Source organism: Polypterus senegalus, chromosome 1 (assembly GCF_016835505.1).
Source record: "Polypterus senegalus isolate Bchr_013 chromosome 1, ASM1683550v1, whole genome shotgun sequence".
NCBI lineage: Eukaryota > Metazoa > Chordata > Cladistia > Polypteriformes > Polypteridae > Polypterus > Polypterus senegalus.
The window spans coordinates 181322093-181584329 of NC_053154.1; the positions used below are offsets into that span (position 1 = coordinate 181322093).

Here is a 262237-nt window from a genome sequence, read left to right on the forward strand (position 1 = left end):
ACAAAATAAACAATTAGAATAAAGTGTAAATGTCGACTTTAATCTCGACATAAATAGCGAGAATAAAGTGGAAATGTCGAGAATAAAGTCAACTTGTCGACTTTAATCTCGACATTTAGATTTTTTTTCTTCACTGTGTCCGTATTTTTTTTTCACCGTGGCCCTACTACGCTTCCGTACTAACACAGAAAATCATACGTTAAGTTACTTTGGCTCTGACACATTTGCGATGTACTGTCTCTTTAAAATTTTGCAGCCCGCGTCCTGAACAAAGTTTCGCGGCGAACACTAAGCTCAAGGCCCCCAGCCAGTAGTACAGTATATGGGACAACAGCAGGGCTGAAATCTTCGTATAATGTTATTTTTGGAGTAAAACGTATTGCTTGTGGCAAAGTGTGAGTGTACGAAACGGTTATAGGAGTTTTTTTAAAAATGGACTGATGGGGTAAGTAATACATCACCATAAAAAGAAAGTACAGAACTTGTCGTCTTGCAAAGTAGATACGTGTGCGTTAACAATAACTTCATATTTCTCAATTAATGAATACAAGAGACGAGTTGGGAGTAACTCAAATAAGAAAAACGTAAATGCACTTTATGAACACTTAACATCCGCAGTTGTGTCTGTGTGATTGTTTTTTGGTAAATGTTCATAGTCACTTAGGTAGTCTTTTCACCAACACAAGATTTATGTTTTTAATAAAGGCAGCGCGGCGAAGTAATTTTTGTCCAGATTCTAGTTACGCTTCTAGTTACTACATGTTATAACTCTCCGAATATGCGTCGGTCAAAAGTACACTATATGACCATATGTGAAAGGAGGTACATACACTTTCCTGACGAAACACAACCCCTTTCTCAATAGTATTTAAAACCGTGTAGAAACTCCACACGACATATAAGTGTATAATCGTGATACGCGAAAAATGTGCCATCTTAATTTAAAGAACGTCCGTGGACTTGCAGTTGATACGCGCTTTTAGTGCTTTAAAAACGACTTAAGAGAAAAGCAATCACTGCTGTTCTTAAAGTAGAAAGTCAAACTCAGCCCCAGGGTGACAGTTTTGGATTTTATCTTCTACCTATGCCAACCAAACTGGATATTTTGATCATGTGGCATTTCTTAAGATCAGGTGGTTAAAATTTTTTATTTGGTAGTTGACAGATTATTTTTACTTAAAGTAAGTTACTGCCATCTGCTGTGTGGAGGGTGAAATGCTTTACTATCATCCCAGAATTTGATCTCGGACCGCTTTACTAAATACTGTACTGCACTTCCTAGTCTACGTGGGTCTGAGATTTCCCTACGTAATCCAATTAATGGTATAAGTGAGGGAGACCTCGGAGTCTGTCCAGACAACATCTGACCAAGGCAAGAACCAACTCTGTCTTAGGGGCGCCAGTCCATCGCAGGGCATACTGCGTCAGTTTGGAATCTGTAATTAAACGTACACGCCTTTGAAATGGGAAAGAAGTAAAGTTGTATAATAAATATTTACCATGTTATCCATAATCGTCTTATTGAAGAAAATTGTTAAAAGTTGAGGTTTTATTTGAGCCCCAGTTATAGTGTTTTTAATTCCATCCTGTACATTTATAACTTGAAAGTAAACCTTCCTTAAGGAAAATCATTTTGAAATTGATTTTAAATTTTCATATACCTAATTAAACAACATAACCTGGTGTTAGTCATTGTGACTACTAATTTATAAAGTTTAAAAGAAAAATATTGGATCAATTAATCATGGCCTGTTTTCCTAAGTGGTACTGTACTGTTCAACAGGAAGCATACCATTTTCCTAAGTTTCATTAAATAGTTAAGAATTTTTTTTAGACTTCATACATATGCAGTGCTTGAAATGGAACCACATTACTGGTGGTACTTCATTTTTGAAGATACAGCAATGTTGAATCACAGGGTGGATACCTATAAAGATTTCTAAAGAGATGCCAGTGCTTACTGGCACACTAATAAAACATGCTGGGATAGTGATACTTACATTGTTGCAATACAATGACAGGTGATCAAAGTTTCCCCACAAAGATTTTTGAAAAGTTGCTGGTACTCAATAGTACACTTCGAAAACGTGCCAACGTGGTACTCTACAACAATATCCATTGCGCATTCTGGGCTTTGGGTCTCCTGTGAAGTTTTCACATCAAGATTTCTGAAAAGGTGCCAGTACTCTATGTTGAAAGTAGAAGAGGTACCAGTACTGTGAATTGGTGAAAACTGGCCCACTTCAAGTACTATGTACAGTATATGTTTAAACATTTCACATATTGAATCTTCTTCAGGAGAACAACAACATTTCTTTAAATAGAACATTTTCATATACAAAATATAGCTTTACAAAAGGTTAAAGAAATAGTTACAAGAAAAGAAAAATAAATTAAAATTAGATAAAAAAATAATAGTGAATAAATTAAAAAAATCATTATGCACTTAGCATACAATATATAATAACTAGAAAAGTACAGTGCTTATATATAGTGTCTTGTTTTTTTAAGCCTTCTAAAGATAAATCTGATGATGAGGTCAGATGGCAAGAAAAACAAAACCAAAATCCGCAGGGGTTTGAAGGCCAAAAGACCATCCAGCGCCCTCTGGGAATTCTACATAGCGTACGTGTATTTAAGTCCTTCATTGTTGTTTTTTTAGGCTTCACCTTAGAAGATTCAATGCATTGGGTTTCATGGATAGTTAGGGTATCTGTTTTCATTTTAGCATAACAGGCTGCTGCACAGTTTTTGGTCAGGTGGTGGTGCAGCAAACTGCCACCACAAAGAAACCAGAAAAGAAAGGAGGTAAATGTGGACATTAATAATGATTGCAAATACAGTAGATAAAGAATATAATTATATGCATGTAGGGTCTTTTTGGAGTAGAATTAAAATGTAGCTATGTAAATTGCAAATTAAAAAAGGTGTTTTTTTTTAAATGACCCATGGTGTTAGCCTGGTGTATTACTATGTGTTATTTGTATTTTATTTGTTTGTTTAATGATAATTTATAATTAATGTTAATCTTCCTAAAACAAATTACCAAAATAATCAAATATTCATATTACATTTTATAATACCGTCCACTAATTATATTCTTCAAATACTTTTTCACTTTTAGATACTGATGTCTTTGACATTTTTCTTTACTACACATAGTAACTGAAAAACTGCTGTGGCTATTATTCTGTCTATCATCTTTTGTTGCAGGTTTTTGTATTAATAAATATTCCAAAACAATCACTTTTTAATTAAAGTTCTTGATGAATTTCATGTTTTATATATTCAGTTTTGTAATGTTAGAAATACACTGTGTTGTTTATTTTAGAATTTTATCATAGTCTTTAGCTCATATGTCTGTTTAATTTTATTAAGGCTTTCTTGTAATGGGGGCAGAACGGTGGCGCAGTGGCAGCGCTGCTGCCTCGCCATAAAGAGACCTGGGCTCGCTTCCCAGGTCCTCCCTGCGTGGAGTTTGCATGTTTTCCCCGTGTCTGCATGGGTTTCCTCCGGGTGCTTCGGTTTCCTTCCACAGTCCAAAGACACGCAGGTTAGGTGAATTGGCGATCCTAATTTGTCCCTAGTGTGTGCTTGGTGTGTGTGCCCTGCAGTGGGCTGGCGCCCTGACTGGGATTTGTTCCTGCCTTATGCCCTGTGTTGGCTGGGATTGGCTCCAGCAGACCCCCGTGACCCTGTGTTAGGATATAGTGGGTTGGAGAATGACTGACTGACTGACTTTCTCAGATTGTCCATTCCCTTCTGAATCAAGAACTCATCCTTTGACTGCTCCTGTTTTAACAGTTAACATCATAGTTCCTCCTTTATGTGTTGAAGAAAATGGATATAGCTTTAAAATATATTTTGAAAATAAGTAAATAAAAAAGTGATCAAATCAATAGAAATATTCTTTTCTTTAATGTAAAACACATCTTTATTTTTCTTAGAAAGTAGATAATACAAATTTTGGCAGACTGACCTACCAGAATTTGAACAGCTCATGTAAATAATTAAAACCAATTACATTCCAGATTCTCCATCTGATTACATAATTAACACAAAAGCTTGCAGCTATAATGATTCCCCTGGGATTAGGCTTGAAAAACAGTTGTTGTGAGGATATAACTTCAGGCACTGTTGTTAACTTTTTTTTTTGTGAATATATGCTCATTAATATACAGCTCCCTTGATATGGCCCTCTCTTTCTGTGCATGATGTGACTTGCTACGTATGCAGTATATGTACAGCACAATGATGTATTTCCTTGGGTTACATTTAGGGTTAGATGAGATACCACATAGCCTGGCTCATTTTGGGTTTGATTGACTCAAAGTAATGATAGCTAGTGTTGTGTTTAGAACTTTCTCCTGCCTTTTTAACTGACAACAGTAGCTCAAGTCATAACCTTTCTGAGTCTGGGAAAAAGTATATGTATCTGTGTACTTAATATTTCCAAATCCCTGTACAGTATTCCCTGTAGGTGAAAACCAGTAGGATATTTAAGATTGAAAATCATGACATTTTTCCATTTTGTGATGGTTTACGAGATATGCAGCTCATTACAGTACATGGTGTCTCATGTTAGAGGTGCATGTGCCCATTCCGTTCAGAATTATCTCAATTTATTAACTTTCACTAATGATATTTGTTAAGACAAATATACAATAAATTTTGCAACCTTTTACTGTAACCCTTGTTTCAAAGCAGTCCCCAGACTGATGTTACATTTTGTTACTTTGATAGTTTGACCTCTTTTGTAATTCTTTTTGGATAAAAGCGTCTAAGTGTATACATGTAATTTAAATTTTTATGCATATTCATTTAAAACGTTTGGTGAAGGTCTCTGAAAAAAGTACTAACAACTGGTTTAACTAAGCTACTCATTAAAATTGTGGACTGTAGCTGTCATGATTCTGAAGTTGTAATTTTTGTAAAAAAAAAATTTACCTTAATTTTTTTCTGTATTGTGTGTGGATTCAGACCTTGCTTTCAAAATGACATTATTATTTTTAATTTTTTTTAATTATTTGATTTTTGTTTTGTGGTGTTGTTCTTTTTTCAGGATGCCATTCCAGGTTGGTCACGTGTTGTTGCGATTGTCATGGCTTTAGACGTCTGCTGTCTTTTGGACTAACTATGGTAGTGGTTGATGTGTTCAGTTTCCCTTGGCGGATAAATCTTTTTTAAAAAATAAATATTGAGTCTTTAGTGGTATTTGGCACTGCAAGAAAAAGTTCTTATTTTCAGATTTTTTTTTGCATGTACTCTATGTTTGTCCTTGACTTTTTACTATTGTTTTGCCTTTTTTATTTGTAATGTTCAGTATTTTTTCTCATCCTGGCTCCTGGTCTTTTATTTTCGTTTCTAACACTTGCATTAATCCTTGGGTTGTACATGTCTTTAGCATATGCTGTATGAAACTACAGTAAACTACAAAGGCTTTCATATAAGCATGTTATGTGGTGTAAGTAAATTTTCCACAAGAAACCATTCTAGCTTGTTGTACATGAACGCAGTTAGGTCTTAAAGTAATAACCAAGCTGTTGTTAGATTTATTCAATTTTTATTTTAAAATTCTGTACAATTTAACTTAATAATGTAACTGTTCTTTCAGAATAAAGAAGTAAAATTTATAACATTGTGTGATGTAAGCTCAGAAATAAAAATACAAAGTTTGTAGTTGCTTTGAGAATATGGAGATATATTCAATTAATTTTTCTATAATACTCCTCATTGTGGTCCAGAGTACTATAACAGATTTGCCGCTATAATGTACTGTAAATTGTACTAGTTACTTACATACAAATGCAGATTAGACAAATTTTACAGTAAAACAGTGCAGCGTGGTAATACTTGTTTGCATTTATATAGCGCTTTTCTCATTACTCAAAGCGCTCAGCAATTGCAGGTTAGGGGCCTTGCTCAAGGGCCCAAAAGAGCAAAGTGCCCTTTTGGCATTTACGGGATTCGAACCAGCAACCTTCCGATTGCCAGTGCAGATCCCTAGCCTCAGAGCCACCACTCCGGTTTCCTCCCACAGTCCAAAAACATGCAGGTTAGGTGCATTGGCGATCCCTAGTGTGTGCTTGGTGTGTGTGTGTGTGCACCCTGCAGTGGGCTGGCGCCCTGCCCGGGGTTTGTTTCCTGCCTTGCACCCTGTGTTGGCTGGGATTGGCACCAGCAGACCCCCATGACACTGTAGTTAGGATATAGTGGGTTGGATAATGGATGGATGGATGAGTTCAGAGCAGAGTAGAGGAGAGGAAACCATAAATTCCTCCTGATGGCATTCCATGAGAAAATAAATCTTTTTGTGGGGCCAGGATTGGTTATAATAGACTTAGTATATAGTGACCTTGGCCAACTAGCCATCCACCCCTTCCTAGGAAGTAGGGCTGTCATTTTAGCTAGAAATTAAGGTTCACATTTTCAGATTAAAAAGGAAAGTGAACTTTCAAATATATTCAAAAATTGCTTAAATATCATAGATGCCACATGTATGTTTGTCATGTGTAACCTTTAAATATTTAAATATTTTTTTATTATTACTTTTTTTGCTTGTGGTGTGTCCTTAAATCAGGACATGTTCATGACTCAAGCAGAGTTCTGAAACTTGAAAACAAATGTGACATGATGAAAAAAAAAAGTAGATTGCAAAAAAAATGCAAACAATATCACTTGTGATTTAATTGTGATTGTAAACACAATTTAATAATTAAAAAAAAAGCTTTTGGATAATGGGTTAGGTATGCTGCACCAGATTTATTTTAATAATTCTCGGCACGGCATGCCATCTAAGTGTTGTGGGATAGCATAGGACATTAGTAAACAGACTGGCCTAAACCCAGTTTGGATCCCCTTGTTTTTCCTTTTGTAGTACATGCAAATATTATATTCTGGGTGCTTCATTTTATTTATTTTTTTGTATATACACTGTTATCACGGTATTATTGATATTATTACTTGTTCTCATGGTGCGTTAGTGTAAAGAATTGAGTGCATATAAATTGTGCACTATTGCTTTAAAGACATGTGAAGACTTAAATGAATGTGATACTTGTAAACACAGCTCTTCACAAACATGGGTTTCTTAGTGCGCAGATAGTGACAAGATGAAAAAGAAAGCAGAGCTGGGGACACCTTGAATTGCCTATAGTACACATAATAAACCAAGACAAAATTTCTTGTACTTCTTTTAGCTCTAGGATGTCAGAGGAAGTGTTACTACCCATTTCTCTTTTAATAACTGAAGCACTCTGAGGTTATATGTTTCACAAGTGGAAAAAGTTAATTATTTTAAATATGGCTTTTTTCATGGTAATTTAGAAAAATTCTGCAAAAATAAGTTTGAGGGTTTATCAGGAAACTACTTTGTTACCAAACAAAACAAAGCAAAGTTTTACAGTAAAGCACAAGAAACTTGGACATTAGTTAAGTTGTGCAGGGCATGGCTTTATAATTTGCACCTTGGAAAACCAGCTCACTGGTACTGTATGGGTGGGACAAGTCAAAGAGTAATATGTGAGACTAAACCAAAATGATTTTCTCTTCCCACCCACCACCCCCCAGGTTGCAGCAAAAATGTAATGTACGTGATCTGAACATAAATATTTTAAATTATGATTAAGTCGATAATCTCAGATACAGGAGTGAATTGGAAAAGAATAAGAAGCAGAATGAATTTCAAAAATATGTTCTTAGTTCTAATGTAGATCTGCAAGCAGAGCTGTTAGGTAGAAAAAAAATATGTCCTAAAATGCATTGAGAAGGTGTTTATTTAAGAATCTGAAGTTTGATTGTGAAAGTGATGTGTAAAAACAGATCAGTAAAATACGGCAATATTGCAGAGCATGTCAATGCAGAAATTAGTGGGAGGTAAAGAAAACAATTGTTTTACATTCGCATATGAATTATTGGCTTTGAATTAGTTATTTTTGTATTACATTCAAATTATCTTCTGATAGTGACTTTCAAAATGACAGCCCTGTTTGACATTCTACAATATTATATACAGTTAAGATTATGCTGGGCTGTCTAAAAAGAAAAATAGTAAATCCTTTCTTCCTTGGATACCAAGGCTCCTATATCCCTAGTGATTTGTTTCTTCATAATCAGGAATAGAAGTTGGCAGTATAACTGTGGCACCAATTGCCAGGTTAGTAACAGTTTCTAATTTTTGTCATGCTTATATTTATGTTCAAATGACTAACAAATAAAGATGCCGTGTGAAGCAACTGTAACCATATAATACCAAGTAATGGGTCTTCAGTCTGGATTTAAATACCAAGACTGATGGAGCATCTTTTACGAACAGATGGAACATTCTATAGCTATGGGGCCATACACATCAAAGTAATTTTTTAGTGTCTTACCTGGACAGTGATTCTAAGGAATATTTTAGGTTTATATAGTCAATTTCTAATAGGCCTGCTGGTACCATTATTCACACATGAGTGCAGTCTGTTGCACCTGTGACATTTAGAATGCCTAAAGAACATTATCAGTGACACTAATTGAACTTTGGGTATGAGTAAATGCATTTTACATGGTTTAAATTACCAGCAGCTTCAAAAAAATTCCCTGTGATTGCATGAATGTTATAAAGGCCAGAAAACACTATAAAATATCACAGAACTATTTTTGTGCAAGGAATACTTTGTAAATCTCATTAGGTACCAATACCTTTCTAGATTCTCTACTTCATCAACAATGTACAGAACTATGCCAGTTGCACAGCAGAGTAATCTGATGCAACCTGTCACATATTTGGGTGGTGAACTGCATTGGCTTCCACTACATACATATAATGTTATTTTGTGAGTGTCAATATTTCTCATAGGGACAGTTGTTGGGGAAATGCCAATAAGTCTGTCCTGTCCTTTAACAGTCTTTGTACTGTTGGCATAAAAGCAAAATCTCCAATCCATCTTTCCTTATTATTCAGATTTTAAAGGGTTGGGCACACCATGGATGATCTTTTAGGGTTATTGAGAAGAAACCGACTTTTTATATACTTAATTTAGCCACAAAGATTCGTCAGTATGAATATCAGACTGTAATTTAAGTTTCTGAGTGTTTTTTACTGGCATATTTTCAATTACAATACATTTTTGATATCTCACCAGTGTAAAAAAGTAATATGAAGCATAATAAAAGTCATAAGAAAGGGGTCCTGAAGGGTACATGGGAGTTTGCCCAACCAGTCTACATGGGTTTTGTGGGCTTGGAAAAGGTGTTCGACTGTGTCCCTCGGGGAATCCTGTGGGGGTTGCTCCGGGAGAATGGGGTGCCAGACCTCCTGATAAGGGCTGTTCGGTCCCTGTGCAACTGATATCGGAGCTTGGTCTGCATTGCTGGAAGTAAAATGCATTTCCGGTGAGAGTTGGACTCCGCCAGGGCTGCCCTTTGTCTCTGATTCTGTTCATAACTTTTATGGACAGAATTTCTAGGCACAGCCAGGGCGTTGAGGGGGTCTGGTTTGGTGGGCTCAGGATTGGGTCACTGCTTTTTGCAGATGATGTTGTCCTGTTTGCTTCATCAGGGCATGATCTTCAGCTCTTACTGGATCGGTTCTCAACCGAGTGTAAAGTGGCTGGTATGGGAATCGGCACCTCGAAATCCAAGACCATAATCCTCAGCCGGAAAAGGGTGGATTGCCCTCTTAGGGTTGGGAGCGAGATCCTTCCCCAAGTGGAGGAGTTCAAGTATCTTGGGGTCTTGTTCACGAGTGAGGGAAGAATGAAGTGGGAGATTGACAGGTGGATCGTTGCGTCGTCCTCGGTGATGCAGGCTCTGCATCATTCTGTTGTGGTGAAAAAGGAGCTGAGCTGAAAGGCAAAGCTCTCAATTTACCAGTCGATCTACGTTCCTACCCTCACCTATGGTCATGAGCTGTGGGTAGTGATCGAAAGAACGTGACCGCTAATACAAGCGGCTGAAATGAGTTTTCTCCGCAGGGTGTCTGGGCTATCCCTTAAAGATAGGGTGAGAAGCTCAGTCATCTGGTAGGAGCTCAGAGTACAGCCACTGCTCCTCTGCATCAAGAGGAGTCAGATGAGGTGGCTTCGGCATCTGATCATGATGCCTCCTGGACGCTTCACTGGTGAGGTGTTCCAGGCATGTCTAACTGGGAGGAGGCCTTGGGGAAGACCCAGGACACGCTGGAGGGACTATGCCTCTCGGTTGGCTTGGGAATGCCTCTGGATTCCCCTAGAAGAGCTAGTAGAATTGGCCAGGGAGAAGGAAGTCAGGGCATCTCTGCTCAAGCTGCTGCCCCCACGACCTGATCTTGGATAAGTGGAAGAGGATGGATGAATGGAGGTCATAAGAAAGTAATTATTGAGTTTTAAAGTAGAATATATTAAATACACAAACAGATGTTCCAGAAAAGTTTTACTCTTCATTATTAGACAATAAAGCTACAAATATTGACATGACATGTATCAAAAATGAAAAGGCTACATTCTGAATTATTTGTGCTGGTCATCTAAAAGCCCTATAATAGCATGAGCTCTCACCTCAATAGGATTTTCAAGGAACGTTACACACCATAGTTGATCCAAAAAGATCTTGAAGTGTGGCATTTTTTTTTTACATTGCAGTAGATATCCATCCATCCATCCATCCTCTTCCACTTATCCGAGGTCGGGTCGCTGGGGCAGCAGCTTAAGCAGAGAGGCCCAGACTTCCCTCCCCGCCACTTCTTCCAGCTCTTCCGGAGAATCCCAAAGCTCCCAGGCCAGCCGGGAGACATAGTCCCTCCAGCGTGTCCTGGGTCTTCCCCGGGCCTCCTCCCGTTGGACGTGCCGGAACACCTCACCAGGGAGGCGCCCAGGAGGCATCCTGATCAGATGCCCGAGCCACCTCATCTGACTCCTCTCGATGCGGAGGAGCAGTGGCTCTACTCTGAGCCCCTCCCGGATGACTGAGCTTCTCACCCTATCTTTAAGGGAAAGCCCAGACACCCTGCGGAGGAAACTCATTTCAGCCGCTTGTATTCGGATCTCGCTCTTTCGTCACTACCCATAGCTCATGACCATAGGTGAGGGTAGGAGCGTAGATCGACTGGTAAATTGAGAGCCTTGCCTTACGGCTCAGCTCCTTTTTCACCACGACAGACCGATGCAGAGCCCGCATCCCTGCGGATGCGGCACCGATCCGCCTGTCGATCTCACGCTCCATTCTTCCCTCACTCGTGAACAAGACCCCGAGATACTTGAACTCCTCCACTTGGGGCAGGATCTCTCCCCCAACCCTGAGAGGGCACTCCACCCTTTTCCGCTGAGGACCATGCTCGGATTTGAGGTGCTGATTCTCATCCCAGCCGCTTCACACTCAGCTGCGAACCGATCCAGAGAGAGCTGAAGATCACGGCCTGATGAAGCAAACAGGACAACATCATCTGCAAAAGCAGTGACCCAATCCTGAGTCCACCAAACCGACCCCTTCAACACCCTGGTTGCGCTTAGAAATTCTGTCCATAAAAGTTATGAACAGAATCGGTGACAAAGGGCAGCCCTGGCGGAGTCCAACTCTCACTGGAAACGGGCTCGACTTACTGCCGCAATGCGGACCAAGCTCTGACACCGTTGTACAGAGACCAACAGCTCTTATCAGGGGTCCGTACCCCATACTCCCGAGCACCCCCACAGGATTCCCCGAGGGACACGGTCAATGCCTTTCCAAGTCCACAAAACACATGTAGACCGGTCGGGCAAACTCCCATGCACCCTCCAGGACTCTGCTAAGGGTGAAGAGCTGGTCCACTGTTCCGCACCAGGACTAAAACCACACTGTTCCTCCTGAATCCGAGGTTCACTATCCGACGGACCCTCCTCTCCAGAACCCCGAATAGACTTTTCCAGGGAGGCTGAGGAGTGTGATCCCTCTATAGTTGGAACACACCCTCCGTCCCCTTTTAAAGAGGGGACCACCACCCCGGTCTGCCAATCCAGAGGCACTGTCCCGATGTCCATGCGATGTTGCAGAGACGTGTCAACCAAGACAGTCCTACAACATCCAGAGCCTTAAGGAACTCCGGGCGATCTCATCCACCCCGGGCCCTGCCACCAAGGAGTTTTTGACCACCTCGGTGACTTCAGTCCCAGAGATGGGAGAGCCCACCTCAGAGTCCCCAGGCTCTGCTTCCTCATTGGAAGGCATGTTAGTGGGATTGAGGAGGTCTTCAAGTACTCCTCCCACCACCCACAACGCCCGAAGTCGAGGTCAGCAGCGCACCATCCCCACCATATACGGTGTTGACACTGCACTGCTTCCCTCCTGAGACGCCGGACGGTGGACCAGAATCTCCTCGGCCGTCCAAAGTCGCTCTCCATGGCCTCCAAACTCCTCCCATGCCCGAAGTTTTGCCTCAGCAACAACCGGCCGCTTCGCTTGGCCTGCCGGTACCTATCAGCTGCCTCCAGAGACCCACAGGACAAAAAGTCCTATAGGACTCCTTCTTCAGCTTGACGGCATCCCTCACGCCGTGTCCACCAACGGGTTCGGGATTGCCGCCACGACAGGCACCACCACCTTGCGGCCACAGCTCCGTCAGCCGCCTCAACAATAGAGGCACGGAACATGGCCCATTCGACTCAATGTCCCCACCTCCCTCGGGACGGGTTGAAGTTCTGCCGGAGGTGGGAGTTGAAGCTACTTCTGACAGGGGACTCTGCCAGCCGCTCCCAGCAGACCCTCACAACACGCTTGGGCCTACCAGGTCTGACCGCATCTTCCCCACCATCGAAGCCAACTCACCACCAGGTGGTGATCAGTTGACAGCTCCGCCCCTCTCTTCACCCGAAAGTGTCCAAGACATATGGCCGCAAGTCCACGACACCACCACAAAGTCGATCATCGACCTGAGGCCTAGGGTGTCCTGGTGCCAAGTGCACATATGAACACCCTTATGCTTGAACATGGTGTTCGTTATGGACAATCCATGACGAGCACAGAAGTCCAATAACAAAACACCGCCGGGTTCAGATCGGGGCCATTCCTCCCAATCACGCCTTCCAGGTCTCACTGTCATTGCCCACGTGAGCATTGAAGTCTCCCAGCAAAACGAGGGAATCCCCAGAAGGTATGCCCTCTAGCAACCCTCCAGAGACTCCAAAAGGGTGGATACTCCAAACTGCTGTTCGCATATGCACAAACAACAGTCAGGACCCTTCCCCACCCGGCGGAGGGAGGCCACCCTCTCGTCCACCGGGGTAAACCCCAATGCACAGGTTTCAAGTCGGGGGGCAATAAGTATGCCTACACCTGCTCGGCGCTCTCACCGGGGCAACTCCAGAGTGGTAGAGAGTCCAGCCCCTCTCAAGGAGATTGGTTCCAGAGTCCAAGCTGTGCGTCGAGGTGAGTCCGACTATATCTAGCCGAACCTCTCACCTCGCACTAGCTCAGGCTCCTTCCCTTCAGAGAGGTGACATTCCACGCCCCAAGAGCCAGTTTCTGTAGCCGAGGATCAGACCGCCAAGGTCCCTGCCTTCGGCCACCACCCAACTCACACTGCACCCAACCTCCTTGGCCCCTCCCATAGGTGGTGAGCCCATGGGGAGGAGGACCCACGTTACCTCTTCGGGCTGTGCCCGGCCACCAGGCGCTCGCCATCGAGCTCCACCTCCAGGCCTGGCTCCAGAGGGGGCCCGTGACCAGCGTCCGGCAAGGGAAAACGTTGTCCAAAGTTTTGCTCTTCATTGGAGGTTTGTTGAACCGCTCTTTGTCTCATCCCTCACCTAGGACCAGTTTGCCTTGGGTGGCCCTACCAGGTGCATAAAGCCCCGGACAACATAGCTCCTAGGATCATTGGGACACGCAAACCCCTCCACCACGATAAGGTGACGGTTCAAGGAGGAGCATTGCAGTAGATATTAACATGTAATTGTTACTTATTTTTGGTAGTTTGCTGACTTAGATTTGGTACTTTTAAAATCTTTTATTACTACTGTATTTTTTTTTATATTTTTCTTTTAATGTAAATTAATTCTTGGTGGTTTCAATGAACAACATATTTTGTAATGAACATGTCAGGTTAATATAAACAATAATGTATCTAAGAATGCAGCAATATTAGATGTGGTTTAAAAAAATCGTAGACAGTAATGCCGCTAACACCAGCTTCACCTTTAGGCTAACTAGGCAACATTCACACTGCTGCTTACTTCTAGATTTTTCACTCTTGTGTGACATCTTTGAATTATTTGAGCAGCAAAAATAACATTAAATCAGGACTGTTCAGAGCAGATTTGGACCACTTTCACATGGAAATCTACACTATTTTACTTCACTGTTTATGTGACCTCGATGGACATGGCACACCTTGATTGCATATTTTACCAAGTGAGCCATTGTCATAGGTAATTGAATATCTCCATCAACACTCTGTAATCATCAAGCTATTATTTTGCATCCAAATCATTCACGTTTTCCACCCACCAGTTTGTGCTCCTTTATGTCAGTAGATTTCCGTTTAGTGTGTACTGACATGACAGTGATAATTACATTGAAAGTAACAGCTACAGTTTTTCATTTTCTGTTTCTCTTGTTTGCAACCATCAGCAACAAATTTACAGACATATCAATCAGTCAATGAATATCAGTAGCATTTAGCAAGCAACTATAGGCAAGATACAATGCATTCCAATTTAAGATTACCATATTGAACTTTATTGAAACTAATGTTCTAATCAGTTTGGTAGGCAATTTTGCCACCATTATTTTGGTTAAAAAATAAGATACAATTCTGTAAAGATGGGCATTTTATATACATCAATCTAGCATATTCTAATATTCTAATATTATTTTAACATAATGTACAGGCGCCATTATTTTGTTCCTGCAAGCCTTGTAGTAAGGTTATCTAGGTTGGAGGTCCATCCTCATTAGAAGCTAGTTCCTGAGTGAATGCTGATTTTATTTTTTTGGACATGTGGTAGTCATATAGAAGGAGAGGTGGAAGAGTCAGAAATGATGCCAGGTATCTTCCATTTGCTTCTCCTTTATTCTAAAGAAATCAATGGAAATTGTATTAGTGGTTGTGTCATCCCCATACACTTCCCCCTTTGTTTCCCATCACCAAGATCTGTAAAGCACTCCACAACTTTGTGATATGACTGCATATACATATACGTGTGTGTGTGCACGCGGGTCTGTGTGTGTACTGTGTATATGCATTTATATAGCGATCCTTATTCAATTTGATGAATGTTTCAAATAATAATTATAATGAAAGTTATAATATTTTTACTTTAATGAGTTATTATTTATTGAATGTTGAAAATTCAGATTAGGTTTTTCATAATTGTGTGACAAATGCAAACTGCTTAAGTCATCTTATTAAAGTTATAACTGAGTAACAGATTTTGCACAAAATTTATAAGGTTTTAATTATTACATAGAGATGTGATATTTCACTGCTATATCAATATTATTTTTTCTGACTAAGTAATGAATTACGTATATGAAGTGTTCTTAAAGTAGTTTATTAAAAATTATGACAAAGCAAGTCTAAAAAATGTATATTCGGTAAACATTGGCCTTATAGAAGGGATCGTTCTAGCTTCTTTTTAAAGGCTACATAGGCTAAATAGCACTATTTAATTGCTAATAGCATCAGGACTTACTGGGTCACCCATGGACCCTGTAGTTTTCTTTTGAAGGCTTTCAGTCCAGTTTGTAGAGGATGATAGAATCTGAGGAATTTATTCATAATACCATTATATCAGTAACTCAATTCTTTGGCTAAAACATAATTATTTTTATCCTAGAAACACTGCCCTTCTTTGTCCTATTCCATGCATTAATATCTTTATGACTAGATTATTGCAGCCTAGTTTTGTATGAGCTACCAAAATACACATTCTTAAAAATGACATTTTGAATATATTGAAGTTTGGCACATACAAAATATTGAAAATATAATAGTGATACGATAAGAGTGTTATCTTGCCTCCAATATCTCACGTATTCCTAGGAAAATCACTATGTCTAACATAACAAGATATTTCTTAAGTGACCCTATCATATCTCATTGACCTATTCAGGTATATATGCCATTTTGTAGACATTGCTCTACTAATGCAATTCATTTTGAATTACCAAAATTGGATCCTGAGTGATGTAGCTTTCTTAGTGACTGCTTTAGTGCTGTTAAATAAAGAAATGGAAACTACTTCAGCTTTTTTAAATTCAATTTAAAAAAACAATTCAATCAAAATTATTACTTGTAGATGATATTTTCTGTTTATTTTTCTGCTCTTGTGTTTCCCCTTGGTCTTTAATTACATATTTCTCAATGTCAGGAATTCTTGAGATTGTGAAAGGGTGTTTTATAAATATATTAATACTGATGTTTTTCTCTGTAGGCAAAAAATATAAAAATGTAATAAAATGCATTCTTGTATATAAAGTAATTTACTTAAGCTATTTTACTGAAGTTTTTTTTTTTCATGTAATCAAATGATAGTGGGATATTAACCTACACTCTTTATTATTCATAATGAAAACACAATTAATAACTGAATAGGCACGAGCTGCAACAAACATGTCTGTAGAGTATTGCTGACACATTTAGCCTGACAGTAAGTGTTGTTTTGTGTCTGACGCAGGTGTGGATGAAGCCTGTACAAGTAAGAGAAGAGCCCTGCAAGACAGAACATGCCCAGCAGCCTTGCAGTGGTATAAAATGACAGAGCTTGGGGATAACAAGCAACCATTGAATGATCATTAATTTAATATGGAAGAATCTCACACTCAAATTAATGGCTTGCAGAAATCTACTGTGTTGCCAGAAGAAACAAGTGACACCAGCCTTCCAAATATGGATTGTGATTCCCAACCCAAAGATGACGACACAGAAGATTACTGCCTGCTGAAGAGCAAGAATAGGTCCATTACAAAGAATGAGAATATCAGAGAAGGATCAACACCCTTACCAGAAAATCAGTTAAATGGGAATATGGATGAGAGCTGGCTTAACCTGACCTCTGATTTAAGCCTCCTGGCTTGTGACAGAGTTTCTCTAGATATGCATCCTATGGGTGTTGAACTGCTGCAGGAGTTCTGGAAGAAACGAAGAGATGAATTGCTGAATGCAACATTTCTTAGTATCAGTACAAACCAGAATGATATAAAAAATGCAGTTGCACTTCTTCCCCAAATGACTAAACTCCGATCCATTGTGCTTAAAGGTATGGTACTCATGCTGTTACATTTTCTCCCCCAAATAATCTAATTATATACTTCAGAGTGTTCTGAAATAAACAAAACCTGTGCCATTTTAAATGTTTACCAGTAAGACTAGATTAGTGTGTGCTCAATTTCTGTCTTTTATTACTGTGTAAATTTTACTGCTTAATCACATTTTGATTGTGATTTCCGATGTTATTGCAGAAAATGGAAAGAATATTTTAAAACCTTAATTTTAGTTTCCTAATAAAATGTTTATATATACGTTTTCATTTGGCTTTCTGCAAGATAGTGGCCAGTATATTCATGTAATATAATGCTAAGTAGCATCATGCAGTAATGCTTTTTTTCTTTTGCTGAACATATTTTTGAAAACTACCATGGTCTTAGTCTTTATGTTAAGGCTGAATATTTGATACTTAAATGGTTAATACTTTTTTTTAATTGTCTTGTCAATTTAGGAGGACGCCAGAAGGATGAGTTTGGTGTTTGCCAACCAGGACTTTTAACATCTTTGCCATATGATTTTGGGCATTTGCAACAGCTGACCTTTCTGGATTTAAGCTTTAATGCTATGAAGACTGTACCAGAATGTTTGACAGCATTGCCCGGGCTTTCCACTCTTTTGTTGGGGCACAACGAGATACAGGAACTGCCTACAAAACTTGATGGTCTATTTAATCTTAAATTCCTTTCCCTAATCAAGAACAGACTCCACTTTCTGCCTATTAATATGAGCCAGCTCTTAGCATTACACACTCTTGATGTCTCCTTCAATGTGCTAAAGGAAATTCCTGATGACATTGGGAATATGAAGGAACTTGTCGAACTTGACCTTTCTGGAAACCAGCTGAAAACTGTTCCTGAATCATTGGGTGAGAAGCTCATATATAGTATTTTAAATTAATCTTATTTGCCTTTTCCTTACATTATTGTAAATATGTAATGAAATTGCATTTTAGTGTAGGTGGGATTTCACTAGGTTATCTTCTCTTGTATATCCCGGCAGAACCAGCATTACGTAATGCATAAACTAAGATGCATTGAAGCACAGAAGATTCTTCATTCCCAAGCCTAATATTTTGTATAAGTGCCAGGCACTTACAACAGTCACATCCAAAAAGTGAAAGAGCACTTGAATGTACCACCATTTGTTTTTACAGATTGATCCATAAAATCTACTCCTCCCATGTGTTAATTGAACAGCCTTACTGAAAAAGGCCTTGGTATATTCTGATCATTATTTCTTCTTTACTGTTCCATCTCCAGGCTAAATCCTGGGGGACTGACCAGTACAAAATGAAGAAATGTGGATTACTGAGCTGTCTAACTTTTATTGTGTGATGATGATGTTTGCAACATTGCTGAAAATGGAGAAAGCACCTCTTCTTTTGTCCTTGAGCTGGTTTTTACCTTTCATTTTTAGCTTTGCTTCCTTGATCCTGTTAATTCTGCATGTAGCTGTGCCATAGATGACTTGTTGTTGCAATGTCTAAAGGAGTGGAATGGTACAAAAGAAACTGTAAAAGAACACCTTGTTTTTTTGTTTTGTATGTCATCACAGTGGCACACAACTGCATCTGCACACATTCCCACAGCACTGACCTGACTACGCCCAGCTACACCCTGGTATACTTTGAATCTATACATGCATCTAGACGTCCCTGCTCTTACCCACACTTTCAGGCCCCTGAGTTTTGCTTTATTTATTTATTTGTTTTTTTGCATTTTATTGATTTTAATAAAATCAAATAATATTCCATACAAACAAGATAAGTTTTACAAAACTAGGTTTGAAACAAATCAACCCATGAGAAAGAGAGCTAGGCCAGTAAAGTAAAACTTTAAACTAGTAAAAGTAAGTAAATGGATAAATTAATAAATGAATAAAAATACATACAATAAAAAAGAGGGGAGAGAATCTGCTTCCTCAATTAAAATGCGTATTCTAAAATGTTAGATCCTGTCAGGTTTTGAAAAAGTAGTGTACAGATCCTTTAAGTAAGAATTTGATTTTTTCCAATTTCAAATAGTATATAACATCAGTTACCCACTGATTTAAAATAGGAGAGGTAGGAGTAAAGGCAATTACAGTTTGTTTGTCCTTCTCTACTTTAAGCCCATCTGGAAGTACACCAAACACAGCTGTTAGTCGATTAGGAGAGATAGTGACACCAAGGCTGTCTGAAAGGCATTTGAAGATTTTTGGTGCAGGCCCAAAACATGTGACCCAATGAGGCTGGAACTTGATTGCAGTGTTCACAGGTTGGATCTTGCCCTGGAAACATTTTGGATAATTTTAAATGAGACCGATGTGCTCGATATATAATTTTAATTTGAATAATTATATGCTTTGTGCATATGGAACTTGAATGAATTCTGTGCATTGCTACCTTCCATTCATTTTCTGAGATGTTGAGTGGGATATCTTTTTCCCACTGTACTTTTGGATCTTTGAAAGGGAGGGACTGTAAAATGCTTTTATATATTATGGAGATGCTGTCTGAGTCCTCAAGACTGATCAATATTTTTTCTGGCATAGAGGTAGGTGGGAGGTGAGGAAAATTTAGGTTTTTTTTTAGAAGGTATTACTTGACGGGTATTCAACCCTTGAAAGGAATAATCTGCCCTTCAATTGACTGAAGTTCTTCTGGATCTACCACTGTACAGAATGTTTATTGAAGTATGTCTAACATAGGTCTGATTTTGAAAATTTTATCAGCATTTCATATGCTTCTCAGAGTAATCTCAACAAAGTGAAGGTACCTAAAAATTTGTTCGAATCTGTTTACAGACATGGCTTTTACTATCAAATCAACATGGAGCCCTGTCTCTGATGACCAGTGAATTCTTGATCTTGGTTATCTAAGAAATGTCATGACCATATTTATTCCCAGAAAAGTTTTAAATTATTAATTTTTTCAGAGACAGCTTTTCTTTTCCTTTTTGGAGTGCCTATACATTTGTGTTGTGCAGTATTTCATTCATTAAGTCGTAACTAAACAGATGCATAAGGAAATCAACAGGTTGTTTTCTCTCAACATTTACTTTCCACTCTCCTGTAAAAGGAGACAAGCATCCCTTATATACATGGTAGCACCTCCACTGTTCTGTAGGACCCCCTTTCAAATGCTTTTCTTGAAATCTAGAAAAAAGTGGTTGTAATACTGTAGTCACAAGCAGCAAGCCTAATAAGTCTAAAAATAATACATTTGTATTTTCTTACTTTTAAAGCATAATACATTTCAGGAATATATCAATATACATAGAAAATGTCACTATAAAACAATTATTTTTACCAAAATATACAGTTTTAGCATAACACATCTTGTAATTAGAATATTGATGGGATGTATGATGTTCAATTTAGTGACCACTTGGTTAATCATAATCTACTGCTTACATAAAAACAATATTTGAAAAATATAACAATTATATTGTCCCTTATATGTTGCTTTTTGTAATTAGATATTTTATACCTGCAGAAATCATTTTCTGTAGCTGGATAGAACAGAATTGCCTGAGGAAGGTGGAGAATCTTACCATAGATAAGCCATTTTTGCTAACTGTGCTTAAATATACAATCATTAAAGACTGAATCTTTTTTCCTTAAATCTGTTGGAACAATGCCTTGTCTCGCGGGACATGAGTTCTTGATAATTTTTTAGTTTATAATTTAAAAACGGAATAAGAATCTGAAAATCTAACAACATCACATTAAAGTTCAATACATTCTGGAAAGAATGATACCAAACATATAGATGTAGGTTTAAAAATAAACACGAATTAAAGTGTGACAGAAAACATGACATGAAAATGTCACATTAGGATTTTATATATATAGAGCAGATATATATATATAGTATTCACTTACAGATTCACTTCTCATTAACATTATTCACTTTAGGATATTTTCATTCCACATTAAAAATTAAGCATGATTATTGGTCACAAGTGGAAAAGGTACACAGTTTTTCTTTTCAAAATAGATTTTTTAATGGTAAACATTGCAGGCAGTAACATGAATGACGACAGTCTTATAGTATTGCCAAAAACTTCCAGAAATTGAAAACAATGTATTATAGTATTTAAATACATTTTCTTTAATAATTGAGGTGTACAATACATTTAAGCACTGCTGTGTTTTACTGTTTCTTTGTTGGTTTAGTTGGTTAGGTTCTTCAGATCATTTTATTTGCTTTAATTAGAAATAGAGGAATGATGCTTTATGATTTCATTATTATGAAGACTAAAAATTGTTTGTCGAATCAACCATCATGTAGTCCAGCCATGTGAAGAATTAAACCTGAACTTGTCAATTTGAAAGTGGCAAGTTTAACAGGAGAGACACTGATAAATCTTCAATACGAGTATGGTATTGTTGTCAAATTGTTCTCTTTAGCAAAGCCAGTAGTAATTTTATATTACTAAAAAGGAAATTCATTGATTTTTCTTGTTCTCTTGGCTGCTCCCATTAGGGGTTGCCACAGCGGATCATCTTGTTCCATGTCTTCCTGTCCTCTGCATCTTGTTTTGTTACAACCATCACCTGCATGTCCTCTCTCACCATATCCATAAACCTTCTCTTAGGCCATCCTCTTTTCCTCTTGTCTGGCAAGTCTATCTTTAACATCCTTTTCCAGCATCTCTCCTCTGCACATGTCCAAACCAACGTAATCTCGCCTCTCTGACTTTGTCTCCCAACCATCCACCCTGAGCAGACCCTCTAATGTACTCATTTCTAATCCTGTCCGTCCTCGTCACACCCAGTGCAAATCTTAGCATCTTTAATTCTGCTACCTTCAGCTCTGTCTCCTGCTTTCTGGTCAGTGCCACTGCCTCCAATCCATATAACAAAGCTGGTCTCACTAGCATCCTGTAGATCTTCCCTATCACTCTTGATGATAACCATCTGTCACAAATTACTCCTAACACTCTTCTCCGCCCATTCCACCCTGTCTGCACTCTCTTTTTCACCTCTCTTCCACAATCCCCATTACTCTGTACTGTTGATCCCAAGTATTTAAACTCACCCACCTTCACCAGCTCTACTCCCTGCATCCTCACCATTCCTCTGACCTCCCTTTCATTCACACACACATATTCTGTTTTGTTCCTACTGACCTTTATTTCTATCCTCTCTAGAGCATATCTCCATCTCTCCAGGGTCTCCTCAACCTGTTCCCTACTCTCACTACAGATCACAATGTCATCAGCAAACATCACAGTCCAAGGGGACTCCTGTCTCATCTGTCAACCTGTCCATCACAATTGCAAATAAGAAAAGGCTCAGAGCCAAACCCTGATGTAATCGCACCTCCACATTGAATGCATCCATCAATCCTACCGCAGACCTCACCACTGTCACACTTCCCTCATACATATCTTGTACATACTTCTCTGCCAATCCCAACTTCCTCATACAATACCACAACTCCTTTCAAGGCATCCAGTCATATGCTTTCTACAGGTCCACAAAGACACAATGCAGCTCCTTCTGTTCTTCTCTATACTTCTCCATCAACACCCTCAGAGCAAACATTGCATCTGTTGTGCTCTTTCTTGACATGAAACCATACTGCCGCTCACTAATCATCACCTCCCTTTTTAACCTAGCTTCCACTACTCTGTCCCATAACTTCATGCTGTGGCTCATCAATTTAACCCCCCTGTAGTTACTATAGCTCTGCACATCCCCCTTATTCTTAAAAATCTGTACCAGTACACTTCTTCTCCACTCCTCAGGCATCCTCTCACTTTACAAGATTCCATTAAACAATCTGGTTAAAAATTCCACTGCCATTTCTCTTAAACACCTGCATGCGTCCACAGGTATGTTATCTGGACCAACGGCCTTTCCATTCTTCATCCTTTTCATAGATGTCCTTACTTCCTCCTTTCTAATCCATTGCACTTCTGGATTCACTATCTCCACATCATCCATCCTTCTTTCTCTCTCTCTCCATTCTTTTCATTCATCAGTCTCTCAAAGTACAGTGATCCCTCGCTATATCGCACTTCGACTTTCACGGCTTCACTCCATCGCGAATTTTAAATGTAAGCATATCTAAATATATATCACGGATTTTTCGTTGGTTCACGGATTTCTGCGGACAATGGGTCTTTTAATTTATGGTACATACTTCCTCAGTTTGTTTGCCCAGTTGATTTCATACAAGGGACGCTATTGGCGGATGGCTTAGAAGCTACCCAATCAGAGCACGTATTAAATAAAACTCCTCAATGATATACGATATGCTTCCCACAGGGTGCTTTGCACACTTCAAAGCTCTAACAGCCCGTATTGATTTTTGATTGTTTGCTTTTCTCTGTCTCTCTCACTCTCTCTGACATTCTCTGCTCCTGACGGAGGGGGTGTGAGCAGAGGGGCTGTTTGCTTAGAAGATACGGATGCGCATGTAAAAAGTGCTGAAAGACTACCTTCACATTGATCCCTTCATTGCGGCCGCTTTATCGCGGTGCTTCCCATACTTAAAAGCCCAACATCCCTATTGATTTTTGCTTGTTTACTTTTCTCTCTCTCTCTCTGACATTCTCTGCTCCTGACGTGCACTTTGAAAAGGAAGACATGTTTGCATTCTTTTAATTGTGAGTAAGAACTGTCATCTCTGTCTTGTCATGGAGCACAGTTTAAACTTTTGACTAAAGGGTGTTATTTCATGTCTAGAGGGCTCTAATAATGTTAAAAAAATGTATTCAGAAGGTCATAAACAAGTTTTCTATGCTCTAACTGCGAAAATATTAGATTTATAAATAAAGAATCCTACTTTGTGGAAATTCATTTATCTGTCTGGAGTGGATTAACCATGATAAACGAGGGTTTACTGTATAACTGTGCGGAGAATATTTAAAAACAGTGTGGTAGAGTTTCTAAAGGCTTAAAATATATAAAAATAACCATACAAACATATTGTTTCTACTCTGCGGATTTTCACCTATCGCGGGGGGTTCTGGAACGCAACCCCTGCGATCGAGTAGGGATTACTGTACTCTTTCCATCTTCTCAACACACCCTCCTCACTTGTGAGTATGTTTCCATCTTTATCCTTTATGACCCTAACCTGGTGCACATCTTTCCCAGCTTGGTCCCTCTGTTTAGCCTATCAGTACAGGTCCTTTTCTTCCTCATTAGTGTCCAACCTCTCATACAACTCGTCATATGCCTTTTCTTTACCCTTTGCCACCCCTCTCCTTATCTCCTTGTACTCTTGTCTACTTTCTGCATCTCTCTGACTATCTTACTTCTTCTTCCTCTATATACTCTCCTGTACTTCTACATTCCACCACCAGGTTTCCTTTTCCTCCTTCCTCTGTCCAGATGTCACGCCAAGCACCCTTCTTGCTGTCACCCTTATTAATTCTGCTGTAGCTGCCCAGCTGTCTGGTAACTCTTCATTGTCATCCAGTGCCTGACTTATCTCCTCCCTAAACTCAACCTTACAGTCTTCCTTTTTCAAATTCCACCATTTGATCCTTGGCTCTGCCCTCACTCTCCCAACTTGCGGGGCATATGCACTAACAACATTCATCATCACATCTTCAATTTCCAGCTTCATAGTTGTTACTCTGTCTGACACTGTTTTCACTTCCAAAACACTCTTGACATACTGTTAGTTCAGAATAACCCCTACCCCATTTCTCCTCCCATCCACACTATGACAAAATATTTTGAATCCACCTCCGATACACCTGGTCTTACTCTCTTTCCATGCAATCTCTTGCATACACAATATATCAGCCTTCCTTCTCTCCATCATATCGGCTAACTCTCTTCCCTTACCAGTCATACTGCCAACATTCAAAGTTCCTACCCTCAGTTCCACTCTCTTCACCTTTCTCCTCTCCTCTTTCCTCTGGACATGTCCCCCCCTCTGCTTCTCCTTCTTCTGCCAGCACCCTGTTGGCTAACAGTACTGGTGGCGGTCATTGTTAACCCAGGACTCGACTGATCTGGTATGGAAATCTGTATTGTTGTCTGCATGTTGATCTGGCAAAATTTTACACCGGAAGCCCTTCCTGTTATAACCCTCCTCATTTATCCAGGCTTGGGATCGACACGAAGAAACACTGTTTGTGCATCCCCTGTAGCTGGGTTAAAGAAAATTAATTGATTAATCAATTTAAATAGTTTTTTTAATATGTGATTGCTTTTACCATTTAAATGTTAAGCTGAGAATGGAACATTTTCATTAAAAAACATTACAGATATCACAAGATTGATAGTGAAAAAACATATTCTGGTGTACTTGAACACATCATCACCATCGTCTTCTGAGATCACTTGGTGCTTTGGATCTTCTAGCACCAGACACCTTTCCCTAATTAGCCAAGCCAAGATAAATTAAATGTTAACTTGTGTCCAAGTAGTATGCATAGTCTATGGATCTTTTCTTTCACAACCATGTTGAGGCTCTCTTCTCTCTCTTTCAGTGGACTTAGAAACTTCTGATACCAAGAATTGGTAGACCTTGCAGAGAGCCTGGCCTGTACAACCTTTTGTATGTGATGGGCACACACTGTTTATGCCACCCATGGCTGTGACAGTCGTTCACCAAGACCTCATATTTGGCCCATTTCTTCTTATTGGGCCCCTTTATTTGTCAAAGGGGGCACTCAGTTACACTGTGTTCAGCTACTTTGGTAGCTTAGAAACCAACATTGTGTCTATACTGAGGGAACTCACTATAATGTTAAATGGAAAATTGAGCTGCCTCCCTAGATAGTCCTTCAACTGCCTGCCCCATGGTTTCTACCTTTTTGATGAAAATATTTTTTAAGGTTTATTAATTATTTTTAACCTGTTTTAAAGTAGTGTAGGATATGAACTGTCCTGGTCTGGCTGCTTTACCAAAAACATAAGCTCTTACATGAAAAGTCTTTCATTCACAGAGCATAAATATTTGCCATAGTTAGCAAATCAGAATCTAACCATCTGACAAAAAGAAAATCTTCCCACCAACTTTAGTTTCCCTGGGTGTAACTAGTGCTGGGCGGTATGACCAAAATTCCATATCACAGTATTTTTCAGAATTATACCGGTTTCACAGTTTTCAACGGTATTTTTTCCCCATACATGAGTGGATGTTAACCATATTTTCCACTGCAATTACTGCAGTAGACTGGCTAAGAATAACCTGTTCCACTGTCATGAGAATTGTAAATTGTACAAAAAATATTTTAATGTGCACACTAGTATTAATACAGGGTTGCATGGCCCCATAAAGTGATAGTTTTCAAGGGGGTGGCACTAATAAAGAAAAGGAATCACATTGCATGATAGTTACAGTCAAAATATAGAACCTTTTTATTGAACAAATTTTGCAAACAAGTTAAACAAAAATTTTGACAACATATTGTCAACCATCCAAAAGAGGCATTTAGATTTAGTAAAATATCCAGAGGTGCTTGTCAAAAGTTGTATTGCACTGAACATGTCTTAGAAAAGGAATAAATAGTAAATATTTTTTGTAAACCAACTACACTTTCTGTTAATGTTAACAATCTCTGTCCACTGACAGTTAAAATGACTTTTTAAACAACTTTACCATCATTAAACTGCATAATATTTAAACTAATAATTAATAACAATAAAATAAATAATAATGCATCTTCCAGTAATAATACTATTACTTCAAGACTTCAAGCCCAGATGCATTACACAGTATTCTCCAAATAAAACAATTGCAATTTGGTGATGACATCTTTACCAACTGAACCATCATTTAGGCAGATTGCATTATTTTGGAACTTGCTTCAAGCTAAGCTATATACATAAATAATAAAACTGCAAATTGCATTTCTAATGCTATTTGTGGTATACTGTATCCCTATGGAATCGTATTTGGGCCACGGTGAAGAAAAAAAAATATGGACACAGGGAATATAAAAAAAAACTATATTTTGAGATTAAAGTCGACATTTCCATTTTATTCTCATAGGTTATTTTATAATTAAAGTAAAATGTTGTAAACTAAACTTCATCCTCAAATCAATGTTTAATTTACTAGATTTTCACACTAGATTAGCACATTAAATGCTTTGTGTTAGGTGTTCCCTGACCCAGTTGTTAATCACTACGCGCTTCTTAAACTGACTTCCTCTACACTAAGAGGAGACGCAGGCAGCAATCACCGCACAGAATACATTCACTTCATGATATTCCTGCTCTCTGAAAATTTAGAATGCTAAGATAAGTACTTGATATCATTTTAAGGATGAAATGCATTAATGCAGGTATTAAACATTAACAGTAGTGTGGCGGTAGTGCTGCTCCCTCGCAGTAAGGGGTCTCCAGGTGTACGTTCAGTTTAGAGAACTTTATGGCAGGCTTGACAAGGCTCCAAAAAACTGGATGTATGAATGGGTATCGCACAGGTTTAACTTAAATATTGTGTAAATGTTTGGTTCATGATCTGGTGGTCAGAGACACGAACACAGAATTCAATGGATGTTCTTCTGAGCGGGCTTTCTTTATTGCATGCGTGCTGCCTCTGTCTGATGTACCAAACCCCCAGTTCCTATCCTTCCTTTTTCTTTCTCCACATAACCAGTCACCATATGATAACCAGTCTTTGTGAAATTAAAACTAGTTATAAACTTAGACCACGGAGTGTTCGGAACTTTAAAAAGAAATCTTCATTATACATGTTTAATTATGCCATCCATTCAGGGTTGCACCCATCCCAGCAAGCATTGTGTGCGAGGCAGGAACAAATCATGAACACTAGCACAACGCAGGGAGAATATGAGCAATACATACATTAGCAGGGTCAATATAGCATAACAAAAACCCACATCTTACATGACTTTGAAAGGAAACTGAAGCACGCCGAGTAAACCCACCAGAAAAACATGCAAATTCAAGGCAGGGTACACCCGAGATCCCCTTGTTGCGAGGCAGCAGTGCAACCTGCATGCTACTGTGCCCCCACATAATTAATACATGTTTTAATGCATTTCATCATGAAAATTATATCATGTATTTATCTTAGCATTCTAAATGTTCAGGGAGCAGGAATATCATGAAATTAATGTATTCTGTGTGCTGCCTGCGCCTCCTCTTAGTGCAAGAGGAAACCAGTTTAAGAAGCACATAGTGATTAACATGGCTCAGGGAACCCACCACAGTCTCTGTCCATTTTCACGGCGCAATACCTCCACTAACACATGTACTTCATTGCATACGTGTTTAGCAGTGTAACAGTAAAAAAGGTCCCCCCCTTAAACAGTTTCCCGCTGCCCCACTTTCTGAACATTGTTTAAGCAATTTTAACCAGTGTTGCGGTATAAGAAAAATCCATATCATAACAAAAAAAAAAATTGGTTTTCAGTATGAATCATTATATCGCCCAGCACTAGGTGTAACTTTAGTTTTTTGCCATTTTCAGGTACAATGAAAGGTATCCCTTTAGTTCTGAGGGTTTCAGGCCTTTACTGCAGTGCTTTCTTTCTGTATGTGAAATATATGTTTACAATGAAGTAAGAAATGGTTAACTGTAATTCAGATTATCCAACAATTCTATACACTATTTCTTTGTTTAAGACACAGCCTACCTAGTATTAACGCAGTTTGACTTGTAAAAGCATTCACCAAACAGAAATTGTTTATTTACAGGTAAACTGACTTCTCTCCATCGACTTCACTTGCATAGCAACCATCTAGTCAAAGTGCCTGCTTGCCTTGCTGGATTGCCCAATTTGACTCATCTGGATTTACAGAACAACAATCTACATTCTGTTCCATGTGAAATTGAAACTTTTCCTTATTCATATTTGAAGGGGAACCCAATTGGACAGACAGAGTCCACTTGTCATGAATCACAAGGTTAGAGAAGAGGTTTGTTTGAATTCATAATGTTTTAGAACTTCATTATTTAAGATATCCTACTGTATACAAAAAAAGCACACTTAATTTTATTTTTAATTTATCGGTGATAGCAAGGGACTGTGTTTTTTTAGTTTGGGATCTTCTGTATTTTTAATGTGTCTGTGTGAATCTTAATGTTGTTATAATCAAAATTAGATATTTATGTGTATGTATATATGTGTGTGTGTGTGTGTGTGTGTGTGTGTATATATATATATATATATGTGTGTGTGTGTGTATATGTATATGCTGCTTTTCACTTGTGTCTCGCGTATTATTTTGGATTCACTGGGTTTTTTTTTCCCCCCACTTTAGCAGATCGTTGTTCTCCCAAAGAGCCACCACGAATGCAAATAACTGTTAAGAAAAAGAGGTATACACACATTTTCCTTTTATTCATTAATCCTTTCATTCAGTTTACCCATTCACTCTCTCTGTTTTGAGTTGAGATTAAAGCCGATGTCACATTAAGCAACTTACAGTCAGCAAATCTGACATATCTCATGACTAGATCATTGAACCATGTCCATTTAATGATTGAAAAATTGTTGGGCCTGTCTACTTTACTGACTGACTACCGACCTTTCAACTTGGTTATGCTTGCTCCTTTGTGATAGCCAGTAGTATGCTGCCTGACAGAACAGGCTCTGTACAAAGGGTTAACAGCTATGGTGAGTTTAGCCACAGTCTCTGCCCATTTTTCCTTTCTTCCAATCTGTCATGGTATGTAAAACATGAGACAGCAGATAGACAAGCTTCTTTTCCATTTAAGAAGTTCAAAGAACATGTTTTTTATTCCTCGTTGCTGTATTATATGTCTTACTTCCAGATGAGCATTTGTTTTTCAGCTTTCATAATCATAGAGTTCACTCCTGCAACGAAACACAAAATGGAGCAAGTTGCAGACTAGTTGGAGTGAGTCACTGGGTATGTCACATTACATGACCGGCTTTACAAAAACACGCCAACAACTGCCTATTATGTCAATGAAGGCTACAGTAAAAATCTCTGGAAAAGTCACATAATGTGACATTGCTTTAACTTTGCTGTCTGTTCCTAGTCTTCTTCCATTACACTTTTGGAATATACATTATATACAATATACATGTTTCTGATAAGGATGTGAATTCAGGATCTTAGGCTTTATTAGCCACTGCCATGATTATCTCAATTTATTATTTTTTAAATGTTAGAATGTTCTCTGTTTAGTTTAGTTTATTTTTAAACCCCCCAATTTCAGTTTCTACGTATTTCTGCAGATGTTTATGGTAAGACCTTTTAATATGGTTTTTGCATTTACATTTCCATTAAAATGCAAAGAAGATAAATAACAATGTGAAATATTTAACACATTATCTTCAAGAAGATAGGTTAGGAAAAAGTGCCAGAAGCATCATATACTGTACATTTGCATCATATCATCTCACATATTAAATTTTACATATTAATTGCTAGTCTTGATAACTGAAAACAAGTGATGAAATGTCAAATGTATATTTTACTTTCAGTATGTCTGGTAGAGCACTTGTTTCACTCCTATTTTAGAAAATAATGTTAACATCCTTGATTGGGATGGCTGCAGGTAGTAACACAGTACATAATTACTATTTTCAATTTCTTTGGATCTAGTTTCCTTGTTACGGAGGATGGTGGTAAGGTTCGTCTCCCTGAAGGAATTGAATTAGACTTTCCAATCGGTGTTGCTACGAAGCTGACAGTGCATTGGAGAGTTTTTTATCCCAGTAGAAACTGGGTGAAGCTGGCACACCATGATCTCCTTCTAAGTGAAATTTTAGAGCTGCAGCCTCATGGGACACTATTCAATGATGTAAGTTTCAGGTTTTAGGAATTAACAGTAGCAATTGATAAATCAAGTTTTACTTACAATTATAATTATCTGTTTCTTACAATATTGTAGATAGCTGAACAAAAGAGGGTCTTTAAGCAAATGCAGTTTATTAAGTTCACTTTCATATAAGCAATGTATATTGTGACCACCACAGGCTACACAGCTCCCCAAACACTCAACACAATGGACACTAGGCTAAAGTTAAGCACAGGACACATTTATTCAGCTCTGGAAAATACTTTTCCCTTGCTATGTACCTATGCAGCATAGTACAAACAAGCAGCAATAAATGCCAAATACATAGTCCCTTTCTTCTTCTTGTCTCTTCTCTCTTGTCTCTTCTCTCTCTCTTCTGCCTCCACTCTTCCCTCAAACTTTGTCCACTTCCTCCTGATTCTGGCTTCTTGAATGCAGTGAGGCGGCTGCTTTAATAGGATACCCGGAAGTACTCCAGGTGTCAGATGATTTTCTTCTGGGAGCACTTCCACTTGTTGCAGCAGTCACAGTGGCAATGGACCCTGTTCAGCTTCCATGCTCCAACCCCGAGTCACCACAGCAAGCCTGGATGGGGGGTTGGTTTGTGGGGTTTTGAAGGCTGCCCTCTGTCATCCCAGGGGAGGTATTGCCCAGTGCAAGCTCCTTCCCCTGGTCCTTCTATTACGAAGGCATCCCAGCTGCCCATCACAATATAAAAGTTGAAAATAAACCTTATCCTAGTGTCTTTACTCATTAAATATCAGATTACTTTATGAGAAATGTCAGACTCCTTTATAAATAATGAACATTGTGTCAATAGTCTTTTGTAATATGAAGGGAAATAAACAGGAAGAATGTTTTAAATGTAAATTGAATTTTTGATCTGTAGCTGATCAGAAAATGTCTTATATTTATAAAATATGTTTTATAAATATTTTTGTTATGTTAATCATTTATTCTTTTTTTCAGGTGAATGGCATAACTTTAGTTTCCCAAAGTGTTAGAGCAACAATTAGTTTGAAATATTTCTGCAGTGGAACCCTTGGGTTCTTCCCAGTAGGTGATGGGGAATCTTTCTATAGCCCTGACCACCTGGATGTAACAGAGTGTAAATGGGACTCGGTGAAGGCTAGGAGCTGAGCATAAACAATAATAGGCATTTGTTGATAATGTAAGATAAGCAGTGTTCTTACTGCAATTAAAGAAGTAGAGCATGTAAGGCTAAAGAGAAAACTTCACATTACTAGGCAGTAGAATTGTCACAGTAGCTGTCTTCCATTTGAGTCTAAATAAATGTAGTTGTTTGCTTTTCTCAGAAGGCAGTCACACATGCAACATCTACAGTTTAAAATTTAGTTACCTTTGCAAGGATTGAGAATAATTAAGACTAATATAGTTTGCTTTGTGTACAGAGATACTTTATAAAATGTGCATGTAAAATTAGCAAAGGGGCACAGATGAAAGTAGTATAGATGACCTAAGAAGAGCTGTGAAATTGTAAAAGGTAGAAATACCTTATCTGTGGACAGGGCCGCTGCTGGCCAAATGGGTGCCCTAAGCAGAAATTTACTTTTGTGCCCCCTCCCCCAAATATTACGGAAGTAAAAATAAAATAATAAAAAAAACACCTACTATAGGGGCCAAAATAGAACTTTATTCAAATAAAAGTAAATACATGAGGGCGGGCGCTACTCTGCGTTCACCGTAAAATGCAATATATATGTTTATATTTTTGTTTATTTGTATATGTATATTATTAATATTAATATATTATTATAATATATAAAGGCGATTTTTTTGAGCAGCTGGGATAGTGCCCTCCTGGGAGTTGGTTCCCTACGCAGACTGCGTACTCTGCGTATAGGGAGCGGCGATACTGTCTGTGGAAGTTCATCTTCCATTGATTGATGGAAATTAAACTTTCTTTTCTACTTCTTATTAATCTTGTTGTGTTGATTATGCTTTTCTTATTGTTGTTACAATATATTGCTAAATAAAACTGTAGTTTTCCATTGGTGACTAGTCTATGTCCTGTCTCATACAGATGGTATCCATCAGCATGCCCTTTTTGCACCCTTACAGCAAGTCCCGCAGAGATGTAGTAATTCGCACATTTGATGGGTCATCGTGGTCTGATTTGGAGACGTGCATACTGCCTGAGAAGACCCGGATTTGCACCAGGAAAAGAAATTCTAAAGTAAGGGCTCTTAGTTTTCTGTGTTCACAAGGACTAAAGAAAATGGTTTTAGAATTTATTTTTTTCTTAATATACAGATGGGTGAGCTAAGCATGTAATGGTGCCTGTTTGTAAAGTTTCTAATATGATCACAACTATGCAGCTACTGCATGGCACTGTTCTTTGTTTCATTCAGAAGTCGGAGCTGAGAGGTATAAGTAAAGTGGAAAAGAAACTGGTATGTAAAACATGCTCACACTGTTGCTGTGATTTTTAAACATAAAGGATGATTGAATTTTTATTTTTCTTAAAAGTAAAATATATTTTAAGTTTGCATTTATCAGCCATCCTTCTCTGTGCACCTATAAAACTTGGGTGATAATACTAAATTAAACCATTCCACTGTAAAACTTGTTGCATTATGTTGCCATGTAAACCATTAATCTGGCTGAAAAGAGGCTTTGTGCTGTGCTCTAGAAACGGATCCTTATTTTGTGGGCTGTTCCACTAGCAGAAAATTAGGAAATCATATGCTTTTTCTCAGAGATGTACTGTAGTATTAAAAAGTTTAATGTGTTTACAGCTAGAGGTACATTATACATTGGTTTCTAAAACGAATAGCCAGCATCACCTTACCATTTATTCAACCCACACATAATTGGTGTTTGATGTTGGAGATGATCAAAAAGATCCAGTGGGCAATCGTGCTGAAGTAATGTTTTGCCATTTTTCTGTTTGAAAGTGTAATGGTCACACCCTTGACTTTTTGGAGCAGAAATTAACTTCACTCTTCACTTTTAAGACTATGTAATATATTTAAATTATAATATTTATTCTACCATTATGCACTGTGAGTCTTCATTCCTTCTTATTTGAATGCTGAATTTTGATGTATAATCTGTGGTGGTGTTGTTACCTCTATTTTTGATTATTTACCCAACAAAGAAAAATCCACTCCTGATACAGTTTTTCTGTTGCTTTTCTAACCAATCCAGCTGGTCCTCAACAATGTCTATCTTTCACAATTTTTTTTTTTTTTTTTTGTAGCCTAATTTTTATCTTTGAGTTGACAATCGCTCATATTCACTGGCTTTATAGGTATGGAAAGTAGGAAAAAAATTAGATTTGTAATGCGCAACTGTTTTGGCAGTGGCTAGTATTCTACTAGGTTCTTCAAAGGTCTTGTTCATACTTCCATTGTAGATTGAAGAACTCCCCATGCATTTATTGAATATTTTCATTGTTTTGCTTAAAGAAATCAGGTTTTGCCTTACAATTAAGCGCCCAAAGTGTAGTAGAAGTCCTTTGGGCTCTAAGCAAAGTCCAAGATGCAGCTTAGTGAGAAAATAAAGGTGTTCGATAAACTTTGTGATGGAATTTTGATAGCCGCAAATTTGGTATTAACAAATTGACAGTTTGTTATATCTTAAAAAAGGATATATTAAAGATTGGCAAGAGACATCACAGCTGCCAATCCCATCTTTGATCACAGCCTAACAGTTAAATGTCAGCTTGCCTATGCTATGCTCCAATACTCTGAGATCTTTAACGATCTCAAGCAGCACATGAAGCAGATATCACTGATATATTACTTCAAACTGGTACATCCTTCATGATCTCCAATGCCATCTATCAGCCATGAAGGACAAGGTGTCAGAGGTGATGTTGAGAACTCACCATTTTAGGCATCTTCTGAGTGCAGAGGCTAAAGTTTTGTTTATTGAAATGTTTGCAAAAAAGGTCACAGAAGTCCAGGGAATGACAAGCGAGAAAAACTGTTTTGCATATTACCAATTTTATGTTGTGTACTTCATTTTATGGATATTTTATGGTTACTGTGTTATGAAAAGTACATATTATCAGAAATAATGTTTTTTATAAAGATATCTATGCAGGAAGTGTATTTGAGCAATCTCTACCATAAGATTACAGTGTTTCATGGTAACAGGAACCTAGCCCCCTATTTCCCATAGATTCAGTGTATTAACATTTGTGTATTTAATTTTTATATATATATATATATATATATATATATACACACACACACACGACAAATGCACGATTTTCAAGCAATGTTACCTACTTTCTTATTGAAGTCAGGAATGTCTCTGAAAGCTGACGATTGACTGTACTTTCAAAGTAGAAAAGCACCTCTCGTATTATTTATCTTTGACTTTCTTGTTTTTTAACACTTGTTTGTAACTAATGTTTACAAAACAGACTGAAGCACAGTAGTAATCTGGATCACAACATAAGTGATTTGCAGATCAGATGTCTATTTAGAGATTTAAGATGGTTTCAGGATGAAGTCAAAATATAGAAAAATCACATGATTCTAGTGGTAAATGTCTTCAAAAGTGTGAAGTTGTGATCAATACACTGAGGAGGACATAGCCTCTCAAGATCAAGTGTCACCATTTAGCACTCCAAAGAATCAGCCAGCTGTATGGTATCTGGCAGTGATTACAGGTGACCCAAATGAGTGTCATGGTTTTCTCAACCAGTGCAGAATTATTCCTGACAGTTGTGCTCGTGTTGTGTTTATAATGCCAATTATCTATTGGGTTATCTATGGGTAATAATCTACAATGTATGACACAAATCACCCGTGTTTTTTTTTTTTCTCAATCAATTTATGCAGGGTTTTATTACAATTTTTGATGTTCTGGTTAGAGAAGAACTAGCAGCTGAGACATTATTGCAATTCTGGCTGTCTTAAAAGTTCACATCATTTCAAAACATCAGTGATGTAAGACATCCTTGACTCATATTGGGAAAGTCGGGGTCTGGGTTGCTGGAGAAGCTTGTGTATTATGAATAATTAGCTGCTCTGCCCAAGTACCTGTGGGAGGTTTTGGGATTGATAATTGTGCCCAAGCATTTTGTTGTCTCACAGATTGCTACAAATTCATGCACGTGGCAGTGTTCTGTAATGTTGTTGCAATGATTTGAAGGTGATTCACTCAAATTTCACTTAACATTCCAAGTTTATTTACGAATTTACAATGCCATATTGGCATGAAACTCTAAAATTAGATCTGCATCATTATGGATTGGAATAAATGTCTATCAAAAGGAAACTAGAAGTCAGCAATTACTTTTACTCACTCAAATGCTGTGTCCTTAGTTGTTCTCTTTCTACCTTCTTCTGAACAAAAAAATGTGACTCAACATGCATATGGGGAAAAAATGTGCTTTGTTGTGTTTGATCTTGCATTGGCTATTGTGCATATATTACCTCTTCTTATCATGCATGAAAACGACATGCCGCAAAAAGCTGAGTGTTGATAGATAGATGTGTAATGAACAAAAATGTAAGGCACTGCTTTGATATATAATGTAATCAGTTCAAAGAGCTCGGAACAGACGAGTCAAACATCCGGCGATGGAAAAAACAAAAGCCTGTTATAAAATGCATCCGAAGAAGCGCTGCCGTCGGTCCCGAAAAGAGTTTTGGCCGGAATTGGAGTCACAATTGCCACTGATAGTGAAGAAGAATCTGAAGATCAAATCAATTCTGATATTCCAGAATCTTTTAACGAGATGTTTGATCTCTTTAATACTGAATCTGATGAAGAATTTGATGGCTTCGAGTAATAAAAAATATTTTTTAAAAATGTATAACTTTTTTTAATAAATTGATTTTGTGTATAAGCCGATATTCTATTTTTTAATTTTCACGACTTTTTTCCTTAGGTAAGCCGCGGCTTATAGACAAGAATTTAGGGTATATGTTTAGTCCTTGCGTATTCCTCCTCCCAATTTGTTATTACTTGTACACGATGGGGTGAGGGGCACCCCCTTGAAGCTTTGAGCACTGCTGGTACCAGTTCATTTAAAGCACTGCTTGCAAGACCAAACAAGCACGACCACATCCCCATGTACTTTCCTTGTCCGATGCTCAACTCTCACTGCCTACAAGTACCTGTGCTTTTCCCATTTTGCATGATGCACTGATTAGTCTGCCTTCCGTCAACTAACAGTAGATTCCAGCTAAACTACTAGTATCAAATAACAGGAATTGCACATGCCTCCTGCTGTTAATATGAGTGCCTGATGGCTTTCTTGTTAAGAGTGCAAGAGTTTAAAAAAAAAACTATGGTTCCAGTTTGGGACTTTCAGAAAATTTTTGAAAATGTTTGGAGCCAATCAGCAATGTTTATTTATATTGGTAATGTGTCCTGCCTGTTGGCAAAGGATGATATCATCAACCATTCGTTCAGCCCTAACTGAAACATTGCAAAGGTTGAAGGTCCATTAATAAATATATAATGGTCTTTCATATGCTTTCAGTAGAAGCAGATTGGAAGAATGAGGCTTCATTCTCCATATTTAAAAATGCCTTATCTTTTAAATCTTCTAAGCTTAACACACACACTGGGCCTATTCACCCAATTACATGTAAGTGATGCCTAACTGCCAGTCACTCTGTAATATTCCATATAGAATCCCATCTACATACAGTAAGTACCGTATGAGTGATGCATGCACTGCCAGTCACTCCCTAGTATTTCACATAGAGACTCGCTATCTTCAGCACATATAACACAATGCAGACACCTTTTGGTCAACCAATAATAACTTGTACTGCACTGTACCTCCTATTGGGGTGCCCCTCATCAGCCTGATAACCATGCAGGTCGAAGCAAATGACAATATTCCCTGCCCAGGTGCCATAATATTTACTTTATTATTTAAATCATTCTAAATATAACAACAAAAATATAGAAATTTAAAAGCAAACTGGTATGTATTTAGGTACGGTGTAATAATACCAGTAGAAGAATATAAAATAGTAAACATAGATATATTGTCAAGTGTGTATGTATATAGTCTTAAGAGGCTCCCAGCAGTGTTAAAGGAGAATGTTGTCTTGGGGTGGCTTTTTGATTCAGCAATTGATGTGATTCATGAGTTATGTTCTCTGACATCCAGATGATATAGGGGCCCCCTCTCCCTTTCTGACGTGCCTTGGACTATAACTTTGCTTCTTCCTGTTGCTGCTCTCTTGTCCTTTGGGCAGGCTACTATTTATGTTAAAATTACACGTGGGGTTCTGGACCACGTAAACTTACACAAATATGGTTGGCTAGCTATCCTGGTGATGGAAGTCTCTGTCCAAAAGCTTTGATCCTTGTACTTATCTGTATAGTCTCTTACTCTCTCCTCTTCCTTTACTATGAACTTGTAAACTTTTTTAATCTGAAACTATAAATTACTCAATAATTACATTACAGTTAGAAATGATTTTGTACAAGGCAGAAAAAATTGAAAAAATGTATTTGTGTAGATAACATTAAATAAGTTACTTTCAAGACTCCTGTAAATTCCCTTATAAATTAGTTAGGTCCTTTATTTAAAAAAAAAAAGCTTCTAATAGAAGCAGTTTGCAATTTCAAAAAATACTTCAGGACATTCTGTTTAGTTAAAAATAAAGTACCAAAATGAATTATTGCTATTATTACTTTATTTCACAAAAATATTATTTTATTTTATTTTGCAAATGTTATTTTTACTGTATTGCAAATTTTAATTGTATTGTTTTGCGCACATTATTGCTTGCTTGTTGCATGTAGCATGGTGCTCATGTGATTTGTCTTCTAGGACAGGTAGAAAAAAGATTCAGAACTCCTGTTGTGGGCCTATACAGAGGCCAAAATCAATGTAAATACTGTAAATTGACTGTTAATTATGTTGTATTCTGTATGAACTTTCAGTGTTTCTATAGATAGATCGATATAAATTAGTATGTGTGACTGTACCTTTTGTGTCCAGTGTTGGTCTCCGACATCCACACAATGATACAGTGACATTATATAGGAAAATGAGAAAGCAGAACAGAGAGTCAAGAGTTGAAGAAATTTATTTTTTGGACATAGTCATCCAGTCATTTTCTAAACTTGCAAATAGGAATCACAGGATTATGTAGCCTTTCCTGACATTTGGGTAGGATCCAGACCTGGATGGGTTGCCAAACATATTTAAAACTGGAGGCTCTAAGTGCTGTGATTCTGTATTAAAATAATGATTCATAAATGTGCTCTTGAAATGAGAAGCACACAACAAAGAAAGGAGCTTGCTTTCAGCCACCTCTTTCTTCACTGCTGCCTGCTTATTTAAACTGGCCTAAGCTTCTGATTCAGGTGCTATGAGGGACCTGGTAACACCTATTAGTAGCTAAATGCTTTTATTTTGGAAAAGTAAAGTAAATTAAAATAAAGTTGTGTTTTGGAGGTCAACTACTTGCAGGCTGATAATGCTTATATGATTTGTTTTTAAGGCATATGTTTTCCAGTTATGCACGAGGTGTCGTGCCTGCAAAAAAAAAAAAAAGAAGCCATTTCAGCTAGTCTTTTGATCATTAAAACAAAGAGCAGCCTTGAAGGGGGTGTTGGAGGTTTAAGTGAGCGCAATTAGAATCATGCAGGAGGGTGCTGGGAGACTGTACCGTGAACAAGTCACATGTTTGCATCACAACAACAGCCACCTGCATCCCAAAAGTGGCTGGGAAACACTGGTTTAAGAGTATGTGTGATATGTGAATGACTATTTCTGGGGGTCCCTGTCCAGGGCTGTTTCCTGCCCTGCCTCATAACCCAACACTGGAAGAAGCTAGTACGAAAAGTTTTGTATATGCATAGTTTATTCCACAATTGAAATGGAAGGGAAAAAGCAATAACAATAAATAAATGGGAAATGACATCTAAATTTGGTAATGAAAAAAAAAATTGATTCTAGGGTCGTGCATTATAAAATGTATTGGTTATGTACAGTAAAATTTCATTTTTTGGAGAGAAATCCAAAAAGTGCAATTTTTTGGTGTTTTACTTAGTTCATATTGGAGTAATCCTAGGTTTTAATCATAAACATACTTTCTTTTGAAAATGTGTGGTGTTGTACTCACTACTCTTCAACCTTTTGCAGCATTTTGCATTACATAAGCAAAATAATAGCATTTATCTTTGGGTGTGTAATTTAGGCACAATAATGCCAAAAACCCCTTAGTGCATAAGGGGTTAAATCACAAAACGCAACAACTAACTTTATGAATCCATTATCTCTGTGCTGATATCATCATACAGGTCTTCTAAACTAATTGTGCTGGTCACTTTTTAAGTAAAAATCATAATGAAATACAGCTACTATAAAGAAAAAATAAAATTGTACATTGTCTTTTGTGCTGATAAACTGTTATCATGTATTAATTCTTCTGTACCTTATTTTATGTTTCTTTTAATTCTTATTCCAATGCAAAAAAGTGCTTAATTCATAAAACTTAAATGCTAAGTTCATTTGTGGTCACTATACATTCTTATACCTAAATAAAGATTAAACTTAACTTGGTATTCTTGGTAATGTGTTCTATTAAAGAACTCGGACCAGCCACTTGTTCAGCCTATTTTTAATTAATTTACTTCTACATTTTAGGTTATACATCTTGTATGTGCTTCAGGTAGAACGTAATTAGGAAAGTGTAAATGCTTAGTGTTTAGTAACTATGATGACATTTTCAGATTACAGGTTAACAAAAATGATGTATTTTAAATGTACTGTATATAAACTTAATATTTCCATAATTGTCCCTTTAATTAATGCAGATGTTTCACCAAATTATGGCACTAACCATTTTATGCCACCATAACAGATTAGACAAATATGTCCTTATATTTAGCCACATGTTATGGTGATCACACTAATTCTTGTCAGTGTTTTATCTTCCTTGCAGTTTTACTTGGCTCGCTGCTGTGTGTCACACTTTTCATGGTTCATGGTTGTATCCAGACTTGTGGAGGACCACTGCACCGTACCCCGGGAAGGAACACTTCTGTTCTCATCTGCAGATCCCAGGGTCAAGGTGACCTTTCCATATGGGGCAACCAATGTTATACGCAAAGTGAACATGCAGGTCAGTGACTCTCTTTATTACATTTTACTTCTGAGAACTAAAATGTGACATACATGTAAAATTAATATTTGCATTTTTACCTGGCAAAAAAATGTGTGTGTTTGTGTATGTTACTTAGGTTCTGACTGTATCTCAGCAAGAAATTCAGAATCTTTGTGGCGATGCAGAGGCATTGGTCAGCCCCTTACTCTGCCTAACCCAAAACTCTGCTGACAATTTCCTGCAGCCTGTTAGGATTCAGCTGCCCCTGCCTTCAAGCCTTAAAGGTGCTGTTCCTAATTGCTATATTCCTTGTTTCACAAAACAAAATTTAGTAATTTCTTTGTGTTTGTATTCCTTCCAGGATAGCAGATAATAATATTTATTGTTTGTTTACAGCTCATTTTCATCATATTCTTGGCACCAGTTCCTATAAAGTATAGCAGGTTGGCTGTGTGAGTAGAAAAATGCAAGCACCTGATGCTTATGTGTGCATGGACATGTAAAATGCAAACCTCATTTTTTTAAATCTTTTTTTAAAGATTGCCTTCAAACTTGGAAGCATTTACGTGTGTTTCTGGCTGCATGTTTAGATATGGTGGAATGGTTGGTATTTTTTCTATTAACAGTGAAGAATTTATTTACATAGCACATCTTTATACATAAAAATACTTCAAACTACTTTATAGTAATAACATCTAAGCAAGCTTACAAAATGAAAATAAAAAAGTAAACAAAAATTAAAAAACAAAAAACAAAACTGAAGATAAGTTATTTCTAAAAGTTATATAAAACAGTATAAACGAGAAACAAAATGTCTAGTGTCAGAAAAATGACCAACAGACATCATAAAGGTTTGGGGCAGCCCCCTGTATAATATTCCCTGGTTGGAAAAGGTTGAAAATTGAACAGAGTTGTTCACAATACTGAGTCCAAAATAGCACTGATTATGTGGAGGCAAGATGGCAGCTTTAAAGGCAGGTGGAGGTCATCTGGGCCAAAACTGGAAGTGACGTCTTCATAGACTCCAGAACTGGAAGTGTGTGTGACACTAGCTATGTTATGGACGAAGGACAAAACACTTCCCACCCCCTCTGGGCATCCTTTAGTATATAAATGTGTCACCATTAATAGGATACTCTTGTGGAGCTTTCTTCATTTTCTCAGCAAGTGGCTGCAGCATTCATTGGCCAGGCATAGCACAACCACCACCACCACCACAAAGTACTTTGGTGGGGGTTTGGAGAAAACACACAAAAGCAGTGATCAGTAACCACTCTATAAAACAACACTCTATGATAAGAGCCAGTTTCCACCTCCTTCCACTATGAAGGAATGCTAATTTCTCAAAAGTCAAATGAAAACAAAATGCCACTCTTGGAATACTGAGCAAGGGAGAATGTTTTAAAGTCAATCCTGAAGTACAGAGGCAGGCAATATAGATACTGGAGAAAAGTGTCCACATGGTATTATCTGTACTTGTTCAATCTTCATGAAACACATTTTTAAAGAATGTATACATGGAGATTGAAATTGCAGTATGCTGGCATTACATTTAAAGAAAATTGTCAAACTGAAGTTCCTGCACATATAGGAACAGAAAAAGTGAATAAAGATACAACTGTTTGTGTACCTTCAATGGTTGTGAGTATATGAATACCTGCACATGTTTGTGCATATGTGCATTTATACCTGGGGTTCCCAGGACTTTTTCCTGTGATGAAAATTAATTCAGGATTGCATGTGGCGTGCCTGTTCTATAAAATACAAAAGCTTAAATGAACTTATTGAAAATATTTGTTGCATGCATGTATGCATGATTCAGCATTTACCCATGTTTTTGAAGGATAATCACAAGTTTATTTTGCACGTACTATATGTTGTAAAATAAATTGTATTGTAAAAGATAAGGCACAACACAGATAAAGGTTTGAGACACAATGATGGTGTTCCCTGTATATTGAAAGAAAAAGAAAAAAAGCAAAGAGTTGCAAAGCGCTAAAAGTAAAAATATCTTAGCAGACATAAGCCAATTTAACATGACCTCTGCTCTGTGGTAGTTCTGGCATTTTAATGGTTCTTCTCCAGAATGGGCGGGGCTTCTTGTGGAAGTGGGCATGCCTTCACGGGTCACTGAATCTCTCTTCCTTTAGTCTATATATGTAGTACTAGGGTCTTGTACCGTGTTAGCCATTATGAATATAGTGAGAATTCAAGCAAAATGACACCTTTTATTGGCTAACTAAAAAAATTACAATATACAAGCTTTTGAGGCAACTCAGGCCCCTTCTTTAGGCAAGATTGTCTATATATGAAAAAGGAGATGTGACTGGACAGCACCACCTCCTTCCCCAGGTGGAGTTACAATCAGTGCAGAAGCCCCTACTCATGTGTCTGTGACAGTGTTCATTTGCAGTATGCTTGTTTGTTTCTATACTTTGATGCTGCCTACAGTATTGTAATTGTGTGCCAGCTTTTTTCAGCAAATTAGCTGCAATAGTCACTTACAAATCACTGAATGGATTATATACAAGTAAACAATTTGTAAAATTCTGTGCATTTATTTTTATTTTATAAAATCCAATAAGAAAAAAACGTTACACAATAGCTTTGATACTAGCATTATAAAATTATCACTTTTCTGTATTTATTTGAACACAAAACATGTACTATTTTTACTTAGTAGAATATTTGGCAGCAACCTCATTTTGAAGTATTATTTCTAGCTCATTATTTTTCGTATCAAAGTTATTTCTTCACAATCATTGTATATCCACATCTTGAGACTACATACACATTGACAAACAGCATATTCATGACTTTTTAAGAAGAATAAAAGCTTAAAGCTTTGTTGTGAGATTCATCCATTTTAAAAATTGCTTTTCTTCGCCAACTACCCTAATTTGTCTTCTTCTGTGTCACCCTTTCAGCCTCAGTGCCGTTTATTCAACTCGGAAAGTCATCACCATGTGGGATTATTTGACATTATTGAATTATGATGTATAGATGAGAATTGCTGTCTTTGGTCTGTAGACAACTGGAAAACAATTGAAAAGGCTATACTTACAATTGGTTACATTCTTTCACTGTAAGGGAGCTTATTACTTTCTCTTGCAAAGGTACTTCCTGCTGCTTCAGTACCTGAGAATACTGAGTAGATGTACAGTATACCTTGAATTTAAGTGACAAGACCTGAACAAATGCTATCGGCATCCATCCATCCATCTATATTCCTAACCCACAAATCCAGGGCAGGATTGCAGGACATCGGGAACCGATCACAGCAAGCATTGGACATAAGGCAGGAGCAACACCAGGACAAGGTGCCAGTCCATCTTGGGATGAACACACACAGGCCACACTGCAGTGCTCATTCTCCTAAGTATAAGGAGGTTGAAGTTTAGTAATTTCAGTACAAATGTTTTAATATAGACAGAGTGGTACCACAGAGCTATCATTCCTGCCTCATAGCACCAGGTCCTATTTGGAGTTTGAATGTTCTGCCTATGTATTTAGAGATTGATTGGTGTCACTGTCAGTGAATTTACTCACTCAATAACATTGTGTTTAGTTCTTTTATTAACATATCCTCAGCAAGAGTGGCTCATCATGCATTAAAAAGAACCGATAATTGGTTTGTGGCGCTTCAATCTTCTCTATCTTACACTCTACCTTTTTCATTTTTTTTTATTATCAATCATGTGCATGACACATCACAGAAAAGGTGGCCTGGCTCTTTCAAAATTGTAAGGCTTTTATTACAAATACAAGGCAGTGTAATCAGTTCTGTTCTTACAGTATTTGTAATTAGATGTGCAAAATACAAGGAACTTCTATGCGCTGTTTTTACTATACTGCCACTCGTCATGCCTCTAGGATATGTACAATTAAAAACAGAGAATGCAAATGGCTGTGACGGAGCGAGTTTGGTGTTGGGTTGTTATAAATCCACCCACAGTTGCTGCTGCAGGCAGACAAATGACCAAGAAATGTATTCTTAAAAATAGGACCAAGGATATCTGATAAAATGTTTTCTTTTCCGTTTACTTTTGTTACATAAGCATGCCTCAGAAACGTGGAAGGCATGTTTTCTTATATCTAAATTTTTACTAATTCAAAGTGGATGTATTCGGTATGGCTTTGGCTTTTCTTAAAAAAAAAAAAGCAGGGCATCCTTTGCCTCCATTATACAACGCAAGATTAGGATACTTATTTTTTTAATTTTTAAATTATATTTCACTTTATAACACAGTTGAATGTGGCAAACTAATATATACAACTAGCAAAATACCCGCGCTTCGCAGCGGCGAAGTACTGCCCTAAAAGTTTTATTAAGAAGAAAATTAAACCTTTTTAAACTGAGGGAAAATATACCAATAATTATTTGTTAAGGATCTCTTTGTATACCACATTTTGAGTTCGGCCCTCCAGTTGTAATATGACCAAGCTGTGTGCTGAGCTTACTCTTAAGCATGCAATGTACAGTTGGCCATGTGAAAAGCAATCTTGTCTCAAATCTCACAGCTTGGATTGCTGCTGTAATAATCGGTTTGAGTTTCATGGTTTGTTTCAATTACGGCAGTATTTGTAGGACTTGTGTTGAAGTGACATTCAGCATCTGTCAAGCGTTGTAAGCACACAACCGGTTTCATCGATAACTTCACATCCAGCTGTTGAGAATTTAAACATTTATAAACATCAAAGTGTCCACTACTGAAATCGTCACCTGTCAATCTAAGATGTTGAAGAGGCATTGGCGGTTGTCGAAAGGTGTAAAATATTTGGCCATTTCGGCACACTTGAAAGCGATAACCGAACAATTCAGCGGCAGCCATCAACTCACATGCAGATGCATAGGTGAAGGGCTTAAGCATTTAACTCTTATAGTGCTCCTTTGTAGTATAATTATCTCCTGTACCATCAGTCCACACCTTGAACCTGTCCCAGTCATTCAATACATAAGACACTATGTTCCTCCGGATATCAAGAGTGAGCCTGATATGGCCGTGCAATATGTACCAAAGAGAATGGAAAAGGTAATTGCCATCTCTGGGCATGGAAACCACTTGGTAAGTGACAGTTGTTTGATCGATGGTGATCACCTCGATAGACATGTTAATGCGGGTAAGGTTGGAATGATAAAGGAAATGGGTATCTGAACAATGTAGAGTAAGTCTAAAATACCTACACAAAAACTATAATCGTAATAAATGAACAATAAAACAGCAGAGAAGCCGTGGATTAAATAAAAAGGCTGTAGTTATCAGCAGGTAGACGTGAATCCCGTGGCGAAGCAAGGAAGGGAATGTAGAGACTGGAGCGACGGACGGCCTAATATAGGAAGACAGCCAACAACGTGGGAGGCATTGGGATGGGGGACCCAACACCGCCTCACACGGTGACCGAGCTGCAGGCTATGGACGTATATATGTACGTAAGTAGGATTCAGTTAGTGTTGGGAACTCGCGTACCAAATTTCTTGAAGATGGGCCCATAAGTAACAAAGACTGTTGAAAAGTTCAATATGGCGGCCGACAGTGGCATCATACAACCGAAATAAGTACCAAAATTCAGCCTTCTACCTACATGGGAAGTTGGAGAATTAGTGACGTTGGAAAATTCAATATGGCGGCTGACAGTGGCGTCATACCACTGAAAAAAGTACGTACATTGGTTTCGGTTAGCGCAGGGAAGCCGCCTACCAAATTTCGTGAAGATGGGGCCATGAATAAGAAAGATCAACATGGCGGACGTTGTTGACCGTTATGACCGTTATGCGTTGAATTTCGAAATGAAACCTGCTTAACTTTTGTAAGTAAGCTGTAAGGAATGAGCCTGCCAAATTTCAGCCTTCTACCTACACGGGAAGTTGGAGAATTAGTGACATTAGAAACTTTAATATGGCGGCCGACAGTGGCATCATACCACTGAAATAAGTGCATACATCGGTTTTGGTTAGCGCAGGGAAGCCGCCTACCAAATTTCGTGAAGATGGGGCCATGAATAAAACAGTTCAACATGGCGGACGTTGTTGACCGTTATGACCGTTACACATAGAATTTCGAAATGAAACCTGCTTTACTTTTGTAAGTAAGCTGTAAGGAATGAGCCTGCCAAATTTCAGCCTTCTACCTACACGGTAAGTTGGAGAATTAGTGACATTGGATACTTTAATATGGCGGCCGACAGTGGCATCATACCACTGAAATAAGTACATACATCGGTTTTGGTTAGCGCGGGAAGCCGCCTACCAAATTTCGTGAAGATGGGGCCATGAATAAGACAGTTCAACATGGTGGACGTTGTTGACCGTTATGACCGTTACACATAGAATTTGAAATGAAACCTGCTTAACTTTTGTAAGTAAGCTGTAAGGAATGAGCCTGCCAAATTTCAGCCTTCTACCTACACGGGAAGTTGGAGAATTAGTGACATTAGAAACTTTAATATGGCGGCCGACAGTGGCATCATACCACTGAAATAAGTGCATACATCGGTTTTGGTTAGCGCAGGGAAGCCGCCTACCAAATTTCGTGAAGATGGGGCCATGAATAAAACAGTTCAACATGGCGGACGTTGTTGACCGTTATGACCGTTACACATAGAATTTCGAAATGAAACCTGCTTTACTTTTGTAAGTAAGCTGTAAGGAATGAGCCTGCCAAATTTCAGCCTTCTACCTACACGGTAAGTTGGAGAATTAGTGACGTTTGGAAAATTAAATATTAATCATAGGTAAAGTGAAATTGTATCCTCATAATCTGGATTTACATTTAGAATATTTACTGTAGCAAATTCCTAAGCACGTAACATTACATAACATACATTTTCTGAGTAGAGTTAGCTGATACTAACAGGTGTATATTGTTTGACGTGAATACTTGGCTGATATACCTTGTTTTTCTTCCTGTTTCAGTTACTTGTGGTCTTCACAGATCAAAATTTTCAGACTTGCCTTTTTCTGTTAGGTTTTTCTTTGGATCACTCACGGATTCACCTATTGCATGGAGATCCTACAGCAGAAACTTGGACTGATATAACTCAACAGGTGCAGCTGCAGTTTACACACCTCTTTGTTATCTTTGAGGTCACCCACTTTTCTTGGTAAGGAAACAGGCAGCAACTTTTAATTTCTTCTACATTTAAATTTTCTTCTACTTTGTCTAAAAAGTGTACCTTTGACCCAAGCAGGTGTTCACAAACGTGGCTGTGGATAACCACTATGGGTGCTGATAACAATGGTATAGTAAATGCATATAATTAACCATTTTATTATCTCCCTATTTATGCTACTTTAATGGAAAAATACTACACTAGCTAATATCACATTTATAAAGGATTAAACAAGAGTTTATGTGATCTGTTTAGCTAAATCAATATGTTTTCTTGGGTTTGCTTGTTGGGAATTTACTTTCAGTTTTTTTAAGCATCTTCTTGATTATGAACACATTAGAGAAAATGAAACATCTCCTTTTTGAGATACATAGCAGAGTACTATTTGCCAGTGTCATCTCTGTGTTATTGAAATGTTAATAAATCATTTAAATGCAGGAGAGCTAAAATGATTAAATGAACCATGGGAATATTTTGAGGTAAAAGCTATGATGAAATTAAGCACAAAATGTCTTGCAAATAATAAATAACGCAGGAAAGTCTACGTCTGACTGTACAGTATATAAAAATAAATATGGCATTTAATTAAGCAGATTTATCAACTAATAACTGGAAGTGGCTTCTATTAAGAAATTGGTTCATTCAAAATCCAATAACCAAGTTTTGCACCATCTTCAACAGAGATAATTACTTTACGGTAGTTAAAATCCTATTGCCTGTTTTCATAATATGTTTGTGGTTAGTTTAATAAAAATATATGTATGTTTAAACATTTTTGCTGACTTTTCAAGTGAAGACCTGGCATGATCACACATCCTGTACATAGAATTTAGTCATTTAGGCAAAAAAAGGTTGTTTTACTTTTGTTTCAGAAATGCACCCTAAAACAAATAAAAATTGACCAAATTACACAATTATGTTTCTCTGTCAAGTCTGCATAAATAAAGATTATATTGGTTTGTTACTATCATCTATTTATCTCATAATCAGTGGGGTATTAGTTCAGAAATGTTTAAGAGCAGATACCCTTCCAGAAGCCAGCCACCTTATTCTAAACCCAAGTTATGAAAGCTGCTTGAGGAGGAATAATATGTACTATAGGAGTGAGGTATAGCTGATGCAAAGGCAGATCATAAAACAAAGTAGGAAACAACAGAAATGATAATGATCAGAAAGATGTGTGGAGCATCATGGAGCAAGAAGAATGCCAGATTAAGAGAGAGACTTGATGTAGAGGCAGACTGAGGTAGTTCAAACATGGAGTTAAATGAACAGAAAGATTGAGTGAAGAGGTGGAGAGGATGAGGCCCAGAGGAAAGCTGAAGAAGATATAATTGGAGGTGGAATTGGGTGATTTGATTTGTGAATTAAGTAAGGTTTTGCAGTGCTCAGTCTGATAACATTTGCATTTATTTATTCATCTGTTGCAGGTACTGGCTTTGGTACACAACAAAACAGTATATTGGAGGAGTGGTACGTAATGTGTACAAGCGCCTTCGCCTCTATCAGGTCCGGTTTTTGGCTCTTCAAAGGAAGAAAGATCCAGAGCAAATTCTGTTGCAGTGTTTGCCCAACCAAAAAGTAGGTTTATATTTATAAAGATGTTTCATATTGTAGGAGAGGGTGTATGATCACTCAGTTAATTAATTATCAGTTTTACCATTGGCAATGCTGGTAATTGTAAAGACAATCAACAAAACATTCCCTAAGGGACACCAAATTAAATGTAGTTTGAGTTAATGATCTTTGTTTCAATTCCCAGCCTACATTCCAAAAATATGACAAGATTGGTACAATTTATGAATGAGGATCACAAACTGGCGCAAGTCTACATTAATCACTTTCACTTTCTCTTTCTCTTTTGTGCTTTGTCTTAGACAACAGACTTACTTTAACAAATAACCCAGACCCGCTTGTTGCAATAAACAAGATAATGCAATTTATTTTAACTTAAGTATAAAAAAAGATGTATATATATGTGTATTGAATAAAAAGGATGTATGCATGTGTGTGTAAGTTTATACAGGTATATCTCAAATAATCATGGCACATGGTTGTGACCAGAGTATTGTTAGCTGATTTTCTGATTAAATGATTGGGTGTATATTAAGGGTGGGGGCGTGCCTCTGTGTCTGATGTGATTTTTGTCATCCTGACTTTGGCTATAAGGTGCCTCATCTTTGTATTGCTGCATTCCGTGCACAGCAAAAACCTAGCTGAGTGCCAGTAGTGCACAGGAAGGTGCCTTTGTGTCAATCTTACATTTGAAGTATACACCTAATCTGATATAACCTACTCTAATCTAACCAAACCTCAAGTAACCTAACCTAATATTAGGAAAAAGCATAAAATAATAGTAATAATTGAAATATAGCGGCAATAATAAAATATTAGTAGCAATATTAGCACTGTCATAAAACTGCTTATGATGGCATTTCTATGCTATTAGATTTCATTTAATATGTCTAAATGGAAGCTCCACCATTAAAGCTCAGTGTCATTAGTCAGGACATGACATTGGGGGAGGGGCAGTGTGGCAGACGAAAATAACTGAGCCATTACTGTGTATGTGCATACAGATGTGTTTATTTGTGTGTGTGTGTGTGTGTGTGCGTATTAGGCCTGGGAAACTAATTTAAAAAAATTAACTAACATCTAACATTAAAACATGTAATTATAAAATTAATAAATCTCTCTATTATGAAAAAAAAATTTTGGGACGAGGCTTTTTATCCTGTGACGAGACGTGATCTTTTGAAGAGGGACACTTTCACGTCCCGCGAGACAGTCAAGTCACGTCATACTTACAACCTTTGGAAGCAAGTCCCGCGAGATGGTGACTTTTGCAAGTCACGCCCTACTTACAACCATTTTCAAGCAAGAAAAGTAGTGTTTTTTCCCAATGAAGAGGCATATCCACGAGAATTAAAAGAAGTGAAATCCACATGCTTGGGTCACAGAGTTGCACAGATACACAGGAGATTTTACAGACAGAAACGCCTTTTTAAGGAGTGAATCGCACTCCGTGTATAGTCGGAGGGTACAGTTCTGTCTCTCAATGAAAAGAATAGAAAATCTTCCTCTTCATAGGGGCGTCTGGGGGAGAAGAGAGACAAGGCAGTGAGACAAAATGACAGCTGTTGTACAGGCTTTTAAATGTTCAAACCAAGCTAGCAGCTGATCAAGCAAACAGGAGGTTATAGAAAAAAATATGTATTTGCTTCCCATTGTATCACCATTTAAGAGGGGGTTTCGGAGGAGTGACCACGTCTCCTTGGGGTACGTTCAGCCCACCTCTTCATAACGCTAGTGGCAGTGACATGAAGTGGCTGGCGCATAGCGCAGGCATTGGTTTGGCATGCAAAATGAGCAGGGGGCAAAGCCCCATAGTAAATCATTAAGAAAATGCACACTGACTCACAAGATTAATGTAGAATAAACACAAAGGAATTAAAACAATTAATAGCATACTTTAAACTTAAACAATAACGTCAAACCAGAACTTTTAACAAAATAATACTTGAGCAATTATAACCTGAATCTGAATGCCTTCCTAAAATGGCAAGTCAAAAAGAAGGCAATAAGAAAACAAAGCCAATGTATTAATCTATCTATCTATCTAATTGTCAAATTGGCATAGCATATTAGACCACAGACGTGTCAAAGTAAAAAAAAAATAATCAAAATGACTGTTGAGTTTAAATGCACCCAAAGACTGATTTAATTGAAAGAATAACCATATCTTAAATGCAGTGTTCTCCCCAGAATTTTTTTCCAGCCAGGTGGCAAGAAAAAGTAGCCCGGTGGGGCGGGACGGGGAAATTTGGTGGTGTGGAAAATTAAATGTGCACTATTTTTATTAATTAATTATTATTAATTATTTTCCAAAGCTCAATATGACTTCTTTTTTAAGGTTTGACACTTGTGAAAGAATGTTTTTATTAAATTTAAGAAGTATCCAATTCAGGATCCTGCAACCCTAACACAAATTTTACGTAACAATTGTTACAACATAAACCAACAGGCACAAGTATTGTCGCTGTCGGGAAGAAAAATAAAAACATTGAAAAAAAGTATAGGAAACCTAATGAAGAAAAATTTTAAAATATTCTTCAAAGCCAACTTGCATATGCAGAAGGTGTCTTCAGTTAAATATTTATTCTTCTTTTCTTCCTAGAGGCCCAGTTGTCTGAAGCTTTCCCATAATCAAAGTTCCCAGGATCTGGGCCCTCCTCGGAGATCACTCGTAGACTGTCGTAGTGACTGTACTGCAAAGTCTAGTGTCACTGGCCATTTTCAGCTTAATCTGGGGAATGTTCAGAATATTCTGAATTTCCGTTAAACCAGCCATCCTAACTGAAGAATTTTGGAAGAAATAGAACAGCTGCCTTAAGATGTTCAGTTTTGTTAATAAGGTACAGCAGATGCTGCTTGGGCACTTGCAAGGGCCAATCGGTGTTTTTACACAGTGGCAGTTGACCAAGAGTCCAGATGTTTTACCTCTAAGCAGTTTTGCCACACCTTTCTTTTTCCAAATCATAGCAGCTGCTCCATCTGACCCTAGCCCAACCAGAGTAGCAGTTTTCAAGCCTAGAGTGTCCATAGTCTCACTCAGTGTGTTGGTTATAGTCTCCGCTATGCAGTCAATCATATTGCAGGTTGATACAAAAGTAACTCTGACCTCTTTAGTGACCTGGCAAACATATTTAATGTAAATAATTAATTGTTTTACATCTGAGATATCTGTGGTTTCATCACACAGAATACTGAAAAACTTTTCTGTGTGTATATTTTTCAGTATGTTAAATTTTATTTCTGATGCTAAGACATCCAGCAGCTCTTGCATTATTCTTTCAGAGGTGTAATGTGCATTTTTACCAACATTAAGACTTTTGAGTGGGATATTCAGTTCACACTTGCACTACGGCAGGTACGCATTCTCGACATTTCCACTTTAATCTCGACACTTATGTTGAGAATAAAGTCGACATTTCCACTTTATTCTCGACATTTCTACTTTATTCTCGCCCTTTATCTCGAGATTAACTTCGACATGTTGACATTATTCTCGTAGTTTATTATTAAAGTAGAACATCATAAACTAAACTTAATCTTAAAATGAATGTTTAATTTACTAGATTTTCTCAAACCCCATCATAAGTTATGTAGCAACATGTCGACTTTATTCTCGTCATAAACGTCAAGATTACAGTGGAAATGTGGAGAATAAATTCAACATCTCAACTTTATTCTCTACATATAGTTTTTTTTCTTCACTTTGTCCGTATTTTTTTTTTCTTCACCATGGCCCTAATACGCTTCTGTACAAAACCCCCAGCAATTCAGTGACAAAACTTTTGCTCAGGACACAGTGTGTGCTGCAAGGGTTTCTGCACACTTTTTGCAATATGTACGCAGGTCCAAATATGACCAAATATAAGAACGGCAGATGGGGTCACTTTAAACAGGAACCACAGTGAGTGGTACAAGGATTTTTGCACACAAAACACACCTAATGCTTAAACAACTGTATGTTTATGTGTTGGTTTGCTATGTACTTTACAAGAAGAGAGCTGCTGTACGCTCAGCCGCACTATACAGACTTCGCTGACGCCGAGAACAGAGATATCACTTCCTGACGCCTTTTTTCTGATATCTGACAGGCTGGTTTCACTAAACTTTTTTTATTTTATTTTATCAGACCTCCTCTTGCCCGCCCACCTCCACATCCTCTTTGCTTGTGAACTGCCGCTTCGCTCCCGCTATTAGCATGTACAGCCCCCTCTCGCCCGCCCTCCTCTCCATACTCCTTGCAACTGTATTAAGCTGCTACACCCACACTATTACCATGTACAGCCCGCTCTCGAAGCCTCACCTCCCCATACTCTTTGCTTGTGAACTCTGCCCTGCCTCGACACCCGCTGTTAGCTTTAGCAGTATTTGCCCACCCGCCCGCTCGTCCCTTGCCATCTCTGCAGATCATTAGATCTGCCTGTGCCTGCAGATCTGTGGCTGTCATCTCACAATGGCATGTGAGATGACAGCCGGGTGTTCAACTAAATTAGCCGGATGGAGCGCCCAGCTAAAAGACGCTAGGGAGAACACTGTTAAATGGGCATACATTTAAACTTGTGTTAAAAGTCTGCAAATACCATCCTCAATTGTTCATCACCATCAACGACTTGATAATTATACTCTATACAAGTGTTTTTTAGCTGGTGTGCTGTGGATATAATAGTGTAGTGCCCCTCGGTCCTGACCCAAGAGAGACACTCTACTTAGGTGGTTGAGACCTGGCTGAAGATGGCAGGACTACCTGGAGAAGTTAACATAAAAGCAACTCTGTGATCGCTGTTTTGCAGATGCAGCACATAGACAGAACTTTAGCAGCCATGAGACGTGTCAGGAGTCCATCTGCGTGGGCGAGTGTTTGCCAACTACTCTCGCAGAGTTGAGGGCCATTAGACATATCAGTTGCCCCTGTCCCTGAGTCAGTGAAGTGAGGCAGAGAGCAAAGCAACCGTGAAATGCGTCCAAAGTGCCCACTAAGTGCTTTGTCTGCGAATGGCAATCTCCGAGCTGCTTTTTTTGCTGCCCCCTGTGCTGCCCCTTTGGACAGTTTAGCACTAGTAACATTTGTTCTGTACCATTCTGGGCCTGGGCACGGTTTCATCATGACCATGCGACTTTGTGTAAAGCTGAAACAATATCTGAACATAGAATGACAGTATGCATGTCAAAATGATTTTACTTATTTTGTGTTTTTTTTGTGTAGGGCAGGGTAACGCTCTAACCTGTTACAGATTTATTGGGTGTGCAGTGCAGCGTTTTGCTGTAAATTGTACTGTGCGTACGATTTTTTACGGAGAGAAATTTGCATCTTTTCTTGCCAACTACAATTCACGTTCATCTATAAGGTGAAAACGAAAACTTGTTTATAACTCAAATGATATTGAATGAAATAAGAATTGCATTGACTTATCACATCATTGACGTTATGTCTGTTTTCTATGCACAGGCATGCTTAACGATCACGCTGTTGCTGAATCCTACTGAACCATGCCCAGGCAAACCTGTTCCAAGCGGGCCAGGGCACAGTACGAATGGTCCAGCGCATAGTGATCATACAAGTCAAACAAACTAGACTTTGGGGGGTTACATGCAGACAAATGTTCTTGGGCACGGAACAGATTTCTAGTGCGAGTACATCCTAATAGGTTTAATGATTTTTTGGTTGGTAGAATTGTGGTGTGCCTTGGGATTTTTTGGGTTACAAAAAGTGTGCCACCACAGATAAAAAGTTAGAAAACACTGCTGTACCAACACCTTTGCTCTTACTGCACTAACAAAGATCCCCGTAGCTGTCATCTTGCTTAAATACTGACACCATGCGTTACTTGAATGATTATGTTGCCTTCTTTGCATAAATTAGCAAAGCTACTGTGCTACTGGAATAATGGGTAGGGATAATCGTTACACTTTTATAGAATTTTGTCATTATATTAGGACAGTTAGCACTGTAAGGTAGACTGGCAAGTTAAATACAGAGGTACTAGAGACTTGTTTTGGTTTTAGTGCCACTCAAATATGACATATTTAGCACTTGTGTGATATGACATTGATTTGATCTTCTTACAAAAAAATAAGAATGAAGAAAAAAAGAAGAGCGTAATTTTTACCTTTGCCACTTGTCTCTAGCATTGCACCAGGACTGCCATAATCCCTCCTCCCACTTCCCTGCACCCATGTCAGTATGTATAAATTGAGAAAATGAACACCAGTACTACGAAATGGCATGTGGCATATTGGTATGAACCATATAATAATACAAAATTTTAAACCTTTAAATGAAAATTTGATTTCATAACATTTTTAAAGGTGGTATATAAAATATGGTACTGCATGTGTATGTAATTCTACAGGTACACACTTAACTGTTTTGCATAATTGTTTCATAATAATAATCTGTATAGGTCCTTTTCTCCCTCCTTAGTGTCCAACCTCTCATACAACTCATCATACACCTCCAACCTCTCATACAACTCATCATACACCTTTTCTTTAGCCTTCACCACCTCTCTGTTCACCTTGTGCCTTACCTCCTTGTACTCTTGTCTACTTTCTGCATCTCTCTGACTATCCCACTTCTTCTTTGCCATCCTTTTCCTCTGTATACTCTCCTGTACATTCCCATTTTATCACCAGGTTTCCTTTTCCTCCTTCCCCTGCCCAGATGTCACACCAAGCACTATTCTTGCTTTCACCCTTACTATATCTGCTGTAGTTTCCCAACTGTCTGGTAATTCTTCACTGCCACCCAGTGCCTGTCTTACCTCCTCCTTAAACTCAACCTTGCAGTCTTCCTTTTTCAACTTCCACCATTTGATCCTTGGCTGTGCCCTCACTCTCTTCCTCTTCTTGATCTCTTGTTCTTCAATGTCATCCTACAGACCTACACCCTATGCTGCTTAACTACACTTTCCCCAGCCACCACTTTGCAGTCTTCAATCTCCTTCAGATTGACTTTTCTGTATTAGATGCAATCTACTCCACTCTTGTACGTGTATGTTCCTCCCTCTTCTTAAAATACATATTCACCATCCTTTTGGCAAACTCCACTATCATCTGACCTTCTTCATTCCTCTCCTTGACACTATACCTACCCATCACCTTCTCATCTCCTCTGTTCCCTTCACCAACATGTCCATTGAAATCTGCTGCAATATCCACTTTCTGTTGCTTGGGTACACCGTTCAGCACTTCATCCAACTCCAAAAATCTTCTTTCTCATCCATCGCACACCCAACTTGCGGGGCAAATGCACTAACAAACATTTGTCATCACACCTCCAATTTCCATCCATCCATTATCTAACCCGCTATATACTAACTACAGGGTCACTGGGGTTGCTGGAGCCAATCCCAGCCAACACAGGACGCAAGGCAAGAAACAAACCCCAGGCAGGGCGTCTCCCCATCGCAGGGCACACACACCCACACACCAAGCACACACTAGGGACAATTTGGGATCGCCAATGCACCTAACCTGCATATCTTTGGACTGTTGGAGGAAACCTGAGCACCTGGAGGAAACCCATGCAGAAATGGAGAGAACACACAGAGATGACCCAGGAAGCGAACCCAGGTCTCCTTACTGCGAGGCAGCAGCGCTACCACTGCACCACCGTGCCGCCCCACCTCCAATTTCCAGCTTGATAATCATTACTCTGTCTGACACTGTTTTCACCTCCAAAACACTCTTGACATACTGTTCCTTCAGAATAATCCCTACACCATTTCTCCTCCTATCCACACCATGATAGAACAATTTGAATCCACCTCTGTTCCACCTGGCCTTACTCCCCTTCCATTTAATCTCTTGCATGCACAATATATCAGCCTTCCTTCTCTCCATCACATCTGCTAAATCTCTCTCCTAAGCAGTCATACTGCCAACATTGAAAGGTCCTATCCTCAGTTCCACTGTCTTTACCTTCCTCCTCTCCTACTGCCTCTGGACATGTCTCCCCCTCTTCTTTTCCTCCTTATTCTTCTTCTTAGGCCAACAGTAGCCCAATTTCTACCATCACCCTGTTGGCTAACAGTACTGGTGGCGGTCGTTGTTTACCCGGGGCTGGACCGATCTGGTATGGAAATTTGTATTGTTGGCCTTATATTGATTTGGCAGAATTTTACATCTGATGCCCTTCCTGACATAACCCTCCCCATTTATCCGGGCTTGGGACCAGCACAAAGAAACACTGGTTTGAGCATCCCTTGTGGCTGGGCGGAGGAAAATATCTAATAACAGGTAATAAGACAATTACTGTAATTTCCAACATCAGCTTTAAAAGGGGGGATCTCACTTAGTATTGCTAGGTAGGTTGTCCCTGCATTTGGGTGCATTATAGTTAAGACTACATCTTTTATGGAATTTTTATTTTATCCTGGAAATTTTAAACAAGTTGCATCTTTAAATTACCCTACGCAGTTTATAGTAAAGACATTATTAAGTTCTGGAAAGAAAGGGGGGAAATTTACCATTTTGAACTCTGTGAAAAGTGAGATTTTAAAATGTACTTTAAATTTAACTGATCTAATCTAATCTGTTGTGCTAGAATGTCGCCCCTGTTGCTTATATTTTTTTTTCCATAGATAGACAGTGCTGTCCAAAAACTAAATAGTAGATATGATGGCCCTGAACCCTCTGAAATTATCAGCATGCTGGAAGGCGAACAATTTTTTGCTGGGTTTGAGAAGGGCATTGAGGTGGACTCTGGTAATGAAATTTTATAATTTTTATTTTTTAAATTTGATATTGATTTTTTAAATAAACTTATCTTTGAAACATCTAAAATGATCTAAGAACTATCTATAAACTATCTATAAAATAAACAATATTACATAAGAATGGATTGCCGCTATACTGCTATAAGTGAGACAGAAAGGCATTTCTACAAATAGATATATATATAATGTTTTTGGAGTCTGAACTTACTTGTTTTTATATGTACAATAGTCACATATTGTAAATGAACAAAAAGTAAATTATCATTATTTTATGAACATACTAACAATCTTCTACTATTAATTAGGGTTTCAAGATGCGCAATGTAATTTAATATATATATTTTTTTTTCTTTCATGTGCTGAAATTAATTTCTTGTCCTAGATCGACCAGATTGTGTTGATAGTCGGATTTGCTTTGTGTTTTATTCCCAACTGAAGAATATGAAGGAGGTGTTTGTGAAAGCAACATTGGATCGAATGCAGCAACCTGTTAAAGGACAGGTAAAGTACAAAATAACTGAGAAATACTTGAACTGTGCATATCCAATTCAGAGAGACATTTTTTGAACAAAAAAGAAAAATGTAATTTATTTTTTCAAGGTTTAGTATATAAAGAATAAGAAAATATGAAACCCATTTTGTATTATTGCTACAAATTTTACCTAAAACATCCTACAATGATATTAGATTAAAATCGTTTTACAACCGAGTTTGTCTTTTTTATGTACCAGCTGTGTCCATTGCAAGGCATTTTGCCAAGCAAACATAAATACATGAATACAGTGCAAGGAAAAGCAATGTAGATATGTATTTTAAACACAGAGAGTATGTGTGTTCATGCCTATGTCTAGTGATGTACTGGCACCACTTTCCATGCTAGTTTTTGTCTTGTATTCATGATGCTGGAATAGGCTCCGGATCCACCAGTGATTTTGTATCGATTTAAGTAGGCTAAAAAGCAAAAAATAAAAATTTATACATGAATGAAAGAATGGAATAAATCGCAGAAAAATACTGAAAACATTTGTTTGGCTCTGCAAATATCCAATCTTCAGAAAAGGACAGAAAACAGTGAATTAAATGTAAATAGGAATTTTGACAATAAAAGTCTGCTTTAAACTAAATATGTACAAAAATAGCAGAAATGAAATAACCAGAACAAAATGGAGAAAGCTTCACAAAACATTAATTGAAAAGTTAACTGAGTGTATGTTGCAAATTGCATTGGAAAACCCTGTTCAGATTGGCTTGACACCCAAGATCATCTTGTTTTCCCCAAAATTACAGTAATCACTGCAATTAAGAATTTATTCTTCACAGGTCTCCTTTTATCGGGGAGCACTGCCTGACAGTTTTCCAGAGGAAGCACTGAAGAAGCGCAAGGGTCCAGATAGTCAATGGCTGGCAACCTTACCGATTTGCCTTCCAGTATGTATTTGGTTTTTATTTACCCAGTTCTCCCCAGTTTTTTCCTTCATCAGTGGGTAATATTTGCTATCTAAGCATTCTTGAAACTACATGAGTACAAATAAAGATCTTAAAGCCTTTCACATTTTCAGCATGAATGTATATATACAGTACATGTAATATGTATAAACACACACTTAAAGAGAAATCCTTATTACAAACTCAATTTCAGTATCCCTTTGTGCTGTGGCCTTCAGAAATGTTTTGCCTAAACAAGAAGTTTTATTTTATATAACTTTGCTGTACTACTGCACTTGCCATAAACAAGTCACAGCCATCAATATTTCAGACTTTTTTTGATTTGGAATTATTTTTCTAATAGAAACTGAAGTCAAGTCAGAAGAGTCTTTTGAGCCCCTCTAACAAAGATCCTTTATATCCATCTCTCAACCTTGGCAATGCAGAGAATGGCTATCTTACTGAGGCTAATCTGCTGGGCATTGCACTGCGGATTGGTACTGACTGGAGAAATATTGGTATCAACCTGGGTCTGTCCTACCAACACCTCGATCGTATTCAATATAAAAACAGGTCAGTCAATCTTCTATGCCAGTGCTGACAGCATAGAAATATCCAGAGTATTTGTTATTTCTAAGAATGTTATTACATATTTATAGTAATAGTGTCTCTGGTTGCAATGCATAGTATTCTTCTGTTTTTACTGTCTTTTGTGTACTTATTTCTCTTTTGCCTCTTGTTTTTGACTAACTGCATCCAGCACTTCTGAGTTGTGCTATTATTAAGACTTGGCTAGTAAGAAATCTGAACATTCTGGAACAATTAATGGATTTCTTTAATAATTAAGTAGGTAGCATGAGATTGAACACTCTGTCACTAACTTTTAGATTTTGTACTACTGGGTCAAGTTTGAGTAAGAAAATTTTTCAAATAATGTAATTAGCCACATATTTTCCCTAGTTTATGGATTTCATTTGTAATAGCTAAGATGTCAAGAATTAAGTTTTATGAGTAATACATTGTTGAAACAGACACACCTAATTTGAGATCTGTTGATCTTGAAAAGATTTGATTCAAGCTTGAATTATAGTCACTATACAGTGGTTAAATTGTTTGTATTCCATTTTCAATCAGTAATATTGTGTTTGAGTTATTACTAAGTAGATACAGTATCATTTATTTAAATTGAAGTAAAACTATGGATAAGGCAATCTACAATTTGAGCGTTAGTTGTGGCCTGTATATTGCTCTAAATTGTCTCAAATGTTTTTACTTGAATAATGATGAGATTAAATAAAGGCACATAATCTTTTTCTGAAAGGTCCTGATCATTGATAGAAAATATACCAATTCTTTACAAACACCACACTTTTAAATGCCATACAAGGCATCAGCTGATTAAATACGGCCTAATATAAACTGCATCTCCTATATGTCATTTTGGTATATTGCAGGATGAAATTAATTAGTTGCATTTTCTTTCTAGTCTTTAATAAACTAATATGAAGCAAATTTGTAATATTTCTAAATGTTACCAAAAACAAATGTTAAAACAGTTACAACTGTGTCAGATAGTCTGTCACCTGGAACACATTTTATTTGCACTGCATGATTTTTATAGCTAGATGTTCTAATTTTCTAAAATGTGGAATTGCAAAAAAAAAAATATATATATGGGCTTAGTATTTTCTGTATCAAAAAGACCTGTTGCTTAGTGCTGCATACCTATTCAGTGTCTGAACTGGTGATGTTTGTTGTTTGGGATTTAAATGTTATGATATGTAAGAAACTAAGTGTAACCTTCACACTTTGGGTTTAAACTGGTGCTGTGTCTGATTGTGGCAATGCAATGACTAAAGGCAAACCACAGGACTTGAAAGCAAGTCTTAAATGTATGAATGATCTAAACATTCCAAGTCAGTACAATTGTTAGGTACTGATGATACTGCCAGTGCCCAAATGCAGTTCTTAATATGTGTTTTTTGGTGTGTAAAACTGTCATGTAAATATGAAAAGCTAGGTTGACCATACTGCAATGCATACATGACACAAACAAAACCTTGGAAAGCATGGTAAAAAGTTTTGGGCATTGTATTATATATGTTTACATAATTATGCACTTTTCTGACCAGTGATTTGATATGTCTTATTTGGCTGAAGCATTTATATTAATGTTTTCATTGAAGCTAATACTTTAAATATGTGTAGGAAAATGACTAAAAAAGTAATCTTTCTAAGAGTTACTGTATATTTCTGACATTTTTAGAGATGACTTGAGAAATCAGGCTCTGGAGATGCTTTTTACCTGGGCACAGAATAACGTCAACTCCCCTGACTGTATCAACAAGTTGATTGAGGCAATGAAAGACAGTGGACGAAAGGATATTGCTGATGAAATTGAAGACATTATTACGCTGGGCAAGCAGAAATATTTTCAGTCAATCAATAGGTTAGGCTTGGAGCCTGCAGGCAGTAGCCAAGAAGATGATATCGAAATGTACCTTTCTTAGCATCAAAGTGACTTGCAGTACAATGCATTCTTCAACTATCAGTTTGAAAATTTAAAAAGAGTTTACAAGGCACTTGACCCTTCTTTGCCTAGAAGTACAGCCATAATATTGTAAACAGGGGTGGGAAAAAGTAGGTTTACCGTTGTTTGTATGCAAAAAGAAATGCAGGTTATGATTATTACATAATCTTTATTACCTCAATAGATTTATTAACTTATTAACTCAAAAGAATGTCAGAATGACACAGTGCACTTAGGTACAATCTCACAAGTGCTTAAATTGCTGGCCTTCATTATTTACACACTCTTGTAGTCTACTTGCTACAGTTAAGTACACTATCAGACTATAATACAAATAAATAAAGCAATTATAAATATCAGAATAAACATTGTTTTGCATACTCACAACTGTAATGTACTTTTACCCTGCCCTGTGTATTGTATATGCCAAATGAATTTATATCTGTGTCTGAAATCAATGTAACTGAACTGTCTTTTTAAAAGATAAAAGGTGATTGTAGGAAATAGCTTGAGCAGCACCAAAAGAACTCTATAAAGGACTAGGGATGTTTTGCACACTTCTTATTTGACCACCTTAAACATTAGCTCCTTAGATTTAATGTAATAATCCTAGTCTCTGTAAATCTGCATATATAAAGACAACTTTAAAAAAAAAAAAAAAATTACAGAAAGGATTTGAGTCACTACCCTAGTCAGAAAAAATGTTATGAAAAACATTTAAGTCACCAAGTATCAACAAAGCTTTGGACTACACTGCAGTGCTAAACATGAAGATATTAAAAAAGTGCAATTTTTTTGGCAAGTGGTAAGAATCATATCCAGCAGACACTTACTATAATTCCATTAAGTAGAAGTGAGTGTAAGATTTATATAAATCCTTCAAGATCGAAGGTATGGCAATGGATTAACCAGCCAACAATAATTTACATTAAATTACAATTTTAAAAAGATATATTTTATTTATTATACTTTTCATGGAGTTAAGTTTTTGAATGAACTATTTTAATTGTGAGATTTATTTATTATTTCTAATCATATTTGGATTCTGAAGTGTTTTTTTATTTCTTCATTATGTTACTGGAAACTTTTAAAAGGCAACAGATGTTTTTGTTTTTTAATTTACAAAAAAAAAACAAAAAATAACTATGGGTTGTATTGGAAAATAAAGGATGATCAAATTCAGTTTTCAAGTTTATACGATATTTTATAGCTGAGTTACCTGTTACTTGGAATATGTGATATCTAGGATATCTGTTTGACATATTGTCACATTGCAAGTTTTATTACCAGTTTATGCTCCATGTTGTATTTTTGTAAAAAGGTGATTGTGTAGTTCTGACATGATATCAAATGTATTTAGAGAGGCTATACTTTTAAGGACAGGTATACTACAAAAATTCACTGATGATGTGAGTTCAGAAATCTGGAAGTGGAAAAATAACCACTGGAATGCAAGTAAAGGGATTTCTTTGTTTGGATGGAAGGGTCAGCAGAAGTAGACACAATGAACATAGAATTAAAAGAAGGAGTTGACACTGTGAGGATGTTGTCACTCATTTTCACGCTATGACTATCCTTAAAGGCATAGCTTCCCTAATTGCATTTCAAATAAGAACAAAACTACACAATCACAGATTTACATAAATGCAGTATGTAGCACAAACTGATAATATAAACTACACATATGGCACTGCTACAAAATGGTCAAAATGTTGGTAAGTGATTTTTTAATTTTTTTTTTATATATAACTTTTGGCAACACTGAAGCATGCTGCATAGTGTTGACCATGAGAAAATAAGTAATGTGTGTACTGTGCACGAGAGTGCCAGACACCCCATCCAGGGCTGGACCCTGTGTTGCACCTGGCTCCTTTTGAGAATGCTATATTATGACTATGTCAGAGCTTTATTGGTGTACATCACAAAGGAAAGATTTATTTAATGACAGATGATTACATTAGAAGGACATACTAGTGGGACTCAGGTCAGGTCAGGTTGGGAGGCATGCACTGGTACAGCACGATGCCGCACCCACCACACGACGAAACACCTTGGGGTCCTGGTCTAGCCACTCAGATCCTGTGAGGTGGACCACCCGACACATGGCTGTAGTGCCGCAACTGGCACTCCCTCACAATGCAGGTAATATGCCTCATTTGGGACTCCGTTAGCAACCACTCGTTTGGCACAAAATCAAACCAGCGGTATGCAAGTATTTTCCGAAGTGGCACAGTAGCAAAGGAGTTCAGTCTACGTTTCAGGTCATTGGATAGCGTCCATGATTGACAACTATATAGTAAAACAGGAAGCGCCAACACTCTAAAGACTTGGACCTTCATCCTTTTGCAAAGACCCCTTTCCAGCGACCTCATGCAACCCCACCCCCCCATAAAAGTGCTCTCCTAATCTGTCTACTGACTTCATAGGAAGTGTCTCCAGAGACACGAGTGTCAATGACTAGATAAGTAAACCTCTTGACGAGGTCAACGTTCTTTCCGCAGACAGACACACTGCTGATGGGTGTGGCCAAGAGCTCGTTAAAGGCCTGGGTCTTGGTTTTCATTCAGGACATTCACAAGCCCAGACACTCACACACATCGCTCAGTCTCTCGAGAGCCTCCATTGACTCCATGAAGATCACAACATTGTCAGCAAAGTCAAGATCACTGATTCTTTCTTCACTAACAGATGCCCCACAGCCAGTGGACCTCACGACCCAGCCCAACACCCAGACCATACAAGCATTGAGTAGGAGCATAAACATACCTGAGAAGTGTACCATTAGTAGGACTGTTCATAAAAAAATGTTTCCAAAAGTCTGTGTGTTTTTTTAAACAGAAGACTAAAAAGAGTGGTGAAAATAATCGTATTGTTTGCTAAAATTATTTATGCCGTCAAGGGAATATCTACAGGATTTTGTTTTCTTAATCCATAACAAATGTGAAATGTTTTGGTTATATGTTGTAACACACATTGTTTCAAACTAAGCCATTTTTTTGGAGCCACTTAAATATGATGGTGTCTCAAATGTTTTTGAGAGATTATCTACCATATGTAATCTTGACATTGAAATGGTAATTTGAAATATTTTCTCCTCAAAAAACTGTGAAATCAAAGTATAGAAGGAAAAATACATCATCTGACAGCCTACAAATGTACACTGTGTACTGCACCAGGGATATCTGTTTATACCAATTTATTGGATAGCAGCCAAAGAATCAGAATGGCCCTGATGTTTTTGACATGTAATGCTTCACTCTTACATTATTTGGAGTTTATTGTGAAAAATAACTAGCCTGATGCATTTTCTCTTGCAATGATAAAGTATCTATCTATATGTCTACCTTCCAGCATAAGTGTTAATATTAGCATTCCCATACTGTACAAATGAAAAACTGATGAGAAGACAACTTCCCAAAAGCTAATATGGGCAATGACTGAGCGCTTACAGGTAGTAGCTGCATAAAATGTAGGTCATGAATGTATAGAGAAATTTAAATTGTTGAATTGTCTTATTACAGAAGGTCAAAAGATGATCCCTAAAGATTATATTTTAAAAGAGGGTTATGGTGATGATCTACCAGACAGAGCAGATAAACTGCCTTATTCAGTTTGGATGGAATAAATGTTGTATAATGATATTTATTGCAGCATTTGTAACTTTATCTGTATTAAGTCTCATTTCAAAATGAACAAAATGAACAAAACTAGAAATGGTGTTAGCTGTCAGGTCTTGCATATTACAAGATAGCCTCCCTAACTGCCTTTCAACTGATTATAAAAATAACGGTTGTCAGCATAACTATCATGAAAAAGCGGCTAGTACTTGAAAATGATTACAAAAATAGTAAATGATAATAGTGATAAAATTGAATGCCTTATGTGCATTTTATTTATTTCTGTTAAATAACCATCTTAAATAAAGACAGCTTTACCATTTTTTTCTGAGAGTTTTGACTTTGTTTCCTTTGATTCAATTATGAACATCTACTTGTCGCAATACTCTTTCTGCTTATGGGGTCAATCACCTTGGAATTTGTCAACGAAAACTGAAACCTCTATTAAACAGCACTCCTTGCTTTATTCACCTTGATGTGTTCTAAACAAACAGAGATTTGAGAGATTTAAAGTGCAGGAAAGAAAGAATTTTGTCTAAAAACCTGCCTTAACCCTTTAAACTTAGCCTCATTTATGTCCGTTTTCTGCTACTTTGATTTTACAGGCTATAATATCATCCTTCACTCAATATTCATATTCTACCACTAAAAATAAAGGTCAGGCATTTCTCTTTCAGAATTTCTACACCTCCAGAATTAGTTATGTTGTACACATATGTTGCAGCAGAATAAGCTGCAAAATTCAGTAATCTTTTACCACAAGCGTCCAAATACTATAAAAATGTCAGTGAATGTGTCAAGAACAGCCACAAAAAAATATGAAATATCTACAAGTAATATTTCTAGTTTTACTGAATTGGTAGAAAATAACAGAATTCTTTATCTCTGCTTTTTACTCTTTTTTAATTAAGTATTCACAGCATCTGTATCTGTTGATAATCTATGGCCAATGCATCATTTTAGAGGACATACAGTATCTTAGCCTGTCAAAATAGGTATATATTGTTGATAAAGAAATTATATTGTGTATCAGAATTAAAACACCAATAGTTGTAAGATTGAAGAACATCTTTCAAAAAAAAAAAATTCTGAAATATAGAAAGTGGAATGTGGTGTCATTTGAAAGTTGAAATGCCTCTGTCATTTAATAGATGATAGCCGTCTGTCAAATGGTACACAATTTAATCTGCACGTTCAAGAAAGCTGGTTTGCCTTGGGGGCAGGTGTTGTGGTGATACAGCAATTCGGCCATCTTTGAAGAAAGAAAGTAAAACATTGCAATGTGGTATCATGATATGCATTATGGCATTTTAACAGCAAAATACTATAATTATAGAAATGAGTGAATGCATGATTTTGTCCAGTTTTTAAAATTCTGTTTATTTTAAATTTTTTAAACTTTTTTAAAATTTGGTCCCACCGGCTAGTGTGAAACAAGTGGTCTGAGTTTAAAGGTTTAATTTTAGCAGCAATTAATTGACTTCTAAATAAGCAAAGGTAAAAAAGAGAAGGAAAAGGTGGCAGGCAGCCATAATAAGAATTATAAAAAGATCATAATCATTATGCAATTTGTAATTTAATTGTCTTTTCAGGTACATGACCTAGTTTTTCAGTGTTTTTCAATATTTACACATTAGCATATCAATTTCACTTGCATGTATGCACACATACACTGTAAAAGTGTTTATTTAGCTTGTATCACAAAAAACATTTTTGTATTAATTTCAAGTGGTATAAGGTTAAACGGCCCTTTTCAAGTATAATTATGAAAATAAAGACAGGCAATGAGAAAAAAGATAAACTTGAATGGTGTGTACAAGATCTTTATAACCAACATAGTAGAATATTCTAGTTACAGAGAGAAACAGATTTATTGTGTAAGTACACTGTTTATTATACTAATTTCATAAACCATATTTGAATTTAATAATAAAAGAAATTATCACCTACCAATGTCGGCTGTACTGCTTTAACATACAAATGTTGGCATATTGAAGTAAGTGTTTCTGTCTATCTTTTCAACCTCTTCTCTGAATCAAACCACCATGAAAAACCTGAAAAGCCAACAACTCAACCTTAGTCTGAGTTAGAAGTAGTAGTAGTAGTTGTAGTTATAGTTCTGTTTTCATCACAGAGCTAGAGATTCTTGTTATAATGATTTTGTTCATCTTGTCTTTATAGCAGCTTGTATGCATAAAGTTAAACCACTTTTAAAAGACAGGCTAAGTGATACTTTACCTTAAAGTATCTGTGATTTTCCTTCTATCTGTTTTCAGGTTTGTTTATGGGCAGATATTTTTTTTTGGTGCCATATGCCTTGTAAAATACAGTAACATGGGAAAGAAGTTTGAGAGGGGAGTCAAGGATTTGAGTAAAGGTTGAAGTAGATGAATATTTGTTTTGTTAATCCTACAAGTACTTGAATGAAAATTGAGAAAATAAATCCTCATTTCTCCTTCCAAACAACAATGTTGCACACTTTGGCAAAGATTATGTGGAACCTTTTACTCTACAAGGTTGCTGGAACTGAATAAGTGGTATGAAAACAAGTAAGGGAGTAGGTTACATAAGCTGATTTGTGCTTCCTATTTAACAAAATTAAGCTGTATATTTGAATTCATTTGTGTTTAATTTGGAAACTTCTTGCATGTTGTTTGAACATACCAGTAATAATTTCATTGTACTCTGTACACTTGGCAGTGATATTACTACTTAAATTAACTGTAAAATTACAAAAAAACTTCCTTTTTGGGCATTTCAGGTAAGGTTGAAAGGGGCAACTGTTATTCTACCTCTCATAAATTTTTTGAATAAAACAGATCATTCAAAGTTTTTCATTATTTTATAAGTGTACACTTTAAACACATCTGGAAACTGAAAAATGTACAGACTGTGGTATTTAATGGATCTAAAATCCATAATATGTTGGTTTTTCATCTCTACATGTTTTACTGACTCTCCTGAGGAGCACTGCATTCTTAATCAAAGTCATTTCCCTCTCTTTTTCACACTCATTCTGTGTCTTTGACTGTTGCCCTTCTTCCTGCTCCCATTGTGTTTGTCTCTCTTTCTTACTCTCCCACCTGGAAGATTGAGACCTAGCTCTGCTCTCTGCCGTTATAGTAGTGGTCTTGCCCATGGAAAATTCTAGCTTGCTAAACAATCCCATCTTGTATTAAACTTTTGCTGTATGGATACAGCAGAGCAATATACAAGTATAATATATATATATATATATATATATATATATATATATATATATATATATATATATATATATATAAAAGATAAATCTGCAAACACTGTAACCAGACTGCCCCACATGGAATAATAACCTTATCAATCCAGCTACAAAGCCTACTTAATCTGTTTTAGTCATACAGGGTTCCTGGCAGTATTAGGCTCCTAACCAAAGCTAACCTTAGATATAGTGACTGTCTGTTGTAGAACACACTCTTGTAGAAATTAAAAATTCATTATGCTGGACCAGTTTAGGGTCCCAAATTTACTTAATGCACATGATTTTTGGTCGAGGAAAAAGAAAGTATCCTGAGAAAAGTAAATACAGACATGGGGAGAATGTGTAAACCCCCAAAATGACTGGGTTGGAATTCAAACCCTGTCTGTTGGAACTGTGAGACAAAAGTACAAATAACTTCACTGTTATGTACAGTCATAATATCCTACCCTGTTTGTCCAAAATGTGAGTATTCTACAAAATACTAAACCTGTTATCACAAATTGGTGTACCGTGTTTGCTTTTACACATAAACAGTGCTGCTAAATGAAGCATAGGTTGCTTGTTAACACTGTCAGGAGTTGCTTTGTTTGTGTTACTATTTTCTGCAAAGCTGTTATTTTGGTATTTGATTTCTTTAAATGTTTTTGTCACCATTTTGTAAGTTTTTTTAAAATTGGCATTACCATCTTTTTCTGATGGTTTTCATGGGTGCTGGCATTTTCTGTGTGTGGTCGCTACATGATTTGCATGACATATACAGTATTCTGTGAGATAATGCTGGCCATGAATGTGAAAGAAGATCAAACTTAAGGCAGGTAGCCTGTCCGCAGTCTGTGAAACAAGTCTGGTTGTATTTTTTCTCTTTCTACGCGCCTTAATCTAACCAATTGGGTGAGCCTCGATGTTATCAGGTTTCATTGATCAGGTTGCTTAACTGTCTTTCACACTGTAAGCTTGTATATAAGCTCACCTTTTACTGATATAGGAAATCTTTTGTAATACAATTGATCAAACTGTAATGTTGCCAATTTGTCAGAGGGGCCCATGTACAGGACATGTTGTTGACTAACTTAGGTTGTAGGGTTTTTTTTCTTTTTCTAAAAAAACATCCAATGACATTCAACAAATTGGGGTTCATGCATTCCTCCCGATTCTTTTTATTTTTATTAATAAAAAGGGTTGGCATTCTCTCACCTAAACTAAGAGTGAAGCTCATTTATTCCATACTATGAAAATGGCTACACAAGGCAGACGAAACTCAGTGTGACAAAATAAACAATTGAATCATTAGAGAAAGTATTTTTTCGAGTTTTGAAATTAGCTTTGGTTTCTGATTTTGGATTAACATATTGGGTTTGCTGGTATCAACCTTAGAAACATGTCTCTCATCTCGTTCCATTCAAAGATCTTTCTTTTCCATCTCTATTGCACATATTCCCCTTAGTAAAAATTATACTAAAAGGTAATCTTAAGACCCTCATTGTTGGGGACCCGAGTGGCTGGACTAGGTCAAGGGGTCACCCAAGTAAGACTGCTGGCAGATAGAGGGTCATTTCCGGAGGGTGGGAATGGACTGCATGTCTGCATGGGAGGTTGCCAACCGGGATCCCAAGTTGTTTCGTCGTGTAGTGGGTGCAGTAACGCTCTGTACCAGTGCATGCTCCCCAATTTGACTTGAGATTTTACATTCTTACTGTAGCAATATGTGTGGCATTGTCCATTAAACACATTTTTGCATACGTAATATTGGAAGAAAGATGTTTATGCTCAAACCACAAATGATTGAAGTGTTTATTTTTAATGACTAAAATTTCTTAAAACTATCTCACTGAAATGACAGTTAGTCCCAGGAGTTATTGCTATTACTGTACTTTATTGTAATTAGTCATATCTTGCACAGTTATGTAGTTCGTGTAGAGTGTTCAGGTCCTCTGTAAGCCAGTGTGGGGTGGCAGGATCTGCCAACAGAGTGAAGCTGCAGACCGCAATGCCTATGACGTCAGACACGGAACGCTCTTGACAGCGCACTCCATGTAATGACGCGATTTATCATAACGCCCTTTCCCAACGTCACTCGCATCATGCCCTCAGCGAGACAGTATTGACACGCTTATTGCACAGTATGCTGCAGTTGTACAAATTACAACAGTTTCTATTTGGACAAACATAAATGACTTCCAGTCTCATACTTACGTTATCCAACCATTCTAAGCACTTTGCCGATATAAAGTAGTTTTTTTTTTTTTTTTACTATTTTGAATGGTGCTTCATTACGTTTTCTCCCGAACCGTTACATTATAGTAAAAGTAACAAATCTAATTAGCATTTAGTGTTTCAAACAGAATGTACCGCATGAAACTCATACCTAGAGATTTTCAAACTATTAATGTATTTCATATTCCCACTAGCAAATTATAATCATGTGAAACATCCGTCCATCCATTATCCAACCCGCTATACCCTAACTACAGGGTGACGGGGGTCTGCTGGAGCCAATTCCAGCCAACACAGGGCGCAAGGCAGGAAACAAACCCCGGGCAGGGCGCCAGCTCTTCGGTCACTCTTGGGTCATGCTGGTTCTCAAATCATCCTTAATTAGCCTGAGCTTGGAATAGCTGCGCTCAGCATACGCGACCGTTACAGTGATGGTCAAAGCAATGCGTAGCGCTACCGCGACGTTCGGGAAAGAATCGTGCAAGATATTCACTATTCACAGGAACCGACGACCAAAGACCAAACCAAATTTGATAGGTATTAGCTAATACTGTGCCCTGGAGGAACGAGGACCCTATAGAACAGGGTGCCCACAATTTTTCGGCTTATATACTCTTACAATAACCAGGACGAAAAGATCTACCTATATTAACAATATATATATATATATATATGGCATTCGAAGTCTGAATCACAATCTGATTGTATGGGTGGTTACCTACCAGGTAACGCGTATGGTTCGTCTGCAAGTCGGCAAATATCCCCCACGGGTGCCCTCTCAGTTGCGAGAAGCAGATCATAGAATGTTACTTATTTAACTGTCAGATAATGCAAAGAGTACGCGACACGTGTTTCGCCCTATTTTGGGCTCATCAGGCGTACACACTCCACTGCACTCCTCATCGGGGATCGAACCTCGGACGTCAGACAAACGCACTTCGATTGTGACATTTTGAGAAAAAAAGCCCTCTTCCAATTCCACATTCAGCCCATACCTTCCCCAAACATTTTTTTAATTCCTTCTTTAGTCGATTTTAATTGGAAGGCTAACTGGATCACAGCCGGAGTTTTGCAGTAGCTCGCGCGTTTGATCGTGCGTGCGGGATGACCAGTGTATTAGAAGAAAAGAGATCTCAGACTGGCCTGCATGTCAATCAAGTGCCATAGGGAGCATATATGATAAACTAACGTTTTAAAAAAGTTTTTTTTTTTTTTAATGCAACGCGATCTACCTGCACTACCTTTGTGATTTACTGGTCGATCGTGATCGACGCATTGAGCACCCTTGCTATAGGATATAGCAGGCTGGAGAATGACTGACTAAATCATGAAACACACATATATTCCCTCTTTCTCATATATACGCACACACTCAAACACATGTAGTACATATTAATAATCCTGATTTGTAATATGGCATTGCTTCATACAGTGGTTCTCATATTCAGTCCCAGGAGCTGCAGATTTTTGTCCCAACTAATTTTTACTTTTAATTAGACTTCCATCTTGAATTTGCAAGCCAACAGTCTAGGTTAAAACTTGAAAGTTAAAGTGATGCATCAAAACACAAAGATCATTGTTATAACTACCACATAGGGGAGTGTAACCTGTGAGTGGCATTTTAGCACCCAACCCCTAGGCACAACCACACACATACAAGTTCCAGGTACAAATATGAATATATATATAAGAAATAAAGCACACAATCCCAGTCAGGACATCCATCCTGTCCTCTGTCCACTATTATGGGTCTTTTGAGTAGACAAGGAACTATTGAACCAGGTCAGAAAGCCAGTCCATCTCCACCTTTCTTTACAGAGGAAATGTTGAAGGTTGACAAAATTAAAATAAAACATAACAACCTAATTGGTAGAACAGCAGCAACTGATGGGAACTTTTTTTTTTTTTTTTACCCCGTACCTAATCAAGATATTAGAGCATATCCTTCATGCAGTCAAAAGTATATAACAAGGACAACATGACTTCTTCAATATCTTCATCGTCTCCCCTTTCGTCTAATTGTCCAATTGTGTGTGTTCCTTCATCCTCGTTTATATCCAGAATTCTTGGCCTGAATTATGTTCCAACAAGTCGGTCACAAGCAGTCAGGATGTTTTTGATCAATGAAAACAATCAAAAAGAAAACAATACAGAGTGTGAAGTATTTTATTAGGAATATCAACACATTAACTCCACTTTCACTCAGCTTACAGTCAAATTGGCTTATGAATTAAACCCACCAATATGACCACAGCATGTCATAGGAATGCTTAGCTCGATTGATTTCTCTTGCTTTTTACCTCTACTGTACTCCCTGTATTCATGAGGTAAAGTAAAAAAGAAAAAATAAACTCCAGTGTACGACCATAGCAGTTAATCTCCAAGGGAATTTCGTGTCTAGTTGGAAACCATTCAGAAAGTGCAGAAATAATTCAAAAGGACTAAGTTCTCTCAAGTGAAAAAAGCATATATTTTTATTTACTAATATATTGCTGTAAGACAATCTGTATGTCTACAGGAATTGTACTTAAGTGAGTACCTGAAAGACAAAACAGCCCAATTACCACAATATAGTCAGTTGTGAAGGCCAAATTCATCATTTCAAATTATATGCAATTTAATTGTTCCCAATTTAGTAAGTACAGTATACTTTAAAAACTACTAAAATATTTACCTAAACATATGGCAATAGAAATTCTTTTCTCTAAAAGCTTTCATAAAGATTTATTCAAAGTCCGCCATTCCTTCAAGCGCCGACATAAACAATGATTGGCGTATCGAAACTGACATGAAAGGGCGTTCCGCGAATGGCGTTAGGGGCGTTCCGTGATATGAAGGGCATTCCATGTCTGATGTCATAGGTATTACGGGCTGCAGCTAGACCCTTCCCGTATCTGCTAGGAGGCATTCATCTGTAGATAGAATTTTTTTTTAAAGATTTGTTTTTTTTATGTTTCTTAAGGAAATTCTCTGAGGTCAAAGGATGATTTACAGGAGACTAGAAACTGTTCTCCTGCTTGGCATTCTAAACAGGACTGCAATTGTGTTGCTGCCTCCTAATGATGCGTGGTCAGTCCAGTACTAGGGAATGAGGTCAGTGATGTAGTTCTTTCTGGGGCCTCCAGGTGTTACATTGTGCTAATGATTTACCAGTTTATACTGTATGGCTTTCTGACACCCTTGTTGATCACTTTCCTTTCCTATAAGAAAACACCTTATAATTGGTATTTTTTTTTTTACTTATTTAGTAGTTACGTTGGAGAGACCACTAAGTGGCACACATGCAATAAATAAAAGGCACTATATACAAAAAATTTTTTTTTTGAATTATTGATAGATGCTCTTGGCTGCAAAACTGCAATTTTACCATGTGGCAGAGGACTGGGATGATACGTGTGCAAAGAGTTTGTATTTACTTTTTAACTCTGGAAACCCCATCCTAAAAATCTGTGAAATATGTTTAATCCTCAGATTTAAATTTCTCTCATAGGACTATAGGACATTTTCAGTCTTTTTCCTCATCACTTTCATTAAGTAAAAGCAATGGTAATAGTTGTATCATGTAGACTAAACAAAATTGCATCACAATTTTAACACTGTGAAAACACTTTTGAAACATTCCATAGGATTCAAAATGCATTTAGAATAGAAGTCCTGTGCAGTTTTGTTAACAATAATCACTGAATGACCTCACTGGGATAGGCCAAATCAATGTGCATTTAAAGTTAACCAAACAAAGTAATCCCTCAAAATTGTGAAATATTTGGAAAATGTTCTGAAATGTTAAGTACAAGCATGTCAGGTAACCTCAAGAATAATAATGCAATTAACAGAAACATTTACGGACTATACAGGCCCACATCTATGGGGGGACGACAACCATGACACTTGTCAGGGGCCCGAGCTAGATAGGGGCCCGCCCTTTAAGTGGCGTTTTAAAATATATGCACATATTTGAAACAAGAAAGGGGCCTGAACTCTGTCAGCTGCCTGGGGCCCAGAATTTCCTAGGTGCAGGCCTGGACTATACTGATTTAATTAAATAGGAAGCTGGAAAATATACCATTACGGCGAACATTCTGTTTGGATGAAGCAATTAGATGATACAACAAAAGACCACTGAAAAGTCAATAAGTTGAGCATAGTTTTGAATTATGTGCTACAATAGGAAATGTCTATTGGTAGACTGTTACACGGTTAACAATATGGAACACTTGTTCATTGATTTATGACTTGTTTTTATTCATATTGATCTTGTAGACATGATGTTTCTATCACTCTATTCAAATGTAAGTTCTTTATAATCAATGGGACCTTTAAAACATTTAGTAAAAATGTGTGCAACTGCAATGCTGGCATCGGTATTCCATTTTAACAAATGGTTCTGTCCACCCCTTCACTAAATGTGTGCTTTACTCCACCACGGAGTCAGTTTTGTGAATAGTCCTTGTGGCAGTCCATAATATGGCCTATGCATAGGCTTACTTGTAAGGTTATTAGATGCTTTATAGCAGAACAGTTTTCATGGCCAGAATGTTTGCAATCAGACACAGACCTTAAAAATTGGGTGTTTATTTGAAAGTACACTTCACAAAAGGGAGAGACAGTTATTTAATATTACACCTTTATACAGTGAACACCATGGCAAGGCACTTCAACCAAGCACAGATAAATTGCAATCTTTGGCATTTGGAGCAAAGGCAGGTTAAGTGACTTGCTTAGCTTCAAACAGTAAGGGCAATCTATGAATTGACTTGGCACCCTTGTGGTTTAGAATCTGGTTTCTTAGCTCCCAGCCCACCCCCCAACTGCCTGATTTCTGGAAGTTCCTCTCTGACTTAATGCCACCAATGTGCTTTGAAAAATATTTCAAATGTTATGTCAAAATCCTAGTCATTCCTGAGCAGCTGGGTCTTACATCATGGAGCTTTTATTAAAATGACCTCTAGGTAATCCTTAGCCAAATATCAATAGAAACGTGTTTTCTGTAGGCATTGCTGATTTTCTCTGTCAGAAACCATGAAATAAGGTACATCATAGTAGTAAAATTACATTTCAAACTATATGCTCCACAACTAGCAATAGAATCTTGAGTTTATTTTCAAAATTCCTCTTTGGTGAAGCTTTTAAACTAATCACCTTATCGTTCCGTGGGGTATCTCTAAGATTTTTTGTTGTAACTGAGCCCTCATTTCTCCCAATTTTTAATAAGACTGGCAAAAAACTATACGCATGGGGGTGCTGTTGCAAGGTTGAAAATGTGTTTTTTTTCTTCTTGTAATTAAGGGTATAATTCTGTTTCTATAAGTAATATAGTTGTGCCGTTTAAAGCAGAACGGCCCTCGCTGAAAGAAAGCACGAATTTTCTAGGTCCTAATAAATAAATAAAATATTAGTGCAGTGTACCGATAGGCTATGCCCTCTATAGAATCTTCAATTTAATCTCATAAAACTCATTTTTGCATCTACCCCTCTTTAATTTGAAGTAAATATTGCTTCACTTAATTTAAATCTGAAGTTATTTTGTCGATGACTGTCTCGCACGATATCCCTTCTTCACCTGTTCTATCGTTTTTTGTATTGCTATGGTGTCGTTTTAATCCCTCCTTTGGTGTATTCCTTCAATGGCCGCTAGATGGCGCTAATTGTCCTTTTGGGATGCTAACATTTTAGTCACTCAGATGCACACAAACCCGGTCTGCACATCGGCGTTCACGCACCTCTAATTCGTGTCACCGTGTAAAAGGCCTATTCGTTACCCCTAAGCGGACGGACTTAATGCAAAGGGGAGCAGCGCAACGTTACGCAGGTAAGGAACATGTCAACTGCTGTCCGCGATGGTGTCTGCAGGCGCCTTGCAATACGGGGGCGCGTGGATGCACTGCTGGTAGGTTCGCGGCTCACCTTAAAGGGACCAGCACGCTTATATACGCCAACTGGGTATTAAGCCTGTGGAATTATTTCGTGGTGTTTAATCCTACTGTTAATATTAATAGTAATAACAGGCCGTGGACTGAGTTTGTTAAGGCAAATATCCAACAAGATGGTTTCGACGGTAAACTAACGCCCACACGACAAGATGATTATGTTTAAATTCCACTACCCTTCCAGCTTCTGAAGGAAGGGTTGAATTTGGTTAATTTTTATAGACAGTGGGATGAACCTTCATCCCATTGCAGTTTAAGAATGGGAATATGTGCCACATTTGCGTCTTTTTTATTTAATTGTACCAGATACCTGCTTATAATAATAAACTACTACGCGTCCTGCCATAAAGCATCGTCCACAAACATCTCAGAGATTTGTTACACTATCCTTGATATTCCTGCAGAGCAGACCTGATATTTCAGCTAGAAGCTTCTCACTTTGATAAATTATTAATAGGTACTGATGAATGCCTCCCCTGTGGAAAGCTGGAAGGTGGGGCTTGATTACATTTTTAGCAGACCGCGCTCGGCTTTAGTTTGCCTTTATAAACATTTTGCTGTTAATAAGGGTAGTTATTATTTCAAACGGCAAGACACGTGTGTCTGAACCGGGTAAATATCGATTCCTCCCAACACAGAGGGGTATCGCGGCCAGACGAGCGATGGGCTGGAGGGATGCGGCTTTTATCAGCACCCCGTAAACCCGCGTTTTCCTCGTGGGGTTCAAGTTTGCATTCACAGTGCAACCAGATCATTAGCCAATACAGGCCAGAAACTTTGATGTCAGCGATGTAACGGTGTTTTATTAATTTATTTTACTTTATGGAGACACAACATACCTAATTAACACGAACAGTCATTTTTCAATGATTATTGATGCAGGAAGTTTCATGAAACAGACGTGCTAGTTGTCGTTTTTGACTCAAACCCAGTGTTGCCAAGTACTGCAGTCAAAATCCATCAGTCCCCCAATTTTGAGAGTTGTCCCCAATTCTGAAAAGCCTAAATGTCTTAGATATGTTTTACTAATTTACAAGGTTAATAAAGACTGTTTAAAAAAGGAACACCGTTTTATTATAAAGAAAGGTCTTCTCACGTACTAGTGAATTATGTAGCAGCCACAATCAATATTTAAAAAGATTCTTAATGGGAAAAAAAATCCTATCCAACCGTAAATCTGCAAAAGAAAGGCATATTTTTGCAGAACTTTTAGAGAAAGTTCACAAATGCCGGGCTAAAAATGTTTGCCTTGATAAATAGTCATGCTAATGAAACAGTTTAATAATACAATTAAGTTTAAGGCGCTTACTGCATATACATCATTTACGGGAAACACCACTGTATCATGTTAACATATAAATGCAGTGTTCTGTGCTCTTACATGATTATTTTAAAATGGAATTAAGATAGTGTTTATCCACAATTATATTTAACTACAGTTTCATATACAAGCCAAAAGTTAGAAAAGTAAAGGTAATCACTTAAATAATATCAATAATATAATATACTACCTGTAAACTCTAATTTTGTACTCCATTTACTGCTGAATGTCTGCCTGTAGTTTGATGCTTTGAGAGCTCTCATGACACATTGCAAATTGTTGTATTAAAACATACTCAAAATATTTTATTCAAATCTTGTGAAGCTAAGCCGAGTATTTTACAGAACACAGCAAGCAAATACTACCACTAGATTTGTCTTTATGATTAGCTGGAACTTAGAATCTTGTGAAGTTTAAAAAAATGGACAGAAAGAGCAGAAGGCTGGGGCCATTGTCACAAGGCTCATCAATCCCAAGCCACTCCAGCAATCTAACCAGTTGTACATGAGCTTCGAGATGAGTGGGCAGAGCGGGGACAGATGGCTGTTGCAATGTGCAATTGGTTATTACTGGATGATGCTTTCATCAAGCACTTGAGGCGGGGAAAGATATGGAAGCCTGTGTCCACATGAAGGTGATTCAAAAAGAAAAAATAATTCTTCCTTATTTTTAAGAAATTATCCTGTTTTACATTTTTGTTTCCCTATATTATTCTAACATGAAACTCCCTCCCTATTTTTCACCCATGACCCTGATTTCTCAGCATAAATTCTACCTGACCTGGAAACTCTGCTTACATCTCCAGGAAACTGGTTCACAATCTTGTCCTTGTGTAGAGTGTTTGTGTTCTCTCAGTGATTGCCTGGTCATTTATCTTTATTTTGTTGTGTATTAGGTTGAGTGGAGCCTGAGAATAAAAGTGAGAATGTCCTGCAATATAACTGGCCAGGGTTAGCTCCAACCATACAGTATGTGTGTTGATGCCAGGGTAGACTTAACCTTCACAAGCATGAAATTGAATTAAGTGGGGTTCAATAAATGAATAAATTGGATGGACATTTAAATGAAAGACAACTGACCATGCAAACAATATTTTAGTAAATCAGAGGAGCTCACATGTAGTTATCTCCTCATGGTTCATTTGTTTAATGCAATATATGTGTAGTTTAGAATGTGTTTCTTTTTCACCAAGTCTATCTACCGATTCATTTTTATCCATTTATATTTCTTAATTTTTATGCACCTGTCTTTATTTATTGCATAATAATTGTTTTGAAATGTGAATTTTTTTCTGCCTCCATCTTCATGCACTCTCTGGCCAGCTGTGTTAACATTAAAACAGGCACAGTTTACTACTGCACTATTTGAGAGCTTGAAAGAGAGTCACAAATATCGTATGAGGAGATAATATTGTTGAACCGCCACCTTATCGTGGTGGAGGGGTTTGCGGTCCCAATGATCCTAGGAGCTATGTTGTCCGGGGCTTTATGCCCCTGGTAGGGCCACCCAAGGCAAACTGGTCCTAGGTGAGGGCTGAGACAAAGAGCGTTCAACAAACCTCCAATGAAAAATAAAACTTGGACAACGCTTTCCCTTGCCCGACGCTGGTCACCGGGCCCCTCTGGAGCCAGGCCTGGAGGTGGGGCTCGATGGCGAGCCCTGGTGGCCGGGCCTGCACCCATGGGCCTGCCGGGCACAGCCCAAGAGGTAACGTGGGTCCTCCTCCCCATGGGCTCACCACCTATGGGAGGGGCCAAGGAGGTTGGGTGCAGTGTGAGTTGGGTGGTGGCCGGGCGGGACCTTGGCGGTCTGATCCTCGCTACAGAAACTGGCTCTTGGGACGGAATGTCACCTCTGAAGGGGAAGGAGCCTGAGCTAGTGCGCGAGGTCGAGAGGTTCCGCTAGATATAGTCGGACTCACCTCGACGCACAGCTTGGACTCTGGAACCAATCTCCTTGAGAGGGGCTGGACTCTCTACCACTCTGGAGTTGCCCCGTGAGAGGCCGAGCAGGTGTGGGCATACTTATTGCCCCCACTGAGCCTGTGCATTGGGGTTTACCCCGTGGACGAGAGGGTGGCCTCCTCCGCCTTCGGGTGGGGAAGGGTCCTGACTGTTGTTTGTGCGTATGCCAACAGCAGTTTGGAGTATCCACCCTTTTGGAGTCTCTGAGGGGTTGCTAGAGGGCATACCTTCTGGGATTCCCTCGCTTTGCTGGGAGACTTCAATGCTCACGGGCAATGACAGTGAGACCTGGAAGGGCGTGATTGGGAGGAATGGCCCCCGATCTGAACCCGAGCGTGTTTTGTTATTGACTTCTGTGCTCGCCACGGATTGTCCATAACAACACCATGTTCAAGCATAAGGGTGTTCATATGTGCACTTGGCACCAGGACACCCTAGGCCTCAGGTCGATGATCGACTTTGTGGTCGTGTCGCCGGACTTGCGCCATATGTCTTGGACACTCGGGTGAAGAGAGGGGCGGAGCTGTCAACTGATCACCACCTGGTGGTGAGTTGGCTTCATGGTGGGGAAGATGCCGGTCAGACCTGGTAGGCCCAAACGTGTTGTGAGGGTCTGCTGGGAACGGCTGGCAGAGTCCCCTGTCAGAAGTAGCTTCAACTCCCACCTCCGCAGAACTTCAACCACGCCCCGAGGGAGGTGGGGACATTGAGTCCAATGGGCCATGTTCCGCGCCTCTATTGTTGAGGCGGCTGACCGGAGCTGTGGCCGCAAGGTGGTCGGTGCCTGTCGTGGCGGCAATCCCCAACCCGCTGGTGGACACCGCGTGAGGGATGCCGTCAAGCTGAAGAAGGAGTCCTATAGGACTTTTTGTCCTGTGGGTCTCTGGAGGCAGCTGATAGGTACCGCAGGCCAAGCGAACGCTGCTTCGTTGTTGCTGAGGCAAAACTCGGGCATGGGAGGAGTTTGGAGAGGCCATGGAGAACACTTCGGACGGCTTCGAGGAGATTCTGGTCCACCGTCCGCGCCTCAGGAGGGGAAGCAGTGCAGTGTCAACACCGTATATGGTGGGATGGTGCGCTGCTGACCTCACTGACGCTGGGTCGGTGGGAGGAGTACTTCAAGACCTCCTCAATCCCACTAACATGCCTTCCACGAGGAAGCAGAGCCTGGGGACTCTGAGGTGGGCTCTCCCATCTCTGGGACTGAAGTCACCGAGGTGGTCAAAAACTCCTTGGTGGCAGGGCCCCGGGTGGATGAGATACCGAGTTCCTTAAGGCTCTGGATGTTGTAGGACTGTCTTGGTTGACACGCCTCTGCAACATCGCATGGACATCGGGACAGTGCCTCTGGATTGGCAGACGGGGTGGTGGTCCCTCTTTAAAAGGGGACCGGAGGGTGTGTTCCAACTATAGAGGGATCACACCTCAGCCTCCCTGGAAAAGTCTATTCGGGGTTCTGGAGAGGAGGGTCCGCCGGATAGTCAACCTCGGATTCAGGAGGAACAGTGTGGTTTTCGCCCTGGTCGCGAACAGTGGACCAGCTCTTCACCCTTAGCAGAGTCCTGAGGGTGCATGGGAGTTTGCCCGACCGGTCTACATGTGTTTTGTGGACTTGGAAAAGGCATTCGACCGTGTCCCTCGGGAATCCTGTGGGGTGCTCCGGGAGTATGGGGTACCGGACCCCTGATAAGAGCTGTTCGGTCTCTGTACAACCGTGTCAGAGCTTGGTCCGCATTGCCGCAGTAAGTCGAGCCCGCTTCCAGTGAGAGTTGGACTCGCCAGGGCTGCCCTTTGTCACCATTCTGTTCATAACTTTATGGACAGAATTTCTAGGCGCAGCCAGGGTGTTGAAGGGGTCCGTTTGGTGGACTCAGGATTGGGTCACTGCTTTTGCAGATGATGTTGTCCTGTTTGCTTCATCAGGCCGTGATCTTCAGCTCTCTGGATCGGTTCGCAGCTGAGTGTGAAGCGGCTGGGATGAGAATCAGCACCTCCAAATCCGAGAGCATGGTCCTCAGCCGAAAAGGGTGGAGTGCCCTCTCAGGGTTGGGGAGAGATCCTGCCCCAAGTGGAGGAGTTCAAGTATCTCGGGTCTTGTTCACGAGTGAGGGAAGAATGGAGCGTGAGATCGACAGGCGGATCGGTGCGGCATCCGCAGTGATGCGGCTCTGCATCGGTCTGTCGTGGTGAAAAGGAGCTGAGCCGTAAGGCAAAGCTCTCAATTTACCAGTCGATCTACGCTCCTACCCTCACCTATGGTCATGAGCTATGGGTAGTGACCAAAGAACGAGATCGCAATACAAGCGCTGAAATGAGTTTCCTCCGCAGGGTGTCTGGGCTTTCCCTTAAAGATAGGGTGAGAAGCTCAGTCATCCGGGAGGGGCTCAGAGTAGAGCCGCTGCTCCTCCGCATCGAGAGGAGTCAGATGAGGTGGCTCGGCATCTGATCAGGATGCCTCCTGGACGCCTCCCTGGTGAGGTGTTCCGGCACGCCCAACCGGGAGGAGGCCCCGGGAAGACCCAGGACACGCTGGAGGGACTATGTCTCCGGCTGGCCTGGGAACGCCTTTGGGATTCTCCCGAAGAGCTGGAAGAAGTGGCCGGGAGAGGGAAGTCTGGGCCTCTGCTTGCTGCTGCCCCGCGACCACCTCGGATAAGCGGAAGAGATGGATGGATGGATGGATCTGTGCGGGCAATCGAAAGGTTGCCGGTTTGAATCCTATAAATGCCAGAAGTGACTCTACTCCGTTGGGCCCTTGAGCAAGGTGCTTAACGTGAAACTGCTTCATCCCGGGTATGATGTTAATCTGCATGCAGCTCTACATTAATTTACAGGAAAACTTGGGGGTTGGTGGCAGGATTGGCACTCCCCACCATAAAAAAAACAAAACAAAAAACTCACTCTGTTCCAGTGTGGTGGTGAGGTGTCACTCGCTGCAACTGCGTCCTAATCCTGGTGATTCCTTGTGTGGTGGTGGTGGGTGGGACAACATGCTAACAGCGCATTCTCCCAAACTCTCTCTCTCCTACTATGTTAATTTTAAAAAGCACTATGGATAGAAATTTGTTTTTGTTGAGAGCCCTATTTAGGCATTGAGAAAGTACACTGTCAAGTTGCTCTGTTCGTTCTTTTCTGCTCTGAATAGCTGCTGGGAAAAGCAGACTAACATTCTGGTGTTGATCTTTGCCTAATCACCTTATGTCTTAATCTCATCATCTGTGACTTCCTCATCTTTTTCTTTTTTGCATCTTTTTATTCTGGGATGGATTAATCTTACCTCCTTGGCATTTTTTTATTTATGGCATAAGCAATCCCTAATTTTGCTTCTGTCATTAGGCATTAGTCCTCTATGCTTCTTGCATATGACAACCCTCCTATTTTCCAACTCACTGCCTGGGCTCTGTGAGCCATTGCATCATTAGGATTTGAGGGCAGCAGGATTAAGTGTCCTCACTCCATCTGTCTTGTCATTGCATTTCCCTATCAGTTTGTATACTGTATCACTAGAGGCAGACATCACATATGATAGAAATAGACAAGACAAACCATACCACTATGTGGATTTTTTCTTTTCAAGTTATTCTTGTATTAAACTGGTCAGTCAAAAAGTCTCCTTAAAATAGCCTGGAGATATTAGGGGTGCAACGATACACAAAATTTACGGTTCGGTACTTTGGTGTCACGGTTCGATATTTTTTCGATACAAAAAAATTTTCATGCCTTTTTTAATTTGTAATTTATTAAAATTATATATATTTCTTTTAACTCAAAAATACAGTTTTTAAATTAAATGTTGCTGAAAAAACAAAATAATAAAAAAATAAAAGAGTTTGGAAACGAGTTTATTACAGAGAAAGGTCCCTTTCCAAAATAAAAGCTATGCTATACCCTTCTTCTGGGGTATATTCTCAGTAGCATATTGAACATATCATGTCCCCATAAAATGAACCACTCTCTGATGGACCACCCCTCACACTCATCTTCTGGAGTGCTAGCACTTAGCTGCATATACAACAAAAACAACTTAAATAAAAATATGTATTGCACAGAAATGCCTTCCTAAATATATTTTGAAACATTTGAAATGTTCTAAAATAAGGTATCAACCACATACAGTTCTGCATTATTTGGGGATCCCTGACTGTATTTTCTATACTTGGTAGAATATAAAACAAACACACCCAATCCCTGACATGAAAACAATTTTAGAACCATTGTTCTATGGTGTACAGAAAACACATGAAAACTTAAATCTGGTAAAGCTATACTTCACATATTTTCTGTTGTGCATACTTAGCACCATGTAAAACCAAAAAACCACCATGTAAAGAATAAAAAATAAATAAAAATAAAAGCTATTCTATACCCTTCTTCTGGGGTATAGTCTCAGCAGCATATTAAACAAATCAGGTACCCATAAAATGAACCACTCTTTAATGGACCTCCCCTAACACATCTTCTGGAGTGCTAGCACTTAGCTGCATATACAACATAAACAAGTTAAATAAAAGGTCCACTTAAATACAAACCAAAACATAGTTTACTCAATTTCCATGTTCTTCTTCAGAAAAATTAGGATGTCCACATGTTCTGCTGACAGTACAGATCTGCTTGCTGTGACAATGTCACCTGCTGTGGAAAACACCCTCTCACTTGGGACAGAGGTTCCAGGTACAACCAAGTAACACTGTGCCAACTTGGAAAGATGAGGGTACAAGCTCTGATGTTTCTTCCACCATCTCAGTGGGTTATCATCTGTGGGAATGCAGTCTGCTAACCTGTACAAGTTAATTTCCTCCTCTGCCACTTCGGCTGCAGACCTGGTCCTTGGCTCCTGTGCCATGAACAGTTCTCCAAACAACTCCTTCATGGCCAACTTTTTCTCTGGTGGAGATGCTGATGGTGAATCTGAAGAGTTTGCTGTTTGAGTCTCTGCGGAGGTCGCAGTTTCTGTGGTGCCTGCGGCTTGGTCCTGAGGAAATATAAACAACCAAACCATTAACAGTAAATCAAGCAGTAGCAAAATAAAATTTGAAAAATGAAAAAAAAACCCTACTTGTTCAATGCTCAGGACAAGCTCTGTGGTGAGTGCTCCATAGACTCTCAGCTGAGTGACATCATCCAAGTGTCGCTGGGACTTGAATCGAGGATCTAAAGCTGTGCACTTGTGTAGGTAATTCTGAAGGGCAGGATCAGCGTATCTCTGCTCCAGGTCCTCCCTGATGTTTTTTTTTTGCATCTCTCACTGCTGGGCTGTCATCATCAGACTGTGCCATAGAGTTCAGGATGTTCATTTTAAGTGGCAGGATCATGGATGCCGTTGGAGATGATGCTTCACACATCATGACTGTCACAGTTTTTAGGGTTTTCATGAGTGTAATGAGATTTTCAGCCAGTGCATGTTCTTCCTGAGTTAGATTCTGAATGTTCTTCATACTCTTCTTCACAGTGTTGTCGGCCATAGCAGCATACACCGCAGCTTGCTGTTCAAGGTATCTTTCCATCATATCATGAGAGGAGTTCCACCTAGTTGGAACATCTTGAATGAGTTTTTTTTCACTAAGCTGCAGCAATTGCTGTTTTTTCTTAAACACATTGCATCCTGTTGTGCTTCTGTGAAAGAAGGAGACAATTCTTCTCATCTTTGCCAGGAGATGGGAAACCTTCTGCACTGCCATTCCTTTCTAAGCAGCTATATTAATAGTATGTGCAAAACATCCGATTTGTGGCCCCAGCCCAGCAGCTGTGACAGCATTAACTATGTTCTTAGCATTGTCAGTAGTTACAGGTATTGTCACATTTGGTCGCACTAACTTCCAAAGCTTCTGACAGACCTTTGGCTAAGTCGTCAGTGGTGTGACTTTCGACCAGGCGTGTCTGCAAAACACAGTTTTTCATCTGCCATTCCGGATTAATGTAATGTGTGGTGACAGTCAGGTAGCTCTGTGTAGCTCTTGACGTCCAGCCGTCTGAGGTCAGAGCAACAGCGGGTGCTGCTGACACTGCAGTCTCTAATTTAGCTTTTGTCTCCTTGTACAAAGCAGGAACTGCGGTATCGGTGAAATAAGTTCGTGAAGGAATACTGTAACGGGGCTCAAGTACTCTCAGCATTTCCTGAAACCCGGTGTTTTCTACAACAGAAAAGGGTCCCATGTCGACAGCAATAAAAGTTGCAATTGTCCTGTCAATTTCTTTTGCCCTCTTAGAATCATGTGCTAACGGCTGCCTAAATGACTCGGGTAAAGTTTGTAGCATGCGTGCTTGTTGTTGTTTTTGTCTGCTTCCACTTGTCTTTGCACTAGGGTGATGTCGGCGTAAATGCGCAGTCATATTTGTTGTGTTCCCACCGATGTAATTAAGCATTGCGTGGCACATCCGACATACTGTTGTAGTTTTGTCCACAACACGCTTACCATCAGGGTCATACTTCACATGAAAGCCAAAATAGTTCCAAACGCCAGATTTCAATGACGGTGGAGGAGGTTCAACTTCGGGTGGCGTTGAGGCAGTTGCCATGCTGCATCGAGCTTAGCTTCTGTCTCGCTAGCTTGAGTGAATGCATGTGGGCGGCGCTCAGTGGATCTGCGCTCGACAATGCAGCCTAGGCGGAGTAGTCGAACGCAGATCCACTGAGCTCTCAACACAGACGGCATCGTCAGAAGAAAAGCTGATCAAAATACATATGCGTACCGAACCGAAAGCACTGTATCGAACGGTTCAATATCGATACATGTATCGTTGCACCCTTAATAGATAGATAGATACTTTATTAATCCGAAAGATAAGGTGCAGTTAAACTATAGTCAAATGAAGCCACTTGACTACAGACGGGTGACCTCCACTTAACAAATTATTTAACTTCTAAAACCAAATGGCTGCACCAGTGATCATTTAGGTGTGTCATTTTAAAAGGGGTGAATGTTTATGTGATCAATTATTTTGTGTTTAAATTTACACCATTTTACAGATATCTGTTTTTACTTTGATACTAACAAGTCTTTTTCGGTTGATCAGTGTCAAAATAGCCATATTTAATCCACTTTAGTTCAATATTGTACAACAATAAAATCCAAAAACTTCTAAGAGGGTGAATACTTTATACAGTATAGCACACTATATACATTTACTGGATTTTGTGCTTATGGCACCTCCCTCATTCAGTGGAAATGCATGTTAGTTTAAATAATCTATCAGTCTATTGATATTGTTAAATTTCAATCTATTTTTTTTTTTTTTAAAGTTTTACCTATACAGATTCTTGCATCTTCCCCTCACCAATCAGGCTTGAAGTTTGCAGCTTCACTTGAGCAGAAGCAACATAACTGTATCCAATGACTCAATGTACCCTAAATTGGCATTTCCTACATGTACAATACTCATTATTAGTGAAGAGCAAGGGTTACGTACTGTAGGAGATATCTACCAACTGCATAACACTGCAGTATTTCTGTTGAATTGTAGAGATGGTTGCTACACTGCAAATCAATTAATTTTTGTATTCTTCACTAAGTAAAGGACCACAGCATTTGCACATGTTTCCAACTGTAAAGCAAGCAAAAACATAGATAATTAAACCACACATCATTTATATTCAAGGACATATACATTAGGTTGAACACACAGTAAAACACAGTAAATATAAATATGATTAACATAAACAAACCGTGACAGAGTTAGTCCACAAACATTATAAGTTACAAAGGAACAGAAGAAAACAAACAAACAAAACAAAAACCCACCAGGTAATAGCATTCTAGGAGAAAATAAACTTGTAATTGGTCCATGGTTGGTATGAAGTGACAGTAACACATTTCCAGTGGCATAGGCCAACTGGCCATCAATCTCCCTCTGGGCATTCTGCTATAGTAATACATGTTATACTTGTAAGCTGTCTAATAAATAGATTACATCCTTACATTCTTGGATTTTAAGGCTCACTTCTTTCTTTGTCACATCCCATGGGCAGAGGTACTAACTTGGTAATGTAGAAGTAGCAGCAAGTGCCCCACAGAAGAGAAACAGAAGAGATTGAGCATTATTAAGAGCTCATAATGATTTGTATTTGTATTTTTGTGCACATGACTCTCAAACACAGGTACAGTATGAACAGGTAATAAGCATGTTTAATGAGGGTATGATAAAGGTAATGTGTCTTCAGTCTGCATTTAAATGCTGAGATAGAAAAGGGTTCCTTAGCAAAGGCCGGCAGATAATTTCAAAAAGATTCCAAAAAAACAAAAAAACTCTTACAATTTGAAAATTTCTCCAATTATAACCATTATACTACATACTTAATCAACTTTAATATATATGTAATTTTCTTTCCATAGTTAAGCTGGTTAGAAATTTCACTTTAATGAATATATGCATTTAATTGAATTAGATTATTTTTTCATGGGCGCCCCACAAACAAAATCATAGTAGAAGAAAAATAAAATGTACTTTTTAGTGCATTTTTTAATAAAATCATGTCTCAAAATCTTTTTTTTTATATTGATTTAAATTATATTTATATAGTAATATTTGATATGACAGCCTAAATAAGTAGTTGGTCTGAATTTTGAAATTAAAATCATGATTTTCTGTTCTGTGCATGGTTAAAATTAAAAGAATGTTAATGTGAATTAAAAGTTAAAGAATGCCCCGGTCTTGATTTTGTTTTCACTTCTGTTTCCAGCGATCTGTTTGTAGCATGCATTGTTGCAATGTTATTTTTCTTGGTGGTTTATTAAATTACAGATTTTTTCAAGTGTTCATTTTTCCCCTGTGCTTAAAACTCATGAAAAAAAGTACTTTTAGCCAGCAGTTGGTAGCGCAATAGCGCGAACTATTGCAGTGTTAGTTTTCTCTGTTATTCAAGGTTTTCTCAGTTTTATTCAATGTTTTTACATTTAGTTTACTATTACGCTGTGCATTCTATGGTATAATTATATTTGTGCTTAAAAACTAAAAAAATCTATATTTACATACAGTTCATATGGTCTGGAACAGATTAATTGTATTTACATACAATCCTATGTGGGGAAATTGCTTTGGTTCACGACCAAATCGGTTTACCTCCAAATACGAACCTGATTGAAAGAAATAACGATGATCAAATCCTTGATGACAGCCACACTCATAACAGTCACAAAACAATTACATTGACAATCATGTTACATTATTTTTAAAATGTTTCCTTTTCTTTGTCATAACTTCTTTAACACACTAGTTCTCCGCTGTGAAGCGTGGGTATTTTGCTATGTAGATATATATATATATATATATATATATATATATATATATATATATATATATATATATATACTAATAAAAGGCAAAGCCCTCACTGACTCACTCACTCACTCATCACCAATTCTCCAACTTCCCGTGTGGGTAGAAGGCTGAAATTTGGCAGGCTCATTCCTTACAGCTTACTTACAAAAGTTGGGCAGGTTTCATTTCGAAATTCTATGTGTAATGGTCATAACTGGAAGCTATTTTTCTCCATCTACTGTAATGGACGTTAGCTCAATGGCCGTGGGGGGGCGGAGCTGCATGTGACATCATCACGCCTCCCACGTAATCACGTGAGCTGACTGTGACCACAGTACGTAGAAAAGAAGGAAAAGCTCCCAAACAGCGCTGAAGAAAAATGCCGAATACTTTATTTGCGAGATACAAGTTTAATGAGAAGACATGAGGTATAAACGAGACTTTGGATCACTTTGTAACGGAGTTAAAATTGCTGTAGCGAGAAACTTTTAAGTGCCGGGTCTTAGCTAACATTAAATAAAGCCGTGGACATCGCAAGAGAGCAGCTCACGTGAACTGACTAAACGCATTATGAGTGATCACTTCCATGCATCAAACTGTTCAAAAAACGCATTACACAATTGACAAGGTGATGGCTTTATATGTCGTTCGTTTATAAAACAGCGGAGAAGCTGTGTAAAGGCTGTTTCACAAAAAACCAGCAGAGCTTTTTATATGAGCAGGCAGTCAGCTAAACAAGGGAATCAATAAATATCTATAATCGTAATAAATGAACAAAAAATAACGTACAAGCCGCGGATTAAATAAAGGAAATGGGTACCTGAACAGTAAAGTAAGTCTTGAATAGCTACACAATAACTATAAGAATTGTAATAAACGAACAATAAAACAGTACAGAACCGCGAAGAAAGGAGAAACGATGGTCTTATGTGGCGTTCGTTTATAAAGCAGCAGAGAAGCTGTGTGAAGGCAGCTACAAAAAAAAAAAACAGCAGAGCGCCACACTCTGAATGTATTCCTTGCATCACCGTTATACCGTCTGATCTCCCATTTCAATTCAAATGCCTCAAATTTCCAGTAAGGCTCTGCTTCGCGTTGACAATTAATAAGTCTCAGGGACACACCCTACAAGAGGTTGCCATTGATTTGAGGCAACATTGCTTTCCTCCTGGACAAAACTATACGTTGCATTCTCAAAAGTAATCTCAGTGCACAGCTTGGTCATATTACAACCGGACTGCTGAACTGACAACGTGGTATACAAAGAGATCCTTAACAGATAGTTATTGGTATATTTTCCCTCAGTTTAAAAAGGTTTTCTTTTCTTCTTAATAAAAATTTAAAAGCAGTTCTTCGCGCGCTGGGATTTGGCTGTATTTTGTATGTATACAGTATATATATATATATATATATATGTATATATGTGTCTGTGTATATATATTTATACTAATAAAAGGTAAAGCCCTCACTGACTGACTCACTCACTCACTCATCACTAATTCTCCAAGTTCCCGTGTAGGTAGAAGGCTGAAATTTGGCAGGCTTATTCCTTACAGCTTCCTTACAAAAACTGGGCAGGTTTCATTTCGAAATTCTATGCATAATGGTCATAACTGGAAGCTATTTTTCTCCATCTACTGTAATGGAGTTGAGCTCGAAAGCCGTGGGGGCGGAGTTTCGTGTGACATCATCACGCCTCCCACGTAATCACGTGAACTGACTGTCAACGCAGTGCGTAGAAAACCAGGGAGAGCTCCAAAAAGCGCTGTAGAAAACATGCATTATACAATTGAGAAGGCAGTGAAACAATAAGAAGCGAGCAAATGACATATACAACCATATTCATGAGTGCTGCTACTTCGGAAACAAAGCAAGGTGTAAACCTAAAGTTTAAATTAAGTTCATAGACAGGCTGCCGCTGGCGTTTGTCATGCCCACGGGTAATGCGGGATACAAGTTTAATGAGAGGATGCAGGATATAAACGAGAGTTTTGATCACTTTGTAACTAAGTTAAAATTGCACGTGAAGGGCTGTGCTTATGCAAATTCCAAGAGACTGTGTTTGTGGGGGATTGACAGTTAAGGCGGGTGGGGGAGTCACGTCATCATCTCCCCTCCCATTCACCTCATTTCGCTCTGAGCTGAGCTCCACAGCTAACGCACGCAGTGTTACGGAAGCGACTTTGTGACGCTGCCACCAAATACTCACAGAAAAATCCACAAGTTAATACACATGCTGTCTCTGCAGTTTCTCCACACTAAATACTCTAGGCACTACTTACAAAAGGTTACATTGACAATCGTGTTACGTTATTTTTAAAATGTTTCTTTTTCTTAGCACAAGCACAGCTGAGAAGCTTCGATGCATGTGCTCAATAATGCGTTAAAAAATCACGCATTTAATCACACTTTGCATTCCAAGCAAAGGGGAACTTCTCTCAATGCATGATTTCCTGGTACACCGATTACATTGATCAGCGCTTCCCGATTCATTTTAACCTCGCACCCCCTTGGTTTGAGAAGAACTATGAAAAAATATGAGGTTAACGCAGAAAAACAGATCACCAATTGAAGCTTTATGAATAATCGATTCACCATCAATAATCATTTTATAATTTTTCCGCCACTAGCCATGATTAAATGAACGGTAAAAAAGTAACAGCGAAGTGAGGGTGACTTATTCAGGCAGGCAGGCGACAGCTCAATAGCTCGAATTTGGATATAAGTAGGTTCTATTTAGTCGCCAGAAATATCTTTGTTAGGAATGGAAGTTGAATTTAGTCTTTAAATTTCTATGGTAAAGAAAAAGTTATGCAATGATGACTACATTTAACTATATAAAGTCAAAACTTGATTATATAAAGTCACTGTCGGAATAAATGAAGTCAAAACTTGAATATATAAAGTCAGCGTCGGTATATATAAAGTCAAAACTTGAATATATAAAGTCATTCCCAAATACATAAAGTCAAAACCTAAGTATATAAAGACAGCGTTGGAATATTTCGGAATATATAAAGTCAGCGTCGGAATATATAAAGTAAGCGCTGGAATATCCATCCTTTTCCCAACCCGTTGAATCCGACCACAGGGTCACGGGGGTCTGCTGGAGCCAATCCCAGCCAACACTGGGCGCAAGACAGGAACCAATCCTGGGCAGATGCATCATTTTCAAAACATTAACCGAACAGTGTTTTTTAAATTTATTTTTCTGAATACGTTTTTGTTCACTTAGTTCAGTTCAGAGTCGTTTCAATCAATAGATTTTGACTTTGACTTTATATATTCAGGAATGAGTTTATATACTCCGATGTTGACTTTATATAATCAGGAATGACTTTATAAATTCCGACGCTGACTTTATACTGTATATTCAGGTTTTGACTTTATATATTCAATTTTTGACTTTATATATTTAGAAACAAGTTTGACTTTATATATTCCAGCGATGACTTTATATATTCAAGTTTTCACTTTATAGATTCGGGAATGACTTTATATATTCAAGTTTTGACTTTATATATTCTCAAAATCAATTTATTTGCCTGTTTGGCACCCCATAGTATATGCAATATTGTGACGAGCCCTAATGTTCTTTTTGCTTAACAGTAGTTTGCGTCTTGGAAATCTGCCATGCAGGCCGTTTTTGCCCAGTCTCTTTCTTATGGTGGAGTCGTGAACACTGACCTTAATTGAGGCAAGTGAGGCCTGCAGTTCTTTAGACGTTGTCCTGGGGTCTTTTGTGACCTCTCGGATGAGTCGTCTCTGCGCTCTTGGGGTAATTTTGGTCGGCCGGCCACTCCTGGGAAGGTTCACCACTGTTCCATGTTTTTGCCATTTGTGGGTAATGGCTCTCACTGTGGTTCGCTGGAGTCCCAAAGCTTTAGAAATGGCTTTATAACCTTTACCAGACTGATAGATCTCAATTACTTCTGTTCTCATTTGTTCCTAAATTTATTTGGATCTTGGCAAGATGTCTAGCTTTTGAGGTGCTTTTGGTCTACTTCTCTGTGTCAGGCAGCTCCTATTTAAGTGATTTCTTGATTGAAACAGGTGTGGCAGTAATCAGGCCTGGGGGTGGCTACGGAACTTGAACTCAGGTGTGATACACCACAGTTAGGTTATTTTTTAACAAGGGGCAATTACTTTTTCACACAGGGCCATGTAGGTTTGGATTTTTTTTCTCCCTAAATAATAAAAACCATCATTTAAAACTGCATTTTGTGTTTACTTGTGTTATATTTGACTAATGGTTAAATGTGTTTGATGATCAGAAACATTTTGTGTGACAAACATGCAAAAGAATAAGAAATCAGGAAGGGGGCAAATAGTTTTTCACACCACTGTGTGTGTATGTATATATATATATATATATATATATATATATATATATATATATATATATATATACACACAAGTGGAACCTCGGTTTACGTAACTTGGTTTACGAGTGTTTTGCAAGACGAGCAAAATTTTTAATAAATTTTGACTTGATAAACGGCGATGTCTTGCAATACGAGCAGTATGGATACACTTTGTCTGCTGAGCGTCATGTGATCACAACTGAGCTGATGGTTCTTCTCTCTCTCTCCTTATCTCGCTCGCTTGCCCAGCACCTCTCTCTCTCTCCTTATCTTGCTTGCTTGCTCGCCCAGTGCATCTCTCTGTTTACAGCGCGTCTCTCTCTCTCTCTCACCTTATCTCGCTCGCCCAGCGCGTCTCTGTTTACAGCGCGTCTCTCTCTCTCCTTATCTCGCTCGCCCAGCGCGTCTCTCTGTTTACTACAGCATTGTGACTGTGTGTGTGTGCGCTGTGAAGTGCGAGTCTCAGTACTTTAACACTAGTTTTATTCAGCTTGAAACAGCAACAGCGCTGTTATTTATTGCAGCGGGATCTTTATAATGTTCCTTGTATGACCCATTGACGACAGGCGCTTATAGCATGTCTGCGATCTTTTTGGATGCGCTTATACGGCGAACTGCTACAGCGCTTGGAGACTGCCATTTGCTTTGGGACGCTCTTCCGGGTGTCTTCCTGTTGGGTGGAATCCCACATGAGTTTAGAAACTCACACCAGCCATGATTCTTTTTAAAGGTAAAGTGCAGGTTAATTTGTATTATGTATTTTACTTTATATTTTGTCTTAATCATTTTTATATGAATAGTTTTAGGTTGTGGAACGAATCATCTGAGTTTCCATTATTTCTTATGGGGAAATTTGCTTTGATATACGAGTGTTTTGGATTGCGAGCATGTTTCCGGAACGAATTATGCTCGCAAACCGAGGTTCCACTGTATATATATATATATATATATATATATATATATATATATATATATATATATATATATATATAAATAGAGATATGTTTATATGTAGATGTTTATATGTATATATTTTGAAATTCTACGCGGAACGGTCATAACTGAATTCTGCTTACGTACATATATACATCCATAGCCTGCAGCTCGGTCGCCGTGTGAGACGCCGTTGCCTCCCCCATCCCCACGCCTCCCACGTAATTGGCTGCCTGCCCATATAAGGGCGTCCGTCACTCCGGTCTCTTCATTCCCTTCCTTGCAATGCCACGGTATTCATGTCTCCCTGCTGATAACTGCAGTCTTTTTATTTAATCCAGGGCTTCTCCACTGTTTTATTGTTCGTTTATTACGATTATAGTTATTGTGTAGGTATTTTAGACTTACTTTACTGTTCAGGTACCCATTTCCTTTACCGTTCCAATTGTACCCCCATTAACATGTCTATCGAGGTGATCACCATCGATCAAAGAACTGTCACTTACTGAGTGGTCTCCATGTCCGGAGATGCCACCTGCCTTTTCCATTCTCTGTGTTACATATTGCACGGCCATATCAGGCTCACTCTTGATATCCAGAGGAACATTGTGTCTTATGTATTGAATGACTGGGACAGGTTCAAGGTGAGGACTGATGACGGTACAGAAGATAAATTACACTACACAGGAGCACTATAAGAGTGAAATGCTTAAGCCCTTCACCTATGGTTCTGCATGTGAGTTAATGGCTGCCACTTAATTGTTCGGTTGTCACTTTCACTTGTACCGAAATGGCCAAATATTTTACACCTTTGGAGAACCACCAATGCCTCTTAAACATCTTAGATTCACAGGTGACGATTTGAGTAGTGGACACTTTGATGTTTATGGGTGTTTCAGCTCTCAAAAGCCGGATGCGAAGTTATCGATGAAACCGGTTGTATGCTTACAACGCTTGACAGATGCCGAAAGTCACTTCAACACAACAAGTTCTGCAAATACTAATGTAATTGAAACAAACCATGAAACTCAAAGCAATTATGACAGCAGTAATCCAAGCTGTGAGAAAACAGTAAAAACGAGGCGTGTCAGACGTCGTGGTACATTTTCTGATGCAGCTAGACGAAAACAACTTAGTGACGCTGCCGCCAAATACTTGCAGAAAAATCCACAAGTTAATAGACATGCTGTTGCTAAATACACCCAGGCAGATCCACAAGTTCATAGGGATGCTGTCGCTAAATACACCCAGGCAGATCCACAAGTTAATAGAGACACTGCTGCTAAATACTTGCAAGCAATTCCACAAGTTCATAGACACGCTGCCGCTAAATATTCGCAGGCAAATCCACAAGTTAATATCGGGAATGCCTGTTAAACATCTTAGATTCACGAGTAGCGATTTGGGTAGTGAACACTTCGATGAATGAAACCTGTTATCTTTACAACGGTTGACAAATGCAGAATGTAACTTGAACACAACATGTCCTCCAAATACAAACCTGATTGAAAGAAATAATGATAATCAAATCCTTGATGACAGCAACACTCATAACAGTGACAAAATAATTACACTGACAATCATGTAACGTTATTTTTAAAATGTTTCCTTTTCTTTTTCATAACTTCTTTAACACACTACTTCTCCGCTGCGAAGCGCAGGTATTTTGCTAGTATCCAATATATGGTTAGGATAATAAGCTACATCCTTAAACTCAGTAGGGTTTTGACACTTTATTATCAGATGTGTAAAACATGTCATGAAGGTATCTGTTTTAACATCAGTATTTCCTAGTGCGTGAATTTTAGCAAACAGCATTTTAACATACAAAGATGTTTCTGGACTAAAGTGTTGTTTTAATTTTTTTTTTTAGTTCATTATACAGTATATTCTGTTTCTATTTCTATATTCATCCATGGTAGGGGATCTGATTTTAATACTACATAAATTCTTCTGTCTATGTTTTGATTTTGAATGGATTTATACTGTATTACATGAATTAATACTTTTAGTCAGCCAGGTAATTTTGCTGCCATATCTTAGGTCAAAATGTTACATACCCTCCAGTTAGGATGAAGACCACTTCCCTATTAAAAAAATCCAGGTTTTTCCCAAAAATCATCTTATATAGAAAGACCATGGTTTTGCTTGCACACCAGGGGCCTCATGTATAATGCTGTGCATAGAATTCACACTAAAACAAGGCATACATATAAAAAGAGAAATGTGCATATGCACAAAATAATTTAAATGCATAATTGTTTGTGTAAGCAAAGTTACACGTACTTCCCCTTTGTAAATCCCAATCAATGTGAATTTTAATGCACATGCACGTGTCTACAGTCCCACTTCAACTCCTCCCAGAATTCTGCGTATTTGAATATGCAAAGCAATATAAATAGCCCCTTTCTTTCAGTGTTTTGTTAAAAGATAATGGTGAAAGCACATAAAAAAAGAATTTCACCAACTGTCAAAGTCGATGTGAAAAGGTGAGTGTCTGAGTGTCATACGAAAGCATATTAGAGCCACAAAGAAGAAAAAAAATAAAGACACAGTGAAGAACAAAAGTTCTATGTCAAGATTAAAGTCAAAATGTCAATTTTAATCTTGTTTATTTTGTCATTAAAGTAGAACGTTTTAAACTTAATTTTAAAATCAATTTTTAATTTGCTAGAGTTTCTCAAACCCCATCATAACTAAAGTAGCATGTTAAATGCTTGGTATCCTACAGTATGTGTTCCCCGACCCAACTGTTAATCGCTTTGTGCTTCTTAAACGGGCTTTCTGTTATGCCAATAGGAGTGTGAAGGCAGTAATTGCCACATAGAATACATTACATTCATGATATTATGGTTTTCTGAACATCTTAGAATAATAAGATGTATACTTTACATCATTTTCATGAAGAAAATGCATTAAAGCATGTATTAAACATTTGGGGTCATGGTGGCACAGTGGTAGCAATGAGCTGGCACCCCATCTAGGGATTGTTCCTGCCTCCTACAAGATGCTGGATGGAATAATTTATTGCAGCAGTACTGTCTCTGTCAAACATACCAACCCCCATTTCCTGTCCTTCTGTTTTCTTTCTCCATGTAACCCATCGCCACACAATAAGTGATTCTTCAAAACTTGCAAGGAACATTGAAAAATCTGCATTATACATGTTAAATTATTCCATCTATCCATCCATCCAGGGCCACGCCAGTCCCAGCAAGCAAATAGTGTAAGGCAGGAACAATCCCTGGATGGGGCGCCAACTCATCGCTATTGCTTTGCCACTGTGCCCCTACATTTTTAATTATTAAAGGTATACATTATTTAAATTAAGTTAACAATTTATCTGTAAAATGTAATATACATGCTTTAATGCATTTCATCATAAAATGATATCAAGTATACATCCTACTATTCTAACAGCACACAGCTGCAAGTGGATAGCTGTTGGAAATCTAAATTGACTTAGACCCCAGTCATTATTATTTGTAAATATTCACTCTGCTTCTATTGAATTGAATTCCTTTATTGTCAACTCCTCCATAAACTTATTTTTCTATAAAGTGATAAAAAATTATTATTATTAATAATAATAATAATAATAATAATATGAAAAAATACACAATATGAAAACATTAAGTACAATATACATGTACATATAATGCAAATAGTTCATAATGTGGCTCAGGTTGTGCAATTTCACAGTTGTAGGGCAAGTTTATAGTAAGGTAAGTGTAATTATAAGTACAAACAGTTCTACTCAGGGAACTTGATGGACTGATTGAGTGCATTTATAGCTCTTGGGATGAAACTGTTTCTAAGCCTCGAGGTCTATACAGGAAAGGCTCTGAAGCGTTTGCCAGATGGGAGAAGTTCAAAAATACTGTGGCATGGGTGAGTGGAATCCATACAAATACTGATCGCTTTCTTGACAGAGTGTGTGCTATAAATGTCCTCCAGCGTTGGAAACTGTATCCCCATAATCCTCTACACTCTCAGCACAACCTGCTGTACAGCTTTCCAATAGGCTGCTGCGCAGTTGTGATACCACACACAGAGAGAATGAGTTAAAATACTCTGAGTGGTGCAATGAGAGTAACAACGCTAAAGAAGCTATGCTATTTGGAATAGCTTGCTATTCTGTGCAAAATTATATTGTCACAAAATGATTACAATCAAGTGCCTTAAATTTGTAAACAAAATGCCAGTAATTTGATAAAGCCAATGTCATGGATGTGAATCTAAAAAAGAAAGGGAAACGACACAGAGACAGTACCACTGCTTTGATGCTGGAGTGCTGCCATTTGCAAAACTGAGTTAGAAAAGGCCGCTGTGAAATGTACGTAGCCAAGTTTAGTTTTTATACATCTTGAAGTGAGTGTGGAAATGGGTATATACAACATTTTTGTATGTATGCACCGTTTATACATGAGGCCCCTGCTCACTAACTAGCAATGACATGAACACATTTCTTTAATACATCATATTGCTGATTTAAATATATTTGTTAGTTCCAAAATTCAGCAATAAGGTGGGTGGTTCATTGTTGGCCAGGGAGTCCATTGTAGCCTCAATCTGGAAAACCTTGGAACATGCGAGGCATTTTACTTTAACTGTTAAATTTTATAACTCATACATTCTGCACTATGGAATATCCAGTTATGAGCACCGTCTTATTGTCTGATTTGAGTATTATATTGATAATGTGGGGGTATTATGAACTTTACAGGTAGCTATGCTGTGGTTCTGTGTTCTTAGCTTTTCCTGTTCTCTCTTTTTTATTTTCTTATTCTATATCATTCTCTCTGTCTGCTTATTTATTTAGTTTCTGTCTACACCTGTTCTCCATTGCTTAGCTACATTCAATGTTTGCCTTTTGGTGTCTTCTGATCTTTGGTTTGCTCTTCCATTGTGAATTATTTTTGTGGCATGTTTCCATTTTTATTTTCTTCCCTATATGATATGGTCAACATTTCTTATCTTTTCTTTTCTCTCTAATCACCTTTCTCGGGGTGTTCTTTTGTATCTTTTTTCATATAGAACATAGAAGTGTTTACCAATAAAAGGAGAACATCAATCCTGTGAAGCTTGTTAAGATAGCTATTAGGTAAGCTATTCCAGTATTTCATCCAACATTTTGTTAAACCCACTATGGTATTTACTTCTATAGTTAAATTTGTAGTTTCTTTTCTATAAAAAAAGCACATCTTGGTTCCTACATTGTATGCTGTTCCGAATCTCCCTGTATATTTGTTTCTCCATTCTCTCTCTTCCCTCTGGTCTAAACAATATTCATCACCTATCAACATTTGATTTCATTCTCTTTTCCTTGAAGTGATACTCATTCAGAATGTTTAGCATGCATCTCAACTGTTCTGCTGTTATTCTTCATCTTTCTGCTTCTGATCATCTGAAGCAGCAGTCTTTGTATGGACCTAGTAAATGCATCTGTTTCAATTTGGAAAACATTAATAAAGGCAGAGAAGGCAGCAAAACTATAAAGAGGTACTTTCCCAACCAAAAATGCTGCTGAGAAATTTAGTTACTATTAATACGTGCTTTAAGCTGCCCTGGTGTTTTTTCTGCCGCATTCTCATTAGTAAAAAAATTATGTATTGTAGAAAATTGATTTCCATTCAGCAATCGAAAAGGAAATAAGATGCAAACCAGGAAGAAGTCCCACCAATCAGATATGTCAGAAATGGGTATTTGTTTGGAAACATCAATAGATAATAATAAAAATCTTAAAAATTTATATAGTGCTTTTCTACTGCTCAAAACACTTTGCATAAGAGTGGGGAGCCACTTTGACGAAAACCAATGTGTAGCACTCACCTGGATGATGCAATGGCAGCCATTTTGCACCAATAGACTCACCACACATTAGCTACTAGAAAATGAATGGGTGAGAGAGATAGTTAGCTAATTAGGGACAGGGGATGATTAGGAGGCTAGATTGACTTGGTGGTGGTGGGCAATTTAGCATAGACATTGGGGAACACTCTACTCTTTATGAAGAATGCCCAGGGATATTTTATAACCACAATGAGTCAGGCCCTCTATTTTACATCTCTTGGTGCTATTTTTACAGTGCAGTGTCCCCATCCTTGCACTGTTTACACATCTTATACAGTATACTTTTAAGATGTTTTATACAATACATACTTGTATAAACAGCATTAAGTGACATTTTTACATATTGATAACTAGTTCTCTGAATGGAACTTTTTTATCGACTTTTCACAAATCACCTTTAAAATTTCACACTGTAAACTTTCCCAGGCCTTAAACTATTGAACAACAGAGCACTCTGGTTTAATTTGGTCTTTTAATAAAATAATAAAATGTAAAGTATTCCTTTTACAAAAGCATAAAATAAACTGAAAAGTAAAGAGTGCAAATATGTGTTAGTTAAGGCTGTTTTAGTTTTAAACAACATGATTCATCAACATATATTAAAATTGATCTTTAAAATATGTTTACAAATACCAAATAATGTGTGTTTAACAAATCTTCATTATCTTAATATGTAATTGTAATATTTCACTAAATAACCTTAATATTTTTATCAATTCAAATAATTCTACCAAATAGGTTTTAAAATTATAATTATGTAGCTTATGAGTAGAAATATATTGAATACAGAAAATGTATAATTAGTCATAAATACCATAAAAGTAAAATAAACATCACAGTAATTAAGTAGTATGAGATCAATAAAATGTGGAACTCAACTTAACATATACATTTAAAATTGTAAGAACATTTCTTCCTTTTTTTACTACATTTTAGACCATTTTGCTGACTGCTGCCTTTTCTTGGATTATCACTGTAAAGCAGGTGTTGAATTCAATCAAAAAAGCAAGCCACAGACTGTCAGTCTGCTTTTCCACTTTTTTAACGTAAAGCCACATATTTTCATTGGCAAAAAGGTTAAGAAAAGACTGCCTTTCTGTGGCTTCCAGCTTGGAACGCTCCAAATAAATCCTTGCATTGAGATCAATTAAAATATTAAACAAAATATTTACAGTAGGTCTTTTGCACATTTTCTAAGAGAAAAAAAATGTTTTTTGTTAAAATTTCTATGAGATATTATATTCTGAAGACTTATTATACTGATACTATACTTGAACTTGTAGTGAACAAACAACTACAGTATCAGGTTCTCTGAATTGGTAATTACAAATTAACTCTTTAAAAAATGGTATACCTCCTGTAATGTCAAGTAAAAGAAAAAATAATGTAAAGATCTTATTGTCTGCTTGTTGATTTGCTATTAATTATTACTTTTGATTAAAAGCATGTTTTTAGTTATCATTTTTCTTGTGTAAATGTATTATTTTTCTCTTTTTAACATTTATACACATCCATCCATTATCCAACCCGCTATATCCAAACTTGGGTCATAGGGGTCTGCAGGACCCAATCCCAGCCAACACAGGGCGCAAGGCAGGAAACAAACCCCGGGCAAGGCGCACACACACACCCACACAGCAAGCACACACTAGGGATAATTTAGAATCACCAATGCACCTAACCTGCATGTCTTTGAACCCGGAGGAAACCCACATAGACATGGGGAGAACCTGCAAACGCCACGCAGGGAGGACCCAGGAAGCAAACCCAGGTCTCCTAACTGCGAGGCAGCAGCGCTACCCACTGCACCACTGTGCCGCCCTTTATACACATTACTTTTTTAATTTTGTACACGCTGTACAGTCCTCAGTCAAACTTGTTTACAACTTTCTATTTAATGATAATATTATTCCTTACTTCATTAACTTATTTCATTCAGCCATGACTTTTTACCATAGATTTATGTTTGGCTATAGAATTTCAATAGTATGTATTTATTTTTTTTAACAATGTGTAATTGACATTATGACTGTAGACTCTTTACTTATTGATTATTTAGTATTTAAAATTTACAATATACTATGTATAATTAAAGAACAGAAAAAGCACTGTGCTCTGACACAAGCAGATTTGTTAGTAAAATTAATTATTACTGAAAAAGTTCCAAGTTTATGTCACTAGCAATGACTATATGGGCTTTTTTGGATTTGAATGGGTTTTATTTATCCATTTACCACTGAACTGTTTTATAAAGTAATGCTATTTGTTTTTTTGTTTTCTCTTTGGAATATTTCATTGTCTGCTGACACAGTGGTTAGTGCTGTTGCCTCAAGGATCCAGCATCCTTGGTTTGAAACACGTATAGTAGGTTACTCTTTGTCCATATAGACTTAACACATTGCCTGATATCTAAATGATTTTTCCTCGTGGTACTTTTCTTTACACATCACTAAAGAATGACTAACAGGAGGTGAGTACTCTCCCACAATTATACTTGTGGACATGGAATGGGTAATATGGTTCTTATTTAAGTGCATTTTGTGTTGTTAGAAGAAATTCTAATCTGGTGTCTCTGACCACAAAAATGATTATCTTTTGTTACCCTAACATGGTCTGATAAAGTTGCCTCATGGTAGAGTGCATTTTGATCACAGTCAATTAGTGAGTCAGAGTAAGGGTAATTGAAGGAGGGAACAGGAAGAAACTTTAAGTGGCGTTTCAGGCACAAAATATTATCTTTTCTTGTTATTTTACAAAATACAATATTAGTTGGCAGTATTTTCAACAATCATATATATTAAAGCTTTTTTGGATCCACAGTATTGGGAGAAAATACTGTTTTAAACATAAATATAGTCATTAAAGTAAAACAATGCGTTTTATATGACCTTGTTTGGTCAGATTGTGGGTTTGAATCTTACACTTAATCAAGGTAAAAAATTCGAATGATCTATCCATTTTTTCATCCACCGTTATCCACTTTTAGATCTATGGAAAGCTGAAGCATATCCTGATTACACTGGGCGCGGGGTAGGGACCAGCTCTGGATGGTCACAGCCACATACTTGCAACTGTGGTAATCTGCTGCTCGGCATTACCAATTTTAAAGAAACATGCTTTAAGCACAGTGTACAAAACGATTGACTTTTAGTAAAGTTCAAGCACTTACCTGTTTAAATCGTTGACGTGAGGATTTTAACTTTGGCTTCGGTAGGTTTACGTTGTGCGGTATGCGTACATTTCAGGCCTGAAGAGAGCCACAAGTACCAAGCCAAAAAGTTGCGTCTCCATAGCAACCTGCCGTTAACGAAGTGAGGAGCGCGGTGCGTTTAGTTTAGATCATTTTAGAGACGCATGCATTGTTTTTTTAGAAGTTGGTTCCCGAAACAAACAAAGTTATAAAGAGTTACTTACCTCAAGTCTCTCCGGAGAAGGCATCGGCTTCTCTCTGGCTGGGAACGTCGTGGGTGTGCTCGTATTTACGCGCACTCGAGGCTACTGTGTTATTTATTACAAGTGCTGAGCATAGCATGTGCGCAGAACAGATCTGTGTCAGCCGCTATAGGTAGAAGACAGAAGTTTTACGCATGATTTGTAGGTTTCAGTCCCAGGTATAAAAGACACTATACTGTCAAAGGGTTCTGTTTAGACTCATTTGTGGGGAGAGTGAGTTTCTAACAGTATAGTGGATTGTGTCTTATTTGTATATGTTTTCATTTGTATTTAAGTATATAGATGTTATTGCATTGTTGGTAGAGGTTTTTTTTTTGTATATTCACTGCTTTTTTTCTTGTAAATATTTTTGGGAATAATTGAAAGGAATTTGTTTGGTGGAGTGTCTTCCTAATCATGTTTTTGTTTAGGAAGACTACAGTTTTTGTGTACATACATTTTTGTCTTTGATTTTTTTTAATTTGTGGGACTGGAAAAAAGCACTGTAAATAGTATTCACTATTTTTGATTGGGACATTGCTTTTTGTTTTTAAACGCAACTGTAAATAAAACCCACTATTGTTTTTGTAAATATCTGTTTGTGTCTCTATGTCTGACATCTTTGAAGTCTGATCCTGATTAGTCCTGAACTACAAGATGGCCAGTGTTTAGTCTGGTGACAACCTTGCCACTATACAGGGTGTCACATGCACTCACACTATCACTGGAGCAGGTTAGAGTTGCCAATTAACCTGACTTAAATAGGTCAGAGGAAACCCACATGCATACTGGGAGAGTGATCAAAGTAAACACAGTGACTAAGATGGATTTCAGACTCTGTCTTTTGGAGCTGTGAGGCAACGGTATTAATTAGGTCATTTTATTAGGTCTTCACCAGTCTTCAACACCGAAGGGATATGATTGTATACACAATAACAGAATATTGCCTTATTTTAAGTTTTATATCCTTTTCAGAATTTGCATCCCACATCCACCAGCTTGTAATTAATACTGCAATTAGGAAATAAAAAAAATGATTTGAATGTGGGGGTGGCATGGTGGCGCTGTGGGTAGTGCTGGCGCTTCGCAGTTAGGAGACCTGGGTTTGCTTCCTGTGTCTTTCCTGCGTGGAGTTTGCATGTTCTTCCCATGTCTGTGCGGGTTTCCTACGGGTACTCCGGTTTCCTCCCACAGTCCAAAGACATGCAGGTTAGGTGCATTGGTGATTCTAAATTGTCCCTAGTGTGTGTTTGGTGTGTGTGTGTGCCCTGCGGTGGGATGGCACCCTGTTTTGGCTGGGATTGGCTCCAGCAGACCCTCATGACCCTGTAGTTAGGATATAGCGGGTTGGATAAGGGCTGGATGGGTGGATTTGAATGTGCTTGAAAGTCTGTCATTAATTTGATGTGGTGAATTTAATAAATGATAGTTTTAAAAGTCTGCACATTCTCATAAACACCAAGTATTCTTTAGTGTGCATGCAATTTTTTATTCCAGCTTGTTTGTCCCTTTGGCTTAAATAAACATGTCTGTTTCTGAATAAAGCAGATAATTGATAATCTACCTAAAAGCAGTGGCTCAGTGACCATTGGATGCTTATATTGTTTCCTAGAATATAATTTATCTAAATTGAGGTGATTGCATATGCTTTGTGAAGTTATTCTGCAGTATCATTCAGTATTTGAATTTTCTTTTTGCAAGGAAAGGGCAGCAAAGGTCTATGACGTTCATGCTTGAACCATACTAGAGGGCGTGCTTAATTTGCCAGAGGGTGAAACATTTTTGAATAAGTTGGAGAGTATACTTAAGGTCATATACCATAGTGTGGCTAGTACACCCTATGCCTCTGAAAGAAACAGAAGACTGGTCAATTTATTAATATGCTGAGATTAGTGATGGCTATAGTTGGTTTTTTTTTTTAATTTGGTGTACATTTGTTAAAATGTTGGTTACATGTGCAGCAACAAAGTGACACAGTGGGTTGTACTGCTGTCTTACAATTCCAAGAGACTAGGTTTAAATATTCAGTTAGTCAGTACTTGTATGTAGTTTGCATATTCTTTATTTGAATGTTTTTTTTTCCAGTTACTACTGTTTGTTACCCCGATGAAAAAAAACGCATGTTAGGTTAAATATTTACGTGTTGCCCTGAAATAAGCATGTGCCTCATTATGGGTTGATTCATGCATCGTGTCTAGTGCTGCTGGAATGGAGCCTGGTCACTGTGACTTTAAAATTAGATTAACTGGTGTCAGATAATGGACAAAAGGATGGATATTTGTTAATATGCCAGATAAAATACCAAGTTAATGTTGAACTATTGTGATAGTATTATAAAACAATGATTAATGGGGATAGGGCATCATTAATAAGAACAACTGTGAACATGGATGCATACTCCTTGATGATGCTGTTCATTCATTAGTTTGACCTCCAAGGATAAATCAGGAGAATCCCAAAATCAGTTCATTTAACACACAAGTATTCAGTGGTAACATGATGATAATAAAGTTATTCTGTTGTCTATCATGCATATACATGGCTTTCCACAATTTGTATTATTAAGGGGGAGCATGAGATTCAAATAATTTTACTATGGTACACATGGTTCATGTGTAACTTTACACCATTGGAATAGATACTGTAGCCTATGATAATTTATGTCCTCTTATATGATGAAAGCTGCAGTTTAGTGTAGTATAAATGTGACCCTGATATAACATTTAGTTTCATAGTTTGTTGGATTGGTATAATTGCCTGGCAAAAAGGCAAGTCCAAAAGGGAAAATGGAATAAAATTTACATTCAAATGTTGTGCTTTCAGAGTGGTGCCCCCTCCTGTCTACATCAGATCATAGCAGTTGGAGTTGTAACTTGAAATTTTAAGTTCATGATAAAAAAAATCAGGAAAAATGGTGGCATTGTGTACAAAGGATGAGATGTAATGGTAAATGCATGAAAAAGCTTAGTGGTTGTAATGGAAGTGCACATTTTTCCTTGCAGGGAGTGGTGATGGCAATGCCAAAGTCATTGTTCTTGTTATAGAAAAATGGTTAGAAAAAGTAATTGAGGTGAGATGAGTGAGCCTGTTGTTGTTGTTAAACTGATGCTGATCATGATGCCTGATTATTATAGCCTAGGCAAATGCTTTACAAGTTAAACATTTAATTATGTTAATTTAATTAACATACAGTTTTCAGAGAGGTTGATGGAAGTGATCCCTGGGGAAGAAATTGTATGGGATGTCACCTGAATAGGCATGTTGAACCTAGTGCTGAAGCGTTTAAGATTGCCCATGATGTCTTTAGCTTTGACGTGAGGATTCTTTAGGACAAGAGGATTCTGGAGTTTGGTGATGCAATGGAAATAGTTATGTATAACAACCTTTTTAGGTAGGAGAATCTTAAGCAACCAGATGTATCCCATGACATTAAGATATGTTGTACTCTGACAGACTCAGAGAATTAAACAGAGTCTGTCAGAGTATATTCACTGAGTTGAGCAGAGGTGAAAATGAGAATGTAATGTGCATGAGGACATAACCCAGGTCTTCAAAATCCCCAAAGCCATTGATAAAATAGTTCCAGCAGACCATTTTCAGCTTAAGGATAAATCATGAACACAAGGACACCAGATGTAATAAAGGGTAAGTGCATTTAAGACTGAAGCCAGGAAGCACTTTTTTATGCAAACAGATGTAGGAATCTGGAACAAACTAACTGAGACATGTAGTTGAAGCCGATACCTTGACAACCCTTAAGAAGTATGTGTATGAGATAAAGGGACAGCTTAGCCATTAGCTAAACAAATGAGCCTGATGAACTTAATGATCTCCTCTTGTTTGTCAAATGTCCTATGTTCTTATGACTGAGCTGTATGTTTTCAAAAAAGGAAGTGGCAAATATGATACAGATTATGAGGACAAGTACAGTGCATCCGGAAAGTATTCACAGTGCATCACTTTTTCCACATTTTGTTATGTTACAGTCTTATTCCAAAATTGATTAAATTCATTTTTTTCCTCAGAATTCTACACACAACATCCCATAATGACAACGTGAAAAAGTTTACTTGAGGTTTTTGCAAATTTATTAAAAATAAAAAAATTGAGAAATCACATGTACATAAGTATTCACAGCCTTTGCCATGAAGCTCAAAATTGAGCTCAGGTGCATCCTGTTTCCCCTGATCATCCTTGAGATGTTTCTGCAGCTTAATTAGAGTCCACTTGTGGTAAATTCAGTTGATTGGACATGATTTGGAAAGGCACACTCCTGTCTATATAAGGTCCCACAGTTGACAGTTCATGTCAGAGAACAAACCAAGCATGAAGTCAAAGGAATTGTCTGTAGACCTCCGAGTCAGGATTGTCTTGGTACACAAATCTGGGGAAGGTTACAGAAAAATATCTGGTGCTTTGAAGGTCCCAATGAGCACAGTGGCCTCCATCATCTGTAAGTGGAAGAAGTTCGAAACCATCAGGACTCTTCCTAGAGCTGGCCGGCCATCTAAATTGACCGATCGGGGGAGAAGAGGTCCTCTGTGGAGAGAGGAGAACCTTCCAGAAGGACAACCATCTCTGCATCAATCCACCAATCAGGCCTATATGGTAGAGTGGCCAGACGGAAGCCACTCCTTAGTAAAAGGCACATGGCAGCCCGCCTGGAGTTTGCCAAAAGGCACCTGAAGGACTCTCAGACCATGAGAAACAAAATTCTCTGATCTGATGAGACAAAGATTGAACTCTTTGGTGTGAATGCCAGGCGTCACGTTTGGAGGAAACCAAGCACCACCCCTACAGTGAAGCATGGTGGTGGCAGCATCATGCTGTGGGGATGTTTTTCAGTGGCAGGAACTGGGAGACTAGTCAGGATAAAGGGAAAGATGACTGCAGCAATGTACAGAGATATCCTGGATGAAAACCTGCTCCAGAGCACTCTTGACCTCTTGACGGTTCATCTTTCAGCAGGACAACGACCCTAAGCACACCGCCAAGATATCAAAGGAGTGGCTTCAGGACAACTCTGTGAATGTCCTTGAGTGGCCCAGCCAGAGCCCAGACTTGAATCCGATTGAACATCTCTGGAGAGATCTTAAAATGGCTGTGCACCAACGCTTCTCATCCAGCCTGATGGAGCTTCAGAGGTGTTGCAAAGAGGAATGGGCGAAACTGGCCAAGGATAGGTGTGCCAAGCTTGTGGCATCATATTCAAAAAGACTTGAGGCTGTAATTGCTGTCAAAGGTGCATCGACAAAGTATTGAGCAAAGGCTGTGAATACTTATGTATATGTGTGATTTCTCAGTTTTTTTATTTTTAGTAAATTTGCAAAAACCTCAAGTGAACTTTTTTCAAATTGTCATTATGGGGTGTTGTGTGTAGAATTCTGACGAAAAAAATGAATTTAATCCATTCTGAATTAAGGCTGTAACATAACAAAATGTGGAAAAAGTGATGCACTGTGAATACTTTCCGGATGCACTGTAGATCAGCAGACCCAAGTGGAATGGTGTCAGCAATTTTGAAGGAATAGAAAGGTCCTGGAATTGAATGTTTGAAAGGGTTGTCTATTGCAGTTGTGTGTAAAGGAAGGATTTCTAAAGATGGGAAAAGAACTGTGCTAACTGAAGAGGGTGGTTCATTGAAGTGTGTCATATTGTGCTCCATCTTTTGGAGCACTTAAGTGAGGAGGTAGAGAAATTTACAGAGACAAGAATCAGATATCAGGACAAAGTAATGAAAATTTAGTGGACAGCTGAGGAAAAGGATTTGGCAGAAACAAATCTACCTGGGTACATCTGGAAAATGGCATATAAACTGGTCATAATGATAATGACTTGAGCTGGCAGTTTTGAAATGCTCAGCCTTTTTGAAGCATTTCTAAAGAGAAGGGTAACATGGGATTATACAGTAGGCAATATTGTTTAGAGCAGGATCCTCTTTGTGTGCATGTATAATTCAAAGGGCGGGTTGAAAGGTCTAAAGATTTAAGAGTCTTTAAGAAGCCTGGAAGTTGATACCAGTAATATCTTCCTGATTGGAACAGCAACTGCAAGAATAGACCATTTCTTAAAGAAACTGCGGTATGTGGTTGTGAACAGAGATGCAGTTGCAGTATTCAGAGTAGAAATTTGCATTTGATGATTTCCAGCAGCTATTGAATATATTGGAGTCCCCAGTTCTTGCATTTTAGTAATCCACATTTTGTACCATTCAGAGACCCACACCCAGTCAGACACAAGTTGCTCTGTGGGAAAATGGTGGAGCAATTTGCTATTAGGTATGTTTACGTGAGAAAATGTCTGCTTTTTGTATTTTGTGTCATTTTAAGTATGTCACACATGTGTGTCAGAGGATCTCCTTGTTGGCTTACTTGAAGTAGGTGGTGAGAGGGGTGCTGTCGCTAACTGTGTCTTCTCCTTTTCTCCCCACAGCTCAGAGAAGCTGCCCAGTGGGGGAAGTTAGGTCAGCCCCTTCTGGTCCTTCCATTATAAGAAGCCTGAATGCCTCCACTGAGGTGTCTTTAGTAACTGATACCTGACAGCTTCAGACCTCCATGGGAGTCCTGCTGTTTGTTGAGAAAGGGTAACCAGAGCCGTGTTGTCTTTTGTGTTATTGCCCTGTGGGCTTATGCCATTTTTTGCCAGAAGGCATTTACTCAAAGAAGAAGGAAAAAGAAAATAAAAGGGACGACCAGGCTGGCGTACCATCTGTTCTTCGCTTATCACGCTCTGTTTCCACCTGCACCCGGCCACATCACAGTAGAAATGCAAGTAAAGTAACACATGAGTTGGCCATGAGTACAAAATTATTTATCTGGATTTAGAGTTGAAAGAACTGGATGAGTGAAGGAGAAGGACTAGAATTCAAGTAATCAACATTTTGCACTATTCAGAGCCCATGCCCAGGCAAAGTCAAGTTGTTCCATGGAAAATTGATGGAAACATTTTTTTATTAAGTAGGTGTACCCAAGATAATGGCTGATTGTTGTTTTTTGTAACATTTTAAGTAGAAACTGAAGCAAAATAACACGTAAGCTAGCCACGAGTACAAAATGATGTGCCCCAATTTAGAGGTCAAGAGACCTAGATAATCATGGAGAAAAAGGACTATTTTTCTAAAAGTGCCTTAGCAGACCATCCAATATACAGAGAGTTGAAGAATCCTTCATTTTTATTATTTAGTTTACCTTTTTATCTTTAATATTTTGTTGTTTCTTTCATTTTTACTTGTGTTTGTGTGTTTGTAGCCAATGTTTAAAACTTATAAATGTCTACCATCCTTGCCAAACTGTCCCCTTCAAAAATGCATGATGGCATCTTGTTTCTGTAATCATGTTACCTTGTGCACTGTGAAAATGTCTACAAACAGAAGCACACAGAAGGTGCAAGATAGGATCATCTCTTCCTGTTATCACTAGATGTTTGTCATGTGTTTCTATTTCATAATTTTATAGCTTGAGTGAATATTTTTATTGACTGATGATTTTATATTTACAGTCATATGAAAAATTTGGGAACTCCTTTCAGCCTGCATAATAATTTACTCTACTTTCAACAAAAATATAACAGTGGTATGTCTTTCATTTCCTAGGAACATCTGAGTACTGTGGTGTTTTCCGAACAAAGATTTTTAGTGAAGCAGTATTTAGTTGTATGAAATTAAATCAAATGTGAAAAACTGGCTGTGCAAAAATTTGGGTACTCTTGTAATTTTGCTGATTTGAATGCATGTAACTGCTCAATACTGATTACTTACAACACCAAATTGGTTGGATTAGCTCGTTAAGCCTTGAACTTCATAGACAGGTGTGTCCAATCATGAGAAAAGGTTATTAAGGTGGTCAATTGCAAGTTGTTCTTCCCTGTCACTTTCCTCTGAAGAGTGACAGCATGGGATCCTCAAAGCAACTCTCAAAAGATCTGAAAATAAAGATTGTTCAGTATCATTGTTTAGGGGAAGGCTACAAAAAGCTATCTCAGAGGTTTAAACTGTCAGTTTCAACAGTAAGGAATGTAATCAGGAAATGGAAGGCCACAGGCACAGTTGCTTTTAAACCCAGGTCTGGCAGGCCAAGAAAAATACAGGAGCGGTATATGCGCAGGATTGTGAGAATGGTTACAGACAACCCACAGATCACTTCCAAAGACCTGCAAGAACATCTTGCTGCAGATAGTGTATCTGTACATCGTTCTACAATTCAGCGTAATTTGCACAAAGAACATCTGTATGGCAGGGTGATGAGAAAGAAGCCCTTTCTGCACTCATGCCACAAACAGAGTCCCTTCTTGTATGCAAATGCTCATTTAGACAAGCCAGGTTCCTTTTGGAACAAAGTGCTTTGGACTGATGAGACAAAAATTCAGTCATTTGGTCATAACAAAAAGCGTTTTACAGTACATGGCTGAAAAAGAACACTGCATTGCAAGAAAAACACCTTCTACATACTGTCAAATTTGTTGGAGGTTCCATTATGCTGTGGGACTGTGTGGCTAGTTCTGGGACTGGGGCCCTTGTTAAAGTCAAGGGTCGGATGAATTCAACCCAATATCAACAAATTCTTCAGGATAATATTCAAGCATCAGTCACAAAGTTGAAGTTACGTGGGGGTTAGATATTCCAACAAGACAATGACCCAAAACACAGTTTGAAATCTACAAAGGCATTCATGCAGAGGGAGAAGTACAATGTTCTGGAATGGCCGTCACAGTCCCCTGACTTGAATATCATCGAAAATGTATGGGATGATTTGAAGCAGGTTGTCCATGCTCGGCAGCCATCAAATTTAACCGAACTGGAGAGATTTTATATTTAAGAATAGTGAAAAATACCTCCATCCAGAATCTAGACACTCATCAAAGGCTATAGGAGGCATCTAGAGGCTGTTACAGTGCATCCGGAAAGTATTCACTGCGCATCACTTTTTCCACATTTTGTTATGTTACAGCCTTATTCCAAAATGGATTAAATTAATTTTTTTCCTCAGGATTCTACACACAACACCCCATAATGACAACATGAAAAAAGTTTACTTGAGATTTTTGCAAATTTATTAAAAATAAAAAAATTGAGAAATCACATGTACATAAGTATTCACAGCCTTTGCCATGAAGCTCAAAATTGAGCTCAGGTGCATCCTGTTTCCCCTGATCATCCTTGAGATGTTTCTGCAGCTTAATTGGAGTCCACCTGTGGTAAATTCAGTTGATTGGACATGATTTGGAAAGGCACACACCTGTCTATATAAGGTCCCACAGTTGACAGTTCATGTCAGAGCACAAACCAAGCATGAAGTCAAAGGAATTGTCTGTAGACCTCCGAGACAGGATTGTCTCGAGGCACAAATCTGGGGAAGGTTACAGAAAAATTTCTGCTGCTTTGAAGGTCCTAATGAGCACAGTGGCCTCCATCATCTGTAAGTGGAAGAAGTTCGACACCACCAGGACTTTTCCATCTAAACTGAGCGATCGGGGGAGAAGGGCCTTAGAAAGGGACGTGACCAAGAACCCGATGGTCACTCTGTCAGAGCTCCAGAGGTCCACTGTGGAGAGAGGAGAACCTTCCAGAAGGACAACCATCTCTGCAGCAATCCACCAATCACACCTGTATGGTAGAGTGGCCAGACGGAAGCCACTCCTTAGTAAAAGGCACATGGCAGCCCGCCTGGAGTTTACCAAAAGGTACCTGACAGACTCTCAGACCATGAGAAACAAAATTCTCTGGTCTGATGAGACAAAGATTGAATTCTTTGGTGTGAATGCCAGGTGTCACGTTTGGAGGAAACCAGGCACCGCTCATCACCAGGCCAATATCATCCCTACAGTGAAGCATGGTGGTGACAGCATCATGCTGTGGGGATGTTTTTCAGCGGCTGGAACTGGGAGACTAGTCAGGATAAAGGGAAAGATAACTGCAGTAATGTACAAAGACATCCTGGATGAAAACTTGCTCCAGAGCGCTCTTGACCTCAGACTGCGGCGACGGTTCATTTTTCAGCAGGACAACGACCCTAAGCACACAGCCAAGTGATCAAAGGAGTGGCTTCAGGACAACTCTGTGAATGTCCTTGAGTGGCCCAGCCAGACTCCAGACTTGAATCCGATTGAACATCTCTGGAGAGATCTTACAATGGCTGTGCACCAGCGCTTCCCATCCAACCTGATGGAGCTTGAGAGGTGTTGCAAAGAGGAATGGGCGAAACTGGCCAAGGATAGGTGTGCCAAGCTTGTGGCATCATATTCAAAAAGACTTGAGGCTGTAATTGCTGCCAAAGGTGCATCGACAAGTATTGAGCAAAGGCTGTAAATACTTATGTACATGTGATTTTTCAGTTTTTTTTATTTTTAGTAAATTTGCAAAAACCTCAAGTGAACTTTTTTCAAATTGTCATTATGGGGTGTTGTGTATTGAATTCTGAGGAAAAGTGAATTGAATCCATTTTAGAATAAGGCTGTAACATAACAAAATGTGTAAAAAGTGATGCACTGTGAATACTTTGCGGATGCTCTGTATATTTGCAAAAGGAGGCTCAACTAAGTATTGACATAATATCTCTGTTGGGGTCCCCAAATTTATGCACCTGTCTAATTTTGTTATGATGCATATTGCATATTTTCTGTTAATCCAATAAACTTAATGTCACTGCTGAAATACTACTTTTTCCATAAGGCATGTCAAATAATAAAAAGAAAGTTGCTAATTTTAAAAGCTCAGCCAATGATAAACAAAAATCCAAATAATTAAGAGGAGTTCACAAACTTTTTCATATGACTGTACTTGTTTCTGCTGCTTTCATAGCCAAGCCACTTTGAAGTTAAATATGTGCAGTTATTATTATTGTGTGTGATTCAAACAGGTATTTGACAGTGTATATAATGAGTAGGAAGGAACTTGCCCACACAGTATGTGAACCTGAGAAGGGATAAAGAGAAAATAGACCATGTCTGTTTTAAAACTGCAAGTAAACAATCTAAATATTTTATAACCTTGACTGTCATGCTGGATAATTTCTTTTCTGTCATCTCAAGGCACTGTGTATGCTTCCATTCCTGATGAATTTCATTTGCAATGAGCAAGAATATGATCTTGTTCTTCCCTGAACAGGGACAATGCGTGTTTGTCCTGCCTCTGTCATTTTCATCTCCTCCTCCTCTGGCTAACCAATCAGTGCTCTGTTTGGCTTACCTCCCACACCTCAGGGAGACTTTGTGTTGTTTCATTCAGTAATGCTTGGCAGTTCAGCAGAGAAGACCAGACTCTTAAGCTGTTTCATTCATTGACGCTGGGCCCTTCAGAGGAGAAATGTGGATTCTTAAAGGTGCAGCACTTCTATGAAGACAGGAAGAAAGTCTTTTTCTGGCCAGTCACATGGAACTGGTGGTTTGTCATTCAGAGAAGCTAGTTCTATTCATTTTAATGAATTTTGGAATAGCCTATGAAACATATAAAGGAAGTTGCTCCATAAATAGACTTTCTAAAGATATAAATACAAGGTACAAAATTCTTATAACCTTTGGAATTTAGCTTTATTTAGTATAGTCAGTCGACAGATTTATGGCCTAAAAAGTCTTAGTCCTTGGTTAAGCTTAATAGGAAAAAATGTAACCCTAACTTCAGAGGACTTGTTAGATTTTGGGACTGTTGTGTTTTAGTAGTGTGAGAAACCATGTACTGTATCATACTATAGGCAATATTTGTTGAACAGGTGAAACCATACTGTTTGGCTGTCTCACAGCACCTATCCAGTTACAGTTTTCTTGAGGTGAGAAGGAAGCAAGCGACCTGTTAAGTTCCTCAAGGTACACATGATTGCCTCATGCAAAATACATTTTTTATATAAGTCTGCAGTCAGCATTAAACAGACATTAAACATTTTGCTTCTGCAAAAGCATTAAATACAATGTTTGAACAAAGCCATTAGCTGTCACCCCCCCTTTTTGTTTCTCTAAACCCTCCCATCAGGTGACTGCATAATCCTTAGTGCTGCATAGCCACAGACACAGATAGGAGAGACAGGAAAAAACTACAAGTGAAATGAAAAAAGTGCAAATGGGTGGAACCCAATCATAATAATGTACTGTACAATTCATGCATATTTTAATTCAAAAACCTGGTTTCTCTTTCCTCTTCTTCTGTTATTTGGGTTTTCACAAGGCTATTGTGATACAAGTTGGAAATATGGAGATCAGTTAAGATCATCTCCTCTGGGTATGCAAGGCACTACAAAAAAGCAGTAGCACATGGTATTCCAGCATCCATTTTATATGCTTTATATATATATATATATATATATATATATATATATATATATATATATATATATATATATATATATACTGTACTTAATTTTAGAATCCCATTAAAATTTCTTAACTGATATGCAATCTTTCATTTATCTGTTAGAATTGCTCTTTTTCGATACTGCCACTGTGTTCTATTTTTTACATAAAATTTCAACTGTTAAGCAAAACAGAATAATCACAAGTATATGTTTTTTGCATTTTTTAACGTTTAATAAATTTGGTGCTTTTTTAACTTTTCCATAGATGTAAACATTTTAATATGATTTAAAATAATAATATAATCTAAATGAAAAATTTCTGTGTGAAAGGTAAATTAACACCTGCTTTGTTGTAAATTATTGATCTTTGATTATTAGTTTGGTTTCCTAAAGCATTGATGTTCTGAAAGGAAGAACAATAGGCCTACAAGTGATCCATAGTAAAATATGTCTAGATTACCTTGGGGTGGGGAATGGAAAATCAGCTAGCCTCTACTTTCTTGTGCTGATAAGAAGAGAGTTACAAAGGTTGTAAAGGACAGAGTGCTGAGTGCACTGTTTTCATTCACGTGCCATGTATATACAGACAGAGGAAGAAAGAGGGAGAGTGCTGGTAGACTAAAGTGTGAGACCAGAAAACAGTCAGCATAGTGCATATACTTGTGTAGCAGAATATGAAGTAAACAACCACCTATCTCTGCACAGAGACCTCTACTTTAAAGAAATTGTTAAGCAGGTAAGTATTCATCCATCTTATAATATTATCAGGTCAAATATTATAAAGGTAACAACTGCCAAATTTTATAGTGCTTATTTCAGCAGAATTGCATTTGACATGCCATTTTAGCTGTGATCTGTTAATATCTGCCATATATAGTCTTTCGCATATGTCTTTGTTAACATAGTACTGAGGATAGCAAGAGTGAATATTTAACTACATATGCTGACTTAAGATAATAAGATTAATTAAATCTAATAAGCATTTTGCTCCCAGAACTTTAGATATTTTTTAGAGATTTTTTTTAAATCAGTGTGTAAAATTTTGTTGTAAGTTAAAGCATGTGTTTTTATGTGTCATTTATTTAAGTAATTGGCCAAGTATTAGTTACTGAATCAAATTTTGTCAGTTAGCCAGTAAATTATCTGTAAATTCTGATTAATTCTTTGCATCTCATCTTACAGGATAATTAATCAAAATGGTCAGTGCTTCACGTTCACCTTTGTTAGAAAATTACCAACTTTTTCCCATGTTTCATGGTTAGATGTGTTATATGTCTTTAATGAGATTTAAATAAGCAGTGTTTTTTCTAGATAGTGCTTATTTCATAATGAATAGTAAATCAACAGGATGCAACTTAGTCAGGCTTTACATCTTGCATGTGTCAGCTCTGATTGTTCTTTGAACAAAAATTTGAAAGGTAAATTTGACTGGAATTTCAGGCAGATGATTGTCAGAGTAAGGCTTTAGATAATGCAGCTTAATATGCAAATAAGAATGTCATTGTTTATTTTCAAAGGTGAAAAAAGCACAGAGGGTGTATTGCTTGTAGAAATATTGAAAAGGACTAATTAATTAAGTTGGTTGCTTAATTAAGTTATGAGGTAAAGGATGATTATGGTCAATGAGAAATGTGCCTGCTTTTTTGAATATTCTGTACAAAGGAAAGTGGGGAAACCTTTGGTTGAAGGCCTTATTGTCAATGAAGTTGCTTGAGGGACTTCTTCAGCACAAAGTAACAACATCACAGATATCAAAAATAAAACGCACTACAGAACTATAATTAAATGAAGAATTTAAAGTACAACATAATGGAAAACAAGAAAGATGACTGTGCTCCTGAGCCACAACAAACAGGCTTGGACTTATGTCTTTCTAATGAAGTGTCTTGCCCACTTATCTGTCTTTCAGGTATCTCACAAGTGCACTTCCTTCTTATAATTTCTTTCTTGCTATATTTCTGATAACATTGATCTCTTTTTGAGACTATGGATCTGCGCCGGCAATCAGAAGGTTGCTGGTTTGAATCCCATAAACACTAGAAGTGACTCTACTCCATTGGGCCCTTGAGCCAAGGCCCTTAACCTACAATTACTTCATCTTGGGTCCTCCAACTAATAGGGAAAACTTGGGGGTTGGTGGCAGGATTGGCACTCCAGCCCCCTTAAAAAAACCTCATGCTGTTCCAGTGTGGTGCTGAGGTGTCACCTGCTGCACTTGGGTCCTAATCCAGGTAGTTCATCATGTGGTGGATGCGGCAATGCACTATTGGCACATACTCCCAACCACCACTCTTTTTCTTCCAACAGTGAGTCTTTGTCTCAGACTCTTCTTCTTATATAAGGTTTAGTTATGCCTAAGATTTAAACTGACCTTAAATCTTCTCCTGGGATTCATGTTCAGCGAAGCCCTAAAATCACTTTTTGGTTATGGGAGTAGCCATTTTCTGACTAGAGAGATGCCAGGCTAAACCTTCCTTATTCCTTCCTTATTTCTGCATCCCTTTGTAGTGTCGTCATATATATGTTTTTAAGGGTAGAGCCAACAAGAAATTCAATTTGCTGGAATAACACATGGTGCATGCTCACTAAAGACAGTCTTAGAATGCCTACACAAACTGACAAATTCTAAACAATAACAGAAAGGTACTTAACTATGCAGCATTTAAATGCATGCACATACATCTGTTTAATGGTAACATGAAGGCCCATAAACTTTATTCAAGCAATCATGCTCATATAAAGTCTGGTCAATCAGTGGGAAAAGGAAGAAAACAAGAATAAATAAAAAGTATGATTAATAACAGTGTTCCCTGATGAAAAAAAAGAAAACAAAAACTGTAGTTCTTTTGAAAAGCAAACTAAACTTTTGGTTACCAGTGAAAACAGGCTATTCCCTCTGTCCAAGACATCCTACAATATCATAAGGCATGTCATGGAATTGAACAATTTTATGATTCTGTGCCATGTCCATCGACAATCAAGCCAAAAGTTTGAACAGCAAAAAAAAAAGATGATGGATAACATTAGTAAGAGCTGGTAATGAATATTTACACAGATTTACTTCAGAAAAATAACTGGTAATCAGGAAATGCAGTAAAATGATAGCTTTGTGGAGGAGTGAGTTTTTTATACTTATCAGATGGCAGTTTATTTCAGTTCGTGCATATTACATAAAGTTATGAAGAACCTTGTCTATTAGTGCCAAACATTGCATGACAAATAAATAAGGCTGCTTAGCAGCAAAGAACCATTGTACTCTCTTTTAAATGATCCCTAACTTATTTTATAAGTTACTTTGAAAGAATAATAGATGGGAAATTCTTTTCAAATTAATACATTTTTAAAGATTCTTAATCACTTTATGGCAGGACGCTGCTTGATTCTTCATCTCATGTTTGTGTAAACCTAGTTTTTCATTTAACTTTAAGTTGGCCTCCATTAAAAAGGTAATTAGGTCATTTTAATTCCCCCTCATTAACGAGTCTTCAGTTGCTTTGTAATACACGTACTTGTGCAGGGACTCTCAAGTGTTCTGAGTTGTTTCTTATTGTCTGTACTATTTAACAGGCATTGTCTTAGATTCAGACCTAGTTTATTTTGATATTTGATTTCACAGATTTTGATTGTGCTCTGATTTTGATTTATTTTATGTCACAATTTACTTGTTCCTGACTGTCTGAGAATCTATCATTTATAGTGTCATGTGGCTTATATCTTGTGGCCAATAGAGAGCGCCAAAGAGCACCAAACCCCAGACACAATAATTGAAAAAACGGTTTATCTGTTACCTTCCACAAAACTTCCAGTAGTGCAATAAACATAGTTCTCTTCGCATTCTCTCTTTCTTTTCTCCTCCTCAACACATCCCAGGCGAGCTTTATCCACTTCCTTTTGACTATGTTTTGCCTTGATCAGGACGTGTGGCTTGTTTTATCCTGGACCAGGGAGTACTTCCGATGCTAGAGAATAAACTAAGTACTTCCAGGTCAAACGAAAGTCCCATAAAGTAGGGGTGAGGAATCCCTATATGCCCCCCTAGCGGCCCCCACTGAATCAGACAAGACTGTTGTAGAGGGCTACATTATTCAGTGTGCCTTGCAGATATATGCTCTGGTACAATTGTCCAGGGAAGCCACCTCCTATTGTGTTGGGGGAGCCCGTAGTCCTGCCAGGTTATCTCCCCCTTTTCTTCCACTATACTGTTCTCCGGGCCGGGTATTGTTCCTTGGTCAAACCCAGCCGGGACACCAGTGCACCCACTGTCGCACTGGCATCTTCTGCGCGAGACAGGATAATCTTTGCCCTGTTTCTTGTTGTAGTATATTGTTGGCCCCCGTACAAATAAGGACCAAGCTCCATCCTAGCCACGATGCCTGCCCATGTGCATCATCTATCACATTTTGTATTTTCAGAATATTTTTTTGCATCCACTTAAACTGCAGGGTTATCTGAAAGGGAAATATGGACACCGTAACAAGATGAAGGTTCAGTATAGATTGTCTGGTATACTTGCTGTTATACAGTAAGCTGTATACCATATGACACTCTTAGGTGTTAACTATTTTCTTCAGGTGTAGAATATTTTACAAATTCTGTACATCTTTACATGAGCAGTTACATCTACTGCATAGTTTAAAACCAAGATCTTTCTATTGCCTTCTATGTGAGAAAATCACAACAGTAGTTTTTAATCTGAAGGAGCCAAATACTCCTTTTTATAAAGTGGGATGAGTGTCATCCTGCTCACTTTAATGACTAGTTATTTTTTAATAGAATCTTTTTTTAATCACCTCTGAAATGTTTATACTTATATGCATAACCACCTTCTTAAACGGAAGAGTAATTTTTAAGCACATTTGTTGGACAGAAAACTTTCCTAAGCTTACCCCTTTTTTAGGAACTTGGATCAGAAGGCCTTTTCAAGATTACTTTAGTTACAACAGGAATAATAATAATAATAATAATAATAATAAGTGGTTCTTTTTATTGTTAAGTGTTTTTAACAGTAGTGGTTGTCTTGTGATGGAATTCTAATTTTCTGTGTTTCAGAACTGGTTATCTGCGAATATTTAAAAATATTAAGCACCCCTTATGTGCCATAATATTCTTGTAGGACAGTTTCCTAAAGAGCTTATGCATATTCTTCACATGCATCTCTTTCCAGTGGAGGTGTTTAGAAAAACAGATGTCATCTTTGTACTGCAAAGGTTACAAAATGTGTCTCTTGAACTATACAGTGTAGGTGTCATGGAGGAAGGACAGTTATCCTATCCAGGATAAAGGATGGATTCTTACCTGGCCAGAAGGCTGTAATGGATGGACTAGGCAAATGGGCTTACTTGGAGCAGTTAATTTCCCCAGATAATTGGCGGAAGTGTTTCTCAAGGCTGAACCCGATTAAGACACACGCAGGGTGGCATGGGAGTTGGAGTCCAGAAACGCAGCCTTGTCAGGGTCTTTGGATACCACCCAAGGATGCTGCTGGGGAGGTCTGCTCTGGTTTCCTTATGACCCAGAAATGTTCTAGAAAACCTGGGCATGAGACCAGAGTAGAGTTTAAATGACAGCCCGCCACCTCACTTAAGGTAGTCAGAGTCAGGAGGCAGCAGGTAATACTTTTGGAGGTGGAAGGAGAGAATGTATATTTGTGTATTGTTCCTGATGTTCTTGGAAAGAAGGTATTTATGATGAATAAAAATCCCTTATTTGAACCAGAATTGTGTTTGGGCATTATTGTGTGTGTGTATGTGTGTTTCAATTGTGCCATTGGCGCTCCCTTGTGGTTACAACAGTAAATTTTATACACTTGAATTAAATTTAATAGCATTCAAAAGTTTTTAAAAACAAGACAGATGTTATGGACACATGAGTTATCTCTAATTATTCATTTTTTACTGTTCATGTTATTGAAACAGAAGTTTTTAAATTCAGTAACAGGATTCAATGTTGTCTTTAGACCAGAAGGCTATGAACTGAATTGTACATAGATGTGATAATGAACATGCTAGTGATATTTTGTGATGCTAGTGATAAAAGTTTAAATGTCTCTTAGACATTTGTGGACTTGAACCCGGACACAGACAGGCGGACATCTTAATTTCACCCAACACACGTTTATTTTACAAATATATACAAATTAGTGCACTTCATAGTGCCTTCAGCACCGTTCCCCCAAAGTCCAGGGCACACAGTCCAACTACCTTTCTGGCCACCTCCAGTCCTCTCTCCAGCTCCGTCTCTCTTCCACCCGACTTCCGCTATCGACTGAAGGGAGGCAGCCCCTTAAATAGGAACCCAGATGGGCTCCAGCTGCTTCCCGGCATTCCTCCGTAGCCACGCCCCAGTGTGGTGGAAGTGCCGGCTGCGCACCTGGATGCCGTCCGGGTGTCCCCTGTTGTCTTCCCCCCAGCACTTCCTGGTGTGGCGGAAGTGCTGGGCTCCAGGGATATCCAGGCACCGGGGCGCCGCCTGGCGGTGGCCATGGGTCCCAACAGGGCTGGGCTTCCAAGCCCTTTACCCGAGGCCCCCAACATAACCAGGGCGGACGCCCCCTCGCGGTATGGAGGAGGCACAAGCCCTCCTCCGGTCCTCCTGGGCGTCCCGGTCGGGCTCCAGCCCCGGCCGGATGCCACACATTATATATATAAAGACATAACTCTAATGTCCAAAATGTCTGTATCTGAAAAAACACATTGGTCTTTATACTTATAGTAATGCCTATATGCATTTGTGTAATGAACTGAAACATTGAAAACAATCAGAAAGGATGCATAAAACTATAGAGGTAAAATTGTGCAATGATAAAGGTGTCTGACAATTAAGCTTATAGATCATTAATCTATTTAATCAGTAACATATGTCACGTGTTGCATGGACTGAAAATGAACCTTGTGAAACTTATATATATTAATAGGGATGGCTTTTATTATAAAAAGATGCAATGTAAATAATCATTTTTGCAAGTGCTCATCTGCATTAAAAGCTAACAGGGAGCATGGCTGTCTAGACTCCGGCATTACTAATTACTGCTTTTGAATAAGATGTCAGAAGTGTACAGTAATAATCCATATTAATACATTTGAAAGCTAGAGAGCTTTTGCTGTGTAACAGGTTTTGATATATATTCTAATTATTTAATATATATTTCAGAGTGGCATGTTGGTGCAGACGTAGTGCTGCTGTCTGTCTGGAGTTTGCATGTTCTCCTCATCTGTGTATGGGTTTTCTCTGAGTGCTCAGGTTTCTTCCCACAGTCCAATTACATGCAGGCTTGATCGATTGGCACTGCCAAACTGGCTTCAGTGTGTAGGTGTGTGTGTTCACTCTGTGATGGAATTGTCCCTGAGGCTTGTGATATGGGCTCCAGCTGCCACCTGCCACCTGCCCTGGATTAGTGGGTTAGGAAGATGGCTGAACTCAAAATATCTGTCTTTTCTACCTGAAAACTTTTGTTTTCATTATCTCAAATAACTGTCTTTTGTTGAAGTTAGAATTCTACTATAACATAAAGTTAAGGTGCAAGTATTCACCTCTGTGAGATTTCTCCACATTTTAGCACTTTGAGATTTACTACAAATGTAAAGTGACCTATAAATAAAATGCATTATTATTTGTATTATTATTATTTATGTTATAATATGGAAATGTATTTAACAGTACTATTGGAATTTTTTGTGAATTAAAATTTGGTAATTTTTTGGTGCTAGGGAACATTTTTGAGGATTTGAACAATCTGCATTTAGCTTTAAGCTTGGGGATGTAAACATCTTGCTAACAAGTGTCACTTCATTAGTTGCTTTGTAGTAGATAATGTGAATAACACTGTTCACAAACCTAATGACTTGTTGAAAATTGGAACCCTTTTTTCCTCCCAAGAAATGTACTCACCTGACAGCTATAAAGCCAAATACTGTGTAATCTTTTTATAGTTTAACATGCAAAAAACTTTACTTGTTTTTGTACATTTTTGAACACTGGTATTGCTGGAATAAATTAAGGATTAAGAACTAAAAATTAGTATCTTTTTAAATCTTATTTATTATATTTTCATACCATAAAACAAGTCAGTTAAATGTCTTGAATTCAAAGACATTAGGTCATGAATTAAAAAACTTACTTCCTTCTAATTTTGCTTAATAATTTTATCTGATTTTGTTGTTATGACCCACTTTTTCCCATATAACTGTCTTCGTACCCCCTAGCTAACTGATCACAGCGACTCACTACCAATATAAGCAATAGCAGTTCATAACCATGACCCACTGGTTGAGCTGTTTCTGCTTTAACTACTACACGTTCAAAAAAATTAATCATATAATAAAACTGTTAACATTAGAACAAATTTAATTAAAGTCCAGACTTTAATTGTGGACTTAATAACCACATATTTTTAAAAACAGTATTCAGTACCATTTGGAAAAATGCAAAGTTTGTTATCTGTAAGATTCAGCAAGTCTAAATAAACTCCTCTTCTCTTTGCAGTTTTTGATTCCTAAAGCCTAACAGCAGGCTTGGAAAATGAGCTAGTGCCTAGCTCTAATGTAGTATCTTCCTAAACTCATCCATCTGATAATATGATAAATTTTCCTTTCAAAAATCTTAACAGTGTGCTACTATTTAAAATTGGTAATACTGTATTTATTAGTCATTCAAAGTATAAGCTGAAATTTTAAGATGTATCCCTTCTCAAAATTCTTTGGATTAATTAGACAGTTGCAAATTGGCAATACATCAGTAATCATTATTATTATTTTTACAGAAAATTGCAAGTTGCACAGTAGAATAAGTGATATACTGTAATGTCCTGTTACTACACAGCCACAGAAGATTGGGTTTGAATCCAAATCTTGTTTTAAATTTTCTGCATTTTTTTTCTTTGGATACTTAGTTTTCTTCCAGTATCCCAAAAATGTCTGAATAAAGTTGTCTGTGTGTGAGTGGCAAGTCTGTAAATCTGACCTGCAATGGACAGGCACCCCATTCAGCATTTGTTCTAGCTTTGATGTTCCCAGAATGTTATCTGTCTTTCCATTGTCCTAACATTCAATTCATTAGATGAGTAAAACTGATGAATGAATGGATGGATATTACGAGAACAATAAATGCTGTATTCTATGAAACTTGTCAATGAAGCTCCCAAGATTTGTTTTATCTTTTTTAATGTTTGAATTGCATTATGGGATGTTCGGTGCAACAAATATTTACAATAACTAAACTTGCATTTATGAAAACATAAACTTGACCTGAGTCACATTTGCTCTAAAAACACAATCACATTGAATAACACAAAGCTGAAGGAGGGCTGGAGCAAGGATAAAAGAATCAAGAAAGTGTGCTCAATTTAGTATTGACTTGATTATCTTTTCTCCAGGCATTCTAATTTTTTATTTATTTAAGCTTAGAAATAAACCAGATTGCTGGCGTTAGCTATCCTGACGTTGTAGAATAAGATTTATTAAGAGAAGATTTGAAGTGTAGATTGGTGAAGTAGTTTGGTTAATAACTTGTTAAGTTTAAAATGTGATAGTAGAGGTAGTAGTGCTGAGTATCCAGCATTCAGCATGCCATTCTTGGAAAATAAATCTTTTAAAACTGCAGCATTCCTGAAATGATGAGTTTTACTCACCCTACTACCATCTGAGCACAGTGTCAGTGCTATGGTTCTTGACTCAATCCATTATCCTCCAGAGAAGTAGGAGGCATTATTGCCTAGCATCCCAGGGGGTTGTCATCTGTGGATCATAAGCGAGCTTCTAGTTTACATGCTGTTTTATAATCTCAGACCAAAAGAGGCAAACAAATTCAGACACATTTTATAAGACATTGAATAAAACTCTGACTAAAATTAGTTAATACATTCTTTCTGTCTCTGTCATTCTTGATAATAAGTAGACAGCCAACCATTTCCCTGCTTAATATGTACTTATTTGTTTAGCCTTCCAGAGCATTCTAAAGATTATTCTTTAAGAAAAATAGACTAGCTTGTAAAAATGTATTCACACTATATGCAAGATAAGCATACAACAATATGTGGATTATTGATTATTGATTGTTCTTTATCTTTGCCAACAAGCTGAACCATGACGAAAGAGTATTTTATTTATTGCCTTTTTTATACCTACCATATTGTTATGGTTTTGGTTAGTTCCACAAGTTTAGCAAGCACTAGATATTCTTTAATGTTGTATTGCTGAGGGAGTGAAAGTAGTGCATGAGATTCTTTTATGGCAAAGTATTTATTAATTTAGTACTTAATTGTGTTATTTTCCCATTTCTAAAATTTGCAAAAAATAAAATAAAAAGGATTGCAAAAATGAGCATCAGACGAAGAAAAATAATACAAAAAGCACAGTTAAGCACCTATGGGCACACACACACATGAAATTCAACCCCATATAAAAAACATTCAGCATAAAATCAGCAGCAGTGCTAAACAAGATAGCCAGCTACTGAAGAATGGCAAGAACTTTACTTTTGTCTCCCAGCAAATGGTGCCTTTTTTGTCCAGTGTTTAAAGTGAAAAACACAATTAGTAAAAACTAAAGCTTTTCAGCACCTTTTCTTATTATTTATTTTGTTTAATAATAATCAATTCATAGTACTCACACATACTTCAAGCCACCACTACTGTAAATCCTTTGCAAAAAATTGGTGTGATTTTTGATAATGCCCTCAAATATGGTAAAAAAATAACTCCATTGTTAAGGCATGTTTCTATCAGCTCAGGGTATTGGCTAAAGTCAAGCCCTTTCTTTCGGTACATGATTTTGAAACACTAATTCATGTGTCTTTTTGCCTTGACTATTGCAACTCATTATACATTGGAGTTAACCAGACATCCCTTGCTTGTCTTCAGCTAGTTCAGAATGCTGCTGCCAGGCTTCTGATAAGCACACAAAAGCAGAATCACATTATACCAGTCCTAGCATCTCTTCACTGGCTTCCTGTTCACTACAGAATTGAATTTAAAATTTTACTGTTTGTTTTTATGTCCCTGAATGGTTTAGCTCCTTTTTATCTTACTGACCTCTTACACCTTTACTTTCCTTCACAATCATTGAGGTTCTGTGACCAGAAGTTAATGGTCATGCCAAGTTCTAGACTTAAGCTTAGAAGGGTCAGTGCTTTTACAGTAGCTGCCCCAAAGTGTTGGAATAGTCTGCCTGTTTGATATTAGGTCAGCACTAACTTTGGTCACTTTTAAAACTTGGTGTATTTATTTACTGTGTATACTGTATATATGTACAGTATGAGTGTATTTATGGAAGCTGTACGTACAACACTTTGTTTGACTATTGTTTTAAACGTGCTCTATAAATAAAATTGACTTGACCTGACCTTCACAAATAACCTTAATTTGTGGTATTGTGTCTTGTATTATTTGTAGTTCTGATTTATTACTCTGGTCTTCATGCTTGCAAAAACAACAACAACAACAGCAACTTATTATTTGACTCCCTAAGAAGACAAGAAAAAACTCCCAAAAAAGACCCTTATAGGGAAACAAAGTGGAAGAAATCTTGGGAAAGGCAGAATAGAAAGAGAAAACTTTCCAGACAGGCTGGGCGTGCGATGGGTGTCAAAAGCTGGGGTTAAAAACTATACACAAAACAGAACACAAGTAATCCTCTTCACAGAGCTAGATGGCCAATCTGTCATTGCCACCTTAGAAATACAATGCAATAGTACAAACTACAAAGAAAAATGCAAGAATAGATTATATCACTTACTAAATTTAGAACTATCACATATGAGTATTCAGATTTGCACAGAGTCCTGGAGACCTTGGCCTTCAAGCCACCTCCCCACTACTGGCCATTCCACGGCTCAGTCAATACTGGGCCAGACAATCTGATGAAAGGACCCTTCTAACCAATGATTCCAGTGATTAGAAATGACATTTCCATAGGCAGGCAAACATCTTGGTGGTAGAATCAGGCAGCAACTGATCATTTATGTTGTTTTTCATGTCATCATAAATGAGTGACACACAGTGTAACCTGTTGGTGTACATTTGCACTAACATGTATTATTATCAGAATGGAATCAGCCTCAGATACATTGCACGTGCTTGCTTCCAGACAACAGATAAATGATGTGAAACAGAAATGTCCATTACAATGTGTCATGTTGGTGCTTTCCTTTTTATTTGTTTATTGTTTTCAAGGTGATCTGTACTAGAGATTTCTTGATGTATAGGGAGTCAAAAGTCAAAGGTTTCGTGGGCTGGCATAGAGGACAGAGCTAAAAAAAGCATGGTGGGCACAGCATAAACTCAGCATGCTAATGTTGCTCAAAGTTAGTGGATAAGACCAGGTTCAGCAGATTAGGCATGCCTTAGTAGCTTTATAACACTCTCATATGACAAAGATTGTGGCAGAGGCCATTGTAACTTGGTCTAAGATTAGATGAAAGCAGATGTGGAGGAGGAAGATGAGCTCATCAGTAGGACAGTAAGGGTGTAGCAGTTAGGGTGAATGGGAGAGAATGGAGCAGGCAATGGACTGAAGGTTTAATGGTCTAAGATTTGGAAAGCCAAAGTTCATAAGCTTAACTATATAGGTGTTGTAAATTATTCTCTGTGTAAATGGAATGATTTTTTTGATATTATGGGGGCACACAAGAAGAAGCCTATTAAGAAAAATAGTGAGGCATCAGAGAGGAGCATCTATGGGACCAAAAGGAATGATATGTGAGACATGGATTTGATTTGGATTAAAGCTTTAGTTTGATCAGCACTGGTTAGCACAACTGAGAGAGACTTATAGACACTGAAAAGGTGATTTCAAGTTACATAACTGATGATATGCCTGTGTACCTCAGAAGATGCACTGTATGTTTTAACTAAGAAATAAGCTTTGTGTTCTATGAGGTCTTTAGAAATCAATACTAGAATATGTAAAGATATTAATGTACAATAAATGTTAACAAAATATGTTTTTGATGTTAGACCAAAAACTATTAACATCAATGCAAGGGGTTTGTTCTAAGTAATATTAAATTCAAACCTTCAGCCCATTATGAACAGCAATGTACCATCAATGACTTATTAAAGTTGTTTCTCTACTACTGTAGTCTCTGTAATCAATTTGTAGTCATAATGTTGATTTTTTCCAGCTCTAAAAAGAGTCCTTGTACCCTTACAAAATTGGTTTTCTAGGTTTAAGTCAATTCTAACTCACCTCAGGATCCATGTGCTGTGAAGCTCATGAAAGATTTACATCTTTTAATCCAGAGTAGAGGATTAACTTTAGGAGAAAGGGTGAGAGACAAATACATGTTTGACACATGATTGATTAAAGCTTGCACTCCTGGCCAGATCCAATTAGGATGTTGCTCTTACTGTATAATGAATGCTCACTAATACTTATGAGTCTCCTCCTTCCGACATACTGTTATGCACACCAGAATAAAGGTCATACAGTAATAGTGAGAGCAGTGGCAGTACCTGTGCATGTAGAAATGAACAGAGCTGATACTGCTTTAATTTAAATATAACAAAAATTGACCGATTAAAATTTCAACAGTTACTGTATGTTTAGATTTCTTCTTGAAAACTATGTGTAGCTTAGCTGATACCTCTGCAATGCCTCCCAGTGGGTAGATCATTTTCATTAGAGAGAAATTTAAAGTAGAAAATGAAAGATTTAGTCCTGTTATTAGCCCTACAACTAGACAATAGATATAAATACTATAAATACATAGTGGATAGTTCATATGGTCAGAGAAATAAACCTTTGAGTATTACAAAAATGCAGTGACAAGAGATATGTTTTGAACAGGTATCTAAGAACTAGTTATTTGGAAGCATTTTCCATGGTGATGGGATCACTGCACACCCTAGATGAGAAACTGAAAACATGTATAGTTTTAGGTTTTCTTAAGATAGGATTGACATTTATTTTACCATTCCAGATAAGAAAGAGATGTCATACAGGTTCTTATTAATAGAATAGAAATTAGAGGTAGTGAAGATCAAAGACATTCAGGATATTATTATTTGACATAGTGATTAAACATTAACTGAATGGCATGGATAGTGAAATAAAGTTACTGTATATATAGTAATTGGATGTTGAGAAGAAAGAAACTCAAAAAAAGTGAAAAACAACTGACTTAAAAGTTGTACTTTATTTTATTAAGCTAAATTATATAGTCTCATTTGCAAATTTCAATTTTCTGATACTCTTATTTCAGTCCAGTATTAAAGGGATCTGAAGCCTATCCTGACTGCATTTTTGGGAATACAGAAACCAGAAGAAATTTAGTAGGTCTCCAAAACAAAATACATGATTTAAAAAGTGATTTGTTCAATTAGTTTAATGCACATGAAATCATAAAGTAAAATATGATTATCTCCACTTTGAATTATTCTAAGAATGATTAGATACTGGATGGATGTACAGATGGATGAATTAATGATTGTTGATTAAAGGTTTTTTACATGTCCTGATTGTACTGCACTCGGCTTGCTTGATTTCTAAACAGAAGAGTACTGCTGCTAAACTACAAGGTGAATAAAAGATAACAAGTAATCAGGATTTTTTGAGGTACTGTATGTGTTTTAGACACTTGTTTTTTTGGTTTGTTATGCAGTTGTATAAGTGAATGTTTTATTATTATTTTTTACATTAGAGTGAATAACACACAAAACAATCAAGTATACAATCAATAGTGCATTCAATACCTTTTCAATTACCATCCCCTAACTAGTTTAGAAAGTTATGTGATCAGAGAATCTAATATAAATATTCTGAGAATGTATTTACTTTAGATAATTATTTATAAATTCTTGCCAAATAATAAGAAAGTCTGGAACTGTTCCTCCCAGAGAATTTTTTTTTCTACATTTAAGGAATACTCTGTTACTTGCCCTAAGTACTTAAGTACTTTGAAGTGGTGGCAGAGAAAAAAATAATCCTATGCTTTCATGTAGAATGAAAGAGAGAGAAAGAAGGGTATGACATAACATAGCTCAAAGGTGGCCAGTGCTGTACTAAGGCAAGAAATGTGAAAAATGTCCATGGAAAAAAAACACAAAACCTCACAATTTTTTGAAGATAGGACTTTTTACCAACGAATGGGGGAAGAAGTAAGTCTTAAAAAATGTATTGTTTATGTATGTGCTGATAATTCCGAAAGTAACTATTTAACAACATTTTAGCAAAAGTAGCAATCATTTTGCATATTTTGAGATAATTACCGGGTAACAAACATGTGGGTTATGCAACAAGATTATGTGATTTTTTTCATAGGCTTCTTTCTAAATTGTTTGTCTTGTAAAGCACTGGCCAGCATTGAGTTCTAGTAGGTCATAACCTTGTTTTTTTCCTTTCTGCATGAAAACATGAGTGAACGTTTTTCTCTGCCATGGAACAGGTAACCCAGTACATAAATTTCTTTTAGTTTATTTATATGATCACAATAAAATCATTTCGGCTATTCAGTAGTCTAACACTGGGACTACACTACTTTTTGAGACTTATGTTTGATTTAACTTAACTATCATTTACGCTTCTAGTACAACAGAAAAAAATGAATTGATAATCAGATCATTTCACTTAGATGAACTGAATTAAATGGATTAATCTAGTTAAAAAGAATCAATGTGCCCATTATTTCAGAAAGCATTCTGATGCTATTGCGGGCTCTAGGGTCATTGTCATCTGTAGAGAAGGTGAGATGGAAATAATTCTTTTGTGCCTGTAATAAGAACAGTTACTTTAAAACATATGACTTGATTTAGAATTCAGGTCACAACTAGGTCACAACTAGGCATTCCAGCTCCCTCTCCATTTCACATGCTTACTCTCAAGGAGGAGTACACACATACGCATATATATACTGAGGTTAAAGTGATGCTGTCAGTGCTGACATGGACGGTACAGAATGAGCACATCTTTCCTGATCTTGCACAGCTACCCATATTTTAATAGGTTATGTTCAAAACTATCCATCTGACCTACATAACTATTATTAACTCCACAGTTTATTTGTTTTTATTATTTGTATTTTGTCAAACAAACAGACAAATGAGATTTTGGACACCTGCTTTCTCATGATTTCAAACATCTGTTCAGATGTTTCAAATCTTATTTAAAGGACTCACTTATTTTCTCTTGCATTTACATGTACTTGACTATAACTGTGGTCTTATTACACTCTTCTACAGTATACAAACTGTACCAATTCTAATACTACTGTCTTCTTGTACTCCACTGTAATATTCTTTTGTTCTTTACTTAGGTTTGCTATATAAATCAGATAGTGTATTATATGAAAGATAATATTTAAAATAATGATTTACTGAAAATGCTGTAAGAGGCATTAAAGGGAAATAATATTTACTCAGAGAAGATAGTAGTAACTTTGAAATACTTTGTACAGGATCTGTACTAGAAGAGGAACATGATTTGGAGAACAACCACTATATTTAAAAAATACATAAAAAAATTAAAAATGATCAAAATGATTTTCTTAATAATAACTAGCAGAAATTCCTGACACTGCTGGGCACATTCGGAATTATATATTTCTTTCAGCCATATGGAAAGATAAAAATAGAACTGATATAACAATTTCATTATAAAGAATGAACAAAACTACCAATTCACACATTTTTGTAAACTATGACTTTTATTTGTCTGTTTGGTCCTAAAATGTATAAACTGCTTGCATTTCCTAGTTTCAGACAACTTGCATATGTATTTCTATGGGAAAAGCATGGATCCCTTAACTTTGTTCCCATTATGGTCATTGTCAATATTATTTCATTTGGGAATTTAAAATATCTTTGGAAAGTTTGTTACTGTAAGAAATACTGTATCTAGAGAACAAAAATATTTTGGTTAGCACTGTTTCCATAGGGTTTCAGATTAGTGATGGTGTTACTGCTACTTCATGGATCCAGAGTTGTTGATTTGTATTCAGTGGTTGTTTTTTTTTTTGTAGGAGTTTGCATGTTCTTCCTGTGATATGTGGGTTTTTCTTGGGGTATTCAGGTTTTCCTTCCATATCTTCAATGACAATCTGGATTGATTAATTGATCATTGCAAGTTGACTTTGATTGAGTGTGAGACTGGGCCCTGTAATGGATAGGTTCTCTGTCCAGGGCTTTTTCCTTGGACTTCGATTAGGTGGTCTTAACAACATTATATATTATTTCCAGTAATCACATTGTCCAGGGCTTTTTCCTTGGACTTCGATTAGGTGGTCTTAACAACATTATATATTATTTCCAGTAATCACATTCAACAAACTGAGATTTGTTATTAAGATTTTTACTAGGAAATTTTGTGCCATTACAGCCATCACATTACAGACTTTTCCAAATATATAATAAGCACTGTGATTTTTAATTAAGGAATACACTGCAGCAACAGAACCATTTCAACCACTACATTAATATCTAAGGGAAATTTTCCTGCAAAGAATGTTGCTCAAAGTGCTTTACAATTTATCAATTGTATAGTTACAAGAAAAGAAAAAAAAAAAATTAGATAAACAAAAAATAATAATAATAATGATGATGATGATGAATATGCAACAAAAATAAATCCATAAGAGATTACATGACATAGATAAATAATTAGTAGAAAAGTACTATTTGTATGTATAATATCATGTTGTAAATCTCTACAAATGGGTATGGTAATAAGGTCAGATGTTCGGGAGGACAGAAAAAACAAACAAATAATAAAATAAAAAAAACCTCTAGTTAAGCTGGGGAAAAAAACAAACATGTACAGGGTTTCCAAGGCAAATAAAACGCCCAGCCCCAACTAGCATAAATCTGCCTAAATCATTCCTTGTTGTTTCCAGGCTTTTCCCCAGATGATTCAATGCAGAAGGATTTGTGGGCAGCTGGGGCACTTACCTTTATTCAAGTATGACAGGTGGCTGAAATGTTCTCAGCTCTGGCACTCAGCTACCATCCCTAGAAGATATTTTCACTACCCGCTGCAGCAGAAAAGATTTGCAAAGATCCAACCAATCTGGCCATAGCATTTTTACTCCTCTCTCCTCTGGCAGGCGCTTCAGTGCCGTGAATACCCGACCAGACTGAAGAACAACTTTTATTCCATAGCAATCAGCCTATTAAATGTATAGTGACACTGCCCCTTTCTAAAACAGAAACCACCACTGATGGAACTGAACATCTGCATAAACCACACCTAGTCATGTAGAACTCATGACCATTGGATTGACTGTAATCTTCACTGTAACTTCATATATTTGTGACTTCATTCTATTTATGCTTACATTTTTACCTTTACATTTACTCTGTGTATATTTGGAACAGTTATTAGTAATGGTGCTTCTCATAGTTTAATGTTTTCTTAGTTTATCATCTAATCTTATATACTTTTATCTAAGGCATCTATAGGCTTGCTCCAAACGATATTTCATTGTATCGTACAGTGATAATAAGGGTATCTTGCATCTTGAATGCTTCTAGGATATGGATTTGCTTTCAGTAGGGAGTCCGGGAGTTGCATCCATACAGGAACATTTATATATACACCTTTTGGTAGACCATAACCATGGTTGTCATGCAAAGATTGTAGTTATAGAAGACATACTTGTGTCCACATTCAGAGGCGGTTTTCAATTTCTCAGTCACAGAGGCTTTGCTAGTGATTCCCCTACCCGAGGCAGGGGAAGGATTGCGTGTTCCCAAGTGTTGTTTTGCCAATCTTCTTCATTGTCGGATCTGTGTGCTATGTCAGCATCTTGGAAGTGCTGATTTCCTGGCCCATCAATGAATATGCTAAGGATAAAGACTCAACCAGGTGAAAAGCTATGCTGGCAACATCGTCAACATACTAGAGATCACAGATGATTGATGAGAGTACAATTAAAATGTAGCTATAAAAAAGCTATGTTAAAAAGGTGAGTATTTAGCATTTGTTAACATGTTCACACAATTAGCCTGGTGAATCTCAATTGGTAAAATATTCAAAATTTTTGGTTCATAACAGCAAAAGGTGGCTTCACCACTTTCTTTATTCTTAACTCCTAGAATAATGAGCAGACGACTATTAGAAGATCCAGTAGTGTAGGGAGGTAGGTATTCCAGGATATAGGAGGAGCAAGATTATTTAAAACTTAATGTACCCATTAGCAGTATTTAAAAATCAATTCCAAAGGACACAAGTAACCAATATAATGATGCTTTAACTGGTGGGATATGCTTGACCTTAAATAGATTATGTTTAAATCAATACAGTATGTTACAGCAGTGGAGTTAGGACTGGAAGCACTAGATTCAAGGATATCTCTTACAATCTTACCATTGCATCATGTAGCTACTCATAACCATTTTTACAACTGCATTTAACTGACTTTGATGTTCATTTTCTTAAATATCATCTGAAGTATTTACTGTTTGTTGCTATATTCATGGTGTGCTGTTTGGTTTGTATGTTATCTGTCTTGTCTGTAGTCTAAAGAAGATATGAAGACAAGAGTCTCATTGTTTTGGGTATAAAGCTTAAATTTATACTCTTTGTATTCCTTAGAAAGAAAAATTAACTGAGATTGTTCTGGTGAAGCTCCAGAACAGACAAACATAAATCTAAATTTATGATTGACCAGAGTTTGATTTCTGTAGGAAAGAAACTATTGACATAACCAGTAGTTCCAGTTTTGAGTAATGCCTTCAGATTTACCAAAACTATCATTAGATTATATTTGATTAGATTAGATAAACTTTATTAACCCCATGGAGAAGTTCATACACAATTAAAATAAAGCACAAAGTAATATTAAGTTAAACTGCAAAATACAATACAATGAGTGTAGATGTATAAGTATGCTTTGCAATGAATTGGTGCCCTGTCCAGGGCTGTGTCATATCCTTGCCCGGTGCTACTGGATTAAGCTCCAGTCCTTGAAATTTGTAATAGGTTAAGAGAATCAATGGACAAACAAAAGTAAATCCAGCTGCCAGTGTAGGAATAAAACACAAAAGAGAAAAAAAATAACCTTTAAGAAGCCACAGTCATCAATAAAAAAACAAGTCTATGTGGGTCATGGCATGCTAGGGTAATTGTACATAACAAGAGATGGTTTGAGGCTGATAAAATAAAAGAATTACAGTATTTACTTTCTGAGATGTACTTTCCAACATTTTCATTAGCTATAAGTTGCTCATATTGCAGATATTGAACATATGTTATTACTGTAATTGTAGAACATTTACCTCCATCTCTCCTGTTGAAACTGTAGGCCTTTTTAATAAGAAATTCAAGTGTACCTACTTTGCCAGCTTCCGGCTTCAAACTGAAATATGAACATGAATTGATTTCAAGATATTTCTGGTGCATTTAAGTAACCTGATATGGAAAAAAAATACTGTGAAAAATTAACAGAACTGATGCTGTGCATCTTTCTCTGTCCTCTTAAAATTTGTTTACCAGGCATATTTATAGTACTTATACTTGTTTTTTTTTTCTTAAATTAAGCCACATAGTCCATTGAATAACAATGGGCAGTGTTTGCCTTTTATTAAATTTTTCTTATTGATGTTGTTTCTGTCTTGCATCAAATAGTGTTTCAAGTGATTATTTACAGCTCTATATGCTTTAGCCTATGATAATAATTTTTTACACCTTTCTTTGTGATTTTTCCACTTAACACTGTTGCTGGTTAATGTCCCAGAGAGGTTTTGTTATTGCATAATGTATTCATTACAATTAGGTACACAAATACATAAATTGGGCAACACTAGATACAGGTCTATGTCAGTTGAGCGTGATAGTTTACTGCTGCAATAATTTGTGTGAATACAGGTTATTGTATTATTCTCAGCTTAAGGGCTAATTCATACATACATGCATAAATACATACAGTACATTCACATTACAGAATCCCCAGCTAACTTGTATACACTCACCGAACAAATTATTAGGAACACTGTAATAAACCTGGGTAGGGCCTCCTTTTCCTCTCAAAAACAGCCTTAATTCTTCATGGCATGGATTCTAAAAGATCTTGGGAACACCCCTTTGAGATTCAGGTCCATGTTGACATGATTGCATTATGCAATTTCTGCAGATTTATCAGCTGCACATTCATGTCAATCTCCCTTTCTACCACATTCTGAAGGTGCTGTATTGGATTCAGATTCAGTGGCTGGGAATGCTACTGAAAAAACACTGAAATCGAGTGTTCCCCCTAAGCTGGGCATGTTAGCAATCACTCATACATTTTAGGAGCATTGCTCACAAATTTTATATGGTTGCTCACAAAAGTACTTGACTTTCAAATAAAATTAAAATATAAAAAATAAATAAAAATTAAATATACTAAATCAGCTACCAAGCCCAATCTAAACACATTTCAAACCAAACTTGGCTGTATGAAACAATCTTTGCTGTTGTTTTTTTGTCACTTTAACCATGTCAAATCTAAAGGGAGTTCAAGTAAATGGTGTTTGGTGTTTGAGATGGAATGGTTAAAGGAATGTCTTGTTAAAATGGACTTCCTGCATAGTGCCAGGCAACACGTAATTCTGGGATGAATTTTTAACTACTCGGAGACAGTTCATTTACAAAATATTGTTGAAAGATCTTTTAACAAATGGACCTCAGGAAAAGATGGAGTGACTAGAAAGTGGATCATATCAAACAACATTTAAATAAGACATTTCATATTGATCCAATGAAAAACTTTACAATCAATAGAAAGGTTTGCTGAAAAAATCTTAAGAGAGTCTAATGAAGAACGAAAATACAGAAAAAAACTTACGCAGTAAAAACAAGCAACACCCGACGAGGTAAAGGTTTTGATAGATATCATTTTACTGGCTGTGAAAATAAATTCTTCCATGTTGGCAGTTTGGGATATTCTGTGATCATGCTGCCAAATATGTGAAACATTCCTGATCGCTGATGAAGTAAGAATAACGCCTTAGAGTTAATTGAGGGCAACAATCAAAAGCAAAGTGTTAAATGAAATTAGAAAATCACCCTACATTTGATAATCGATGAATGAACTGAAATAACATAAATTTTATATATTAAATTTAGCAATGAAAGCAAATCCATTCATAAAACAATGTTTACTGGCATAATAAAATTATCAGCATATGATAGTTTATGTAATCTTGGGGCTATTCAACAGTTTTATATGGAAAATAAGTTAAATGTAAGTCAGATAGTAATGTTCACCTTAGATGGCACATCAGTCATGTAAGGCAAATGAAAAGGTTGTTGCTGCTGTTTTGTGGTAATTCATTCCATACTTAACAGACTGACATCATGTGCTACATGGTAGGGACTTAGGTATAGATGATGCCTCGAAAGACATTCCCTTGACAAGTGATGCTTAGACTTTGCCAAGGACTATTTGACACAATTTTCAGGTCATCGGTTAAGAAATCAAAATTTTAAGAAATTGTTAAAGCTGCAGGGGCAGATGTATTTGGGTTTAAACCACTAAATGAGATCAGGTGGCTATCCAGATATTTCACAATAAATACTGTGATTAGGATCTATGATGTATTAGTGAAATACTGCCAAAAATGTTTTAAGATTGCAATGATCTTATTCACAAATACTGCTTGGATTTATTACAAAAGACAGAACACCTTTTTGCTGTCTATACTATACTCTGCAAAGAGGTATACTTACGACTTTGGAACCTTTTCAGTTTGTCAAAGCAGAAATGAAGAAACTTAGGTCACAATATTTGGGAGACAAGGCTCATTTCCAGTAGGAAACATGAAATTTGCTTTCTTCATTTCAGTTTTCAGTTAAAATAAAGTCAATAATCACTTTTATCCAGCAGACATGTGACCATATGGACAATAGGTTCCCAGACAAAGAATTGAAAGATTGGTTTGTGTTTGATAAAGAATGTTTCTCTACACCCGAAAATCTGGAATTTTTTTCATTAAGTTTTGAGAAGATTTATAGGATTGCCATTAAATTCTGCACTATGTTGAGGAAATATTGCAACTCCTGGAACTGTACATTTTCAGATATGGTTACATTTACCAAACAACAGGATTGCTTCCATGAGTTATTTTCACTATTGGACGTTTGTGGCACATTCCAGGCCTCAGGTGCTGACAAGGGAAAGAGGATGCAATCTAATAAACAATAGAAAAATAAAAGTTTAGAAATTGCTTAGATGCCAAGCATTTGGAAATCATAGACTTACACTTTTTAAAATTCTGCAAAGACTGTTAATGTTGGTTGAGTTTATAACTTACAGAAAACAAAACAGGTCAGAAGGGAAGTTGAATATTCAGTGATTTATTTAGTAGAAATAAACTTTTAATAAAAAAAAAAACTATTATATCAGTACAATTAATTTTTTGATATTTAACATTAAATATGCAATAAAGTAAATAATCATGAGCTCAGCAGTTGTTGCTTTTTAGAACTTTTTGCTCAATCTAAAAAAAATAAATGCATGCACCAGACCACTCCTTAGAGGGAATTTTGTTGAACTCATTGCCATGTTCATAAAACCAATTTGAGACAACTTTTGCTTTTTGACATGGTATATTATTATGCTGGAAGTAGACATTAAAAGATGGGGTAATAAAGATAAGGAAAACAGGCACAATGCATGCCAAGAAAGCATTCCCCACATCATAGCACTAGCACCACCAAGCAAGGACATTTGACACATGTTGGGTGCAGGGAATAATGCTGTTGGTGCCAAATTCTGAATTCCTTAAACCAGGCTATGTTTTTTGCAGTCTTAAATTGTTCAGTTTTGGTGAGCCTGCAGTCTCAGCTTTCTGTTCTTGGCTGACAGGAGTGGAACCCAGTGTAGTTTTCTGCTGTTGTAGCTCATCCACCTCTGGGCTTGACATGTTGTCCAATTTTAAACACTTTTCTGCTCACCTCAGTTGTGTAGAGTGGTAATCTGAATTACTGTAGGGTTTCTGTAAGTGCAAACCTGTCTGGCCATTATCCTCTTACTTCTCCCATCAAAAAGGCATTTCCTTCACAAGTGCCACTCATTGGATGTTTTTTTTTTTTTGCTTCATTCTGAGTAAACTCTAGAGACTGTTGTGCTTGAAAATCCCAGGAGATCAGCAATTACAGAGATACTTAAATGACTGAGATCAAGTGTTTGATGTAAACATTAAGTGAAGTCCATAGCCTGTTTCTGTATGATGTAATGCATTACGCTGCTCCCACATGATTGGCTGATTGGATAATTGCATGAATAAACATGTTTACAATTGTTTCTAATAATTGCCTAGTAAGTGTATATCCAGAATGTCAGAGAAAAACTGTAGAAAAAAACAACAGGGAGAACATACGAACAACACATGAACAAGTGTTGGAGGCAAGATTCAAACTAATATGTCTAGAGCTATGAGGCCACAGCACTTTCCATTATACTGACCCTACAGTTGTACAGTTCTTAAATATTTATGATAAAGATTTCCAGAATGCTTGTAATGTGAGAAGGGTGACAAGAGCAATTTCCTCACAGGAGCAGCTTCTTATTTTTGACTCCATTTTTGATCACTACCTACATGGTACTTTCACCATCACCTTCTGTTATGTAAGCTTTGTCTTTATTTGAGAGTGTCCTGCGATGGACTTGCTCCTTGCCTCCTGCAGCCCTGCATAGGATAAAGTGTACTGAGAAGATAAGTGAATGAATAAACTGCTAGAAATATATTAAGAACTTATTTCTGGTTGAAATGTACTCCTTATTTATCCTACTGAGAGGTATATTTTTAACATACTTTTAGAAAGATAATTATGTGCATTACATTATGTCTAAAATATTATTTACTTTCTTTCATCATTTCATTCGACATTCCACCTGAATCACTATTTTGATTGATTGCCAAGGTACAGTATATTGCAGTACCCAGTGGCCTGAAAAATGAATAAGAGGTTGGAGAAAGGGAGAGAAGCTTAGGAAATGATGTTCCTCTTGCATTGGCAATACCCATTAGCATTGTGACAATATCTATAAAGCATGAACTATGTGATGACAAAGTTGAATTGAATATAAGCAGAGGGAATTCATTGCTCTATTAAGAGATCAGTTGTAAAGAATAATGAGAACTTTTTTGCATTTAGACACACACACAAAGGCCTGTAACTAAAAAAGAATCACTGTGCTCATTTTCTGGTGGATGATCACAGGCCATCATTTCAGATATTCAATTGCAATCTGGGACATGAGAATTGGCATGTTTGTTTACTTATACTTTTAGAAAGTGATGGGCTGTGAGGGTAGCTGGCCTGCTTTCAGACTGCTGGATATTTATTTTATGTAAGAAGGATTGTGAGAGTCTCAAGGAAGTTTTATAATTAACGTGAACTATTGGTACTTCACTTTAGGCAAAGCCAAAGATTAATGAGACTTTTGGTAAACTTCCTACAAAAAATTTGTTTGAGTCTCTCAATATATTGTGATTCTATACATTTGACCTAAATCAAGCTAAGTAACTCAACCAAGAAACAAAATACATCAAAGACTACAGAAACAGAATAAGTGCTAATATCTAAACACAAAGGACATCACAGAACGCTGAGAAGACAAAATAAAAACATATACCACCAAATCAGTTGTTCAGAGTTTGATTACTTTTCTGTTTTTCCAGATAAACAGGAAATTTTACTTTGTAGTTGTTTTTACAAGTATTTGGGGTATTTTGCCTAATGCACTTTTGCTTTTTAGGCTAAGCAGGACTTGTGATATGATAATCAGCTAAATTGTGCCACAGTTCAGTTCTTTAGGAATTTTTTGTGGTCATTTTTATCTCACCAATATTTTGCTGCTACTTGGTGTTATCATCACATGCCAACATTTTGGGACAGGTTACTATGTTGGCTCATGTACCTGGGAGATGTGTACACCACTTGTGTTTAGGTAATATGTCATCTTTATAAGAGTGAGTTGGGTACTCAGAAAGTGTGTGCAGTATTCAAGTAAAGGAACAATTCCAATCATAGGAAGTAATTTTTAGAGGTATTTTACTTTGGGCTTTTACTTTTTCCTGGCTCTAAGCATCATCTAACCATTTTGATTTGGTAATAAAGTTCAGTTATCTGGGTAACAACCCCTTCCTGTGACTATTTTCTGTTATTTCTGATTAAAAGTACAGTATATTCTGTCTCACATTCTAAATTCACAACAAATTTCATCCTTCTTTTATGGAAGAATTAAAATGGATGGGACAGTTTGTGATGAAGCTGTCTTTAGCACAGAATAGATAAGATTCTTTTCCTGAAGCAAGATTTAACTGTAGTTTTGTGTTGTATTCTGGGTGCTAATCCAGAGTATGATTGTAGGTGATTAATGCAGAGTTCAACACTGTCTTACTAAGCTGTGTGCTAGTTTTTAAAAGGAGGTGCTTTCATTTGCCAATTAGACCACAGGCTATTTCTAGAGGAGTGGTCAAAGCCAATCTCTTAGAAGCTTATAGTTACCTCAGGGTGTCCATCATTGGTAACAAGATGCTGCTCTTAATCCTTTATATAATCTTTCCTGAGAGTCTCTACTCTGGAATTTAGAATGGAGAAATGAAAGGGGAGCAAAGACATTGGTATGGATAGACCCTGTGTTACTATATGATTTTATTACACTGTACAATCACATTCATATTACTCCATGGAGAATTTGACAATATTCTTAATTTCTTATGTGTTTGTTTCAGCTGTGGTATCTTCTGCAGTTCATTTTGCACTTATTAAAAAAACCTGATGAACATATATGTTACCAAGACATAATGTGCCTTCTTGTTTAGTGAGCATAGTAATGAGCATGAAAGTAATATTGTGGCAGGATAAGCCTCTAGAATGAAGTCGTGCCTGTGCAAAACCTAAAATATAACCCAGGCAGGCAGTGTTTCAAGAAAATAATCAGAAAATAATCAAATATTAGCGTGTCAATAACCACACCATTCCTTCTCCCAGTTAGTTTAAAAGCCATTTTCTGTATTAACCCAGGTTGGGCCCTTCCTGACGCCAGCTTCCTTTAGCTGCCTTTTACGACACTCAATAGGGACAATAACCATATTCTAATCCCAATTCACAGGGATCATAATCACACCATATTCACTAAAATAACAATTTAGAAACATTTTAATATTTTTTTTGTTCTATCCATGTGTTTAACTAATGATCACTGGAACGCACACCTCAAAACAGTTTTTGTGTTACTTTCCTCTGTTGTCATCTCGCCATATCTTAGTTACGATTCAAATGGAACTTTATGTTGCTGTGGTTTCTTAATGTTAATCATTGGTATTCATTTCTGTTTCACATTTTGTGTATTTACCTTAATTTGTAATTTTATACAATAAATATAGTTTGAGTAATTCTCTATTAGCCTTTATAGTTGTTATTATGTGTCACAAGTCTGAGGCTATACTCAGTGACGAGTGTTAAGCAAAAGTAATTTGATTTGAATTAAACAATGCCCTGTTTTCCACTGCAAGCATTGTGTGCCAAATTGTAAACAAGGATCATGATAAGAAGATTTGTGAGTAAAAACAATAACGAAAACAGGCAAAAAAACCTATATGATCAAGGTTTTTCTGTCTTGCAGAATCCAGGTAAGAATCAGACAGAGATCATCAACTCAAGTGATTTTATGGTTTAAGCACAATTGGATCTGTCATTATTTGAATGGTCATGCAGCAACAATGATAGTAATGTTGCTGCAGTGGAGTAGAATTTTGATGGAATGTGTTCTCTGAGATATATAGACTAGTATATAGATGTTGATGTTTCATTAAATCCCAAACGCTTAAAATGCTGTGGTCCTTTTACCTCACAGCTCTCTATTGACTCATCGTTTTTTAGGAAATTTATTTTATCATGTCTTCAGACTGACAGAAAAAGGTGGGTGACAGCTTTCATTATTGGTCAGGTTGATTCAGTTGATGCATAAAAAAACACAAAGCTAAGTTATAATGTATTGCACTTTCCCCTGGGAGGTCAATGGGCTTGCTGTTTAGACTTTTGACTGAAAACTAAATTCCTTTCTGTGTAATTCTTATGAATACAGTCTGCATAAATGATAATTGGCCATTATATTTGTGATAAACATCATTATAAAGGTGGCTTGAATGTGCTGTAGAAATATGTAGAAGGAAGGGCAGAGAACTATTATAGAAACCTACCATATATGAGTCAGTGCGGAAGATAATTGTGGAAAACACTGTCATCAGAGAGCCACACAAAAGTATTATTAAATGTCATAGCTTTATAGATATGGTTTATCAGGTACATAATATTTAAGGCCCTCATTTTGTTAATTATATTGTGATTGTGTTATTTATTGTTTTTTTACAAAATTTCTAAATGTATACAGGGTATACTGTTTTATTAAGCCTACATTTAAGAGTACAATTGACATGTGACAGGTGTTCCTTGCTCTTGCTCATTAGTTTTAGTAGGAGTTCTGCTGCTTGAACTACACATACAATGAAGAATGAACTTTTCCTTATTATTTCTCCTAGAAACAAAGTCCACTAATTAGTGCTGGGAGCAAATGTGCATTTGCATTTTTTCTTTCAGGACACTGAGAGGAATCAAAGAGCTGCTGTCTGTCTTTTCTTTGTGGCCTTTGCCTTCCACCAGCACACTGCTCAGGTGTATTAAATGGCTGATAAACAAATCAGGTACGATAAAAACATTTTAACTATAGTCATAGTGTTCTTTTCTTATGTTATTTTCTGTTAGGACCTGTGGATAACACTGCATCTTTTTGCAGTTTTTAAAGCTAGTTTTTATGGTCATTTTATATAATTATTTTTCATGCATATTTTGTTTTTATACGTGTTTTGGTGTTTATGGGATTATATATTGATAAGATCACTGAATTAGAAAATTACTAAATTATTATTGTTATTATTATACATAATTTGGCAGATGATGTTTGTTAAAAAGGTTTGACTTCAAGAACATCCTCAGTGTAGTAGAGTGGATGCAATTTGGATGTTAGAACTAAGAAATATCACTTTTTTAACATGGAGGAAAGATTAGTAGATTTCACCTAAGTATTCTCAGAGGAATACAGTTAAAAGACAATGGGAGATTTGTGAAGCAAAGCTGTTCAGGAACCTGTAGCTCACTTCCTAGTAACAGCTGAAGCCAGTGAAGAGTGAGTGAAACACGAAAGTGGTGAGGGTGAAGTGAGAAATGAAATATATAAGATGAGAAATAGCAGACTAGATCAGTTGGAAGAAGGTTGCATATCTGTTGATGTGCAGCCCTCCAGGAGACAATTGTAGCGTTGCAAATCACGTGATAGCAACTAACACTGCTACCGTAAATAAAAGGGTTGTGCTGGTGAAAACAACACAAAGTGGTTGAATAAGTAAATAATTAATTTAAATGCAAAAATAACTACTATGAACTCAAGACAGAGGCACAGGCTATTATCGTGACCATCAGGTTTTTGAGTAAACTGATGATTTGCAAATCCCTTAAGCAACATGGTGCACACATTTTAGAGGACAAAACTCAGTGCCACTCCTCTGGAACATAATTGCACTAGTGTACTAAGTAATACAAATAAGAACACTTTTTGTTTTGAATACAAAATTAGCTGCACTTTATATTCTCACTCTGTCCATTTTACTGGGCAGAGGTAGAGTTTATCATTTAGACAAAGTACATTTGTAAACTGGCTTCAAATGTGATACATGGATGATGGGATGACTTCTGTAGTGGGTTAGGAATACCAATTTGTGAATAATTTCTCTCTGTGTCAAGAAGAGAACATTGGCTCCATGAGCTGACCTGGTTCAATAGGTTGGAAAAAACAGGTTTCTACAGTGTGGAAAAGTAGTTCTGCTTACAGGGCCTCCTAAAAGCCACTACAGTGACAAAATAACTGCAATAACAAAAATGATGAAACAATCATGACATCATAATTTTTACATAGCTTGTATTAAATAATCTTTCAGTATAGAGTCCATGTCAGGCTCTTTCGGTAAATCCAAGGGAAAAGTTGACAGAGATGAACGCAGCAATTAGCTGACGTGCTCCCAGTGCACAGGCTGTTGCCTTCACCAGATTTAGTTGGAGCATGCAGATGTTTGCTAGGTGGAAGGTAAAGGAGAGCAGCAATTCAAAAGTTTCTGGGTTATGCAGTTCAGCAGCTGTGGTAGTCCAGCATGTGCATGCCCAGCAGTTCCAAGGTTTCAAAGGCCAGTATGTGGTAACACATTTCATAAGTTTAAGATAATACTGTTTTTTTTTACAATAAACCAATCAATATTTAACTAGGAGCTTTGCCCAGTAATGCTAGAAAATCTCCTGGAACAAAGTACATTATGAACATTTCTCTTAGCAGAGCCATAAGAATTTTTTTCTCACAGCACAATAATGAAAACAAAAGCAAAATTGTATAATAAAAAGAAAGAAAGGCAGAATGATAATAAATAGTACTTGAAAGAATAATATCTCATAAGCAAGTTATATGAGCACAAAACTTACTGAAGATAAAGTAAATGTTAGTTTAACTCCATGCCTATTTATGCTATTATAAAAAACTCTTTGGCTGTGGCCAGTTCCTTTAGTGGCTTAAATGGGAGATTTTTCAAAACTGACCCACTAAAAGTACAACAGAATAGGGGTATTGCCATGTGAAGAGGGAAAAATTATTTATAAAAATCTAATGAAATAGTATATACATATTTGGTAGTTCCAGACAATATAACTACGGAAGCGCATTAGGGCCATGGTGAAAAAAAAAATACGGACACAGTGAAGAAAAAAAAAATCTAAATGTCGAGATTAAAGTCGGCATGTTGACTTTATTCTCGACATTTCCATTTTATTCTCGACATTTACATCGTGATTAAAGTCGACATTTTGACTTAATTCTTGACATTTCCACTTTATTCTAGTAGTTTATTTTGTCAGTAGAATGTCGCAAACTAAACTTCTTCTTAAAATGATCGTTACACATTGACTTCATGATATTCCTGCTCCATGAACATTAAGAATACTAAGATAAATACTTGATATCTTTTCACGATGAAATGCATTAAAGCATTTTTAAACATGGGTGGCGGGGGGCACGGTGGCGTGGCTGTAGTGCTGCTCCCTTGCATTAAGGGGTCCCCAGGTCTTTGTTCAGTGTAGAAAACTTTATGGCAGGTGTGACGAGGCTCCAAAAAACTGGACATAGAAATGGGTATTACACAGGTTTAAATTAAATTTTGTGTAAATGTTTGGTTCGTGATGTGGTGATCAAAGACACAAACGCAGACTTCAATAGATGTTCTTCTGAGCGGCTTTCTTTATTGCATGCGTGCTGTCTCTATCTGACGTACTAAACCTCCAGTTCCTATCCTTCCTTTTTGATTCTCCACATAACCAATCACCACACGATAAACGTCTTTGTGAAATTAAAACTAGTTATAAACTTAGACCTCAGAGTTTTCAGAACCACCACGCCACCGTGCTCCCATATGCTTTAATACATTTAAAGTTCTTCCATATAATACAGTACACTTACCCAGAAATTATAAGGCAGTATGAACCATGTCTTATTTTTGCAATGTTGAAAAGTACAATATGAATCATGTGTCTGTTTGATGTATACTGTAAAATTAAACAAACTGTGTTGTTCTGTTTGAGACTGGGTGGTACTGTTTTTTTGTTTTTTCTTACCTAGTTTACCTGCAAAACTGATCAATGGAGGCATTGCTGGGCTTATAGGGGTCACATGTGTTTTCCCAATTGACCTGGCCAAAACACGCCTGCAGAACCAGCAGAATGGATCCCGTCTTTACTCTAGCATGTGAGTGTTTGCCAGCTGTTAACATACACCCTGTCTTTAGATTTTCATTTTATTAGATTGTATTGTGTGTGTTTTTCCCAGTTGAGTGTGGGGTTTGTCAAAGGTGTGTTCTTGCTTCTACTTTGTTCAATGCTTGCATGGACTGGGTGTTGGGCAGGGTCATAGGGTCCAGTGGCTGTGGGGCATCTGTTGGTAAAGAAAGATGCAAGGTCTTGGGTTTGGCAACTATGCTGTGATCTTCGCTGAGTGAATGGAGGTTCTGATCGGGGCTCTCGATAGACTGAGTGAGGAGTCTGAGTATCTGGGCTTGCAAGTGCCCTCGATAAAAACATAGATCCAGGCCTTGGGCACAGCTATCAGCAGTGTGTCTGTCTACATAGAGTGTCGACTTTGTCAAGAGATTTACTTACCTCAACAGCGACATTCATGTATCTGGTGACTTTTCCTATGAAGTCAGTAGACGGATTGGGAGACCATGAGGTGTCATGAGGTTGCTGGAAAGGGGTGTGTGGCTATCCCGATATCTTTGCAAAAGGATGAAGATCCAAGTCTTTAGAGTCCTGGTGCTTCCTGTTTTGTTATATGGTTTCAAGACATGGACGCTTTCCTGTGGCCTGAGTTGAAGACTGGACTCCTTTGGTACTGTGTCTCTTCGGAGAATCCTTGGGTACTGCTGGTTTGACTTTGTCTTGAATCAGTGGTTGCTTACAGAATCCCAAATGAGGCACATTACCTGCATTGTGAGGGATCGTCAGTTAAGGCACTATGAAGATGTGACATGATTCCCTGAGGGTGATCCAGATCACAAGGTCCTCATTGACCTGAGGACCTGAGTGACTGGACCAGCCCAAGTAGATGCTCGCATAACAACTGGCTGCTGCAGATAGATGGACATTTTGGGGGGACTGGGACATGTATCTCACTGGGGGGTTGCCAACCAGGATCCCAAACTGTTTTGTTGTTTGGTGGGTGTGGCAACACTCTGTACCAGTGCATGGTCCCCAACCTGACCTAACCTGACCTGGTTGTGTGTGTGACTTGTATTTATGTTCAGCCTGTGATGTACTGGCAGATTATTCAAGGCTATTGTCTGGTTTTTATTTGTTGGTGTAGAAGCGTCAGTTTTGTGTAACAATGTAAAGAATAAATTGGGTAAACAATGAATGTGGAAATGGAGATTTCTGTCTGCATTATTCAGCCAGTCCTTTTTGAGATGAAACTAAAACAGTAATATAATTCATTTTTATAGTTAATAAAAAGAAACAGGGTATTGAGTAAAATGCAGATGAATAAGACTCACTGAGTATATCTGTCTGGTTTCAGGTCTGATTGCCTTATCAAGACCATTCGATCAGATGGATATTTCGGAATGTACAGAGGTAGGTGGATGTCCCTGTCACCTTTTCAGACTAATGGGTGTGTCAAATGTAATCTGTGAGTGACTGGGAAATGAATTGCAGTATCTTACTTTATTTATTATTGCTATTTTCCAATAAATTCACCATCATTTCATCACATTTGCAATTCATTTGCTCATATCAAATCAAAGAGCCTTTTATTGTCAATTCACTATATGTGCAGAACATAAAGGAGTATCGAAATACTGTTTCTCTCTCAACTTCGTAGTACAATAAAGTATAAAAGTATGACATATAAGATAAATTACATTAAAACTTGTAATGTAGACCTGTGTACAATGTGCAATAGTCATTAGTGCAAAAGCCAATTACAGTAAAAAAATGAGAAGGTGCATTATAGAGTAGCTTATGAGAAGTACAAAAAGTAAAACAGTTAGCAGCAGATGTAATACTGAGTCCTTATATAATACCAGCTGAGGTAGGGTACTTGGTAGATAGTGACTTTTGTTATGGTCCAGGGCCAGGGGGCAAGTGGGGAAGGTAGTGGACAGAGTTCAGCATCCTGACAGCTTGGTGGATGAAGCTGTTAGACAGTCTTGTGGAATGGGCCCAGAGGCTCCAGAACCTTTTCCCTGAAGGGAGGAGGCTAAAAAGGGAGTGAAAGGGGTGGGAGGAGTCACCAGCAATGCTAATGGCTCTACGGGTGAGACGGGTGTGGAAAATGTCCCTGTGGAAGGACATTGAGGCACCAATGATCTTACTGGTCGCATCCACTATGCGTTGCACGGACTTCCTACGGGAGGCAGTGCAGCTTCTATACCACACAGAGATGTACTTAATGAGGATGCTTTTGATTGTGCCCCGGTAGAAAGACCACATGATGGGGGGTGGAACTTGTGCTCTCCTCAGTTTGCGTAGAACGCAGAGTCGGGAATGAGCTTTCTTGGCAAGTGATGTGGTGTTATCTGACCAGGAGAGGTCTTCTGAGATGTACATCCCCAGGAACTTGGTGTTACTCACCCTTTCCACAGCTACATCATCGATGGTCAGTAGGGGGTGCTGTGAATGACCTCTCCTGAAATCGACCACAATCTCTTTGGTCTTTCTCATGTTCAGGAAGAGATTGTTGTCTTTACACCACTTGACCAGTTGGCTCAGCTCGTTCCTGTAGTTGGCTTTGTCATTGTTGGTGATGAGGCTGACCACGGTTGTATCGCCCTCAAACTTGACAATGTGATTGGAACTGCAGATTGGTACACTGTCGCTGGTCTGCAGGGTAAAGAGCAACGGGCTGAGCGCACTTCCTTGTGGGGCTCCTGTGCTCAATGTAATGGTCTTAGAGGTGTTATTGCCGACCTGCACATTTTGTGGCCTCCCTGTAAGAAAGTCCAACACCCAGTTGCAGAGAGAGGTCTTGAGTCCCAAATGGCTGAGTCTTTGTATTAGCTGCTGGGGAATGATTGTGTTGAATGCTGAACTAAAATGTAAGAACAACATTCGCACATAGGAGTTCTTTGAGTCCAGGTGGGTGAGGGCTGGATGGAGAGCAGCAGAAATGGCATCCTCTATGGACCTGTTTGACCTGTATGCAAAGTGAAATGGGTCACGGGAGGGGGGAAGAATGGACTTAATGCTCTGCATAACCAGCTGCTCAAAGCATTTCATGATGGTGGAAGTCAGGGCTAAGGGCCAATAGTCATTATAGCTAGATGGGAGGGGCTTCTTAGGAACAGGAATTATGGTAGTGACTTTAAAACATGTGGGAACAACAGCTTGGTCCAGGGAGATGTTGAAGATGTCAGCAAGGACATCCTTGAGCTCCTCAGCAGAATCCGTCATAGCACCACCAGGTGTGTTGTCTGGCCTGGCTGACTTCTGTGGTTGATCCTAAAGAGGGGTCTTTTCACGCTGGCTGGGGCCAGACATATGGCCTGCTCGCCTGGGGGCGGTGGGGGATTAGGGTTTGGGGGAATGGTTTTCTGTGCTGGTGAGCTCTTTTGTGTCTCGAACCGGCCAAAGAAGTCATTTAGTTAGTTATGCAATGTGATTTCACCTTCACACGTCTGTGGTGGGGGTTTGTAATTAGTGAGGGTTTGGATACCACGCCAGAGAGACTGTGCATCACTGGTGTTGCTAAAGTGTCCAGATATTTTCTTGCTGTACTGCATTTTTGCTTCCCTGATGCCACATGACAGGTTGACTCTGGCTGTTGCTAGTCATGCAGTGTCACTGGCCCTAAAGGCTACGTCATGAATCCTCAGAAGCTTGTGGACCTATCCTGTCAGCCATGGCTTCCGGTTAGCATGAACAGTGATATTTTTGTAATGGGTGACATCATCAGTACATTTTGCAATGTATATGTTAACCACCTCAGTATACTTCTCAATGTCTGTGTGGTCATTGTGAGTGGCTGCTTTTTTGAAAATGTCCCAGTCTTTAGTGCTAAAACAGTCTCTCAGTCACTGTAATGCTACAAGTACATGGAAACTGAGTGAGAGGTGAAAAATCAAGCGGATAGAATTTAGGAAACGTATTTCCTTTTGAAATTTTTACTGCAATCGTTTTTTATGTATTACTGCACAAATGAAATTCAGTGTACCAGAATAGTTTATTGTTTTCTGTGGATTTCATCATTAATTTAAATTTCAGACATGCATATTTTGAAAATTGTCAATGTAGTGTTTATATTGGAATATTAGCAGTCCATTATGAAATGTGTCTAATACTAAAATAAAATATAATGCATAAAAATGTTTGTGTTTTATTGTAACATACTTAGGCAAGCTCTAAATTCATAAATCTGTTACAATAAAATATTATATCATTAGAAACATTGTGATGAGAACTGGCCATTTAGCTAAACAAACCTGCCCATCCTATTCATGTAGATTGTCCAAAATAATATCAGGTTGAGATTTGAGGGTCCCTAAAAACCTACTCTCCACTACAATACTTCGTAATTTATTACATGTGTCTATGGTTCTTTGCATGAAGAAAAAATTTCTAACATCCTTGCAAAATCTGCCATTAAACAATTTTCTAACCATGTCCCCGTGTTCTTATTGAACATATTTTAATGTAACACTTGTGATCCACTATACTAGCTCATTTCATAATTTTAAACACTCCTTATCTTATCACTTCTCAATGTCTGTATGTGTAAATTGAAAAGGTTCAACTCTTTTAATCTTTCTCTCCTAACTCATACCTCTTAGTCCTGGAATCAGCCTAGTTGCTTTTCTCTGAGCTTTTTCTAGCACTGTAATGTATTTTAATAATATGGAGACTAAAACTGTATACGGTACTCTAGATGAAGTCTCACTAGTTCATTGTATTACTTAAGCATAACCTCCCTTGACTTGTATTCCATACATTGTGATAATTAACCTAAAATCATTTTAGTCTATCTAAAATTTAGACTTTTTGATCAGTTCTGTACATTGTCTGGATGTAGACAGTGTCAAATCCACTGTGACTTCTAGGTCCTCTCATAAAATGTTCTTTCAAAATTCTGAGTTCCTATTATGTATTTAAATCTAACATTTGTATTTCCTATGCAAAATTCCATTACATTTACTTACATTTCTCTGCCACAAATCTGCTCAATCCTGTATGTTGTCAAAGTTCCTCTGTAACAATTTAGCTGATTCTACATTAACTGCCATCCCACCGATTTTGGTGTCATCTGCAAACTTACACAGCTTATTGATTACTAGACATTAAGCCCGTTAAAATAACGGATGCTAGAACAGTAGTGCATAAACATTTGTATGAACCGTCTATATTAAATGGCAATGGACCTTGTATGTGGCTGTAATATGTGTCACTGTATTGTGCCCCTTTAATTTCCTCTCTTAGTAATACTGGTTTGTATTTCCGTGAAATGCCTGTAATTTTGTCTGACAGTAATACAGTGGAACCTCGGTTCAAGACCATAATTCATTCTAAAACTCTGGTTGTAACCCGATTTGGTCGTGAACCGAAGTAATTTCCCCCATAGGATTGTATGTAAATACAATTAATCCGTTCCAGACCGTATGAACTGTATGTTAATATAGATTTTTTTAAGTTTTTAAGCACAAATATAATTAACTATACCATAGAAAGCAGAGCGTAATAGTAAACTAAATGTAAAAACACTGAATAACACTAAGAAAACCTTGAACAACAGAGAAAACTAACACTGCAAGAATTTGCACTATAGCCTTATGACCTGCTCGCTAAAAACTCTTCTTTTAATGAGTTTTAAGCACAGGAGAAAAAATGAACATTTGAAAAATCTGTAATTTAATAAACAACCAAGAAAAGTAACATTGCAACAATGCACACGTGCCCCTGTGTGTGTGTCTCTCCCGCGGGCCTGCGTGTGTGTGTCTTAAGCGCGCCTCTGTGTCTGTGTGTGTGTCTGTCTGTCTCTCGCCTGTGTGTGTGTCTGTCTGTCTGTCTGTCGCGTGCCTGTGTGTGTGTGTCTCGCGTGTGTGTGACTCGTGTGTGTGAGACACGCGCGCCTGTGTGTGTGTGTGTGTGTGTGTGTGTGACACGTGCGTGCGTGTGTGCCTGTCTCTGTGTGTGTGTGCGTGCGTTTGTGTCGCGAGCGCCTCTGTCTGTATGTCTGTCTGTCTCTGTCTCTCTCTCTGCACAGGGAATGCGCAGGAAGAGACTGAACATGTGCTGTGTGGCCCCGCGCATGCGCAATTCTCCAGAAGACACACACACGGACACCGCGCGCGCCTGTGTGTGTGCGTGCGTGACGCGACCGCCTGTGTGTGTGCATGCGTGACGCGCGCGCGTCTTTGTGTATGCATATTTGTCTCTCTCTCTCCACAGGGAATGCACAGGAAGAGACTGAACACGTGCTGTGTGGCCCCGCGCATGCACACTTCACCAGAAGACACACACATGGACACTGGACGCACACAAGGGTTTTATTAAAGAGGATATATTCTTGTTCAGATTTATGTTGTAAAAGATCAGACCCGACAGGTTTGGCTCAGCCACCTATATATTATCCCTGGGTGCAATGGGTTTGGCTTTTCAGAGAAGTGACCGGTTTGGAAAGATGGCGGTTTTAAGTGATTAACCCAGAAGTAACATAGGGGAACCGGAAGTGACCTTCTTCTGACATCATCTTAGGTGCCAGGACCAGGAGTGATGTCTTTCTGGGTGCCGGAACTGGAAGTGACATCTTTTTGAGTACTGGAACTGGAAGAGACGTTTTTCTAGGTTCTGGGACCAGAAGTGATGTCTTTCTGGGCGCCAGAACCAGAAAGTGACATCTTCAGTGTTGAGTCAGGTAGGTTTTCCCGTGGCTGGTCTGGCATGGAATTACCTTTGTTTGGTCAATCAAATGTCCTCCTACTCGCACATGCGTGACAATGTATATTGAAAAGAGCACTGACCCTTGGAGGTAACCACTTTTCTTGTTCTTCTTTCGACTATCCCATTAGGAGTTGCCACAGCAGATCATTTTGTTCCATATCTTCCTGTCCTCTACATCTTGCTCTGTCACACCTATCACCTGCATGTCCTCTCTCACCACATCCATAAACCTTCTCTTTGGCCTTCCTCTTTTCCTCTTGCCTGGCAGCTCTATCTTTAACATCTTTAACATCCCTTTCTCAATATACCCAGCATCTCTCCTCTGCACATGTCCAAACCAACGCAATCTCGCCTCTCTGACTTGAGCTGACCCTCTAATGTACTCATTTCTAATCCTGTCCACCCTCGTCACACCCAATACAAATTTTAGCATCTTTAACTCTGTCAATATTAATATATTAATATTATTAAAAGCAATGCTTTTTGAATTATGAGGTCTGTAACAAAGTCCTAACATGAGGCCTTGATTCCCAGTGCTGTCTGGATGAATCCAAACATCTCATTAAGCTGTGGTTCACCATCTAATTGAAGAAAACTTAATTTTTGTTTTAAATAAATGGCAGCTCCACCACTTTTTTGATTTTATCTGTCTTTCCTAAATAATGTTGTTATAGTCCCGTCCAACTCTATTATTTAGACTGGTTTCTGCTACTGTTATTATTTCAAAGCCTCAACTAATTTATTTTGTTTTTAATAGCATTCAGGCAAACTATCTATTAATGCATTACTTACTAACAATAGGAGACAACTCTTGTAGCAAGTTAACCTACCCAGAAAAACACCAAGGCAGTCAAAACTGGCATATTTTTTAAAGAAAACAAATAAGAAAAGTGTACATAAAATGGAGAGCACTGAGTGCAAATACATAGAAAAACACCTTTACAGCCTCTCTGGCCTGCTGAATACGCTACTTTACCTCAGTCTATCTATTGGTGTGACTTAGCCACTTATACAACCACAATACCACATAAAAGCATTCTACTATTCTAAACCAAACTCAGTCCTGGTTTCACATACAACCATGTACAGCCCTAATTTTTTAGGAGTACCTAACCAGAACTCAGTCTAGCAGCTACTGCTGTCTCTGCACTCCTGACCCTCTAGTTGCCCTTAAAGGGCCAGGTGTATAAAATGAGCTGTCCAGTCACCTGTTGTATCAGACAGACAGCATAGTCCCATACATTATCCATTTTGATTGTGCATCCTGTAAACAAATGGCATGTACAATAGACTGATGTAGTAATCTTTCCAAACATCACCACTATCTCATTATTCCTTCACATGCTTTTTCAAACTTTTTAAAACCATTTCCAGGTAACAGAAATCCAGAGCCTATCCTAGCAGCACCAGACACAAGGCAAGAATAAATGGGATACCATTTCATTAAATAGTCCACTCATTCACACACTGACACAAATTAAAACAGTCAAACAAACTAACATGCAGCTGTTTGGAATGTGGAAAGAAAACTACAGTACCCTAAAGACAAATCCAGGCATACGATGAGGAGATCATGCAGACTCCACAAAGACATTGACCATGCATAGAATTCAAACTTGGAATGTTTGATCAGTGAGGCAATGCACCTGACCACAGTATCATTATGCTTCCCGCTGACCAAATGTTTACATCATTAATTTATAGTTTTAGATTATCAACTATTTTTGTACATTGAAAAAAGATTTTGAGAGAGATTTTATTAAAGATAGCTCTATTTTAAGGCACCAATTGCTAATGAGACAATAGACACATTTTTAGAGAAAATATCACTTTTCCACCTCGAGAAAATAAATTATTCCAGGTCTGGAGCTATCATGGGTGTTAATGAGCATTTGTGACTGATCACATTTCAGCATATACAGTAATTGCTTTTTGAAATGAAGGCTGTTGCCTACAAAAGCAGCTCCTGCGTATAGGGCTAAATTGCAGTGTGAAAATGACATTCATGTAAATTTGTAAATGTGCTTTTCTAGACCCCTGACTCAGCCCATCTGGTGCTACAATGCTAAACATAGTGTGATGCTTTATCAAAACACAGTTGAAGTAACAGATGCTATATTTATCTATATATGCATTAAGAATGGTCCATATTTAATGGAAAAGTTTTGAAATAACTGTGTTTATAAACTTCATGTTCTAGTTTTTAAAAATATATTAAAATGTATAAACATGTTTAAATTATTTACTTCCTCTTTTTATGTTATTATCTATAGAACATCCTATTTAATCCAATTACTCCATACTTTAATTATCAAAAAGCAGCCTACTTCACTTACAGTGACTGGGCAGCCTCCAGTCGTCCTATTTGTATATAAATGTTTTCCATTTCTGCAGTTAGGTCATAAATGTGATTAATTAGATGTACTATTTATGCTCACTTTAATAAAATGAAATCTACATAACAATTTTATTGCATATGTAGTATTTATTATGTCAAAATTACGCAAAATAGATTGCATATCTGAAATGTAGGTCAGTATATTTAAATACTTTTTAAGCCTTGTTGCAGTGATGAGGGGAACAAGAAGACTTCTGAAAATGAGATTTCTACATAAGCAGCTTATGAATTGGTGCTGCAATATGATGGTACTAAAAACACAGTGTATGCTACTAGGAAATGAAAAGTATAGTTTACTGTTATTCCACAGGCATATTTGTGGTATCACATAATCAAAGGGATACACCTAGCAGTGTATATGAGTAACTCATACATCCATCCCGACATTTTCTGAACCCACCATTATGAGGAGTCAGACTTGACCTGACAACATTTAGATTACTTCAGCTAGGACCCCAGTCCACTGAAAGGCACACTCATTTATACACCTATAGCCACTTATTCTGGCTCAATTTGGAAATGTTAGAGACTTTAATATCCCCAAAATAGTTCAAATCAATTTTTTACAACATTACAAAAACATATGAGAAGCTTATGTTGTGTCTGAATTTATTGGCAATTCAGACTTTATTGTAGTGTTTGTGTCAGTATTCAAGTAGTAATGTTGTAAATTATAGTTCAACATTCGTTTGTTGCAATTAGTTTGGTAATGTTTTGCTATAAACTTCATTGTAGCTTCTAAATAATACAGAAAACACAGGGACACAGCAGCATTCAGCACAACTATTTGAACTAAAAGTTTATCTTGAAATTACAAATGTTGAAGACATTACAAGAACAATGGGAAAAACTGTGAAACCAGTGCAAGGCCATAACAGAGCAACAAAACAGAGTGAACAGTGTTATAGCAAAAGTGAAATGAGAGCAGGTGAAACTGGCTATCTGCACATGGTGAGTGAATCAGAAGGTCCAGACAAAAATGTTTTAATTTAGGTGTGGGGCACTCACTTAAAGTAGTATTTTGGAAGATATAAATAGAGTTTTAACATGGAGGAAGAGAGATAAACACACAATAATGAGTAAACAAAGATACTGTGGCCTTGGTTTTACTGAATACTCCTAAGAGCCTCACACTATAATAGGTTCATTTGTTCTTTTACCTTAGGCAGTGCCATTTCATTTCCCTGCCCCCCTTTCTGCTCAACTGGACAGTTGCCCTTTTCTGTATTTCTGCCTCCCAGATGAGAATTGAACTGGACGTTTTGGCAGGCTTGCTAATACTGCAGAGTTACTTGACTGGTTTAATTCTTAAAGGCACAAAGAGAGACTAATTCCAGTGTCATTTTATTTATGGAAAGAAATGATTCCAGCATCATTTCTTCCTTTGGTACCACACAAAATATTTAAATAAGGACAACCTAAACTGGTTAATTTATCAAATGAATTTTGATATGCATTTTGGTAGTGCTATTGCCTCAAAGCCCACACGACTGGATTAAAATTTAGGTCCATTTAATGTCTTTTTGGAGATTGTGTGAGCTTTCCTCTTGTTACCATGTTGTTTCACCACTTTCCAAAGATGGGCAAATTATTAGCTACCTAAAAAAGCCTTGATACTCATGCACATGTGACTGCATTGTGCATTAACCAGGCACAGATGACAGAATGATGAATGGTTGGATAATTTATCAAAGGTTAATATACTGTATCATTAAACACATTACAGTATATACTAATAGTAAATGAAGGAAAGCATACAGTAGTTTAGTGTTATTCGATAGATATCATTGTGGAATTACATATTTCCTTGTCTTTGAAAGTGCTTATCTGGCTTTGGTGTTTCTCTGAACAGTTCTATCTACTCCCTGCTATTGAACATTATGTGCGCAGTTGCCAGAGATGAAGAACATGGGTTTTCACCTTATACATTCAAGGGCATACACAATTAATCAGCCTTTATTTTATGTATCTCTCCTAATTGCAGACTCTGTTGACAGGTTGTTTACTGTGCAAGCAAGCTTACAGATCAGTTAATAACCACCATGAAAAATATAAATGCAATCTAATGTCAGTCATGTTTTAAGAATTTCCTCCTACTTAGGATTTTAAATTGTAAATTATTTGTCGTCAAATCTATGATTTTAAATTACAGGACTTTACCTTTGAAGCATAAATTTAACAGTGTGATTCCAATAAGCACATATATTTCAGATTTAAGCAGATGGCTAAATTGCTGGCACACTACTGAGCAGTATCCCCACGCTTTAAGCTTTGTCCTTTTCTGTAGCAGGCTTCCTTCCATCATCTCCATGGAAACAACAACAAGTCTCTCTTGGGCTTTTCTTGAAGAATATACAGCCAGCCATCCCCCAGAAACCATAGCAATAGAAATGATGCTTCACCTCTTAGAAATAAGAGACAAATGCTTGAGCAGAAAGCTCTGTAGAGCTGCATTCTGCTTCTTCTGAGTTTTACAGTATGCAGAAATGTTAGTAATATAAAACAAAATGTGATATCCTAATAATTAATAATAAAACAAATACCTCAATGGTATCACCATCTACATCTACATATTGCAAAAAGTGAAACAAACATACTTGTATGTTTTGTATCTCATGAGAGCACAGAGATATAAGTCCATTAAAAGTGATTTTCTAGTTGGGCCATTTCTCAAACTGTGTCTAGTTAGAAACTTCCAAGTACTAAAGTTTGTCACCAAGCCAAAAGAAGCATTATTTCTTAAATGTATTACATTAGTTTGCTATAATTATCACATTATTTCACAAAAATACTGTGTTATATCGCAAAGATATTGCCTGCTGTGGTTGTTAACATCATGCATCCATTTGCCCCATGTAGTCTAGTGATAGCTAGAGTAAGTAAGCATTTATGTAGCTTGCAATCAAGTTACAAGAACAGATGTTATAAGTATACATTTAAGGCTGCATATGCTGAGGGGTAAATTTAGTCTGCCTATTTTAGGGTCACTTTGAGCTAGTGATTATCACAGCAGCAATAGGTGTAAGGTAAGTATCTAACATGGTGTATGGTACACCAGTCCTTTACAGGACACAATCGCAAAGCCATAGAGAAAGGAGTGTGCTGCAATCCAGTGACAAAAAACAATAAGAAAATACATGTATCTGTCTAGTTTTGATTGAGTTATTTGGTATAGATTTAGTATTTTGAAACAGTGCGATCTGGTGGCATAGCAGCCAGAGTTCATACCTCGAATCTTTGGCATTCGGTTTGGTGATGAAAAAAGTGAATGGATGTTATTTACTTCATAGCACATAAAAACTAAACATATTTTCTTAATTCAGAAGTATTACTGATATATTTCCAGCATTCAGTGTAAAAACAGGTAATCATATGCAGTTAAGCTCTTGCACTGATACAAATCAATCCACAAATTCACAGAGAAAAAACATGCAGACCTGTGAGGCAAGAACGGTAGCTCTGCACTACCACTTGGTCTAGGTCTGGGGTCCCCAACTTCGATCCAGGAGTGCTTCTGTGGCTGCAGGTTTTCATTTAAACCCTTTCTTAAGTTGTGACCGGTTTTTGCTGCTAATTTGAATTGATTTATTATATATGTTAATTAACAGCCAAAGAAAAATGACATATAAAACAAACCAACACATGACAAGCAATCTGTATGCATCATAGAGTATCTGAAAATGAAGAAAGGTCTTAGTAATATTAATCTGCTGAGCTCAAAACATTTTGATGGTGTTCTTAGAGAAAAAAGAAGATCACTAGCTTTGGAAAGGACTCACTTCACATCTCTTTTTTGTTTGGGTACCATTTAAGGAAAAATCGAACAATTCAGAGGACTAAATCTTACAAAACAAGACAATAAATATGCTAAAACTGTACTTCTCTTTTCAAGAGATCTGTTTAGCATATGCTCAAAAATTTGCAAAAACTCTTTAATGTAACTTTAAAGTGAGCATTATGGGTTTGTGTTGAATCTTTTTATGTTATTTGTTGTTGTATACTGTGTAAAGAATAATTTTAGATGTGGCTCCGTAACTGTCTGATTGTCTTCGCTGGGTGGGGGTTAACAGCTGATTTTCATGGAATGGCTTTGGAACTTCCTTGCACTTGCTATGCTATTTTTGCTTGATTGAGTTGCGCTTTGTTATTAGATTTTGAAGTAAAATGAAAACGTAACATGACAGAAATGTTTTAGATAGATAGATAGATAGATAGATAGATAGATAGATAGATAGATACTTTATTAATCCCAAGGGGAAATTCACATAATTTAAAAGTATAATTTCTAAAAATATAATTATATAATTTATTTATATTATTATTAAGTAAGTTATTCATCAAGAACATGAATACATAGACAAATGTTTGTTAAGAGTAAATTTCACACTAAACTTTCTTAAAATTTCTTAACACAGAGAACAACAGAAAGACGGAATAGGTTACTAGGCAGTGTAGTAGACATAGCATTTTAGGGATCTTCAAATGTCAGTATTTTGCGAAAGTTGGGTGACTGTTAATTGGTTGATTACATTGGGCTGCATGCTCTTTTCTCATCAAAGCTTTGCATAAGATTTTTTAAAGTGGTAGCAGAAATTGACCTGGTAGGAGCAGAAATGTTGTGTACGCATGTTTCCACATTCAAATCGCGATGTATAAAACCTAAACTTGGCATAAAGCCACGCACATTTCCACGGTATCCATTACCCTGTTGTACACAAGTTCTGCGCTTGGTTTTACAGACTGGCAGCCCCCAGCATCAAAGCAGTGTTACTATTCCTGTGTGGTTTATCTTTCTTTTTCAGATCCACATTCCTGACGCGGCTTTATAAATACACTGAAACTAACCGCATATTGTTTATTAGTGTAATGCATCTGATTGTAATTAACCTGTAACAATATAGTGGTCCAGGGAATAGCCATAGTATTCTAAATACCATAGCTGCTATAGCGTTGTTACTGTCACTGCACCTTCTTTTCTTCTTTCAGCTGCTCCCGTTAAAGGTTGCCACATCAGATCATCTTTTTCCATATTACTCTCACTGCACCACTCGGAGTATTTATATCACTGTATCCGAGTGGGGAATCACAGCAGCAGTTGATCAGAAAGAGAATTATCGGGATACAGCATCAAGCACATGCTGCCTCAGCCACGGCAAAATGCTTCAGAGACTTTCCTGTATGGACCTTGCGGTTCAGAAACAGTTTCATCCCGAGAACTTTAATCACAGTCAATCAGTCCATCAAGTGCTCCTTGTAGAACTGTTTGTACTTATAAGTACAATCACCTCACTGTAAACTTGCACTACAGTTATAATATTGCGCAACCTTTGCCACTTTATAAAGCACGTATTTACATATGATGACGATATCATTTTTAAGATAAAATGAAGCAGAATATGTTGGTTATATTATACAGATAAAACTTTAACTTCATTTAAATAATCTGTATTGTTAATAATTAAACATGTGAGGACACCGTGCTGCAGCACTAGCTAGTTCACAGATTGATCCTACCTCGTGCTGTATCTATTTTTGCTGGCCTGGCACGACACTGGAAGGATAGATGTATAGAATAATTAAACACGTACTATGAAGATATTTCAATGTTACTTAAAAGTTTTGAAGAATCATCGTTGTAGGCTTACAGATGGCTTAACGTCTATTACAGAGTTGATTGTGTATCGATTGGTTATTTGGAGAAAGAAAAGTAAGGACAGGAATTGGAGGTTAGTACGTTTGAAAGAGACAGTACTGCTGCAATAATTTCATCGAAGGTCGCACACAATCACTGCACCACCATGTTTCCATGTTTAATAACAAGCTTTCACATTCCTATCATTATGAAAAAGATATCATGTATACATCTCAGTATTTTAATTATTCAGAGAGCTGTAATATTATTAATGTAATGGATTCTGTGTCCTGTTGGAGAACGAGAAAGCCAGTTTAAGAAGCGCGTAGTGATTCACACACATAGAGCACATAGAAGAACAAATACAAAACATAGCATTTAACGTACTACTTTAGTTACAATGGTATTTGTGAAACTAGTAAATTAAACGATTTTAAGATGAAGTTTATGATGTTCTACTTTAATGACAAAATAAACCACGTGATTAAAGTGAAAATTTCAAGATTAAAGTTGACATTTCATGCTTTTTCCCCCACTGTGTGCCTTTTTTTTCTCTGTACCCTTATAATCTTTCATATGACACTCAGACAGTGGGCTACGACTTGCCTTTTCACGGCGACTTTGATATATGACTTCTTTTTTATTTCGGGCACTGTGCGACTTTGTGAGCTTGAGCTTTTGAGTTTCTCCGACACGTTATGTCACTCGATCAGCTTCCTTTTCTTGTTTATACCACTGTTTAAACCAACAAATTGTACGTTTTTCCTTGCCTCCACTTGGTATTTGCTGAAATTGTTCTATTTTTCCTTGTGGTTTTTCCATTGTCTTTTCACAGAATGCTGAGCTTAAGGGCTATTTATATTGATTTACATATTCAGAGGCGTAATTCTGGAAGGAGTTGGGGTGGAACACCAGGCGCATGCACATGTGTTACTTTTCACGCTGATCGGGATTTATGTAGCAGGCTTTATTCTTTGACTGTCTGATTATTCCCAAACTCTTCTCCCAATTGCAGACTCATTAAATCTATAGTGGCTTTTTACCCTTCCCCCCAAACAGTTTGACTTTCACTGAATAGAAGTTCAGGCGTCGTTGTGCTTGAGCTTGGTTGCCTGCACCCTGGGGAAGAATTGCAGGTTTTCACTCAGACAATCATTATTTGTCCTTCTTGCTTCGATTTCCCTGGAGGCTTCGTCTCTGAGGCACTATGCATGAAAAATTCTACTGCTCCCAGATTGCTTATCATTTATTTTCAGAAGATTTGCTCATAATCCGAATCATCATAGTGATGCCCTTAAATATGGCAGACCTCAACCAGTCTAGTATCGTATCATACCATGTACGGAAACAAAGATGGATGGAGAGAATACTTCTTCTATATAATTTGGGGAACATTCAGATACTGCTCACAGCATTATAGAAATGTTTTATACCTTCTTTTAAATTAGCATACTTTATGCCATAATATAGTTACTTTAATTAGGGGATGACATATATTATGTGACCTAATTGATAACACAATTCATTTTGGGGGAGGGGGTATTATCTACAACCATCTATTTTGACAGTACCATACAGTCATTTAGAACTCTTCTTCATAGTTTGCAATTAATTTAAGATAGTGATAGTAAAATAAAAATTTTTCTCAGTGATACAGTTTGTGCATTCATTCAATATCCAAACTTACTTGTGCTCAACTATATCTATCATTTTTTCCTTGGTTTTCCAACTGTTAGTATGCATCTCTTTCAGCTGCTCAACAGTTATATAATTGGTAAAGCTCCTGAAATGTAAATAAAGAATGGCACATACTATGGGTAGACTGTTTTCTGAGCTGCTGTCTTATTGCATTTCAAGGTGTACCATGTCTTGGTTCATCTGAACAACTTAAGCCTCATTGTTTTCTGGAGTGGACTATAAACTACTCTAAATGTAATAATTCGTAAATAAATAGATTTGTCTTTATCCTGTACATACTCAAACAAAAAAGATTTTTATTTCTTCCTTCTTCATTATAGTCAATGAAGGAGAAATCAACAAATTCTGACATTGTTCTGACACTGACAGATTTTCTTATGCACAATACCTGGTGCACAATTGGTACTGAGAGAGCTGAAAAGAAACTATGTTAATTTTTTTTATGCTTTTATAACCTGCCTGGCCTCAATCAAAGTTGCTTACAACATTTTTATTTGAATTTACTTGGCTTAATGTAGTCATGCAATGTGTTGTCTTAGGCTTCTGGAAGTTTAAGTCATAAGAAATCATTTTTTATTCTGCTTGCTGTGAGACTTTTCTGTGTCAATCCATTTCATCCTTTTTGTTTCAGGTGCTGCGGTGAACCTTACTCTTGTTACCCCAGAGAAGGCCATAAAACTTGCTGCTAATGACTTCTTCAGACACATGCTGTCCAAAGATGGGTATGTAGTATATTCTATCCTTGCAGAAGTACCTGCATGAATTTGGAAGTTCCTTCCACCTTGATATAAGGATAATCGTCTGTGTGTCCGTATGTCTGTTTGTCCATCTGTGTGCTAGGTATCTGTCATTCCATCACAAGCATTTGTACAAATAAAATACATTGCATTTGTCATTCCAATAGATGGTGCATTACAAACATTAACAGTGCTTTTATGAATCCCAAATCAAATGGCATATAACAGAGACATATGCATTACATTCTATAGCTACGTTATACCAACAAGATGCTAATTTCACATTTATTTTAATATTCTAACAATTTAAGGTTAATGTTTCGTATCATCCTGTGTACATTTTCTAGTATTATTAGTACCCACTTAACCTTCAAACCTCTGGGTTTTTCCAGGCCATAGTATTTAACCTACATCTTAGAGAATTGGACGTTTAGTACTAGGACATAATGCCACAGTTTATCAAGTAGTCAGAAGTGAGAACATGTGAGCAGTAGGAGTTTGGGAGCAGTTGTTTAATGAATGCAGTGTTTAGATAGATAAACAAGGTTTAATGGCAGTCTTGTTTGAAGAAAAGGCAGAGACACTAGTACTTAGAAAAAAATAGATGCTTTATGTTGTGTAAACAGTTGATTTTCTTTTCTTTTTTTATTCCATTATGAAATCCATTTCTTTTACTACAGTAATTCTCTCTGTTACTTGTATGAATGTTTTGTATTTAATAAAATATTATAAATTAGTCTCATTTTGCTTTGGCTTTCTTTTCATGAGGTGGGATTAATTTGGGGATTTTTCTGGAAATCAACAGGTAAATCATATACTTGCAAATCTCAAGTATTTGCTGTAAAAATAAGTCAAATCTTGTGTAGCAAGGGTAGTGCATTCTTTAAACAGCAAAATTATGGAATTGACTTCCGTTTGCCTCCAACACAATGTGCCTGTGTGGTATCTTTGGTGTTCCAGCCTCACTTTGACCATTCTAAGATTAACATCTTTTCTCTGACTGGCAAAGGTGCTTAGGGTGATGTAGAAGCATCAAATTTGGATGATAGTTCATTAATGAAAACCTTGAGTTTGCATTTTTGTGATGTAAATAAAAACATAACAATACAAACCTAATTGAACTATAAGGTTGGGTTGTATTTAAAATATTTTACTTAGATTATGAGAAAGAAAGCTAGCTCTGTAGAGAGAGCTTACACTTGGAAGAAACTTTAATGTATATAAGAAACAAAGAGGAAAAGATCAAGGTGAATAAATATTATTATGAAATATGCTGAAATTTATCTCTGATTGTCTGACGTATCATGAACACACAGGAATACTTGGTAGGTTATTGTCCATTTGATTACTGTCATAAACATTTATTGGAAAAATTTAGATTGTTGATGTTTCTTCAGGGTGGCACGGTGGCGCGGTGGTGGCGCTGCTGCCTTGCAGTTAGGAGACCCGGGTTCGCTTCCCGGGTCCTCCCTGCGTGGAGTTTGCATGTTCTCCCGTGTCTGCGTGGGTTTCCTCCGGGCGCTCCGGTTTCCTCCCACAATCCAAAGACATGCAGGTTAGGTGGATTGGCGATTCTAAATTGGCCCTAGTGTGTGCTTGGTGTGTGGGTGTGTTTGTGTGTGTCCTGCGGTGGGTTGGCACCCTGCCCAGGATTGGTTCCTGCCTTGTGCCCTGTGTTGGCTGGGATTGGCTCCAGCAGACCCCCGTGACCCTGTATTCGGATTCAGCGGGTTAGAAAATGGATGGATGTTTCTTCAGGGGTCCACAGTGGTGAGGTGAGTAATGTTGCCACCTCTCAGATGCTCCTGGTTGCATTTAGTTAATCTTTTTATAGCACCTTCCAGTATAAATTAAAAGGCATTTTAAAAAAAGATACAGACCACTAGATATCCAATAAAAAGGCACTGTTTGAAATGTGATGCAATCTTATCTTAGAAAACATGCTGTCCATAGTATATGCCATTCTTCATATACAGTATTTCAGAAGCCTTATCAATTATGTAGCTGCTGAGGACTGGAAAAAGATGTGACCAAAAGTCAGAGGACCATGGGAAAGATTTCATTTGGCCAGGTGTGAAACTATGTATTTGGTGTGAGTGAATATGGCTTTCAAGTAATTGTAGTCCTGTCCCAAGTTGATTGTAACCTAGTGCCATTTAACTGCAGGATATACTAAGTCTGTCAACAAACCTGTACCGTACCAGAGAAAAATTAGTGGATAGTTCCTCTTTTCATTAGAAGGTATTGCTTATCATTCTGTAATATTATGCATTAAATAAGAACAAATACATTTTTAAAGCAGTGAAAGAGAAATACTACAGGATGAAAGAGCTGCATCTGGTTGCTGTGTTGCAGAGCAGGATCATGTCACTATGCAACCATAAATCATGGTAATTGCTGGGATAGAAACAGGAGCTAAAATTTGTGATTATATTAGTGAATTCAAAGAATCAGCATAGAATCATATTAGGCTTGCTGCAAAATGGGCATGCTGGGAAGCAAGATTTGTCTCTTAATACCCAGCATTTCTTAAAACAATCCATACAGAATAGTGAACCTCAGATAATGTGTTTTATTTTGATATTTCTTTAAACTGACTAGTCAGTCACTAGATAACACAATTTTAAAGCTGTAACAGATCATTGATTTCAGATGTGAGCTTATGTGGTTTAGAAAATCCAAACAGGAACACATGTGCTACCCCCCCCAAAGCCCACCCCTTTGCAGTTTGGGAGAGAGAATAGACATGACTTCATGCTACTTATATATTAGCAGTGTGTTTAATGCTGCAAACAAATGATAGCTTTATAAAGTGAGTTCTAGAACTATAACTCTTTCTCACTGTTTAGTGGTTAAGTAAAAAACAGAATGGTTGTGGGGAAGTGTAGGGACAAAAAATTGCTGTATTGCCAATATTCACAACCTAGTGTAACCTACCTGTTGCTAGGATTAGGCGTAAGACTCACACCAGCCCTGAAGTAATCAACAGCATAATGCAAAGCACAAACCCAAATATTGTAACTATATAGAGTTATTATTACACCCAATGTGTGTACAGTGTATTTACTATTTATGCAGAACCCATGTAGACATATGGAGAACATACAAACTCTATACTGAAAGGAAATGATCTCAGAATTCTGTAAGGCAGCATCACTAATCATGGCATTTCAATAAATGTAAAGCCCAAATGTGAAGCCTGGTGCATTTTGCTCTTAAAATGCTGCTGGTGTGGAATGAAACATCAGCATATCTTCAATTTATCCTGGACCAATTAACACAGAGTGTAAACAAAGTGACAGGTGTGGAATTCCCAGTTCACATCTTACAAGCTGTTTTTTATTTATAGCAGTGCTGTGCTGCTGTTTCTCACTGATCAGCTGTTCTGATGTACCCCTAGTACTTGTTAGTGTGTTGAAAAAGATAATTTGAGTGAATAGGATCTCCTTATCTAAAATTAATTTTTATGTGCCTTATGAAGTAATTTTAACATTTCTTATCACTAAACCAGCGAAACTATTTTGAGATATTAAAACGGAATGAAAAATGTCTAACATATTTTTTTTCATTGAAGGACATATAAAATATATGCTAGTATACTGAGTAATTTTATTTTATTTTATAGGAAGGATTGACTCACATCTGAATGATAGGCTTCCTGTTTGTCAGTGAGTTAAACTCAAGTGTCCTTCAAAGGAGGCAGAGTAATACAGGATGCCAACAGTTTAAATCCTATTACAGCCACAGAATAACAACAACCTTCCACTAACTAGGCTGCTTTGTGCTAGAGTTCACTGAATATGATACACCCAAGTCCTTTATGGAGGGAAATACTCAGAAGGCATTTGTTATGGGAAGTGTTTAATTTTATATCCTCAGACGCTGGTTAGATCCTGTGCCTCAAAATATTTTAATGGATAGAATCTCTGTAACAGGAAAAAAAAAATCGAGAAACCCCAATTTTTCCGTTTGTTATATATATACAGAGGTGTGAAAAACTATTTGCCCCCTTCCTGATTTCTTATTCTTTTGCATGTTTGTCACACAAAATGTTTCTGATCATCAAACACATTTAACGATTAGTCCAATATAACACAAGTAAACACAAAATGCAGTTTTTAAATGATGGTTTTTATTATTTAGGGAGAAAAAATCCAAACCTACATGGCCCTGTGTGAAAAAGTAATTGCCCCCTGAACCTAATAACTGGTTGGGCCACCCTTAGCAGCTATAACTGCAATCAAGCGTTTGCAATAACTTGCAATGAGTCTTTTACAGCGCTCTGGAGGAATTTTGGCCCACTCATCTTTGCAGAATTGTTGTAATTCAGCTTTATTTGAGGGTTTTCTAGCATGAACCGCCTTTTTAAGGTCATGCCATAGCATCTCAATTGGATTCAGGTCAGAACTTTGACTAGGCCACTCCAAAGTCTTCATTTTGTTTTTCTTCAGCCATTCAGAGGTAGATTTGCTGGTGTGTTTTGGGTCATTGTCCTGTTGCAGCACCCAAGATCGCTTCAGCTTGAGTTGACGAACAGATGGCCGGACATTCTCCTTTAGGATTTTTGGTAGACAGTAGAATTCATGGTTCCATCTATCACAGCAAGCCTTCCAGGTCCTGAAGCAGCAAAACAATCCCAGACCATCACACTACCACCACCATATTTTACTGTTGGTATGATGTTCTTTTTCTGAAATGCTGTGTTCCTTCGCCAGATGTAACGGGACATTTGCCTTCTAAAAAGTTCAACTTTTGTCTCATCAGTCCACAAGGTATTTTCCCAAAAGTCTTGGCAATCATTCAGATGTTTCTTAGCAAAATTGAGACGAGCCCTAATGTTCTTTTTGCTTAACAGTGGTTTGCATCTTGGAAATCTGCCATGCAGGCCGTTTTTGCCCAGTCTCTTTCTTATGGTGGAGTCGTGAACACTGACCTTAATTGAGGCAAGTGAGGCCTGCAGTTCTTTAGACGTTGTCCTGGGGTCTTTTGTGACCTCTCGGATGAGTCGTCTCTGCACTCTTGGGGTAATTTTGGTCGGCCAGCCACTCCTGGGAAGGTTCACCACTGTTCCATGTTTTTGCCATTTGTGGATAATGGCTCTCACTGAGGTTCGCTGGAGTCCCAAAGCTTTAGAAATGGCTTTATAACCTTTACCAGACTGATAGATCTCAATTACTTCTGTTCTCATTTGTTCCTGAATTTCTTTGGATCTTGGCATGATGTCTAGCTTTTGAGGTGCTTTTGGTCTACTTCTCTGTGTCAGGCAGCTCCTATTTAAGTGATTTCTTGATTGAAACAGGTGTGGCAGTAATCAGGCCTGGGGGTGGCTACGGAAATTGAACTCAGGTGTGATACACCACAGTTAGGTTATTTTTAACAAGGGGGCAATTACTTTTCACACAGGCCATGTAGGTTTGGATTTTTTTTCTCCCTAAATAATAAAAACCGTCATTTAAAAACTACATTTTGTGTTTACTTGTGTTATATTTGACTAATGGTTAAATGTGTTTGATGATCAGAAACATTTTGTGTGACAAACATGCAAAAGAATAAGAAATCAGGAAGGGGGCAAATAGTTTTTCACACCACTGTATATGAGAAAGAGAAGAGTGACAACACACATCGAGAAATTTCACCAAACATTCAACTGTTTGGAAGGTATCTGTTGAAAAACAGCTTATTAGAGGGTTGGTCCCTCTGGTCTTTTTCATCTTTACTTCTCTCTTTCTCTCTCCTTCTACCTCTCTCTCTTTCATTTGCAATGATGATAAAATGTTTCATCTGCCACATATGCGATAGATTGGATGTTCTCAGAAGAGAGAATAGACACAGATTTATGTTTTAAAATGCAGCCCCATAATAAAAATCCTTTCGCAAACACACTTATGACAATATATTTAGACTGTCCCCATCTGTTGTGCCTGCTTTACCTTCCCAATGGCAAAAACATGAAAGCAACATACTGTACCTTAATGGCGGCAACCTAGTAGCCAGCTTTATTGTAACAGTACTTTGTTTTATATTAGAACAGGGGTGTCCAACACGTCGCTCACGAGCTACCGGTAACTCGCAACCCCTTTCCAAGTAGCTCGCCAAAGGGTTAATGAATCCTACATAAATTTACAAACTTGATTAGTCAAATTAGGGGTGGGCGATCTTTCCAAAAAATCATATCACGATCCTTTTAACACAAAATCATGATCCACAATCTGAATTGTAATCTGTCTTTTCAATGTGGCATACACTTAAGAGAATATCCGGACTCAAACCCTAAGTAACACTTTATTTTAAATATCAAACAAAGTTGAATTCAATTGTTCTCTCGTTCGCTAGCTTAACGGAGTTAAGGTACACGCCCCGAACCTGACACGTGAGTGAGGAAGGCCCCTCCCATCGGCCCATTGCATGGATCACAGATTCGCGCAAAATAAATCGTTACCGCAAGTGATCTATGATGCATAGCGAAATGAGAGAACTCGCAAAATCAACCAGAATGTTCAATAAAATTATAGAAAAACCCAATCTAAATCCGTTAAGTAGTTCTCTTGTGAAAACGGACAGACATACAGACAGAGAGACATTGGATTTTATATATTATATATTAGTAAACCTTCAAAATAATGTGCAGTCAAAGTCTCAACAACTTTCTCAGCATTTCTGGAACTTAGTAGAAGAAAACTATAAGAATCTTTACCAAGCAGCTCTGAAAATGTCTGCTTTATTTGGGTCTACATACCTCTGCCTTTTCTGAAATGAACGTAAGGAAATCAAAGTTCAGAACAAGACTGACAGATGAACATTTAAATGACTCCATAAGAGTGAACCTAAGTGTCTACACTCCACCATACACCTCTCTTGTTGACTCCATGCAGTGCCAGTCATCTGACTAACTAAAAACACATCACACATGCAACTGTACATATCAATACTCTTGTGAAGTGAAACAGTGACTTGAAACAAAATGACAAATGAATACATAATATCTGTGTATTTGTAATTGCATTGTTTTGTTTTGACAGCATTTATGTTTTAACTCAATAGTGTAAGATACACTAGAAAATGCATACAGATATATAAAATGCACTTGCAGGTGAACTAAATATTTTTTGTGATGTTTTAATGCAGAATGTGAGTTGTGGACACCAACATTTTGTAAATGTTCAGGCAAAACAAGCTTATTCATTTTGTTTGGGTTGAAATAAGCTATGAGAATAAACATTAGAAAACATGAGTAGCTCTCAGCCATTTTCATTTTGTAAAAGTAGCCCTCGGGGAAAAAAGGTTGGAGACCCCTGTATTAGAAGGTCAGGGGATGACTTTAAACATCTTGTCAGAAAAGAAATGTGTTATCCACTGATCATGGCTCTACCTTCTTTTCTGAATGCTTAGAGATTTGTTTGTGTCTAAGCCCATCTACAGTTGTATGCTGAATTTCCTAAGGGCCTGACCATAATGACAGCATGGATAAGCAACAAAACTCAGCTATGTAGATTTTAAATACCTTAGCTTTTTCATCCATGTTGTATTAGTCCCAGACTACTCAATTTTCACCCATAACTTTATTGCTAAATACATTAGCCAATCACATAATCACATTTTAGAGGGTGCTATAATGTTAAGTGCTGATCAAAGCAGGGTTATGACAACATGATTCAAAAACTGCCAAGAGAAAAATAAGTCATTGTACATACTTACATTGTTATACTTTCTACTGTACTTTTTGTAAATGTGCCACGAGTTACTGGATATCCTTGATTTTTATTACAGCACCACAAAAAGCATCTTGTGTGGGAAAATAAGCAAATAAAATAGAGAGGACATACAAAGAGTTATGACATCTACACAAAAAATCACTGGAGCTGACATAACACTAGCTGGAGATGTACAGTTATGCAAGCTATAGTGTAATGCAGGCTTGCCATATCACATGATTCCAACCATCCTGGGAATGCATGATTCAATACATATATTTACACCCTGCATATATTGTTACTTTACTTGAATTTTCTGAACTCTGTTCTGGTTACTATTGTACATTACATTGACACTTTTTATTCATTTACTGTTAATTATTTCTCAAGAACTATAATTATCAAAAAACATAAAGGTAAAACTCATAGTAAAACCTGAGACAAGTTTTGTCAATACAATGAAAATTCAACTTATTCTCTTTAAGCATTTAACAGTTATTTTTTTAATCTAACAGACAAAAATTAACCTTGCTGAAGGAGATGCTTGCAGGGTGTGGTGCTGGAACCTGCCAAGTCATTGTCACAACTCCAATGGAAATGCTAAAGATCCAGCTGCAAGATGCAGGTCGCATTGGTGAGCACACAATTGATCCAGCTGACTTTTACTGTTCTATGGCTTAGAAACATCATCCAATAGATTTGTTGTACCAGGTTATACAAGCTGAATCAGAAATGATTGGTGTGATACATAGATAGATAGATAGATAGATAGATAGATAGATAGATAGATAGATAGATAGATAGATAGATAGATAGATAGATACTTCATTTATCCCAAGGGGAAAAAAAGTGATGCCTGTATAATAATATCTAAAACTTTGCAGAATGTCTTATAAATAATCTTCATAATGTACAGTTGAATATAATATATGCTCCTTAAATTAATAACGTGATAATCATATAGGCACGGAATTGTCTCTTTCCTAGGTAAGCCTATCTAATAGTGAGTTTGGTTATTATTTCCCCTCAAGACAACGTTAATCAAGGTTTGTGTCAAAAGTTACATATTAGCTGGAGGTGGATCTCTACTTCAAATAGATTCCCATACATCCAATTCTGCTAACAATGACTTATCTGAATGTTCTGATAAATTTCTGAAACCATTCTAGGACTTTTCTAACCTTTTGAAATGGAGAATCAGTGTACCACTATGCTACTAAAAAGGCCAATTTGGTTATGGTGCACTGGTTAGTTAAAGGAATACACATGATTGACATTTATTTTCAGATGTTACTAAAGACTATTTTTTTGGTAATATGTTCAACATTGTATTTTTGTTTTTGTTACATTTATTCATCAACATTGTTCTAATGTTATTTTTTTGGTTTAATTGACTATAGACAATTTGTAATTCTGTGTATGATACTGGGCTGTAAGTGCTCTTTATTAAAATAAATGACATTAAATATTCTGTGGAATTAAAACAAACTTGTTTCACAGAAGCAGATATATCCCACCATCAACCTACATTGTTAATACAGTGATGCCCACATACTTGGGGTGTTCACAAAGTAATTTGTTGGGGTACTAGTCAGGTGATGCCCATTTAATAAACAGAAAAATAATATGTGTTGCACAAACAAAGAATTTGTTGCCAAGAAACATTGCTCCCCTGGAGCCAGATTTCTGCAGAGCTCAGTCACACAGGAAGTTTAGATCCAAATGACATCTTTCTTCTGGCCGTCAGGCTGAATATATACATCTGTGCCTGGAAAGAGCAAGGCTTAGTTCGGGAACCAGGATGAGGCTATGCATCTTCTGCCACTTAGGCCTTAAGAGCTGTGAGTGAAAAGGGAGAAGCCGCTAGTGTCAGCACCACCTCTTATCCGGGGTAGTATTGCTTACCTCAACAGAGCCCTGAAGTTGTCCCTTAGGAACGAATACGTGATAGACTTATGGACACTCATGGAGTTTTTGTATAAAGATGGATCCATTGATTCAAGGACATTTCCGTCGAAAGCAGTGGATCAGAAATTGGGACAGCCTGATGGACTGAATAGTCTCCTCTCATTTGTCAAATTTCTTATGTACTTCATCTGTGACAAAGTTCAATGGGCTACATCTTCATAACGTATATATTTACATACAGTATGTTGAACTTTTAGTTGACTGATTACAGGCTGTCTGTTGCTCTGCACAAGTTATTTTTAGTTCCATTGGGTCCTTTAATCAGTATTTTGTTCCTGACCACAAAGCTGCAATTGGTAAGATAATGAAAACTCCAGCACAGTTGCTGTTGTTTCCATCATGTCTGGTGCCCAATACCAAGTGGGATTCAAAGCTGTCACTGTAAGCTGCCAGTTACTGTAATAAAATGTCGAACCTAATAAATGGGAACTTTACGTATCTCCTGGGATGTTGAATCTGATTGTGTTCCTGGGAGTGTGGTCTAAGTCCTCCCCCAGCATCCAAGACTGTAGTGATATCAGTCAGTTTAGGTCAATAGATTTCAAGTTCAATCTTTGGGGACCCCCATTTCTGTAGGTTTTACTTCAACTGATTTCACAGTCAGTGATTCATTTTGATTGATCTTATTGTTTAGTTATCAGGCCTTCAGAAATTTCCAAGAAATTCATAAACATTTCATCCCTTCTCAAAAGCTTTAAAGCTTAGGTTTCTTTCGATGTTTTCTGTTTAATTTACCATTTTCTGTAGTTTGCCCCATTAATAGTATACAAATGTTGATTATTAGCAATGATCAGGGCAGATCCTTGAGTAAACAACATTGAATGCTAAAGGGGAGTGATTATTACATTGCCATTTTGACTTGCTGCATGTTAGGAAATATTTTTTAATGCTAAATGCTAAATATTCTTGATTTCCTTTGAATAAGAGAATAATAAAGGTGAGCTCACTAAACAATGATATTAATTAAAAGTAGTAATGATGCATGATTGTAGAAATGGTTAGAATAAAAAAACCCACACCTACTGAACTCAGGAGCCATTGATTTAGGTGACACATGATTATATAAAGAGCCACAAGAATAAGAACTCTGCTGTCCTCTTGTGGCTGCTTCTCTTTGGTTCTTTTTTTTTGGTATTATTGTTAAAATATGGAGTGGCTGCTTTGACACGAGAGTTCTATGCAATTACTTATAACTGTTTTTCCTTATCACTACTATAAAGCCTTATTTTTCATTCTTAACTTGGATGAAAAACAATTTATTTAAACATTAGTTTACTTATTTTGCATTTTTTAATGCAATTAAACAGTCTGACAGCAGTGTTAGCAGGTTAAACTGATTCATATCTTTATTTTATATTTTACCTTTTTCGGCAGCGGCACAAAAAAAACTTATGTCAGAAGTAATAAACTCTTCAAGTACAGGCATGACTGCTTCAGAAGCACAAGGGCCACAGTCTGCAATTCAAATAAGTCGCCAATTGCTGAAAGAAAAAGGCATAGCTGGCTTATACAAAGGATTAGGTGCAACCCTGCTCAGGTGAGTCTGCAGTTTGTCATAACTAAGCATATAAAAATGTTGCAATATAGTAACAGGAATGCCAGATGGCTTGACGCCCCTACACATCAGCTCTGACACCTATTATTCCCACATTTTCATGTCTACTAACATGCATGATTGATGTATGTCGGGTTGGACACTTTTAATTGAACGTTATTCTTACTTAGAATACAGTATTAACCTGTTTGTATAATTTGTGTTATTTGTGAAGTATTATTAGTAATCCAAGGACCATAGGTTTAGACACTATTTGGTCTTTGTTTGTTACATTTATTTATTTAAATTTCCATTTTTATTTTGTTCAAAAAATTAAAAAAAAAAAATCTGAGAACCTGCATGACTGTTAACACACAAGCACTAGATGTATTTGATGAATTTCATTATGGTTTGTCACATGATGGGTGGCATAAAGGAATCAATTAAGAATTCTACTTTGTCTATCCTCTTTTGTAATGTTTACATATTCTTTATTGGGCTGTACAAATATTCTTCAAATACTCCAAATGTATTATATTTATATTTTTGTGGATTTCATTTTATTTTATTACAGTTATTTACATTATTTACATTATTATTAGTTTTATTTATGGTAGTATATTTTAAGGTCTTGTTTTGATGCAATGTTAGTTCTTGGGCGGTACTGTGTTCTTTTAATCCCACAGAGGTTTAAAAAAATGTCCCTATAAGATCCATAGCTTGTACTGAAAGAAGACATTTCTATTTGGGTTTGGCATTGGGTTCTTTTGTTTTTTGACATTTTCTTTGTACTTTAACACTAGAATTATCAGAGCCTACGAAAAAACTCGTAGATCCGTCCCACCTTAAATCGCTTCTCACCTCTCTGTTATCGTCTTTTGTCCTTTAAATGTGTTGATAAGCAGCAAGCAGTCTGCTATCACATCCCCCACTGGCGCACAGTTTTCTCAGTTCAAGTCTGTTTACCTGCATGTCAGTTGCTTGGAGTTGTATAGAGTGAGAAGTCAAGCAAAATAACACCTTTTATAAATACTATATCATTATTTGGAACACATGCATTTCATGTGTGTTCCGTGTCTACAACGATCTATGTCAGGGGTGCCCACACTTTTTCAGCTTGCAAGCTACTTTTAAAATGACCAGGTCAAAATGATCTACCTACATTAAAAAGGTTATATATATATATATATATATATATATATATATATATATATATTGTCACAATAACGAGACATACTCAGATAAAGATTTGGGGCAGCCACCCGTATAATCTGGTATCCCGGCTGCAAAGTCGTTCTTTTTATAAAAATATAAAGCACTGAATTGCATACAGACGATTCCAAAACAAGACTGAGGGTAAAAGGAAAAAGGGCAGTCTTTTAAAGGGGAAGACAGGAAGTGAGGTCATAAGGGTCAGGCACGTGTTCTTCACTCATTGGATCGAGCCCGGACATGACATCACAGAGGCCGGAACTGGTAAGGTCTACTTCCATTGGCTCGGTCCCGGAAGTGACGTCTAGAGAGCCAGGTGGAATCTCCCGGGAATGGTCTACAGGAAAGAGAGAAAAGAGTCAGTGCACTCTGCCACATCCCGGCATGCCTCAGAACTGCCATCTCTCAAGTCCTTTACTGCCTCCCATGCACAGGTGTGTGACAATATATATATATATATATATATATATATATATATATATATATACACTCACCTAAAGGATTATTAGGAACAACTGTTCAATTTCTCATTAATGCAATTATCTAATCAACCAATCACATGGCATTTGCTTCAATGCATTTAGGGGTGTGGTCCTGGTCAAGACAATCTCCTGAACTCCAAACTGAATGTCAGAATGGGAAAGAAAGGTGATTTAAGCAATTTTGAGCGTGGCATGGTTGTTGGTGCCAGACGGGCCGGTCTGAGTATTTCACAATCTCCTCAGTTACTGGGATTTTCACACACAACCATTTCTAGGGTTTACAAAGAATGGTGTGAAAAGGGAAAAACATCCAGTATGCGGCAGTCCTGTGGGCGAAAATGCCTTGTTGATGCTAGAGGTCAGAGGAGAATGGGCCGAGTGATTCAAGCTGATAGAAGAGGAACTTTGACTGAAATAACCACTCGTTACAACCGAGGTATGCAGCAAAGCATTTGTGAATCCACAACACGCACAACCTTGAGGCGGATGGGCTACAACAGCAGAAGACCCCACCGGGTACCACTCATCTCCACTACAAATAGGAAAAAGAGGCTACAATTTGCACAAGCTCACCAAAATTGGACAGTTGAAGACTGGAAAAATGTTGCCTGGTCTGATAAGTCTCGATTTCTGTTGAGACATTCAAATGGTAGAGTCAGAATTTGGCGTAAACAGAATGAGAACATGGATCCATCATGCCTTGTTACCACTGTGCAGGCTGGTGGTGGTGGTGTAATGGTGTGGGGGATGTTTTCTTGGCACACTTTAGGCCCCTTAGTGCCAATTGGGCATCGTTTAAATGCCACGGGCTACCTGAGCATTGTTTCTGACCATGTCCATCCCTTCATGACCACCATGTACCCATCCTCTGATGGCTACTTCCAGCAGGATAATGCACCATGTCACAAAGTACGAATCATTTCAAATTGGTTTCTTGAACATGACAATGAGTTCACTGTACTAAAATGGCCCCCACAGTCACCAGATCTCAACCCAATAGAGAATCTTTGGGATGTGGTGGAACGGGAGCTTTGTGCCCTGGATGTGCATCCCACAAATCTCCATCAACTGCAAGATGCTATCCTATCAATATGGGCCAACATTTCTAAAGAATGCTTTCAGCACCTTGTTGAATCAATGCCACGTAGAATTAAGGCAGTTCTGAAGGTGAAAGGGGGTCAAACACCGTATTAGTATGGTGTTCCTAATAATTCTTTAGGTGAGTGTGTATATATATATATATATATATATATATATATATATATATATACTGAGTATCAGAGGTGGGTACTAGCGAGTTACATTTACTCCGTTACATTTACTTGAGTAACTTTTTAAAAGAATTGTACTTCTAAGAGTACTTAGTACTTTTACTGCACCATACTTTTTACTTTTACTTGAGTACATTTGTGAGGAAGAAACACTACTGTTACTCCACTACATGGGGCAACACTTGAATCATTACTTTTTTCAAATCTGTTCTGTAGCACTTCGATTATGACATTGTAAGAGAAAAAATCCTCTTCCAATTCCACATCCAGCCCATAAACAACAATTTTTTTTTAAAATCCCTTCTTTAGTCAATATAAATTGGAAGGCTAACTAGATCACTTAGATAGCCGGAGTATTGCAGTAGTTTGCGCGTTTGATCGTGCGTGCGGGATGACCAGTGTGTTAGAAGAAAAGAGATCTCAGACTGGCCGCCCTGTATGTCAATCAAGTAGCAAATGCCATAGGGAGGATATATGATAGACTAAAATAAAAAAAAAATAAATTTTTAAGTGCAATGCAGTTTACCTGCACTCCCTTTCTGATCTACCGGTCTATCTCGATCGACGCATTGGGCACCTTTGATCTATGTAAACACATTGTTAAAAAAGAAACGTTTTTCATATTTTAGTAATAATTGACAAAATATAGACATGAAGTTTATAATGTGTGAAGCCTGAAGAGTGCACTTGTGTCCAAATATCAAAGAAACACTTTCACAAAAGGTACAAATATAACAGAACAAGTGCACTCTTCAGGCTTCACACATTATAAACTTCATGTCTACATTTTGTCAATTATTACTAAAACATGAAAAACGTTTCTTTTTTAATGATGTGTTTACAGATCGTTGTAGACACGGAACACACATGAAATGCATGTGTTCCAAATAATGATATAGTATTTATAAAAGGTCTTATTTTGCTTGACTTCTCACTCTATACAACTCCAAGCAACGGACACATAGGTAAACAGACTTGAGCTGAGAAAACTGTGCATCGGTTGGGGATGTGATAGCAGACTGCTTGCTGCTTATCAACACATTTAAAGGACAAAAGACGCTGACGGAGAGGTGAGAAGCGATTTAAGGTGGGACGGATCTACGAGTTTTTTCGTAGGCTCTGGTAATTCTATTGTTAAATTACTTTTGTTTTTCCGGGTTGAATTTTGATTCATCTCTTTTGGCCCTTGCCTGTGCCAGACAACAGTCTTGCTAAACCCTAGTTACTTTACTTTCATCTCCCAGTCATTTCTTTTTTCTCTCACAATAACCCAGTTTTTTTGTCAGCCTTTCCCTAGTTTCCCATGTTACAAGTTCAAAGTCACTCTTGTTGATAAGGTATCGTGACTCATGGTGACCAAGTGTGACTGTTTGTCACATTAAGTATGTTCCGTAATGGACTGGATCTTTCCTTGTTGTGTTGTTTTCTTATTCAACACTGAAAATGTAGTTTTTCCTAATCTGTTGTATACTCTTCCTAGGCATAGATCATTTGAAACAGCAGAAAGGCCTTTTCCACACATTCAATATTGTATGAAAACGAACATGAAACATAATAAGAACAAAAGAACAGTGTACTATCTTAATGTTGGTGTGCAATTACAAACACAAAGAGTTATAGGAAACCTACAGTAAAAGTCTTTGGCATTTGTCCCATTTCCAGTTCAGCAAAAGCAAAGACATACATTATTTGTATCATGGGATAAAGCTCAGTAACGTTTGTGTCTTATCTCATATTTTTAAGAGACAATTTATAAAATAAATCTTACTATATGCTCACTGTATATTACTGCATTCAGTCATTAATTATATTATTTTTCCAAAATCACTGCTTCCATTATATGATCTTTGAGAGCCTGAATCAATCCAAGAATGTGTATAAAAATGGTGAAAATAATGAGTATGTTAAACAGTTGCGCAAAGTATGTCAAATATTGTCTGTACTGAAGTGTGTTACTTGATATTCTGTTAGTTTGTATTGAAAAGCTCAGATTTGGTTCAAACATAGTTTTCAAGTAACCAGCTGTCAACCTGATACTGTATATAAAACCATCATAAAATATTTGAAAAATGATGTTTGTACTTTTTATTATTGATGGATGGAGAACTTTCCAATTTTTTACAAAAATATCTTAGTTATAAAAAAATTCTGAAAAATATAGGAAACAGTACTATAAAAATTACAATACTTAAGATTAACAATTGAAGCAAGATCCTAGTGTGCTTGAAATTAGTGGAGATGCAGAATTTTGATAATGTTCTTGATCGTTTTAAAAATGTTTATATTTTATTTCTCCATGCTAACAGTTCAAAGAAAAGGACATGCAAAATATGTTTTGTCCGTATTAAACACTTGCAGTGATGAACTACTGGCAGACTGGATTTTTTACATTTATGAGGTTAAGCCTGTCTTAAAGAATATGACAAATTTCAAAACACTTGAAATGCAAGGGTAATTCAGAAATATCTTACTTAGTTAATTACAATTATTTGCGTTCTTCAAATGAATATTATGTTCAAATTATTTTTGTCAATAGACACAACAGTAAGCAAAGCTCACTGGTGTAAATAAATGTACGAATAAAAATAGAACCTTTCACTTTTTTTTTAAATTAATTTTATTGCAATCCATACAAAGCAATCAAGTTTTTACAAAAAGAAAAATTGAGTTAAAACAGATCGATCCCCACCCCTGAGAGGGAGCAAGCCAAACGGCGTGAAATTTAAGGCTTGTAAACATACCTAAATTAATAAATTCTCTATGCTTTATGAGCTTATTTTAAAATATTACTGATTAGATCCTGCCATGTTTTGAAAAAGGTCTATACGGATCCTCTAACTGAGTATTTGATTTTTTCCAATTTCAAATAATATAACACATCGTTTCCCACTGACTTAAAGAGGAGAGTTTGGGTTCTTCCAGTTTATCAGAATAAGTCTGCGTGCCAAAGTGTAGTGGATGCAATCACAATTTGTTTGTCTTTCTCCACTTTAAACCCCTCTGGAAGAACCCCAAACACAGCTGTTAATGGGTTAGGAGGGATTGTGAGTCCAAGGCTGTCTGAAGGTAATTAAAATTTTGTCCAGAATAATGTTAATTTGGTGCAGGCCCAGAACATGTGACCCAGTGAGGCTGGGACTTGGTTGCAACGTTCGCAGGTTGGATCATGCCCTGGAAACATTTTGAAGAGTTTTAGTCAAGACAGATGTGGTCGATATATAATTTTGAGTTGTATAATTGTATGCTTTGCGCATATGGAGCTCAAGTGAATTCTCTGCATTGCTACTTTCCACTCCTTTTCTGATATATTAATTGAGAGATCATTTTCCCAGTGTCCTCTTGGATCTTTGAAAGGAGGGATTGTAAAATGATTTTATATATTGTAGAGATGGAGTCTAAGTCCTTGAGATTGAGCAATATTTTTCCAGCATGGATGAGGGTGCAAGATGAGGAAAATCTGGAAGGTTCTGTTTAACAAAGTTCCTGATTTGAAGATAGTGAAAGAAATGTGTAGCTGGAATGTTAAATTTGGAATGTAATTGTTCATAGGATGCAAAGACGTTGTCTATATAAAGATCTCTAAGCAAGTTAATTCCAAATTTTTCCAGATATTAAAAACTGCATATGTTTGTGAAGGTTGAAAGAGGTGGTTCTCTTGCAGAGGTGCCACAGATAGAAGCTTCTCCGTCTTAAAATGCTTTCTACATTGGTTCCAGATTCTAAGTGAGTGGAGCACAATTGGGTTATTTGTATATTGCCGATAGCGTGTGTTTATTGGAGCACAGAGCAAGGAATACAAAGAAGTACTGCAGGATTTTACTTCTATTGCGGTCCAAGCCTGTGTATGTTCTTCTATTTGTGTCCAGGTTCTTATCGCCTGTATATTTGCTGCCCAGTAATAAAACTGGAAGTTAGGTAGAGCCATGCCGCCTTCTGCCTTTTGTCTTTGTAGGGTCGCTCTTTTGATGCGTGGATGTTTTGAATTCCAAATAAATGAGGTTATTGTTGAATCTAATTGCTAAAGAATGATTTATTAATGTATATTGGATGTTTTGAAATAAAAAGGAGCTTAGGAAGAATATTCATCTTAACAGTGTTAATTCTTCCAGCTAGTGTGAGATGAAGGGTTGACCATCTATGCAAGTCTTGTTTAATTTTTTCCATGCAGACAGCGAAATTTTGTTGATATAGAGCTTTATGTTTACTTGTGATGTTTATCCCTAGGTATTTAAACTGTTCTGCAATGATAAAAGGTAGGGTATCTAATCTAATATTATATGCTTGAGAATTCACTGGAAAGAGTACACTTTTATTCAGATTAATTCTGAGACCAGAGATCTTTTGAAATTCTGTGAGTGCTGCTAAGACTGCAGGCACAGAATTTTCTGGGTCCGATATATACAGTACCATATCATCTGCATATAATGAAATTTTCTGTTCCAGTCCTTCTCTGCTAATCCCCTTTATCTGATCAGTATTTCGACAATGTATTGCCAGTGGTTCAATGGCAATCGCAAACAGCAGCAGTGACAAGGGGCATCCTTGTCTAGTACCACGTTCTAGTTTAAAGTAGTCTGAGCAAATGTTGTTGATGCAAACTGAAGCTTCTGGGTTAGTATACAGTAATTTAATCCATGCACAAATGTTCGGGCCAAACCCAAACTTCTCCAATGCAGTAAAAAGGTATTTCCATTCAATCACGTCGAATGCTTTTTCTGCATCCAATGATAATAATATTTCTGGGGTATTTGATTTAGTTGGTGAGTATATTAGATTAAACAGGCGTAGAAGATTTGAAGATAAGTGTCGGCCCTTAATAAATCCAGTTTGGTCTTGTGATATTACCGAGGGGAGCACTTTCTCCATCCTTCTAGCTATGATTTTAGAGAGTATTTTAACGTCGTTATTCAGAAGTGAAATTGGTCTGTATGATGCACATTGTAATAAGTCCTTATTTTGTTTTGGAAAAACGGTGATTAGTGCTTGGCAAAAGGTTTGAGGAAGAGATTAGAACCTTTCACTCACTTCTTAAGGTTACCTATTCCATGTACTTCTCTAATCACTTTTAGCTGTACTATGGGTGCAATAAATAAACCCAAAACATTTAAGAAAGAGTCATGTGCATGATTTTAGCACCTCTTAACTCTATAACATTTAGTTTGCATTGAATCTTTCCAGACCATTTTTTAAAGTTGCCAATTCAAAAAAAAATGACATATCAGATATACAGTGGATTCAGTAAGTATTCAGACCTCTTCACTTTTTTAATATTTTGTTATGTTTCAGCCTTGTACTAAAATCCTTTACATTCATTTCCCCTATATCAAGCAAAATTCAGTTGTCCAGAATAAAAAAGTAAAAACAGGATTCTAGAAATGTTTGCAGGTTTATTAAAATAAAAAAAAAGTGAAGTATCAAATTGACACAAGTATTCAGACACTTTGCTATGACTCTTGAAACTTGACTTAGGTGCATCCAATTGCATTGGAGTCCACCTGTGGTCAATTTAATTAAATGGACATAATCAGGAAAGGCAAATACCTGTTTTTATAAGGTCAGATAGTTGTATCACAGCAAAAAACCAAGCCATTAGGTCAAAGGAACTACTTGCAGAACTTAGAGACAGGATTGTGTTGAGGTACAGATTTGGGGAATGGCTGCAAAAATTCCTGCAGTATTATATTATATTATATTATATTATATTATATTATATTATATTATATGATATTATATGATATTATATTATTTTATACTAGACATTAAGCCTGTTACAATAACGGGCATTAGAACAGTAGTGCATAAACATTAGTAGGAACAGCCTATATTAAATGGCAAGGGACCTTGACCTTATTCTGTTTCTTGTCTTAATTTTTTTTTTGTCAAAAATATTTTTGCAAGAAGCCTAAAGTAAAATAATAATAAAAATAAAATAGAAACGTATATGACAATACAGTAAGTATAATTAATATTGCCTTAGTGTAAAACAACCTGTAAGACACAATATCTGAAGAAGATATTTAGGTAATATTTTCTATTTTTTCACCTCATGAAAGTTTTCTATACAATTTCATTATAGACAACATTTCTTGTAAATATTTTGTCTGAGTTGGGCAACAGCTTGCCTTGCTCAGGACCATCTACAACCTTGACAACAACATCTGGAAAAGTTCTAACTGTTGATAATGCAACATATACAGTAATAGACCGTGGCGGAATACTGGTTCTGGCAAGTAAATGCCAACTTTTTCCAAGGTTTGCTCTTCTGAGTCTTTCTCTTTTAGCGTTTTTCTGACAGTCATTTTCTTTTTCTTCAATCAATCTATTTGCTTTTATTTTTCTTTGTCTTTCAGCCTTTCTTTTGTTGATGTTTACTTGTTGAGCTGACCGTTCTTCCAGGAAATGTTGCTTATATAGGATTTGATTGTCTGTGTCTTTTGTCCTACTTGACGTGTCCTTTTTTTTTGGGTGGCATGTTGTTAGTAGATACGTCCGTAATATTTTCTCTTACAGTAATACTGGCTTGTATGTGGCTGTAATATGCGTCAATGTATTGTGTATCATTAATTTTCTCTCGTAGTAATACTGGTTTGTATTTCTGTAAAATGCCCGTAATTTTCTCTGACAGTAATACTGGCTTTGATGTCCGTAATATGACTTTAATTTTCTGTCACAACAGTGGGAAATTAGCAGAGTGTCCCCAGCAACTGATGTAATGAGTAGTGTGTAGCTGATAATCGTGGTTGTGGCGTCTCCCGAGCAAGTACTGTTTAGTTCCCCAGCAAGTATTTTAATCTGTGCTGGCGTGCTGCTGATTATTGTATGTGTGGCGTCTCCCCAGCAATGGATTTTATGTGCGTGGCCGCGACTACCCAATCAGCACTCTCTCCAGCAATGGTGTCCTTTATTTCTTATCATGTGCGGTGGCGGCTAGGCCATTCACTATGTGCCTAGCTTCCAGTGTGTGTGTGTCCACGGTGCCGTGTGCATGGGCGGGGCATGGTGCGATGCGTGGTGCGGCCCGCGCATGTGCACTTCACCAGAAGACACACACACGGACACCTGGACGCACACAGGGGTTTTATTAAAGAGGAATATATTATATTATATTATACTAGCAAAATACCCGTACTTCGCAGCGGCAAAGTACTGTCTTAAAATTTTTATTAAGAAGAAAATTAAACCTTATTAAACTGAGGGAAAATATACCAATAATTATTTGTTAAGGATCTCTTTGTATACCACATTGTGAGTTCGGCCCTCCGGTTGTAATATGGCCAAGCTGTGCACTGAGCTTACTCTTGAGCATGCAACGTACAGTTGGCCATGTGAACAGTAATCTTGTTTCAAATCTCACAGGTTGGATTGCTGCTGTCATAATCGGTTTGAGTTTCATGGTTTGTTTCAATTATGACAGTATTAGTAGGACTTGTGTTGAAGAGACATTCGGCATCTGTCAAGCGTTGTAAGTATACAACCAGTTTCATCGATAACTTCACATCCAGCTGTTGAGAATTTAAACATTTATAAACATCAAAGTGTCCACTACTGAAATCGTCACCTGTCAATCTAAGATGTTTAAGAGGCATTGGCGGTTGTCGAAAGGTGTAAAATATTTGGCCATTTCAGTACACTTGAAAGCGACAACCGAACAATTCAGCAGCAGCCATCAACTCACATGCAGATGCATAGGTGAAGGGCTTAAGCATTTCACTCTTATAGTGCTCCTTTGTAGTATAATTATCTCCTGTACCGTCATCAGTCCACACCTTGAACCTGTCCCAGTCATTCAATACATAAGACACAATGTTCCTCCGGATATCAAGAGTGAGCCTGATATGGCCGTGCAATATGTAACACAGAGAATGGAAAAGGTAGGTGCCATCTCCAGGCATGGAAACCACTCGGTAAGTGACAGTTCTTTGATCGATGGTGATCACCTCAATAGACATGTTAATTGGGGTATGGTTGGAATGATAAAGGAAATGGGTACCTGAACAATGTAAAGCAAGTCTAAAATACCTACACAATAACTATAATCGTAATAAATGAACAATAAAACAGCGGAGAAGCCGTGGATTAAATAAAAAGGCTGTAGTTATCAGCAGGGAGGCAGCCAACAACGTGGGAGGAGTTGGGATTAGTGACATTGGAAAGTTCAATGTGGCGGCTGACAGTGGCGTCATACCACCGAAATAAGTACGTACATGGGTTTCAGTTAGCGCAGGGAAGACGCCTATCAAATTTCGTGAAGATGGGGCCATAAATAAGAAAGTTCAACATGGCGAATGCTGTCAACCGTTATGACCGTTACGCATAGAATTTCGAAATGAAACTTGCTTTTGTAAGTAAGCTGTAAGGAATGAGCCTGCCAAATTTCAGCCTTCTACCTACACGTTGAAGTTGGAGAATTAGTAACGTTGGAAAGTTCAATATGGCGGCCGACAGTGGCGTCATACCACCGAAATAAGTACGTACATTGGTTTTGGTTAGCGCAGGGAAGCCACCTACCAAATTTCGTGAAGATGGGGTCAGCCTTCTACCTACATGGGAAGTTGGAAAATTAGTGACGTTGGAAAGTTCAATATGGCGGCCGACAGTGGCATCATACCATCGAAATAAGTATGTACACCGGTTTCGGTTAGTGCAGGGAAGCTGCCTACCAAATTTCGTGAAGATGGGGCCATAAATAAGAAAGTTCAACATGGCGGACGTTGTCGACCATTATTGACCGTTATGACCGTTACGTGTAGAATTTCATAATGAAACCTGCTTAACTTTTGTAAGTAAGCTGTAAGGAATAAGCCTGCCAAATTTCAGCCTTCTACCTACACGGGAAGTTGGAGAATTAGTGATGAGTCAGTGAGTGAGTGAGTGAGTGAGTGATTGAGTGAGTGAGTCAGTGAGGGCTTTGCCTTTTATTAATATAGATTATATTATATTATATTATATTATATTATATTATATTATATTATATTATATTATATTATATTATATTTTACAATTATAAATAAATACAATTATCATTCTAAACATCGATGTAAATTAAATAAAAAGCATCTCTGCAGAACACATTGTGATGTTTAGAGTACTTGCCCATCTACAGTGTATGCTACTCAGGTCTCTTTGCAGGATTACATGTGCAAGTTTTCAATACAGCTCTTGAGTATTACTACAGTATTTGAATGTTTAAATATATTTGAATACATGTTTGATTTTGTTAATGAAGACAATGTTTGGTTTGCAAAAGACAGTGCAGGTATATTTTATTATATTTTGCGGTCATTGGTTTTCTCTGTCCTATTGGTAATGACATAAAACATACAAATAACGGGGCATTATTTTTTCTTTTATTTTCAACAACTACAGCAATCTGGATAACCTTTTCTTTTTGTCCATATGTTTATTTCAGGGATGTGCCGTTTTCTATTGTTTACTTTCCCCTGTTTGCCAACCTGAACAAGCTGGGCCAAAAGGACCCTGATACCAAGGCCCCATTCTATGTGTCTTTCCTGGCAGGCTGTGCTGCTGGCAGCACAGCTGCTGTAGCTGTGAACCCCTGTGATGGTAAGTAGTCTCCAAATACATATGGAGAGGTGATACGAATGAGTATCTGAGAATATCATCTTTTAAACATGTTTCCCATTGCTTCAAAGATACTTCAAGACAAAAAGGTACTAAAATAACAACTTCAATATTAAAAGTCTGTGGTGAACTTTCAACATCCAGATTCCCATTCCAGTGATAACCTTTAATGCAAGTTTTACCATATTCTTAAAACTCACAGTACTGTCTTTATCTAATTAATACATTAATGTATTATAATTTGAAGTACATGTTTGGGGAATCATAAACATAAACTGAAAAATGTGTATGTCAGAAAAAAATATGAATGTATTTTTTATTATACAGGCCCTAAATTCCTGGTATCCTTTCAGTTCACTGTTACCTCAGCCTTAAATAAGTAACCTGACTTCACTCAATCTATTATGAAGTTGGGAAATTGCTCTGAAAGTGTGTTGCTGCCACATGACAAACCATCTGGAATACAACCTGAGTGGAGCAGGTGACACCTTAGCACCACACTGGAACAGTATGAGTTTTTTTATGCTCAATCCCTAAATTTTCCCATAAATTAGAGGACCTTATTGCAGATTAACGTCATACCCAGGACGGAGCAGTTGCAAGTTAAGGGTCTTGCTTAAGAGCCCAACAGATTAGAATCACTTCTGGCATTTTATGGGATTCAAACTGGCAACCTTCTGATTGCCAGTGCAGATCCCTAGCCTCAGAGCCATCACTCCACTCCAATATGTTATCCAGTTCCAAAGTTAAAACTTTTTTTATTTTTATTTTAGACATTCTTTTTTTAACATGACAAATTCTGAATTTGAATGGGCAATGCAGTTGTAACTCTTTAGTTTACTATTGCCATGACAACTCCTGGTCACATAACCAATATCACCTGATATACAAGATTAACATGTTTCAGTAAAACATTCTGGTATCCTGGTACAGTATAGGGATAAATCCACAACATGTTGTTCATATTTATTTTAATCTATTTTTACTTTTTTGGGTCTTGACTTTTATTTGCTTTTTGACTATGATTGTTTTCTTGTTTTGTCTTGTTGATTTGGCACATGAATCATACTCTTGTTCTGGCTATTCATCTACTGATCCAATATTATGAACGCTTAGAGTCCCAAACAACATAAGTCTTGGCAGTTCTGAAAATGCTCACTGTGGGAAATCAGCTAGACACAAATTATTTTCACCAAAAATGCTTAGAAACAAAATCAAGCTCCATAGAGCAAAGAAAACAAAGTCCCAAAACAGTAAATAAAAAGCTAGGTCAAAAAACAGAGCACACAGTCAAAGCTCCATTAATAACAATAAGCACAGAAGAATCACATGACTCACCAAACACTACTGAGCACATACAAAATGAACTGGATGTGTAGGGTGAAGAGCAGTTCCTGGAGGTGATTGGCAGGTGGACCCGCCCCTTGGGAACCACCAACAAAACACAATGAACATAACATAGGCATAGAGAATAAAGCACATAATAAATGAAAGTAACTTTAACATAAAACAATGACTCAAAATTGAACAAAAAATACATAAAACCTCTTAATTAAATATACTGTGATGGGTCCACCTTTGTGTGCACTCCTAAACTAGAACAAAGGATTCAAAGGACAAATTCTTTATAACAGTATTTCTTTAAACCCTGAAATAAATATACGCAAGGCACACAAAGTAACAAAAAAATTCTACTTCTCTAGGTTTTACTATACATGTTTCAATCCTAGCCTATTCAGTGTAGTTGATGGTCCTTAATACTGTGCTGTAAACAGGAACTAAATCTTAACAGTCATAACTCAAAGCTAATTAAGCTTACCTCACCTTGCTTGGACAGCATTACCGGTATATGGTTGTTGAGCCTTTCCCACAATTCACCACCTGACTACAAAGTGAAATTAATAATAGCTAATAAGTGGCTTTATCCCCCCATCCTGGGGGAAGCCCTGGAGCTTTTTATGAGGTCAAGGAACATCCACCCCCCCTGCCTTGGGTTTGTTTTATAAACTCCTTCCCAGACATCCTTCTGCTGGCACTGGGTCATCCTGCATTCTTGAGTCCCAAAACATATTCAAAGTGTCAGGCATACTTAATTTGCCTGGCACAGCCTATACACTATAAAAGTTCACAGTGTTGTATGTATACCAAATGGTGTTAGTGCTGCTGCATCGTAATAAAGAGACTGGGGTTCACATCCTGGGTGCTCTTTGTGTAGAGTTTGCATGTTCTTCTCATGTCAGTCAGGGTTTCCACTGAGTGCTCTGCTTTCCTCCCTCAGTCCAAAGACATGTAGCTTAGGTGAATTAGCATTGTTAATGTGTTGGTGTGTGTGTTCACCCTGTGATTTACTGGGACCTTGTCAAAGATTTGTTAATACCTTGCACACTGTGATTGTTGGGATAGACTCCAGCTTTCCCACAACCCTGCCCTAGATTAGCAGATTAGGAAAATGGATGTATGTATAGATAATTAAAAATAAAACTGACTTAACTTGCAAATATGGAGTTGGTAAATGGTAAAATTATTGCTAGATTTGTAGCCATCGGGACACTTATTGATTGGTTAGGACCTGTGTTTCTCCCATCTTCGTGCTTTTTATACCATCAAAAAGGTACATCAATTAATAGAAAGCATTTACATTTTGTAATTAACTATATTACATTCAATGCCAATTAAGGTGTAAATTAAGTTAAGATACGTATACTGTACACAGGCTTTCCCAATTTTTGTGGAAATGTTAAAGAGATGTGATGAAATAATCCAAATGTATTTTGGGATATGGTGCTACATTTTATGAATTATGACAGTTACAGCATTTTCATTTGACTAGATATCAAAGACTTTTTGCCTTTGTTAATAAATATTTATAAAAGTACCTGGACACAAACTGTGGTTCACTTTGCTCCATCTTCTTTAAAATAGAAGTAAATTCCTTTATTAAATTATATTCTTTTCTATACACTGCAATATTCTAAATCTTTATTTCTTAGTAATGATATAGTCAACTTCATTACAAACCTCAAGTGAAACAAACATGCACGTAATGTTTAAAAACAGTACAGGTTGAGATCTGATAACATTGTAAAATTCAATGTACTCTGCACATGCATGAAAAATAGTGTACATACACAGTGCAAATATGGCAAGGAACACAGACTGTGTAGCTACATATGCCTCCTTGAATGTTATGGGAGATAGAACGCATTCCTTCAAGGCATTTATAACATGTACAGTGCATAATATTTGATTAGAAACATATTTGTAATGTAACATTAAAATGTTGCACTACTTTGCTATTTTATGCTGCATTACCTCAACTCTGGCTGACATCTGGTGGTTAAGGAAACTTTCTTAGGCTCCTGAACCATTCCCATAACGTCTTTCTTAGTTCAGTGTCCATGGAATAGATACTTCTTAAATTTACAGGACATTTGGCCATCTATCAACTGACTATCCTTTATTTCTGTTTTCTGTTGAACCCATTTCTAGACCCTTCCACTACTGTGGTCTTCAAAATGAAGAACATGGCATTGATTTCAATGAAATGTTCATTTTGCTCTTTCTTAATGTTTTTAGCTAAAGAATTGAGTAATACTATCATGAACATCTGGGATATAGTGTGTATATTTAATATAAAACCATTCAAATACAACAGGCTAACATGGTGTTATAGTAACCTAAATTTTGATGACATTGCTCATATCAGCATGGTCACAGACTAGGCTATAGTTCTTTTGATTGTGCAATGATAAAATATAAGACTATACACTATGAACTTTACTTTGCTTTTCCTACATTTCCTACAACAGTCAAGAAAAAACTTTCTACAAGTGTACTACAATAATTGCTGCTGTAATGTTTCCATTTACAAAAATGTGGACATTAGTGCTCTAGGTAGGAAAAAAAATAGGTACATTTTTGATTTAATGGATTATGATCAAAATATTGGTATGAGAAGATATTATCTATTGCATCTAATGTTTTTAAAAATGAAGGATTGTTAAGCAGACAAACATTACATTAATTAGAAGGGTTTTACCAATTTTGTGACAGTTTTCACAATTTTAAAGTGATATCCAACTGCAACAAAGTGTAAAGTGTCAAAGCAACAGACAAATAAATGATATAAACTAGAGCAATTTGAGAAAATTAGTTACAAAAACATATCTTACATAATATAGACTTGCACAGTGCTTTAAGGAAATTACTTGAATATTACAGCCTGGCTTGGAATGTCTAGAAGGTGGCATAACAGTGGTAATGCTGCTTCAAAGTTTCAGGAAAATGGGTTGGATTTTTCTTTATTGCTGTATGTGTAGATTTACAATTTTCTATATGATTCCATATATTTTCTCAGAGAGGTTTTCATCCCATGTCTCAAAGACGTGTTATGGTAGTTGACAACACCAAACCAGTACAATGAATGTTGGTGTGTGTTTGTGTTAATCAGAGTGTGTCTTATGATAGACTAGTGCTCCATCAACAGTGGGTTTTTGCCCTAGGCTTACTGTGATACGTTCCGGCTTCCTGAAAACCTTCAGTGGAAGAAGTGGATTAAGAAATTAAACAGAAAGATATAAGTCTGGAATCTGATCATGTCTGAGTTAAGTAACTGGTTCATCTGAATATGTAATATGATTTGATGAGTATAAGATTTTAAGCATAACTTTCTTTAGCAAAATCCATTACTGCTTAATTGTCTGATCATATAAAGTACATTTTGTTCTAATTTTTTATTAACATGTTCACTTAACATGTGCAGTAATAAAGACAAGACTGCAGTCACTGCAGAGGGGAGCCCAAGAAGATACATATGCTGGTATCTCAGACTGTATCAGGTAAGATTACCATCACCCCAGAGTTTTGTTCCAAAACAAAAGATTCATTCTGCTTATAAAGAATGCAGATGTGTGCTGTAATATAACTGCTAATCAAACAAATTAAACCATTTAGAATATTCATCAAGGAAGTAATGAAAAGGTAACATCTTAAGTAGTCATTACCGATATACTATATTTTGTTTTAAACCAGTCAAACCAGACAGATTCACTCTGCCACTTAAAGTATCTAGCTATGTTATGCTAATAAAAAATTAAAATACTGTCGCTATCAAAATTTTGTTTATTGATATGCCCTACTTTTCACTTATGGTGGTGTTGAATTGTGGCAATTTACTGTATTATGTCCACCTTAAACTATACCAGTCATATAGTTATTCTGTATGTTATTCTGTATGTGTTATTTACGTTTACATTCATTTGATTGGCAGACACTCTTATCCAAAGCGACTGACAAAAGTGGTAAACATAATCAAGTGGCATTAGGCTAGGGTTTATTTGTTCAGTAAACGTATAAGGATGTGAAAATATATGGTAACTAATAAATTACAATCGATAAAGCAATTAAACTTAATCTAAAAACAAATTAACCAACAATATAAAGTGTTACGGGGCAATTTTTCTTTTAAATCAATTAGACTTTCACAGAACAGATGGGTTTTCAATTTCTTCTTGAATACAGTGAGGGAGATGGGTAGCCGGTTCCACCAACTAGGAACTACACAGGAAAAGAGTTTGGATTGAGACTTGATATGCAGAGGCGGCATAACCAGATGCTGTTCGCTGGCAGAGCTGAATGGGTGAGAAGGAGTATAGGACTTCACCAGTGTCTCCATATACATAGGTGTGTCCCATTGACTAGTCTTTAGGCAAGCATCAGGGATATGAACTTAATGTGTGCTGCTACAGGGAGCCAATGTAGTGACATGGAGAGAGGAGTGACATGTACCTGTCTCGGCTGGTTAAACACAAGACGAGATGCTGCATTCTGGACCATCTGCAGTGACTTGATAGAACATGTGGGTACTCCTGCCAGAAGCGAATTGCAGTAGTCCAGACACAATAAGATGAAAGCATGGACAAGAAATCGTGCTGCATACTCTGTCAGATAAGGTGTGATCTTGCAGATGCTGTATAGCGTGAACCTGCATGAACAAGAAACAGTAAAAATGTGGTCAGAAAAAGATAGCTACTCATCAATCACCACCTCATGGTTGCTTACTGACTTGACAGGTGTTAGCAACAGTGAGCAAAGCTGTATAGAGATGAGAAGTTGAGCAGATTGGCTGGCATGGATCAAAAGAAGCTCAATTTTTGCCAGGTTGAGCTGTAGATGGTGGTCCTTCATCCAGGTTGATATATCAATAAAGCATGCACAGACTCTAGCTGATACCATGTTGTCCTCTACAGAGAACAATAGGTACAGGTGTGTATCATCTGCATAGCACTGATAAGAGAAACTATGGGATTGGAAGATGGAGGCCAGAGAGGTGGTGTACAGAGAGAAAAGTGGAGGACCCAAAACCGATTTTTGGGGTATACCTGTATATGTCTGGTCACCCTTGACAACTCTCTTTGCCAGGACACAGTGTATAAAATGCCCGAGATGTAGGGCTCATACCATCTAAGATCCAGTCCCAATGATGCCAAAGTCAGAGAGAGTGGAAAGAAGGATGTCATGGTTGACCATGTTGAAGGCAGGGCAGAGAACTAGCAGGTTCAGAACCAATGACATGTTAGTAGTTCTAGCAAGTTGTAGCTGGACGACCACAGTTAGTACAGCCGTCTCAGTTGAGTGGTTCCTCTTGAAGTTGGACTGGTTAGTATTGAGCAATCCATTCTGAACAAGAAAGGAAGAGACCTGGTTAGAAACCACACGTTCAGGTGTTTTGGAAAGAAACGAAAGGAGAGAGACAGGCATGTAATTGTTAACTTGGGATGGATCAAGTGTTGTTGTTTTTTTCTTTTAGAAGTAAGGTTTTTAGAGTGTGTTTGAAAATGGTAGGAAATGTGCCTGAGCTGAGTGAGGTAGGTGTTAATGATGTGTGTAATTGCAAGAATGAATGAGGGGGAGATGGCCTAAAGGAGATGTGAGGGTGGGTAGATAGGGTCAAGTGGACAAGTAGTAGGGTGACTGGAGAGGAGATAGGAAACATCAGTGGCAAAGAATGGAGAGAATGTGGATAATGTTGGATAATGCTTGGAAGGAGGTGTAATGGGTAGCAGCAAGGGTGAGAACTGACTGCTAATAGTAACCACCCTATCCTGAAAAAAGGTGACAAAGTCATCAGCAGAGATGGCGGTTGGGGGAGGATGGGGAGGAGGGTTAAGAAAGGAGGTGAAAGCGGAGAACAGAGAGTGTGTGTCGCAGTTGCTGTTAATTCTAGTCTGATAGAACATAACCTTACCGTCGATGGTGGCAGAAGAAAATGATTCAAGAAGGGTTTGATAATAAGCCAGGTCTGCCTGAAGATTTGACTTCTTCTATTTCCTTTCAGTTCTCCTGAGCTTGGTCTTTTGATTGCAGAGTACCTCAGAAAACTAGGGACAGGTTAAGAGAGAGGGGCCTGTAAGAGAAAGGACAAACGTTGTCAAGACCGGAGGATAGAGTGGAGCATAGGGTGTCTGTGGCATTGTTGGTGTCAAGAGCGTAGAAGGGAAGGGGTCAGGAGGAGGGAGAGCAGAGTAGACTGTGGAAGAGAAGTATTTGGGAGAGTGGGAGAGGAGGTGTTGATGGACAGATACAGTGGGGGGAGGAGAAGAGTGGGAAGAGGGGAGCAGTAGAGAGAAATGAATGAAAAAGTGGTTTGACGTGTATAGAGGAGTGACAGTTGCATTTATGGGAGTGCCACTGTGTGAACGAACAAGGTCAAGCAAATTGCCAGCTTTGTGAGTGGATGGGGTGTGGAGCTGTGTGATGTTGAAGGAGGATATATGTTATGGAAGTGTTATAGGAATAACATCAGTCTCTGTCCCCTTCAGTATGTAAAGATGGGTGGAACATTTAAACAGCAAGTAAAGGTGCTGATAGTCCACCATGTAGAAATTCCTGTCTAGCGCTGCCTGTGTAGATAAAGATGATGCTAATTATACATTGCTCAATTCACCTCTTGAGCCGCAATTCCATATCTGTACAGGGACATTAGAAAGGCTTAGATGAGAACAGGACATTCATCCCAACAAAGCTTGCCAGTCCTATCCCGTTAATTCCTTCAAAATAACATCAAGTCGAGTTTTGAAGGTCCCTAAAGTCCTACTGTCTACCACACTACTTGGTAGCTTATTCCTTATTTATATGGTTCTCTATGTGAAGAAAAACTTTCTAATGTTTGTGTCAAATTTATCTTAACAAGTTTCCATTAATGTCCCCGTATTTCCTTTGCTAGTTATTAAATCTTGTGTATTTGCTTCCAAGCAAGCCTTCACAAGTTTATTTTTGAGACAAATTATCTGTAATAAGCTCTTTCTAAATTAAATGATGACTTCTGTAGACAGTGTTGTAGACATGGGTCTTTAGGGACCTTCAAAATTCAGCTCCTTGTTATTTGGAGGAATCAATTGGATAGCAATGGCAAGCTTTGTTGGGCTGAGTGGCCTATTCTCATCTAAATGTTTCTAAAGTTTAATATTCCAGTATTAGTACAGATAGAGAAGGTAGTGTAGTCAGGAAACAGCAGCAGAACTTAACTGACAACAATTTCAGTGAGTAGGGTAGAATTCTAGATATTTTATTTTATAGCAAAATATGTACAGTAGTATGTTTTTATTGAGTGTTTTTTTATTGTTTATATTTTAATCACTATTATGTCACTATGAGAGCAGTAAATGTTTTGGTTATTGTTTTGAAATATTTCGTTTTTTAGGCTTTCATGAGGTATTTATATTTTGTAATGTTTATGTATTATATGTATAATTGCTGTTTAAAAAAACATTTTGTGTCTCTTATAATAAACCACATTTAGTAAGAATGTCATTGTAGTCTGAAAGTGTGACAATAAATTAAAAAATTTTCTTACACTGAACTGCCCTCCCTCAAAGTTGCATGTAACTTTCTATTATTACTTTTTGCTTCAAATGCCACCTTTAGTTTTGTCACTTTTAAGTTTCCAAAGAAGTACAGAATTATTTTATAAAGGAGAAATAATGCATCCAACTGAATAATCCAGTTTTCCTACAGTGAAGTAGCACACTGGCGGCATCATACTCTAGGGATACTTCCCATAAGCAGGGACAAGGCAGCTTATAAGAGTCTTTTTTTGACAAGACCAGGGACACTCATGCCCACTTACATTCACTGACATCAAGTTAATTTACAGCTGTTAATTAGTGTAACCCACATATTTTTGGTTAATGGATGGAAAATGCCATTGCCTAGATAAAAGCCCTTGCACATATGTGAAAATGGATTGGTAATCATAAATACCTATAAAATGAAGTCAAAAGTATTTCTAATAATGTTTAAAATTTTTATTTGGATTATTTTGGATACTTTTTGACTTATCCTATAAAAAAACTTAAAAAAATGTCAAATTTACAATTTTTTCTTGGAAGATTCAATTTGCTATGCTTTCTTGTTAGTGGAATACTGACTGAGGCTAAAACATTATGTAGTCTCTTGCGCAGTATTATACAGTATATGGGCCCTCTAACAGTACCTACAGGCTCATACCAGAGTGTTATGCAATGAAAACTTTGGATTTACACAAATATTAAGATGGTTGCTATTTTTCTGAAAGGTTTTATATAGTGTACAGCCTGACACATACCTAGTAAACTCAGCTATAATAAAATGGAGTTTTAGCAGCTCTTTTGGACAGGGATTATATGACATTAAAGAAATTCACAAGTTTTTGCTTTACTTTCTTCTGTCTGAGTCAGGGTATCTAATTTTTTTTTTCATGTTTTTACTTTCACAGAAAGATTTACCGGAATGAAGGTCCTACTGCATTTCTTAAAGGAGCATACTGTCGAGCTCTGGTGATTGCACCTCTTTTTGGCATAGCACAAGTGGTTTACTTCTTCGGTATAGGAGAATTCCTTTTGGGACTTCTTCCTCAAAAACATGATTAACCAAGGGTACATCCTTATTTCCAAGCTAGAACTACAGTACATCTACAGTATGTGCAGGCTTTACAGGGTTTTTAACATAATACAATGGCAGTCAGAGGCTTGTCACGGAACAGAGAGTAAAGCTGAAGAGTGGAATCTGGTTGTAATCATTGAGTAAATCAGTTTAAAAGGATTATACAACTGCTAAAAAGTAGTGAGACATTGTAGCAAAAAATGTTTCTGTTGATCTGGGGAGGGATGCTTTGGATATTAATACTTTTAATATCAAAACAGGCAATTGTTAAATCATATGTTAACGATGCTTCATTGTTTAGATTTTTATACATTTTCTGTAAAATGTGATATATAAGTATCTTAGAAACTCTGGGAGGGCTGGTCCTTCTCAGGCAGCACTGAACTCTAACATAGAAAGTAATGAAACTTAAGATAGAGCCTTTGAGGATATTACTTGCTAAGATATTTTGATCCTGAGCTGGGATGCCGTCTTTGTGCTGTTTGCATTTTGTCTGGTTAAATTTCTTGTGAGGACTATGGTATTATTTTAGTATCCTTAGACATGTGTTTCGTTCAACTGGCAGCTTAAAATTGCCACATTGATTTTGTGTATGATTTGTGATGAACTGTAAAGATTCTCAAAACTCCAAAGTGGTTTGAGTCGGTCAGCATATGCACAGAGGAAAGTAGGAGCTATTTTAGTATACAATTAATATTTTCATGACTTGAGAATCTCTCTATTAATTACTAATACACAGGTCAAATTTTAAATATCTAGTAAGGTCAAATGCATAGTAAAGTACCACAGACCCGGGGAACTGGATGAGGTGTTGAAGAAGCAACAGGGCACAGGTACAACCCAGATATACAATATTTTTATCACACTCTACTAAAGGGTACCATACTGCTTTGGGAAAAAACAGACATGTAAACCTACGCTCCATTTAAAATGAGCTTTCAGTCATGTCAATTTTATAAAAAAAATATGCAAAGAACGCCTCCTTCTCCGAAGCCCTGAATATGCTACTTTTTAACCTTGTTTTTTAAATATTGTTTAACCTGTTTTTCCGTGAGAAGGCATGTTGCAAGTCATACAACAGTATATGGAGCAGACTAATTTCAGCAAAATAATACAGAGCATTTTTAATATATACAGTATTTTACTCAGCACAAACATTTACAAGTTTAAAGATAAAACATTTCAAATTTACAAAATACTTTTCTTTAATGCACTCATGGAGCCCCTATTTTCTCTAACGTTGCGCCTTTCTCCTTCACAATTTTCTGAATTCCAAAATATCATGAATTTAAACACATTCTGACTAAAATTCTTTGTTCAAATACGTTTTTAAGGTACTAAAGAAAATTAAATGGTAAGGACAGTTCACACCTGCACAGTTGGACTATCATATGTATTTAGTTTGACACAAAAAATGAATAAGGGAATGAAAGTAACTTTAGTTATATAGTGATAAGTATTTCCAGTATTTTCAGTGTGCAAGATAATTAAATATTTACAGTTTCAGTAAATTAAATAAAATTGGAAAATAATGGCATTGGTTATCTCTTACACTTGTTAATCTTACAGCATCATGTGGTAATTAAAAAAAAAAACTCAATTCAAGTTTGCCCAATACTCAGCTTCTGTACCCTTCGTAAAACTGTTTTGCTTTTAGTAGAATAATGTGACCTTTCAATATTTCACATTTACAAAATATCAAAATCTACAAAAAAATGTGTGTTGTTCTAATTCAAAAGATTTACTTGTGTAGAAATGAAAAAATAGTTAATCTAGTTAATAATTTATGTAAAGAATCTGGATCTGGAAAAGTTTTAGTGTTAGCAGAACACTGTCTGACCATGTCTTCTGAGACATCAGCCTCTTGGCAAGCTCCTCTAGCCACAGCTTCTCAGTGTCCCATTAAATCAGGATATATGTGGCTTTGTGGCCGTGCAAATCTTACAAGACATTAATGTAAAAAACAAATGTTTATTAGATTTTGCAATACTAAACATTAGTAGATAGAAGCACAGACGGGTAAGACGACCTAAGCACAAGCAACAGTATTTAAGAAGGAACTAGACAAAACTGAATCCAAAAATACAGACAAAAAGTCAGAAATAAAAAAACAGTTGAAGGAACTCAACTAGATGATATTGGAATAGCACTAAAGCATAGTGCTAGAGCAAAGAGTTCAAGCCAGGCTCTCTCTTTTATTTTCCTTGCCCTTCCTATCTAATGATGAGGGACTATAGGGATGGGGTCCAATTTCATTCCTGACACAATTCTTTTAATTTTGGTATTGCATAATTGATATGGTCAAAGCACTGTACAACATTTACTCATATCTTTAACATTAAGCAAAATGCCCAATAAACATCCAGTATGTCATAGTAATCTATAAAGCACAATAAACATCCAATATGACATTGTAATCTATCTATTTGTATTGTTTTTTTAAGTTCTTAACCCTCCTAGTAATAATGGCAAAATAAAGTACATTGAAATAAAGATAAAGTAGATTGTCTTATCATTATGGAACTCAATGTACACTGTAAATCAGTTACTCATGAAGTTTTACTATCATGTCTATTCCTCAAGTCCTATCCTCTTTACATCATGTGGTGTTTATAGTGGATTTAGAAAGTATTCCGACCCCTTTACTTTTTCACATTCTGCAATGTTGCAGGCTTGTACTAAAACCATTTAAATTAATTTTATTCTGACATCAAGCAGCACTCAGTATCCCAGAATGACAAAGTGAAAACAGAATTTTAGAAAGTTTTGCAAATTTACAAAAAAAAAAAAACTGAAAAAGCACACTGACACAAGTATGCGCTTAACTCAGTACTTATTTAAAACCCATTTGGCAGCACCCTAGAGTCTTCTTGGGTATTATTCAACACCTGGATTGTAGGGATTTTCTGCCATTCTTCTCTGTAAATCTTCCCAAGCCATTTCATTTTGGATGGAGTCAATTGGTGGTCAGTTATTTTCACGTCTCTCCAGAGATGTTTAAATGGGTAACGTCAGTCTCTAGCTGGGCAACTCAATGATATTCACAAATTTGACTCTAAGCCACTACAATGTTGTCTTTGATTTTGTACTTAGGGTAATTGTCCCAATCTGAGGTCCAAAGAACTCTGGAGCAGATTTTCATCAAGGGTATCTTCTCTGTACTTTGGTCTGTTCAGCGTTCCCTCTATCCTGTGTAATCTTCCAATTTCTGCTGCTGATAAACAATCCCAGAGCATGATGCTGCTACCACCATGCTTCACTGTTGGAATAGTATCGCACAGTGCCAAGTTTCCTTCAGATATGACACAAATCTTAGTGTCATTAGACCAGAGAATCTTGCTTCCCACAGTCTGAGATCTGTTTAGGTGCCTTTTTGCAGACTCCAAGTAGGCATAGATGTGTCATTTAATGAGGAAAGGCTACTTCCACTCTGTCATAAAGCCTAGACTTGTGTAGTGTTACAGTGATGGATGGTTGTTCTTTTGGAAATTTGTACTAACTCCAACCAGGTTCTCTAGAGCTCAGCCAGAGTGATCATTGAGTTCTTGTTCACCTCTCTTACCATGGCATTTGCCCGACAATTGTTCAGTTTGATTGGATGGCCAGATTTATGAGTAGTTGTGGTTGTTTCAGACTTCTTCTATTTAAGAACTATGAAGGCCACTGTGAACCTTCAATGCTGCAGGATTTCTTTGTAGCCTTCTACAGATCTGTTTCTCACCGCAGTCTTATCTCTAAGCTCTGCAGGCAACTTCTTCAAACTTATGGCTTGGTTTTTGCTCTGATGAACATTGTCAGATGTAGGACTTTATATAGAGAGATGTGTGCATTTCCTGAGTATGTCCAATCAATTAAATTGACCACTGGTGGACTTTAAGCAAGATGCAGAAACATCACAGTGATGATCAATGGAGTGGGATGCACCTAAGACAGATTTCAAGTATCATAGCAAAGGGTCTGAATACTGGTGTCAATGTGATATTTCAGTTTATTTTTTATAAATTATGTATTCATTTTACTATTAAGAGTGTGCTTCTTATAAATAGTTTATTCTGATTCGATCTCACACATCCTAAAAAGAATATCTTGAAGTATCATATTTTGTTCATTATCCATGATTCTGCATTAAATATTTATTTAAAAAAAAAATCAGCATGCAAAGTTTAAGAAAGGATTTGCATTTCCATATATGAAGCATTTGTATTTGTTACCATAGTACTCATTATCTTTGGGTATTTGTGATTGAACATAATAATGAATCAGTGCACAAATAAATAGTTGAATTCTGTTATTATTAAAATAAAGTCATAACCTGTTATACCAAGAACCAAATGTACTCAAGTGTTGCCTAAAAACAAATTGATCTATTTTTCTTAAAACTGCTCAGGAATTGAGAACCAAATTTGTTTTGTTTAGCACCTTACTCATTACATACCATCCATTAAAGGCTTTACATAAACTACAGTCATATTTAATATTATTCGAAATGTAAACCAACATTTCCAAGGAAAATAATAATAATAGAATACAGTGGTGTACATTTGTATTGTAAACTCTACATGTAAAAATCCAAAGATTTTAAATGATATATTACAGGTGTTTGTTTATTGCCAACTTATGCATAGTAGTAACAGATACATATTTCTAATTGCTTATCACAGTCCAAAGGCATGTTAAGCTTGCAATGGATTTATTAAATAAAAAAACACTTGTGTGCCTTAGGAAATATATTTTTTCATGAATGTTGTTTTGTAACAACAGTTGAGATCTGGTAAAGTACTAAAATGATACAACACAAAGCCAAACATGCAGAAAGCACATTTAGATAAAAAAAATAAGTTCATGGACCAAGTACAGTATTTACTGAATCTTACTGCTTTGATTTATTATTTGTTTATATTTTAATTCTTCCAAGTCTCAGTAGCTGACTTAGACTACAGCCCAAATAAATTAAGAGAAATTTAAATTAGTAACTTGATTGCACTGTTTACCCTTCCTTCTATGTCTTGTCTTTATTCAGTTACCAATTGCCAATAATTTTCTTTGCAATCTGTGTGACTGGAGTTTCATTCCTCCGTTGACAGTTTTTCTCATCATTATATACATTATATTACTATTTCTTTTTTCTTTTTTATTGAATTTATTAAAACCAAATAACATTTCATACAAGCAAGTCAAGTTTTACAAAACTAGGTTCGAAATATATCAACCCCTAGTTTATGTTACTATTTTGCTGTTCTATAACATAAGAATTCCATCTTCTATACTGTATAATTATTTATATTCCTCAATATATGTGGCACACGGTTTTTGTGCTTTTTTGTTTGGTGTATTGTGCTTCAGTAAAAGTTATTTAATACTTTAGTTGAAATATACTAAATCTGTGAATGTGTTCTATGTTCTGACCCTGCCAATGGGATTTGCAGACCAAAAGTCAAAAACACAAATCAAGCAACAATTTATTAACAAAAGTGTGAGACAGAAGTCACTGTTAAAACATTCATAAGCAAACGTCCTACACACCCTATAATGTAAGAAGAAGAAATGGCAGGTCCAATTTAATGAGTGATTACTGTTCAAGTGCTAAGGATTTGCTTATTAGTAATACATTTAATCCTCCAAATTTTAAATCTTCCTCAGATGACAGCTATGTAATTTGCATTGCTAGGTAAAAACAAGCAGGATATGCAACCAAGAGCTGGGACAGATGCAAGAAACAACGTTATTCTTATCTTAAGATATGACTTGCAGTTACAGTACATGTAACAGAGAAGCAATGAATAAACCACTTAATAAAAAGTCTCATTGGAAAGAGCACTATAAAAAGAGAAGCCAAAACTGATTTTGTACATGTTCTGAAGAGTGAGTAAAACCTCGCTGCTAAATTTACAGAAAACTTAAGACTACTCCCAAAAACCAGATACCAACTTAAACCCATTATCTACTATTGGCCCAATACAAAATGTCTTGAAATGGTACTGTACACCCAAAAGCAGAAGTGGCTTATAGACACAGGCTGTTTTATTTTTGATGCTAAATCTGGTCTAAAATTTTGTGCTAAATCTGCCTCAAACCTGGGTGTAGACAGCAATATTATACCAAGATGATACATTTTTTGTGGACAAGAAAGACATCAGGACTTTAAAAGGAAACAAGCAGATTTGGTAAATATGATGCTGTATCCTGAATATGTTGGCAATCATGATTCCTACTACAATGTATAGAGATACAGAAATAACATAATTTTGTTTAAGTTTCTTTTGTGACCATACAGTATTTATACCTTTACAACCCCCTCTAAATTTTGCTTAAAGGAAACACTGAACCCATACCTTAATTATAGCTGTTTACTCTGCTTCTATACTACATTAGCTTCAGAAAACCACACAGAAAGATCTTAATGAACTGAAATTTAACTGGACTGTAAACATCACTTTTAGAAAACACTGTTGCAGAGCTCAGGATCAGCCTAGTCCTTAGTTCTTGATGAGCATGTGCTAGAACAGCAGCATTTTCTTTCCAATAGAATTGGAGCTGATGGGAAAAATTGTAAATGGGAAGTAAACTTTGTGGAAAGATTCATAACTGACCCGAGACAAGCCTCTGACAATTAGTTTAGCTTACTCTTTAATGACAATGGTTCAAAAATTTCAAAAGCATTACAGTTGTTATGTAAATTAGATGCTGTTTAAATTATACGTAGAGTTTAAATATATAAATGTATTTAGAATTATTTAAAGTGTTTTATTTTTGTTAATATTTAATTTCTAATGCTATGTACACATAATTATGTACTGAATCATTATAATAATGATCAAGCCACTGGAAGCCTTCATTAAAGCACAAGACACCAGGTGGCAGAGCACGCTTCTCTGTATATTTTACACATTTTTCATATCAAGCTGCTCAGCTTTCCAGTATCTTTTTCCAGTATTAGGGCCATAGCCATGCTTAATCTTGTGTGTAAATGTGTGTCTGTTAATGTTTGCATGATTCTGTAGGCTGGAAAACTTTTCTCTATGCACTTGTTTCTTTGTCTGGTGTGTGTATGTGTGTGTGTGTTTTATTGAAGGGTGATACTTTTGAATGAGTGAATGAAAATGGGTATTTCTACAACTAAGTCGCAAAGCACAATGCAAAACTATCTGTTGCACTTTGCCTAAAGCCATATTGATCACTGACTCCCAGTAAATTTTTTTCATTTACTAAGCACATTTAGAATAACATTCATACAAGAAAGCAAAATTACCACCAGACAGGAGCAAAAATTGGCAATCACAAAAAAAACTTCAAGTGAAATGTGAAGTTTAGCTGAGGAATGCATAACAAAAATCCTCTTATATACTAGTCTACCTTAATGTTATCTGTGTAGTTTTACATTTGAAAAATGCCTGTAATACACTGGAGAGTAGATGGCCAAATTTGATCTGGCATACAAACGCCAAAGGATCATCATTTGAAGCTCATTTAGAAGTAAGAACAAAATATATTCCACTCTCCCAAGTTATTTCTGGGACTTTGTAACATTTCCAACTATTTTATTTTTCAAATACATTGTAACAGTGTGGCACAATTTATACAAATTAGCAAATGTACTAATTATAGTTGTTGTGTCTGTTATCTAATGTAGACATGCAACTCCTGAACTTCTTAATATGTTCATTTTTGTATGCTGTAAACGATACATTCAGATATAAAACAAAAACATCTGATGTAGCCAGCAGGTGACTTTCTTCATATTAGAACATTAGAACAATCTAGATGAGAACAGGCTATTCAGTCAACAAAGCTCACTAGTCATATCTGCTTAATTCTTCTAAATAGCATAAAGTTCATTTTGAGAGTCCCTACAATCTTACTGTCTACCACACTACTAGGTAGCTTATTTCAAGAGTCCATGGTTCTCTGTGTAAAGAAAAACTTCCTAATGTTTGTGCAAAATATACCCTTAACAAATTTCCAACTGTGTCCCCTTGTTCATGATTAACTCATTTTAAAATAACAGTCTCTATCCACAGTACTAATTCCCTTCATAATTTTAAACACTTCAATCATGTCACCTCTTAATCTTCTTTTGCATAAACTGGAAAGGCTCAGCTCTTTTAATCTTTCTTCATAATTCATCCCCTGTAGCCCTGGAATCAGCGAAGTTCTTCTTCTCTGACCAAAACTGCACATAGTACTCTAGATGAGGCCTCGCTGGTGCATTATAAAGCCTGAGCATAACCTCCTCGGACTTGTGCTCCATACATCATGCTATATAACCTAACATTCTGTTTGTCTTCTTAACTGCTTTTGAACACTGTCAGGAAGTTGATAGTGTAGAGTCCACTACAATTCCTAAATCTTTCACATAAGGTGTAGTCTCAATTTTCTGACCTCCTATTGTGTATTCAAACCTAACATTTTACTTCCTATATATGTAACACTTTACACTTACTGACATTAAATTTCATCTGCTCAAATCAGCCCAAACCTGTATGCTGTCCAAGACCCTCTGTAATGATTTAATGGATTCCAGATTATCTACCAATCCACCTGTCTTGGTATCATTGGCAAACTTAACTAGCTTGTTACTTATATTCCTATCCAAATCATATACAGGTATATAGGTGTATATATATATATATATATATATATATATATATATATATATATATATAAAAATAGCAGCAGCCCTAGCACTGATCCCTGTGAAACACCACTCTTCACATCAATTCTAATAAGGTTCCTTGCACCAAAGCCCACTGCTTCTTGTGTCTGAGCCAGTTGTGCGTGCATCTACAAACAACACCCTGAACTCTCATTTCTTTTAGTTTGATGCCCAGCATCTCATGTGGCACCTTATCAAATATTTTTTGAAAGTCCAGATAAATAATATCATAAGCTCCACTTTCATCATACCCTTTTGTTGCTTCCTCATAGAATTCTAGCATGTTAGTAAAACATGACCTTCCTCTTCTGAACCCATACTGACTGTCCAGAAAAACTCCTGCACTTTCCACGTGGTGCTTAATCTTATCTTTAATCGTTCCTTTCACTAATTTTCCTGTAATGCACATTGAGCTTACTGCCCTATAGTTGCTTGGATCTGTCTGGTCACCCTTTTTCTGTAATGGGATATTTATTTTCCATTTTACAGTTGTTTGGAATTTCCCCAGTGTTTAGTGACTACCTAAAATATGTGTCAAGGGTTTATATATATACTAGCTAAACTCCTTAAAAACTTGAGGGTAAATATTATATGGTCCTAGAGGTCTGCTTGATTTCAGCCCATTCAATCTGAGCAGTACTTCTCTCCCTACAATTTCCAAATCAGTCAGCACCTCCTTAGTAGTCCCATTTATCACTGGGAGGTTATCTACTTCCTTACTTTCGAAGACCTCAGAAAAATGCGTATTTAGAGCATCCACTATTTCACTCTCTTTGCTTTTTTATTTCCCCTATACTATTCCTGATGCACTTCACCTCCTCTTTGACTAATATTTTCCTACTAAAATACTGAAAGAATCTGTTTGGGCCATCTTTCGCATTATCTGCTATATTACTCTCCAAATGTCTTTTAGCCTCCTTAATATCCTTCTTAATGGTTGCCCTCATGTTCTCATACGTCCTACGTCCTACAATTGACAATGGAGTTACTAGTCTTATATACCCTATACAGCTGTTTTTTCCTTTGCAGCTTCTTTTTTAACTCTTTATTAACCCACTATGGAGTTTTTTAAATATCCTATTAATTCCAAATTTAGGTATGTACATGTCCTGCATTGCATGTAAAGCATTTCTAAACCTGTTTCCCAGCTCCTCGACTGTCTCCACACTTAAAAGCCTATCCCAGTCTATCCTCCTTAGACATTCCCACATTTACTCAAAATTTGCCCTACCAAAGTTAAACTTAACAGTTTTAGTCTTTGCATCTGCACTCTTACAAAACACTGACAACTGTATTATATTATGGTCGCTTGTTTTTACTGGTTCAATGACCTCTATACCCTCAATTCTATACCCTGTATTCTATATAAGCAAGATGCAATACCACTACTGTAGTCCAAAAAAATTAAATTTAGCAGCTCAAAGCTCAGGTGAAATTCGCAAAAGTCTTCCTTTCAACATTGTAAATGTGCACAGCATATTTTGTGAATATCTGAGTAGTGGTTTTGGCTGTCATTGGAGTCAGCTTTAGAAATGGATGAATAGTTGAAACTCACTCAAAACCTAATCAGTTCTTAAGATTAATTAATGCAGGTTGTCCACAAAAGTTCATTGGTTGATGACTGACCACGTCTATATTCTAATATCTATATACGGTACTAGACTTATCATTAATTTTAAAACTCATTCACCTTATATAACACATGTAACCCATTTAAAGAAATCATATATTCGTCTTAGAAGGCACTAGTCCCAGTGTTTCTAAAATGAAAAGAAATTAAATTTTACTAATATAAATAAAAGAATGATGAATTTTTAAGTATCATGAAATTGAAGTTGTATGCAATGTGACTGTTGACTGAGATGGCCATGGAAAAAAATACTAATACTGTTTTGTACCCCTTATTATCATTTGTTAAAAATATTGAAAAATATTGAAAGAAAGGAGTGCTTCTACTTAAACCTAAACTTGTCCTTCTATTTATAACTTCTAGCCAGGTAGAACAGCTTGAGAGATATCTATTTTTAATCAGTAGAAGATCTGAATATAGCTTACCAATCTTGTTCATAAAATAAAACAAATTTCCATTATGGTAGTAATGTTAAGAGTGTATGTTTTACTTTGAGATATGTTATGTATCCAGATATTATAATGCATTACTACTCCACCTTCGCTATAAAAGAATTAAGGTGATTGAATATTTTAGAGATGAAAAAGTAAATCCCTGTTTTCAATTTAATGAAGTTTATCTTCAACCTGATAAGGAACTTAAGGAAAATGATATTGCTGAGAAGTACTACCAGTTTAAGAGGTGTTATTGTGAGGAATCCCAGTATGTGATGCTTTTTAGACAGAGGTGTGCAAATAAATAGAATGACTTGACTCAAAAGGGCTTGTTATTTTACTTCAATGTGCTTGTATGGATTTTGGCTGATTTGTCAAAAAAATAAAAAAAATCATTCTTTGGAGTATTGTGTCTCAGTGGCGTCACAAAGAATAGTACACTGATACATCATTTGGTGATGCCGACCTGAGAAGTATCACATTGAGTCTTCAGCTTTGTGTGTGATTTGACTGATTGTGGCAAAGCTTAGTATGTTAAATAAATCTGAATGAGTCATTGAAGAAGGGTAAGACGACTGGTTGCCAAAAATGTCCTGTTTTTGTTGTTCTATTCCTTAAGAACATGCCTCCTTGGCCCTTCAGTGTGGCTCCTTGTTTAATGTATAAAGAACTCTTTCACCTTCTCCTCCTTTTATTAACTTGTGCATCCCGTGAGTGATTATGTCTTTTGCATAAAAACATGTAATGCTTTGTGTGTGTTTAAATTATGTTTGTGCTTACAGTGCATTTATTAACACTGAGTTAGATGGTGTGGCATTACATTCAAATAATATGAATTTCTGTGCATTTATCCAACATATTAGTTGTATAAACTGTGTAAAATTCCTAACAAATAAAGCATTCTTAATTGAAATATCATACTATCTAAAAAATAAGCATTGGCAGACAGTAAATGTAGTTGTCGTTAAATACATTTGCACTTCCCAATTTTCTTGTACAATCTCAACAATCAGAGAATCAATCCTGACCATGCTTCTGACTGTGGCATTCAATCTTGTACTGTGTGTAGCCCCTGGTATTGTATTAAATGTGGTATTACTATGTAATTACAAATATTTTTAGTTATTGAGCATATTATATGTGTAATAGAAATGTAATGCCCTCTTAACTATGCTTATTAAATATTATGTTATTGCAGGGCAAATTATGAAATTTCTAGTAAATCTAATTTATCATCTTGAGTCTTAGTGCTGTGTTGTCTTTGAGGGATGTGTTTAGGAGGGATGAAAGTGAACAGTGGAAAGAATATGTCATGTTGATCTTGACCAAGGATAATTGCTGAAAAATCAGGTAAGCAACCAATCTGGTAGCCATCCAAGCATCCATCATCAGACATCAAAAACATGATTAAAAAACATGATATGCTGTTGTGGTTAACAGACAGCAGGAGACACTACATTTTGAAAAATGTCACCTCACCCACCTACTCTTAGTTCCTGGCCTGTGTGGAAAAGTGGTATAGATTTTGAAACAGCAAGCTTTAGTCTAAATCATTGTTTGCCATTGATTCACCATATTTTGCTGTTTTAAAGCTATCAACTACATACAAGTATTATTAAGAATGGAAGTTGGTATACGTAAAAAACAATCAGTTGAACACTTCTAAATAAATCACATCACTTATTTGACATTCCATCCACTTATTTTAATGGTGTTTATAGTAACAGCATGCTGAGTTAGACAGACTAGGCTACCCATGAAAGTCCTCAGGTCCTTCCAACCACTCCCTGGCCAGCCTATATATACCCACCATCATTTTATCTCAGTGCGCCTCTGAGTATTTTTTCAATGCCTGGTAAAGCCAGTAGGCATCATAAGTACAGTACAGGTCCAAAAAACCTTAACTGGTTCATCCCACAGTGTTGCGCTCCTCATCCTGTCATGGAAAGTAAGTCTAGTATTCCAGTGCAGGAACCTTATTTCAGCTGTTTGTTATTATGTTCACATTTTGTCAGTAACCAGCATTGAACTATGGACTGTATATTAAAATAAATACACCAATTGATAAGTAATGTGAAAGCATGTCCAGTAGTTATAACTGCTGCTTTATCACCACAGTCTGGTTAAACATTTACAACACTGTCTTTTCTACACATATTTACTTTATCAGTCTCTGCACTGATGTCAGTCAGATGTGTTTTGTTTATCTTGCAGTCACCTCATCCTTCAATTGTGAACAAGATTCCAATTTATTTGAACTCCTCGTCTTGAAGTCCCCCTTAATCATGCAGTGGCAGAGAGCAAGACACTGTTTTCCAGTACATGACATGAGTTCACATTTGTGGGTGCTAATTCCCATTCTCTTCTCATTATGCTACATACTGCTCCAGTATGAGCCAGACATCACAATTCATCTAGGCCTTGAGGAAACATCATCCACAAACAATAGATAGATAGATAGTGATGAAACCCACTTCCTCATACTTCTAATGCATGCCAGTCTCCTTCCCCACACTACAACAAAAAAAATCAGTCTTACCTGCTCACCCACTCATAGCACTAAATGTACATTCTGTACAACAAAATAGTCCTAACAAGACCCTCACTGGTATGCATGCCTCTACATGTTGACCAAGTAAATTAATAATATTAATTGAAATTTATCAGAGATTGAGTTGAATGTACAAATAAATAAAATATATACTTTTTGTTATTGTTTGTTTTGGGAATTCAGGGCCCACAAAGCAGTGGTGTTCTACATTATGAAAAAGTTTCTCAAATACATGAAAATGAGCTAAAATGAAGACACTAATTAAATAAATGAATTCTAAATATTCAAAATCTCCCAGAAAGAAAAAAAAACAAGAAATACCCAGAAACAAACATGGAAAATACTACTACTACTACTACCACCCTCAGGTCCTTAATTACTATTTGATATATGTGCAGAGGAGACAAAAAGCATCATTGTCTGAGCTCTGCCCACTTTAAGTTGATGGCAAGTATGCAAACACAGCCCTCACTATATACTGTAAGTACATGGAGTGAGAGGAAAAAAAATAGGAAGAATTCAACACAGAATGCATCCAGCCCAACTGAACCAGAAAATATTTCATGAACAAGTACTAAAACTCAAAGCCGTACTATGCCACCTTTCTGCATCCATAAAACAATATTTGTATTATCCTTCAGTATTATATCACCTTTCCAAAGAAGCAACTTCTTGTCTCCAACTACTGTATCTGGGTCAGAACCATCATGGTAGGAAGTTGGACAAGATGTGTACCCATTTTGTCCAAAAAGCACAGTACAAGAACAGCAGACATTTTGCCAGGCATTTTGAAGGGTCAGTAGATGAAGTTCTTCAATTTAAATGAACAAACAGTAAAAGGCTCACAGTGAAGTGGGAAGAATCCTGCTTGTATTTTATCAGTAAAATCTAGTATTCAGTTGTTGAATTTATTGATGGATGTACTACTGCCAGCTTTAAATGTTAGGCATCGCAAGCTATTGTGTGAAAACAAAACACATTGACAGATAAGGGAAATAATGCAACAGTTACTACTGCACAACAACATTACAGACAATTGTATATACAAAGTTTAAATTATAAAATAATTCCTTCCAGCCAGAAGAGATTTTTTGGAGTGTCCATGTAGCAAAGTTCAGAGTGTAAATTGTAATTCAGGGAATCAACGTGAACAAAAGGAAATGGACTATAAGTAATATCCAAAAAGCCAAAAGGTCTCAAGCTTGTTTTTTGTCATCATACAACATATGTGCAGAGCCAGGCAGCTGAAAAGAGAAAGACAGAAGGAGGTTTAAGAGGGCATTAGAGAACATTGCTAAAATGGGGCTTGTGTGTCTGGGGTTTGGGATTCTTGTCCTTGCCATTAACACAATTCTGGTCAGTGATTGGTTAACTGCATTTCAATTAATTGCTGTTTATTGTTGGTTTCTAAAAGCCCATCTATTTATGGTCACAAGCAGCACTCCAGTAAAACCAGGCTGGATGATTAATGACTTACAATTAACTATTCCACCGGAGAAGGGAGTGCAAGCAGAAATGGGGCCTACTCTTGCAAAATACATAAGTTCATGTCACGCCTCCCAGCTGATGTCGAACTAGCTGGAAAATTGCAGATCTGGATTCACATGCTAAATGAAGCTACTGGCTCTGAGGGAATGCTGCCTTCAGCTGAACTGTCTATGGATGAGAATTGTACTAACCAGCATCAGCTGCTACCTCCTACTTTTTCTTTCTCCCACACACACTCTTGGTTCATGGATATTCGTCTGTTGTGTATCTATGAATGATCTGAATTCTACTAAATATTGCTTAAATTCCAAATGACTATTGAGGTTTTAAATTCCTTAAAAATTGTCCTCCTAAAAGCTTCTAGTCTGTTCTTTAGCCTTTGCATTGTTCTCCAAAGAGGGTGACAATTATTTTCCTCTCTCCTCTTTCCTCCCCTCCCCTCCATTTAATTTTTTTTCCAACCTCTTCTTTCTGTTACACACTTCTGCTGCTGCATTCTATTCTACTGTCCTATGGTTTGTGTTTTCCCAGTTAATATTCCAGTTTTTAAACACACAGTCAGAGTTTGCTTTATACTTTATTCTGTTGTTATAACAGCAATATCCAATTCTGGGTCACAGGGAGCCAGAGCCTCTCCTGTTAGCATCGAGAGCAGCCATGAACAGAACAGCAAGGAAAACTGAAGTATATGGAGACAAAGTTATGCAGATGTTATGCTTTAGACAAATTAACATTTAAAAGAAAGACAATACTCCTACAGTGTCTATGTTCAATGACAACAGAGGATGCAGAAGAAGATATGTGTTTATTGTATCACTAAATAGGACTGCCAAGATAACTAACAGATGCACAACTATAGGCGGCAGCCTATTGGAACATATCAAAACTCTCAGTATGAAAATTTCAAATTAAATTTGAGTTATCTTATACAATAGTTCTGAACTGGCTCTGGGAAATATGCAAATGAACAAAGTTACACTATTGACTACACCACCTGCTAAATCCACCAGTTGCATGGGGTTGAATTTGGTGACAGTCATACAATAAAGACTAATGGAAAAAATGATTTCTGAGTAGGCTGCAAGCAATCAGTTTTACAAAACCACTTGGCAAAGTCTTCATATCAAAGTCCTTCTGTGCTGCCTGCAAGCATTTGGCCCAACTTCTTATTTTAAAATCACTTCTGGATTACATCTTGATATTTCACATAAAAACAATGATAGCATTTTATGGTCTGTTAGTGAGCCCTTAACCCACTGTTATTACAATTATGTTTACAATTTTTATGCTAATTATGTATTAGACAAGTGGCTATAAACTAAAATGGAGTTTTAATTGTAAATAAAAAAGCTTTGATTTCTTTATGCTTCTCTACTTCTTCCTCCTTGTTTTACATCATCATGCCTAACCTGCAACACACAGAGCTCTTTCTGTTTCCCAGTAACATGGCTGCTCTGCATTCCCTCTGATTCATATTGCAGGCTCTGGCTCATCCAATTTCTCTTACCATTTGCATCTTTCCCCCCTTGATAGTGGTATTTCCCAGCCCCCAACCCAGAGTGCCTGTGCTCTTCATACAGCTCTGCGTCTCCCACACACTCTTTCTCCTTCTCCTTGATGTGATATTGATTCACCTTTCCTCTTTCCTTCTGCGGTCTGGACCACAAGCTGCCGGATCTAAGAGAGTGAGACCCAAGCAGGAAGGAGACACTGTCACGGCCTCAGGTAACATTGCCTTATTGTGGGATCATCTTTTTTAGGTTTAGCACATTTGGAGAATCCAGATGCTTTTTTCATTGCTGCAGTCCACACTTTGCTGAACTCCAGAGTGAGGCCTTGACTTCATTACAAAGCATACAATTTTCCTTTTCAAATCCACATGCAGCAGTGGGCTGTTTATTTGCTGAGTGCAGAGGGTCTGCCACAACCGTTACAGATTACCTCGGCACTATTCAGGCCATTCTGCAGGCTCAACATCTAGCTGCTGCAGATGGGGTGGGCATGTAAAACAGTTAAGGCCTCATTACGCTTTGCTGGTCTGAAATTACCCTTTGATAAATATAAATTATGATAAGTAGAGATGACAGGGTGTGTGTGTCAATGTGTGGTTAGGTCATGACTAGAAATACACATATATTTATACTTCCAGACATTCAAAAAAATTAAATGATATGTCATCAATTATTTAAAAAAAGCCCAATACATTCAAGTTTGAAATATTTAAGAGAATAAATGATCATATCGGCAGCTATACATGTCCTTAGACACATCTGTACCTTCATCCTTTTATAATTTACATCTTCCAATACTGCATCATTTGACCCATGGCCATTAACAAAAGTATCATGATATTTGTTATCTACTAAAATAGATGACAGTTTACTGAATGTATTTTAGCAAATTAGCATCCTCATAAGTAAATATACACAGGGATTACTGCTATCATTTTCTAATCCATGAAGCCTGCTCTGAGATGATTGGTGACAAACTTTAACAAGTTTATTGTGTAGATGGACCACAATTGGTGACAAACTTTAACAGGTTTATTGTGTAGATGGACCACACCTACTTTGAAGAAGTCAAATTGCAACCTCAAAGCACTGCTGCCCCAGAAGAAAGTAGTAGTTTTCTCCAAATTCCCATTTCTGATTAAGCACTGGGACTGACACTGACAAAACCTCATCCATAATAAAAACAGAAAAGGGTGGAGGAGGTGAAGAATGATGTTCATCAAACATCTGTGTCTGTTTAAAGAGAACTTCAGTAAGAAATACTGATGGGTAGGAGAGGGAGGGGTAAATGATACAGATTTTTTGTGTTTGTTTTATTATTTTTAATAGCAAAACAATTCTGATAAGAACAGACCATTCACCCTAAGCTTGATGTTCTATTCACCTCAGTTCTCCAAAATGACATGAAGTAGAGGTAGGACTGTATGGTTTTGGAAAAATATCTAATTGAGATACGTCTGACCAATATAGAGATTGCAATTTAAATTTTGATTATTGCTAGTACAGTTTTTTGTTGATCAAATGACAATTAAATACATTGATTTAATATTTTCAGGGGAAGAGATACATTTTATAGGCAATTTAATTTTCAGGCTCGGAGTAGCCAGAAGTGTTTTCAGATGTTCAACATTGATCAGCTTTCTGACATTATGTAAGTAGGTTATTTTTCTTGCTTAATGCAGAATATATTATTTGACTGAGATTATATTTATGTTTGAACAATTTAGGATTTGGATCAATGTATGGCAAAGATTGCTGCACAAATGTACAAATAAATATTAATTCATTAGTTTTGAAACCTATTCCTTAATTCAATCTAGAGTCTAAGTCAGCAGTGTCAGATGCAAGGCAGGGACAAATCCTGGAAAAAGACTCACATACAGTCCCATAACAAGTCAATATCTATCTATCTATCTATCTATCTATCTATCTATCTATCTATCTATCTATCTATCTATCTATCTATCTATCTATCTAGCTAGCTAGCTAGCTAGCTAGCTAGCTAGCTAATATGCATATAAAAGATAAGCATAATATAGTAGATAAACATTTACTTTTTTTCTAAATAAGCTTCTTAGTATTCCTGCCAATAGCTACTGTTTTTACTTTAGACTAGCTGTGCTACCTGTCTAAGATGGGCTGAAATCTAAGTAATCAACATAGACCACAGCGTTTTAATGTTTGCTATGCACCATGTGATGCATGTCTCATTTATATGCCACCTGGTATTGGATTAGTAAAGGCAGTGTTAATGTTTTTGGTTCCCCATCTATTTAAATGACGAATTAAATGCATTTTATTATCACACTTCCTGGTGTGGCGGAAAGATCTTCCCCCACCGTCCTAGGTGTGGCAGAAGTGCAGAGCTCCCGGGCTTTAGGAGACTTAGGGCACCCCCTGGCAGAAGCCACGGGCACCCACGGGTTTGTGCCTCCTTGCTCCATGCCCATGGTCCCCTGCTTATCCAGGGCGGTTGCCCCCTCACAGCCCGGGGGACATACTGACTGCCTCCCCATCCTTCCAGACATCCTGGCTAGGTCTGGCCCCCAGCCTCATGTGACATATTATCTAAACCATTTACCATATTATACACCAAAAGGTGGGTTAAAATCAGATTCAAAATTAACTGGAGGCAAAAGAAGTAATTTAATAGGTTTCTTAAGTTATGCCATTTGATTTCCTAGTTTTAGTTGTGAACCTTACTGATGCTGTTTGAATTAACTCTAGTAATGATACCATTTGAACAGCCTGACAATAAGGCATTACAATAGCAAAATCTTCTAAATACAAATAAATGGAGCACAACAATGGCAGAGTGGATTCCCTGCTGCTTCCCAGATTCAGATTTCTGTGTTGGAGTACCATGTCCAATCCTTGACGTATGTGTGGAGTTTGCATGTATTAGTGTAGGTTTTTCTCTAGGCACTCTATAGTTTTATTCCACCATTCCATAGATGTGTGTTTTGGTTAATTAGCAGTTGAAAAATTGGAGTTTAGGTCTGTGCAAGACTGGGCCCTGCGATGGAATTTTGCCCAACCACGTTAGGTTTCTTCATTGTGTTCAAGCAACATACTGTGCTGTGAATGAGGTCTGTTTTCTGTTAGTATTTATGGAAAGTGTCACTCACTAAAAGAGCTCTTTTTCAGAATTTAAGGGAAGTTTATTATTTTTATTCATTGACTGTGCCATTAAACACTGCTACAGTATACTGTATGTTATCAGCAGAATAATGTTAATTGTATTTGTGAATGATGAAACTGGGCCTAGAAGTGACCCTATAGCAGGGGTGCACAATGCATCGATCGCGATCGACCAGTAGATCGGAAAGGGAGTGCAGGTAGATTGCGTTGCATTCCAAAAAAAATTTTTTAAATGTTAGTCTATCATATATCCTCCCTATGGCATTTGTCACTTGATTGACATACAGGGTTGCCAGTCTGAGATCTCTTTTCTTCTAACACACTGGTCATCCTGCACACACGAGCTACTGCAAAACTCCGGCTATCTAAGTGATCTAGTTAGCCCTCCAATTTATATTGACTAAAGAAGGGATTTTTTTTTAAATTGTTGTTTATGGGCTGGATGTGGAATTGGAAGAGGATTTTTTCTCTTACAATGTCACAATCAAAGTGCGTTTGTCTGATCTTTCAATCTATCATTGCTATTCCAAGGAAGGAAAATGTGGAAAGGCACTTTCGAACTGTTCATAAAAACTACAAAACTGACTTCCTTCCGAAAAGCGATCTGGGAAAGAGAAAGGAGAGGGAACTAAAATCGCAGTTGAGATGCAATGGAAGGCGTGTGCGCAACTTGACAGCATACGCTACAGAGCAGATTGAAAATTGTCTGTCAGACTTTATCTAATGGAAATAAAGTATACGATTCGAGTGTTGCCCAATGTAGTAGAGTAAGAGTAACGCTTCTTCTTCACAAATGTACTTTGTACTCAAGTAAAAGTAAAAAATATGGTGCAGTAAAACTACTCGTAGAAGTACAATTTTTTTAAAATGTTACTCAAGTAAATGTAACGGAGTAAATGTTACTTGTTATTACCCACCTCTGATACTATATATATATAAAAGTAGTTTGCAAGCCGAAAAAGTGTGGGCACCCCTGCCCTAGAAATATTTGCAGGTGGGAATCTACTTCTTTCATTATCATATCAGAGACTGGAGTAACTTAAATGTCAAACCTCAGTGAAACAAATGTTGTGAATTAAGAATTTTTACTTTTAAGAAAGAGATCAGTTTTAGTTCAAATAGATTTATACCAAACTATTTTATTTTTATGTAAAAATGATTACAGTATACAGTATTCAGTATATCTGTTTACAAACTGGTGCCAGAATTACATGAAAAACCTATAAGCTGAGATAAAATTAAACTGCAGGTACTACTGTATAATATGTTTTGCTACTGTGTTTTAATCATGTTAAGGCCAAAAGGACATGAAGAAACTTTAAATAGTGATGGCAACTAAAAACTTTGTAAGCATTACCCATTACTTACTATGAACAAGTGGAGAGCATAAACACTCTATGTAGTAAACAGCCAATTCAAAATCAAGCTGTCACCCAAGAGCTGTAGCAATGACCTAACAAAAGTAAACTGTGTGTTACAGTACCTGGCTGCTCTTTCTCCATGTCCTTCATATATACAAGGGGTCCCATGTTTTAAATGAATGGATATACAGTACATGCCAGTTTCATTTTGACAGAACAGATCTGATGTTTAGAGTATATAATGAAAAAGTTAACATTACAAACATTACAACACTACAACTTGCATCATATGGCTTAGCTGTTGTGAGCATTATGTTTATATACACACTAAACTTCAAGCCTAACTCCCCTAATAGTGCAGTGTCATTAAACTTTAGTTATACTGAACTCTGTATTGTGCTGTATATACAGCTTTTAAATTTCAATTTCAATTAAATTCAGTTTATTTTTGTGTAATGCTCTTCACAGAGTACAGAAGCAGAGCGCTGCACTGTAACAATTTCAGATAAAATGCAAATATACTATGCATTTCAAAAATTACAAAATAAAGAATTAGTACACATAAAGACTCATATTTTTTAAAACACACTGAAAACTAGTTTGAAACTGAATAACATAAATGGAATCTAACAATATATGTCCATTAATTGATTGTTGAACTATGGCCACCATTCCTGGAGAAAATAAACCTCTGGGGGTCCATGGTCAATTTTAAGAGAGAAATTAGCAAGAGAAAAGACATTTAAGACATTTTGTAAACAGAAGAGGGATGGAAGCGGTTCTATACTTGCTACTCTATTTTTTTAAATAAATAAGAAAACAGTCTTTTCATTCCATCTGTTCTTTCCTTTCAGACAGAATCATTAAACTATCAGTACCATTATACTTATTTTGGCTACAAATGAAGCCTGGAAACAATGCTAATGGTGTTATAATTCAGGATTTCTTAAAATTAATGTTACACACTGGGTTTTTATTGCATATTTGCACCCTAACAAATGTCCATTGCATGGAATGCAGACACTCTTACTGAATCAACTTGTTGTTGCCAGTTATACTAACACTTGCACCTTGGGAGATGGGAGGAGGACTCTCAAACACATGGGAGAATTAGTAATATTGTATACAGACAGAGCCTAGGCCCAGGATTCAACACCAGGGATCAGGAGATGTGAGGCAGCAGTGCTAACTACTGTGCCAGCTATACTTGTTTAAAACTGCATATACTGTAGATTCTGAATATACAAGTCTCTAGAGGTGACGTGCACTGCCCTGTAGCAAAATTAAATCTAGAACTACTGCTTTAGATCTCTGGTCAGACAGCTTATTTAGCCTATTCCTATTAAAAATTAGCAGTGTTATAGCTACATACAAATTTATCAAAAATGATTTATTTATATACACAGAAATGCATGGAGAATGTATCAGTTTAGACACAATGTTCATTTTAATGTGATTAATGCTTACTCTAAAGTAATGTTAATGGAACATAAGACCATTTTATGAGTTTCTGTTTGATACTTTCCAAAAGTCTGACTGGAACTTTAAGGTGTTGTGTAATTATAAGGCCCAAGTATGTCAATAATGCAAGAGAGTGAAAGGGAAAGGTTTAAAGTTAACATTACATGAAAGGTTATTTCCTAGAAAGAATATACTCTTCTCCAAATTAATTGAACCCCAAAATCCATTATGGGTTGGTTATATGAAGCAGGGAATCAAGGAAAGGGACAGTATTTTTTTGTTTGAGTCTGATTGAAAGGCTAACTTTTAACAATGAAAGAATTGTGGGTAAAGGGCATGCAAGTGTGCTACTCTAAGTGAAAGGAATTAGAATGTATTTAGTAACACAGTCATTTAATCCATATGGCATATAGAAGCACTAAGTATTCCCATTGGACATACCAAATGCCTTTTCAGCATCCAGAGAGAAAACAGAACCTAAGGATGTGCACTATGAGTATGACTGTCTGTCTTTGAAAAGCTGCAGGCCCAAATTAATATCTGTCAGAATATTCTAAACACATATCCATAGATATTATTTATATTCCTCTAAACAAAATGGAAAGTATTCGTATTTAAAACATTATGAAAAGTAAGAATTGTGTAAATGGTGAATATTAAATATACTAGGGAGCTCCACCACCTGCTTGCTTCACTCGCCCACCCCCAGGTTTGGTTAATCAGAATGTTTGTCCATGCTCTTTCTTCTTCGCTTAGTTGTTGACATGACATCTAGAACGTATAAACTTATTGTCCTGATAAAACATAACAGCTGAGAGCACAGGAAGTGTCTCTACCAAAAGCTTTCACACGACTAAGATCTGAGAGCACAGGAAGTGTGTCTGACAAAAGCATTTACACAACTGAGGTTAGATGACCATGGTCTTGTTTGAAAATGGTTGTAAGCAGGGTGTGACTTGAAAGAACTTAATGGCAAAAGTCACCGCCTTGTGGGACTTGCTTCCAAAGGTTGTAAGTATGGCGTGACTTGAAAGAATCTCTTGTTAAAAGTCTCCGTCCCACAGGACTTTTTACCACGCCAACGTTTCTGGTTAAATCTCTTGGCACAAATACTCGTCTCAGAGAACATATAAGTGTCCCTCTGAGAAAATCACGTCTCGTCTCCTTCCAAGATTTTTTTTTTTTATAAGAGATGGATATTTCCCCTCCTTATGTTCACAATAAGGTAATTTAATTAATTTAATTTTTATGATAATTTTATGGTTATAATTTTCTCAAAACAATGCAAAGAAAAGGTGATTTAGAAAATGGACTGTAATTCTAAAGAAGACTGCAATCACTATGATTTCTTTAACTGAAGTCTGACAATAGCTACTTTAAAGGAATTCAGGACAATGATATACAGATTAATTTACTAAGGAAAAAGACAAAGGTTACTTTTATACTGAAAAAAAAACCAGAAGTGTCATAGTGTTTTGACTTTGTAGCATTTACTAAGTGTGTAACCAGAAAGTAAAAAAAAAGGTTACATATGGAAGGAGAGACGGAGGACACAATATCAAAGAAACTAAATGAGACAAGAAGAATAGTTGTGAAAAAAGCAGCCATTATAGAAGATGAAGCACAAAATTGAAACATTTGTCAGTCAGTTAGTCCTGTAGAAAATGAGCTTGGCTTCTTTTGTTTTTATTTTAAAGTTACCTTTGAAACCCAGAGATAGAACAACAACAGATGGATCAGTGTGGCTGTGATCAAGGGATCTGAAATGATCTCTAATTGGCTTTTGAAAGATCTTTCATCTTAATGATTTTAAACATGCTCCCTAAAACAATTGGCAAACTATCTCCTTGTTTTAACTATGTGGAAAGCTTGACACTTTCTATGAGAAATTCAGTAAACTAAGATTTTTTGACTAGCAGGAGGCCCATTGTTTAATATTAAAATTTCAATTAAAATGTGTGAGGAGGATATCTGTGTTTAGTAAAATGAGCTGTGGACAAAAAACCTGAGTAAGTTAGATGGTCAGCAGGACATCTAGTGTGGAATAGAAAAAAGGGCTCTCATAGAAGAATCCATGTTTAAATATCGGAAATAATATTTAATGTGATTGAGACTGAGATATCATTAATTTGTTCATTGCATTTGTTTTTGTTTGCATGTGCTATTTCAATAGCGTTGATTTATATTTTTATTGCTATTTAAATTATATTATTGCATAGCCATTTTGTGTATTTGTTTTTCATGGGTGCTGACATTTTATGGGTCTGATTGCTATGGTTACTAGGCATATGACACTGGCATCGTGGTAACCGTGATATATAAGGCGGTAGCTCATATTAATCAAAAGGTTAATAAGACCACTTATTCTGAAAACTTCCAGTTATTAAAATTAAAACATTCAGGGAAATCTTTTAATTAAGACTTTTGTTTTTGACTTTGAATTCTGGTTAGCGTCTTGGTTTTAATGATTTTACAGTTTCACAACAAACCTCTAATTGTTTTCAGATTATTCTGTCATTAAGTTAAACTCCTATATTTTTTTCATTTGGATTACTCTATCAGTCCAAAATCAACATCACTGTCAGAGTGGAAAGGGAGGATGAGCAGAATTAGTGTTCCTCTCTGTGTAAATGTTGCTAAATCTACCCCTGACTTGTTTTAGGGCACTGTCCACAATTTGAGAAGGGTATCCTTTGACTACTCAGAAACTACTCAGTCTGAGTGTTTCATTATGAAAGTCATATATGTCACTGCAGAAGCGGTTAGAGTCTCTGAGGTTTTAAGATGCTGTAGAGCAGGTAACCATTTGAATCAGTTGGCTTGTTGGCTTGTACAAAGATTTCAAGCCCCAGATAGAAGTTGATAGAAAAATGGATGTTAATAAATTGTAGAGCTGTAAGATGGATAGAAACTGGCAAAATCATGAATTTCTGATGCTTGCTTCAGGAGCATTAGGGAAAGCCAGCACAAACAGAATCAGAATCAAATCATATGTAAAGGTCAGTTACATCGGTCAGGTAGAAAGAAGTGAAATCCTATTCACTTAGATTCACTAAAATAACAACCAGTTGAGATTTCAAAGTCCCTAAATTTCTACTCTCTACCACATTCCTTGGTAATTTATTTATTTATTTGTTATTATTTTCAAACCTGCTTAGTCCTGAACAGGGTCACGGGGGTCTTCTGGAGCCTATCTCAGCTAGCAAAGGGAGCAAGCCTGGAAGAAACCCTGGACAGGGCACCAGTCCATTGCAGGGCACATACATGTAAAGACATGCCAACCACACACTAGGGCCAATTTAGGATTGCTGATTCACCTATCCTGCATGCCTTTGGACTGTGGAAGGAGACCAGAGCACCCGGAAGAAACTGATGTTGACATGGGGTGAGCATGCAAACTCCACTCAGAGAGGACCCGGGATGTGGATCCTAGTCTCTTTACTGTGGAACAGTAGCGCTACCACTGTGCCACCATGTTGCCTATTTCTGTGTTTTTTTTTTTGTAAAAACAATTTCTAACATTTCTCTATTATTGTATACAGTATAGCCATTCTCAACTATTCGTTATTCTTATTATATCAATAACATCAAGGTAAAAATTTTAATGTATTAACAGTTTACTAGAACTTTCAAAGTTATCTTGTATATTTTTATTTATACTACTGTCCCTTTATGTGAAGTTTTAACTATGGCATGTCCTAAATTCCCTAGTTTAAACAGTTTTCAACCAACCTACTCATATTCATCCCAAACACATTAGTGTCCCTTTTGTTCATATGTAACTTTTCACATCAGAACAGGTCCCATCTTTTGCAGAAGCGGACCCTATGTCCCATAAACATATGCATCTCTATCTACACAAAGATTTGAACCATGCATTAAGCCTTCTAATTTTGGTCTCACCTGGAATAACATGTGGCAGAACTTCAGAGAAAATCAGCTTATCATTTCTTTACCTCAGCTTGGCACCTAAATCTTTAAATTGGAATTGCAGAACTGACAGCCTGCTCTTATGTATGGCATTTTTTGTAACTTGGGCAATGACAATGAAAACTGGATACACCCCTGCTCCATCCAAGAGTCTATATCCACCATTCCAGGTAGGTCTCCTATATGTGCACGTAGAAGGCAACACACCTTATGAAACTCTTTGTTTTTGGAGCAAGCCTGTGTCTTTATTCCCTTAATGACTGAGTTCCCAACTATAACTATTTCTTTCCTTCTTGGGACTGGTTTAGAGGTGACCCACTGGAGCTCCTTTTCCCCACCTATCACCTAAGAGTTATCAAAGTAACCGATCAACTCTGCAAGGTCCTGAAAACAGCTGAAAACTTCATAATCTAGATCTGATGCTCCTCGACAACATGAACCTCTTGCCTTGAGCTTATGTCTAACTGTGATCCTCCTTTTGAATCTTTAATCTCCTCACACCACTCTGGGGGTGCAACTATCTCCCTAAAGGACACTTGGGCAAGATCTGACATTCTTTACTTTCAAGCAGGCCAACCACCTACTGCTCAACTTCAGTGACCCTATAGAGTTGAGGTGCAGGATCAGCTGGCATCTCACAAAGATGTAGGCCACTTGGGATCTAACCTCACTAAGGCTAGCTTCCATAATGTCTCACGTCAATACTATAGCAGCTGAAATGCCCATATTTTTAAATGCTGTTTACCCCTGCTTTTCTCCTAATACCAATGCTTGTCGGCTTGCATGTGATCATGTACCAGAGTTATTAACTAGTATTCTTTTATTTTCCTCCTTACTCATTCATTGACTCACTATTAACATATATAAAGCCGGCTTATTACTTACAAGTCTGCTGTTGAGCTGTGCTATTATGCTGCTGACGAAATGTGCATACACACACTTTACTCACAATTTGGGCTGATGACAAAACTTAAAAAAAAAAAAATAAAACACTTAAAGTAGAGGAAAAAGCTGTAAAAAGAACTGTAAATAAAGTTTTTAGAAACAAAAGCTACTATAAGAGCCATTTTTTACTTAGGTTATATTAAATTGATAGTATTGTTGCTTAGTTAGGTTGTGTTAAATTGATAGTATTGTTGCTTAGTTAGGTTGTGTTAAATTGATAGAAATATTTTCTTAAGTAATGTTAAAAATGTTCACCTATATATTAGTGCATGGTCTATGGGAGGTTCTATTGTCACCCCCACAAGCTAAATTGAAAATGAATTATTCTAATTATTTCTTGTCCTTCTGACTACAGACTAGTTCAGTTTATGATCTACCTTGCAGTTGGTAAAGCATGGAGGGCAAACAGTGCATACGTACTGAATGTACTAAGTGAGAAATAACACAACATTTAAGTAAAAAAAAAAAATAGCTGAAGTTTAAGACAAGATAGATAAGATGGTAGAAAAAAACTTGCATCATTTTGCCTAGTCAGTTAGCATTAGGAGGAAAATTGTTTTTGCTAAGTAAAAAAAGATGGAGTAGATACATAGTAACTGCCTGCTATATGTATGGGTCTATGAGGCGGGGAGATAGGCTACTGTACTGGAGAGTTAATTTATTGATGATGCACAGTGATGGTTGTACAACAACCATACTGCCATTTATTTTTGAATTCAGAGTAACTTTAATATCTGACCATTGTCCTGACTTATCCACTGACTTACAGGATATTGTCAAAATATAGTCTGTCATTTCTATTTGTCAGGGGCTAAGGCAGAGCCTGGAAGAGATTCAGAACCATGTGTATCATACAGTGGGTATGGAAAGTATTCAGACCCCCTTCAATTTTTCACTCTGTTATATTGCAGCCATTTGCTAAAATCATTTAAATTAATTTTTTCCCTCATTAATGTACACACAGCACCCCATATTGACAGACAAAAAAAGAATTTTTGAAATTGTTGCAGATTTATTAAAAAAGAAAAACTGAAATATCACATGGTCCTAAGTATTCAGACCCTTTGCTCAGTATTTAGTAGAAGCACCCTTTTGAGCTAATACAGCCATGAGTCTTCTTGGGAAAGATGCAACAAGTTTTTCACACCTGGATTTGGGGATCCTCTGCCATTCCTCCTTGCAGATCCTCTCCTGTTCTGTTAGGTTGGATGGTAAACGTTGGTGGACAGCCATTTTTAGGTCTCTCCAGAGATGCTCAATTGGGTTTAAGTCAGGGCTCTGGCTGGGCCATTCAAGAACAGTCACAGAGTTGTTGTGAAGCCACTCCTTCGTCATTTTAGCTGTGTGCTTAGGGTCATTGTCTTGTTGGAAGGTAAACCTTCAGCCCAGTCTGAGGTCCTTAGCACTCTGGAGAAGGTTTTTGTCCAGGATATCCCTGTACTTGGCCGCATACATCTTTCCCTCGATTGCAACCAGTCGTCCTGTCCCTGCAGCTGAAAAACACCCCCACAGCATGATGCTGCCACCGCCATGCTTCACTGTGGGGACTATATTGGACAAGTGATGAGCAGTGCCTGGTTGTCTCCACACATACCGCTTAGAATTAAGGCCAAAACGTTCTCTCTTGGAGTTTGCTAAAAGACACCTGAAGGACTCTGAGATGGTGAGAAATAGGATCTGGTCTGATAAGACCAAGATAGAACTTTTTGGCCTTAATTCTAAGCGTCTTTCCCAAGAAGACTCATGGCTGTATTAGCTCAAAAGGGTGCTTCTACTAAATATTGAGCAAAGGGTCTGAATACTTAGGACCATGTGATAATTCAGTTTTTCTTTTTTAATAAATCTGCAACAATTTCAAAAATTCTTTTTTTTTGTCTGTCAATATGGGGTGCTGTGTGTACATTAATGAGGAAAAAAGTTAATTTAAATTATTTTAGCAAATGGCTGCAATATAACAAAGAGTGAAAAATTGAAGGGGGTCTGAATACTTTCCGTACCCACTGTATGGAACCAGAGGGGTGAGAGGTAATACTGCTATATTACATCTCCTACCAGGGATTGTTATTATCATGCCAGTGCTTTTGGTGGACACCTTGGGCATACAAAGACCATTTGAAGGTGAATGTATGGTAGCAAAACCAATTTTGAAACTGGAACAGAAAGCAATTTTTGAGAGGCCTCAACATGGGAGCTTTGAATATAAGTCAGGTAAGACTAAATATCAGATACTGAACTATTTTATTTTTTACTATCACTGAGCTTAGAAGGTATGGGGAATAATGAACTAGATAGTATGATCATTAGGGAGCGATTTAGAGCAGACCCCAGAATACACCAGCACAGTCCAGATAAATAGTGAAAAGACAATTTTATTAACAAAAATAATGATAAAAGGGAGGGTACAAAGGAAGGAGGATATACAATACTTAAAAGAGAAAAGAAGCAATAAAGTCTTAAGTCCCTCTAGGCCTTACTACACTTTCCAAAACTCTTTACCAAAAATATACAATTATTGCTCACCTTCCGACCTCCCATTCATGTTCTTCCACAAATAACAGTTGCCCTGTTCCTCCTTGCCAGTCAAGTCCTTGCCTCACCTACTCTCCCGACATAAAGCTTGTCTGACTGAAGAGGTGGACTCCCTTAAAAGGTTAATCTCTGAAGTACTAGTGCACAATTTGACTCTGGTGGGAAGCACCTGTCTTTCCATGGATACTATGGCAAACATTGCATTTCCCAGTAGACTCTGTGGGAACCTTAAGTATAGCATCAGAACACTACTGGGACCTTCTTGTGTACTTGGGAGAATATAGCGTCTTTGGAGCTAGTCAGCATGGTCTCCCAAACAAGGACGAGAATCCTTAAATTAACCCCATTCTGCCTGCTTCACTTTACAGCAGTTTTATTTTTATATTTTTCCTTCCATTTATTGTTAAGTGTATTTATAGTAAAAGTACTCAAACGAAATAAAAAAAAATAGTACACACACTTATTTAGTAATGTGTTATGTCAAAATTAATAAAATAAAAACACACATACAGGTATGTTTGCTTAATGTGTTTTTTGTATATATATATATATATATATATATATATATATATATATATATATATATATATATATAGTTCAATACGATGTTAAACTGGCAGGAAGAGGAGAAGACTGGAGCTGACAAACCCTTTCTCAGAGAAGAACTTACAATGCTAGTAAGAAAATGCTTTTTTTTACAAATGTGGTCAATTATCAATGGGGGCAATGTACAGTGTGCAGAGTTCCCTGGAAGCATAGTAAATAATGGTACTAGCAAACAGAGAGAGTTGTAGCCTGGGTGAGAGCATGCAATATTCCTCTAGAACAGGTTTTCATTCTAACCCTTTTTTTTAACAGTGCCCTGTTTGTGCTGCTAATTAACTTCTTGTGAATTAATTTTAATTGAATTGCTTTTTTATGATTTGTTCCCCTGAATTTCTTTGATCATTCCTCTGAATTGCTTCATTTCTTTCCTTAAATGGCACCAGAGCAGAAATGAAATGAGAAGTGAGGGACCCAACAGTAGACCAACTAAGTCAGGGCCTCAAATTCCAATCACTTTCACTCCAATCAGCTGCTTAATGAGGTGCCAATTCTTGTTGTTAATTAGACCCATTGTTTAATTCTGTGGCTTGTTGCTGCTCTCATGGTGCATTAGCAGACATTTCTGAAATTGTCGATTTTCTCTTTCTAAGAGCACTGTTAAAATGTTTTGGGTACCTGAGCAGACCAACATTCCTGAGACCTTCATTGTTCTTTATTTTCAGATATTGTATGATGGACACCAGTTCTTTTGGCTCATTTTGTACCTCATTATTGTTTGGCTGTTAATTAAGGAAAAAGAAACAATTAAGGTGTCTAAGTCTTCAGCAGCAAGTCAAATCAAATTAATTCAAAAGAAGTTAATTAGCAGCAAAAGCAGGACACTCATTAAGAAAAGAGTTAGAATGAAAACCTGCAGCCACAGTGGTTCTCCAGGACCGGAGTTGGCAACCCCTGCCCTAGAACATTAGAGAGCAAGTGGCCCAACAGGCATCAAATCCAACAGATGTGAGGATTTGTCATTTGAGTGTACCAATAAATGATGGCCATTGCTAATTTCCAGATTTTCATCAATACCACCTTTGAGGGTGCTGGATACAATGAACTCATGATAAGTGTAGTGTGATTTCCCTTTGTGCTCTCAAGAAACCCATCACTCAGTAATTGATTCTTCAGTGATTCTTGAATCCTATCTTGGTCCAGCAGGGTCTGAGCAAAGGCTTTCAGTTCAGTGGCTGAGTCACTGACATATGCAGCTGAATGTTTTAACTAATTATGTATGAGGCAGAATTGCTTTCATTAAATTTTTCATTGTGTTTCTAATTTTCTTCATCATTTACTTTGTCCTCTTATTGTCTCTCTACTCTCATTATTGTCAGTTGTTTTTTTTATTTCATTCATATTTTCTGCTTCTAAACTGTACTCTCTGGCTGCTCCTTAAGATGTGCTCTTAGTCGATTATTTGGCCATTCCTTCATGTATTTATTCTTAATTTCAGAATGTAAAATACATCTTCCTGATATCAAGACATCTTGCAAATGTCCCTAACTTGCTTCTGGTTATTTATTGTGGTTTACTTTAAAGTATATATTTCTTATTTTCTCATAACTACAAGTTCAAGTCTCTCTCTTATGAAAAAAAAAGTCTTGGAAGGAGACAAGAAATGATTTTCTCAGAGAGACACTTTCACATCCCGCAAGACTCTTTGTACCAAGAGATTTAACCACGCCTGGGGTTGGAAATAAAACAAAGAGTAGATGGCAAAGTAGAACATCGTAAAGAATTCAAAAGCATATTTTAAGTTGCAGACTTGTAGATTGTCTAATTTATGTTGCCATCTGGGAAAACAAAGTAGTGTTTCTTTCCAATGAAGAGGCGTATCCGTGAGAATTAAAAGATTTGTTGTTTTAAAACATTCCAAAAACGTTGGCGTGATGACATGCAGAGCAGGTTACAGATAATTTAAGTACGAAAGTTCGAAAGTCTCAAAAAAAAGGGTAGCAAAGATCGCATTAGCGCAAACAAATGGAAATTATTACTCGGTGAAATAACGGAACAGCAAAAAGAGACTGAATATATTGTTCGGATTTAAACTTTAAGTCAGAGACTCATAGATCGTCTAATTCGTGTTGCCATAAGGGAAAAAAGTAGCGTTTCTTCCCAATCAAGATGCGTATCCGTGAGAATTAAAAGATTTGTTGTTTGGTGAAAGTGAAATCTCGCAAGAAAAATCATTTCTCATTTGTGTGAATGCTATTGTCAGACACATTTCTTGTTCTTGAAAGAAAGGATGTTCTCTCAAAGAGCAGTTATACGTTGCGTTGTCAGAATGTAATTCCAAACACAGAATCAAAATCATAATATTGATGAAAATGTAGAAGCGAAAAGAGATTGAATATATGGGCATAGGTGATATGACAGGAGTGCGCTATCACACGGCACAGTAGCAGCAGTACCCCAGCAGCTGATCGAGCAAAGACAAGGTAAAAAAAAAAACTATTTGTTTCCCACTGTATCACCCTTTAAGAGGGGGTTTTGGAAGAGCAACCACATCTCCTGGGGGTGCGTTCAGCCTCCCTCTTCACAACGCAAACGCCAGAGACGCGAAGTGGCTGGTGCATAGCGCAGGCAGGAGGGTGGGTGGAAAGGTTGGCGAGCGAAGCAAGCATGGGGCAAAGCCTCCTGCTTATTCTATATTTAAATCAAGTTTCATTTTCCATATTTTGTACAGATTCAAATGTCACCAGAAGATATCTATATGACGAATTAGCTATCACCAAAGTGTCAGCTAAACTAATTCATTAAGCCACATCCATAAATGTTATAATTAGTTTTGCAGCATAATTATTGAAATTATGTGAGCAAATTAAAATGAGCAGTAAATTACCGCTCTTTTTTTAATTCAGAAAAGGATTCTCTCACTGTAACCTGCTTCTTGTGTTTCAATCAATTCAGCCCTACTATCTACTAAGAAGACTACTATACACTGTGAGATTAAAGCAGATTTTAGTTCACCCCATACAGGTCTCATTAGACAGAATTGCACTGACCTTCTCTTGCTTACACATAATCAGCCTTTTAATGTATCACCATTAATAGGGGATGCAGTTACTTACCACACAAGCATATGTTACAGGTTCCAGCATGACACCCTGCAAATAGACTGTATATGCCTATAATAAAGTTGAAATAAATAGGGAAAATAAACAACAGGAAAGCAGTTGTGATGTTCATCTCTGACTTGTCTTCAGCAACAGTTTTTTAATTTACTTATATGCTTGCAATTCTTATTTATAAACAGTCATGCTCATACTGTAAGTTTACATAACCTGGCAAAATTTAGGAAATAATGTTAATAATGTTTGGAAAATATAAGTAACCATGCAGAAAGCTTTCCTTTTAATTAGGGAGTGTGCTCAGATGAGGCAATTTATTATAACATTATTGTGTGTGCCCTTTTTAAATCAAAATGATAACTGAAATCACCTAAATGGGCTTGATCAAAGTTTACATACCTTTGAATGTTGGGTCTGATAATATACACACAAGTTGACACACACAGTTTCCAATTAAGGGTAACTGAGGGAGAGTGTCAACATCTGTAACCTCATGGATTGTAATCAGTGTCTGTGTTTAAACTGTCAATTTAAATTCGTGCATGGTTGCACTGACTGCTGTCATAAAACCTGTGGGAAAAGGTTGTTGATTTGCATAAATCAGTAAAAGAATGTTGAAATATCTCCAGAGATCTGAAAATACCTATGAGTAGTGTTCAAACTACAAAGGGTTCTGTTGTTATCAGGGCATGGTCAGGTAGAAAAACCAAGACTCATCCACAGCTGCCAGGATCATTTTTTGAGCTGACTAGAAAAACCAACAAGCCACTTCAACTGGCAAGTGGTGTTGCTGTTTCAAGATGCACAATAAGAAGGTACTTGAACAAAAATGGGCTCCACGGTCAAGATTGCAAAAAAAAAGCCTTTACTGTGCCAACACCACAAAACTACCCACTTAAACTATTTGAAACAGTATCTAGACAAGCCTCAAACTTTCTGTAACTTTACAGTGATGGGACCAAAATTGAACTTTATGGTCACAACCATAAATGCTATGATTGGAGAGGATGCAACAAGGACAATGACAAAAAGTGCACCATCCCTACTGTGAAACATGGAGGTAGATCTCTGATGTTCTTGGGGTGTGTGAGCTACAGCAGCATAAGTAACTTAGTGAAAATTCATGGCAATAAATGCAGAATGTTAGTGGTAGATATTGGAAGACAACTTGCAGTAATCAGTCTGGAAGCTACACATGGTATGCACTTGGATCTTTCAGCATGACAATGATCCCAAAACACAAGGCCAAGTTTGCCCTTGGCTACAGCAGAGAAACGTTAAAGTGCTAGAGTGGCCATCACAGTCTCCTGACCTCAATTTCATTGAGCCACTTTGGGGAGATCTCAAACATGCAGTTCATGTATTACAACCAAGGAATTAACAGGACCTGGAAGCTTTTTGCCAAAAAGAATGGGCAGCTGTACCACCTGAGAAAATCAAAGGCCATCGACCACAACTATCACAAAAACTGAATGCCATCGTTGATGCTAAAAGGGAGCAATAAACAGTATTAAGAACTAAGAGTATGCAAACATTTGAACAGGGATCATCTAATTTTTTTCCTTATTACAATGTTTTGTTTAATGGTTGTGCTATTCTGTAATGCCTTATAGTTTAATTTGGATTCCATTCAAAGTAAATGAAATGTCTTTTGCCTGATCAGTAATCTTTTCTTTAAATTATGGTACACATCTTACAAATTCTGCCAGGGTATGTAAACTTATGAGCACAACTGTACATACACTGTATATGGTGTACTTTACTTATTCACATAAATTACATTACATAAATGTATAAAATCTATTTATACAATAACAGGCTCCAAATGTTCATTTATATACCTGTATATAGATTGATATACATTGCTATATAGTGAGATTTTTGAGCTCTTTTGAGACCCTCCCCAATGGTGCTGCATGGCGGAACGTGGTTGACGTGACTGTACAACATCATCAACAACAACAACAACAACATTTATTTATATAGCACATTTTCATACAAACAGTAGCTCAAAGTGCTTTACATAATAAAGAATAGAAAAATAAAAGACACAATAAGAAAACAAAATAAGTCAACATTAATTAACATAAAATAAGAGTAAGGTCCAATGGCCAGGGGGGACAGAAAAAACAAAAAAAAACTCCAGACAGCTGGAGAAAAAAATAAAATCCGTAGCGATTCCAGACCATGAGACCGCCCAGTCCCCTCTGTATAAGGTTGCTTGTCCAACACAGAGGCAACCACAGGTTTGCAGCATCCCTGCATAACACATTTGTCGCTCCGTGGTTAATGTGAGGAACATTCTAACCTGGCCACTGACTTGGCTCTGTCACTGCTTGTTTGTTGTGTCTGTGTGCATTGAAGTGGTAGCTACAATTTGAATAAATACTCTGACTGTTCCTGTTTTAAGTTGAGTAAAGTTGGTTTTCCTCAAGCTTTTGGATTCAGTGTCTTCTCTCAGGTGCAAGACACTGACTTATGTGTCAAGTTGTACCAGAAGTAGGGATTCACCAATGACCGTCAACAGGCACACAATGCTCTGTTCCTACCAGAGCTGGATGAGACTCCTGCAGATGCCCCTGCCCATGCCCATCCCAGAGATTTGCTGGTGAAGCTGGCTCCCCGGGATGACCCAGAGTGTCCTATTCTGTGTTGAACACACTGCAGCACTGATGTGCTGGGACAAGAGAAGCTGGGCAGCTATTTTGGCCCCCTTTTTGTCCTACAGATTATGCAAAACCTTCCCTCAGAAAGGCTTGATATTTATGACTTTCTGAAGCAACAGATCCTGCTCTGTACGGCTATGAGCCCCTTGGTCAAGGGACATCAGTTTTATCTGTGGTATCTGGATTGCCACATCCGAAGACAGATCCAGGACTTAGTGGACCTCATTCAAAGGCACCTTTGAGCTCATTGTGGAAAAGCTCGCTATTCATGCAGTCTTGTCAGGGATATATGAAGAATTTTGTGATGAGAGGCTCCAGAACAATGTCTATTCATTGTTACACCTGACCCACAGACTCAAGGCTGCAGAAAAGCTATGGATTGCAGCCTTTGCCCCCACCTCATCCTCATCTTTCCTCAGAGAAACGTTTGGGGCCACTCCCCGCCTCGTTTTCTTCTGCTCAGGCCCAGGCTCCTAGAGTCATTGACGCCACTGTTGGAACTGCACGAACCAAAGCTACAGGTAGAAGGCACTATTATAGGAACTCCACAGCTGAAATCAAATGCCAGTGCTTTTGCTGTAATCAACTGGGGTATCAGGCTTGGGAGTGCCACCCCCTGCTTGCACAAACCATAGATTTTGGTCTTACCCAGGTATGCAGGTCACAGGTTTGCCCTAGGGTGTTGAAGAAAGACAATTTTAAAATTAATTTTAAGTTGGCTGGACGTGAAATCCCAGACCTGTTGGACTCTGGTGGTGACTTCTGCGTAGTTCGCCATGACTTGCTCTGGCTAATTCCCTACACAAAAACAAACCAGGTGAACATTTGCTGCATTTATGGGGACGTTGAAGAATATGAGACTATTTTACTCCTGAAATTTAAAGAAAGGAACTTTAAAGTTTGGACTGCCTTATCAGATACTTCACTCTTGTCTCTTTTAATAGGAAAGAGGAATGCCCTCGTTACATGTGTTTTAGTCACTTGCAGGGCACCTCTTTCTGTAGCAGAAAATGAAGGGATCACTGCTGACAAAGTTAGTCAAGAGACCAGCTTAGAAATTGAACCTGATTTGTCCAGTGAGATAAGTGACAACCCCTCACCTCAAAGTCCACGTACATTGGAGGGCTCTTTGCATTATGTGCTCACACCTTCATCCTCCACAAGCTAGACAGCAGCTATGGGCCCCAGGGAAACTATGGCTGGAGAAGAGCAGGCTGTGTGTCGGCCTCTCGGGGATTGACACTCTAACAAAGTTTGCATGGCTGCAACTGGCCGACAGCAGCTTAGACTTTGCATTCAAACAATCACATGTTACAAATGATGCTTACTGCATAGAACTCCACACATTTTAATTGAGGATATTTTCTTATATTGGGTGATTTCTGATTGCATAGGAGAGGGACTGATTGAACAGCTGGTAGTTCTGAGCAGGTATAGAGAGATAGTTTTAAAAATTAGTTACACCCACATCTTGGAGGGTCATTTCGGCATGGAGAATACAAGGGATCGCATTTCAAAATACTTTTATTGGCTGAATATAGGCTGGGATATGGAGCAGCTTTGTAGAGCCTGCCCCAACTGTCAAGTTGTTTCTGCCCATACACCGCTTGGAGTCTCCTTTCCCTAATGCCAATTTTGGATTTGGTTGGGTTAGATATTGTTGGCCAAATTCCCAAGAGTAGGAACAGTTATCAGTACATGCTTGTTTTGGTTGATTATACAATGAGGTACCCTGATATGGCCACTCTGCAGAAGGCCAATGCCCAAGTTGATGCTAATGCTCTGTCTGAAATATTCACACAAATTGGCATTCCTTGCAAGATTTTAACTGACCAGGTACTCCCTTCACTTCTGACATCATGAAGCAGCTGTGTGAGAACCTTGCAATTAAACAATTGAGCACCACTGTTTATCATCTGCAGACGAAATTCCTGATAGAACATTTAACAAAATTAAAAAAGGTGATTCGGCCGGGGTCCAGTGACGACCGGACCTCCTGGGACACCATGTTGCATTTCTTCTTGTTTGTGGTTCGGGAGTCCCACCAAACATCCACCAGCTTGTGTCAATTTGCTGTTATTTGGCTGCCGAACACAAAGGAGGAATGGATGGGGGTTCACAATGTAACTCACAGGGTGAGATTTGTCAGTTGGGTTGTTTTGCTCCAAGAACAGATTTCTAAATTGTTATCTGTTGCAGCAGAGTATCAGCAGTGTAAACAAGAGCTGCAAAAACATAATTATGACAAGAAAATCAAACTTTATGAATTCAAAAAAGGTGATCGGGTACTGGTTTTGATCCTGTCTGAACCACATCAATTTCAGGCAAAGTGACTGAGTCCAGCAGTAGTGGAAGAACATATGTCTCCTGTAAATTATAAGGTCAGGATTCCCATCTCACGAAAGCCTTTACAAATCTTGCACATGAATCTTTTGAAGAAGTTGCACAAGCCCCATGGGGTATTGGTCACGTTAGCGACAGACTCCCAGACAGCCTCTCAGAAAGACATTGCTATTGATGATAATTTGACGGACACCCAGAAGGCTGAGTTGCTGTCACTGATCAGAAGGAACTTTGATGTTTTTTTGGCCATGCCCCGTCAATGGAAATTGCGGAACTCAACATTAAAATGGAACCCAGCGTTAAAATTCAAATGCACCCGAATTGTCATCCAGAAGCAATGAGGAAGGTTGATATGTGAGGAGGTGAAACAGATGCTTGAACTTGGTGTGAAAGTAAAATTGATTGGTGAAGCCCAATTGTTCTAGCTCCAATTTCAGACTGCTCAGTTCAGTTCTCTATAGATTTTAGACGAAAGAATAAGATCTCCAAGTTTGATATCAACATGATGCTGCGTATTGATTACTTGTTAGAGAAACTTGGACAGGCCTCACATATTTCCATCCTGGAATGGAGGGGTACTGGCAGGTGCCCCTAGCGGAGTCCAGTTGCGAGAAGACCGCATTCATCATTCCGGATGGGTTCAAATTCCCCAGGATTCCTTTTGGTATCCATGGTGTACTATTTACTTTTCAGCAGATGATGGATTAGATTCTGAGACCCATCTCATATCACGATTAGCGTATCTCGATGATGTGGTCATTTTTAGTAAAGATTGGAGGTCGCATCTTAACTGCCTGCAAGTGTCGCTTGACATCTGTGTTGACAGCTAACCCTATCAAGTGTAAATTGGGTATGCCAGAAACGCATTACTTGGGGAACTCTAGGGAAACAATTTGATTCAACCTCAGTTGGACATGGTGGATGAGGTGCTTGTGTCCATAAAAGCAGAAGCAGGTTTGAGCTTTTCTCTGTGTCTCTGGGTTGATTAAGACGATTCATTCTGAATTTTGTGCAAAGAGCTGCTTCTCTCACTGACCTGACAAAGGACAAAAAAACTATGCCATTGTCTGAACTGATGTTTGTGAGAGGGCCTTCTCTGACTTAAAGGCCGCTTGTCATGATTCCCAGTTCTACATATCGCTTACTTTTCTAAGGAGTTCATTCTACAGAAGAATGCAAGTGCTTTTGGTTTTGGGGTGGTGCTCTTTTAGTGTTTTGATAGGAAGGACATCCCATCAAATTTCTGAGCAGGAAATTACTCCCAGGGACCACAATTACTCAGTTATTAAGAAATAATACTTGGCTATTAAGTGAGCAGTGGAGACCCTCCGTTACTATTTATGGAATCAGTGGTTTACCCTGGTAACTGACCGCACTACACTCCGGTGGCTCTACAGACAGAAGGATACAAATGCCTGACTCACTTAATGGTTTATTAGCTTGCAGCCATTTGTTTTTGATATTTTTCACTGCCCTGGTATCTGACTGAGCCTGGCTTAGGTGATTGCTTTGTCCACACTGGCAGACACTGAGGGGGTTTGGGGGAGATTTCAAGCTCTTTTGAGACCCCCCCAATGGTACTGCACATCGAAACACAGTTGACACTTCTGTTGAGGGTTGCAACTGCAGGTTCGTGGAGCCTCCAAGGCAACTGTAAGTTGCAGCCATGTAACAAATCTGTCACTCAATGGTTGATGCAGGAACATTCTAACCCGGGCACTGACCTGGCTCCTTCACTGCTTATTTGCTGTATTTGTGTGCATTGAAGTAGTAGATTCTATTTGAATAAGTAGCCTTACTGTTCCCATTTTGACTGGAATAAAGTTGGTTTTCTTGAAGCCTTTGGACTCAAGTGTCTTGTCTCGGGTGCAAGGCAGTGACTCATGCATCATACATATACTGTGTGTATATATATATATATATATATATATATATATATATATATATATATATATATATATATACATACTAGCAAAATGCCCGCGCTTTGTAGCGGAGAAGTAGTGTGTTAAAGAAGTAATGAAAAGAAAAGGAAACATTTTGAAAATAACGTAACATGATTGTCAATGTAATTGTTTTGTCACTGTTAATGAGTGTTGCTGTCATATATATGTATATATATATATATATATATGTATATATATATATATATATATATATATATATATATATATATATATATATATATATATATATATATATACACATACATACAGTCTTTGGGGTGCGAGAATCCATGAAGGAAGAAAAATGAAAAACATTATTTGTACAAAATCTTAATTTATTTATCCATTCCTAAATAATTAAATGGGCAGGCTATTTCGTATCAGTGCAATATGCTGCTTGTTTAAACGGATGACTCCTGCTCTTACGTGCAAGTCTTCGTGGATATTATGAACTATCGTTTCTGTTCAAGTTCTATTTAAATTTTAAATAGAAGGAATTTTTATTTAGTCGACAGAATATTATTCCGGAATAAATCAACTCAAACCTTAAATAACTTATATTTTGCTCTCCATAAAAATATATCCTGTCTAAATTATACAAGTTAGAAATAAAGTAAACGTTAAAAGAACAAAGATTCAAATTTCTTTACTCTTATGTAATTTTACATAAAAAATAAACTTAAATTTGAAATATCCCAAAAGATTTTGCTCTCCATAAAAATATATCCTGTCAAAATTATACAAATTCAAATATGAACATGCTGCATAACAAAACCTGGAAATATAAATAAAATTTGTTCTTTTCAATAACAAATCAAATCATTCAGTTGTCTTTGCTCTTATGTCATGTTATTAGAGCTGGACACCTGGTATCTTTTTTTGGCAACAAGTTCGTTTATGTTTGGTGTGAGGTTCTGTGTTGTGGAGATTGTCCGGATGGACAGCAGGTGCTCATCAGTGAGGCGACTCCTGTGTGCTGTTTTGTTAGTTGTCATCACTGAAAAGAGCTTCTCACACAGATATGTGGTACCAAACATGCACAAGGTTCGAGCCGCATGTAGACGAAGCTGGAGCATTTCTGCGGGAATGGAGTGAATAAACTGTGCGGGCCCTGCAGTATCGTACTTTGCCTTCAGTGTGCTATTACACTGCAGCTCAATGACCTCCATCTGAATCTGCACAGGTGCACTGGGTTGCGAAACAACTCAAAATTCTTTTTTTGTTCTTCAAAGTCACCAAAGTGCCATGCGAAATCAGTGCGCAGTGCGCTCAGTTTATCAGCAAAGTGCGTATTTGAGAACACCATTGTGCCGACTTGGTTCAACATTACTTGGCAACAGGGAAAGTGGGGCAAGTTGCACTGGTGCATTTGTGTCTCCCATAAAAGCAGCTTCACTTGAAATTACTTTGTGATTTTGCACGGGTAAAAACGTCTGCTGGATTTAGGGTTGCCATCCGTCCTTTAAAATACGGAATCGTCCCGTATTTGAGAAAATTGAAATTAAATTGAAATTGCGCGTCCCGTTTTGAATCAATACAGGACGGGTTTTGTTCCGTATTTTTTTTATCATTTTTTTAAAGCAGCGTCTCATGCAAATCATCCCACACGCATTTTATGAAGATGCCTCCTTTCCTACTTTTGATTGGGTAATACTTGATGTCATCGTTAGTTTGATTGGTCTTTTTAACTGTCCAGTGAGGAAGGCGGGTCTTTTATGTAGAGTCTGCAAAGTGTGCGTCCCTTATTTTTTTGCTGGATTCTTCTTTAACTCTTCTGCTTTCTATATCTTCTGCATTGCATTCAGGTCTTTCAAGTTATCGTGATGTTTTGTCTCATAGTGCCGTCTTAGATTAAATTCTGTAATTACAGCCGCATTAGCTCCACAAATGAGACACACGTGTTTACCGGCAATGTCAGTAAACATATACTCAGCCTCCCATCAGTTTTTAAGGGCTCTATTTTCAGAATCAACTTTTCTTTTCGGCATCGTGTGAGCTAGCTTCACAATAACTTGCAGCATTATAAGCTAGACTTGATTAACGCGGTAAGTGTTCGGCAAGGCAGCTGAAGCGCTGCATTATGGGATCTGTAGTTTATTGTGTTACCAGCGCTTCATATCCCCGGGCCATTAATAACAATAATATACAACTCTCGTTTATATCCTGCGTCCTCTCATTTAAACTTGTATCCCGCATTACCCGTGGGCATGCACGCCAGCGGCAGCCTGTCTATGAACTTAATTTAAATTTTATGTTTACACTGTGCTTTGTTTCCGAAGTAGCAGCACTCATGAATATGATTGTATATATGTCATTCGCTCGCTTCCTATTGTTTCACTGCCTTCTTAATTATATAATGCATGTTTTCTTCAGCGCGTTTTGGAGCTCTTCCTGGTTTTCTACGTACTGCGTTAAAAGTCAGTTCACGTGATTACGTGGGAGGCGTGATGATGTCACACGAAACTCCGCCCCCACGGCTTTCGCGCTCAACTCCATTACAGTAAATGGAGAAAAATCGCTTCCAGTTATAACCATTACACGTAGAATTTCTAAATGAAACCTGCCCAACTTTTGTAAGGAAGCTGTAAGGAATGAGCCTGTCAAATTTCAGCCTTCTACCTACACGGGAAGTTGGAGAATTAGTGATGAGTCAGTGAGTGAGTGAGTCAGTGAGTGAGTCAGTCAGTCAGTGAGGGCTTTGCCTTTTATTAGTATAGATTGTAAATGATGTAGAAGCACACAGCATAAAGGTTTGGGGTTTTCCGGCCCCGTATATTGTAGACACTCCACAATAAAATCAAAAGAAAGCAGGTCAAAATATAAACTAAAGAGTTCATATGCGCGACACCGAATCATGGCGTCGGCGGCTATTTTATGAGGGAGAAGCCGGAAGTGGAGGAATGCTGGGAAGGAACCGTGAGGGAGGATGGGATCGATGACGTCAGGAAAAGATGGAGGAGGAAGGAAGTAACGCACTGCGGGCAAACCCGGCTTATGGTGACAGAGCGTCATTTTTCCTGAAAGAAAGCAGAGGGAGAAAGTTAGTACCCCGCCATTCCCTGCCGGCGAATGTCTTCCCAGTTGTGTTATGATCCGTCCGCGGTCTGCTACTCGCGCGTGCGTGACAATATAACAATATATATATATATATATATATATATATATATATATATATATATATATATATATATATATATATATATATACACATATTATTAAGAAAACACACATTACCCATAACACTAATTTCTAAAACATGTAAACAAAACAATAATCAGTATACACATACAGTCAGTCAACTCTGCAAAAAAAAAAAGAGATAGTTCCTACTGGGAGTTTGCTAGGACTTACACCATTATAAAACAAAGTCAGGGCAAAAAAGACACTGCCATATTTTCCCCTCCCACCAGGCTATTATATCCAACTTTGAATCTGCACCTATTGCACCATTATAACCTTCATGATAACAAGCACCTTCTCTTCAGTTAAAATGCAATTACTGCAAACTTCTACCCACATCACAATATTTGCCATGCCATTAAATAAAAGTTTGTACTAGTCTTTATTTTTTTTACTAACCTGAACATGGGAAAAAGCATGTTTACAGTTGTGAGTATGTGAGGCCGGCAATTTGAGCTCTTAAGAAATTGTACCTAAGTGCAGTATGCCATTGTGACATTCTTTTGAGTTTATAAAGTTAATAAAGCTATTGAGTTCATAAAACTGCTGTAATAACCATAACATGCCTATCTTTTTCCATATGTACAACTGTAAACCAACTTTTTTCCACCCTGTATATATATATATATGTATATATATAAAAAGCCACAAAGCTACTTGTTGTCTCAGGAGGTATTACATTGTCATGCTGGATCCCAGTCTTTAAAATATTGCTGAAGAGAAAACAGAGACAAATGCCACAACTGTTTTCCTTTTGTTTATTTTCCCTATTTATTTCAGTTTATTATAGGCATATACAGTCTGTTTGAAGGGTTTCATGCTGGGACCTGTAGCATATGCACAATATTAGCAAGATATAGTGTATAAGTCATGAGATCCTTGGTTCTTTTTTTTTGGATGAAACAGGTTAAGAAAACTAATGGTTGACTAGTTACATTTGATTTAGACTGCTTTAAGCAGACAACTAAAGCATTATGCCAAAACAATTCAATTAACACAGTTTACTTAAACTTTCATAAAGTTTGATACAGTTCATCACAGAAAATCCATCCAAAATCCAGAAGTTATAACCTTCATTAATGAACTCTGAGATTGTATGATAAATTAATTAACGGCTGGAAACAAATGCAAGTATGAGGAATTGGCTGCAATGGAGTCCTGTGCAGATCTGTGGAAGAACTGTTCTTAATTATAATATTAAAATGGATTCAGGTACAGTGACATACTGTGTTACACCAAAATGAAAGTATGGTTAAGAACAAAAGGCAGCAAAACAATGTGAAGTACAATTTGAAAATGCTCTAGATTGAAATTTTGTAAAGACATTAAAGATTTACTTTGGCAAAACTTTATGTTCCTGCCAATGTTGAAATACAATTAAAAAGGATACATTACTAGATGATTTTGTAAAAACCATTCAGTAGAAAAGGTGCAATGCACTAATGAGACTCCTGGGTTTAATTTACACACCAATCACTTTTTGTGGAGTTTGATTTTCTCTTTTCGTTGTGTTCTGTTATTTCAGGCACTTTGATTTTTTTCATCATTCCAGTGCTAAGTGTGTTAGGCTAAGAGGTACCTTTAAAGTGTGGGTGCATGTCCTGCGATGGACTGCTGTCTTGTTTGGTATTGGTGTAGGTTGTGTACTCAAACCTGCTTTTGCTTCCAAATTGGGATTAGACTGATTGTGACCTTATCAAAACTGCACAAAGACAGTTTTAGAAGACAAAAAAAATCTTAATTTATTCAATTCACCTCAAATTGTAATTGTAGACAGTCCAATTCCAATGGCTCATTGCTTTTGTTTATAAGGCTACATACTATTGTTTTTAAGTGCCTTCTGTTTCAAATAATAAGGGGGACAGGAGAGTGAAAACATTTTAGTCCACATTGGCTCTACAGATGAAAATGCTGGGTTCCACATAAAATTATGCTACACAGGCACATCTTGCATCTTCTATGACCTGATTCCCCTGTGAACATTCTTGCTTGTTCACTCAGGGTTACACTACATTATTAGAATGAATCCATTCCGAATTTTAAGCATGTAACAGATAGCAGGGTAAGGAGTCAATATGTAAATACTGGCATGTGGATTATGACATTTTTCTACTTTCTTTAAGGTGTTTTTCTCATCTGCTGCTGGAAGGAATGAAGCAGTAAACAGAGGAAAGACGTCTCCTACACAAAACCTGTCTCACATACGGAATTTGTGTGATTGGGGCAATTAACAATAAGTTGCTATTTTGTCTAACCAAGGAGACAGGATCAAACATCTCTGAGCAAGACCACACTGCAATGGAGTCTCGATCAAGGCACAGTGGCTCAAAAATGGAGGGCAAAGCAACAGGAAAGGCAGAGAAAACATCTGGAAGTAGTGTGGAAAAGAAAGAGACTAAATCTGGTGAACTCACCCCTCAGCCACGAAAACAAGTCAGTGAGACACCATCTGAGCCATTAAAAGCTGGCAATACGGCTGCAGGAGATAATACTGGAAAGCAGGTGCCACCAGTGACAGAGGTCAATGAGGATGGAAGTGCAGAGGATAACAAACAGGCTGCTGGGCAGAATGGGGATAATCAGGCAGGTGAAGGCAATGATACCTCTGAGCGCCTGAAGCCTTTTCTCATTGGCGGTGCTGCCATTGTTGCTGTTGCTGTGGTCATTGCCATGGTATTGCTTGCACGCAAGAAATGAAGAGCTTCCTTGGGCTTATGTAAATATAGTAGTAATGTATAGAACTAGAGGGGCACCGAAACACATGCACAAATACAGGTAGAGATTGGCCAAAACAAATGGGCACTTAGGAAAGGAAGGGGCTACATGGATAGAAAAAGAAACCTTTCAGTCTTCATTTGTAGTACTTCACTGTTCACTTAAAGTACCAAAGATTCAAAATTAAACCTGATTCAACTAATATTTCCTCAGTTTCTAAATTTGAATCCACAACCTTGCAGATACCTGTACAATTAAATCATTGTCTGAAAATACTTTCATCATTGGTCAATCCTGTGTACGGCAATGCATGTTGGCACCTTTAGTTTGACATGAAGGATTTAGTTGGGCCACAATGTAACAGCCCCAAAGGATAACTTGCCTCCATTTTCTTGGTAGCCTGTTAAGCAGGCGGGTGGGATAAACCTGTTGAGGCTTTTAATGTCACCTCAGAGGTCTTCCTGTCTGAGCAAGCAGAAAACAAAAAGTCTGAAAAAAGTTAGATTTCATTCCCTCTCCACTGCACGGTTTAAAATCTGTATTTGGTTTGGAAACGTAATTAATAATTATTTTTCTCATAAATGGAAAAAACGTGATAACCTGGACCATCACAAAAATATTCTATGAAGAAAATACTCTGGAGTGTAGGATCAATAATTAGAACAAGTGGTACATATTGTTTTAACATAAATTCTACTTATGCCACTCAATATAAACAGTACTGTTATCTTTTGTAGACTTTTTTGAACGTAATATGGAGCAATAGCTATCCAGAAAACTGAATAGGTCTCTCTTAGACTTCATTTGTTTCATTTTAATCTTATTTAGAGTCTTGCAATAAAGTACCCCCTTTTTGCAGCCTGAAAAAAGGGGCAAAAGTTATTCCCAGTTTGAAAAAAGAAAATAAGTTAACGGAGGCAAACTTTCTATGAATGATGACAGTCAAAATGCTTCATCTCTACCATTTTTGTTTATCAGTGTGGGAATAATCTTCAACCTCTCAATTAAGCAAGCACTACCTTTGCGAAAATTAATTGAAGTAGTAACAAACATCTTCATGTGTGGGGTATGTAAAAGAAAATAATATTTTTGGTGTTTATTTGATAATACTGTGAATTCCCTGTTGTCCATGTGCCTTCACTAGTGACCACTAAACTAAACGGGTTAAATGGTGAAGCAAAGCCATCTCCTCTGATAGTATAAATATATGATACAGTAAAAGCAAACTAAATATGGTCAAATATCCACATGAAATTGTTAAAAATATATCCAAATAGACTTGACAAAATGGAGGGATGGCTCACAATGATAGGGTTAAATACTTTGGGTAAAACATGTTGCATTTTACGGAGTGTATATATACTGTCTGCTCAGTCAGGTACCAAAGTAAAACCTGCACTGTGGGCCATTCCAGCTTTGAAAAGTACACTGATCACACTCTGGTGTCTGTGTACATACTTGTGTGTGTTCATGTGTCCAGGCCCCACTGACATTTTCACCCCCTCTTGTGTAACTCATGAAGCAGTAAGAGCACGAGGGCATAACTTTGAATGTGTGTCCCTGTGGCTTAGCTTCTTTTCAAAGTCACTGTCCAAGCGAATGTCTTGTGTTCATTCTGGCACTCTGCATGGTTTGATCCCTTGGCCTGTTTTTCATTATGCTTAGTAATAAGAATATACTCTTACTGCTCCTCCTCTAATACTACTACTAGTGATGATAATGAGACTAAAGTTCAAGTTTTACCTTAATTTTGTTTTTAAACCAGAGCGTATAAATGCAATAATGCAGGTAGGATAAAACCTTAGATGGGAAATACTAGTGATATTATATATTATAGTTGTGTAGTTCACACCACAGCCCCTTGACTGCTCTTTCAAACTAATAAAAAATGGTATTAACCAATCCCAGCCCTTTGTCTCTGTACTCTGATTAGTCACAGTGTGTATTAGCTTCATATCCACTAACTGGCACAAAGAAACTTGACTGTCTGCATGGAAAGCATACTGGCGGTAACCCTTGCTTTGTAAATAGATTTGATTCTGATTGCTATATTAGAAAAGTGTCTTCAGTGTCATTTCTTCTGCTTCAATTTCTTTTATCCATAAGGTAGCACTTAACAAACATGGGACAAATCCATCTTTTAAGTAAGCAAATATTTGTCTTCTTATTCCATTGAAAATGAATTCCAGCCTTAGAATCAGAGTCTGAGCTTTGCCAATATCTGCTGATTCTGAAGACCCATTCTGTCTTGGAGGGATTTGGGAGTCCTGGTCTTTTTGAATGCAGGCTTATGATTAATATTATGACTTTTCTGGATCAGCTTGAAGAAATGGTGCACACAAGCTTAAAACAGCCTTTAAAGTTTGTGACTGGAACAATAAAAATAAGTTGAAATTGTGCTCTTTTAGAAACTAGCCAGTGCCGAGATGGAGCGATAATAAGGAACATGGTCTTGAAATATATGAAACAATGACAACTTTAGCTCTTTCAGTCATCAACACTGTTTAGATTTATTTTCAATGAAAGCATCACTGAATGAGCTTGGTGTGTCAATTATTACATGAGAGCCCATCACAATAGTTAGTAACTTTGGGTCATATAAGAGAGGATTTCATTCTTCATTGTACACTAAATGGGTTTTAGCCCTTTCTTCTGGAAAACCTTGTTATTCCTTTCTTTTCTAGAACAATGGATTCTGCCAACAACTTTGTAATTCTTAATATTTTTGTCTTTAAGAATTTCCTTTTCATTATTTTTTTTCTTTACTACTTGTACATTAAGATATTCTCATCCCAATCAGGTTTGGTTTTCTGCTCATGTGGCCCTGAACTGGACCACATTGTATGATAACTATAGATAGAGGCATGGATTTGTCTATTCATCAGAATTCTCAGTAACGACATTGCCAACATTCCTTGATTTCTTGTAATAAAATCTTTTTTTATTTAACAGATAGTCTTGGTACTACAGTAGTCCCTGATCCATTTCATGTACCTGATGGAACAATCTACTATGGCCATCTACTTACTACCTTTAAGTTCAAACTATCTTATTCAATCTCTATTCACCTACCCTTATAAAATTTGAAATAGTGATTTGAAAAGCCCCAAACTACTACTAGTACTATCTATGCTTAGTACCTTAATCCATACTTGTATTCTCTTTGTGAAGAAGTACTTTGCATTTCTATACCTTTTTATAGTCTTCTAATTCTGCTTTTTATGTTAGCATGAAATTGACCTTTTAATCAAATTACATTTGTGTGTGGCACTCCTTTTCTTGTATGCTAGTCCATTACAGAGTAAATTTGTATTCACACTGTAACAGTGAACCCATCAACATGTGCAAGCACAGCTGAAGAAAACTGTAACAGTGAAAGAAAAAGAAGAAGAAGAAAAAGACAAACCATGGTTTCAGTCAGTGCAAACCTGTATGACAGCATCTTTATCTGGAATATCACTTCTGCTTATAACATAGAAAAAAATGAATTTAAGTGATCCATTGGAATAGCATATAAAATTTAAACCAACGTTTTATAATAACCTCGGTGGTGACGGATATACCCCAAGATAATTGAAAGTGTAGCAACCTCTGTTGTATGAATGTGAAAGTCGCAAATTGTGACAAAAAAGATGCTTCTTTCCGTGATCATCATGCATTTGTGATTTTGATAATACACAAATTACAGAACTATTTCACTATGCCAAACAAAAAGAGCTCATAGGTATAAAAAGAGGCTATATATTTTTTCTCAATTAATAGTCTGAATGCTAGACCAGATTACTGGCTCCTGCCCCATGGCACAACAGTCATTGTACTTGAAGGTCATGTTTCTACCTTAGAGACTTGTGTAAACAGAAACTGAAATATTGTACAATTGTGCTAGTTATCTGTATGTGTGGGATTATTTTCTGGGAGCTATAGCTTTCCTCTTACTTCTCAAACATGTGCTAGGTTTAGTGGCAGCTCTCTGGGTGTGCATGAGTGTGCCCTGAAATGTAACTAGTGCTGCCAGGTGAAGTTCCAGCTAAGCTAACCCCTACCCACCAAAATAAATTGGTTAGGAAATGGATTGATCAAGTTTTTTGTATGCTATTTCTTGATTTTTAAATATAATATATATTATATATATATATATATATATATATATATATATATATATATATATATATATATATATATATATATATATATATATATTATATATATATATATATATATATATATTAGTATTTTATTTATAAATAACACTGGGCTGAGTTGGCTATTTCATTGATGTGTTGTAAAGAAACAAATATATAAGGTATGTATCATTGTAACCTATTCTAATAATCATCTTTTCCATATTAATACCTTAAATGACCCATTCCTCATACTTTAGGATATTTAGCTCTTTACCTTTTAATCTATATCACCTCCTCCTTGCACTTTGTATGTAAATTAAAAATACTTCTATCCCATAGATAATCATATAGCAAAATGTGAAATAAAATTAATTTCTTCTGACTCATGAGTCTGTCTCTTGATTATCTGTATAGATTGTCTTGCAAGTTGGCTAAATGGATCTCAGCAGTAATCTAGAGTCTCAAGTTCATATTCACATTTATTGTCATGTTTAAACAGTACAATGCCACTAGTCATACTAGCGACAGTACCAACAAACATGCAATGAATGAAATATCATATTTTAAATGGAATATCAGGTAATTTGCAGTAATAAATAAATACCTGTGCACTTGTTAGTGCGAATGACTGTTGAGTAGCCTTATCGATAGATAGATAGATAGATAGATTCAGTGACAGTTCTATCTATCTATCTATCTATCTATCTATCTATCTATCTATCTATCTATCTATCTATCTATCTATCTATCTATCTGTAGTTTGTGCATTTTGAAACATTGAATTGAAATAGAGAGTTCAGAGTAATAAACCTCTGGATTCCATGATTATTAAGAGAGGGGGCTTCTCACCACCTAACCTCCCACAACACCACATAAGTTCTACATTTGATTACAATGTAGGCGAGTGCATGCTTTATGTGGAAAACAACAGGCCTGATGTTGGATCTATCATTGGTGACCTTGGTTAACGTCCTAAATGAGTGCATTCATATGGATACATGGTGTACGTGGAGATCTGTTGGTCTGATGCTGTGTTTTCTTGCTTTTTATTCAGTCTGCTGGTTAGACCTTTGTGACATGAAAGTCAGTACACACATTGTTTTACAATAGTTCCTTCTCTTTGAAACAGTGTCAAAAACTGTGCAGTGGAATCACTGAAATAATTAAGACACTAATCTGTTAGTACAAACAGAACTCTGTCATCTCTATCATCTAGCAGCTGTACCACCTACACTTCAGAACAGGTAATCCATCTAAAGTTAACCATGTTTGGGCCTAGCCAGTGTTTGAATGGCAGACCTTCCAGGAAAAGCTTGGGTTTCTGTTAGAAGGGATGTTGGTGAATCCATCAAGGGGCGCTTATTCTGTGGCCAGTGTGTAGATCCTAGTGCCCAAGTGCAGTGATTGGGAGACCGTGCTGTAGAAAATTGGTGCCTTCCATTGAATGAGATGTAAAACCAAGGTTTTGACACTCTATGATCATAAAAGGTCCCTGGGGAACTTTTGAAAAAGAAAAGTAGGGTGTTCCTGATGTCCTGGCTAAACTGCCCACCATAACTGGTCATTCTGGCCCTCAATCATCCCCTGTACCTTATTAGCTAACTGTGTCTCCCATCCCTTCTCTGCCTATTATCTAATGTGTGGCGAGCATACTGGTGCAAAATGGCTGCTCTTGCATCATCCAGGTGGATGCTACACAGTGGTGGTGGTTTAAGTGGTTCCCCACTATCTATGTAAAGAGCTTTGAGTAGCTAGAAAAGTGCTATCAAAAGGTAAGTAATTAATCAATTAACTGACCTTGGATGGAAACTTTACGGTGATCTTAACCAAAATTAACTATCTGCAAGTATCAGGAGCCCGTCCATGTGGAATCAGGCACCAATTTAGAATCGCTCCTAGAAAGTGGAAATTCATTCTAAAATCTGTTCGAATTCCAAAGTTATGAATATATTGATGTTGTCAAAATCATCTGTTGCTTAGACCGTTTTCCAAATCTCCACCTCTCTTTTTCATAGTCTGCTGTTTAGAATTGCTTAATTCAGTCAATTATATGGATTTCCTTTGCAAGCTTCAAATAAACTAAAAAGGACAAATACAAATATGCGCAACTCAAAAAATTAATTTACTTTCTGAAAGTGTTTATTCCAATACATGGCCATGTTGCCATTTAATCAACCAAACACAAAAGCACTGTTTCTGTTTGACTCCCAGGACTGAGTTATTCGAGTTATTCTGTACTCTAACTCTCCACTTCCTTCAGAATTTATATTGTTTGATCCTTTCACTCCTTCTTTCTGTACACATCCTTTTAAGCCATGAATATCTGTTTTACATTATGGAGATTACAATATATTTTTCTTTGCACAGCATCAACATTTTCTTCTCCAATTTTCATTTTCATGACCTTGCCTTCTATTGTACATTTAAAAGGCCTTGCCACCCTGCCATAACTGGAACTGTACCTACTTGTTAATTTTCATAAGGAGACACTTCGAAGCCATTTGCTTCATTTTAGAAAAAAAAAAATCTTTACCATGGCTAACACTGCTTATGATGAATAAGACTACAATATCTGGACTCTTCTTGGTTGTGACTGTTGATGCTGGACAAGTAGTAGCAACAATGACAGAGTACTGAAAATGGACTGTTTAAAAATTAGATGGATGGACCAATGGCTCATCGGGCTCATTCAAGGATGAAAACACTTTACAATTTTCTCAATATGGTTCACTTTGTGCACAATATAGTATATTTCTGCTTGTAGTTTCTTTTTGACAGGTCCATACTTTTAACAGGTCAGGTCAGGTCGGGAAGCATGGACTGGTACATTGCGTTGCCACGCCCACTATACGACAAAATAGCTTGGGATCCTGGTTGGCAACCCTCCAGGCAGACACGCAGTCCAGTCCCACCCTCTATCTGCTGTAGCCAGGTGTTACGTGGGCGACCCCTTGGCCTGGCCCAGCCACTTTGGTCTCCAAAAATGAGGATCCTGCGAGCTGGATCACCTTTGGGGAATTGTGCCACATGGCCATAGTGTTGTAACTGATGCTTCTTCACAATGCAGGTAATGTGCCTCATTCGGGACTCCATGAGCAACCGCTCATTCAACACAAAGTCAAAACCAGCAGTACCCAAGGACTCTCCGAAGAGACAGTACCAAAGGAGTCCAGTCTTTATCTCAGGTCACTGGATAGCATCCATGTCCTACAACCATATAGTAAGACAGGAAGCACCAGATCTCTAAAGACTTGGACCTTTATCCTTTTGCAAAGATATCCACACACCCCTTTCCAGCGACCTCATGACCCCCCATGCTCTCCCAATCCGTCTACTGACTTCATAGGAAGAGCACCAGAGACATGAATGTCACTGCTGAGGTAATTAAACCTCTCGATAAGGTTGACACTTTCTCCACAGAAAGAGACACTGCTGATGGCTGTGCCCAAGAGTTCATTACAAGCCTGGATCTTGGTTTTTATCCAGGACACTCGCAAGCCCAGACACTCAGACTCCTCACTTAGTCTCTCGAGTGCCCTGATCAGAGCCTCCATTGACTCCACAAAGAAAGTGAAATGAGTGTCTATTTAAAACATAGCCTTGTGTGTTTTATGTTTAGTTAAAGAAAGCTTCCTGAAATGTAATTATTACATATTAGACATTGCATAGTCTGAACTTTAGTTGTCATATTACAAGATGAAGAATTCAAGAGAAGGCAAGAAAATGCCATTGATCTCAACATATGCCATAATCACTCAAATTCTATTTATTTTTATAATGTGCACATCAAAATGAGGCTAAGGCCGGGTTTATACTGCATGCTGCAATGGACGCTCCTACTACACAAGTGTTGTAGTGTTTATACTTGCGCATGTACTTTACATAAATCTGGAGGAATCCACCAGGTGGCAGTGCGAGATATTATCACGGTGAGAACATGTTCGGCTTCTCTGTGTTGTGAATTGCCTAGAACACCCATTAAATTCCGATGACACCAGGGAGGTGTTTTTCGTAAGTGGATTACTCGTTTAACTGGATGTAGTTGTTGACGATTTGGCCTGATCCTGGATCTGTCGGTTTTTCGAAACTCTTGCTGGATGTGTCGTCATAGCAGCACATCCAAATCCTCAAACCTGCTCGGAGCAGGGGAGTATTTTCCATACGTTGCTTAAATCATCTGAGATCAGATGCCTCATCTTGGATGAGTTAATGCCGGTGAAGCTCATCCAGGATAAGTCAGTTTTTCAAACGCAGCCGTGTAGTAGATTAGTCAGCTGAATCTAATCATCTGAGATGAATGCGAGCTCCCGTGCTGATTGAAAAGCCCATATATATTGAGTTTAGAAAACATAATCAGCAAGTCTTTGATAGGCTGTAACAAAATGACGAATAAACGGGCGCATTTTTTTCCACACAAGCGGCGCAGGAACTTGATATAAGCTTAAATATTTGATGAAGACACTCTGTCTGATTATTCATCAGGAGGAGAGGTAAATTTTCCAAATAATCTATACTAATTAAAGGCAAAGCCCTCACTGACTGACTGACTAACTCACTGACTCACTGACTCATCACTAATTCTCCAACTTCCCGTGTTAGGTAGAAGGCTGAAATTTGGCAGGCTCATTCCTTACAGCTTCCTTACAAAAGTTGGGCAGGTTTCATTTCGAAATTCTACGTGTAATGGTTATAACTGGAAGCGATTTTTCTCCATTTACTGTAATGGAGTTGAGCGCGAAAGCCGTGGGGGCGGAGTTTCGTGTGACATCATCACGCCCCCCACGTAATCACGTGAACTGACTTTAAACGCAGTACGTAGAAAACCTGAGGGCTGTTCCACGAAGCGAGCTAACCTCAAAATCCAGGTTTATTTCGATAATCCCGGTTTAATTTCTCGAAATTCGGTTCCACGAACGAGGCTAACCTGAAGCTCCGCTTAATTACTATGCCAACATATGCTCTTGGACACGCCTGCTCCGTGGCAAATTAGTTGTGAAGCTTAGCTTAGTTTGATGAATATGATTGGACAAGCCATGTGATGTCACAGCACGACATTCTGCGGGGCTGGGATTATTCTGCTGCTGTTCACTCCCTCTTTCGCACACATCGACCCTCCAATATAAAATTATTACAGATTACATGCAGGCGATTCTAATTACTTAGAAAGTATAAAATGACAAGGAGTGCATTGAAGGCTTTTACATGAATAACCATGGCGTGCCCATTTATTCATAATCCAGTTGATGAGGGAGCGAGGCTCATTCGTAGAGCTTTAAGGCAACAGGTTCCACAATTACTTCGCCCAGGATAGATCCGTTGCATTTTGCGGATGATTATTTATACGAGCGCTATAGATTTAGTAGACACAGTATTGCATATTTGTGTCAGTTATTGGAACCTTACATTTCTAAAATCACACGTCGCTCTAAAGCCCTTACGGTTGCACAGTCTTTGTGTATCGCTTTGCGTTATTTTGCCAGTGGTTCATTTCTGTACAGTGTGGGGGATGCTGAACATTTAAGCAAAGCTACAGTGTGCCGTGAAATCAGGAAGGTTTGCGTTGCATTAAAGTCCTTTTAAATATATTCATTACCTTTCCTGGCCACCGAGGAATTCTTGCCATTAAGGAAACTTTCTTTGGAATTAATGGTGCTTAATCTTTAAACATCTACTCATTTACAGCACATAAATCATTACCTGATAAGTAACTGAATTTAATTTGTCAGGCTTTCCTAACGTCATTGGAGCCATTGACTGTACACACGTGAGGATAAAGGCTCCAGCAGGTCCAACAGAGCCTGATTACATAAACCGCAAATCATATCACAGTATTAATGTACAGGTAAGTACTGATAATATCTCACATTTATATACAAGAGGTGAAAGTGTAGTCGTCCAACATTAGCAATGTATGTCATTACCATTTCCTAAAATGTTTCAGATGGTATGCACTGCTGAACATCTAATTTCAAACATTGTGGCAAAATGGCCAGGATCAGTACATGATGTCAGAATTTTTCGTGAGTCTTCACTGGCTCAAAGCCTCAGACAAGGCAAGTCAACTAAAATTCACAAATATACTATAGTTTATTATACTACAGTCTAATGTGTCTACTTTCCATTATAGGAATTTTTCCTGGTGTGCTGCTTGGTGACAGAGGATACCCATGTCTACCGTTTCTTCTCACACCATATACAGATCCTGCAACACAAGAAGAAAGACATTTCAACCATGCCCATTGTAAGACAAGGGCACGCATTGAAATGACATTTGGACAGTTAAAATCCAGGTTTAACTGCCTGCGGCATCTCTGAGTTACACCAGACAGAGCGTGTGACATTGTAGTAGCCTGTGCAGTTTTGCATAATGTGGCAATACTGCAGCAGGAGCATATGCCAATAATGACGCATTCTTCACTTGCTGCCAGGACCTTTTCGTTCCACTCATGTTGCTCCTGAAACCAAGCATTATTAATAATTATATTAATAATTACAATTATATATCACTTTTATCCAAGATGAACCCATATAATTAACATGCTGTCCTGTTTATCAATGTGTTAAAATAACCTTAAAGTACCTTACAACTGGTAACAAAATGCATATGTAAAAGGAAATTTTAATGACTATACATTTTGAAGGCTTGAAACTGTTCTCATTTAGTTGTTAAATAGTTTGACATCCTTAACACAAAAGTTACTAAAATCATGTCCTTACGCATTTAACTTGTCAGCTATTTTCTGCCATGCAGCCTCACGAGCTTTGATAATACAGCTCGTGTTCCCCTTTCTAGTTATTATAGCTTTGTAGTCCTCATAGGCTTGTAATAATAATTCTTGCTCCGCCTGCGAAAAAACGCAGCTCTTTCCTTAGTTTCCATTCTTACTTATCCAGCATCGATTAACAAGGCTGCCTTTTATATCGCGTGGACGCCAAGACGAGCCTCGCTTATCAAGCTTGGCTTGAATTAGCGGAGATTAAATACACCTGAATTTTGTTCGTGGAACTCAATGAGCCTGAAGTGAACTGTTAGGCTAACCCAAGCGAGGCTATTACAAATAATCCTTGATTTTATAAGCTCGCTTCGTGGAACAGCCCTCTGGGAGGTATTTTTTGTACATGGATTACTCAGTTAGCTGGATGTAATAGTTGACGATTTGGCCTGATCCTGGATCTGTCGGTTTTTTGAAACTCTTGCTGGATGTGTTGTCATAGCAGCACATCCAAATCCTCAAACCTGCGTTCTATGTAAACAAGGATTAGTTCACACACTTAATCAGTGTCCTTGCATGGAATTCATTCAGTCATAGCTTCGCCGTTCATGAATGAGCGACCAATTGCTATCGGTACGTAAATTATAAGAAAAGACTTTCATACAGAGAGGGTTTTGCGCAATCGGCAAGACCCTTTATTGTTCCCGGATGAAATTATTTTCGAAAGATATCGCTTTAGCCAGGTGGGAATATTGTACCTTTAAGATTTATTAGCACCTTATATTCGAAGTCAAACTCTGAGAAGTCGGGCTCTCACAACCACACAGACAGCATGCATTGCTTTGTGGTTTTTTGCAAGCGGCACTTTTTTATATACTGTAAGCTATGTGGAAAATCTATCTAAAAGTGCAGTTTGCCAGGCAATTCGTAAAGTCTGTCTCTGAAATATTTCCTTCGGGTTTTCATAGTGTTTCCTGGACACCTGCGTGTGCAGACAATAAAAGAGGCATTTCGTGCCATTGCAGGTACACAGGCAAAAACACCCACAGTTCCGTAAAGAATCTCACAATCTGCCTAACATTCTCATTACCCTGGATTTCCAAATGTGATTGGGTCACATGGGACTGATCAGAGTGGAGTTTGATCAAACATTATTTGGAAAATGTATCTCTCCTCCTGATGAATCATCAGACACAGTGTCTTCATCAAATATTTGACCTCCGCCAATATCTCGTTGGTCAGACACAATTGCTAGGGATATGACATTCACTGCAACTGACCCAACAAAAAAGAGGGCTATATGGAACCTACCTATGGCGCACATTGAGGACAAATATATGCAATGACCATCCTTTACCTGAAATGAAGTGACCACTGCATCCTGCCACTGGTTCTGTGGAGGAGCTTCCCACTGGAATGTCCTCAGAAACAGGGCGATGGGCATTTTGCTGGAGAGCCAGCTCTTCCGCAGGGGTTAGGTCTGGACCACATGGACCTCCACCTGTTTTTTGCTTGTCTGTCTTCTTATTAGCTTTAAAATTAATGTTTTTTTTATATTATATATGATTCTTTATGTGAACAATTCTTTAAATAGTTATATATCAATATTTACTAGTTTGAATTATATTCTTGTACTTCACTTTAACCTGTCTCCATGTTCTCCTTGTGCTCATGTTTGATCTGGAATTATGACATATTAAATAATAATTAATCTGACACATAGGAAATGAAACGCTGCATTCAGTAAGTACAATGCACACTACTTAGCATTTAATTTGTCGGCCACTTTTTGCCAGCCGTCTTTTCTGGTTTGGAATGCTTTTGCAGTGTTGCCCCGTGTGCATATTAAATCTTGAAATTCTTCTTATCCTTCGAATAAAAGGTCCTGCTCCACTTGTGTGAAAAAAAATGCACACGTTCTTTTGTCGTTTTGTTACAGCCGATCAATGGCTTGCTGATCATGTTTTCTAGATTCAATATATATGGGCCTTTCAATCAACGCGGGCGCGCGCATTCATCCCGGATGATTAGATTCATCTGACTAATCTACTACACAGCTGCGTTTGAAAAACTGACTAATCCCGGATGATCTTCACCGGCATTAACTCATCCAAGATGAGGCATCTGATCTCGGATGATTTAAGCGACGTACGGAAAATACCCCCCTGACCGCAATATCTCTGAAAATGATGTGTATTTATTAAATCCATCAACCCAGGGATGTGTCCATTCCAGCAAGCATTGGGCACGAGTGAGAAACAATCCCTGGACGAGGCCTCAGGTCATCGCAAGGTCAATACAAGCACACACATACACTAGCGTCATTTTAGCAGCACCAAATCCCCAAATCTGCATATTTTTGGAAGGAAAATGGAGCACAGTGTGGAATCCAAACAGGGAATACAAGCGACATGAGTCCCTGCGAGACAGCAGTGCTACCACTCCACCACCGTGTCACCCCCATGTGTGTAATTATTAACAGTATTCATTATTTAAACGAAATTAACGATATATTTGTAAAATGTAACATACACACTTTAATCCATTTCATCATGAAAGTAATATCAAGTATAAATCTAAAGATTGTAAATGTGCAGAGAGTTGGAATATTATACATTTAATATGTTCTGTGTGTTGATCTATTGCTTTAGCGATTAAAAACAGGGATGACGTTTACGATGGTCTGCTTTAATGATAAAGTAAACTACGAGGTTAAAGTGGACATTTCGAGATTAAAGCCGAAATCACAAAATACACGTTTTCACCATGCCCTTAAGTTTTTTTCTCTTTGGCTCAAATACAGCGCTGTACAGTATGCTGCTGTTTTGAAGTTGCAAAAAAAAAAAAAAAAGACGGCACAAAAGACGGTTATGTGAGACTTTTAAAATGTATCGTGTCATTACGATTGGGAATATGCGATGCATGAATAGGCTATAAAAGCACCACGAATGCATCTGTATGTCGGCATTTTGCTTCACCACATCGAACCATTAATGAAACATCGAAGCGCGCACACCAGTCTCGTAGGATCCACTGTCATTACCCGATCTGCGTGCCTACCCGATTTGCGCGCGCAGGCGTATTGAAAGCCTAACATGCCGTAAAGTGTTCACGCATGCGTTTAACCTATTGGGCAGACCGTACAGTGTGTGATGACGTAGCATTTCAATACGCACGCGCATGCAGATCGGGCCGGCAACGGGAACCAGGAAGTGACACACACCGCATGCGCTTAATGAAAAAAACATTAAAAAAAAAAATCACTTTACGGCACAACCCGATCTGAACTGTGCATGGAGCACAATTTGACATTACGGTTTATTCATTTTAGTTCTACTGTGGCGTAAAGTTGATGTCCAATGTTTAATCGCCGTAAGAGGAAGCTTAGGTGTGCACACCTGATTAGCCCCAATTAGGGCGAACTACACGCTACGTACTCTTTGTATTATTTGGCAGGTACTAATATCTATATATGTATTTATATAACATATATATGTTATATAAAATATGTAGTGTTTTTATTTTCCCACTCACGTAATAAATCATATAAAGTTTCCTTTCCTTTTGATCTATTGTTGCAATTTCCCTCTTATGTGCAAATTGTGTTTGTTTAAAAATATCTTTAGACATCAATTATTATTAATAAAATTGCCATTTGTCTTAAGGCATCAGATTTACAAAACCTAATGTATCCAACCAGTTTTATAGAAATATATGGTCCTTTTTCAAAAAAAGAAAAGAATTAACACTGTGTTACATTTCATTGTGCTGACTGTCCCTGTCCTTAGTGTTAACTGTGACTGTCCACTTGTTAAAATTCTTTAATTCGTTCTCAGTTGTGCAATCAGGTCAGATGCTGAAGAAATGAAGAGCATAAAGCCACCGGTTCAAATCCTCATTTATTCCAATAGCTATTAATCTTACAGAGAAGTTTAACTTTATATCCACAGACTAAAATTAAGGAAGTGCGCTGTTATCACTTGAATCAATCTATATTATCTATTTTTTTTACATTAAGTGCTTGTTGCTGTAGTTCACATTTGTATTACATTTGGTCTTAATGATGTGTTTTTAATGTTATTTTAAGGCGTCTCTGTAAAACCCGCTGAGAAACCAACTTACTTATTAATATAATAAAACTGAACTGAATTTAACAGGTGTAAATTAAAATATTCTCCACTAACTGCGCAGAATTTAAACAGCATGAAGTAGTTCAGTTTATGATGAACACCATGTGGACGGAGGGCAGTGATATTAATTCTTACAAGTTTAATCAACATAACACACCGCTGTTTGTGTGCAGACTCCTCATCTCGTGTGAATTGTTTTATTCACCCATATTGATACAGAGCCAGTTCATTATTATAACTTTAAAAAAGGAAATACAATACACTTATCGTACATTTTTATTGAAGGAATAAATGGTATGTTTAAAAATAAAAGTGAAAGATCTGTGAACAATGTTTCTCAAAAACAAATTATACACACACCCATATTTATATGTGTATATATATATATATATATATATATATATATATATGAGTAGAAAATTCAGTAATCATAAAGATGTATAAATGATAAATGCATTTAACTAGAACACAACTACAATGAAAATGGCCAACAAGGGGTGGTGTTAAAAACTATTAGGGAAGGAGAACACAAATATATTTACAGATTTTTTACCTTAGTATTTAAAAAAAATGGTAGCCAAGGTTTTGAACACAATAAAAGTGAATCATTAAAATTGTCAAAAAATGCTGTTTTAGCTTTATGAACAAGATGCTACTCAGAGTCTGAGTTCTTATCCAGCAATATTCCATAAAAATTCTGTTCTATTTAAACTGACATTTTTCCTGATCTGTCCATTAATATTTGTTCACTAATAACATTTCTATCTCACCTTTGCTTACAAGTGCAGCTCAAATTGCTCCACAAAAATATACAGTTACAAAGAAAACTGAAGGCGTTATAAAAGTAAATGAGAAGCAAATGGAGGGGTCCTTGTCCTTTGTAATAAATACACTGCCTGGTCAAATGGCCGGGGACAAAGACAAACTTGCAGCCTTTAAGGACACTGGAGATAAGAAACCTCTGGGGGTCCCAAGCCAAAGCCCGCACAGCCCCCTCTGCACATCCCAGCATACATGATTGTGGCCGTCTCAGTCCAATCACAATTCTATTTCAGGATGTCTTGTGAACTTTTCTTCTGTCACAGGCAGTTGGAGTTGATGTAACAGACGGTGGAGACGCAGGGGGGCACCATTGCAATAAACTGGGAAAAAACAACAGAGAAAAACAGCAGAGGTTACTGCCCAGTGCAGAGCTTATAAAGTGTACACAGCACCATTTCTAAACTATTATAACCAATGCAAGTAAGTTTTTCGAAATGCTTGACATTTGTAGCCTGGCACTTCTCTATTGGCAAAGCACTCCAGATTTTGTTGCACGAGTATAGAAAGCTGCCAGTTTTTATGGTTGATCTTGGAATAAAAAGCAAAGCAACATTTCAGAAAAGAGATGTTGGGAGTAGACACTCCAAAATACAGGCAGGGTCTAAAATACTCAAAGCCTTCTAATTATTTAATAGAACCTTAAAACCAATTCTAAGTGACACAGACAGCCAGTGTAATGAGACCGAGACAAAAAGGCCAATACCTCCTGATCACTTGGCAAAGGCACAGCACATCAGACCAGAAATTGAGATGGAGGATTCTAGAAATGCCGGGCAGGAAGGCCAGCTGCTACTTCAACATGGCACACATCTCTCCGTCCTTCTTCTTTAACTGCTGCCCCATAACACGAGCGGACTCTTCTACTTCACTGTAACTGTTAAAAACATAAACACAGTAGATATTCACTCACGGAGTTCAAACATTAATAAAGTGTAAAGTCTTACTTCTTATTCTGCCTTCTTTCTTGGTTCACCTGTAGATCAATTATTACCAAAGTAAACCATCACAATGGATAAAGGTCTGCTTAGAGT

General features: G+C 37.4%; 3 protein-coding genes and 1 long non-coding RNA gene across 6 annotated transcripts; 3 read left to right on the forward strand and 1 right to left on the reverse strand.

The window, feature by feature from the left end:
• The first annotated feature begins 269 nt into the window (after nt 1–269).
• On the forward strand, nt 270–66270 carry pidd1 (p53-induced death domain protein 1). Of its 2 annotated transcripts, none has more exons than XM_039764037.1 (16): nt 270–445; nt 16611–17192; nt 17652–18065; nt 28826–29035; nt 29393–29450; nt 30707–30905; nt 32947–33099; nt 40805–40984; nt 41103–41250; nt 47932–48067; nt 49507–49657; nt 58231–58354; nt 58748–58866; nt 59686–59793; nt 60155–60363; nt 62057–66270. In XM_039764037.1, the coding sequence occupies exons 2-16, from the start codon at nt 16739–16741 to the stop codon at nt 62298–62300; spliced, it is 2907 nt and encodes a 968-aa protein (XP_039619971.1). In that variant the 5' UTR covers nt 270–445; nt 16611–16738; the 3' UTR covers nt 62301–66270. The 2 variants fall into 2 exon arrangements, with proteins under 2 accessions (XP_039619971.1, XP_039619981.1); XM_039764047.1 differs by lacking the exon at nt 270–445 and adding an exon at nt 2535–2625.
• Nucleotides 66271–77067: 10797 nt separating this feature from the next.
• Nucleotides 77068–206487, forward strand: LOC120535895 (mitochondrial glutamate carrier 1-like). Of its 2 annotated transcripts, XM_039764060.1 has the most exons (11): nt 77068–77201; nt 100194–100260; nt 145234–145337; nt 148346–148471; nt 149795–149850; nt 165508–165598; nt 173820–173938; nt 176647–176809; nt 189181–189335; nt 194116–194191; nt 199108–206487. In XM_039764060.1, exons 3-11 carry the CDS (start codon nt 145318–145320, stop codon nt 199259–199261), a joined length of 960 nt encoding a protein of 319 aa, XP_039619994.1. In that variant the 5' UTR covers nt 77068–77201; nt 100194–100260; nt 145234–145317; the 3' UTR covers nt 199262–206487. The 2 variants fall into 2 exon arrangements, with proteins under 2 accessions (XP_039619994.1, XP_039620003.1); XM_039764069.1 differs by lacking the exon at nt 100194–100260.
• LOC120535905 (zinc finger BED domain-containing protein 4-like) lies at nt 84731–85859 on the reverse strand. The gene is made up of 2 exons (XM_039764083.1): nt 85661–85859; nt 84731–85576 (listed from the first exon to the last, which is right to left on the reverse strand). The coding sequence occupies exons 1-2, from the start codon at nt 85841–85843 to the stop codon at nt 85145–85147; spliced, it is 615 nt and encodes a 204-aa protein (XP_039620017.1). The 5' UTR covers nt 85844–85859; the 3' UTR covers nt 84731–85144.
• An 8078-nt stretch (nt 206488–214565) lies between the features above and the next one.
• Nucleotides 214566–248475, forward strand: LOC120535911. The gene is made up of 2 exons (XR_005634990.1): nt 214566–215755; nt 244826–248475. It is a non-coding gene; the product is annotated as an uncharacterized LOC120535911 (long non-coding RNA).
• The last annotated feature ends 13762 nt before the right edge of the window (nt 248476–262237 follow it).

What these genes read in the sequence shown, in the direction of transcription:
- LOC120535905 (XM_039764083.1), bottom strand. Translation starts at nt 85,843, where the DNA reads ATGCAAAAAAAAAACATCAGGGAGGACCTGGAGCAGAGATACGCTGAT. An exon ending in TTGTCCTGAGCATTGAACAA is followed by an intron (nt 85,577 to 85,660) that starts GTAGGGTTTTTT and finishes ATATTTCCTCAG; the next exon opens with GACCAAGCCGCAGGCACCAC.
- LOC120535895 (XM_039764060.1), top strand. Translation starts at nt 145,318, where the DNA reads ATGGCTGATAAACAAATCAG. An exon ending in ATATTTCGGAATGTACAGAG is followed by an intron (nt 149,851 to 165,507) that starts GTAGGTGGATGT and finishes TTTTTGTTTCAG; the next exon opens with GTGCTGCGGTGAACCTTACT. An exon ending in AGCTGTGAACCCCTGTGATG is followed by an intron (nt 189,336 to 194,115) that starts GTAAGTAGTCTC and finishes TAACATGTGCAG; the next exon opens with TAATAAAGACAAGACTGCAG.
- pidd1 (XM_039764037.1), top strand. Translation starts at nt 16,739, where the DNA reads ATGGAAGAATCTCACACTCAAATTAATGGCTTGCAGAAATCTACTGTG. An exon ending in CACTTGTCATGAATCACAAG is followed by an intron (nt 29,036 to 29,392) that starts GTTAGAGAAGAG and finishes CCCCCACTTTAG; the next exon opens with CAGATCGTTGTTCTCCCAAA. An exon ending in CGTATTCAATATAAAAACAG is followed by an intron (nt 60,364 to 62,056) that starts GTCAGTCAATCT and finishes TGACATTTTTAG; the next exon opens with AGATGACTTGAGAAATCAGG.